The following is a 281,609-nucleotide window of genomic DNA, read 5'->3' as shown; positions in this document are numbered from 1 at the left end:
AACCTTTAGCCAAAATAACTGCGAACAACCGCTTCCGGTAACCATCCATGAGTTTCTTACAATGCTCTCCTGGAATTTTAGACCATTCTTCTTTGGTAAACTGCTCCAGGTCCCTTAGATTTGAAGGGTGCCTTCTCCAATCTGCCATTTTGAGATCTCTCCACAGGTGTTCTATGGGATTCAGGTCTGGACTCATTGCTGGCCACTTTAGTAGTCTCCAGTGCTCTCTCTCAAACCATTTTCTAGTGCTTTTTGAAGTGTGTTTTGGGTCATTGTCCTGCTGGAAGACCCATGTCCTCTGAGGGAGGCCCAGCTTTCTCACACTGGGCCCTACATTATGCTGCAAAATTTGTTGGTAGTCTTCAGACTTCATAATGCCATGCACACGGTCAAACAGTCCAGTGCCAGAGGCAGCAAAGCAACCCCAAAACATCAGGGAACCTCCGCCATGTTTGATTGTAGGGACCGTCTTCTTTTCTTTGAATGCCTCTTTTTTTTTTTTCCTGTAAACTCTGTTAATGGCTTTTCCCAAAAAGCTCTACTTTTGTCTCATCTGACCAGAGAACATTCTTCCAAAACGTTTTAGGCTTTCTCAGGTAAGTTTTGGCAAACTCCAGCCTGGCTTTTTTATGTCTCGGGGTAAGAAATGGGGTCTTCCTGGGTATCCAACAATACAGTCCCTTTTCATTCAGACGCCGACGGATAGTACGGGCTGACACTGGTGTACCCTCGGACTGCAGGGCAGCTTGAACTTGTTTGGATGTTAGTTGAGGTTCTTTATCCACCATCCGCACAATCTTGCGTTGAAATCTCTCGTCAAATTTTCTTTTCCTTCAGCATCTAGGGAGGTTAGCCACAGTGCCATGGGCTTTAAACTTCTTGATGACACTGCGCACCGTAGACACAGGAACTTTCAGGTCTTTGGAGATGGACTTGTAGCCTTGAGATTGCTCATGCTTCCTCACAATTTGGATTCTCAAGTCCTCAGACAGTTCTTTGGTCTTCTTTCTTTTCTCCATGCTCAATGTGGTACACACAAGGACAGAGGTTGAGTCAACTTTAATCCATGTCAACTGGCTGCAAGTGTGATTTAGTTATTGCACACACCAGTTAGGTGCCACAGGTATGTTACAGGTGCTGTTAATTACACAAATTAGAGAAGCATCACATGATTTTTCAAACAGTGCCAATACTTTTGTCCACCCCCTTTTTTATGTTTGGTGTGGAATTATATCCAATTTGGCTTTATGACAATTTTTTTCATTGAAGACAAATTAAATAAAGATAATAATACCAAAGAATTTGTGATTGCAATCATTTTCAGGAAGAAACTGAGTATTCTCTGACAGAGTTGCAGGAGTGCCAATACTTTTTGCCAGCACTGTATATGTATGTGTGTGTGTGTGTGTATATATATATATATATATATATATATATATATATATATATATATATATATATATATATATATATATATATATATATATATATATATACAGTATGTGTGTGTGTGTGTATATATATAACAGATTTCTTCTTTTTCTATTGTATTTTATTTTTTTGTAATAAATCAGAATAAAATGCACCCCCCTTCCACATTCACCTTTTCCCACTCCGAATAGCTGGGATAAGATTATCTATACAGAGACGTCATGTACAGATATATTAGGGCTACAGCAACAGCACATATTTTATACAGAAGAATAGCGCTGTCTCCATAGTTCTTTATACAATGACTTATAGATCAGACAAGCGCCTCATATTTAGGCAGTTTTTATTTTACTCAGACGCTTTTTCTATGAATAAAATCAGTGAGTCTCTTTATACCGAGTATAATATATCTTTGTACGTGTTAGCCAGTAGAGATAAAAAAATTTTAAAAGAACTGAGAGTCCTCAGTGGTTGATACCCTTTAATGGCTAACTGAAAACATGATAATACCAAGCTTTCGAGACTACTCAGGTCTCTTCATCAGACTCAGTATAACACAAATTCTGAAGAGTAACATATTTATACACAACAGGACATAGAATGGAGCAGTAAAAAAGACAATTTATGTGAAGCAGAATGATCAATATGGAAAGAGGACAAACTGTCGTGGCCATAAATATTGCAGCAGTTCATAGATGAGCAGTGTGAAAGTTTTATTGTCCTCTGATTGGGGTCTGGTCCAGAGCTCTGATGCCCTGATGAGATGGTAACTAAGTTTGATGTTTTTAGTGGATAGCCATACCCAATCACCCACACACAGGTCCAGACATCTGCACATGTTCACAGTCAGCCACGCATTTATATTTAGCCCCCATTTCTCCATGTAGATTGGGATTGAAAAGCATTAAAGAGATCTATAATAGCAAGGATTTTATCACATTTTTGATATAAGAATAAAGACCACTTTACACGTGGTGACATCGCTAGCGATGTCGCTGCCAATCGCACCCACCCCCGTCGTTTGTGCATCACGGGCAAAACGCTGCCCGTGGTGCACAATATCGCTAGGCCCGGTCACACATACTTACCTTCCCTGCGACGTCGCTGTGGCCAGCGAACAGCCTCTTTGCTAAGGGGGCGGATCGTGCGGCGTCACAGCGACGTCACACGGTAGGCGTCCAATAGAAGCGGAGGGGCGGAAAGCAGCCACATGAAAGACACGCCCACTTCGTTGCCGGAGGACGCAGGTACGGTGTTGTTCGTCGTTCCTGGGGTGTCACACGTAGCGATGTGTGCTGCCTGAGGAATGACAAACAATCTGCGTCGAAAAGCAGCAACGATATTTGGGATTGGGAGCGACGTGTCAAAGATCAACGATTGGGTGAGTATTTTTGATCGTTAGCGGTCGCTCGTACGTGTCATACGAATTCCGTGACCCCAATGACATCTCGTTAGCGATGTCGTTGCGTGTAAAGCGGCCTTTAGATTTGGAATCCCTGACTCAGTGTTTAACCTGGTTCTCTCACTTAGAGGGGCTCTTAAGGACTTAAGGGTGCTTTACACGCTGCGACATCGCTAGCAATTGCTAGCGATGTCGTTAGCGTTAGCACCCGCCCCCGTCGTTGGTGCGATATGTGGTGATCACTGCCATAGCGAATATTATCGCTACGGCAGCATCACACGCACATACCTGTTCTGCGACGTCGCTCTGGCCGGCAACCCGCCTCTTTTCTAAGGGGGCGATTCGTGCGACGTCACAGCGACGTCACACGCCAGCCGTCCAATAGTAGAGGAGGGGCGGAGATGAGCGGCCGGAACATGCCGCCCACCTTCTTTCTTCCTCATTGCCGGTGGACGCAGGTAAGGAGATGTTCGTCGTTCCTGCGGTGTCACACAGCGATGTGTGCTGCCGCAGGAACGACTAACAACATCGTGCCTGCTGCAGCAACGATATTAAGAAATGAACGACGTGTCAACGAGCAACGATTTTTTACGTTTTGATCGTCGCTCATTGGTGTCACACGCTGCAATGTCGCTAACGGTGCCGGATGTGCGTCACTAACGGCGTGACCCTTACGATATATCGCTAGTGATGTTGCAGCGTGTAAAGCACCCTTTAATCCATAACAGGAATTCTTTGCCAGAACGTATTAGTTTCCAGTTCTGCAACTTAGCCAGTGTAACAATTTGTAAAACAAGGAATATTTATGTTTATATTAACAATGACCACTCATTCGGTAAAAGTCCTTACGTGGTCAAATGGGAAGAAGATGTAAAAAAAAAAAAAAAAGACCTTCTCCTTAGAACAATGGCAATGCTGCCGTAAAACAACGTATAATTCTATTGCTTGAGTGACTCTGCATGAATCATACTACAAAACGATCACACGATGGTATTATACCTCGGTGGTTTTAAACAGCGCAGCTTTGATTCCATCGCCCTTTCTTGGAGAGAATGTGGAAGCGAGGGGAATCTCCTTCATACCTTCTAAAGCTGTCCGAAATTAAAAGGCTTTTGGTCAGGAATATCCGCTCTGATAAACCATATAACCCACATTTTTATTAACCTTACGCCACAAATGGCTGTTTTATCTTTGGACATGGTACACATCGACCCAATTTTTAGACCAATTATAATTCATGTATGCGTGGTAGATAAAAATCTAATTGCATCATATTGGAGACAGGTTTTGATTCACACAATCACTGAGGTGATTGACAAAATTACTCTACGTAACGATCTCGAACAAAGTTATGCAATTTATAATTCATTCACTGCATAACAAAAAATGGAGCACTTTGCTTTCTTACAAACAAAATTCTTTATAGCCTCTGGTCCATGTTCTTAACCCCTTCATGACCCATGACGGATCTATCCGTCATGGATCGTGTGAGGTTAATCCCCGCCCCCTGCCGTGGGCAGGTCGCGGCGATCCGCGCACATATCAGCTGTCTTTAACAGCTGACATGTGCGCCTGCAAGTTACAAGTGGAATCGCTTCCACCTGCAACTTTTAACCCCTTACATCTCGCTGCCAAAGTCTGGCAGCGAGATGTATATGCGCACGGCCATTACTTTCACTTACCGCCGTCCCCACCAGAAGTCACGTACATGATCACGTGACTTTCGGTAGTTACCATGGTCGCACAGGGTCATGTGATGACGCCTGTAGGTAACATGAGTCACTTTCGGTTTCACTCGGCCCGGAGCCGAGTGAAGCAGAAAGTGAGCATATCTGCTCGGATTGCTGATCCATGTAACCCCCTAGGGGGACTAGTAAAATAAAAAAAAAAGTTTTCAAAAATAAAAAAAAAACTAAAAGTTCAAATCACCCCCTTTTCACCCCATTGAAAATTAAAGACTTAAAATTAAAAACTATACACATTTGGTAACTCAAAAAAATTCAAATCTCCAAAATTACGTTTTTTTGGTCGCCGCAAGTTTTACGCAAAATGCAATAACAGGCAATCAAAACGCAGCATCTGCGCAAAAATGGTAACATTAAAAATGTCAGCTCGAGACGCAAAAAATAAGCTGTCACTGAGCCATAGATCCCAAAAAATGAGAACGCTAAGGGTTTCGGAAAATGGCGCAAAACGTACGCCACTTTTATTGGACCCGCTTGTGAATTTTTTTTAACCTATAAGTAAACCTATACATGTTTGTATACACCAAACACGCACCGACCTCAGGCATCACAACAACACATCAGTTTTACCATACAGTGAACATGGTGAATAAAATATCCCAAAAACTATTGTGCGATCACACTTTTTTTGCAGTATTTCCACGCTTGGAATTTTTTTGCTGTTTTCCAGTACACTATATGGTAAAACTTATGGTTTCATTTAAAAGTACAACTTGTCCCGCAAAAAAACAAGCCCTTATATGGCAAGAATGACAGAAAAATAAAAAAGTTACGGCTCTCGGAAGAAGGGGAGTAAAAAAAAAAAAACACCGGAAAGCGCCCGGGGGCTGAAGGGGTTAATATCTGATTTTAACTTCACAATCCTTGAAAATTGAGACTTGCTGTATGCCTGGAGTTTTACTTTTTTTTATATTCAGCATTTATCTTCTGTATGTATATATACCTGAATTAGTATAAAAGTTCTCTGTTGTTTCTTACCCTTTCCCACTCCCTACCCTCTTTTACCGCTCCTCCCCAATAAAGTGTTCTTTCCTTTATCCCATCCCTTCCTTTCCTGCCCACCCTCTCCCTTAGATAAGAAGTTTTACTCACTTGATACCTTAATGTCTACATATATTGCTATGTACTGAGTATCCTTTATAATATTACTATTTGTGTTCTTTTGATTGTATGAAAATTGTTTAATAAAAATTATTTCAACACAAAAAATATTTGAGAAATACATTATGCATTTTGTACACTGCAAGTAACACCAACCGGAAGGCCAGTGGATTGATGATGGCAGAAATCTGGAGTGGACCGATGAAATATACACTCATTTAAGAGATGGTAACTTAAACTTGATGTTTTTAGTGGATAGCCATACCCAATTACCCACTGTGAGACTGTGACCGGGCTGGTCCATGACGGCCGGTACGTCTCGCCCCGGTTGTGCTCCCTCAATGTATAGAAGGCAACTCCACTCCAGGGTTAATCCTGTTTCCCTACAGGCTGAAGTAAGGGTTAAAAGGAAACAGGAACATGGGCGTGGGTCCCTAGTGTGTGAGGGAGTGAACACAACTCCCTGAGTATCTGCCGGAGAAACAAGTGTATGCTGTATTGGACTTGTGGTTTGTGCAATAAACCGTGTGCTGTGACCCTTGGTGCCTAGATCCCGTGTCTTCTGCTGCGCAGCCGACCACGCTACCTCACATATGGTGGAGAATTGGCGGGCATGCCAGCCCGGTGAGGTGTAGCTTCCATTTCTAGTGACCCGGTAGCACATGTCCTGGATTCAAGCGGCTATACTACAGCCCAAACCCGGCGACGCCATGGAGGACATACTAAAGCAGCTGGTTCAGGCCAATGCACGTCAGCAGCAAGCCTTGCAATTGCAGGAACAAAGACACCAAGAACAGATGGTTCTCCTGGCCAAGTCGATCCGTGCCGGACCGGCAGCAACAACCCCGGGACCAGGTGACGACGGCAGCGTCCGGAAAACGGTGAGACAAGCGTTGCAAAAGATGACCCCGGGGGATGATGTGGAAGCGTTCCTGGCGGTGTTTGAGCGGGTGGCCGAGCGGGAAAAGCTGCCGACCCCCCAGTGGGCTGAGGTATTGTCGCCCTATCTGACGGGGGAGCCCCAAAAAGCGTACCTGGACCTCTGTACCGAGGACGCCATAGACTATTCGACCCTGAAAGCCGAAATACTTGCTCGGTTGGGGGTGAATACCTATGTACGGGCTCAGCGGGTAAATCAGTGGTTCTATGAGGAAGCCAAACCCGTACGCTCCCAGGCCTATGACTTGTTGCATCTGGTAAAGAAGTGGTTGCAGCCTGACACTCTGAGCCCTGTGCAAATGGTGGAAAGGGTAGTGGCGGATCGCTTTGTGCGTACCTTACCCGTCACCATTCAACGGTGGGTAGGACAGGGCGACCCAAGTACCCTGGACCAATTAGTAGGTCTGGTGGAGCGGCATGTGGCTACGCAGGACTTGATACGGGACACTGAGACTTTGCGTGCCGCCCGTCGGTCCGGCCCCTCCAAGCCTCGGGCCAAGGACCCACCGCTGACACCGGTGCGGGAGTCCGTTACCGTCCCGTCTGAGGTCGCGCCCGCCGTCCCTGCGGTCCGGAAGGCTATGTACCCTAAATGACAACTCGTCAAGGAGGTATCCTTCCCTATTAGATGTTGGCGGTGCCAGCGGGTGGGACATATGGAGGCCCAGTGTCCACTCACCACGGAGCCCATGGATTGTGGGGTTACCCGGCGGGGTTCAATGTATGCTCAGGCGGTATATACCGCGGACCTTGTCTCCCCGGAGACTGAGCCCCACTTGTGCCAAATACAGGTGAATGGACGTCCGGTTACAGGCTTGTTGGATTCCGGAAGCTTAGTGACCCTTGTGCGATCAACCCTAAGGGCTAACATAAAGGCCACAGGACGTACCGTGGGGGAGGTTTGCATACATGGGGACCGACGAGACTATCCCACGGGGGTTGTCACCATCACAGCACCCTGCGGTCAGGTGCAACATGAGGTGGGACTTATGAACTCTCTTCCCTATGACGTGATCCTAGGAAGGGATCTGCCGTATTTTTGGACTCTATGGAAGGGGCCTCCTAAGTCCCTTCAGGTATTGGACCGTCCGGGACCTGAGCCCGACAATCCCGAATCCGGGACGCCTGCCGTAGGGGTCCTTATGATAGGGACAGAGTGTGAACCCGATAGGTCGCCCCTAGAGGTATTGGCAGGAGAGGCTGAGATGGTCGAGCCCATCCCGGAGTTGGAGGCGTCCCCGGATACGTTTGGGACAGCCCAACTCCAGGACCCTACATTAATACATGCCCGGAGTCGGGTGACAGTGGTTGACGGGGTGGCACAGCTACCCGGTGCCCAGGAAAGGTACCCCCATTTCGCCCTTAAGCAGGATTTACTCTACCGGGTAGATGAAATAAGGGGCGTGGGGGTAGAGCAGTTGGTAGTGCCCCAGCCGTATCGCTGGCGGGTCCTCGACTTGGCTCATAAACACCTGATGAGTGGCCACCTAGGGGTCAAGAAAACGCAGGAGCGAATATTGCAAAGGTTCTATTGGCCCGGGGTCTTCGGGGAGGTAAAACGGTTCTGTGAAACCTGCCCGGAGTGTCAGCTTACCGCACCCCTGGCCCACTTTTGCAGTCCGTTGGTGCCCTTACCCATTATAGAAGTCCCTTTTGAACGGATAGGGATGGATCTGGTGGGGCCCCTCGTAAAGTCCGCTCGAGGGCACCAACACATCCTAGTGATCGTTGACTATGCCACCCGGTATCCCGAGGCGATACCTCTCAGACATACTGCAGCAAAGCTTATAGCTCGGGAGTTGTTTGCTGTGTTCTGCCGGGTGGGGTTGCCCAAGGAGATCCTTACGGATCAGGGGACCCCATTCATGTCTAAAGTGACCAAAGAGCTATGCCGGCTACTCCAGATCAAGCAGTTGCGTACGTCTGTGTATCATCCTCAAACGGACGGTTTAGTTGAGCGTTTCAATAAAACCCTGAAAACCATGCTCAAAAGGGTGATTTCAAAAGACGGGAAAGACTGGGATATGATGCTTCCCTATTTGATGTTTGCCATCCGAGAGGTGCCACAGGCATCCACGGGGTTTTCGCCTTTTGAGTTGTTATACGGGCGACATCCCCGGGGATTGTTGGACCTGGCAAAAGAAACCTGGGAGCAGGAGCCCACCCCCCATAAAAGTGTGATTGAACACATTTTAGGAATGCAGAACCGCATAAGCGCGGTCATGCCAATTGTGAAGGAGCATTTACAGGAGGCTCAGGCCGCGCAAAGCGGCCACTACAATGGACAAGCCACCGTGCGGACCTTTAAACTCGGGGATCGGGTGTTGGTATTAATCCCCACGGCGGAGAGTAAATTCCTGGCTCAGTGGCAAGGCCCCTACGAGATAAAGGAAAGAAGCGGGGTAGTCAACTATAAGGTATTGCAGCCTGGTAGGCGGAAACCTGAACAAATATACCATGTCAACCTGTTAAAACCTTGGCAGGAACGGGAAAGCCTGATGGTTGATTTTTCCCCATCTCCCTCCTCTTCGGGTCGTTCAACCCCGGCTCCAGCGCCCTCCGGAGAGGACGAACCGGAAGTAAGGATTGGAGAAGCCCTCACCAAGCAACAGAGGCGAGAGGCCAGACGGCTGGTTCAGCAGAACCCCGATGTCTTCTCCGAGCTGCCTGGTAGGACAAGTCTGATACGACATGACATTGTCACCGAGCCTCACCTGAAGGTACGCCTGAAGTCATACCGGGTACCGGAGGCTCGAAGACAAGCCATATCAGAGGAAGTGAAGACAATGCTACGACTAGGGGTCATCGAAAAATCCCGGAGTGAATGGGCTAGTCCTATTGTCCTAATACCAAAACCCGATGGCTCCTTAAGGTTCTGCAATGACTTTAGGAGATTGAACGAAATATCCAAGTTCGATCTCTACCCCATGCCCCGGGTGGATGAGCTGATTGATAGGCTGGGACAGGCGCGATACTTCACCACGCTCGACCTGACCAAGGGGTACTGGCAGGTGCCACTGACGGAGTCCGCAAAGGAGAAAACCGCTTTTGTTACGCCGGAGGGTCTCTTCCACTATGTTGTCTTGCCTTTTGGGTTACACGGCGCTCCGGCCACATTCCAGAGGTTGATGGACTTGGTGTTGGAACCCCACCAGGCGTATGCATCAGCGTACCTTGATGACATCATTATTTACAGCTCCGATTGGCAGACCCACTTGGAACAGGTACAAGCGGTGGTGGACGCGCTCCGAACAGCCGGATTGACAGCCAATCCCAAGAAATGTGCGTTGGGGCTCACGGAAGCCCGCTACTTGGGCTACGTAATAGGCCAAGGAGTGATTAAGCCCCAAATTAACAAAGTGGAGGCGATCCAGAAGTGGCCTAGACCCCTGACCACGAAGCAGGTTAGGGCTTTCCTGGGTATTGTGGGGTACTACAGGAGGTTTGTAAAGGATTTTGCGGGACTATCGGCCCCCTTGACCGACCTTCTCAAAGGCAAGAAGTCCGTCATGGTGCGCTGGACTCCGCAGGCCGAGGACTCCTTCCGGGCCCTGAAGGGGGTCCTGTGCGGACAGCCCGTTCTTGTCAACCCTGATTTCCGGAAGGAGTTCATAGTACCGACTGATGCCTCTGAGGTCGGCCTGGGGGCAGTGCTGTCTCAGGTGGTTCAGGGGGAGGAACACCCCGTCACCTTCTTGAGTAGGAAGCTCACCCCTCCTGAGCGGAATTATAGCGTAGTGGAGAAGGAGTGCCTCGTGATTAAGTGGGCCTTGGAGTCCCTGCGCTATTACCTGCTGGGACGGCAGTTTCGCTTGGTGACTGATCACTCTCCGCTGGTCTGGATGAGGTCCGCCAAGGAACGGAATGCCCGGGTTACCCGGTGGTTCCTTTCTCTGCAGAACTTCTGTTTTACGGTTGAACACCGGGCCGGTAGGTTGCAGGGCAACGCCGATGCCTTGTCCCGCGGCCCGTGTTTGATGGCGGGAGTTCAACCCCGCACGCTTGAACTGAGGGGGGGGGGTATGTGAGACTGTGACCGGGCTGGTCCATGACGGCCGGTACGTCTCGCCCCGGTTGTGCTCCCTCCATGTATAGAAGGCAACTCCACTCCAGGGTTAATCCTGTTTCCCTACAGGCTGAAGTAAGGGTTAAAAGGAAACAGGAACATGGGCGTGGGTCCCTAGTGTGTGAGGGAGTGAACACAACTCCCTGAGTATCTGCCGGAGAAACAAGTGTATGCTGTATTGGACTTATGGTTTGTGCAATAAACCGTGTGCTGTGACCCTTGGTGCCTAGATCCCGTGTCTTCTGCTGCGCAGCCGACCACGCTACCTCACACCACACACAGGTCCAGACCCGGCACATATTCCGTCAGCTATGCGTTTATATTTAGTCCCCATTTCTCCATTTAGATGCCAGTACAGACCTTACCTTTTCCTCTTCATGTACCCTGGAAGAGTGACCCTTACACAACGTACAAAATTAAGGATGTTGACCAAAAACAGAAAAAAGGCGATACACCTGAGGATTCATAACGGTGGTTGTTAATAGCAAACTTTGCCAGAGGAAGAAATGCCGACCACTCCTCCTGATTGTCAGACACAAAGCAACGTAAATGTTGTTCCAGGTTTTGATTCATACACTCAGTTTGACCATTAGATTGAGGGTGGAAAACAGACAAGTGAGACAATTTGATCCATAGGCGAGAGCAGAATGCTTTCCAAGAATTAGTCATGAACTGAGTACCTCTATCAGAGACAGTGTCAGATGCAACTCCATGGAGTCTGACAATCTCATGTATGAACACCTGGGCTAATGTCTTTGTATTAGGACGGTTTCAGACGTCCGCGTTTCAGGTACGTATGACATCTGTTTTTAACATGGATGCCACATGTACCCATGTTATTCTATGCTGTACTCAAACGATCGAGTTTTCACTCGGACCGTGTGACCCCTTGTGGCCCTGCACGCACTCACGTAGACATGTCTGTTTTTTCTCTGGCAGCACGGGTGTCACACGGATTGCACACTGATGTGATTCCTGTGACATCAGTGTAACACGTACCGGAGAAAACGTGTAATAAAAAGATTTTCTATATTCACCTCTATCCAGCGGTGCTGGATGTCATCAGGGTTTATTGGGAACTCTAATGACCTCCTGGATGTCACTGCACACACACTGCTTGCTTTGTGAATACTCACCTGTCTCTGTGATGCTGTCCTTGGCGGTGCTGTACCTAGTGCTGTCCCCTCAATCCTCCGGCTTCCAGCTCCTCACTGCGGTAAATATTCTATGAGTATAATGAGCGTCGGTCAGGAGCCGGAGGCAGCAGAGCTGAAGAAAACAGCAATGGATACAGGTAAATATAGAAAATATTTTATTTAAAAGACCCGTGTTTTCTCCGGTACGTGTGACACGTATGCAAACACAGATGTCACACGCGTGACACACGCGTGACACACACGTATGACCATAATCATTCGTGTGACTTGTACCTGATTAAACATGGACGTCTGAAATCGTCCTTAAGGCCGCTTTACACGCTACTACATCGCTAAAGCAATCTCGTTGGGGTCACGGATTTTGTGACGCACATCCGGCCGCGTTAGTGATGTCGTTGCGTGTGACACCTATTAGCGATTTTGAATCGTTGCAAAAATGTTCAAAATCGCTAATCGGTGACATCCCCCCCTAATCTCAATTATCGTTGCTGCTGCAGTAAGGATGTTGTTCATCATTCCTGCGGCAGCAGACATCGCTGTGTGTGACACCGCAGGAACGAGCAACCTCACCTTACCTGCATCCCGCCAGCAATGAGGAAGGAAGGAGGTGGCGGGATGTTCGTCCCGCTCATCTCCGCCCCTCCGCTTTGATTGGGCGCCCGCTTAGTGACGTCGCTGTTACGCCGAACGAACCGCCCCCTTAGAAAGGAGGCGGTTTGCCGGTCACAGCGACGTCGCTAGGCAGGTAAGTAGTGTGACGGGTCTGAGCGATGTTGTGCGCCACAGGCAGCGATTTGCCCATGTCGCACAACCGATGGGGGCGGGTACGCACGCTAGCGATATTGGTAACGATATCGCAGTGTGTAAAGCAGCCTTTAGGCAGAGACGGCAAAGCAATAAAGTGGGTCATTTTGGAGAATCTGTCAACCTCCGCTTTTAGGAGGAAAAAGGGACTCCGCTTGAATTGGGTGAGGTTGTTCCTTTTCCATTATTATGTGAATACACTAATGAGCATATTGGACGTGAGCTCTAGCGACAAGATTGCTCAATAAGATTTGGTAGTCTTGACAGGCTGTGATACCTGACATAGAGGCTGTGATACCTGATTTGATTTATGTGGTGTGTCTTGTATGTATTTTATGTTGGTGACCTAATTTTAACTAATCGATTTATTAAAACGTAAATTTTAGGCGTATTTATTTATAATTTTCACCTAGCTGTCTACCATTTTGTATATGGTGAATCTACCCTGATGCAGTAGCTGGTGTTGTTAAATCTGTCAACCACCACTAAAATCACCGCATTACCAGCAGAGGGGGGCAGATCCGTAAAGAAATCCATTGAGATATCCAATGGATATCTGGTTTGCAAGGAACACTCAATGGTAACAAACACCCAGAAGGTCGATGGCTTAGATTGCGCACAGATGGTACATGTGTACACATAGGAGACCACATTCCTATGTATCTTGGCCACCACAAATGACACAGCAGGAGGTCCAGAATGCCCTTCACCTCAGGGTGACCAGCAAGAACCGAATTGTGATGCTCCCCCAAAACCTTAAGGTAAAGGTTCAGGGGAACAAATGACTTGTTTGCTGGAACCGCCAGTGGTGCCTCATCCTGGGTCCCAGCAATCTCAGATTCTACCTCCGTACTGAGAGCAGACATTACCACATCTTTGTGCAGGATGGGCACTGATTCTTCCTGAGCTTTTCCCTCCAGAAAATTTCTAGACAATGCTTCCGCCTTGGTGCTTAGACCCAGGGCGGTAGGTGACAAAAAAGTTAAACCTGTTAAAAAAACAAAGACCACCGAGGTTGTCCCGAAGAAAGGCGCTTGGCAGACTCAAGATATAAAAGATTTTTGTGGTCAGTGATAACAGTAACTGGGTGGACGTCCCCCACCATGAAGTGTCGCCATTCTTCAAATGCCAACTTGACGGCCAGTAACTCCCTATTACCTATGTCGTAGTTATTTTCAGCTGGTGACATCGTCCTAGAAAAGAAGGCAGATGGGTGGGACTTACCAAGTGACTGACCCTGAGACAATACAGCCCTTACACCTACAGTTGAAACCTTAAGTTTACATACCCTATGTAACAAGACACATATGCATGTTTTTCTCACTAACTGATATGAAATCAGAATAAGCCTTTCCCATTTAAGGTCAATTATGATTACCAAAATTATTAATATTTGCCAAGTGCCAGAATAATGAGAGAGAATGTTTTAAGGCATTTTATTACTTTCTGCAAAGTCAAAAGTTTACATACATTTCATTAGTATTTGTGTGACTTGGGTGAAACGTTTTGGATATCCTTCCACAAGCTTCTCACAATTGCTGGTAGGAATTTATTCCCATTTCTCCTGACAGAACTGGTGTAACTGAAACATGTTTGTAGGTTTCCTTGCTTGCACCTGCCTTCTCAGCTTTGGCAATAAATTTTCAATAGGATTGAGATCTTTGTGATGGCTAGAGATGAGCGAACATGATGAATGGGGGTGCTGTATGATGAATGGGGCGGATGGGTTTAATGAGTGAAAGGGGTGTGGACTCGAAATAAGCCATATGCGCGTGGTGCCTTTTTTCTGAACTTTATTTGCGGATGTCTTCCTGCAGCCAATCACAGCACATCAAACTTCTACAAGCTTCACACACAAGGGCTTGTGTCATTGGCTGCCTAGGTCACATGTATATCTGCATATAAATTGCGGACTTGCGCTATTTTGTGAATACTAAATATTAGGGAAGGTGCTGCCATCGTTGCTGGTAGACAGTTAGCTTAGTTAGGGGTTTCATGATAGTTACTTGAGATAGATAGGAGAGCGATAGCATGGAATAGGGATATGCAGTGTAGGGAAAGCTGTGTGCCACAAATCGGCATTTAATGATAGAAATAAAGATAAGTACTTGTCAGTGCCTGGTAAAGCGTTACCAGTGAACAATCTAAATAGCTCTTGCTGCTTATTACAGCCTGCTCCTAATCAGCCAATCACATTTCTAGGTATTGTTAGTTATTAGTGCCTGCTGTAAATTTGCTGGTGAACTAGGTAAAAAGATCTCATCAGTTATCATAACCTACTCAAAATTACACGGTCAATCACATTTGTAGTTATTGTTAGTACTGCCTGAGGTCCTGTCAATTTTCTAGTGAACTAGCTAAAAAGGTCTTGGCAGTTTTCATCGCCTGCTCCAAAGTACGCAATCACATTTGTAGCTATTGTTAGTACTGACTGCTGTCAATTTACTAGTGAAGTAAGTAAAAAGGTCTTTGCAGTTTTTATCGCATGGTCAAAATTACGCAGTCAATCACATTTGTAGTTATTGTTAGTTAGTACTGGCTGCTGTAGATTTTCTAGTGAACTAACTAAAAAGGTCTTGGCAGTTTTCCTTGCCTGCTCAAAATTACGCAGTCAATCACATGTGTACTTATTCTTAGTACTGGCTGCTATCAATTTGCTAGTGAAGTAGGTAAAAAGTCTTGGTAGTTTTCCATAGCTGCTCAATATTATGCAGACAATCACATTTGTAGTTATTCTTAGTACTACCTGCTGTCAATTTCTTGGTGAAGTATGCAAAATGGTCTTGGCAGTTTTCATCACCTGGTCAAAAGTACGCAGTCAATCACATGTCTAGGTATTGTTAGTTGGTACTGCCTGCTGTAATTTTGCTAGTGAACTAGGTAAAAAAGTCTTGGCAGTTTTCAGTGTCTGCTCAAAATTATGCAGTGAACCCCATTTCAAGTTATTGGTACTTTTCAGTGCCTTCACAATATTGCCAACTTAGGCAGGAAGTAAATTATTTTTTGTGTCATATGTCTGACAGTTGTGGTGGTAGGGTTGCAAAACATTGGTTTGAAAGGGGAAGGGTACATCAAGCATGAGTGGTAAATCACAATGAGGTTGTGGTGGAAGAGTTAATAGGCGGCATGTTCAAGGTGCACATGTGGAAAGTTCTGTTAGTCAAAGCTCTAGTGAGCAAACACCGGCCCATCGTATCCAAAGAGAAATGAGAACAACTTCTGTTACTGGACAACCTACTCCACTAGATTTCTTTGGCAGCTGCACTTCGCTTCAACTTCGAAATGAGGATGATAAAAAGCATGTGCTAGAGTGAAAGATAAGCGCTGCATCAAATGGCCTCTCCTGCTCTTTTGTACCTCAACATCACACACAGTTCATTCCTCAGAGGTGCCACACCAATAACACTTGTTTCCGCCCGAGTCACAAATCTCCAACCGGCAAACTGACTGTGCTGAACCATTCATGGGTGAGTCTGCAGGGCTGTTCATACATTCTATCCCATGAGAATTAGAGGTCTGCTCCAATGCTCCAAAGATTTGCAGACTCAAGAGGAGGAAAGCATGTGCAAGAATGCCCAAAATCTTTGTCATTTGGATCCTGGCCAGGACTAAGTAGGGTCCAGCAGGATCCTGACCCTGGTCAACTGACATTAACCCCAAGGGATGTAGCTGATGATGATGAGACTCAGATACCTGAGGTGCATGTACTGTCTTGTGATGTCAAGTCAGGAAGAGGAGGAATGGAACAACATAAAGCATGACGATGAAGTTCTAGATCCCACTTGGTGTGAACCCAGGGGCACGGAGCTGAGTAGCTCAGCAGATGAGGAGGAGGAACACGAAGATGTTATTGGTGATTCCTGCACAAACTTGTGGTGTTAAAAGCATGAGAAGCACTGCTTCCAAAGCCACAACTCTGGCTGTGATCAGCAGTGGTCATGGGTCTGCAGTTTGCAGGAAGGGTTGCATAGCCTGTGCCTTTTTTGAGGCCGCAAAGGATGACCCAACTTTCGTTATCTGCCAACATTGTAAACAATGACTCGGTAGGGGAAAAATTCAACTAATTTGACTACTACATGCATGAACCAGCACATGCAAAACCAACATTCAATAGTGTGGGAAGCATAACGCCCAAAAATGCGGACTACCAGGTCTACCCAACTACCGGCGCCAAATCAATCGCACCGTCAAAACTATTCTGACACAGGCACAGGACGCAGAAACTCCACTTGCTTACTAGCTACAGTCGAGGTGAATGATAGCCCATCAGATGTTACAGAAGTGACCCATGTGAGACACCGAGCACACCTTTTATTTCTCAATACAGCATTACATCTCTGTCTATACCTCCACTGGACGGTCGTGTACACCTTATTTACCCTCTCTCAGCACAGCTGCCAGCCCTTGGTCCCACAGTATTGGTCACGGAAATGCTGCCTTTCTGCCTGGTGGATACAGACGGTTTCCGAAACCATTGCAGTAACCCAGTACTAGTTGCCCAATTGCCATTACTTCTTTAATAAAGCTGTGCCTGCACTACACCATCATGTTGCAGACATTACTTTTTTCTTGAAAACCTCAGTCTCTAAGGGTGCATTTCACCACTGACACCTGGAAGAGCAAGCATGGCCAGGGGTGTTACATCTCACTGACTGGGCACTGGGTTACTATGGTGGCTGCGGGGGCAGGTGGGGAAGGGGCAGCTTTCCATGTCTTGAAATTTCCAAGGCTTGTGGGACAAACCTCTGGATCTACCGCTTCCTCCAGTGCCTCTGCTTCTGCACCTCCTCTAGGGCCTCATCTGCTCTCTCAACCTCTCCCTTAATGTAACATGCATTCCAAGAGTACTGAGAGAATTCCCCCCACCTGTGTACAGCTCAGCCAAGGCTCAATACACTAAGGCAGTGCTTAAATTAATATGCATTAGAGAAGCAAGTCACACAGCAGAAGAGTTGTGGAGTGCTATCCGGGCTGAGTTTGATAAATAGCTGTCCGCACTGAACCTGGAGCCAGGGAAGGCCGTGTGCGATAACTGTGCAAACCTGGTGGCGGCCCTACGCCTGGGCCATATCACACATGTGCCATGTATGGCTTCCAACCTGGTACATAAATTTCTAGCCCACTATCCCGACCTGGATGTGCTGCTGAATAGGGTACAATCACTGCTCACTTCCACTATTCACACCCTGTGACTAATCGACTTGCAACGCTGCTATATATACACGTATCATGTGGATTGGCAATAGGTGCGAGTGGGGTGGGTTCACAAACAAAAAACTACTAACAACTAAAAATCCCATAGCTATATGTAAAAATGAAAATGTGAAAATGGAACCTGCATTACTACATGAACATATGAATAAAGAGAAATTTAGCTGTTCATGGCAGTAATGCAGGTTCCATTTTCACATTTTCATTTTTACATATAGCTATTGGATTTTTCATGACAGTATTCACACAGCAGTTTCTGCTATTACATGTATTCCCCTTGCATAGTCACTGGTGTGCATACCTTATCTCCATATAGTGATTTTTTTTTTTGTTTTTGCACCCAGTTTAGACTTAGAATGGAGTTCCAAACATTATTCCTTATTTGTTAGTAGTTTTTCGTTTGTGAACCCTCCCCATACACACCTATTGCCAATCCACATCGTATATATAGCCTGGGTCTCAGCCTCCCATACACGGTAAGTTTTTTAACTGCATGAGAGGACACACACAAGCTAGGGACCCCAACGTAGAGAAATACTTTGGCGTAGTGTTGGGGCTCTATTGCATTGATCAATTCAGTAGCTAAATTTCTCTTGATTCATATGTTCATGGCAGTAATGCAGATATCATTTTTCACATTTTCACTCTTACATATAGCTATTGGATTTTTCATGACCATATTCACACAGCAGTTTCTGCTATTACATGTATTCCCCTTCATAGTCACTGGTGTGCATACCTTATCTCCATATAGTGATGTTTTTTTTTGTTTTTGCACCCAGTTTAGACTTTGAATGGAGTTCCAAACGTTATTCCTTATTTGTTACGTTGGAAGTTGTGGCCTGCCCCACCGCCAGCGTTCTCTCAGAACGTGTCTTCAGCACTGGCAGTGTATTGATGGATAAGCGCATCTGGCTGTCCCCTGAAAGCATAAACTGCTTAACTTTCATAAAGAGGAACAAGTCATGAATGTCCAATGACTTTGCCACCCCAGTCCCTGACTGTGCAGACTAGGTGATGGTGTAGTGCCAGGGTTCTGAGAGCAAGAGGCCTACGTCTGTCTGTTATTTTGCTGTCTCTGGTGAAGGTAGAAATGCTGGTTCAGGCCTTCTTACAGGGCCGATCCCATACAGCCATGTTGCTTTGTTGGACTATTTGTAGTTTGTGCCAATTGTTTCCACTTTTCCTGTTGCCTGACCTTAATATTTGGAAGTGTGAAGACTCCAAGTAGGGTCTCCAAATTGTCTTTTGTCTGTAGTGCCAGGGTTTTGGGAGCAAGAGGCCTACGCCTGTCCGTTATTTTGCTGTCTCTGGTGAGGGTAGAAATGCTGGTTCAGGCCTCGTTGCAGGGCTAATCCCATGCAGCCATGTTGCTTTGTTGGATTATTTGTAGTCTGTTCCAATTATTGCCACTTTTCCTGCTACCTGACCTTAATTTTTAACCTAAATAATTAATAACCTAATAATTAATAACCTAAAATTGCCCCATCGCAGACTCCAGACAGGTCTCATATCACCAAAGCCTCCTTCACCCTCTCTGAAACGCCCTGAAAAAACTGGCTCCTGAGGGCAGGGTCGTTCCGCAGCGTGTCTCTCGACCAGCGCCGGAAATTACGCAGCTCTCAAGTGCCAGTTCCACGGAAACATCACGGATACTCTTAAAGAAGTTCTGGCTCTGCATACTCCATCTTGTTTGTTGGGAAGCCCTTGACTCAGGTTATTCTACAAAAGCATATTCAGGGGCACTCAATAATATAAGGATACATTGGCATTGCATTACTGCTATAAGAATATTGTAAAAAGAAAAAAAATACATAGCTAATGTGAAAAATGAGTAAAAAATCATAGGCTTTGTATTACTGCTTTGAAAATATTGACAAAAAGAGATTCTTAGCTTATTTATTGGCCAATCCATGTGAGCCCAATGACCTCGACAAAGTGATCTCACTATATTGAGAACCTAAGGCTATTCTTAAAGATCATGGAACTTGGCATAGACATGATGAACAACAGGGAGTCTCGATAGGCATAAATAGCACAGTTCATAAAGATACATTTTCTACAAAACTCCAAAATGTATTTGTAAAGATCTTTCATTGTTTGTACAAATGCCCTCCACCTGTTGACCCGCAAGAAAAAATGTACAAAAAGAAAAAAATATCGGTATCTGGAATAAAATCGAAAAATGTATTAAGAAAAATATGATAAAAAGCTTCACAAATAGGCATGTAGCTACATGCCTGATTGTGAGGCTAACATGTTTTTCTACCTAAATTTTGAAGATTTTATCTATTTATTTTATCTCAGTCATTCTTCCGAGATTGATAAATGTGTCTGAGGTGTGACCAATCGAGGTGGAAGCAGCCAGCTCAAGGACCATTGAGAAGAGACGATGATGCCATCTCTTACTCGGCCTGTATTATGGTCGCACTGGACATTTCCTTAAGGACTGCTCAAGCAAGCAGTCACGAAAATGCCTACATTTCAACCAGACTTCCATGAAACTTTTTACTCCTTAGATAAAGCACTGTTGAATGTGGAACTACTGTATTTTCCGGATTATAAGGCGCACTCCCCACCCCCCTTCCAAACTGGGGGTAAAATCGGGGTGCATCTTATAATCTGGATATGGCTTACCGGAGTGACGGTGGTGGAGCGGGGTCACGGGAGGCAGGGTCGATGATACCGAGTGCTCAGAGGAGGGGGTGTCGCTGCAGTGGAGAGGCTCAAGAGGGTCACAAGACGGAGAGTTGGTGATGCAGCAGGTGCCATTGATCTGACCAGCGGGCTGTAGGCTTTATGAAATCACCTGCAGTTGAGGCACTGGAGTTCAAGAAAATGGCAGCGGAGACAAGTGTGCGCAGATTGAAGCGGTGTATTTAAAGAAAATGGCCACGGAGTGCTATCTGCACTTGCGTCGCCTCCACGGCCATTTTCTTGAAGTCAATCTTGTCAACCACAGGAGATTCAAAGGAGCCCACATTCCGCCAGCAGATCAATAGCGCCTGCCGCTGTGACACCCCCTCAGTATCGCCGAACCTCCATCCACTTACCCTCCTGAGCCGGGACATTGCCAACCCTACCTCCTGTGACCCTCCTGGACCGTTCCACCACCGCCGCTCCCCCCTGGTGAGATATTATAAGACGCACTAGGATTATAAGAAGTACCCTCAATTTAAAATTATTTTGTCCTATTTTACTCCACTAAATTAGGGGTGTGTCTGATAATTCACTGCGTCTTATAAAACGAAAAATACGGTACTTTTCTAAAATCTGTCATTACCAATATTCGCTTTCATTAACTATGGATATGCAGCCAACTTCATTGATGCACGTTTTGAGACCAGGATTAGAGACAGTTAGGTAGGAAGGATCCATTAAAATTGCAGGTAACAATGGAATTCACACTCAGAGTAGGACATTTTCGATCTCCTGTTATGTACTGGATGACTTACCTGCAAAGTTGGTGTTGGGAATTCAAGGGCTGCATATTCACAATCCTGTCATTGATTGGTGTTAGTAGAATAATGTTAAGTGGAGTCCCTATTGTCATAAGAAATGTCTTAATTCTCTACAGGTTTTTTTAGTTGGTCTGGAGGGTTTGCCAGGGTACTTGAAGGACTTTGGGGATTTGTTCTTGGAAAAAGAGGCAGCGATATTAGCTCATCGTCCTTATGACAGTGCTCTCAATCTTACCTCTAATGCCAAATTACAGAAAGACCACCTGTATAATTATCGGATCCTGAATGGTCCGCCATGAAAGAATATGTAAACAAAAGTTTACAGAAGGGTCATAATTGTCCTACCTCTTACCAATAAAGATGGAAGTCTCCGTCCTTGCCTCAATTTCTGTGAATTAAACATAATTTTGGTTAAAAATAGTTACACACATCCACTTATCTCTAACCTATATAATCAGCTTATAGGGGCTAAATTGTTTTCCAAACTTGATCTTATAGGGGCTTATAATTTGATACACATTCAGGTAATGAGTGGAAGATGGTGTTTTTAAAGTCTGAGGGCCTGTTTCAAAATCATGTCAAGCCTTATAGATTAACCAATGCACCATCAGTTTTTCAAACCTTTATAAATATTTTTTCTGATTGTATTGGAAGGTTGTGCGTAGTCTATCTGAATGATATTCAGATTTTTTCGCCTGATCTGGAATCACACAATGAACATGTCCGTTTTGTATTACAAAAGCTTGGAGAAAATTCTTTGTGCGTTAATTTGAAGAAATGTATTTTTCCTGTGCAAGAAATTTTGTTCCTATAGTTAATTGTATCTGCTAAAGGGTTTAAGATGGGAATGTACAGGCCATAGTTGATTGGGTTCAACCATGGGACATTAAAGCATTGCAGTAGTTTCTAGTATTCATCAATTACTACAGGAAATTAGTGGTTTTTCCTCAGTTCATCAAACCTCTTACTGATCTCGCACGTAAGAGGGAGGATCTTAGGGTTTGGTCACCGGATGCTGTTGGGGCCATTAATAAATTGAAAAAATGTTTTATGTTCTCTCCAGTTCTTATGTAACCAGCTCTCCAGAAGCAATTCATTGTAGAGGTGGATGCTTCTGAAAATGGGGTAGGGGTTGTATTGTCTCAAGATCCCAAAATGTTATCCAACTTGCTGCCTGTGGAGACTTCAGGTTGTGGGTTTTATTAATCACCTAGGCAAGTTAATAATGCAAATATTTTTATTCTTCTGTCCACGGTCTTACAGCAACTCCAGGTAGATGGCCAAAACAACATGACCTCAGTCCAAGAGATGCCAAAGCGGGACCAGTAGTTCCACAGCCCCCATATCAGGTAATATCCAGTGTCTCCCAACTTTTAGTTGGCCCACAGCTTTTGTATCTCCTACCGGTATGATCTGTAGGCACAGCCTATGTTCTCCCAGATGAAAGATACCACGACAATGAAGCATGTATCCAGTTTCATCTGGCAACGACCTCCATCCCCTTGTCAGTGTTTTAAATACCCCAAGCCTCCCCTTGGCCCGTATGAGATTCTGGAAGTAATCAATCTGGTTGCATTTGGATTGAAACTTCGGATCCGTAACATTTTCCACACATCATTGCTAAAGGAATTTATCCTTCCAGTGTTGTCACCCTTGTTTCCGCCACCTCCTGTTTCCATTCATGAAGGTTTAGAGTACGAGGATTCAGAGGATTGTGGATTCTCGGACGGTCCGGAATTCCGTTCAATATCTGGTTCATTGGAAGGGAAACCGACCCGAGGGGAGATCCTAGGTTCTGGCTCGTTCTGTAAAGGACAATCATTTTATCAGGACCTTCCATTGGTGGTTTCCTGGAAAAACTGGGGGTCTGGTGGCCTGCTCAGAGAAGAGTGGGTACTGTCACGATTCCACTGTTCAGTGATCAGGGTGTGCTGAGCTCTCAGATGAGTGACAGCTCAGTAGTCCAAACTCAGTCATTCAATATCATACTGGAAGGTGCTGGGTGTCTCCATGTGTTCCCTGTTGACGGTAATTGCTCAACTCCTTAGCTAAATTTATCCCAGAGCACTGCCAGTCTTAGCATTCTGTGCAGTGGTGGTTTGGCCTGACTTATCTGTGCACTGTGGGTTGATATTTTGCTGCTAAGTCTATGACTTTATTTGACCGTCCTTTTGCCTTGTCACTTTGCTCTGATCTGCTACCCTCCATGTATTCTGACTCCGGACCATGACCTTACTACATCTTTGTCTATCCCTTTAATCTTGATGTGCTCTCCTGGTACCTGACCCCGGAATGTTTGACTATAGTGCCTCATGACTTATTCGTGTAGTGACTGATCAGCGCTGAACAGCTGCAAGACGCACACACGGATGTGGTGCAAAAACGGTGAAAAAAATGGGCAAGCAAAAAAAGTCCTGGCTAAAAGTGAACACAGGCGCCAAACAGTGATGTGCGTCACTGATCAGATGCTCAGCGGCTGCAGGACACACACACGTATGCGTCCTGTCAAAAATTGAGCTATAAAGTACTTATCAGAGCTCGGCGGCAGAAGGGGGAAAGGGGGTTAGAGAGATTGGGATGAACTGGAAAAAGCTAATATTTGGGCCCCTCAAATCCTCCTTAGAAAAGAATAGAAAGATTTATTTTGGAAATGTCATGCTAAATATATCAAGGTGTTTAGAAATATATATTGCCGCCATATAGTAGTTGTCCAGTAACTGGTGAAAATCATGTCATGCGTCTGGTCTATTTGGCTTTCAATCACAATCAAAAATCACATGTTACATTCCACACATAAAACTGGCTAGAAAATGCAGCGTGGGGAAATTGTGCCAGAAGTGAGGAGCAAATAATGGGGGAAACTTGACCAAGAGTTGGTGTAAGAGCAAGGTTCCACTTAAGCATAGCTTCTGACGTGAGAGCATCGAAAGTCATATGCTAATGTCCCACTGCTGCGAGCATGAGTCGAAGGTCAAGCGACTGTGATGCCATCTTGCAATCGTATCACAGGTGCAGAGAAGAGGGAAAGAACACTTTCTCCCCATCTCCTCCGCTGCCTGTTTCTGCGTACATCGCACTGCGGTTGGATTACATGCGAGTGCAGTGCGATGTTTCACACGCTCCCATAGACTTGTATGGGGGTCTGTGAGCCGAGACTCACTGCCAAACGGCGCTTGCTGCGATTTATTCCGCATGCCGTTATGGCATGAGAAATTAATAGCAGATGGACACTGCCTAATAGTTTTGCACTAGAGAGCAATCCAATGTTTTCAGATTGCACTCGTCCATGCAAAACGCAAGCAGAATCAAGGCCTTAGTAAAAGACTAGGAGACACTTCTACCAAGATGTACACAAATGTATAACACAGAGAGCGCCGGACCCCCGGACTGAGCTCAAAGGGGAGAAACCAGAGAGCGCCGGACCCCCGGGACTGAGCTCAGTGTAGAAAAACCAGAGAGCGCCGGACCCCGGGACTCAGCTCAGGGCAGAGAAACCAGAGAGCGCCGGACCCCCGGGACTGAGCTCAGTGTAGAGAAACCAGAGAGCGCCGGACCCCCGGGACTGAGCTCAGGGTAGAGAAACCAGAGAGCGCCGGACCCCCGGGACTGGACTCAGGACAGAGAAACCAGAGAGCGCCGGACCCTCGGGACTGGGCTCAGGGAAGAGAGACCAGAGAGAGACGGACCTCCAGGACCGAACTCAGGGCAGAGAAACCAGAGCGCTGGACCCACGAGACTGAGCTCAGGGCAGAGAAACCAGTGCGCGACGGACCCCCGGGACTGAGCTCAGGGCAGAGAAACCAGAGAGTGCTGGACTCCCGGGACTGAGCTCAGTGTAGAAAAACCAGAGAGGGACGGACCCCGGGACTGAGCTCAGGGCAGAGAAACCAGAAAGCACCGGACCCCGGGACTGAGCTCAGGGCAGAGAAACCAGAGAGTGCTGGACCCCCGGGACTGAGCTCAGTGTAGAAAAACCAGAGAGGGGTGGACCCCCGGGACTGAGCTCAGGGCAGAGAAACCAGAAAGCACCGGACCCAGGGACTGAAATTAGGGCAGAGAGACCAGAGAGCGCCGGACCCCCGGGACAGAGCTCAGGACAGAGAAACCAGAGAGCGCCGGACCCCCGAGACTGAGCTCAGGGCAGAGAAACAAGAGAGCGCCAGACCCCGAGACTGAGCTCAGGGCAGAGAAACTAGAGAGAGCACCGGACCCCGGGACTGAGCTCAGGGCAGAGAAACCAGAGAGCGCCGGACCCTGAGACTGAGCTCAGGGCAGAGAAACTAGAGAGAGCACCGGACCCTGGGACTGAGCTCAGTGTAGAGAAACCAGAGAGGGACGGACCCCCGGGACTGGGCTCAGGACAGAGAAACCAGAGAGCGCCGGACCCTTGGGACTGGGCTCAGGGAAGGGAGACCAGAGAGAGCCGGACCTCCAGGACCGAGCTCAGGGCAGAGAAACCAGAGAGCACCAGACCCCGGGACTGAGCTCAGGGCAGAGAAACCAGAGAGTGCTGGACCCCCGGGACTGAGCTCAGTGTAGAAAAACCAGAGAGGGAAGGACCCCCGGGACTGAGCTCAGGACAGAGAAACCAGAAAGCACCGGACCCAGGGACTGAAATTAGGGCAGAGAGACCAGAGAGCGCCGGACCCCCGGGACAGAGCTCAGGACAGAGAAACCAGAGAGTGCTGGACCCCCGGGACTGAGCTCAGTGTAGAAAAACCGGAGAGGGACGGACCCCCGGGACTAAGCTCAGGGCAGAGGAACCAGAAAGCACCGGACCCAGGGACTGAAATCAGGGCAGAGAGACCAGAGAGCGCTGGACCCTCGGGACTGAGCTCAGGACAGAGAAACCAGAGAGCGCCGGACCCCCGGGACTGAGCTCAGGGCAGAGAAACCAGAGAGCACCGGACCCAGGGACTGAGCTCAGGGCAGAGAAACCAGAGAGCGCCGGACCCCCGGAACTGATCTCAGGGCAGAGAAACCAGAGAGCGTCGGACCCTGGGACTGAGCTCAGGGCAGAGAAACCAGAGAGAGCCGGACCCTGGGACTGAGCTCAGGGCAGAGAAACCAGAGAGCACCGGACCCCGGGACGGAGCTCAGGACAGAGAAACCAGAGAGAGCCAGACCCCCGGGACTGAGCTCAGAGCAGAGAAACCAGAGAGCACCGGACCCCGGGACGGAGCTCAGGACAGAGAAACCAGAGAGTGCCGGACCCCGGGACTGAGCTCAGGGCATAGAAACCAGAGAGCACCGGACCCCGGGACTGAGCTCAGGGCAGAGAAACCAGAGAGCGCCGGACCCCGGGACTGAGCTCAGGGCAGAGAAACCAGAGAGCGCCGGACCCCCGGAACTGATCTCAGGGCAGAGAAACCAGAGAGCGTCGGACCCTGGGACTGAGCTCAGGGCAGAGAAACCAGAGAGAGCCGGACCCTGGGACTGAGCTCAGGGCAGAGAAACCAGAGAGCACCGGACCCTGGGACGGAGCTCAGGACAGAGAAACCAGAGAGAGCCGGACCCCGGGACTGAGCTCAGGGCAGAGAAACCAGAGAGAGTCAGACCTCCGGGACTGAGCTCAGGGCAGAGAAACCAGAGAGGGACGGACCCCGGGACTGAGCTCAGTGCAGGGAAATGGGGCTGTAAGGCCGAAACAAGATGTGAGAAGAGGGGAACACAATAATATGCATGTGGCTCTGCTCTGCACATGTGTCGCCCTGGGCAAGCCAGGGGACACAGATGACAACACACACGCACCCCACATTCCCTGCAGGTACACCAGCTAACCCACAAATCCTTGTTGCCTTCCTCCAGGAGTCTGATGATGCACACCAGGGGGTGGGCCAGGCGGTTGGCTCCGCCCACTGAGGAGCTCACGACTCTGGAGGCGGGAAGTAACCAGGCAGATAGCTCAGGGACGAGCTTGAGTAAACAACAGGAGTCGAGCCCAGGCAGGGCAAGAGTGAAGGAGTAGTCTAGACAAGGTTAGAGTAAACAGCTAAGTGGAAGTGAAGGAAGAAAGCAGTAAAGAGGGAAAGCCTGAAGTTAGTCTGTGGCTGTGTGCCCAGACGGAGTCAGCAAGGTCAGCAGACAGTGGTGAAGATCTGCAGTGGGACTGTCTGGAGGTTGCTGGAAGGGCCACGGAGGCTGTGTGTATCCGGGGGTCTGGAGCAGTATACAAAGGGCAGTCAGTACCAGAGCAGGGGCTTTCGGATCCCAGCAAGGCTTGGAGTCGCTGTAAATTGCTAAATCCGTTAGTGAAGGGGACGTAGATCCCCCAACAAGCAAGTCCTGATTGACGGCAAAGGTCCAACCACAACGGGGAAACACCGCCACCGCCAAGGCACCAGTTTCCCAGGGCCGGCGCCTGCGGGCAAAGTGTGGAGCTCCTCCGGCACAGATTGCAGTCGGGGAGCGGGTAACCGGTGGGAATCCACCGCTACCAAACAGACATTTCAAAGGTGCAGGGAAGAGATCGTCACCGCTAACTGCAGGGAACCGCAGCACCGTGAACCGTCCGAGGGACCCGTCCAACCAGCCGTTTGTTTACCGAGAACTGTGTCGTGTTTACTGGCTGAGTGGGTACCTCAGTGCCGCAAGGCACAGCGCTGCCCCCTGCACCCCACTGGGCCCCGGGATCACCAACCCCTACCCACGGAGGGGCAACACAACAACTGGCTGCTTCACATCACCATCCCCGGGATCCCCACATTGAGCAGCGGTGGTGACATCACCACAACTGTGGGTGGCGTCACGAACTATAACAATCCCTACACCCAACCACAAAACCCCCCCTTTCACTCACGGGCGAGGAGTGTCGCTCGAGAAACCCCGGGATCCGGCCCACCGCTCGAGCCACCACTGAGCAGCTGCCGGACCCGAGCAGAAGGGGTGAGCGCGGTGTGCTGACACCCTCCTCCCCGCCCGCGACAACTTGGCGTCACGAACAGGATCTTACCGCTCTGCCGTCAGGTAGAGGTGCGCCTTGTTACCGCCGGAGGCATCCGGCAGAAAAATTTCAGAAGCCGCCATCTTTGGCGCGAAAAGTTCCCGCTCGAGCGTCTTCTCGAGCAGTAGAGGCGCGAAGGCCAGAACCCCGCCCCGAGAGAGGAGGGGCCGGAAAGAGCTAAGGGGGACGCGATGGCGGCTGGCCGCATGTGAGCGCGGCTGTGGAAGCAGGGACGCCAGGACCCTGCGGCCATTTACTGGTTCCTGGAAGAGGCCGCTGCTAAAGATGCTGAGTCCGACCAGCAACACCGTGGTCCCCGCGCCTGGCATGGCGGCGTGGGTGGAAGTCCGGACCGTCCAACTAAGCAGCAGTCTGCAGGTCCACAGGCAGCTCCTCCTGGAGGAGCGGGAGGCCGACATGGCGGACGTGGTGGCTGCTATGCGGAGATGCGAGGTGGAGGAAGATTTGGAGGAACGGGTAAGAGACCCACGTCCCTGTATTCCCGAGGGATCGGCCGCTGCGGCTGAGGGGCCCGGCCTACACCCGTTCACCCTGCTGCCTCCCCCGCTACCCGTGTTAGCTGCTGCTGCCCCGCCACTAGGCCCGCTACCACCACCACCGGTAGCGGTACCCTGCCAATCCGCCCCGGCGGACCGATCTGCAGCAGAAGCCCGTAAACCCCCTGAATCGCTTCTATGGAAGAAGCCGAAGGCTGAGTCCGTCAGCAAAGATGCACCGGAGGCACGGCGGGGATGCAGCTGCCACGAGGCAGAGCAGGCCATGTCACAGCGGGGTCCCTCATTACTGAAGGTGCCGGTCGCAGACGACACGGAGGGACTCTGGCTGGGTCCGTCCCTCGCACACGCTGAACCGGAGCAAACAGAAAGTGCTCCCGGCTGGGAGCGGCGGCAACAGCAGCTGCGCAGGGAGATCGATGCCCGAGAGGGGTGTAGAGCGGATGTACATGCCCGCATGTATATGGAAGAAGATCGCCTGCAGCGAGCTACCATTGGGGTCCAGAGCGGTGCACCATGTGAAGGTAGCACTAGAGCCCCACGAGTGAGAATGGACTGTTGAGCCGCAAAAGGCAGCAGAGTGCCGCTGCACAGTCCCCGTTGGGACCACCTTTGTTGTGTTGTTTAAAAGTTTGAAAAAGAATGATAAGGAAAATGATTACCGAACAGTAACCAGATTTGCTTTGTGATTAGAACCGGCAGGAGCTGGCACCGTTGTCCCCGTGGGGACCGTTTAAAGTTTATTGGCATGGGAACTATCCATGGACAAGCCCGTGAACTTGCAGGGCACCACAAACGTTAAGTGGCTTGTAAATATGTTGGGTACCGTTACCGTTTCCGCTATACCATCTCCGGAGAGGCAGGTTGGAGGGAGGGCCCTGAGCAGAGCAGGCCAGGGCCCAGCCACCAAAGGAACCGGTGGCCACCCTCTGGAGGGGAAGGACAGATCCCGCTCGGGTAACTTGTGCTGGACTGTGGGTCAAGGGGTGCTGCCTGGGTTTTAGGGGCAGCATCAGGGCCAGGTTGCTTGGGTGGGAGAGAGTGGAAACCGTGACCGTATACCGTTGTAACGTTAAAAGTAAATGTGCCTCCCGTCTTGGGAAGAGTTGTTATTAAAAATGTATATAATTTACCATTTATAATGTTATACCGTTTTCATTTTCAGAAAACAAAAAGGAAAATAAAACCGGTGTTGGACGGGCAGCCCGAGGACGGTCTGTGTTTTGCTAAGGGGGAATGTGTCGCCCTGGGCAAGCCAGGGGACACAGATGACAACACACACGCACCCCACATTCCCTGCAGGTACACCAGCTAACCCACAAATCCTTGTTGCCTTCCTCCAGGAGTCTGATGATGCACACCAGGGGGTGGGCCAGGCGGTTGGCTCCGCCCACCGAGGAGCTCACGACTCTGGAGGCGGGAAGTAACCAGGCAGATAGCTCAGGGACGAGCTTGAGTAAACAACAGGAGTCGAGCCCAGGCAGGGCAAGAGTGAAGGAGTAGTCTAGACAAGGTTAGAGTAAACAGCTAAGTGGAAGTGAAGGAAGAAAGCAGTAAAGAGGGAAAGCCTGAAGTTAGTCTGTGGCTGTGTGCCCAGACGGAGTCAGCAAGGTCAGCAGACAGTGGTGAAGATCTGCAGTGGGACTGTCTGGAGGTTGCTGGAAGGGCCACGGAGGCTGTGTGTATCCGGGGGTCTGGAGCAGTATACAAAGGGCAGTCAGTACCAGAGCAGGGGCTTTCGGATCCCAGCAAGGCTTGGAGTCGCTGTAAATTGCTAAATCCGTTAGTGAAGGGGACGTAGATCCCCCAACAAGCAAGTCCTGATTGACGGCAAAGGTCCAACCACAACGGGGAAACACCGCCACCGCCAAGGCACCAGTTTCCCAGGGCCGGCGCCTGCGGGCAAAGTGTGGAGCTCCTCCGGCACAGATTGCAGTCGGGGAGCGGGTAACCGGTGGGAATCCACCGCTACCAAACAGACATTTCAAAGGTGCAGGGAAGAGATCGTCACCGCTAACTGCAGGGAACCGCAGCACCGTGAACCGTCCGAGGGACCCGTCCAACCAGCCGTTTGTTTACCGAGAACTGTGTCGTGTTTACTGGCTGAGTGAGTACCTCAGTGCCGCAAGGCACAGCGCTGCCCCTGCGCCCCACTGGGCCCCGGGATCACCAACCCCTACCCACGGAGGGGCAACACAACAACTGGCTGCTTCACATCACCATCCCCGGGATCCCCACATTGAGCAGCGGTGGTGAAATCACCACAACCGTGGGTGGCGTCACGAACTATAACAATCCCTACACCCAACCACAAACACCCCCTTTCACTCACGGGCGAGGAGTGTCGCTCGAGAAACCCCGGGATCCGGCCCACCGCTCGAGCCACCACTGAGCAGCTGCCGGACCCGAGCAGAAGGGGTGAGCGCGGTGTGCTGACACCCTCCTCCCCGCCCGCGACACACACATCATACACACGCGGCTCCGCTCCGTACACTTCGTACACACGCGGCTCCGCTCCGCACACCTCGTACACACGCGGCTCCGCTCCGCACACCTCGTACACACGCGGCTCCGCTCCGTACACCTCGTACACACGCGGCTCCGCTCCGTACACCTCGTACACACGCGGCTCCGCTCCGCACACCTCGTACACACACGACTCCGCTCCATACACCTCGTATACACACGGCTCTTCTCCGTACACCTCGTACACACACGGCTCCGCTCCGCACACCTCGTACACACGCGGCTCCGCTCTGCACACCTCGTACACACACGGCTCCGCTCCGTACACCTCGTACACACGCGGCTCCGCTCCGTACACCTCATACACACATGGCTCCGCTCCGTACACCTCGTACACACACGGCTCTGCTACATCCACTCTGTAAACCCCTCCTGAGCCCACACATAACCTTCCCCTCATCCAGCACCATGACACCCAGCACAGCAGAGCCCTGCATACACTGAGGAGCTGATCATGTGACCCCTGACTCCTCCCCTCCATGTGACATCATCACAGGTCCTGTAAGCACAGAGCAGCCAACTATAATCATGCAAGGCGGCGCTTCGCCTCCACCCATCTGGGGGTCTTACCCCAGACCCCCTCTTCTATTATAATCAACTCTATGCTTACGTGGACTTAGAAGAATAATGTATCTTCCTGGTATCAGCTATGTCGGCGGAAACCACGCCCCTTCTGGTCACATTGGCGTGACGTCACTGAGGTCCCTCAGTGGCCACTGGGATTTACCTGTTCTGCAGGAGGTATGTGGAGATTCCCCATTTCTGGGCATGGGGCATTGTTATATTCTGTGTAAGAGCTTATTGGACACCGACTCTGGCAGCGCATAATAGACTTTTGTACATTTCAGACTCAAATGTATAGATAGAGGGATGGATGGATAGAGGGCTGGATGAATGGATGAATGATAGAGGGATGAATGGATGATAGAGGGATGGATGATAGAGGGATGGATGGATGATAGAGGGACGGATGGATGGATGGATGATAGAGGGATGGATGATAGAGGGATATATAGATACATGACAGATAATAGATAGATACATACATGATAGATAGACATATAGATAGATGGATACAGTACTGGCCAAAAGTATTGGCACCCCTGCAATTCTGTCAGATGATACTCAGTTTCTTCCTGAAAATGATTGCAATCACAAATTCTTTGGTATTATTATCTTCATTTAATTTGTCTTCAATGAAAAAAAATAAAAAAAATTGTCATAAAGCCACATTGGATATAATTCCACACCAAACATAAAAAAGGGGGTGAACAAAAGTATTGACACTGTTTGAAAAATCATGTGATGCTTCTCTAATTTGTGTAATTACCAGCACCTGTAACTTACCTGTGGCACCTAACAGGTGTTGGCAATAACTAAATCACACTTGCAGCCAGTTGACATGGATTAAAGTTGACTCAACCTCTGTCCTGTGTCCTTGTGTGTACCACATTGACCATGGAGAGAAGAAAGAAGACCAAAGAACTGTCTGAGGACTTGAGAATCCAAATTGTGAGGAAGCATGAGCAATTTCAAGGCTACAAGTCCATCTCCAAAGACCTGAAAGTTCCTATGTCTACGGTGCGCAGTGTCATCAAGAGGTTTAAAGCCCATGGCACTGTGGCTAACCTCCTTAGATGTGGAAGGAAAAGAAACATTGACGAGAGATCAAATCAAATCATTTCACACAAAACTCCAAAAATGGGCCAGACAAAAGTATTGGCACCCTTAAGCGGGCTTTACACGCTACGATTTTGCTACAGCGATCTCGTTGGGGTCACAGATTTTGTGACGCACATCCGGCCGCTGTAGCGATCTCGTAGTGTGTGACTCCAAGGAGCGATTTTGGATCGTTGGAAAAACGTCCAAAATCGCTCCTCGTTGACATGGGGGTCCGCCCCCAATTATCGCTTTCCCGTTGTTGTTCCTCATTCCTGCGGCAGTGCACATCGCTGTGTGTGACCCCCGTAGGAACGAGGAACATCTCCTACCTGCCACCGGCCATAATGCGGAAGGAGGTGGGCGGGATGTTCGTCCCGCTCATCTCCGCCCCTCCGCTTTCATTGGGCAGCCACTCAGTGATGTTGCTGTGACGCCGAGCGGACCGCCCCCTTAGAAAGGAGGCGGTACGCTGGTCACAGCGACGTTGCTAAGCAGGTAAGTATGTGTGACGCGGGTGCGCGATTTTGTGCGCGACGGGCAGCGATATCCCCGTTTCGCACAAACAATGGGGGCGGGTCGCATGCTAGCGATATCGGGACAAATATCGCAGCATGTAAAGCCTTAATTTATTAACCCCTTCACGACCGGCTGATTTTTCGCTTTCCGTTTTTTTTTTTCGCCATTCTTTTTCTGAGAGACGTAACTTTTTTATTTTTCAGTCAATATGGTCATGTGAGGGCTCATTTTTTGCGGAACGAGCTGTACTTTTAAATGAAACCACCATTACCATATTGTGTACTAGAAAATGGCAAAAAAATTCCAAATGCTGAAAAATTGCAAAAAAGTGCGATAGCACTATGGTTTTTGAGATATTTTATTCACTGTGTTCACTATATGGTAAAACTGATGTGTGGGTGTGATGCCTCAGGTCAGTGCGAGTTCGTAGACACCAAACATGTATAGGTTTACTTTTATATAAGGGGTTAAAAAAAAATCGGAAGTTTGTCCGAAAAAAGTGGCGCACGTTTTACGCCATATTCCGTGACCCGTAGCGTTCTCATTTTTCGGGATCTTAGGCTCAATGACGGCTTATTTTTTGCGTCTCGAGCTGACGTTTTTAACGGTACCATTTTTGCGCAGATGCTACGTTTTGATCGCCTCTTATTGCAATTTGCGCAAAAGTTGTGGCGACAAAAAAACGTCGTTTTGGCGTTTGGAATTTTTTTGCCGCTACGCCGTTTACTGATCAGATTAATTGATTTTATATTTTGATAGATCGGGCGTTTCTGAACGCGGCGATACCAAATGTGTGTATATTTTTTATTTTTTTAACCCTTTAATTTTCAATGGGGCGAATGGGGGGGTGATTAGAACTTTTAGGTTTTTTTGTTTTTTTTTAATTTTTTAAAACTTATTTTTTAACTTTTTTTTTTTATTTTACTAGTCCCCCTAGGGGGCTATTGCGATCAGCATTCCGATCGCTCTGCAGTATCTGCTGATCACAGCTGGAAGGCTGTAAACAGCAGATACGCTGTCTTTCTCTTTTGCTGTGCCCCGGGCACAGCGAAAGTGAAACCAAGTCATGTGTAGTACAGGAGTCATCACATGACCCTGTGCTACCATGACAACTATCGGGAGTCACGTGATCGCGTCACGTGACTTCCGGTTTCGGGCGGTAAGTAAATGCTTACCGCAATCGCGCTTATAATGGCGCTGTCATGTATTGACAGCGCCATATAAGGGGTTAATCGGCACTAGCAGGCACACATCTCAGCTGTGAAAATCAGCTGAGATGTGTGCCGATCGCGGCATGCTGCCGCCGGAGGACCGCGGGCAGTAAGATTATGTCATTTAGGACGTAATTTTACGGCCTGCGGTCGTTAAGGGGTTAATTTATTTTGCTTGCAATGAAAAACACAAAAGAGAATGAAACAAAAAGCAAATCATTGATCATTTCAAATAAAACTCCAAAAATGGGCCAGACAAAAGTATTGGCACCCTTAGCCTAATACTTGGTTGCACAACCTTTAGCCAAAATAACTGCGAACAACCACTTCCGGTAACCATCAATGAGTTTCTTACAATGCTCTGCTGGAATTTTAGACCATTCTTCTTTGGCAAACTGCTCCAGGTTCCTGAGATGTGAAGGGTGCCTTCTCCAAACTGCCATTTTGAGATCTCTCCACAGGTGTTCTATGGGATTCAGGTCTGGACTCATTGCTGGCCACTTTAGTAGTCTCCAGTGCTTTTTCTCAAACCATTTTCTAGTGCTTTTTGAAGTGTGTTTTGGGTCATTGTCCTGCTGGAAGACCCATGACCTCTGAGGGAGACCCAGCTTTCTCACACTGGGCCCTACATTATGCTGCAAAATTTGTTGGTAGTCTTCAGACTTCATAATGCCATGCACACGGTCAAGCAGTCCAGTGCCAGAGGCAGCAAAGCAACCCCAAAACATCAGGGAAACTCCGCCATGTTTGACTGTAGGGACCATGTTCTTTTCTTTGAATGCCTCTTTTTTTTCCCCTGTAAACTCTATGTTGATGTATTTTCCCAAAAAGCTCTACTTTTGTCTCATCTGACCAGAGAACATTCTTCCAAAACATTTTAGGCTTTCTCAGGTAAGTTTTGGCACACTCCAGCCTGGCTTTTTTATGTCTTTGGGTAAGAAATGGGGTCTTCCTGGATATCCTACTATACAGTTCCTTTTCATTAAGATGCCGACGGATAGTATGGGTTGACACTGTTGTACCATTGGACTGCAGGGCAGCTTGAACTCGTTTGGATGTTAGTCGAGGTTCTTTATCCACCATCCGCACAATCTTGCATTGAAATCTCTTGTCAATTTTTCTTTTCCTTCCACATCTAGGGAGGTTAGCCACAGTGCCATGGGCTTTAAACTTCTTGATGACACTGCGCACCGTAGACACAGGAACTTTCAGGTCTTTGGAGATGGACTTGTAGCCTTGAGATTGCTCATGCTTCCTCGCAATTTGGATTCTCAAGTCCTCAGACAGTTCTTTGGTCTTCTTTCTTCTCTCCATGCTCAATGTGGTATACACAACACCAACACCTGTTAGGTGCCACAGGTAAGTTACAGGTGCTGTTAATTACACAAATTAGAGAAGCATTACATGATTTTTCAAACAGTGCCAATACTTTTGTCCACCCCTTTTTTATGTTTGGTGTGGAATTATATCCACTTTGACTTTATCACAATTTTTTTTATTTTTTTTCATTGAAGACAAATTAAATGAAGAAACTGAGTATTATCTGACAGAATTGCAGGGGTGCCAATACTTTTGGCCAGCACTGTAAAGGAAAAAACACCAAATCCGCACAGTTCAGCGTCTTTACACGCACCAGGGGCAGAGATTTCATGACTTGTGATGTCATCCACTTTGCTTGGACACTTAGTCCGTGTTCACATGTAGTGTAAATACTGCTTTTTTTCCTGCTGTTTTTTTTGCACATTTATTCTGCTGTGTTTAATTGTCCAAGTAAAGTGGATGTGATTCCATGAGAAGACGCCGCTGAACTCTGCAGATTCACCTTTCTTCTGCCAAACCTGCCTGAGGGGGCACTTCAAACCCCCAAGACAACACCACAGAGTCCGCAGCCACGTAGCAAAGAGAGGGCCCATAGTTCACAGGAGGCAAGCAGTTGGAGTGACCTGGTCCAGGCTACAAGCAAACAGGCCGAAACGAGGGGAGAACAGGCAGCAGCAACTTCCCTGGGTGAACCCCGTAGGGACTTCAAGTCGGGGTCACCACAAAAACACAAAGGGCTAAGGAAGGCGAGTTGGTAGTCACCCTCATCAGCCAGCCGGAAGGATACCTGGTTCCAGCCTGGTTCATCCCAGCTACGCCCGGGTTACTCACCCTGCCACCTAATGTGAGTAAAACCCCTGAAAGACATTCTGCTTGTGTTTGAGTCATTCTGCGCCTTGTGGTTCCACACACCTACACAGGGCCCTGGGGCTTGCCTCACTCTCGGGAGGCCACTACAACTGACTGCACCCACCATCAGCCCCAGGCACCCCTTAATCTGCAGTGGCGGCCCCCACTGACCGCAATACTGAGAGTGGCGTCACGAAAATCCTAAAGAGAAGGTTCCCTACCTGTGACCAGACTGTTCCATCCATGTGGAGTCCCTGAAGGTAATGTGTAGAGCGCTGCCACACCCCAGGCCCTTGGGCTACTCGGTTCTGGGTGGTGGATAATGGGGATCACCGTCACAGGTGGCCGTGCCCGGTTCTGTTACCTGGGGGCGCTCGGTAACAGGGTTATTTTGTATGTCACTTGTGACGCCACTGGCGGGTTGCGGTGATAAGATGTGCCGCCGCTGCTGTGGTTTTAGGGACAGATGGTATAGCAGCAAGTGTGTTCGCACCCTCCGCCAGTAGGGGCTTAAGTCCCATGTAGGTGTGCTGCGCCTTGTGGTGCGCCAGTAATAAACACGACACAGTTCTTGCAGATTAACTGGTAGTTACTCACTGATGTTGCAAGTGCAGTTTGGTACGGCTGGTCAACCGACTTTCCTTTGTCCCGCTGCTGATGTGAGTCCCAGTTGAGCCCTCCGTGCACATGCAGAGCTGATGGTCCCCTTGCCTGAAGCTGTCGGTGACCTGCGGCGCTCCGCTCCTTTTCTTTCCGGGCCCAGTATGACAGGCCTCGTGGTCCCTTGTGGGGTAGGCTACTTCTCTGTGCCCTCTCCCGGGTCCTATATATGAGGCTGTGTCCCTGAGCCTATGGGTGGTGTGGTACCCTGGAAGTCACCACACATGGCTGGATCAGCAGAACGCCTGCAGCTGTCGTCTACTCTGGGGTCCAGTACCCCCTCGTGCGTAGTGCCTGGGATCTGTCTACCCTCAGGCTACTACCTCCTAGTCGCCTTTTGGGGGTCTCCTCACAATACTCACACCCCTCTCACTCTCTGGCTCCTTTCAACTGTCACTCCTTCAACTGTTGTTTTTCCTCTCTGCCAACTCTGCCTAGCAACACTTGTTGCTTCCCACAAGCCACACCCCTTTCCCAGGCTAACAGCTAAGGGATTGGTTCTCACATCTGACCACTGTTAACCCTCTACATGCTGCGCCCAGGTCTCAGGGAATGTGCCCCTACCTGTGTGTGAGGTGTGGGTTGTCAGCATAGGGTGTTCCAGAAAGCCTTAGGATCCTGCAGATCACTGGGGTAGCATATCCCAGGGTGCTGCATTCCCCCTTGGTTAAGACCAGCACGTCCGTGGGCTGCAAAACAAGAAAATCTGCAAAATATATATTATTTTTAAAACAGCAATAAATAACAAATATACATTTGTAACAGGTTAGTACTCTGTACACTTTTCTTTCCACCACCCACAGTCTCTGAGGCCACTATCCGGAAAACCTCTCCGAACGTCCTGGTGACTGTTCCCTGTGGGGACTGTCCTAGGGAGCACATCACCGGATATGATGGTGATGGGGGGCTCAGCCTGCTCCGCTGCAGACCCTCCCTGCGACTTCCAGCTCTCCTTTTAGGGTGTTGGGAACAAAAGTTCAGTTCCTGGGTAATCCCAATGAAAAGCACCAAGTGTGCAACTATATACAAATGTTTTTGTGCCACGCCAGTCCTGTGGCTTAGGTCCATAAAAACAAAGGATGGGGAAAAACCTGGATTCTTCCCAAAGGGAGGCACAGTTCTTAAACAAACATTATGAACAGTTGTTAGTGACCCAAAAGTCCATACAGGTCAGTCTCTGTAGGGTCAACATGCTTAATATACATTATTTACATTTTACATACAGTTAATATGTATTTAATGACCATCTTTAGTAGTATTCCCACTCTCCTAGTCTGGATGGGGGATGACCAATGTTGCTTCTGTTTGACCTACGCAACGCTGGTGTGTCAATGTTGTCTGTGTTTTGTACTACACTTGGTATGGTAGGTTGACTTGGTAAGTATCTACGTGTTCTTACCCTTACTGTAGGATTGACAAGGTCAATGTTTGCAGAACGTTCTGGTTCAACTTCCCCTGAGATTTCTTCTGGTTCTTGTACTGGTACAAGTTCTTCTTGTCTTGGTACAGGTTCTTCTGGTACTTGTGGAAAGGTGATACAAGGTATGACTATGGCTCCATTGTATTGCGGCCAATCTTCTGGGAAATCTCCTAATACAGTATGGATCATTTTCTTCTTTGGTTCAGGTTGAGGTAGATTTACCATTCTTTCTGTACTTTCTTTTGGCACCAACTGTTCTGGGCATTTCTTTAAATGGTCTCTAGAAACAGTTGTTGATGTTTTCCCTTAATCTTTGCTAATAATACAGACTTTTTTGTTGTCAAAGTTAGATGTTTGGACAATGTAAGGTTCTTCTTCCCATTGATCATCAAGTTTATGAAGTCTTCTTTTTCTTTTTAGTACCCTTTCTCCAGGTGTCAATGGTACAGCTTTTGCATTTTTATTGTAATCTCTTTCTTGTTTTTCCCTACATTGGTCTAAATTCCTTTCAACACATTCTTGAACTTTCTTGTATTGAGCTTGACGAGCTGTATTCCAATCACTTTGTGGATGGTCTTCAGGGTTTAGGACTCCCATGTCTATGTCGACGGGTAATCTTCCTGGTCTTACTCGCATAAGATAAGCTGGGGTGAAGTTTGTAGATCCTACGGGGATGTTGTTATACATATCCACTAGGTAAGGCAATTTTTCTGGCCATTTGTTCCTATATTCCAGCGGTAGGGTCTTTAGCATATCAATGATGATCTGATTCATTTTCTCACACATTCCATTTCCTTGAGGGTGATAGGATGTTGTACGAATCTTTTTACAACCATACATATTACAGAACACTTGAAAAACTTATGCTTCAAACGCTGGTCCTTGATCTGCAATTACTTGCTCTGGATAACCATGAGGTCTACAAAAGTAGGCTTGAAACGCTTTTGCTGCTGTTTGTGCTGTTAGGTCCTTGACTGGTACTACTACAAGGAATCTTGAATAGTGGTCTACAATGGTAAGGGCATAAGTATAACCTTTGGTACTCGGTGTTAACTTCACATGGTCTAAGGCGACTAGTTCTAGAGGTTGTTTGGTAACAATAGGCTGCAGTGGTGCTCTTTGACTATCTCTGTCTTTTCTTCTTAAAGCCCATGGACCACAATTTCTACACCAGTTTTCGATAGAAGATCTCATTCCAACCCAGTAGAATCTTTCACGGAGTAATATCTCAAGTTTCTTCCAACCGAAGTGTCCGGCATCGTTGTGGTACGCTTTTAACACTATTGGGACATCTCTTTTTGGTATTATCACTTGCCACCTCATCTCATGAGTTTTTGGATTGATGAATCGTCTACAGAGTGTTCCCCGGTGGATAAACAACTTACTTCTGTTCTTCCACAGATGTTGGGCTTCTTGTGGAGCCTCTGGTGCAAGACGAGAATCTGGCTTACCAGTCTCTTGATTAAGCTGACAGCGGGATCACTGTCCTGTGTCTCTTTCCAACTAAAATGTGATAAGGGTTTCAAGGTTGCCTCTTTTGGTCTAGAACCAGTTTGTTGACATTGGCATGTTCTCTTGCGATGGAAGGCAGGTAACTCTATCTCCTCTAGCTCATCTATGTATTCTCCCTCTTCTTGCAAATGGGGCATTCTTGACAGCGCATCTGCATTTTTGTTGTTACATCCAGCTCTGTATTTGATGGTAAAGTCATAGTTGGATAACCGAGCTGCCCAGCGTTGTTCTAATGCGCCCAACTTTCCTGTGTCTAGATGGGTAAGAGGATTGTTGTCAGTGAAGACTGTGAACTTAGTGGCTGCTAGATAGTGCTTAAACCTCCCAGACCATGGCCAGCAACTCCAACTTGAAAGAGCTGTAATTTTCTGGATTTCTCTCAGTAGGCCGAAGCTTCCTGCTAGCATAGGAAATTACTCGCTCTCTCCCATTCTGGACCTGTGACAACACTGCTCCTAATCCCACGTTGCTGGAGTCTGTGTACAGCACAAAGGGTAAGTTGTAGTCTGGATAAGCAAGAATTTCTTCCCCCGTCAGAGCCCACTTCATTTGTTTGAAGGAACTTTCTTCTTTTTCGCCCCATTCGAATGGAAGATCAGACTTCTTGCCTTTCTTGGGTTGACCAACCAGGAGGTCTTGCAATGGGGCAGCCATCTTGGTGTAACCTTTGATGAATCTTCGGTAGTATCCTACCAGGCCCAGGAACTGACGTACCTCTTTGATAGTAGTTGGTCTTGGCCAGCTCTTGATGACTGTTATCTTGTCTGGATCTGGTGCGACTCCCTCAGCGCTGACTACGTGTCCCAGATACTGAACCTTGGGTTTAAGGAGATGGCACTTGGATGGTTTCAGCTTCATGCCGTACTTGGATAGTGCTTCAAACACTGCTGCCAGATGTTCCAGATGGTCTTCGTAGGACTTGGAGAACACAATGACGTCATCTAAATAGAGTAGTACAGTTTCAAAGTTCAGATGTCCCAGACAACAGTCCATCAGGCGCTGGAAGGTTCCAGGTGCGTTACAGAGTCCAAACGGCATACTGTTGAATTCGCACAGGCCCATCGGGGTGGCAAATGCAGTCTTCTCCCGGTCTTCCTCTGCTACAGAGACCTGCCAATACCCACTAGTAAGGTCTAAGGTGGAAAAGTAGTTAGCAGTCTTGAGTGCAGCTAGTGACTCTTCTATGCGGGGTAATGGGTAAGCATCCTTATGTGTAATGCGATTTATTTGCCTGTAATCTACACACATCCGCATGGTGCCATCTTTTTTTCTCACTAAGACTAGTGGAGCTGCCCAAGGGCTACAACTATCTCGGATAACCCCAGCCTCCTTCATGTCATGTAGCATTTCTTTGGCCCTCTGATAGTGTTTTGGTGGTACAGGACTGTATCGCTCTCTGATGGGAGGATGGTTCCCAGTGGGGATATGGTGTTGTACCCCTTTAATTCTCCCGAAATCCAATGGATGCTTACTGAAGACTGGTTCATATTCCTGCACAACCCGGTATACTCCTTGCTTCTGGTAAGAAGGCGTGGAGTCGGTACCAACATGGAGTTCCTGGCACCAATTTGCTAATTGCTCATCTTCCAGGTCTGTTGGGGCAAGTGGTTCTGCTGCTTGAATGGCATTTTCAGTGACGGTAAACAATTTACCAATGGTAGCGTATCTGGGCAATTTGGCTTCCTCGTCCCCACAATTTAATATACGTACAGGAACTCTCCCTTTGTGTACATTGACTACCCCCCTGGCTGTCAGGATTGTGGACCAGTCCCCTGAGTACACGGGTTCTACCACTGCCTGGTAATCTCGCCCTCTAGGACCTATGGATGCCCGACACCACACCTTCATTTCACTTCTTGGAGGTAACACAATGGGGTTACAATCCATTACCCGCAGACTACCCAGTTCTCCACCAGACTGGTTTACCTGTTGTTTTAGCAAGAGGACTTTAATCTCCTTCTGCAGGATCCTCTGCTGCCTGGCATCAGCAGTCTTGGCAATCTGTTGGAGCAAGAACAATACTTCTCCCAAACAATTTTCAATGACATTGGTACCTAGGATCACATGGGGATTTTTATCAGTTGCATCAGTTTTAACAACAATCAATCCCTGACCCCTAAGCTCCACCCTCCCCACCTTTATGGTTACTTCTTTAAATCCTATCTGCTCTACCGGTAACCCGTTTACAGCATATATGGTGAGGCTTGGATCAGGTCGGGTGAGTTCTTCATCACACCAGAATCGGCAGAACAGCTCATAGGGAATGGTGGTTACCTGAGAACCGGTGTCCAACAATGCAGAAGTGGGGATCCCGTCCAAGGTAATGGACAGAATCGGACGTCCACCCACATACCGGTCACGCCATTCCATTGGGCCTTGTCGACTTACACCTGGGGATTGGCCCTTGGCCCCAGGGGTTGCATATTTAAAGGACACCTTCTTGCAAGATGGCCTGTTTTACCGCAATGCCGGCAGATGGGTTGTCCTGAAGAACAATAGCGATCGGTGGGTCTTCCTCGCAGTGGGGGACTCCTCCGGTTTCTCATCCACGGGACGTCCTCGGTACAGTTAGCAAGCAGGATACGGTCTGATGGCTTGGGCTCTGGACCAAGCTGCATGGCTTTGAGGATCTTTGCTACGTCCTCTCTGAGTCGCTGCACTTGGTAACGCAGGTCCTCTGGTGCACTAGGGGTCGCAACCTGCCCATTGGCCTTTGCTGGAGTAGAGGAGGCAGTTTCCACTTCCAAGGAAGGGACACTGGCAGGTAGCACCGTCAGGGTAGAGTCTGAGGTTGCCGGGGGCTGCAACGCCTTGATAGCCCGATCTTTTAGAGTTGCAAAGTCCGCATCAGAATGTTCAAGGGACCACAGGCGCAGTTGCTTGCGGTCCTCTGATGACAACAGGCCCTGTATGAACTGCTCCATTAGCATCCGGTTTTCCTCTCTGGCACTGAGAGGATCGACATGTTTTAATGTCCTTATTGCTGCTTGGAGTCTCAGGGCATAGTCCCTGATGTTATCCTGCGGTTTCTGCCTGCAGTTGTAGAACTCCATCCGCAGTTCTGCCTCAGTGCGGGTCTCAAATGCAAGTTTCAATTTGTCAAAGATGGTGGTTACTGACTCGCGTTCAGCATCTGACCAAGTTTCTGCTTCTAGCTCCGCTGCCCCTTTAAGCTGACCCAGTATAATGGATGCCCTTTGCTTGCCGGTTAAGGGATACATGTCCATTGAATTAGTTATTTTCTTTTTGAACCCGGCTAAGGTATCCGATTTGTCATTGTACTGGGGCATCCAGGTTGCGCCTGGGAGGTAGGGTAGCATGAGTGGCATGATCGGTGCCACCGCCGCAGCGTCTACGCTCCAACTCGGTCTGGCAGCGTCTCCGTTCTCTTGCGCTTCCATTTTAGTCCCCCTTGGTTAATTTCAGCAACCTTCTCTATGGGGATCCCGAGCGGCTCAGGAGCTCCTGAAGTTAGACTACTGCTCGGTGTTTGGCTTCTCTGCAGATTCCCTGTGGGGGGGCAGAGCCAGGTTTTCCTGCTCACTTTTTCAAACTTTGCGCTCTTTTACAGCCAGAGTGATGGCGCAGTAGTCTTTACTGAGGCAAAATGGCGACAAAAGTCTATATACAATTTTAAACGGTTTAAGGCACACTGCACCCAGGGTTGCTGGGCCTAGTTTGTATCCTGTTCGTGACGCCAATTTGCAGAGCGCAGCCACACCCCAGGCCCTTGGGATACTCGGTTCCGGGTGGTGGATAATGGGGATCACCGTCACAGGTGGCTGTGCCCGGTTCTGTTACCTGGGGGCGCTCGGTAACAGGGTTATTTTGTATGTCACTTGTGACGCCACTGGCGGGTTGCGGTAATAAGATGTGCCGCCGCTGCTGTGGTTTAAGGGACAGATGGTATAGCAGCAAGTGTGTTCGCACCCTCCGCCAGTAGGGGCTTAAGTCCCATGTAGGTGTGCTGCGCCTTGTGGTGCGCCAGTAATAAACACGACACAGTTCTTGCAGATTAACTGGTATTTATGTACTCACTGATGTTGCAAGTGCAGTTTGGTACGGCTGGTCAACCGACTTTCCTTTGTCCCGCTGCTGACGTGAGTCCCAGTTGAGCCCTCCGTGCACATGCAGAGCTGATGGTCCACTTGCCTGAAGCTGTCGGTGACCTGCGGCGCTCCGCCCCTTTTCTTTCCTGGCCCAGTATGACAGGCCTCGCGGTCCCTTGTGGGGTAGGCTACTTCTCTGTGCCCTCTCCCGGGTCCTATATATGAGGCTGTGTCCCTGAGCCTATGGGTGGTGTGGTACCCTGGAAGTCACCACACATGGCTGGATCAGCAGACCGCCTGCAGCTGTCGTCTACTCTGGGGTCCAGTACCCCCTCGTGCGTAGTGCCTGGGATCTGTCTACCTTCAGGCTACTACCTCCTAGTCGCCTTTTGGGGGTCTCCTCACAATCCTCACACCCCTCTCACTCTCTGGCTCCTTTCAACTGTCACTCCTTCAACTGTTGTTTTTCCTCTCTGCCAACTCTGCCTAGCAACACCTGTTGCTTCCCACAAGCCACACCCCTTTCCCAGGCTAACAGCTAAGGGATTGGTTCTCACATCTGACCACTGTTAACCCTCTACATGCTGCGCCCAGGTCTCAGGGAATGTGCCCCTACCTGTGTGTGAGGTGTGGGTTGTCAGCATAGGGTGTTCCAGAAAGCCTTAGGCTATGTGCGCACTGGGAAATGGAATTTTCTTGAGAAAATTCCGCATGCTCTCAAAGATTACCGCACCCGCGGAAAAAAACGCGACAAACCGCACCCGAAAACCGCATGCGGTTTGCCGCGGTTTGCTGCGGTTTCACCGCGGTATTGTTCGCGGTATTGCCGCGGTTTTGCCGCGTGCGGGTTGGGATGTGCTTTATTGCATTCAATGCAATAAAGCACATTGAAAAAAAAAAAAAGTCATTTAATTCTGAGATAGTAGATAGACAGAAGAATAGATAGAGGGATAGATAGATAGACAGACAGACAGAGGGATAGATAGATAGATAGATAGATAGATAGATAGATAGATAGATAGATAGATAGATAGAGGACAGATCGCTGCATTTCCCACGGTCGGCAGTGAGTTCACATTACCGGCCGTGGGAAATGACCAGTAATTACCTCTGCTGTCTGCTGCATTCATTCAGCGCTGTGTCTGTGACAGTCGCGGCTGGATGTAAGCAGCACAGGACCTGTGGATTACGCCGGAGCTGTGGATTACGTCGGAGCTTTGGTGTGGGAGGGGTTAATAAAATGGTGAACGAGGCTTGTTTGTTTTATTTAAAATAAAGGATTTTTCGGTGTCTGTGTTTTTCACTTTACTTACGGGTTGATCATGTCAGCTGTCTCATAGACGCTGCCATGATCAAGCCTGGAGTTAATGGCGGTGATCCACCACCATTAACCCCTTGTATTACCTTGCTGCCACTGCTACACGGCAGCAAGAAGAGCTGAGGACACTCCGGTGCTGCCGCATAATGCATGCGACAGTCCCGGGGCAGCTGCGGCTGATATTATCGGCTGCCGGAGGTGGGAGTGAGGCGGGGGACATTAACCCTGCCCCTCTCCCTCCCCAGCCTGAGAATACCGGGCCGCCGCTGTGTGCTTACCTCGGCTGGAAGGTAAATATGCAGCGGAGCCCATGTGCTTTGTTTTCTATATTTCCGTTTTCTTTCTATGTGTGTTCTATGTGTCTATGTCTGTGATGTCTGTGTGTCTGTGATCTGTGTGTGTGTTTACTCTCTGCACGGCTTCCTCTTCCTGTAATGACATCACTTCCCTGCAAAACCGCAGACAGGCGATGTACATTACCGGAGGCAAACCGCGAAATACCGCAGGGAATAACGCAGGAAAACGCAGTGAACCGCACAGAATTTGCTGCCTGCATTATTCCCTGCGGGATTTCATGATTAACATTGGAGTCAATGGAGTGAAATCCCGCAGCGATGTGCGGAAAAGAAGTGACATGCACTTGTTTTTGCTGCGGGATTCCCGCAGCAAAACATGCAGCTGTCAAATTCCGCCCAGTGCGCACAGGATTTTTTTTCTCCATAGGATTTGCTGGTGATTCACTGCAGAGATGTTATGAACATTTTCTGCAGCGAAACATGCAGCAAATCCGCGGAAAATCCGCGGCAAAATCCGGTAAGTGCGCACATAGCCTAAGGATCCTGCAGATCACTGGGGTAGCATATCCCAGGGTGCTGCAAATGCACCGACACGACACCTGCGGGGCTTGACATGACTAATACGCTTATCTGGCTTTATGGTGTATTTTACATTTTTTTGGAGTTAAGGGAGAGTTTTTTGAGCTGATTTGCTATCTGTCACTATCAGTACGGACCTAGTCACTCTATTGCCAGGACATTGTACACATCTGTTTACCTTTGGTGTTTTGTCCCTGTGTAAAGTATACAGCAATTAAGGGCTGTGAAAATACATTATTATTTGGTCAGGTTAATAGAGGACTGGGACCTGAGCTATATCTTTCAAGGTGACAGCTTTTTACTGTTATGCATGAACATTAGCAAGTAGTCTCTGTTTAAGAGACTGAATAACCCCACTCCATAAGAATTGATATCTGTCACTATTTGTCACGCTCCCCGGCTCCTCTGCCATGCTCCCCGGCTCCCCTGCCTTGCTTACCGGCTCCCCTGCCACGCTTCCCCGCTCTCAGGTCGCGCTCCGCCGCTCCCGTGCCAGGCTTCCCGGTCCCCCGCTCCACAGCCTTCCTGCTCCATCGCCTGCGGTCCCCAGGCAGCCCGGTCCCCGCTCCCGGCGCCCGTCGGCAACTCGGCCCCAGCCTGGCTCTCCTGCCTCCTGTTCACCGCTCCCTACTCTGGCTTCTGGCACCCGGGCCTCGCGCATGCGCATTAGGGCGCGCGCGCGGTCATTGACCCTCTCTTAAAGGGCCAGTGTCCTCCAACAGGATATTGAAGAATCAGGTACAGGGTATATAGGGGGATCCTTTCCAAGTGGGCGGGGCCTGTTCTTCGTGTTTTGCTAAGCTAGGAGTCAGGTCTCCTTGTGTCTTGCGGTATACTTACCTATCTCTCTCCTAGAGCCGCTCCTGCCTCGCCATCCGGTCCTGACGATTCCCGAACCCCGAACGGTGACTGTCCGCCATCCCGTCAGTCCATACCATCTCTGATCCCTGTGGTGACCCGTCTTCTCGCTCCGTCGGTTCCGGACTCTGCCTGACAACATCTCGGCCTCTGAACCTGAGCTCCGTCACCCGGACTACCTTCGGTGACTCCGTGGTCCCAGGGACTTCTACACTCCACTCCTTTGAACGGACTGTCCTGCTACCTGTAGTGCTCCGGCTACCGGACCCCTTGCCTTCAGTGAGGTGTTCGGCCCAGTGGATCCACCTCCTGGGTCTGCCCGTCCACCTGGCCCTAACAGTATTGTATGTGGTTGTTGTTTTCTATGTTGGTAGGGTGATCCAGGGGCGCCCAGATAAGTTAGGGTGTCATACCCTCCGTTGGTAGGCAGGGGCTACAACAGGGAATCAATTGGGAAATGATGATCCAATATTAATTGGCATGTACCCTACTGCCCCAGCTTCAGAAAATTTACGGCTACCCCACATCACATTGTTTCCCAACTATTATTTTTTGGTATTTATCTGTTTACTCGGGCGATTTTAATTGAACTAATAAAGAAATGTTTTATAGGGATATGTTAGGAACTATTGTTAATTGGCTTTCAAACTATTCCAAGATTATTGGCTTTATGAACCCATGTAATATACAGAAGACTAAGTGGAAAAAATGTAAAAAAAAAAACCACATTCAAGGTTAAAAAACAAAAAAGCCAAATCTAAACCCCCATCCATGTAGAGATTTTCCTCTCTTATTTAGTGGTGGTGATGGAGTTGTGACGCCCCCATGTCAGCAGCCGGCACTGCTCGGGTCCGGGCCTTCAGGGGTGGTGGCTCGAGGATCTCCGGACCCAGGGGTCTCGCGGACACGCCGAATAATGGGGGGGACGTAGATGTACAGGGCACCCAGGGGAGATGTTGTGCAGCAAGTTGTTAACCCCTCCGTGGGTAGGGATGGTGGCCCTGGGACCCAGTGGTTCAGTGCAGGGGGATGGCGACCGCAGGGATGCTGGAGTACTCACGATTAGGAACACACACACAAGTCTCTGGTAAATCAAGATGGTGGTGGCCGGTGCCGCGGCCGATTGCGTTCGGGATCCCCCACCCGGCTGGTGGTCTATCCTGTTCCTGCACCTTTTTCTGTTCAGTGGACTTCCCCGGTATGAAACTCGGGAGTCCGCTCCCACCTGGATGTGGCCTAAGGAGCCGTGCCCGCAGACGCTGGCCCGTGGGATCTCTGGGCTTTGGCAGTGACCGCTTACCCTATTCAGTGGGCTGTTGTCTTCTATGAGGGACTTTGGGTGGGACAGGACCTCTAGTCCCGGCCTCAATCGGTTAATTAACCAGTTTCAGTAGGTTCTGGTCCTGGCTTCAGGGTCCGAGTACCCCCCTTTGTGCACGGTTTCCGGTCGGGTCCCCGGTATAGGTACCGGTGGTCTACAACCCTGTCCTGGTCCACCTCGGTTCTGCCGAGCCGTCTTCCCGTCTCCTGCTGACGGAGACCACCGTCTGCCTCATAGCCAGGGCACCAGGACTCTAACCCTGGCACCGTTCAACTTGGACTTGACTGCTGGAGCTACACTTAGCTCCAGCCCACACTCCTCTCCAAACTGAACTACAGCTTAAACTGTCTGTTTTCCCGCCCCGGGCTGTCTAGACTCCTAGGTGGACGTCTTCCAACCGCCTAGTTCCGCCCCCTGGTGTGTCTGTCTGTCCCTGAGGGGGGTGACTAGGTTTTCTGGTCGGCTGTGTGTTTCCTTGTGAGGGAAAGGTGTAGTGCAGGGACCTACCTGTGACTACCTGGCCCTGCCAGGGCATCACACTCCCCCTTGGTTAAACACAGACCGTCCGCGGGCTGTCCGACCACCACCGGTTTATTTTTGTTTAACTGGAAAAAATAAAAGAAAAAAACAGGTACAAGCATATTAACATATTTACATTTCAAGAATATTTTTGGATTTCTTCCCTTACGGGAGGCATGTTACTTAAACATTAACGTTGCCCATGTAAACACTGGGACTGGAGGGACCGGGTCCTTCTCACTTCACCCTCCCAAAACAACCTAGCCCTGATGCCACCTCTAAAACACAGGTTGGCACCCCTTGCCCAAGTCCAGGGTAGGTCCGGGTGTTGCCCAAACGGGCCGGGTAAAAAGTTCCTTACCCGGCAGTCCTTTGAAGGGCCCCACGTCCAGGGGACCCCTGACCCGGAGGTTGGTCACCGGTTTTGCTGGTGACCGGGCCTCGGCCGACTCCACCGCAGGCCCATCCTCCAATCAGCCTCTCCAGAGACTGCGGCTTGGTGAGAAGGTCGGTCAACTGTAACATTTAAACTCCGCTGCCGGAACAGCCTCCTCTTGCAGCTTTCCCACAGACCACCACCGGACAACACGAGTTCCCAATGACACCTTTACTCAGAGGCGGCACTGTCCAAAAGACTCCGTCTTCAGCTGCCGGCGGTGCGGGTACGACTGCTCCTCCGGACCAGGCTCCATCCTCCACCTAGGGCTCCGACCCCAGATGGCTTCTTCACTTGGAACTTGCAGGGGTGAAGACGTTCAACAAGAACGTGGCGCTGTATTATTTAACTTTTTAACTACCCTGCCACAATCCACCTGCCGGGCAGATGGCCTCCTCCGAAACATGAGGACGTTCAACAAGGGTGACAAGCATTTTAACAGCAATTTTAACTTTAAACTTTAAAACTTGTGGCGCGTCCCGGCCCCTTCAAGGCCGGGCATTCCCGGGGCACGCACTGGCAAAGTGCCCAGGCAGCTCAAAATGGTGGCAATTTGGTACTACCACACCCCCGACGGCAGACGGGGCCTCATCCTCGGAGGTGGACTCTGCTTCAGCCTCGTACACCTCCAATGCACGGTATGTGCGGTTCGAGAAAGCCATTCGGTATCCATTCCCGCCGCATCGCAGGTTATACGCGGCTACTGAGGCGTCAACACCGGGGCTTCTCTCATCCATCTCCTCCGATTCTGAGCTGGCGGCTAAGGGGTCTCCCAGGCCAGGCACCATTCCCGTTGCGGCTGGAGCCGACATCCTTCCTGTGGCAGGCGGGTCAGTGCCAGCTGCTACGCGGGGAGTCACTACCGGAGCCCAGGGGTCCACCACTGCAGCTTCCTCACCACCCGCTTCGTTCACAGGCGCCGCCGCTCCAGCGGTCGGCGCGGCTCCAGCATCAGGTCTTTTGCTGGCACTCTTCTTTTAGGCCAGTAAGTTTCGTTTTGCGACTTTCGGCCTCGCTTTCCGGCCGCAGTCCCAGGGGGCGGGGCTTCGGCTTTCGCGCCCTTTTCGCGAGGAAGAAGCTGGGCTGTATTTTTTCGGGCCAAAATGGCGACTTCGGAAAATTTGGCAACGGATCACCGCTGACTGTCCAATACAAGGCGCACTTCCACAAGGTAAGTGGATTGGTAAGTATCCTGTTCGTGACGCCAAGTTTCAGGGTGTGCTGCCCCCGTGCCAGCAGCTGGCGCTGCTCGGGTCCAGGCCTTCAGGGGTGGTGGCTCGAGGATCTCCGGACCCGGGGGTCTCCTGGACACGCCGAATAAATGGGGGGGACGTAGATGTACGGGCTAGGCCATAACGAGTTTGTGACGCCACCCACGGTGTGTAGTGAAGTGGGACACCACCGCTGCTGTTATGGGGCACCCGGGGGAGATGTTGTGCAGCAAGTTGTTAACCCCTCCGTGGGCAGGGATGGTGGCCCCGGGACCCAGTGGTTCAGTGAAGGGGGATGGCGACCGCAGGGGTGCTGGAGTACTCACGATTAGGAACACACACACAAGTCTCTGATAAATCAAGATGGTGGTGGCTGGTGCCGCGGCCGGTTGCGTTCGAGATCCCCCACCTGTCCCGGTCCACCTCGGTTCTGCCGAGCCGTCTTCCCGTCTCCTGCTGATGGAGACCACCGTCTGCCTCCTAGCCAGTGGAACTAGGGCTCCGACCCTGGCACCATTCAACTTGGACTTGACTGCTGGAGCTACACTTAGCTCCAGCCCACACTCCTCTCCAAACTGAACAATAGCTTAACCTGTCTGTTTTCCCTTCCCGGGCTATCTAGACTCCTAGGTGGGCGTCTTTCATCCGCCTGGTTCCGCCCCCCGGTGTGTCTGTCTGTACCTGAGGGGGGTGACTAGGTTTTCTGGTTGACTGTGTGTTTCCTTGTGAGGGAAAGGTGTAGTGCAGGGGCCTACCTGTGACTACCTGGCCCTGCCAGGGCGTTACAGAGTCAATTACGGACTCCGGACAAATCTGTTGATAGAGATGCAGTAGAGGATAAAGATGTCGTCCTCATCATGGAGCCGTTATTTCTCCTCTCACGTGTAATGAATTTGTGCTGCAGTTTGGCTGATGCCGATTCCAGTGTTGGTAAATGGGAAGAGAATTTGTGATATGGAAGATGAGTCTATGAGAAACGTATTCAGCTGCCGACTCCGAGGAGGAAACTGCTTGTTGTGTGTGTGGCCTAAATATATAGGATTTATTAGTAGATAGAAAAAGCTGTAAAATACTAATGAAACGCCCACGCCGGGGCTTGCAGGGCTCGCACGGTCACCGGGCCGGTGGTATTCGGGGTCAGGCTGTGAGTGGCCCGACCCGGCTTCCGTGACACCCGGCGGGTTTCAATAAAAGGAAAGTCCGACAGTCAATCCGGTGTTACAAGTGGGATGGAAGGAGGGTAACGGGGTTCCTGGAGAGCTTGCCATCACTCTCCCCCAGGAAATGGTACGGGACGGGGACGGGGGATGCTTGCAGCGCCACCCGTGGTTTGCGGCCAGGTGTTCAGCCGCCGCTGCACCGTCTCTCTCCGGGGCAGGTGTTACGGGCAGCCGGATGGAATCGCTCCCCACGGGTGGAGCGGGGTGGCCCCGGGAGGTTTATGAGACCCAGGCCAACAGTCCTCAGGGACACTGGGGGCACAGGGCGGCGGCATTACTCACAGCAGTCACGGAGTGCGGTTCCAGTTGTTCTTTATTTAAAGTCCATTCCACATCGCACCCGGGTGCTGGTCCTCGCCACCTGTAGCCTTTGGTCGGTCCCAGGCAGGTAGGAGGAAGGGACCGGTGGAGTGATCTGGGGGTCCCTCTCTCTTTCGGTGCGATAATGCTATCCCCGTGGCATGGAGCATCTTGGGGACCCGCCGCCATTCTGTCTGTCTCTCTTCCAGTAGCGGACACACACCAACCGCCACCGGGTACAACTTTCTCCAGGGATCCCCAGTCCTCAGCTCCATGCCCTTCCTCTAGGTCAGGGGTGGGGAACCTCTAGCCCGCGGGCCGCATGTGGCCCGCCATGACCTTTTATGCAGCCCCCGGGCAGATTCCCGGGAGAGGCAGTGCTTGTGCTATCACCGCAGATTTGCAGGCCACTGACCCTTTAAATGTGATCAGGACTTACTTTGTGGGCGGGTCCCACAGCAACCTCACAGCTTCCAGCAGTGTGTGCCCGCCCCCTGCCCTCTGCAGCTGAGTGCCCGCCCCCTGCCCTCCGGAGCTGAGTGCCCACCCCCTGCCCTCCGGAGCTGAGTGCCCGCCCCCTGCCCTCTGGAGCTGAGTGCCCGCCCCCTGCCCTCCAGAGCTGTGTGCCCGCCCCCTGCCCTCTGGAGCTGTGTGCCCGCTGTGTGCCCGCCCCCTGCCCTCCGGAGCTGTGTGCCCGCCCCCTGCCCTCCGGAGCTGAGTGCCCACCCCCTGCCCTCCGGAGCTGAGTGCCCGCCCCCTGCCCTCCGGAGCTCTGTGCCCACCTTTTCCTTCTGATGCTGTGTGTCCGGCGCCTGCACTCCGATGCTGTGAGTGTGATGCTGCTGTAAGTCCAGCGCTGGCCCTCTCCTGCTATGTGCCCTGTCCAGTGCTTTGTGGCTCCCCACCCCAGGTCTGTAAACCCTCTCCCCCAGAGTTGCATGAAACCCTCAGCGCAGTGTGCCCCCCAATGCCCTTTGTGCACCCCCCCATCCTGTTTGCAGTCCCCCAGTCCTATGTGCAGACCATCACCCAGTCCTTAGTGCACCCCCCTGTGTGCAGCCCCCCAGTCCTTTGTGCAGCCCATCCCCCAGTCCTTTGTGCAGCCCATCCCCCAGTCCTGTGTGCAGCCCATCCCCCAGTCCTGTGTGCAGCATATCCCCCAGTCCTGTGTGTAGCCTATCCCCCAGTCCTGTGTGCAGCCTATCCCCCAGTCCTGTGTGCAGCCTATCCCCCAGTCCTATGTGCAGCCGATCCCCCAGTCCTGTGTGCATCCGATCCCCCAGTCCTGTGTGAAGCCGATCCCCCAGTCCTGTGTGCAGCCCCCCCGTGATGTCTGTGCCTCCCTCTAGTGATGTCTTTGCCCCAGCCCCTCTTGTGATGTGCATGCCCCCAGCCCTTCTTATGATGTGCATGCCCCCAGCCCCTCTTATGATGTGCATGCCCCCAGCCCCTCTTGTGATGTGCATGTCCCCAGCCCCTCTTGTGATGTGCATGCCCCCAGCGTCTCCAGTGATGTGTATGCCCCATGCGTCTCATGTGACTTACACATTGGAGATGCTGGGGGCATATGCATCAGATTGGAGATGCTGTAGGCATTTTCATGTCCCCAGCCCCTTGTGTAATGTATGTGCCCCCAGTGTCACCTGTGATGTATATACAGTAGTCTCAGCGTCTCCTATGTGATGTATATACAGCAGTTCCAGCGTCTCCTCTGCGTTATATGTACCTTCAGCGTCTCCTGTGATGTATATACAGCGTCTATTATGTGATGTATATGATTTACCAATCTTATCACAAAGAGTTGACTATGCTCCAGACGGAGACAAACATGAAAAACCAGTTGCGAGAAGAAACATGATTAGTATCACCGAACATCACAGCCACACCAAAGAAAACCGCTCCGGCCAGCATAGTAGGGGTGAATTAATTAATTGTTTCACCAAATATAGCAGGGTCATTGATAATTATGTGCGGCCCCCGAAGGTTGGTAGAAATTTCCAAATGGCCCCCGGCAGTAAAAAGGTTCCCCACCCCTGCTCTAGGTGTTATCAGCCCTGGTCTCGTGGCATCTCCTCAGCAGGGAGCTGTCCTGTGTAAGTCTGCACTCTGCTACAGCCTCTGATGTTCTGACAAACGTTCTGTGTGTTCTGCACTAAACTCACTCCTATTCAGGTCCCCCTCCCCTTGGTTGTCATGGGGACCTGCCTGTGTCCAGCCACCTGCTCATTAACGAGACAGGATGAGTCATGGACTCAAAACTTCATGCTGCAAAAGCTATTAACTCCTTCCTGCCAGTGTGATGTAAGTGTGTGTTGTGGGGAAAAATGGGGTAACATTTAATACCCTGTAACGACCCGTTTACAGGGCCGTTACACTCCCCCAGACTAAAAACGCAACACTCCGGGGTTGCGACAACAAACAACACCGCAAAAAATAACAACTTTTCATAGATAAACAAATTAACACATCCCTTTTACTGGGACCCAATAAAGGATAGGAAGAGGCAGGAGGAAAAAGAAGAAGAAAGAGAAGAAAAGCATGGAAAAAGAAACATTTGCATATGTCAAAACATTTAAACTTTCGGGAACAGGCCTCCTTACGATGCTCCAGGGCCCTCCAGGTACCCAGGTTTAGGGAGTAAACTCGGTAGTCCAAATCCCGGTACGGGCTGCAGTGCCGGGCTCACCCCTCCGGCCACCACTCGCCAAAGCTCGCACCCGGGCAGTCCATATCATCTCCCCATCTTCTCCTGGGCCTGGAGAGGCAGGGTTCCTGGCTTCTAGCAAGTGTCCAACAAAGGGGCGGGCACGGATTTTCGCGCCCCGCTGCAGCCCCACCCACAAAGGGCGGGCAAGTCCAGTCCTTGTTGGTACGCATGGCGCCCATCCCATTCTCAATGGACGCCATTGTACAGTCCAAGTCCAATTGTCTCATACCCGCAGCCACGGGCACCAAAATAAATGTTAGACAATTCAATTTTGCAGATGGTAAACACAAGGCACGCGTCACCCGGCGTTACCGGGTCTTGTGCGGACCCTGCTCGCAGTGCCAAGTTGAAACGGCCACGCCGGGGCTTGCAGGGCTCGCACGGTCACTGGGCCGGTGGTATGAGTCATGGACTCAAAACTTCATGCTGCAAAAGCTATTAACTCCTTCCTGCCAGTGTGATGTAAGTGTGTGTTGTGGGGACTCTTCTTCCTCCTGCCCGGGAAAAATGGGGTAACATTTAATACCCTGTAATGACCCGTTTACAGGGGCGTTACACTAACAATAGTAGTACATAACGAACCCCCATTACTCCTGTGCCCCCGCTGCTGGGGTCCCTGCCAGTCTCTGGATTTCCTGTCAGTTTAGTCAGTGATAACAAACATGATCTCTGCAGTCAATCAGTGGCTGAAGCTTTGACCGAAATAACCAGTGATTGGTAGCGGAGGAGACATCTTAGTCAGCAATTCAGTGTATGTTCTAGTCTATAAGAGACAAGAGAATACAACTTCTATATGTTCTGTCTCCTCATATGTTTCCCCTTATTCTCTCCAGTAATTGTATTATTACAGCAGATTCTTTATGATGGTACATCGTCATCTTCTCCCCATTCAGGTCCCTACAATATCGAATCCTCTCAGTGGATATCTTCTATAGAAGAGAATTCTCCTGATTGCCCCGTGAAATATGGATATGGACAGGGACAAGATGGTGGAGAGGATATTACACCTCACCCTAGAGATCCTCTTCCAACTTACTAGAGAGGTGAGAGATTCTGATGACGTCACATTACACCATTCTTATCTATGGGAATAACAGATGGACAGAACTGAAGAGGTGAGGACTCTGGAAATGTCTGTAGTGAGATTTATTACTGTGTCTCTCTGGAAGTATGTTGCAGACATTTCAGTGCCAAATTCGCACCTACTGGTAGAAAACTGCACCAAAACAGCATCAAAACCATTTTTTTTGCCAGGAGATGCAGATTTGGTGCAGGAATATGGTGAATAATTTCAGCACCAAATCTGCCTCTCTTGGCAAAAAAACCCACGGTTTTCTGCCAGGAGATGAAGGTCTGTGAATTAAGTGAACTCACCGGAGGTGAGGTCACTCAGTTTAATGAGGTCACCTGAGGTCAATTCACTTGCAGTCACAGGTGGGGTACCGTGAGAACCTCCAGCTGTGACCGCAAATAAACTAAGTAACGTCACCACTCATCACTGCAGCTCAGTCAGTCTCTGCCTGAAGCCACAGCGTGCAGACGTGTTCTGTGCCTGTGCGTTGTGACTTCAGTATGTATGTAGCAGAGCTGGAATCGTCGTGGGATCTTGAGTGGATTATGTCGGGCCTGGGTGTGTGCAGTTAATAAAGAGGTGAAAGAGGGTGGGGTTTTTTTGTATTTTATTTTGAATAAAGGATCTTTTCAGTGTCAGTGTTTTTAATTTTGTTTTCAGTTACAGATTAGTAATGGGGGGATCTCATAGACACCTTCCGTTACTAAGGCTTGTGGCAGCTGTGAGCTGACATTAACCCCTTATTACCTTATATGGGGTACTTTTCTGGCTCATGCCTTTATAGTTGTGAAGTCTGCCTGGAGCCACGGACTCAGGATCAATGATACAGGTAAATAGAGGCAATTGTACACATAGCAGCAACTCAGACCCCGCAACCTTTTAACCCCTATACAGGGATTTGCAATTACGACAGGGCCCAGGTGATCGCTGCCCACGGAAGACTGCGGTCCTGAGAAGAGCAGTAGCCAGGCAGGGTCAAATTCAGAAGGTAGAACAGGGACAAAAATCGTAAGGCAGGAGAGTGGTCAGATATCAGGCTAAGGGTCAAAACCGGAACTAGCAGCGAAGTACAGAAAGGGCAGGCAGAAGAGTGGTCGGGCAAACAAGCTAAGGGTCAAAACCGGAGCTAGCAGCGAAGTACAGGAATGGCAGGCGGAAGAGTGGTCAGGTAGTCAAGCTAAAGTCAATACACAGGAATACAAACACATAGCAAGAAACCAGAGTCTAACAGGGAATTACAGAACTATATCTGGCACCTGCTAGCAGTAGGGAGAAAGCATAAGAGGGGTGTGGTGCCTTCCCATTGGCCCCCGCTGAAAGGTAGCTACTCCAGCCAGAAGGCACACACCACCACAGTCAATCAGTGGTACTGCAAGTCATAGTGATACCAGCCTAATAGATGAGCGGAGCCTGCGCCCAGCAAAGCCACTGACTGCTCCCCCATCTCCAGCACTGCCCACAGTGGTGACGTGGCGGTGGAGACGTGACAATAGTTATCTCTGGTGTTTCCTACTATGCTGCAATTACATTTTGCATACTTTATCTCTCTCCTTATGTCTCTCTTTGTGAAAGATCAGACTTTTTATTTATTTTTTGCTCTGTTGCAAACTTTACTGTTTTTTTCTTTTGAGACTACTGCCATCATGTGGACATTTTGAGAACACCGAGATTTCTCTTCCACTTTTGCTTGATTTTTTTTCTTTGGTGTCTTCTTGTTATTTTTGCAGTTGCCATCTCTGCATTTTGTTATTTTCCTTCTGTGGATTTTCTTTTTTATCCTCCCTTTGTCTCTCTCTGTGGATATCTTAAACACAATTGTTTCCTTTGGTTACATCCATTCAGTCTAAATTTCCTTGGCCCCACTCATTGTGTCTTGTAATTGTCTGATATTTGCTCATTATAAGTATTTTTCTAGCATATGTTCTGCAGATATAATATCAATAGATAACTTTCTATAAACAAATCACCATTCTCTGAACATTATTGTTTACCCTATCCAATTATATTTGCCTGGATATTTTTTTTCTGAACTCTATAGTTTTTTCATATCTATTTGCATGTGCCTGGATATTGTAATCATAAGATACATTGATAATTTTGGCTATATATTACTTTTTTGCTTTGACAAACTTGGATCTTCAGTTAGTGACCTCCTCTTTTAATTCATATGGTATTTTGTTTTTGTTTTTTTAAATATCTAAATAAAGATTTTCTTTTTAATTCAACACATACCGTTTTTTTTCGGACTATAAGACGCACCGGACCATAAGACGCACCCTGGTTTTAGAGGAGGAAAATAAAATTTTAAGCAAAAAATGTGGTCATGACACACTGTTATGGGGCGAGGATCTGCTGCTGACAGTATTATGGGGGTAGTGTCCCCAAATTCTCTAACTAAGATACCCCATGCTGGTAATGATCCTCCTGCCTTGTCCCTCATCCTGGTATAGCCCCCATCCTGCTATATACTGCCATCCTAATATGTGCTCCCATCCTGCTATATACCTCATCCTGGCATATGGCCCCTTCCTGCTATATACCCCATCCTGGTATATGGCCACATCCTGCTATATACCCCATTCTGGCATACGGCCGCATCCTGCTATATACTTCATCCTGGTGTATAGCCAAATCCTGTGGCACACAAAAAAATAAACGTTTATACAGCCGCTGACCTGTGTGGAGCCAGTCACCATTCCCTGCAGCATCGCAATGTCCTCTTGTCTGTGCCGGCCGCGGCTGTGTGTGTGTGCCAGCAGCCGTTGCTGCTCGGATCCGGACCCATATTGTGGCTCGAGGGATTCTACCTCACCTGGGGGTCGCGCAGACTAAAAGGGGCCGTATTTGTTCGGGGGTTGTTGAAAACTCTCTGTGACGCCACCCATGGTGTGTGGTGAGGTGTAGCACCACCGTTGCTGTTGCAGGACTCCCGGGGGCGATGGGCTGGCAGCTGGATGTTAACCCCTCCGTGGGTAGGGATAGATGCCCCTGGGCCCAATGTCTCTGTGCTGGGCATGGTAACGGCAGGGGCCGGCGCACCCGGTCAGGCCGGAGTTGTTACTCCCTGTTGAATAAATCACACAAGTCCTTTGGTAAACCAAGGTGGTGGTGGCCGGCTGCCGCGGTCGGGGGTGTATTTCTGGTCCCACACCCGGGCTGGTGGTCAATGTCCCCTTCCTCTGCACTTTGTGTTCTCTGTGATGGACTTCCCGGTGTGTAACGCAGAAGTCCACTCCCGGTCCTTTGGTTGGGAGCCGTGCCCGTCTGATGCTGACCCATGGGATCTACCAGGCCCTGGCAGATGCCCTATCCCTCTTGGTGGGTGGTTGTCTACTTTTCGGGACTTAGGTTGGGACAGGACCTAAAATCCTGCCCTCAATTGGTTAATTAGCTAGGCCGTTGGTTTCGGTCCTGGCTTCAGGGTCCAAGTACCCCCTTTGTGCACGGTTTCCGGGTCGGTTCTCCGGTGTCAGTACCAGCGGACTACAACCCTGCCCCAGTCCATCTCGAATCTCCGGCAGCCGTCTTCCCGTCTCCTCCTGACACTGACCACTGTCTGCCACCTAGCCAACACGCCGGGGCTCCAACCTCGACGCCTATCAACTTGAACTTCTCACTTCAACTGACTGAGCTTAACTGCGCTTAACTGAGCTTGTTTTCCCGCCCCGGGTTCTCCAGACCCCTAGGTGAGCGTTCTCCTTCCTCCTGGTCCCGCCCACTGGTGTGTCTGTCCTACCCTGAGGGGGGGTGACTAGGATTTTGTTGGCTGGTTTAACCCTGTATGGGAGAAGTGTTTTCCGGGGGCCTGTCTGTGTGACTACCTGGTTTTGCCAGGGCGTCACATGTGGACACGTGCGCACAGCGATGACGTCATCGCTCTGCTTACCGCTAGTCTCCACACACAGCCGCGGCCAGCAGACAGGAGGACATCGCGATGCTGCAGAGATCATGGCCACTGAGTATACTGATTCACTGCACCCCACGCTGATGATGATGATGCTCAGGGAGCAGTGAATACAGCCACAAATGATCACTCCAGGCTGTAGTTGCCAGGGGTGATCATGCGGGTCGGCTGTTTAGTATGCGCACATCCGCCCTCCATCATCCTGCCCACCTCTCAGCGCCGGCTTCAGCGCTGAGAGATGATGGGCGGGCATATGAAATGAGCGGGTACACGTGGTCACAGCAGGCGCTGCTACAGCCTGCTCATGCCTCCGATGACCCGCTCCATCGCAGCACCCTCATTCCTTGCCGCCATGTCCTACATTCAGACTATAAGAGGCACCCCCTCACTTTCCCCCAACATTTGTGGGGAAAAAAGTGCACCTAATAGGCCGAAAAATATGGTATCTCCTTGGCTCATATACTCGTGTCTACTTTAGGTTGAATTACTTGTGAGTAGACCCACTATCTATTTTGGCCTGTTATAGGATTCTCTTATTATCTCGATTGCCACTGCACCAGGGCAATCAGGAAGAGCCAGGTAAAGTTCCGAAATTGTCGCATTATTATTATTATTATTTATTTATAGAGCACTATTGATTCCATTGTGCTGTACATGAGAAGGGGTTACTTACAGAATACATATACAAATTAAAATAGACAGACTGCTATGACAATTCTGGACAGCTGCACGCTGCTATTTTTAGGCTGAAGGGAGCCCAATAACCATGGTCCTCCCCAGTCTGAGAATACCAGCTCTCCGCTGTCAGCTTTATCATAGCTGGGTATCAAAACTGAGGGGGACCGCATGTTGATTTTAAAATGTATTTATTTCGCTAAAAAAAAAAGAAAAAAGCCGCATGCGGTTTCTCTTATTTTGATACACAGCCAATATAAGCGCACGGCTGGGAGCTGCAGCCTGTAGCTGTATGCTTTGTCTTTGCTGGGTATCACAATATAGGGGAACCCTTAGTCAATTATTTTTATTAATTTATTTTTACACCAACATAGACATGCACACAGCATCTGTAATTGCAAGCAGTCAGACACTCTGTCACACAGGCTGGGGGCACGGTCAGACTGCAACCAATCACAAACACCAGGAATGCCTGTGGGCGGTTGAAGCAGTGCATATGCATGAGGTTAATGAGCAGCCCCTGAAGTAGTGTTACAGCTGCATGGAGACTGGTAAGTATAGCGCACCTGCTTTATTCTTATTTTCTTTTTTTTTTTTCAGGCCCGGGATCAGTTACTAGATAACTAGCACAGATCCGGACTTTTACAGTCCAGGTCCGCCCATCACTATTCATGAGTATTGTACTTTCTTTTATTATGTACACCCCTTTTCACATGTAAATCTCAATGGAATAAATTGAGGAAGTGTCTCTATGGATGAACTTTTCAACAGCTGACATGTGTGCCTGCATGTTACGAGTGGAATCGCATTCCACCCATAACATTAACCCCTTAGATCTCACTGCCAAAGTCTGGCAGCGAGATCTATATGCGCGCGGCCATGTTTTTTACTTACCGCCGCCCCCACCGGAAGTCACGTGAGTGATCACGTGACGTTCGGTGGTTACCATCGTAGCACAGGGTCATGTGATGACGCCTGCAGCTACGAAGTTTCACTTTCGTTTTTCCTCGGCCGGGAGCAGAGGGAAAAAGAAAGTGACTATTTCTGCTGTTTACGACTGTATAGCTGTGATCAACAGATAGCGATCAGCGATCGGATTGCTGATTGCTATAGCCCCCTAGGGGGACTAGTAAAATAAAATAAAAAAAGTAAAAAAAAGGTTTAAAAAATAAAAAAAAAAAAAAACCTAAAAGTTCAAATCCCCCCCCTTTCCCCTAAATGAAAATTAAAGGGTTAAAAAAATAAATAAATATACACATATTTGGTATCGCCGCGTTCAGAAATGCCCGATCTATCAAAATCTAAAATCAATTAATCTGATTGGTAAACGGCGTAGTGGCAAAAAATTCCAAACGCCAAAATTACGTTTTTTGGTCGCCGCAAGTTTTACGCAAAATGCAATAACAGGCGATCAAAACGTAGCATTTGCGCAAAAATTCTACCATTAGAAACACCAGCTCGAGACGCAAAAAATAAGCCGTCACTGAGCCATAGATCCCAAAAAATGAGAACTCTACGGGTTTTGGAAAATGGCGCAAAACGTACGCCACTTTTATTGGACAAGCTTGTGAATTTTCTTTAACCCCTTAGATACAAGTAAACCTATACATGTTTGGTGTCTACAAACTCGCACCGACCTCAGGCATCATACCCACACATCAGTTTTACCATATAGTGAACACCGTGAATAAAACATCCCAAAAACTATTGTGCCATCACACTACTTTTTTTCAATTTTTCCACACTTGGAATTTTTTTGCTGCTTTCCAGTACACGATATGGTAAAAATTATGGTTTCATTTAAAAGTACAACTTGTCCCACAAAAAACAAGCCCTAATATGGCAAGATTGACAGAAAAATAAAAAAGTTACGGCTCTCGGAATAAGGGGAGCAAAAAACAAAAACGGAAAGTGCTGAAGGGGTTAAGAGCTAGTCACAGGAAATGGTTTTCACTTCACAGGTGTGCCCTGTCAGGTTTAATAAGTGGGATTTATTGCCTTATAAATGGGGTTGGAACCATCAGTTGTGTTGTGCAGAAGTGTGGTGGATACACAGCTGGTAGTCCTACTGAATAGACTGTTAGAATTTGTATTATAGCAAGAAAAAAGCAGCTAAGTAAAGAAAAACGAGTGGCCATCATTGCTTTAAGAAATGAAGGTCAGTAAGTCCGAAAAATTGGGAAAACTTTGAAAGTGTCCCCAAATGCAGTGGCAAAAACCATCAAACGCTACAAAGAAACTGGCTCACACGAGGACCGCCCCAGAAAAGGAAGACCAAGAGTCACCTCTGCTGCGGCGGATAAGTTTATCTGAGTCACCAGCCTCAGAAATCGCAGGTTAACAGCAGCTCAGATTAGAGACCAGGTCAATGCCACACAGAGTTCTAGCAGCAGACACATCTCTAGAACAACTGTTAAGAGGAGACTTTGTGCAGCAGGCCTTCATGGTAAAATAGCTGCTAGGAAACCATTGCCAAGGACAGGCAACAAGCAGTAGAGACTTGTTTCGGCTAAAGAACACAAGGAATGGGCATTAGACCAATGGAAATCTGTGCTTTGGTCTGATGAGTTCAAATTTGAGATCTTTGGATCCAACCACCATGTCTTTGTGCGACGCAGAAAAGGTGAACGGATGGACTCTACATGCCTGGTTGCCACCGTGAAGCATGGGGGAGGAGGTGTGATGGTGTGGGGGTGCTTCGCTGGTGACACTGTTGGGGATTTATTCAAACTTGAAGGCATACTGAACCAGCATGGCTACCACAGCATCTTGCAGCGGCATGTTATTCCATCCGGTTTGCGTTTAATTGGACCATCATTTATTTTTCAACAGGACAATGACCCCAAACACACCTCCAGGCTGTGTAAGGGCTATTTGACTAAGAAGGAGAGTGATGAGGTGCTACGCCAGATGACTTGGCCTCCACAGTCACCAGACCTGAACCCAATCTAGATGGTTTGGGGTGAGCTGGAACACAGAGTGAAGGCAAAAGGGCCAACAAGTGCTAAGCATCTCTGGGAACTCCTTAAAGACCGTTGGAAGACCATTTCCGGTGACTACCTCTTGAAGCTCATCAAGAGAATGCCAAGAGAGTGCAAAGCAGTAATCAAAGCAAAAGATGGCTACCTTGAAGAACCTAAAATATAAGACATATTTGCAGTTGTTTCACACTTTTCTGTTAAGTATTTAATTCCACATGTGTTAATTTATAGTTTTGATGCCTTCAATGTGAATCTACAATTTTCAGAGTCATGAAAATAAAGAAAACTCTTTGAATGAGAAGGTATGTCCAAACCTTTGCTCTGTACTATACATCGCAGAAGGGGTAGGGGGCATATATACATCACAGGAGGGGCTAGGGTATATATACATCACAGGAGGGGCTGGGGGGCACATACATCACAGGAGGTGGTGGGGTATCCATACATCACTGGAGAGGCTGGGGCATATACATCACAAGAGATGCTGGGACGCATAAATAACAGACGCCGGGAGCATATACATTACAGGAGGGACTGAGGGCATATATACATCACAAGAGGGGATGGGGTATATACATTACAGAACACGCTGAGGGCATATATATATCACAGGAGAGGCTGGTGCATATACATTAGAGGAGACGTTGGGGTCACATACATCACAGGAGGGTCTGTGAGCATATACATCACTGGAGAGGCTGGGGCACATAAATTACGGGAGACGCTCGGGGCATATACATCACAGGAGGGGCTGGGGCACAGACATCACAGGGGGAAACACAGACATTTCTGCCAGGCACAGACAGCACTGGGTGGCACTGATAGCACTAAAGGGGCACGGACAGGACTGGAGGACATGGACAGGACTGAGGGAGCACAAAAATCACCAAGGGAGTACGGAGAGCACTTGGGGAGGTGGCACATAGCACTTGGGGAGGTGGCACATAGCACTTGGGGTGGTGGCACACAGCACTTGAGGGGGTGGCACACAGCACTGGGAGGGGCACAGCACTGGGTGTGACACACATCACTGGGAGCCACACAGCACTGGAAAGGGGCACACAGCACTGGGGAGGGACACACAGCACTTGGTGGAGGGCTCACAACACTACCTGGTGAGCTAACAGCCCTGAGGAGTGGCACACAGCTCTGGTGAGTGTACACAGCACTGGATTGAGGGCTCACAGCACTGGATGGAGGGCTCACAGCACTTGGTGGAAAGCTCACAGCACTGGGTGGAGGACTGACAGCACTGGATGTAAGGTTGAGTCACACAACATTGGGAGGCATGTACATCAGAGGGGCCGATAAACTTGCTGATCCTCTTCTTCTGTGGGACAGGAGTGCGCCTCACGCATACCCCACCCACAAAGTACATCCTTAGCATGCCTGTCCTAATGGAATGCACACACAGCGAGCGCTGCGTGCGCGTCTTCACATCACACATTGTGATTTAAAGGGCCAACAAGACAACGGCTGCCGACCGAGCACTGCGGTCCCCGGGAATAAAAAGTCATAAAAAAGTCATCGCAGGCTTGCAGGCCGGAGGTTCCCCACCAATATAGTTCAGTGATCTTTCCATTTTCTTTGGTGCAATGTATGGTTATAGCTACTTCTATGGACTCTTTACATTAATATATTGTACCATCCACTCTATTTCTCCTTGATACTGTATACATACTCTAATACTTAGTGGATACTTATACACATATATGTCTCCATACCTTGCATCCTATTACTGCTGTATATATTCCACTCTGCTTCTATTATGTCATTTTACCTTTCCTTCATTTATTGTGGGTGTATATATGTGCATATTATGATGAGTCTATATAGCTTTTTCCCATGGTAGACATATTTACTCTGATGTTTGCCTGTTCTCGTCTCTTCTTCATACAGACCTTGTCTTACACGCTAACATTTGTATGTTATGTTTGTATTTCATATATTTATACCTTCTGAGATATTTCTTCTGCCTCCTTTCCCTTTGGGAGACTTGAGCCTGCAACGATTGTTACAAAAGTTTAAAGAAAAAATCATTGTGATAGAAATTGTGTTTAATTGTGATCTACAATAAAACCCTTAGGAGATAAAGGCCGCACGTTTTATACATCTGTGGGGAACAATCATACCCTTCCTGAATTCCTACATCTAGATGGGTGTGAGAAATGGATTTCATCAGGTATTACGAGACTTAGCCGCCTATTGTCCAATAATGATTTCTGCTCGTTTCAGTAATTAGAAGAATTTAACCTCCTCATAGATTTCATTATCAATATATTCAGATCTGATCCAGTAAAAGCTTTTAATACACAAAAAATAATTTAAAAAAACAACTGCAGTCAGACACGATGCTGAGCACAATATCTAATTTACGGAGAACGCCTGGTAAGACTTCTGGTCTTTCTTGTTATTATGTGTAAATAGGAAAGGGACATTGGGCCGTTACTGACAATCAATGGACAAGGATCCTTGAATGGGTCAGATCTATATCCCTAGTGGACATTGTAGACGGTCAGAAATATAAATAATCCATAGGGGATATATGACCCCTCTTTCTCCACAAGGTCAGCATACGTTCAGAGGACAAAGGTGGGAAGTGCTTAGCGGAAGCTGCTGATCTTATACACAGGCTGCAGATATATATATCCGCATATATATAAATACTTTTTTGGAGTAAAGTTACTACAATTGTAAAATCATAATCAGCAGGTTTGGTCAGAGACACCAAGGTTTTATATAGAGGAACTGACACTGGACACATGTGGGAAAACTGCGGTAGGACATTTATTGTTTCTTAGACATAAATTGATTGCATTTAGATGGATTCAGACGACTCTCTGACAATACGTGATTAACAAAGTCATTTCTACAGGACGGTATGAGAAGGGGATTTATTCTAAGGAAACGCTGGAGCCATGACGCCTCTGTATAGATAATCTTACCCCAACATTCCGGATTGGAAGAAGGTGAAAATGGAAGGGGGGTGGGTGCGCATGTTCAGACATGGAGATTGTGTGCTGAAAGTAACTATATTGTTTTAAATTGTTGTTTATCATTTGCTCTTTTATATTTAACACTAGTGCTCTATACAAAAAAGCTGTTTCACTTGATTGATTTTTTTCAGGAGATATTCCACATTATATACTTAAACTTCATGGGTGCCAATCATGATGAGCAGGACTGTATATGTTTTCTCCCTATGTGAATTTTTCACCTTTGTGAGTTTTGTGATGTTTAAAAAGATGCCATTTATGTATAAAATATTTCCCTCATTCTAAACAAAAAAGGGGTTTCTCCCCTGTGTGAATTATTTGGTGTTTAGCAAGACTTGATTGATCTGCAAAACATTTCCCACATTCTGAACATGAATAGAGTTTTGCCTGTGTGTGATTTCTATGATGTTTAACAAGACTTGATTTATTTGCAAAATATTTCCCACGATCTGAACATGAAAAGGGTTTCTCCCCTTTGTGAATTCTTTCGTGTTTAGCAAGACTTGATTGATCTGCAAAACATTTCCCACATTCTGAACATGAAAAAGGCTTCTCCCCTGTGTGAGTTCTCTGATGTATAACAAGACCTGGTTTACCTACAAAACATCTCCCACATTCTGAACATGAAAAAGGCTTTTCCCCTGTGTGAGTTCTCTGGTGTCTAAAAAGATTTGATTTTTGGTTAAAACATTTCCCACATTCGGAACATGAATATGGCTTTTCCCCTGTGTGAGTTCTCTGATGTGTGACATAATGTGATTTATGTGCAAAACATATCCCACATTCTAAACATGAAAAAGGCTTCTCCCCTGTGTGAATTCTCTGATGTGTAACAAGATGTGATTTTTTGTTAAAACATTTTCCACATTCTGAACATAAATATGGCTTCTCTGCCATGTGAATTATCTGGTTTGAAACAAGATGAGATGTTTGGTCCAAACATTTCCCACATTCTGAACATGAAAATGTATTCTCCCCCGTGTGAGTTCTCTGGTACATAACAGACTCTGAAGAAAATGTTTTCTCCCCTGTGTTAATTGTTTTAGGATTTTTTTCAGATTCTGAAATTGAAAATGGCTTCTTTTCTGTAAGAGCACTTTGATTTGTAATGCATGTTTTGTGACTTTTAGTTTTCTTAATAGAATGTGATAAATCAGAAGATTGGACCTTTTTAAAAGATTCAGATGATAGAACTTTGCTGTAAAGAGATGATGGTATATTTGAAATACTGGCATGCATTTCAGTTGTATCTTGTGTGATATCAAGGTCATCTGATTTATGAATTGAAGATGTCAGTTGTGCCTCTAATCTGGTACAGTCATCTGCCAAGAAAAAAATAATTTTGAATAATATATACAAATTTAAGAATATAATTTATAAAATAGCTTGAAACATCGTTAACAGTGTCCTGGCACACTTACCCTCCCGGCCGCCCAACGGTGGCTTTTGTGTCCCCAGTCCCTGCCGCCGTCTCCTAGGACTTGCGCCTATCACGCTGGTTTCCTGAAAGTGTGCTTAGGGCACCCATGCACCTATTCTTAAAGGGTCAGTGTTCTCTAACTCAGAAGTGCCTCACAACCTATGGCTAACTGGCACTAGGTATTTAAGGCATCCTCCACTATGGGAGGTGGCTGGGGGTCATGGTCTATCCTTAGAGACGCGTTGCTTGTTGTGAGGTCCTGTTCCTTTTGCTGAGCCTTATGCTCTGTGTGCAAACATGTGTCTGTATCCTAGTATCCGCTGTGCCCGGGAAACTGGCTGCATCTATCTATACCAGCTGTGCCTACCATACCTGCTGCATCTATCTATACCAACTGAGCTGTATCTGCAGCACCTGCTTACACCACCCATCATGTTTGCACCCGACCACATCAGTGACTGTCAGTATCCAATCTCCGAATCCAGGGGTCAGCTGTTGCAGTACTGGGACTCCCTTGAGTAGCACTTGGCATCTACCTTTCAGCACAAGGCTATCCTCACCATTAAAGGCTCTAGTAAAGCCTAGGTAGTCGCTTAGTTACGCCCCTCCTGCTTGAAACGGTGCTGTGGCCCAGCGGACCCACTCTCGCGAGCACCTGCGAGAATAAGTTTGCCCAGGCCATGGATCCCGCTGGTTCAAGAACTCCTCAGCTCGCAGGTATGCAGCAAGAGATTGTCAATCAATGGGAACAACAAGACTGGATCCTGATCCACTTGTAGTCAATGGACACCCACTTGCAAGCCTCGACACCTATATCTCCACCCGATCCTGTCCAGGCTGTAGTTGCCACCCCGGCAGTATATCCAGCTCTAAGCTTTGGTCCTCATCTGTCATCTACTCCTCTGCAGTTTGACTGTGACCCCAAGCAATGAAGGAGATTCATAAATCAGTGCTCCTTAAGCCTGCTTTACACGTTGCAATTTTGCATACGATATCGTATGCGATTTGCAACGCCCCTGTGACGGGAGTGTACAACAGAGCAAAGGATGGACGAGGCCGAGGGACGATCCAACAGGTTTATTCACAAGAACACTGGAACAGCACACGATAAGTCCACGTAAAACAGATTCGGGGGCCCTTCCTGACAATCCTCGGACCGGATAACAAAGCAATCGTCCTTACAGTAGTCCAAAGAGTTCCACACAATCCCACGGGCCGCCACACAGGCCTAGCTCCGTCCGTGTCCACAGCCACCCAGGCTGGAGCTCCTTCCTCTCTTTAGTTTCAGCTCACTCTGAAGTTACAAAAAGGGAAATGCATTGTCTGGGCTGCTTGACCAGCCCACCATGTTTGTTCAGGGGGTGGGGGGTCACACATCCTATCATCAATGGTTTGGTCCATCACAGGGCTCCAATATGTCTGCCAGCCACAGTAGATGAAGGGATCCCCTGCTGTAAAGAACAATGACTATTCCTTCACTGGCCAATGCAATTACAGATTAGATACACAACTCTGGAAAGAATAGGACAGGCTATTTACATAATCACATTAGATGCCAAGATTACAATTGTATAAGAGAGACACATTGAGACCAGTAGCTCCCCCAAGAAAATACATGAATTACAACTAATACAACCAGGGAAATATACATATCATGACATAGTATCACAGCATATACAGTGAGAGGGTAAATTACATCTTCACAATCCCTCCCCCTCCCAACTTGTGTACGTACTAGGGACCTCTACAGGTCACTGGTTAAGTACACACAGGCAGAGCCTTACTTACATGTGGCTTCATGCAGCCACGAATTGGCATCGTAGCTCTCCCACATCATTGCCCAGGAGAACAGCTGCAGGCAGACCACCCATCACCCCAACCACACATCGCCTGACCCCAAAACCAAAGTTCAGATCCACAGTGGCTGTGGGAATAGTCCTCCATTGTCCACCAGCCAGTTCAATAACAATCCCAGGTCCTCTATGGATTGCCTCAGGCCGAACCACTCGGGGATCAGCCAGTGTGAGGAAAGCACCCGAGTCACAAAATCCAACAAGTCTCTGTCCATCCAGCACAACCTCCTGCAAGTGCTTACCTCGATGAGCAGAAGTCGTCATAACTGCGGGTCGCACCCCGTAAACTCCTGGTGGTGCAACATGGGGGGCTGAGTCACTAGGCCAGTCCTCACATAACGGTGCCACATCTTCCTCCATGGCACTGGGCTGTAAATAATTAACAATCCGATTGGGTGCAGGATCAGTCCTCATTTGAACAGCTGGGCAGGAGACTTGCCGATGCCCTGGCTGTCCACATTGATAGCATCTGAGCTGTTTCTCCCTCCATCCAAGGCGTCCTCTTGGGTAAGGGGTAGGGGAACTTGGAGGCCGGCTCCCACCTGAAGGTGCTGTAGGGGTTTGAGGATGATTCCTCCATGGCCTGGCTGGGCATGAGGCCTGCAAATGCCCGGGATGCCTACAAACATAACACCTGCGCTCTGCTACTTCCTCTCCCCGGCGTATTCCAGAAAGTGCAGTAGAAGCAACTGGAGGCACATTAACACGGGTATCAACATGTGGTGGCTTAGAGGAACGGGGAACAATGGGGACAGAATAACTGGGGGCATCCGGTGTTGTGGAGCTGTTAGGCGTCTCTCCATCCTCCAACAGAACCCTCCACTGAGGCTTGATGGTGAGAGCCTCATCAGCGAGAGCAGCAGCTTCCTCCACTGTCGCTGGTTTTCTCTCACGCACCCATTCCCGGATCTCAGCGGGGCACTGGGCAAAGAATTGTTCTTTTAGGATGACCTGCAGGAAGGTCTCCCAAGATAAGGCCTCCTCTGCCTCCAGCCAGCGATTACATATTTGTTTGAGTCTATGAGCATATATCTTAAAAGACACTTCCCCATCACAGGCTAAAGCACGGAACTGAGTCCTGTAAGTGTCTGGGGTCACAGCATAATGTTCTAGAATAGTCTGTTTAATATCCGCATACTCACAGTTCCACCGAGGGTCCATAGCTCTATAGGCTTCAGCAGCTCCCCCCTCTAGGAGCCCAACCAGATGCCGGACACGCTCCCTGTCCGGGACTTCCATTAATCGACACTGATGCTCAAAGTCCTGGAAGAAGCCCTCAATGTCGCCTGCAGCCTCATTAAACGGCTTAAAGTCTTTGCGGGACACCCTGGGAAGTTCCCTCATGATGGGTGCTGGGGTTACAGTCTGTCTGGAACCTCTTGCGGCTTCCACAGCGAGCTCCTTATCCAGCAGTGCCATCTCCTCCATCCTGCGCTCCTTCTCTTTAGCTCCACGCATGGCCTCCCTCTTATCTTCTATGGTGGCCTCATCTCCAAGCAGTGCCATCTCCTCCTTGTACCACACAACCCATTGACTTTTTTGGGTATTCACCTCCGGCTCCCGTCTTTCCTCCCTTTGCTGTGGAAATTGTTCCTCGGTGCCATCTTGCAGGCAAGCGTTTTCCAATGCCTCAATTAGTTGCTCCTTAGAGAGTCCTTTGTAACCGACTCCTAATTCACGGGCCATTGTTTGTAGGCTCACCACAGTCCAGTTCTTGTACTCTGAGGTTCTGATTCCAGATGTTAATGGGCCGTTGTCCTCCATTCCTTCTGCTCTGATCCCAGCGCTGCCAACCAGTTTGTGACGGGAGTGTACAACAGAGCAAAGGATGGACGAGGCCGAGGGACGATCCAACAGGTTTATTCACAAGAACACTGGAACAGCACACGATAAGTCCACGTAAAACAGATTCGGGGGCCCTTCCTGACAATCCTCGGACCGGATAACAAAGCAATCGTCCTTACAGTAGTCCAAAGAGTTCCACACAATCCCACGGGCCGCCACACAGGCCTAGCTCCGTCCGTGTCCACAGCCACCCAGGCTGGAGCTCCTTCCTCTCTTTAGTTTCAGCTCACTCTGAAGTTACAAAAAGGGAAATGCATTGTCTGGGCTGCTTGACCAGCCCACCATGTTTGTTCAGGGGGTGGGGGGTCACACATCCTATCATCAATGGTTTGGTCCATCACAGGGCTCCAATATGTCTGCCAGCCACAGTAGATGAAGGGATCCCCTGCTGTAAAGAACAATGACTATTCCTTCACTGGCCAATGCAATTACAGATTAGATACACAACTCTGGAAAGAATAGGACAGGCTATTTACATAATCACATTAGATGCCAAGACTACAATTGTATAAGAGAGACACATTGAGACCAGTAGCTCCCCCAAGAAAATACATGAATTACAACTAATACAACCAGGGAAATATACATATCATGACATAGTATCACAGCATATACAGTGAGAGGGTAAATTACATCTTCACAGCCCCCATCATATGTGTGGCATGTTCAATTTGTTGAACATGCCACACAAACGATTAAGCCCCGTCACACGTACTTACCCTTCCGTACGACCTCGATGTGGGTGTGGCGCCCCTGAGGCTTCCGTCGCCACAGGACATTGCACCCCATCCAGCGGTGTGATGCCCCATTCTGGGTGAGGAAGGGAGTGAACACCGGTCCCTTGGTAAATCTACACAACACCCATTGTTAGGTACATACTGGGACCAGGGACAGTGGCAGTAACCCTCCCATGCTGCATGCTGGGAGGGGCCGTAAGACCCATCCCTGCTCCTATAGGGTACAGCTTAGCAACTGGGGAGGTGGGAGGAGCCACCAGAGAGCAGTCAGAGAAAGGAAGGTCAAGTTTGAGCAGAAAGAGAGAGAGTGGGGAAGGAGGAGGAGGTCTGCAGGAGGCAGGCAAGGAGGAGAGAAGGAAAGAGAGCTCCAAGTCAGTCAGGAGCTGAGAAGAAGAAAGAGACGCTTCCTGGTGAAGATCCTGGGACTCAGAGGGTCCAGGTGACACCAAGCAGTGAACAGAAGGGATTCCAGGGCCACGGATAGCTGTAGAGCTGTGGTGGCCTGTTCCACAGGAACATCGGTGGAGGGATCAAGCTGCAACAGGGGACGGTCCCTAGAAACCGGAGGAGTGCAAAATCATCTCCAAACACTAAAAACCGAGGCCCAGGGAAAGTTGTAAACTCCCTGGGCCATAGCCCACAGCAGAACCTCTAGAAAAGGGGAGAATCATCCGACAGGTGACCCCCCAGCCTGGAGGCTGTAGTGGAGGCCGAGCAGGTTCATCCTAAAAGAGCTAGGCTTAGGAAGACAGCTGAAGACAGAGACACCTTAGAGAGAAGGGTACCGGTTTTTGCTCCAGGAATCACCCAGAAACGGCGGAGGTCCCTGACAGTGGGTTCCAGTCGTCTGAGGGCACCAGTGTGCGCATACCAGGACGTGTGAGTAAAGAACTTGAAACTGCACCCTTGGAGTTGCCTCTGTTATTCCGTCTGCTTAGACTTTCACTACACCATAGACTCTCACAAGCACCAACTGTGCCCCGGGGCACCGCTCCACCTGTGTGGAGCAGTACCACCATTGCTGCCACTTCATCACCCCGGAGGCCTCACACAGCAGCGGCGGCTTAATAGCCGCATACCACAGGTGGCGTCACGAACACAAACTTTATTAAACCCCAATTCATCAGCCATATTTAACTGACACCCACCAGGGTCACGGAGTCGGGCCCCGCCACCACTGACGACCCCCGGACTAGTCCCCGGACTAGTCCGGCCCGGCACCGGGTGTCCCATAGTCTTGGGGTGGGCGAGTCATGGGCGGCGAACGTCCACTTCTTGGAGTGGGAGGGACGTTCGGTGTCACATCGACGTCACGCGGCAGCCGGCCAATAGAAGCAGAGGGGCGGAGCTGAGCGGGACGTAAACATCCCGCCCACCTCCTTCCTTCCGCATTGTGGGCCGGGAGCCGCAGGACGCTGGTAAGATCTGTTCATCGTTCCCGGGGTGTCACACACTGCAATGTGTGCTACCCCTGGTATGATGAACAATCTGACGTGCAATTCTAGAGAAAGGTACGATGTGTATGCGATGAACGTTTTACAGTTCAATCGCAATTGCACGTACCTGTCACACACTGCAATGTACCTTACGATGCCGGATGTGCGTCACTTACGACGTGACCCCGCCGACACATTGTAAGATACATTGCAGCGTGTAAAGCAGGCTTTACACTTTGAACTTTTATTTGTTTCGAACTGGTGCAAAGTGGTTTTTATGATGTTACACAGGACCAGCGAGTGCCTTGCTTAGGTCAATCTATTATAGGAGAGAAGTAAGTATGTTGTCTTGAACCTGCAAACCTTCCAGGGGGCGTTCCACAAGGTATTCATAGAACTGGGTTTTCACTGCAGCATCTTTGTGCCTCAGGCTTTGCCATGGAATTCTCACCATAGGCAACTATGCCACCTGTTTCCGCACCTTGTCCTACAAACTATGCTGAAATAATGATGCGCTGGTGGCTTGATTCTGACAGGGTCTGTTTAGAGCAATCAAGTACAAACTGGCCGGCCGTAATGTGCCATCTTCCCTGGACGACTTGGTATCTTTGGCTATCCACATCGATCTCAGGTTCCAAGAACACTCCAGAGAGGCAAACCGTGATAGATCATTGCGCCTGGCTCCTACCTTCCAGAGATCCAACATGCTGTGATTTGCGGTTCCTACTATTCCCCTGAACGCACGAAGGTAGATCGTGTGAACCTGGTAAAGCCTTGTCCGGTGAACCATTGCACCACAGCTACATCCATTTCTGTCCTTTAAAGCTGGGAAACTTCCAAGCCTAGGGTCCATATTAGAGGCTACCCTAGGTGAGAACAAATCCTCTCCATCTTTAGCCTAGTTTCACACTTGCGTTGTGCGTCATCTGTCGCATTGCGTTGTGTGACGGATGTTACGGATGCGTTGCATATAGTGGCACAACTGATGCGATGGATACTGCAAAACAACGGAATCCGTTGTAGCTTTTCTTCAACAATTACTCAACTGAGCATGTGCAGTTGTGTAAAAACGGATCCGTGACAGGAATCCGCCACCATAGGCCTCCATTATAAAAATGACGGATGGTGACGGAATCCAGCACATTGCATTTTTTTGACTCTCAAGGAAGCGCAGAAAAACGGTACATGCTGCGTTCTCTCCGCCCGGCGGATGCAACGCAGGACCATCAGTCGCAATGCGTCGTCCATACAAGTCTATGGGAAGCAGCGGAATCCGTTAACGGATTCCGCTGTTTTCCAAAACGGTGGATTGCGACTGAAGGAAAAAAACGCAAGTGTGAAACTAGCCTTATCCATATCCATATCCATGTCCATATCCTGTGACAGCAACTGATTCACTGAATCAGCCTATCAGGACTCTGGTTCTGCCGGGAACTTCATACAATAGGGTATTGTGGATCAGTAACAGATTCCAGTCCAACGACTTCAAGCTCCCATAGCAGTTTCATCTAGGGATGGAAAACTCCTGTCTGAGGCTATCCTGTTTGTCACCGAGCAAGTGGAGCTCTGGATGGAAATGTTGCACTCAGAGAAGATCACCTTCTATATATTTGCAAGGCTGTCGCACCCACTGCTACTGGGTCTGCCGTGTTTTCAGATTAGCAAGCCTGTCTTGGACTGGAGATCTGGAGATGTGAGCAGATGAGGTCAGCCCTGTCACAAAAAATGTCTCATTCCAGTTTGTCATGCCCGACCACCAGTCATGCCCTCTAATCCGCCTGCTGGGCCTACACGGACATCTTCAACAAGAATGAGGCTGAAACTCTTCCTTCAAGTAGGCCATATGATTACCCTATTGACTCACTTCTTGGTTCCTCACCTCCCCGCGGCCATGTCTTCCTTTTTTCCCAGGCAGAAACCCAAGTCATGCCAGAGTAAATCAAGAAGAATCTGGCAAGGGAATTTATCCAAAAGTCCTCCTGATCGGCTGGAGCCAGGTTCTTCTTTGTAAAGAAAAAGGATGGGTCCCTGCAACCCTGTATCGATTATAGAGGGCTAAACCGAATCAAGGACAAGAATAATTATCCGCTGCTGCTTATACTGGAATTGTTCAACTGCCTGCAAAGTTCCAAAATCTTCTCCAATCTCTATCTCCGTGGTGCATACAACCTTGTCCTTATACAGTCAGGATATAAATGGAAGACTGCCTTTGATAACCATTATGAATATTGGGTATTACCATTTGGGCTCCGAATGCTTCGGTGGTTTTCCAAGAATTCGTGAAAAATCGTCTTCCAAGATCTGCTCTACTCAGGTGTAGTGGTGTACCTGGACGACATTCTTGTATTCTCTACTGATCTGCCAATGCACAAGATGAATGTTGGCCAGCTTCTACAGAGGCTGAGGGAGAATTGTTTATACACCAAATTTGAGAAGTGCCTTTTTGAATATACTTCATTTCTCTTCCTGGGCTACATACCGTATTTTTCGCTTTATAAGACGCACCTGATTATAAGACGCACCCCCAAATTTGGTGAAGGAAAAGAGAATTTTTTTTTTTTAATGTTAAATGGGGTCCATCTTATAATGCCAGTGTCCCTCTAACAAATCATATAGGGTATATGTCCCTCATAGCCCCCCATCCTAAAATTAGCCCCCTTAATCTGGATATGGCCCCCTTATATTGAATATAGCCCCCTTGTGATGGCACACGTTCCCCTGTGCTGCCTATGGTCCCCTATGGATTGCACACGTTCCCGTGTTAGATAACGCCCCCATGCTGCTGCCCATGGCCCCTATAGATCGCACAAGTCCCCCTGTGTTAGATATCGCCCCCATAGTGCTGCCCATGGCCCCTATATAGATCGCACAAGTCCCCCTGTGTCAGATATCGCCCCCATAGTGCTGCCCACGGCCCCTATATAGATCGCACAAGTCCCCCTGTGTCAGATATCGCCCCCATAGTGCTGCCCATGGCCCCTATAGATCGCACAAGTCCCCCTGTGTCAGATATCGCCCCCATAGTGCTGCCCATGGCCCCTATAGATCGCACAAGTCCCCCTGTGTCAGATATCGCCCCCATAGTGCTGCCCATGGCCCCTATAGATCACACAAGTCCCCCTGTGTCAGATATCGCCCCCATAGTGCTGCCCATGGCCCCTATAGATCGCACAAGTCCCCCTGTGTCAGATATCGCCCCCATAGTGCTGCCCATGGCCCCTATATAGATCGCACAAGTCCCCCTGTGTCAGATATCGCCCCCATAGTGCTGCCCATGGCCCCTATAGATCGCACAAGTCCCCCTGTGTCAGATATCGCCCCCATAGTGCTGCCCATGGCCCCTATATAGATCGCACAAGTCCCCCTGTGTCAGATATCGCCCCCATAGTGCTGCCCATGGCCCCTATAGATCGCACAAGTCCCCCTGTGTCAGATATCGCCCCCATAGTGCTGCCCATGGCCCCTATATAGATCGCACAAGTCCCCCTGTGTCAGATATCGCCCCCATAGTGCTGCCCATGGCCCCTATAGATCGCACAAGTCCCCCTGTGTCAGATATGGCCCCTAGGCTGCTGCCCAAAGTAAAATAAAACCCTCTTTCTTTCCTTACCTCCTCCAGCGCTGAGCTCCCTCCTGTCTCCCTCCGTGCTTCTGTTCTTCCACTTCCTGGTTCAGTGCGGTCATGTGATCGGCACAGCAGCCTGAGCTCTCTGCCTGCCTGATCAGTGGAAGCAGGGACACGGGGAGAAACGCTGCAGGGGTAAGTAAAGATTTTTTATTTTAGAATGAGCAGCAGCCTGGGGGCCAAATCTAACACAGGGGTGGGCATGTGCGATCACAGGGGGGCACAGGCTCATATAATATGCACCGCTCACCAGCCCCTCACTGCGGTGCGATTTCAGCACCATTGGAGATGGACAGCGGCTGTGCATATTATATGAGCGGGTGCAGGAGATCAAAGGCTGCGTTCCCCTGTGCTCCAGAGCTGCTGCCCCCACCTCCCCTGGACGCTGCAGTGTACATATATATATACCACCCCCCCCCCCCGTATATTCGGCTTATAAGACGCACCCCCTACTTTCCCCCAAAATTTGGGGGAACAAAAGTGCGTCTTATAAAGCGAAAAATACGGTAATATCTGTCACTGGTTTGAAGATGGATCCGAAGAAGGTGTCAGTGGTTCTGAAGTGGCCTCGTCCTGACAGAGTGAAGGTGATTCAGTGGTTCCTGGGTTTCGCCAATTATTACAGTCAATTAATTCCGCAATTTTTGTCCCAGATTCTCCCTATCACGGCCCTGACTAGCAAGGGGGCGAATCCTAAGATGTTGACTCTGAAGCAGTAAGTGCATTTATCGCTCTCAAGCAAGCCTTCTCATCAGTTCATGCGAAGCATAGGCTGGAGATTGACTGATAGTTTTTGGAAAAGGATGCTTTGTCCTCCGGGGCCAGTGTAATCCTCACGCAGAAGTCGTTAGGAGGGTAACCTGCTGATTCTTCTCCAAAGCCTTCTCTGCTCCTGAGTGCAACTGCTCAATTAGTGAAAAAGAATTGTTGGTGATCAACATGGCTCTGGAGGTGTAGCGATAGTGTCACGGGTTTGTCACGGTTGACAGAAAACCCTGTGGTGTCCAGCTGCAGAAGGTTGATGCATTTTGCTGCGCAAGTTGCTCCTTGATATTTCATTCTTTCTTCTCTCTGAATTGAGTTCCATGTATCTTCTCTGTCAGGGTTAACTCTTTCCCCTTTAGGACCCTGCGGACACCTAGGCAATTCAGCTGCTAAGCCTTATCCTCACTCCCTGTGTCTATATACAGTGCCAACAAGTAGTCTTCAACCCCCTGCAGATTTAGCAGGTTTGATAAGATGCAAATAAGTTAGAGCCTGCAAACTTCAAACAAGAGCAGGATTTATTAACAGATGCATAAATCTTACAAACCAACAAGTTATGTTGCTCAGTTAAATTTTAATAAATTTTCAACATAAAAGTGTGGGTCAATTATTATTCAACCCCTAGGTTTAATATTTTGTGGAATAACCCTTGTTTGCAATTACAGCTAATAATCGTCTTTTATAAGACCTGATCAGGACGGCACAGGTCTCTGGAGTTATCTTGGCCCACTCCTCCATGCAGATCTTCCCCAAGTTATCTAGGTTCTTTGGGTGTCTCATGTGGACTTTAATCTTGAGCTCCTTCCACAAGTTTTCAATTGGGTTAAGGTCAGGAGACTGACTAGGCCACTGCAACACCTTGATGTTTTCCCTCTTGAACCAGGCCTTGGTTTTCTTGGCTGTGTGCTTTGGGTCGTTGTCTTGTTGGAGGATGAAATGACGACCCATCTTAAGATCCTTGATGGAGGAGCGGAGGTTCTTGGCCAAAATCTCCAGGTAGGCCGTGCTATCCATCTTCCCAAGGATGCGGAGCAGATGGCCAGGCCCCTTGGCTGAGAAACAGCCCCACAGCATGATGCTGCCACCACCATGCTTGACTGTAGGGATGGTATTCTTGGGGTCGTATGCAGTGCCATCCAGTCTCCAAACGTCACGTGTGTGGTTGGCACCAAAGATCTCGATCTTGGTCTCATCAGACCAGAGAACCTTGAACCAGTCTGTCTCAGAGTCCTCCAAGTGATCATGAGCAAACTGTAGACGAGCCTTGACATGACGCTTTGAAAGTAAAGGTAACTTACGGGCTCGTCTGGAACGGAGACCATTGCGGTGGAGTACGTTACTTATGGTATTGACTGAAACCAATGTCCCCACTGCCATGAGATCTTCCCGGAGCTCCTTCCTTGTTGTCCTTGGGTTAGCCTTGACTCTTCGGACAAGCCTGGCCTCGGCACGGGTGGAAACTTTCAAAGGCTGTTCAGGCCGTGGAAGGCTAACAGTAGTTCCATAACCCTTCCACTTCCGGATGATGCTCCCAACAGTGGAGACAGATAGGCCCAACTCCTTGGAAAGGGTTTTGTACCCCTTGCCAGCCTTGTGACCCTCCACGATCTTGTCTCTGATGGCCTTGGAATGCTCCTTTGTCTTTCCCATGTTGACCAAGTATGAGTGCTGTTCACAAGTTTGGGGAGGGTCTTAATTAGTCAGAAAAGGCTGGAAAAAGAGATAATCCAAACATGTGAAGCTCATTGTTCTTTGTGCCTGAAATACTTCTTAATACTTTAGGGGAACCAAACAGAATTCTTGTGGTTTGAGGGGTTGAATAATAAATGACCCTCTGAATAAACTTTTCACAATTTAACAAAAAAATAAAAAAAGAAATAACATTCTTTTTTGCTGCAGTGCATTTTACACTTCCAGGCTGATCTACAGTCCAAATGTCACAATGCCAAGTTAATTCCGAATGTGTAAACCTGCTAAATCTGCAGGGGGTTTAATACTACTTGTAGGCACTGTATACCTGCATTTCACCTTGGTTTGTTGCCGGCGATAGAGTGGCTCCCATGCTGTCCAGATTGCAAGCAATCGGCTTGCAATCACCTGTGGAAACACATTGTATGTTGCAGTACTTGTTCCAAAGTCATCCTGGGGATAAGTTATCCGTGTGTGTTCCCTTGTTTGTTTTCCCTTTGTCTTCTTTAGCACTTGGTGGTGTTGACTAGTGCTTATCCCCTCCGGTCACTTCCCAAAGTCCTTTTTAGGGTCAGCCAGGCTCTAGTTATCCTGCTCAGTACGTAGGTGTGGAATCTATCTAGGGAGTTCAGGGGATCCAGGGGCCAATAAGAGGTTTTATCAGGGATCACCATCTTCCCTTTCCCTAGAGACGGGGTTCCCCTCTTTCCTCCGCTCCCTTTTTGTCAATTACCCAGTATTTCCCTATACCTAGTGTGACAGATACCTACTGGCAGGACCTGTGCATCCTGTTGTCATCTACTCTGACCACAAAAACTTGGTCTACTTACAGTTGGCTCAGAAGCTGAATCCGCGCCAAGCCCAATGCTCGTTGTTCTTCACCTGTTTTGGCTTTTGTTCTACATTTCCAGCTAGCCAGAAAGAATGTCAAGGTGGATGCACTCTTCAGGTCTTTCCTGTCAGCCGACCAGTAAGAAGAGCCTTAACACATTATTAAGCCCTTCAAGATGCTCACAGTACCTCCAGTAAGCGTGTCTCTGGTACCATCTGGAAAAACATTCATGATGGAGGCGGACATGAATCATGTGTTGCAGTGGGGTCCATTCTTCTAAGCTGGCCGGTCACTCCAGTCAGAAGAAGATAAGTCTGTTCATCTCACAGCACTACTTGAGCCAATACTGCATAAAGATATTGTTAATTTGTCTCAGCCTGTCCCTTGTGTGCTCACAATAAGATTCCTGAGAAGCTTCCGGCTGGGTGACTATTATAACTATCTGTGCTGATTGATCCTTGGCAACACATATCGATGGACTTCATCACCGACTTGATGAAGTCCTCGGGTTGCTCCGTCATCTGGGTAGTATTAGACAGGTTCTCTAAAATGGCCCACTTCACTCCGTTGTCCCCTCTTCCTTCTGCTTCTGTGCTCACCGAGCACTTCATCTAGCACATCTTCTGCCTGCACGGCCCTACTCTCCACATTTTGTCTGATAGAGGTGTGGCGCCCTGGGCAAGCCAGGACGTCACAACCACTACACCAACACACCCCACACTCCCGGTCAGGCACACCTAAGTCAGACAAAAACCCTTGTTGCCTCCCTCCAGGGGCTGATGTTCACACCAGGGGGTGGGCCAGGCGGTTGGTCCCGCCCACCGAGGAGTACACAGTCCTGGAGGCGGGAAGAGAGGAGAGAGGAGTTAGGGAAGTGAAAGTGAGAGGAAGGAAAGTGGCAAAGGAGCAGACAGAAAGTGGTCCGGGTGTGTGGCCCGGACGGAACAGCAAGGTTGGCAGACGGTGGTGATCGTCTGCAGGAGAGGCCTATTGGAGCTAGCCGTAAGGACCGTGGACGGGCGGTGGCCCGGCGGTACCGGACCGGTACGCAAAGAGAAGCCAGCACCATCCGGCAGGGTTTACAGACCCCGGCAAGGCTAGGAGTTGTAATGGGATCAACAATTCAGACTGCATCATTAATGTAGAAATGGATTTGAATACTGTTTCAGCAATTGCCCACAAGGGGGCAGTGTCAGACTGTGCAATCACAAACACAGAGCTGGGAAATCCCCTACTGCAGCTTGTGTGTGAAAACCAGGAAGAAAAAAAAGTGCGGGAAGGTTGTTCAGCTCCAGAGCTCAGCCAGAGGAGAGCTGCATGTGGTCTCCCTGAACAGAGGGCTCTTTTGCCACCGGAGTCTTGGAGAAATCACCCTGTGGAAGTGGTTTCTGCCATTCCCGGTCTGCAGGACTTTGTTTTCACCAAGGATCTAACCGGACTGCAGAGCATCGCAACCAGAGTGTAAGTGCAGGGGCTGTGACCTCCCTTCTTCTGCTCGGCGTGCCCAGGGACTAAAAGACTGATTAGAATCTGTTACCAGCGGGGGAAGATCAAAGGAAAAGACCGAGGAGCTGCATCCCTTCAGCGCTGCACCGGGACCCATCATCGTGAGACTCCAGGCCTGCGACGTGGGAGCGGCATCTTCTTCCGGGATAGACTTCTACGTGATTGTAGGGAAAGTTAGGGAAAGTTGCCGCCATTTCTTTGTTGTTGTTTTTCCTTTCTTCTTGCTGCGTACCCGGAAGGAGTGAAAATCCAGGGACTCCACTATACTCATGTGCGCAGATAGTTCGGTTGATTGTATTATAAATATGTTTCCTAGTAAAGAAATGTTACTACCGGTAAAATCTGAGTATGGGGATTTTGTTGGAATAGAGCATACACACACACCCGCGGCCCTACCACCGGTCGCTTCATGTGGCGTAGTCGGCAGGATGTGTGACCAACAAAATCATCCCCCGTTAGTAACTTATAACCGGACAGCTCCCCCGCCGTCTATTGTCAATCAGGTGAGGAAGTTTGACGGACGGAACTATCCTGTAACTGAATGGACTGAACAACTTAAGATAGTGGGGGAAATGTATAACACTGATCCTAAGACCTTAGCAGAAATGGCCATGCTAACATTAGAAGGGGAAGCGTGGACGACAGTCAGGCTGGAGACGGTTAGGGGCCAGCGTACGTTGGATGACTTGGTGCGGGTGCTGGAGAACACCTATGGGCCGACCACATATGCGGGAACATTGCGCTATATGTTCTTCCGGCGTACTCAACTCGAGTCGGAGGACATTCCTCAATATGCCAATGCCCTTCAAGTGCTACTAGAACAAGTCGGTAGAAACGAAGAACAGATAGCTAGTACGGGTACCCGTGACCTGGTGTTGAGAGATCAGTTCGTGACCGGATTGAGAGACCCGTACCTTAACCGCTCATTGCAAGATCTACTCCGGATAAATCCGGCCTTTACGTTCGCTGAGGCCAAACAAGAAGCTATAGAACATTCAAGGGGACCTGTCGTGGAGACACAGACATATACCGCGGCTTGCAGGTCCATATCTGGTATCGGGACTCCGAACAGCAACACGGAAGAACTGAAACAGATGGTGGCAGAGTTGCAGAAACAGGTGTTACAGCTCACCTTAGACCAACAGGCGGGCCGGCAAGCGAGACAACAACCCAGCCGGCCGATGGGAAGATGCTGGACATGCGGCGATCCCCGCCATAGAGCCAACCGTTGCCCCCAGAACTTTCAAGCTCCTCCACAGTCCGATCTACCAGAACCAGCAAGTCATGTCCCACAACAGTGGCCGCCTTTAAACTAGACGCCCCTGCCAAAGAGGCTCACTCGGCAGGGGATGCCAAAGAGAGGGGTGTAGGAAAACAGAGCCAGCCACGGAACAAACTTGCATCAAATAGCCCCACCCTGGAAGTATTACTGGAAGGGATCGCCGTACAAGGGTTAATGGATACTGGGTCTCAGGTATCCACCATCTCCGAGCAGTTCTACGAAGAATGTCTAAAGCCGCGGGTTGCCTATGACCCTGATACCGCCATCAAGATCAAAGCAGCCAATAATCTACCCATTCCGGTGACGGGAGTTGCCTGGATGAACACCGAAATCTGTGGCCAAGATCTCGGGAAGAGAGGGATAATCGTGGTCAGGGAAGGCTTTGGATCAGAAACGCCCATGATTATTGGGATGAACATCTTGAAAGACCTGAATCTGGTGTTGTTTACCAAGAAGGGGCCCAAGTACTGGCAAGAAGTGACCGCACATAGGGTCACCCGCCGTGCCTTTCAGCAAGTGGTCCGGACCTGCAACCTCCAGCGAATGACAGAAGAACAACTGCCGCTGGCCACGGTCACCGTACCCCGCCATACTAGGATCACCTTACCAGCTGGGAAAGAGACAGTTATCTCCCTACCCCTTAGCACCATGAGACAGCTTGAAGGTGTGGAGGTGCTGATTGAGCCGCGCTCCCCGAAGGAAGGGAAGCTGAATCCACTAGTCGCTCGAACTCTAGCAGTAGTGAGAAAGGGAAGAATTCCTGTCAGGCTGGGCAACACGGCTAACGTGAGCGTTGACCTAGAAGCCGGGACACAGCTCGCCCGAGTCTACGCTCTAACCGAAGAGGTGAACCCTATGAGCCCCCTCCAGTTTGTACCGTCTACAGAGGGAGATTGGACAGTGACGGTCTCTGCCATGGCCGCTGTCGCGGGTGACACCAACGCGGGGCGAGAACTACGAGAGAAGTGTCAGTTGGACGTATCCCAATACTCCAAACGGGAGGTGTCCCAGGTGGAAGAGCTACTTCAAGAGCATCAGGCATCCTTTGCCCGGCATGACACCGACTTTGGGTGCACCACCAGTATCAAGCACGAAATCCCCACCGGTGACACTGCTCCTATCCGTGAAAGGTACCGCCAAATTCCTCCCCAGCAATACCAAGAAGTGAAAAATCTCCTGAATTCCATGTTACACGCGGGAGTGGTACGAGAAAGCCAGAGCCCCTGGGCGGCACCGGTAGTGTTAGTCAAGAAGAAGGACGGATCCCTGAGATTCTGTGTGGACTACCGCCGTTTGAATGCTTGCACCATCCGGGACTCGTACCCTTTGCCAAGGATCGAAGAATCCCTGACAGCCCTGAAGAAAGCCAAATACTTCTCTTCGTTGGATCTGGCCAGCGGATATTGGCAGGTACCTATGCATGAGAAAGATAGAGAGAAGACTGCTTTCATCTTACCCATGGGCCTGTACGAGTTCGACCGGATGCCCTTTGGTCTGAACAACGCGCCGGGGACTTTCCAGCGGCTGATGGAGCGCTGCTTGGGAGACTTCAACTTTGACTTCACCCTCATCTACCTGGACGACATTGTAGTCTATTCGGCCACATTTGAAGAACACCTGCAGCAGCTGGGCCGTGTGTTCAGTAGGTTGAGAGAACATGGCCTGAAGTTGAAACCCAGCAAGTGCCGTCTTCTGCAGCCCGAGATCAATTACCTGGGCCACCGGATCTCAGCCGAAGGTGTCCAGCCATCTTCAGAGAAGATAGCCGCCGTACGGGATTGGCCGCAGCCCACAAACGTCAAGGAGGTCAGGGCTTTCCTGGGGTTGGCCGGCTACTACCGCCGGTTCGTCAAAAACTTCGCCCGACTTGCTGCACCCTTGCATGACCTGCTTCGAGGGACCACCAACAGCCCCAGAGGACGACCCATCAGCTGGGGACCCAGCCAGGAAGAGTCCTTCCAAGCCCTAAAGGGTGTCTTAACGTCTCCCCCCATCCTGGCATATGCGGACTACAACCTGCCCTTTCAACTACACACTGATGCCAGTCTACAGGGTCTAGGGGCAGTACTCTCACAGGTACAAGAAGGCAAGGAACGGGTCATAGCCTATGCCAGTCGGTCCCTACATGAGGGCGAGAAGAACCCCACCAATTATAGCTCGTTCCGGCTGGAGCTGTTGGCCCTGACGTCGGCTATGGCGGAGAAATTTGCAGGGTACCTCACGGGGACCGAAGTACTAGTCCTGACCGATAACAACCCGTTGGCCCACTTAGAAAATGCGAAGCTCGGAGTCATGGAGCAGCGTTGGATGGCTCGGCTCTCCAAGTTCAATTACAAGATCAAATATAGGGCTGGAGCTGAGAATCAAAATGCGGACAGCCTGTCTAGAGTGTCATACCCCTTACTCAACCGAGACCGGGATGAAGAATTAGAAGGGGACGAGACGCCTGACTTTGCAAAGCTCGCCCAACAGATGGTGGATTACTGCCAGTTCGTTTTGGGCGAAGCTGGAACTCCAGTGGGAGTCGCCTTGCCACCCCAGGAGTGGTGCAGGATCCAGGACCAGAACCCTGAATGGGCTCTACTCAAACAATGGGTGAAGCGGCAGCAGAAGCCTCCCGCCGATATACGGGCACGACCGTCTACCGGGACCTTGACCCTGCTCAGTCAGTGGGACCGGCTGATTCTGAGAGAAGGAGTGCTATACCGGAAGGTTCTCTTGTCGCACATGCTGGAGGAATGCACACAAGTTGTGGTGCCTGATCAATTGGCCCGTGAGATGGTGGCCCAAGCCCACAAAAGGAATGGACACTTCGGAATAGACAAGACCTTTCGGTGGATTCAACAGTCCATCTATTGTCCGGGGCTCCGCAAGCTGGTTGAAGACGTCTGCCAGACCTGTCGCACCTGCGAACTACACAAGTCCCCTGAGCAGCGTGCACCTGTTCAGACAATTAAAACATCCAGGCCCCTTGAGCTGTTGATGGTGGACTATCTGCTGATTGGGACGGCGAGCAGTGGCTATCAGTACTGTCTAGTCATGGTGGATCACTTCACAAAATTCGCTGTCGCTACCAAAGACCAGACGGCTGAATCGGCTGCTCGGGCCATCTGTCGACAGTTCATCCACGTCTACGGGTGCCCGGAGAGGTTGCACTCCGACCAGGGGGCTTGTTTCGAAGGCCGAGTCATCGAAGAGCTGCATCGGATGTATGGGATCCAGAAGTCGAGGACCACTCCTTACCACCCACAAGGGAACGGTGCATGTGAACGCTTCAACCGGACCCTACTCCAGCTGATCCGCACCTTGGCCGATGATAAGAAAGACCAATGGCACCAATTCCTTCCTGATCTAGTATGGGCCTACAACAACCAGGTCCACTCTGTGACTGGCTACACCCCACACACCCTTCTCTTTGGCCGCCCCGGAAAAGGGGTCCATGACCTGAACCTATTCCGCCCTGGAGATGATGTCTGCCATAACTCCTCCTGGCTAAATGCTCACCGACAGAAGATGGAGACTGTACACCGGCTGGTGAGCCAACAAATCCGGGGCCAGATACATGCTGACCCACTCCCCGTGCAAGAGCAGCCCTTGAAGTTGGGACAGCTAGTCCTGCTCCGTATCAAGAAGCCCCAAGGGAAACTTCGAGCCAAGTGGGAGACTGAGGTCTACCGGGTAATCGAACGCCCCTACCCCAACGGGCATGTATACCAAGTGCGGGGTGAAGACAGTCGCAGCATCCGCACTGTGCACCGAAATATGTTGCGTCCCTGCCGATCCCAGCCTGACTCCCCTACCACAGTACCCGGAGGGGGTGACGCTACTAACACGACTGACGTCACGGACGTTTCCCAGCATAGTGATCACATTGACTCTGAGATCGGTGACCCACCTACACAACCCAGTTCTTCCCCCGGAGTGCTGACTGAAGTGGGGCGTAAAGACAGTGACAGGGAGGGGAACAACCGACCCTTGAGACGCACTGACCGCACCACTGCTGGGATCCCGCCCGGGCGGTCTTACAGGGACCAGTATGTATGGCCCACTTCTCAACCAACCCCTGTGACATCTGCAGTCATCGCTGCCTGGGAACAGACGGTAGTTGACAGGGACTGCCAACCTTTAAGTGGGGGGGTATGTAATGGGATCAACAATTCAGACTGCATCATTAATGTAGAAATGGATTTGAATACTGTTTCAGCAATTGCCCACAAGGGGGCAGTGTCAGACTGTGCAATCACAAACACAGAGCTGGGAAATCCCCTACTGCAGCTTGTGTGTGAAAACCAGGAAGAAAAAAAAGTGCGGGAAGGTTGTTCAGCTCCAGAGCTCAGCCAGAGGAGAGCTGCATGTGGTCTCCCTGAACAGAGGGCTCTTTTGCCACCGGAGTCTTGGAGAAATCACCCTGTGGAAGTGGTTTCTGCCATTCCCGGTCTGCAGGACTTTGTTTTCACCAAGGATCTAACCGGACTGCAGAGCATCGCAACCAGAGTGTAAGTGCAGGGGCTGTGACCTCCCTTCTTCTGCTCGGCGTGCCCCGGGACTAAAAGACTGATTAGAATCCGTTACCAGCGGGGGAAGATCAAAGGAAAAGACCGAGGAGCTGCATCCCTTCAGCGCTGCACCGGGACCCATCATCGTGAGACTCCAGGCCTGCGACGTGGGAGCGGCATCTTCTTCCGGGATAGACTGGTACGTGATTGTAGGGAAAGTTAGGGAAAGTTGCCGCCATTTCTTTGTTGTTGTTTTTCCTTTCTTCTTGCTGCGTACCCGGAAGGAGTGAAAATCCAGGGACTCCACTATACTCATGTGCGCAGATAGTTCGGTTGATTGTATTATAAATATGTTTCCTAGTAAAGAAATGTTACTACCGGTAAAATCTGAGTATGGGGATTTTGTTGGAATAGAGCATACACACACACCCGCGGCCCTACCACCGGTCGCTTCAGAGTCGCCGTGCAATTTGCCAAATCCGTTAGCAAAGGGAACCTCCTGGGTTTCCCAGCAGCCAAGTCCTGACAGAAGGCAACAGTCCAACCGAGAGAGGGAAACACAGTCACCGCCAAGGCTAAAGTTCCCAGGGCCAGAGCCTGCGGGCAAAAGGGGCTCCTTCAGCAACCTTCAAGCTGGGGAGCGGGTTACCGGTGGGAACCCATTGGAACTGTTTACACTACAAAGGTGCAGGGAAAGGCAGTCACCATCAACCTGCCGGGAGAAACAACACCGCAGCCGTCTGTGGGACCCATCCATCCAGCCGTTTGTTTTACCGGAAACTCTGTGTACATCATTGGCTGAGTGAGTACCACCGTGCCGTGCGGCACAGCGCTGCCCCCGCGACCCTGCACCTCACCAGGCCCCGTAACCCGCCTGCCATCCATCCCTACCCCATCACCGGGCCCCGGGACAACCAACCCCCCTACCCACGGAGGGGAGAACTAACATCCAGGCTGCTCCCTGTCATCGCTCCCGGGATCCCCGTCCAGAGCAGCTGTGGTGTCACCAATCTCACCACAACCATGGGTGGCGTCACGGACAATATCAACTCCCCACAATCAATCCCCCCTTTTCACTCACGGGCGAGGAACGCCGCTCGAGTCCCCGGGATCCAGCCCACCGCTCGAGCCACCACCGAGCAGCAGCAGTAGCCGGACCCGAGCAGTGGGAGAGCGCAGCGTTCCCTCCTCCGCCCGCGACAGAGGCATCCAATTCACATCTTGGTTCTGACAAATTTCCTGTGGCACTTCATCAATGAACACTTCAACTATTGGGTCAAGCTTCTACCATGGGCGAAGTTCCCCTACAGTAATCATGTCAGTCCTCCGCTAACTCTCCATTCCTCATCGTATATGGACAGCAGCCCGAAAATGCTCTCACTGTGGTTATCACCTCTAAATTACGGTTTGCGTGTGTTATGCGTCGGAGTCAGCCTCCTTCGCGGGTCAGACTCCGGGTACTCTCGGGTGACTCTGCTTCCTCGCCCAAGATTTCTCCTGCGGCTACTGCTCCGCCTAGGCAATGTCTGGCTCAAAATCACGACGTTCTGCGGGCTGAATCTGCTCAGCCTGAGACTACGTCCTGAAAACGGGGCACTGAACATGTGCGGGCTGAATCTGCTCTGCCAGAGTCTAATGTGGGCGTCACATGGTACGATATATCGGGCGACATGTCGGCGGGGTCACGTCGTAAGTGACGCACATCCGGTATCGTAGCGTGTGACAGCTACGAGTGACGGTGAATGAGCAAAAATACTCACCTTATGGTTGTTGACAAGTCGCTCATTTTCAAAAAGTCGTTTCTTCTTCTGTGCATTGGTTGTTCATCGTTCCCGAGGCAGCACACATTGCTCCGTGTCACACCCCGGGAACGATGAACATAGCTTACCTGCGTCCCGCCGGCAATGCGGAAGGAAGGAGGTGGGCGGGATGTTTTTGTCCCGCTCATCTCCGCCCCTCTTCTGCTATTGGCCGGCGGCTGTGTGACGTGGCTGTGACGCCGAACGTCCCTCCTTCTTCAGGAAGAGGATGTTCGCCGCCCACAGCGAGGTCATCCGGGAGGTAAGTACGTGTGACAGGGGGTTAACGACTTTGTGCGCCACGGGCAACTAATTGCCCGTGACGCACAAACGACGGGGGCGGGTACGATCGCTCGTGCGATCGCACGATAGAGCGTCCTGTGTGACGCCCGCATAAGTCAAGAAAATGGGCTACTGAGCATGAGCGTGACGGGGCATCTTCTGATTGGCCGTTGTACGTCAGATGTCCTGATGGCCTCAGTTGTTCTGATGACACGGCATGGCAGGATTGGTCGGTGGACAACAGCCACGCTGACTGGGCGTGAGTTTGTTTGGGGTTATGCTTAGGTTATATATGGGCGCCGCCGACGCCGGACAGCATTCAGTTGTTAAGAAGCCTAATGGTGTGTGGGTGTCAGGCAGGTCACTTGAATTGCGTGTTAGTACTGGTGTATGCGCTGGTTAAGAATGCAGCATACCGCATATAGGCAGGTTGCTTGAATTGCGTCTTAGTACCGGTGTGTGCGCTGGTTAAGCGTGCTGCACTCTACACATAGATGCAGTTCAAGCAACCTGTCTAAGTACTGGGTGTGCGCTGGCCAGGCGTGCAGCATTCCATACATACAGTAGACCGGTCTCTTGAATTGTGTCTAAGTACTGGTGTTTGTGCTGGTCAATCGTGCTGCACTCCACACATAGGCAGGTTGCTTGAATTGCGTCTCAGTATCGGAGTGTGTGCTGGGAAAGCATGCTGTTCACCGAATACAGGCTGGTCACTCGAATAGCGACTTGGTACCGATGTGTACACAGGTTTAGCGTGCTGTACACCGCATATAAGCAGGGCACTTGAATTTGCGTTACTTTTCTTTTAATTTATTATTCTATATACGACAGTACGAGTTGCGGTCTATCGTTCTGACCCTTTTAGTGTAATAGTAGTTTCTCCAGCGCACTGTTGTATAGTCTGTGTGCATTCAACATAGACTATAGTGCGCCCATTTATCAGTTTCTTTACTACTGTTTTTGTCTGCTCCGCCCTCTGGACTCTTAGCAGCTATATTGCATCCATAGCACGGTGGACCCCGGGTTGCGCTTAGGTTTGTACTCTCCATCCTTCGTAAGCCGCCAACCCCGTACCAGCGTGTCTCCTGGAGCACAAGCTGGGCACTATGTATTGGGGACTAAACATATTTACAATTTTAAGGCTATGTGCGCACTGAGAGTTTTTCGCAGCCAAAAACGCAGCATTTTTGAGAAGTGCAAAAACGTCATAGTGCACACATAACCTAATGCGGGCGTCACACGGTACGATATATCGGGTGATATGTCGGCGGGGTCACGTCGTAAGTGATGCATATCCGGCATCGTTTGATATATCGTAGCGTGTGACAACTACGAGCGACGGTGAACGAGCAAAAATACTCACCTTATCGTTGCTCGTTGACAAGTCGCTCATTTTCAAAAAGTCGTTTCTTCTTCAGTGCTCCGGTTGTTCATCGTTCCCGTGGCAGCACACATCGCTCCGTGTGACACCCCGGGAACGATGAACACAGCTTACCTGCGTCCCACCGGCAATAAAGAAGGAAAGAGGTGGGCGGGATGTTTACGTCCCGCTCATCTCCGCCCCTCCTCTGCTATTGGTCGGCCGCTTTGTGACGCCGAACGTCCCTCCCCCTTCAGGAAGAGGATGTTCGCCGCCCACAGCGAGGTCGTCCAGGACGTAAGTGCGTGTGACAGAGGGTTAACGACTTTGTGCGCTACGGGCAACTAATTGCCGTGACGCACAAACGACGGGGGGCGGGTACGATCGCTCGTGTGTGACGCCCACAAAACTCTGCAACATCCACTCAATGCTAATTTCCAGAGAATCCCTTTAGAATCAAGTCATTTAGACTAAAGCAGAATACGGTAAATGCTATTTACTGATTACATGTTGCGATATCACTATTTGTTTTAATGCAATGTTTGATCAATGCTAATTATTTAATTTTTTTGGCGAATTTCAGTTTATTTGTTTTTTTTAAATAAAACACAAATCAACCTAAAATTTCAACAAAGATAAAGTACCTAGAATATGCTACAGAAAAAAAAAATCTCAGAAACACTGGGATCACATTAAGCATAACAAAGGTGTTATCATGTAAAGTGACAGATGTCAGATTGGAGAAATGGGGCCTGGATAGAAGCAGAAAACTGGCTGCAGTGGAAAGCCATGAAATAAGAGCGGCTTTGGTACTAACTACTATAGTGAAAAACTGTGACTATAGACAATAACACATCTACTAAAATGATCGCCCTCCACCCCGATAGCCTTCTCCATCTCTGATATTAGAGTATGGCTCGGGGGCTCTCGGCAATCCAAACAATTTTAGGGGCCAATATTTTCTGTCAGGTGAGTTTCTTGAAGAAATATTAGACATTTATTTTCTGCCTCTTGGACTCAACAATGGACGGCTCCAGTATAAGTTCTTATATAATGGACATTTGTACAATTCTAAACACAGAACATATCTTTCAGGCTCTTAAAGGTAAAAATACAGAACGTTATGTGTTAATAATTATGCTTTTTTTTCTAATTACATTGTGGAAATCCTGGGGGTGGGCTGCCCGGCCTCCATGTACCCACTGTGGGATAATTCTAACCTCCCTCATATGTTACAGTTACCCTGTGCTGAACTTTGGATAAAAACGCCAATATTCAGCAGAAGGGAGAAAAGGGAGATTCATCAATAAGATGCCAAAATTCTAGGAAGATGGATTAATTGCTCTCCGTGGGAGAAACAAAATAAGATTCTTGTAGTTATGGTTAGAAATGAGCGAACCCAAGGATCGGTTTTCGAACCAAACACATTCTTAAAAAAAACAGAGCTCGAGTCCGGAGTTCAAATTCTTTACCTGCAAACTTAACTCACACGAGCAACGCTGTGCTCAAGTACACTTGGTGCTCATCCCTGTGCGAGCCGCTTGCAGTGTTTGAAAAGCTCATCCTGGAGGTAACAACAGCGTGATCAGATGTAGTGTGCAACAAAAAAAAAAATTGAAAAACCCCGCCCTTTCCCCCAGGAGTGATTTGCTTATGGCTAGCTGTATATAAATCCCCCGTCACATTTAGCGACTTACCAGCGATCCCAAAAACGATGCGACCCGATAAGGATCGCTGGTAAGTCGCTGGGAGGTCGCTGGTGAGATGTCACACAATCAGACCTTACCAACGACTCAGTAACGATACAGGTCGCAGTAGCGACCAGTATAACGATCTCTGCTGTAATTGGGACCTTGTCACACAGTGTCAAACATAGAGATGCGTCCTGCCAAGCAGGACATCGCCTTTGAAGAAAATGGTCCAGGGCATTCAGGAACGACAGGTGACCTCACAGCAGGGGCCAGGTCGTTGCTGGATGTCACACACAGCGACATCGCTAGCAAGATCGCAGTTGCGTCACCAAAACTGTGACTCAGCAGCGATGTCGCTAGCAATGTTGCTTAGTGAGATGTGGCCTTTAGTGGAGACTTACACTGCCAATCAGTGATTCCAAACCTCCTCGGACCAAGTTCAGACCAGTGGAGGTTCGATTTGTTTGCTACTAGCGAACCGTACCTCGAAATGTTCGCTCATCTCTAGTTATGATCAGGACTGCCACTAGGAATTTCAGGGCCCCATACTGGCAAAATTTTCGGGCCCCCTTGGGACTCCGCCCAGGCTCCACCCCCAGCTCCGCCTCCACCACTCAAACTTCCTACAGTCTCACTGCCACTCTTGCAAAAACATGTATGTATGTATATACAGTAAAACATATATATATATATATATATATATATATATATATATGTATATATATATATATATATATATATATATATATAATATATAAAGCTGAATGTGTGTGTGTGTGTGTATGTTTGTGTGTACGTGTGTATGTCCGGGATTGGCATCCGCACCGTCGCAGCTACAGCCACAACATTTTGCACACTCACACTTCTGGACCCCGAGAGCGTCATAGGCTATGTTTCGAGGGGAAATTTTAACCCCGCTCTTTACAGTTATTCGCCAAAAAACCTGCCTCCATTAAAGCGAATGGAACTGGGAGCCACAGTGCAGCCAGAACTTCAGAAGAATGCGCAGCCACGCCCTTATATGGAATGTTGGCGTGTCACAATGCAGCCAGGGAAAGAGACAGACACAGACAGGGAAAGAGGCAGACACAGACAGGGAAAGAGGCAGACACAGACAGGGAATGAAACAGACATAGACAGGGTAAGAGACACACAAAGAGACAGACACAGACAAAGAAACAGACTGACAGGGAAAGAGACAGACAGGGAAAGAGAGGGAATGAGACAGACAGGGAAAGAGAGGGAAAGAGACAGACAGGGAAAGAAACAGACAGGGAAAGTGACAGAGATAGATAGACAGACAGGGAAAGAGATAGACAGACAGGGAAAGAGATTGAGACAGATGAAGAAAGAGACAGAGACAGACAGGGAAAGAGACAGACAGACAAAGAGATAGAGAGACAGAGAGATATATACAGAGGGGGAGACAGACAGAGAATGGGAAAGAAACAGAGAGACAGTTACTATCCCGGGCAGCGCTGGGTGCTATGTTGTGAGGCGAAATTTTAACCCCGTGCGTTCCAATTTACCAATCAATTTTGCCCCTATCTACATAATCGGGAAAAAGTAAAGAGTCTGGTATTATCCTTCAAAAATAAAAATCTGATTAATAAGCAGCCAAACTACAAGAACAACAAATGTACCATATAGAAAATCCGGCAGCTGTCAGTCACATGACCTGTCTATTATGTGTGAGCTAATATATACTTTCAGGGGGGAGGGCTTTCTGTTGCCTGGAGATTTATCAGTCTGCCAATAGCAACAAATCACAGCTTAGCTTCTATTTTGCTACAGTTAATTAATCTGAGCTCTGATTGGTTAATATAGGCAACAATTTAATAATTACATTTCTATCTATTTGTTTTGTGGTTTTTGTGTGCAGAATACATTTTTGTTAATACATTCTATTTTGTTAACAGCAGTTATTAACCCGGGCGAAGATATATATATGTATATATATATATATATATATACATATATATATATATATATATATACACAGTCATGGCCAAAAGTGTTAGCACCCTTGAAGTTGTTTCCCTCAGAAAATTACACAGACAGACAGACTGTATACACAGACAGACAGACTGTATACACGGATAGTATTCATAGACAGACAGTATACACAGATAGTATAGGTAGACAGACAGTATACACAGATAGTATACATAGACAGACAGTATACACAGATAGTATACATAGACAGACAGTATACACAAATAGTATACATAGACAGACAGTATACACAGATAGTATACATAGACAGACAGTATACACAGATAGTATATGTAGACAGAGTGAGTATACACAGATAGTATACATAGACAGACAGTATACACAGATAGTATATATAGACAGACAGTATACACAGATAGTATACATAGACAGACAGTATACACAGATAGTATACATAGACAGACAGCTACATATTGCACACTATACAGGACACACATATCTTATACATAACACATCAGACAGCACATAACACATACAGACAGCACATAACACATACAGACAGCACATAACACATACATGCAGCACATAACACATACATGCAGCACATAACACATACAGACAGCACATAACACATACAGACAGCACATAACACATACAGGCAGCATATACAGGCAGCACATACAGGCAGCACATACAGGCAGCACATAACACATACAGGCAGCACATAACACATGATTCACATTATACTCACCTGCCTGTGATGCAATTAAGCGCCCTCCAGCGCATCTAGCTGAGTTAAGGCAGGGGTTGGGGTCGGCAGGTCCCCCTAGTCTGAGATCAGCTGAACCTGGCTGGGATCAGCCCTCCCCCAAGATGAGATCACAGCGGGGCCCCCCCAGGCTGAGATCAACGGGCGGGCGGGCCACCTCACCACCTTAAAACCCCCCTTCCCCGGTCTGTGATGAGCGGGCGGGCAGGCAGGCGGGCCACCTCACCCTCTCCCCTCCCCCCCCCCCGGTCTGAGATAAGCGGACCCCCCGGTCTGAGATGAGCAGGCCCCCCCGGACTGAGATGAGCGGGCGGGCCACCTCACCACCTCACACCCCCTCACCTGGCTGCCACATCCTTGCCACCTCTGCCGCTGTTACTTGCAAAAGTGTAATGAGGTCGCAGAGTGATGACCTCACCACACTGCTGCAAGGCCCAGCGATGACGCGCCCTGCTCTGCTCCAATGACTCTGCCTCCAGTCCACCATATGGCTAATTTACATGCTCCGCCCCATCTCATGCAAATTAGTCATGTAAGGAGGTGAAGCGACACCGCCGGGCCCCCCTGCTGCTGCTGTGACTGGGGCCTGGTGAAGAGGAGGGGCCCGTCCTGCCGGGGGCTTAATAAAGATAAGCATTTACCCCGGGCCTGTCCAGGCCCCCTCTTTTCACCGGGCCCCTTACACCAGGCACAGTAGTAATGCCCTGATGGTGGCCCTGGTTATGATACCTTTTAATGGCGAACAAAAAATAAAATAAATGATGTTACAAAGCAAGCTTTCCAGACTTCTTAGGTCTCTTCATCAACTACAAGATTATTATTTTGTTTCTCCCACTGAGAGCAATAAATATTTTTCAACTCGTTAACACAGCACCAAACTAAGAATCTAGGACTTCACCAGCATCATTTCCCTCTTAGGGGTCTACCATACAGATTATATTTTTCTTCCAACAATTTTCTAAGTTATCTGCACATTCTACGTACACTGTCATTTGGCTTTACAAATTAGCGATCTGTACAGCTAAGGGTGTCCAATTCCCAAAATAACGGGAGCAGTTTTGGATGGAGGAACATGTGATGGTCTAGCAGCAGAATGGTGACCATTTGATGTGGCCGGACTACAACCCTGATAAAGCAGCCATAGCCGGTGACTGTGAAAAATCTGTGACTTTTCTGCATTTAGTGGTCACTACTCACCTGGGTAGTCATATGTAGGAATCTCCTCTTTACATTGCTCTTCACCCCTCACATATGTCTCTGTAGTATTAATATGGGTGGGATCTTCCAACTGAAACAAATATTGTAAACGTTACAAATAGATGAAGTCCCATCTATGATCAGCTCTAATCCTGCCATCTCCACCGCTCTCATTACACAAGTATAACACATATAATACTGGAGGATAAAACAAGACTGAGCACAAGACCTTCACAGCCGTCTACACATCATAGGGAGATTTCATGGCACCTTCTCTCCATCTACCTGATGATCCTGAGGAACATCGGGATCTTCTTGTTTACAGTCCTGTGGGAGAAGAGGACGGGGACATCTTTCTGGTGTTGTCCTCTTACTGGCTAGAACTGGAGGAGACACATACAGGGACTGAATTCATTCCTTACATACAGATAATTATAGGCCGTGTGTATTTAGTCCTGTCTATTACCTGGTGATGTGAGGGGCTGGGGAACCTCCATCATGACGTCCTTGTACAGATCTTTGTGTCCTTCTAAATACTCCCACTCCTCCATGGAGAAATAGACGGTGACGTCCTGACACCTTATAGGAACCTGACACATACAATGATACCGTCACCCCCGATCCCTTCATAGCGTTACTGTATAATGTCCCAGCATTCCCAGCAGTGTCACCTCTCCAGTCAGCAGCTCAATCATCTTTTTGGTGAGTTCTAGGATCTTCTGGTCATTGATGTCCTCATGTATCGGGGGGTGAGGTGGAGGCCCCGTGATTGGGCTCAGGGGTCTTCCCCATCCCTCAGACACAGGGGCCTGACAGCGCTCACTAGAGGTCTTCTTCACTACTGTGTAATCCTGGTTATGGAGAGACACAGTAAGAAATCTCACTCCAGACATTTCCAGAGTCCTCACCTCTCCAGTTCTGTCCATCTGTTATTCCCATAGATAAGAATGATGTAATGTGACGTCATCAGAATCTCTCACCTCTCCAGTAAGCCGGAAGAGGATCTCTAGGGTGAGGTGTAATATCCTCTCCGCCATCTTGTCCCTGTCCATATCCATCCTTCACGGGGCAATCAGGAGAATTCTCTTCTATAGAAGATCTCCACTGAGAGGATCCGATATTGTAGGGACCTGAATGGGGAGAAGGTGACGATGTAACAACATAAAGAATCCTCTGTAATAATACAATTACTGGAGATACAAGAAATCCCCTTCACTATAGGGAAAACCCTGAGAATAGAACAAGATGGAGATGACATTTTCCAGCACAAAGGTTGGAATATCAGCAGAACGTATGTGACCGAGACAGATAGAGCCGCCTCCATTATATCTGAGGAGCAGAGAGAGGAACCTCGCCCCGCCCCAAGTAGTCTCAGAGCTGAAGGGGTTAATGTGTCCTGTGCTTAGTAATGGGGAATCTCCACACACCTCCACCTGCAGAGCCGCACACTAGATGCTTTGTGCTTACAGGACCTGTGATGATGTCACATGGATGGGAGGAGTCAGGGGGTCACATGATCAGCTCCCACTTCATGCTGATTGTCAAGACGCTAGATGAGGTAAAGTTTATGTGTGGGGTGAGGAGGGATTTACGGTGTGGATGTAGTAGAGCCGCATGCATACGACATGTACGTAGTGTAGCTGTGTGTGTACATCATGTACAGACCAAAACCGTGCGTGTATGGACCAGAGCCGTCCGTATACGACAGGTACTGAGTGGAACCATGTGTGTACGGCATACTGTACGTAGCGGAGCCTCGTGAGGCATTAAGAATCAAAATCCTTTTACAGCAAAGAAGCCATTTTAACTTCAGAACATGGAAAAATCCATCAAAAAATTCATACAAGGTAGGTAAGATTTCCTTGAGAGTCTGTTAGTTACCGAAAACCTTACACAGGGGAGATGCATTTTTCATGTTCATAATGTGGGATATGTTTTGCACATAAATCACGTTATGTTACACATCAGAGAACTCGCACAGGGGAGAACCATATTCATGTTCAGAATGTGGAAAATGTTTTACTGAAAAATCAGATCTTGATACACATCAGAGATCTTACACAGGGGAGAAGCCACTATGTTTAGAATGTGGGATATATATTGCAGATAAATAAAGTTTTGCTAAAAAATTCAGGCAGGAGAGAAACCCTTTTCACGTTTAAAATGCGGAAAATATTTTGGAGATAAAATCAATTCTTGTTAAACATCAGAGATCTCACACAGGGGAGAAACCCTTTTCATGTTCAGAATGAGGGAAACATTTTGCACACTAATGGCTTGATTTTAAATATCACAAAACCTACAAGGGTAGAATCCATACCTAGAATTATCATACCTAGAAGGTGAGAACTGTTTTATTTAAAAATTATAATTTGTTGACCATTTAGAAAAATGCGCACAGGGAGAAGCCATATATTGACAAACTGAACAAGAAAACAAATAAGACACGGTCAAAGTAAAGGCAAGTAAGTAAACAAGTTTATTAGTTTTAGTTCAGATTCAGGTTTATTTCATAACATCAACAGAGATCAACAAAAACACTATACACTCATTGTTACATGGATGAAAACTTACATCAAGATACAGAGCACAGAGTCATATAGCACTTAAGTAATAGTGTAGAGGAAAAAAATCACGAGTTATAGAACTCCACCCAAAGCGACACAGAGAACTTAAGAGAGGAAAAACAAGCAGATGGGTTGTGTATAAATTTGAATTAGACTCCAGTTTGAGGCTCCCTCTTGTGGTCAATGCTGGTAATGCAGATGACTTGCTGAGTAGGAACTGGACAGCTGAGTAGAATTTGCAATCAAGCCATTTGGTTTGGGCTTTATAACTATGTAGCTTCCTTTTGTCCCTTGCCGGTGCTCAATTGTATTTCCTGTGTTCTATGGACTTCCTGAAACCAGCCCTGTTCTCTTTGTCTACCTGAACTCCTTTCAGATAAGTTGGTCTTGTACCTTTGCTTATGGTTTTTCACTTTCTTGTGATTTTGCCTGTCTGGAGTTCCTGGTGGAATTGGATTATTCCCTGCTGGGAGTATCTGTGTACCTTGCTCCATGTTCTGTTATGTATTGTGGTTTGTCATGGTACAATATTCAGTCCCCTCTCTATATCAATGTTTTTCTTGGATCCCAGTAACACCAGAGTACTGTTATAGCGGGGGAGAGCCTGTTCAGGCTCAGTATTTTTCCATGTCAGGCGTGCTGGTATTTCTTAGGGTTTTTACGGTTGCAGTCAGTGCTCTTTCCTATGTAGAAAGTTTTGGCCTCTTCTTTGCTGACTCTGTTCTCTAGCTACGTATTGTGTTTTCCTACATCACCGTAATCTTTACATGTGAGGGGCTATCTACATCTTTGGGGACTACTCCGAGGCAGATTAGCTTTTCTACATTTCTCTCTGTTAGAGTATTTAGTTCTCCGCCTGTGTCGAGATGACTAGGTCATCGTAGGCTTGTCCCATGGCTACTTCTAGTTGTGTGTTAGTATTAGGTCTGTAGTCTGTTAAGGTTCTAGCCACGCTGGTTATTTTCTGGGTTTCTGAGTTATTGCTCTTTTTCTGATCCTCCTCGGTCACTGGATCACAACACAAATGTCTGCTATGGGCAGAAGGAAACAAGAGGGCAAAAGAGAGAAAACACAAAAGGAGAACTCAGAAGAAAAACATGAAGGAAGTACATATAGGGAGAAGCATAGGGAGAAACGTAGGGAAAAACACAGTCCTACTTAAGCTACTCCCCGACCGAGCCAAAGTATATCTATCCCACGGGAGATTATCAAACCCCACCAGTCAGCCAAGAGCCTAAAGCCAGTGAATCTCTAAGCAGAATTCAAGGAGTTCACATATTGAGGACTCTAACAGAGTTATCCGTGGCGTAACCCACCAATTTTTCTATTCTAACAATATCATTCAGCTCTGTCACCAAGTCTGCACAGGAAGGAATCAGGGTCTGTTCTCAGAATCAAGGTATAAGCTGCCAGAACATGACAAAGGAGGCTCTTTTTAAATTTGGAAATTGCATAATGACAGGAGAGCAAGTTCAGGAGAGGGACTATTTTTTCGCGTCAAGACCAGATTAATAAGATCAAGCGCCGCTGACCAAAAAGCCTCTGATGGATGCACAAAATGTGTATGTATGAACCGCTGTAATGGAGACACCTTGAGCAGGTGTCCTGGGTCGAGGGGAACATTGCATGAACAGTCGAGTAGACCCTATACCATCTGGATAGTATCTTATACCCCCTTTCCTGAGTCAAAGAGCATAAGGATGATCTCTGTGTGAAGAGTAGGATCTTAGACATGTCCTTCTCATACAGGGGTCTGCCCAAATCGTCTTTCCACTTAGAAAAGAAAGCAAAAGGAATGGCCTGTACAACACGACCATCTATAAAGATTCCATACAACAGAGAAAGTGTGATCTGGAGCGTCTTTCGTTATGCATAATGAATCAAAGAGCAAAAGAGCTCTGAAGACATTGTCTTGGAGTATCAAGGACCTCATATAACGCTTTAATTGTCTATTGAAAAACTATGAATCTGGAGGAGCTGGGGAATCCGGGAATAAATCTCGAAAGGGTGTGATTATGGAAGAAGAGCAGTAGTTAATGAGTATAGGGCGATCAGCTTTACGCTTGTGTAGGAAAGTGGTTCTGTTGAGCCCTGCAGGAAAAAATGGATTATCATAAAGATGAATGAGAGGACTTGGGACTGAGGAGAAATGCTGAAACTTCGAGCCCTGTGTGACAAAAAGAGCTAGGTTTCTGACAAGAAAAGAGGGGGTCACGGAATAGGCTGTGGACGTGGGGTGGGACCAGATAAGGGCTAGAGAATTGAATTCGGAAATTGCGTGCTCTGTGTCCACCCTTCTCTTCTTAACCTTGTGATGATATAAGTCTAGAATACAAGTCCCCATTAAAGCCGAACTATAACAAATGGACATCTGGTACTACAACACCCCCAGCTTTACTAGGACTACTGAGCAACTGAATTAACTGAATTCTACTTTAACTTCATTTGAATTACACTTAGGCTATGTGCGCACGTTGCGTACTAGCCCTGCAGAAATTTCTGCAGCGATCTTAAGAGCACACGTGCGCTTCAAATCACTGCAGAAAATGTCCGTAGAGAAATAAAAAAAAAGCCGATTCCATGCGCTCTGCCTGCAGCTCCTGTCATAGACAGAGCAGGAGCTGCCGGCAAAGCGCACGGAAGAAGTGACATGTCGAAGCGCTGCGTTCTAAGACGCCACGTGCGCACGGCCCCTGCACAATCTCCATAGATTATACAGGGGACGCAGGACGCATGCAGTTACGCTGCGCTGCAAAGCGCAGCGTAACTGCATGTATTTACGCAACGTGCGCATATAGCCTTAGAGTAAATCTTGCGCTCCCCCTGCTGAAATTCTGCTGCTAGTGACTGCATTTGCACTTTATATTCTTGGTCCGTAATTGGGAAGGAATAGTCTTGTATATCTATCCAGGATATTTAATGAGCACTATGCACTTTTCTATTCATATTTTTATATACCTTTGGATATATTTATTGGTCTTTTTCTATCCCAATTGACTAACTTGTCCTCTGTCCCTCCCCGTATATCTTTTGGTACCTTGTAACTCCATGTATTTTAATGTGATATAAATTTGTTCAATAAAATTGTTATGTTTTGGCCTTATACTTTGTGTTTTTGTTGTATGAGCAACTGAATTGACAACTGTGGCCGTGTAGATGCCCAGATAAACTTATTGATCGTCTTCTTGAGACGAGAGAAAGAGGATGCCGGCAGGCAGATGATAAGAGTTTGGAAAACATACAATAGGAGTGGTAGGAGATTATTATTTTTTATTATAGCGCCATGGTGCTTTACATGTGAAAAGGGGTATACATAGTAGGGACAAGTACAATAATCATAAACAAAAGAAGGCACAGGCTTGTACAGGAGGTGAGAGGACCCTGCCCGCGAGGGCTCACAGTCTACAAGGGATGAGTGAGGATACAGTAGGTGAGATCCATTTTAATCGCACTCATTCTGACGAACCAAGACAGATGGAGTGTACTCCAGTTTTCAAAAGCTTGTTCTGCAGAATGTAGGGCAGGGGAAAACTTTAAAGAGTACAGATTAGTAATGTCCGCTGATATTTTAACCCCTAAGTAAGTGAAGTAATCTGTTTGCCACCAAAAGGGGAAAGATGTACACAGTTGAGCAACAAGGGGGGGGGGGGGGAGGCGGACAGCCTGATGTTGAGGATTTCTGATTTGTGAGTTTCTTTTGAAATTGCTGAGGTGACCAACTTTGTGAAATTCCGATATTATATTTGGGAGGCTAGTTATAGGGGATGAAATGTATAAAAGGAGGTAATCAGGGAATAGAGCAAGTTTATGCTCCATGGACCCGAGAAGTTGAGATAAGCAAACTTGTTCGTCAAATTCGGTACAAGTCTGGGTTTGTTCGTTCAGGCTCTGCAACCCCGAGACCCTCCCTCAAAAGTCGGTAATGTTCGTTTATGTTCAGTTTCCGCCCCCGAACGCTGGCCACTTTTCCAAAAGTGCTTTTTTAATAGCATTGTCTGGTTTTGGATAGGATTGCGGTGCTGTTTGATGTGGGGATGTGTAAAATCAGTGGTGGAGGAGGTGGGGACTCGGCACCAGGAGAAGGCTTTTTTTTTTTCTTAACTTTACGTGCGGATGTTCCTGCAGCAAACATTCTCAAGATGGAGACAGAAGGGCTTCTGTGATTGGCTTGCTAAGTCACATGTCAGTATGCATATAAATAGCGGCCATTTTCCGTGGGCTCCATGTTGCTCGTAAGGGAAGTTGCTGCTGCTAAACAGTGAGATTAGAGGTTTAATGCTAGGCAGTTTAGCTAAATAGACCAGCGATAGTTTAGAATAGGGACTTGCAATGTAGGGGGAGGTGTTGTTTTGACACAAATCGGCCCAATAAATCATAGAAATATAGATTTTATGTACTTGTGAAAGAAAAACAGTTGCTAGTGAGGCATCCAAATAGGTATTTTCTGCCTGCTGGAAATTACACAGGCCAACACATTTGTAGGTATTGTTAGTGCAGTATCGCCACATTGCATCTTGGCCATTTCAATTGCCTTTAGAAAACTTTAAAAACACCGCTCTGGGTATAACCACACTTATTATTGGTGGTCCTAAAAAAATTGTTAGTGCAGTATCTACACACTATATCTTGGCAATTTTAATTGCCTGTCGAAAAATTTAAAAACACCACTCTGGCCATAATCACGTATTATTGGCGGGCCTAATAAACTTTTTAGTGCAGTATCTAAAAAGTGTTTATTGCCACTTTTCTGGGTCTGCTCTAAATTATGCACTGAAATAAATTTATAGTGGTGCCTGCTGAGATATTGCTATTGAACAAGGTAAAATGGTGTTCTTCTAATTTTTAGTAACTAAATTTATCTTTTGTGTCAGATGTCTGACAGGTGTGGGTGTGGTGTTGCGAAACATGTTTCAAATCACAATGAGGTTGTCGTACAAAGAGGAATAGGTGGTGTGTTGGAGGTGTATGTGTGGGAAGCTCTGTTAGTCAAACATCTAGTGAGCAAATGTCAGCTCATCCTATCCCAAGAGAAATGAAAATAACTTCTGTTAGTGAACTACCTATTCCACTTGATTTCTTTGACAGACACACATCGCTTCAACTTTGAAAAGAGGCTGATAAACAGCAGGTGCTAGAGTGGATGGCAAGCTTTGCATCAAGTGGCCTATCCTCCTCTTCCTCCACCTCAACATCACACACACTTCATTCCCCAGAGGAGCCACCCCAATTACACTGTTTTTTGCCCGCGTCACAAATGTCAAACCAGAAAACTGACTGTGGGAAACCACACATGGGCAAATCTGCAGAGCTGTTCAGACATTCTATCCCATGGGCATCACAGGTCCACTCTAAAGATTCCCAGGCTCTTGAGGAGGAAATCATTTGCACCAATGCCCAAAATCTGTGAGTTGCATCCTGGCTCGTACGAAGTAGGGTCCCAGCAGGATCCAGACTCTCGTCAACTGACATTAAGCCCCATGGATGGAGGTGATGATGATGAGACTCAGATACCCGAGGCGCATGCGTACTATGCTGTGATGTCACGTCAGGAAGAGGAGGAGGTGGACAACATAGAGAATGCCGACGAAGTTGGAGATCCCACTTATCCTCTACCCACAGGCTCGCAGCTGAGTAGCTCAGCAGATGACGAGAAGGAGGAGAAAGCAGAGGATGTTACAGTGGTAATTCCCGCACAAACATGTAGTGGTGCAACTATGGGAAGAATTGCATCCTCAGCCACAACTGGCTGTGGCCAGCAGTGGTTGTAGGTCTGCATTTCGCAGGAAGGTTTGCCTAGCATGGGCCTTTTTTGAGGCTGCAAAAGAACAACTGAGTAGAGGCATAAATTGTATGCCTCTATGTATGTAATTGTATGCCTCAATGTAAGCATGGCCAGTGGTATTAAATCTTGCTGACTGGGCACTGGGTGACTCTGGTGGCTGCGGGGGCTGGTGGGGAAGGGGCTGTTTCCCAAGTGCTGAAATCCTTAATGCTTGTGGTCCAAAATTCTGGTTCTACCGCTTCCTCTTCAACTTCATCCACCTCCTCTAGGGCCTCCACCTGTGCCATCAACCTCTCTCTTAATGTAGCACACCTTCCAATAGTGCAGAGAGAATCCTCCCACCTCTGTACAGCTTGGCCAGGGCGCAACGCAATTAGGCAGTGCTGAAATTAATCTGCATCAGAGAACGCAGTCACACAGCTGCAGAGTTGTGGACTGCTATCCTGGCAAAGTTTGATTAATGGCTGTCTCCACTGAACCTGGAGCCAGGCAGGGCCGTGTGCAACAATGGTGCAAACCAGAGGCCCTAAGCCTGGGCAACATCACACATGTACCTTGCATGGCTCACATTCTAAACCTAGTACACAAATTTCTATAACAGTATCCTGAGCTGGATGCGCTGTTGCAGAAGATATGGTTGGTGTGTACTTTCTTCCACCGTTTGCACCCCACGGCTAATCGGCTGGCAACGATACAAAGGAGTTTCGGTTTACCGGTTGATATGCGATGTGCCGACATGGTGAAATTCCCCTCTGCACATGTTGCAGCGACTGTGCCAGCAGCAGCAAGGCCTGCTACAGTATGCCTTGAGGCATAACCTTGGACAGCGCAGTACGGATATGGGTCAAATCACGTTTGCGGAGTGGGCACAGATCAAGGCCATCTGCACCCTCCTTGACAGTTTTGAAATGGCTACAAATATGGTTAGCCATCATCAGCATCACTATTCTGCTCATATTGGAGCACACTTTGAATAGTCTGCTGGAGGAGGTTGGGGTCCCAGAGGAAAAGTAGGAAGCAGAGGAGAATGAGAAAGCGATAACATTTCCTGAAAGGTCTGGACAGTCGTCGCATTGGTGGGTGTCACAGGAGATTTTAGGCAATCGATGGAGGCGTTCTCATGGTAACAGAGAAACTGGTAGTGAAGGTTCAGGAGCTGAGCACCAAATGGAGGAATAAGTGGTGATGGTCGCAGAAAACTCCGCAGACGAAGAAGATATTGGTCCTGTCTCGTGTGTCACTGGTTGGTGGGAGGGGACGGAGGTGGCAAGCTTGAGTGTTGACCCGCCATCAACCCAACATGGACATGGACCGCATGGAAACGCACGACACATGAGCGCCTTCTTCCTGCACTATTTGCCACATGATATCTATATCGTTAATATTAGAAATAGTGCTGATTACCGGGTTGTCACTCTGTTAGATCCACTTTACAAGATGCTTCCACCTCTGGAAAGGGATGAACGGATGCTGGAGTATCGAAACAAGCTTGTAGACCATGTTAACAGTAGTTTTCCAAAAGACAGCAGAGAGGCACACAGTGTGCATGGCAGTTCTGTAATTCCAACCATTGGAACGTCGTGTCCTCAACACAGAAACATTAGCAGCAGAAGTTCAAGTGCCAGAACTAATTTATATGCTTGTTGGAACACATTTTTTTTACACCATCGCTTGCACCAGCAAAACAGGGAAGAAGTCTGACACATAGTCAGTGACTAGAGAGGATGGTGCAGGAGTATCTATAGCTCAATATCGATGTCATAAGGGAGGATTGGACTCTTTTGCATTTTGGTGTTCAAAAATGAAAGCGTGGCTTGAACTCGCCAGTCATGCCTTGGAAGTTTTGGCCTGCCTGGAATCCAGCATTTTGTCAGAACATGTCTTCAGCACTGCTGGTGGTGTATTGATGGATAAGCGCAGCCGGCTGTCCCCTAAAAGCGTAACCCACCTAACGTACATAAAGATGAACAAGTCATGGATGTCCAGTGACTGCCACCCAGGCCCAGACTGTGCAGATTAGGTGATGGTGTAGTGCCAGGTGTCTATGAGCAAGAGGCCTATGCCTGTCTGTCCGTCATTTTTGCTTGCTCTGGTGACAAAACAAATGCTGTTTCAGATCTTGTTCCAGTGCTGGTCCTACGCAGCCATGTTGCTTCGTTGGCCTATAGATATTGTGTGCCAATTGTGGCCACATTTCCTGTTGCCTCACCTTCATTTTTGGAAATGTGGAGACCACCAAGTAGGGTCTCCAAGTTTGCTTTGGTCTGTAGTGCCACTCTTCTGGGGGCAAGAGGCCTACTCCTGGCACTTGGCATGTCTTGATTTTTAAAATTGAAATGCCGGACCACAACCTGTGTGTTGCATGGACCATGACTCCCTGTTATTTCAAGGCCCTATGGGGAGAGGGCAATTGATGCTACTGTACTGCTGTTTTGGAAGGCAGAGACTATAAGATGTGTCTCCAAATGCTGTGTAGAGTTTACTGGCAGTGTTCTTGGGAAGAGAGGCCTACGCCTGCCGCTAATGCATGTCTTGATTTAAACAAATTAAAAAAATACCAGCTAGCAGCCTATGTGTTGCATGGACCATAACTCACTGGTGTTTTAAGGCCCTATGGGGAGAAGGCAATTGAGGCTACTCTACTGTCTGCCTGAAAGGTTTTTGAATGTCGAGGCTCCAACATCGTGAAAAACTACTCAATCGAGGCTAATATTAAATAAATTTGACTATTACATGCATGAACCAAAATGAATTACTGGGGTAATCTCAACCCAACCACCGGCCACCAAATCAACCACATCTGCTGCTTCCTTCTCCTATGATCAACACCTCATGAGCTTAGTAGTTGGGTGTCCCACTCAAAGTTGTCATTAATGAGCTTTTGCCAAAAATTTAGGCCTACCAAAAATCTGTGATCTTTACACAACATTCTTCATTACTGGACAATAGTGTAATGCATCATGTCTTCACTGTTCAAAAACAAAAAATGCCGGCCCACAGCCTTTCTTCCATGAACCGTAACTCCCTGGTGTTTTAAGGCCCTATGGGGAGAGGGCAATAGATGCTACTGTACTGCTATTTTGGAAGGTAAGGACTATGTGTCTCCAAATGTTGTGTAGAGGTTACTGCCACGGTTCTTGCAAAACAGGCCTGCGTCTGCCACTAATGCATGTCTTGATTAAAAAAAAAAATACTGGCCCATTGTCTCATGCTGCTGTACCGCTGTGTCCCTGGAAGAATTTTTACTGTTGAGACTACTACATAAGTCTCCAAGTTGTGTCTTGTCTGTACTGGCAGGGGTAAGGGAGCACCAGCTGTACACCTGTCTTTCATCCACCTCTATATTTCTTCTGTCAATAGATTAGGATGCTAATGGCTATGCCAAAACAATGGTACTGGACTGTAAAACATATTTTTGCTGTTTTGGAAGCTTTTCAACCCCCTAAAGATGTTTTCTGTGTCTTAAGTTTGGCCTCCCATTGAATTGAATGGGGTTCAAAAAGGTTCAAAGGTTCACGAACACGTCCCTTTTTCGATTTGCCAAACCTCTGGGGGTTCACACATCTTTACCAAGAGACTCCCCTAATAGAGGGGTTGTTCCTTTGCCTCTAATAAAAATTCCATACAGGGAACGTAGAGCAAGGGGGAACGCGGACACCCATGTCTAGTACCATTGCGAATCTGGAAGGGGAGCGACAGGGAGCGCTCACTCTCACCTGAGCCATTGGCAAAAAGTATAGTGTGGATATTCTATTTAGCATTACGTCTCAGAGACCTATATGACGGTGTAAAAACATTAAAATTAATACATCTAGTTATCAAACATTTTATAATATGACATATTATATATGTTCACAGTTCTGTCTATATTGGAAGGGCATAGCTTATTGATAACAGTACTTAAATTAAGATAAAGGTATCTGTATTGAATATCTGTATCGAATCTAGGTAAATGCTGACATGGTATGATATATATATATATATATATATATATATATATATATATATATATATATATCCCTCCATCTGGAAGCTTCTAGTGATTACATCATGTGTAACTGTGCTCAACAAAATCTCCCTATATGGTTTGGACAGTTGCTATATATATATATATATATATATATATATATATATATATATATATAACATGACATGGTGGGAGGGGGTCTCACTCCTGCACGTCGCCAACTGATCCATCCATCCAGCCTGCAAGATGAACACATGCTTTCAGGCCTACAGCATATCACCCCTGCCTTACCATTCAGTATTAAGGAAGGATGAATGAATATTTCTAATATTTCTATTGATTAGTATGGACTAATTGAACTCTTTTACGTAAGCTAATGAAGAATATTATTTTTCATTTCTGTAACTTAACTTTGGCAACCAATTTATTAGATATAAAAAGACATTTATTTTTTACACATTTTTAAGTCCATTTTTCATGCGTCTTATCACGTATTTGAAGAAAAATATATTCGTGTTTTTTTAAATTTTTTTACTTGTTCCTTTACTTTCCACAACGGGGACAGCAGTAATAAATATCTCCTGCAAAGTGTCAGGAATCGACAATTTATAAAAATCACGCAGGACCTAGGAAATACGGATAAGTCAAGTCGCATGAATGTTTTTTAAATGAACTTTAAAGAGTTTACAAAGCCACAGAAGATAATCCTTTGACGTGTCTTTGGAGGAAAAAGAATAAGTAAGTCCATAAAGTATTGGACGTGCTGAACGAGGTGAATCCAGTCTCATATTGAGTCATTCCAGGTAAGAAAACGGATTTTATCTCTTCTTATGCTAAGCAAAGTAAACTTCAGTTCACATACTCAGATATTTCTAATGTAGAAAAGCTCTTGTTAAGTCTTTATGGCAAATGTGAACTTGAGAATTCACGTGTAGAATGTGCAATGTCTTTTAACCCCTTCAGCCCCAAGCCTATTTTGACCCTAAAGACCAGGCCATTTTTTGCAATTCTGACCAGTGTCACTTTATGAGGTTATAACTCTGGAACACTTCAGCGGATCCCGGTGATTCTGAGACTGTTTTTTCATGACAGATTGGGCTTCATGTTAGTGGTAAATTTAGGCCGATATTTTTTGCGTTTCTTTGTGGAAAAAAAACGGAAATTTCGCGAAAATTTTGAAAATTTTGTAATTTTCAAACTTTGAATTTTTATGCTCTAAAACCAACGAGACATATGACACAAAATAATTAATAAATAACATTTCCCACATGTCTACTTTACATCAGAACAATTTTGGGAAAAAAAAAAAAATTTAAGGAAGTTATAGGGGTTCAAAGTTTATGAGCAATTTCTCATTTTTACAACAAAATTTACAAAGCCACTTTTTTTAGGGACCACATCACATTTGAAGCGATTTTGAAAGGTCTACATGACACAAAACACCCAAAAGTGACACCATTCCAAAAACGGCACCCCTCAGGCTACTCAAAACCACATTCAAGAAGGTTATTAACCCTTCAGGTGCTTCTCAGTAACTAAAGCAATGTGGAAGGAAAAAATTAACATTTTACTTTTTGCAACAAAAATGTTAATTTAGCCTCAAATATTGCATATTCACAAGGGTAGCAGGATTAACTGAACCCCCAAAATTTGTTGGGCAATTTCTACTGAACACGCAGATACCTCATATGTGGCGAAAAAACACTGTTTGGGCGCACGGCAGGACTCGGAAGGGAAGGAGCGCCATTTGACTTTTTTGAACAGAAAATTAGCTGGAATCGTTAGCCGCACCATGTTGCGTTTGGAGAGCCCCTGAGGTGCCGAAACAGTGGAGCTCCCCCACATGTGACCCCAGTTTGGAAACTAGACCCCTCATGGAATTTATCTAGATGTTTATTGAGCACTTTGAGCCTCTGGGGGCTTCGCAAAAGTTAATAGAGTTGAGCTGTGAAAATAAAAAAAAGTTTTTTTACCACAAAATTGTTACTTCAACCAGGTAGCTTTTTTTTTCACAAGGGTATCAGGAAAAATTGAACCATAAAATGTATTGTGCAATTTCTCCTGAGTACACAGACACCTCATATGTGGTGGAAATAAAATGTTTGGGCGCACAGCAGGGCTCGGAAGGCAAGGAGCGTCATTTGACGTTTCAAACGCAAAATTGTTTGGGATAATTAGCGTATTCCATGTTGCGTTTGGAGACCCCCTGAGGTGCCGAAACAGTGGAGCTCCCCCACATGTGACCCCATTTTGGAAACTAGACCCCCATGGCATAGAAAAAAAAACAGCGGCAGATGGGGGGGCGGCAGATGGGGCGGCAGCAGATGGGGGGCAGCGGCATATAAAGGGAGCATCTGTGATTGTGAGACGGCGGCTGGGATAGGGTGGGGGTGGATGGGAGAGGGCGCAGTGGATGCAGGAGCGGCAGAGGATGGGGGGAGGGGGGGATGGGGGAGATGGGTGGGAAGGGGAGTGGGAGGTGAGATTGGGGATAGTTACCCTACAGGATGGATCTAGGCAGCTGGATCATAGGAGATGAAGGAGGCAGCAGATCGGGGAGGGTGAGAGGTGGGGGAGGGAGCGCAGCGCAGATCACGGAGGAGACAGGTGAGGGAGCACAGATCACGGGGTGACAGGTGAGGGAGCACAGATCACGGGGTGACAGGTGAGGGAGCACAGATCACGGGGTGACAGGTGAGGGAGCACAGATCACGGGGTGACAGGTGAGGGAGCACAGATCACGGAGTGACAGGTGAGGGAGCACAGATCACGGGGTGACAGGTGAGGGAGCACAGATCACGGGGTGACAGGTGAGGGAGCACAGATCACGGGGTGACAGGGGAGGGAGCACAGATCACGGGGTGACAGGGGAGGGAGCACAGATCACGGGGTGACAGTTGAGGGAGCACAGATCACGGGGTGACAGGTGAGGGAGCACAGATCACGGGGTGACAGGGGAGGGAGCACACATCACGGGGGTGACAGGGGAGGGAGCGCACATCACGGCGGTGACAGGGGAGGGAGCGCACATCACGGTGGTGACAAGGGAGGGAGCGCACATCACGGGGGTGACAGGGGAGGGAGCGCACATCACAGCGGTGACAGGGGAGGGAGGGCACATCACGGCGGTAACAGGGGAGGGAGCGCACATCACGGCGGTGACAGGGGAGGGAGCGCACATCACGGCGGTGACAGGGGAGGGAGCGCACATCACGGCGGTGACAGGGGAGGGAGCGCACATCACGGCGGTGACAGGGGAGGGAGCGCACATCACGGCGGTGACAGGGGAGGGAGCGCACATCACGGCGGTGACGGGAGGGAGCGCACATCACGGCGGTGACAGGGAAGGGAGCGCACATCACGGCGGTGACAGGGGAGGGAGCGCACATCACGGCGGTGACAGGGGAGGGAGCGCACATCACGGCGGTGACAGGGGAGGGAGCGCGAATCACGGCGGTGACAGGGGAGGGAGCGCACATCACGGCGGTGAGGAGACGAGCAGCCGATCACGAGGGAAAGGGGCCGGGCAGCAGATCGGGGGGGACCGGTGGCACTGTGGCAGATGGAGGGCGGCGGCGGATCGGGAGGTGTGGGGGTGAGGGTGCGGGCAGCAGATACGAGGGGTGGGGGTGCGGGTGGCAGATCGCGGCGGAGGGCAGCGGCAGCGGCGGATCGGGAGGTGTGGGGGTGAGGGTGCGGGCAGCAGATACGAGGGGTGGGGGTGCGGGTGGCAGATCGCGGCGGAGGGCAGCGGCGGATCGGGAGGTGTGGGGGTGAGGGTGCGGGCAGCAGATACGAGGGGTGGGGGTGCGGGTGGCAGATCGCGGCGGAGGGCAGCGGCAGCGGCGGATCGGGAGGTCTGGGGGTGAGGGTGCGGGCATCAGATACGAGGGGTGGGGGTGCGGGTGGAAGATCGCGGCGGAGGGCAGCGGCAGCGGCGGATCGGGAGGTGTGGGGGTGAGGGTGCGGGCAGCAGATACTAGGGGTGGGGGTGCGGGTGGCAGATCGCGGCGGAGGGCAGCGGCAGCGGCGGATCGGGAGGTGTGGGGGTGAGGGTGCGGGCAGCAGATACGAGGGGTGGGGGTGCGGGTGGCAGATCGCGGCGGAGGGCAGCGGCGGATCGGGAGGTGTGGGGGTGAGGGTGCGGGCAGCAGATACGAGGGGTGGGGGTGCGGGTGGCAGATCGCGGCGGAGGGCAGCGGCGGATCGGGAGGTCTGGGGGTGAGGGTGCGGGCATCAGATACGAGGGGTGGGGGTGCGGGTGGAAGATCGCGGCGGAGGGCAGCGGCGGATCGGGAGGTGTGGGGGTGAGGGTGCGGGCAGCAGATACGAGGGGTGGGGGTGCGGGTGGCAGATCGCGGCGGAGGACAGCGGCGGATCGGGAGGTGTGGGGGTGAGGGTGCGGGCAGCAGATACGAGGGGTGGGGGTGCGGGTGGCAGATCGCGGCGGAGGGCAGCGGCGGATCGGGAGGCCGGTTTCATACAGTGCAATGGCAGCGCGGCAACTTCCGGGTCCCATGCTCCGGTCTCATAACAGCATGGGACCGGAGCTTGTCGCCCTGCCATTGCACTGTGTACACTCACTGTGCTGGCGTGCTGCAGGGACGATGACGGGGGCGGTCACCGGCAACAGGTCCACTGTGATTGGAGAAATCGGTCACAAGGCCGATCTCTCCAATCAGAGCTACTGGAGCTGGGGGAGGGTGATCCAGTGAGGTAACCCAGCTCCAGCCAATGGCCAGTGCTATAGCTGCACTGGCCAGGGCTGAATTTCAATGTTTCAGTCACTTTAAGTGGCTGGAACATTACAGTGGCTGTGATTGGTTGAGCGGCGTTCGTCAGCCAATCACAGCCTCCGTAGGTCCAGGGAGGAGGCACCACCCCTCCTGAGGTCAGGTACAGGTCCCCTCCTCCCCGAATCTGCGGTTTATCCTAACTTTTCGCAGTCACCGGAGGCTCCGGTGCCGCGATTATGCCATGACGGAAAGATCCGTCCTTGGTCGTTAAGGCCCAGGGCACCATGACGGATCTTTCCGTCCATGGTCGTGAAGGGGTTAATAGAGAGAAACATAAAATCAGGAATGTCTGTCATTTAGTCCATCAGTTTCACAAGTTAGTATTAGAGAAATTTAAGGTTTATGGAAATGGACAACCTGAAAAGTCAGATTTTGTTTGTAATAAAGATGGCTCCAGACATGTGCTGTCTATTAAAAGTGACCTTCAGGACACCGGAAAAGAAGCAGGAAATGATATAGAGAAGTCAGAAGGGGAGGAGCCAGAGTAGGAGACGTGCAAAAAGTTGTCAGAGAAGGAAATGACAAAGCGGAGCCAGAAGGGGGAGGAGTCAGAGAGCATGGCGGAGATCAGTTTCTAAAAATAGAACAGGCTAAGTTAGAACTTAAACTTAGGAAGAATCTTTTGGACTTATTATTATTATTATTATTTATTATTATAGCGCCATTTATTCCATGGCGCTTTACAAGTGAAAGGGTATACGTAAAACAATCATTAACAGTACATAACAGACTGGTACAGGAGGAGAGAGGACCCTGCCCGCGAGGGCTCACAATCTACAGGGAATGGGTGATAGTACAATAGGTGAGGACAGAGCTGGTTGCGCAGTGGTCTACTGGACTGAGGGCTATTGGAGGTTGTAGGCTTGTTGAAAGAGGTGGGTCTTGAGGTTCCTCTTGAAGCTTTCCACGGTAGGGGAGAGTCTGATGTGCTGAGGTAGAGCGTTCCAGAGTATGGGGGATGCACGGGAGAAATCTTGTACACGATTGTGGGAAGAGGAGATAAGGGAGGAGCAGAGAAGGAGATCTTGTGAGGATCTGAGGTTGCGTGCAGGTAGGTACCGGGAGACTAGGTCACAGATGTAGGGAGCAGACAGGTTGTGCATGGCTTTGTATGTGATGGTTAGTGATTTGAACTGGAGTCGTTGGGTGATGGGAAGCCAGTGAAGGGATTGGCAGAGTGGCGAGGCTGGGGAGTAGCGAGGGGAGAGGTGGATTAGGCGGGCCGCAGAGTTTAGGATAGATTGGAGGGGTGCAAGAGTGTTGGAAGGGAGGCCAGAGTGCAGGAGGTTGCAGTAGTCGAGGCGGGAGATGATGAGGGCATGCACTAATGTTTTTGCTGATTCTTGGTTAAGGAAAGCACGGATCCGGGAGATGTTTTTGAGTTGTATTCGGAACGAGGTGAAGAGGGCTTGGATGTGTGGCTTGAAGGATAGAGCAGAGTCGAGGGTCACTCCAAGGCAACGAGCTTGTGAGACTGGGGAGAGTAAGCAACCATCGAGTTTGATGGAAAGGCTTGTTGGAGGAGATGAGTGAGGAGGAGGAAAGACAATGAATTCTGTTTTGTCCATGTTAAGTTTTAGGAATCGCGCAGAGAAGAAGGATGAAATAGCAGACAGACATTGTGGGATTCTGGTTAGTAGAGAGGTAATGTCAGGTCCAGAGAGGTAGATCTGTGTGTCATCGGCATAGAGTTGATACTGGAAGCTGTAGGACTCAATGAGCTGTCCCAGGCTGAAGGTGTAGATGGAGAACAGCAGGGTCCAAGAACTGAGCCTTGGGGGACACCGACAGATAGGGGGCGAGATGAGGAAGTGGTGTGAGAATGGGAGACGCTGAAAGTTCGGTCGGTTAGGTATGAGGATACCCAAGATAGGGCCAAGTCTGTGATGCCCAGAGATGAGAGAATCTGTAGTAGGAGGGAATGGTCTACTGTGTCGAAGGCAGAGGACAGGTCCAGGAGGAGGAGGATAGAGTAGTGTCGCTTGGCTTTGGCGGTTAGTAGATCATTAGTGACTTTGGTTAGGGCAGTTTCAGTAGAGTGATGTGGTCGGAAGCCAGATTGTAGCTGGTCAAAGAGAGAGCAGGAGGAGAGGTATGAGGACAGTTCAAGATGGACATGCTGTTCTAGTAGTTTTGAGGCATAGGGGAGAAGGGATATGGGGCGATAGTTTGACACAGAGGATGGGTCAAGGGAGGGCTTTTTGAGGATGGGTGTAATAGAGGCATGTTTAAAGCATGAAGGGAATACACCAGTTGTTAGTGATAGGTTGAAGAGATGGGTTAAGGCTGGGATGAGGACTGCGGTGATATTGGGGATGAGGTGTGATGGGAGCGGGTCCAGTGCACAGGTTGTTAGATGTGATCTTGAGAGTAGAGTGGAAAGATTGTTTTCTGTCATGGTGGAGAAGCTGGATTTGGAGGAAGAAGGCTGAGTAGCTATGATGAGGCGCTGTGGTGATTGTGGGCCAAAGCTTGCTCTGATGTTGTCAACCTTCTGCTTGAAGAAAGAGGCAAAGTCTTCAGCTGAGAGGAGAGGAGAGGGAGGTGGTGCTGGAGGACGGAGGAGAGAATTAAAAGTGTTGACAAGCTGTTTAGGGTTGTGAGAGAGAGAGGATATGAGGGATGAGAAGTAGGTTTGTTTTGCAGCAGTGAGTGTGGACTTGAAAGTGGCTACTTCCAATAGGTGGCGCTGTGCTACAGAGGGGCATTGCAGCTATAAGTCCCCTTACCTGGCAGCCAGACTGGCTTGCAAAGTCTCCTTAAGGAGAATAGTGTTCCCCCGTGGTCCCCACATAGCTTTCTCATGAGCCAGATCAGACACCCCCATACTTTGCACTGACGAGGGGCAAGCACCCCGAAACACCGTGTCTGCAAATTGGGATTCTGATCTGGCTTATATATCCTGAGTCATATTGCAAAGGATTGTTGAAAATCCACTTGTGACTTTTAGGATCGCTACTTCCAATAGGTGGCGCTGTGCTAGAGTTTGTCTCCTTTACTGGAGAGACAATTTGAATGTTTCCCAGAGGGGCATTGCAGCTATAAGTCCCCTCACCTGGCAGCCAGACTGGCTTGCAAAGTCTCCTTAAGGAGAATAGTGTTCCCCCGTGGTCCCCACATAGCTTTCTCATGAGCCAGATCAGACACCCCCATACTTTGCACTGACGAGGGGCAAGCACCCCGAAACACCGTGTCTGCAAATTGGGATTCTGATCTGGCTTATATATCCTGAGTCATATTGCAAAGGATTGTTGAAAATCCACTTGTGACTTTTAGGATCGCTACTTCCAATAGGTGGCGCTGTGCTAGAGTTTGTCTCCTTTACTGGAGAGACAATTTGACTTGAAAGTGGTGAGGGACTCTTTATATGCAATGAAGTGCTCAGTGGAATGAGACCTCTTCCATCTGCTCTCAGCAATTCTGGAAGCCCGTCTCAGTTCTTTAGTCTGACTGGTGTGCCAGGGTTGCCTGTTGATTGTGCGGGTTTTGGTGTGTGTGAGGGGGGCGGCTGATTCGAGTGCTGCAGAGATTGTAGTGTTGTATAAAGTTGCAGCAGCATCGGCATCGTGTAGAAATGCAATGTCTGTGAGAGGGAGAAGGGACTGAGAAAGGGCGTGTAAATCAATGTGTTTTATATTTGTGCGAGGGTGTGAAAGTTTGTGGAGGGGGGTTGCGTAGTTGGAGAAGAGAGGGAAGAGAATGTGAGTAGGTTGTGGTCAGACAGGGGGAGAGGTGAGTTATAGAGTTTAGATAGGGAACAGAGGCGAGTGAAGATGAGGTCCAGCGTGTGGCCATTTTTGTGAGTGGCTGCAGAAGACCATTGGTTGAGGCCGAAGGAGGCAGCGAGTTTTAGAAGTTTGGAGACAGATGGGTGGGAAGTGTCAATGGGGATATTGAAATCACCCATAATGATGGTGGGGATGTCGTTGGAAAGGAAGTGTAGTAGCCAGGTGGTGAAATGATCAAAAAAGGCAGTGGCTGGCCCTGGAGGGCGGTAAATGACAGCCAGTTGAAGGTTGGAGGGGGCGTAGATGCGAACGAAGTGCACTTCAAAAGATGGGAGAGTAACCGAGGGTGGTAGTGGAATTGGTGTAAAGGAGCATTGGTCGGACAGGAGCAGACCAACTCCTCCACCATGCTTGTAACTGGGGCGGGTGGTGTGAGAGAGTTGGAGACCGCCATAAGAAAGTGCAGCAGGAGAGGCAGTGTCAGAGGGGGTGAGCCAGGTTTCAGTGATGGCGAGGAAGGAAAGTTTATTAGTGATGAAAACATCATGAATGTAGGATAGTTTGTTGCAGACAGAGCGAGCGTTCCATAGAGCTCCTTTTAGTGGGACTGGGGGAGCGGGGGTCGGGTGAATGTGTATGAGGTTTGAGAGGGTGCGGAAATTTGTGTTAGGTTGTGGATGTGGGTTTGAAGTGACAATAGGGATGTGGTGAGGAGGTCCAGGATTTGGAGAGATATCCCCAGCAGTGAGGAGAAGCAGTGAGAGTGTTAGTAGGTGAGAGCAAGAGAGGCCATGAGGTGGCCGTGAGTGTCTGGAGACACTGGGTGTAATATTGAGGAAAATGTCTGAGGGGAAGGTGAGATGGGTGGGGAGGATAGAAGGAGAGATGAAAAGTTCATTACTTGGTTTAGGGATCAGAGGGGGCAGTAGAAAGTGAAGTATTATAGAGGTGAAAGTTAATAGACACACGAACATTGTTTACATTGACTATGTGGTCAAATACCTTCCGTTCACTTCCGGCCCAATTCTGGCCTTATGCAAATTAATTCCCGCATACGATCCCAAAATACATGTGTGCAGAAATTAAGAAATATTTGAAAATTATGTTGAAAAATTAAATTTAACCGATAGTGAGAAGACTCAGGTATTCCATATGTGGATATCCCAAAAAAAATTCAGACAGCTGGTATTAAAAAATTCTTCTGACAATGAGACATTTGATTGTTCAAATGATGATGAAATCACGAGGCTGAGAAATCTTATTTTTTGTGACAGGAATGAATCTGATCCAAATTATGAGATGTTGCAGGAATTACAAATTGAACAGAATGAAAGTACGTTCTCACTTATGTCCGTGTTTGAACGTTTATAGAGGACGGTCATTCCAAATGTCAGACCGAATGAAATGATACATTTATTTGTCAAGAAATTTAATTTTCTTGATACTAAAACTTGTGCTATCGCGTTAAAGAAACAGAATCTATTCGAAAGTACCCAATTTATCGATTTTGTTAGAAATCACCAAATTCCATCAAAACAGAAATTTATTAATTCTGTGAAACCAAAAAAGGAGAGATTCTGTGAAAAATCAACAGTGTCTCCCAGATCCAAATATTCCTGTGACAAAATGTATGAAATTCGTAGGAATTGCATGTAAATTACAAATCATACACCCCCCCCTCTTTCTTTGTCACAAGATCCCATACTGATGATCTCAGACAAGTTATGTTTAAAAGCCATGAAAGACAGAAACAGGTGTCTTGTGGAAATTCTCTCCCATTCTCATGATTGAAGAAAAGGTCTTCCAGAGAATTTGACGTCCAGCGACAGCTGGGTGGTCCTTTGGAGAGAGACATTCTTTCTCATTAAGGAAAAAAATTGAGTTACAAAATAATTTTAGAGATTCCAATATTCTGAAAATGACTATAATAGATCGAATCTTGGAAAAATTGAGGTCTGGTTTTCAGCTGGATAAAGGGGATTTCTGGATAAATTAATTTTGTTATTTGATATTCATAATTATTCATATACAGTGAATCTATGCATTACGTATATGTATGTATGTATGTATGTATGTATGTATATATATATATATATATATATATATATATATATATGTTCATATAGCATATTATATATATATTTAAAAGTAGTGATAGTAAGATCAAAGTTATATCTTCATTCAGTTATATGATAGTTTAATTGTATGAAAATAATTTGATCTCTGTATATGAATAATAATAATAATATTTAAAATTTAATACGGAAAAGTATAACTTATTTTAAGTCTTTTTTTATGATAATAATTTTATTATTTTATTTCCCTCAGAATTTATCAGTAAAGCAGATTGATGAAGTATTAACTTTTTATTTATAAATTTGTTTTTATTCTCAATCAGGTAACATATATCTTATATTTGCGTAAGACTATATTTTCTCAGGTAGCAATCGTCAGGAGGAAGATCAGTTGTTTTTAACATTTTTCTTTTTATATCTTCCTTAATGTTATTTGAAATGTAATCTGAGTTTGGAGTGGAATGCTTAAACTTGCTTGCTTTGTGGGAATGTTTTTGTCTTTAGTCAAAAGCATGTGATTTTTGAATACTGAGCTAATAATAATAAATGTCTGTCTGTCCTATGGCCAAATGTACAGTATGTGACTATCAAAGGTACCTGTTATCCATGAGTATATGAGATAAATATAATATTTAATTTGTATATTTCATGAAGTACTTCAAATTAGTATCATATTTTTTGAAATGCGCATAGAAAGATTGAAAATCAAAAAGGGATATATGTCTGTCAATGTTTTCTATGTGGATGTATATGTTAAAGAACCGTGACAGTCTTGTGTACATAGATGTGTCTATGAATGATTGACTATCTGAGCAGCTGCCGACGTCAATTACTTGTCCAAAGTCTTTGAAGCTTCCAAAGAAAAAAAAGGGAAACATTTTTTTTTTTAACTTCAATGTTAGGTATATATATATATATATATATATATATAAATATATATATATATATATATATATATATATATATATATATCTATATATAGTTATATATATATATAGTTATATATATATATAGTTATATATATATAGTTATATATATAGATGTATATTATTAGAATAAATAAGTTATAGTACATAAGTATTAATAATGAAGGAATTTATACAGAGTGTATCTTATTCATAGACATATTTATTTAGCATAAATGTGTCAGGATCCTTATCAAAGGTTTACTCTGAAGAATCACATTCTAGAATAAGTATTTTTAATGTCTTGATTTTTATATAGGTTTGTGTTATTTATTTTACTGATACACAGATTGGTAATCATTTTCTTTTCATGATATTGAAAGGAAAAGGTTGGGTTTTAATTACGTATTTATATTTAATTAATATATGTGTCTACAATACTTTAATAGTCAATATTAATCAGGTACAAAGGAAAAATTGGGAATAAAAAAAAATAAATGAAGTATGGTGATCACAATGCATTTATATACTAAAGAAGAGTATTATCAGCAAGGTTACATGACTTAATTATCTTTATAGGTTAATGATATGACAGGTAGGGATATCATACAAGATATTGGTAATGTTAAGGTTATGTGTTATTAAGGACATGAGTGTCATATACATAGAAGGCCTTATTTTTATTCCAATTTTTATTTTTTATTTTTATTCCGATTTTCATTTTTCCTTTTATTCCTATTTTTTATTTTGATTATTTTTATTCAATATTCAAATTTTTAATTAAAATTTTAATTCTACAATTTTTATTTTCCTAATTTTTAATATTTCAATTGAGGAAAACACTTCAATATTTAGTTAAGTAATATCTAATATAAGAATATTACTTTATTAAATATGAACCATATTAAAAGGGAAAGTTCCAATTTTTGGAAGAAAAGAACACTTCATTTATTAATATATTTAATTATTTACTTCCTAGTAATATATTATTCTTACATTAGCATGTTAACGCAATAAGGATGAAACATTGGTTATAGTTACACATTTTCTTATATAGTAGGTTATTTAATAAATAATAGACAAATCAAATAAATTAAATTAGAGTAATAAAGATGGAAGATCGAGGTACATCTAGGTTTACCTTCATATATTTTATATATTATATTTTTTTTAATCAATAATAATCATTTATAATGAGTAATATTGTGTTTTGATGGAATCTGGAGCGATTGCTAGCGATGTCGCGGGCGATAGCACCCACCCCCGTTGTTTGTGCAACATTTGGTGATCGCTGCCGTAGCGAACAATATCGCTATGGCAGCGTCACATGCACATACTGGTTCAGCAACATCGCTATGACCGCCGAACAATCCCTCCTTCAATGGGGAGGTGCGTTCGGTGTCACAGCGGCGTCACTAAGCGACCGCCCAATAGCAGAGGAGGGGCGGAGATGAGCGGCCGGAACATGCCGCCCACCTCCTTCCTTCCTCACTGCCGGTGGACGCAGGTAAGGAGATGTTCGTCGTTCCTACAGTGTCACACACAGCGATGTGTGATGCCGCAGGAACGACGAACAACCAGCGGCATGCACCACCAACGATATTATGAAAAGGAGCGACGTGTCAACGATCAACGATTTTTGACGTTTTTGCGATCGTTGATCGTCGCTCCTAGGTTTCACACGCTAACGATGCCGGATTTGCGTCACTAACGACGTGACCCCAACGATATATCATTAGCGATGTCGCAGCGTCTAACGCCCCCTTAAGAGCCTGGGGAGGGAAGGAACCACCAGAAGATATGTATTACACAGTTAGTGAAAGGAGGGACTCAAGGAGTCTACAAAATGTTTGTAAAAAACAGCGGTGAAGCCTTCAGGTTCAGGACTTTTACCCAGTTTAGCACTTTTAATCACTGCGGATACCTCCTCCAAGGTGAACTCTTCCTCCAAATCAAGTAGGGAGTCATTTGGCAAGGAGAGAAACTTTTATGCTAATCGAGATAGCATTGAATTTTGTCTTGAAGATGAGAAGATGAAAGATCAGCAAAATGGCCCTTAAGGCCACTTTACACGCAACAACATCGCTAACGAGATGTCGTTGGGGTCACGGAATTCGTGACACACATCCAGCCTCGTTAGTGACGTCATTGCATGTGAAACGCAGGAATGACCGTTAATGATCAAAAATACTCACCATATCGTTGATCGTTGATCGTTGACACGTCGTTCTAATCGCAAATATCGTTGCGGCTGCAGGTACGATGTTGTTCGTCGTTTCTGCGGTAGCATACATCGCTATGTGTGACACCACAGGAATGAGGAACATTACCTTCCCTGCGGCCGCCGGCAATGAGGAAGGAAGGAGGTGGCGGGATGTTACGGCCCCTCATCTCCGCCCCTCCGCTTCAATTGGGCGGCCGCTTAGTGACGCCGCTGTGACGCGACACAGACCGCCCCCTTAGAAAGGAGGCGGTTCGCCGACAACAGCGAAGTCGCCAGGCAGGTAAGTTCGTGTGACGGCTGTTAGTGATGTTGTGCGCCACGGGCAGCGATTATCCCGTGACGCACAACCGACGGGGGCGGATGCTTTCACCAGCGACATCGCTAGCAATGTCGCTGTGTGTAAAGTGCCCTTAAAGGTTAGAAAGAGACTGTTAATTATCCCTAAAACTGGTAGCGATATCTTGAGTGGTATGGATTTTTGCCCCTGTGGCATTGGAAATTAAAGGGATATATGTGTTACGGTTGATGGAGTGGAGTGGCCTGGAGAGTAATTTACCACTTCAATTCCAAAACTGATAGAATTGACATCTAATTTGCTCCCGGAGACTGTGATTTTTTTCTAAAAGGGAAAGCAGTCTTTGTTGGGCTGTAGATAATTAAGCCAAAGTGATTGGCGAATAACTGTGTTTGTGTTGTGATTCAAGACATGTTATGAGTTCCAGCAGGGCTTTAACCTCCTCGGCACATTCCTTTTTATGCCATGGGAAATAAGAACTCCCCTTAAGGTGCATTTCAAGGCTTCCCATTTAATTGCGGGCAAGGAAGGGTCATAATCAGAGATAAAATCAAGCATGGTTTGCTGAATAGTGGCCACACATAGTGAGTTTTGGGAAAGGTTCTCATTTAATCGCCAGGGAAAATCCGAACCATGTCAGGGGCCCACTTGCATAGAGAGAAAAATAGGAGCATGGTCTGACCATAACATAGACCCGACCTCGGCCTCAATTGGCAAGTCCAGTATCGAGTGAAAGATAAGGAAGAAGTCTATACTGCTGTATATCGAGTGGACAGGGGAATAGAAACTGTAATCCCTAACCCCAGCATGGAGGACCCTCCAGATGTCCACCAATCTCATGCCATATGCTAATTTCTTGAGGCCTCGGATAGCGGAGAAGGGGTACGAGGTCCTACCTAAGAATACAGCCACGGAAGGATTCAATGGGAGATTAAAGTCTCCACCTAAGATCACCGAAGAGGAATCCGCAAAGTCATCAAGCAGGCCCAAGAAGTTTGTATGGAATTTCCCCTGGTCTTGGTTAGGGCTGTAGATATTGGCTATCACAAACGTCTTCTCCGACCAGGATACCTGCAGGAAAACCTAGTGACCTAAAGGATCAATGAGAGAGTTTAAGGCAACAAGCACAAAAGATTTGTGAATAGCAATAGAGATCCCTTTAGATTAGGATTCAGAATTCGTACTTTGGAACCAGGTGGGATAGTGTTTGCTCAGCATTTTGGGAACCGCATTTGTGCAAAAATGCATCTCCTGTAACAGTAAGATCGAGACACTTTGCTTATGACTCATAGGAAACCTGCTGTTTTTTTTTCTGGTATGATTAGCCACCTTACATTAAAGGAGCATAGTTTAAGTTTATACATTTGGAAAAGTGGATCGTATTACCCCGGAACATGCAGGGAGAAGCCAGCTCAGGTGGTACAGGAAAAGTGACACAGGGAATAAAGGAAGAGAAAGATAGAAAACCACAAATAAGAGAAAGAAGGAGAAAAAGAAAAATGGGATCTAAAGGACCCATCAACCATGTGTACAAGATGAGGTGGAATTAGCCACCTGGTGCACAAATGGTGGGGGAGGAGGAAACCAACGAGCAGACAGGCTACCCCCTTCCCCGGCTCGACCACCAAGAACACTTCACTATCACAGAAAAAGGCGGCCCCACTTGCCCTGGTAAACATATATATATATATATGTGGGAGACAAAAAAGAGGCGTTAAACGCACTAAACAGGAAGCATGAACACCCCAATGAAAGAAAATACAAGTTAGACAGAGACAACTTCTCATGGAATCAAATCTTGGACCCAATGAAAGATATGTTAGGTCATAGGATCTTTTAACCAATGACAATCTGTAAAATTGAGCTACAGTAAAGGAAGCAAAAACAGTCAACCTTTAACCAAGTGTGAGTTTGAGAATTTATAAACCAAGTGTTAGACATATTGTCATGCTCTCCTCTGAGTAGTGGTACTGCTGCGAGCAGAAGTTTAGCCTCTGGACAACAGGGGGACCCTGGACCTACCTTTTTCATCAGAGAGACTTGACTCAGCACCAACCACGAGGCAGACACCAGGTGCTACTCCCAGGGCAGGGACTGGGACTGTGTCAGCTGATCCCCAGGGCAAGCCCAGACACTGGAGTAGACAGGACTGAGTCTCAAGTGTAGACGGGGACCAGGAGGGTAGCAGAGGCAGATGACACAGTCAGGGCAGACAGATAAAGTCTCTAGCAAGGCTGGGACAATTGGAGTGGCAGAGGCAGAGGGCATAGCCGGGACAGACAGGCAGGTTTTTTTTGTAAACTGTTTATTTATTAAACTTTTTCATTCAAACTGTATACTGTACAGTATAATCATGGTGCTTTGACAAAGTATCAACATGACATCAGACAGGGATAAGACAGAAGGAAGATAGGGCAGGGGGAGATATGAAGGGGGGATGACAAACATTTGATGTGCTTCAAACATCCGAACAAGGCTCTAAGGCATAATCAGTTAAGGCCCCGTCACACAGAGATAAATCTTTGGCAGATCTGTGGTTGCAGTGAAATCATGGACATATTGTTCCATTTGTACACAGCCACAAACCTGACACTGATTGTCCACAATTTCACTGCAACCACAGATCTGCCGCAGATTTATCTCTGTGTGTAACAGGGCCTTTATCGTCCATCTACAAAAAGGTTCCAAGGAATCCATATACGCAAATATTTATCCAACTGATTATTAATGCAGGCTGTAAGATACTCCATCCTCCTTGTTTCCCTGATCCTCGATTCCAGGTCCTGGAGGGTCGGGGGACTAGTCTGTTTCCAGAATGAGGCTATTAAACACTTTGCCGAAGTCCATATATGAAGGAGCAACCTAGCTGAATCTTTTGCAATCCCGGGTGGAGGGATATTGAAAAGATAGTTAAATGGGTCCAATGGGATCCTATACCCCAAAACTCCATGGGTCAGCTCTCTCACCTCTTCCCAAAAGGGAGCAAGGGTCTCACAGTCCCAGAAAATATGAGTAAGAGATCCCTTATCATTTGTACACCTCCAACACCGATCTGACGTGCCGGAGAAGAACCTGCCAAGGACCTCTAGGGTATGATACCAATGCATCAAAATTTTATACTGGTTTTCTTTTTGCATAGTGCATAAAGAGGTCTTTTCTGTCCGCTCCCATATGACGCGCCACATCAGTTTCGATATTTCATAACCTAAATATGTTTCCCATTTTGTCATATATGTATGCTGTACTTCTATGTGAGAAATGAGTATGCCATATATGCATGAAATTAGTCCCTTTGTCAAAGGACTCTGCCTGCAGAGATTCTCAAATGGGGTAAGGTTGGGAAACGAAGTGGATCTGGTCACGGACACGGCCAAGTGGCGTATTCTCATATACGTGTAGAAAGCCTCCTTCGCAATGTTAAATCTTTCACATAAGGTTGGGAAAGAGAGGAGTGAGTGGTACAAGGATCGATTATGTTAATAAAACGAAAGAGGCGGGCAGCCACTCACGGGGCAGATATATGTCTAAGGGAGCTATCTTGCAGCACCGGAGTGTACAGAAATGGTATCAATGAGGATCCGGCCGAGGTTAGTGGGAAGACCTTCATGGCCACTTGCCATATCCATCTGGTGAACGCTATGGGCCTCAGGAGAGATGCATCTGGGGGGCCCAAGGCATCCATCCATAACAGAGCAGCAGGGTGAGTGGTGGCCAACCAAGTTTTCTCCACCTCCATCCACTTACTTGACGTGGCCAAGCTAGTCCATGCAGGAATACGTCTTAGATATGTGGCCAGATAATATTTCCACATATCTGAGAAAGCTAACCCACCCATCCATTTAGAGGCCAGCAACACCGACTGAGCAATTCGATGACGCTTATAGGCCCAAATAAAATTGTTCAGCCATTTCTAAAATTGCCAGATCACCAATCTATGGATCGGTATAGGGAGCGTCTCTAACAAGTACAAACATTTCGGGAGAATCGTCATCTTAATAGCAGCCATCCTCCCGAAAAAAGATAGGTGAAGCTTGTCCCATTTGGCCAACATCTTTTTTAGGTTTTCAAAGAAAGCTGGAAAATTATGCACATACAATTCTTTATAGTCACCAGTTAAATATATCCCTAAGTATTTTAAGCTGTCCTTTTTCCACGTATATGCAAATGCTGACTGTAACGAGGAGAGAACAGATGGCTTTAAATTCAGTGGAAGGGCGTCTGTTTTTGTGGCGTTAACTTTATATCCTGAAAGGTTTCCGTATTCAGTCAGGACAGCATGGAGATTGGGTAGGGATATCAAGGTATTTTGAATTGTTAAAAGGACATTATCTGCGAGACAGTTTATATTCTTGCCACTTAATCCGGAATCCTTGAACGTCTGGGCTTTCCCGAATGTGTGCTGCCAGAGGTTCCATGCATAATACTAATAATAAGGGGGAGAGGGGGCACCCCTGTCTGGAACCATTATGTATAGGGAAAGTTGATGATGCGTGAGGGAGTTTTACCAACGCCTCTGGACAGGTATATAAAGCCTTGATAGCTTGAAGAAAGGCCCCCCAATGCTAAATCGTTGAAGGGTGGCAAACAAAAAGGACCAACCTAGCCTATCAAAGGCCTTTTCCGCATCAAGGCTATGGAGCAATCCCTGCTTTTTTTGATGGTTCAGAGCGTCAACAAGACTTATTGTTCTGCTGGTGTTGTTTCCCGCTTGCCTGTCCAAATGAATCCCACCTGGTCCTCATGGATTAACTGTGGGAGAAGCATCGATAGTCTACTGGCCAATATTCTTGCAAATATTTTTAAATCTGCATTAAGCAAATATTGGCCGATAACTGGCACAGTCAGCTGGATCTTTACCTGGCTTTGGGATCACTGTTATGTGAGATCGCAATATCGAAGGGGGAATTGGGGCACCGTTCATTAACGAATTGAACATGGTTGGCATGTGTGGGACAAGTATGTTTTGATATGTTATATAGTATAAGTAAGAAAACCCATCAGGTACTGGTGCCTTTCCATGTGGGAGCTCTTTGATAGTAGAAGTTAGTTCTTCAGTAGCAATTGGGGTATTGACTGCATGTAAGGCCTCCGTTCTTAATTTTGGCAGCGATCTGGTCATGATATACTCGTTAAGCAAACGATCCCTCTCTGTTACATCCATTGGAAGAGCAGAGGGGAGTGAATATAATCTGGCATAACAGTCTCGAAAGGTATTTGCATGTTGCTGAAGATCATACATCAACTGCTCTTTTGTATCTCTAATAGCCAGAGGCGTAGACTGTGCTCTTTGTTCTCTGAGTTGTGCCACAAGTATAGAGTGGGTTTTATTGCCCCTTTCATAGTACCACTGTTTTGTATACACCAGCAATTTTTCTACCTTTTTGACAGCTAAATCTTTCAGCCTGTTCCTCATCTCCACTATGCGCCTCAGCTTAGCAGTAGAGGGGTACATGAGCATTTCTTGCTCTAATTGCACCAAATGACTGATGAGCTCTCGGCGCTGTTCATTAGCATCTCTCTTCAAGTAGGATGCCAGGGAGATACAGTTGCCCCTCTGTGATACCAATGTGATATGACTAAAAGAATGAGTGTGATTAGATAGGAATCCTAATCAAAAGATAGTGATCACAGGTATTATTTGATCCATCCAAAATTCAGTATCAGAGAGATGTCCTCTGGTTGACCCTATTTCACCATGACCAAGCGTATGTGTTAGCAGGTCTTGAAAAAAACACTATTATGAGGAAGGAACCTTACAGTTCCACATATGCAGGAAATCGTGGTTAGTTAAGAACATGTGCAGGAAACTGGCGATGTAAAATTCACGGCTCATTGCCATATATGCAGGAAATTAGTGGTCAGCCAGTGGTAACATGTGCAGGAAGCTACTTGTGCCCACAACAGCGTGTGGTCAAGTTACATGAACATGACTCAGCTGTCACATGCTGGTCACCAATTCACCACTCAGTGCACACAACGTACAAAGTTTTGGTATAAAAATACAGGACTCGCATAGGGAGATTAGGGACATTTTTCCAGGACGCTCAAAGTGGACGCACTGTTCCTGTGATGCAGAGGCCGGGTTGTTTTCCTTCTCACTAATCGAGTCCCTCCGATGAGAAAGGCGTGCTACAACATGCAGTAATGTTGATGCATCTTTCTGTTATTGTATAAGATTCTATGACTATAAATTAGTGTTAATGCCTATGTACCATGCCTATGTACCATTGATTATTCATGTGCTATTAAAATAAATAATATCTTGCTATAAAGAATCTTAGTATTTGTGTCTGATTAGGATATCAGTGAGCGCTTTGTAAGTACGGGCTTTCAGCCCCTTTTTAGGAGAATTTAGGAAGACACCCTCATAACAGATGTATGCGCTTCCCATAGGGTCACCAGTGAGGAAACAGTGCCACTGTTTAACTGGAAAAAATCTTCCAGTTGGTCCTGAAGTTTAGCTTGGTGCATGGGGACCTTTAAGAGGTGGTCATTTAATCTCCAATGACATATCCTCCTTGCTGAGGCGGATATACAAATGTCCAGCATAACCGGAGCATAATCCGTCCATGTAATATGGCCAATTTCTGAGTCTTTGGTAAGTTGCAAGGCTGGAAGATTACCCAAAAAGGTGTCAATTTGTGTAAGTGTAAAACGCGGGTGAGAGTAGAATGTATATTATCGAGAAGTAGAGTTTGTCACCCGCCATAGATCAAAGAGCTCATATTTATGGACCAGGGCCCGGAAAGCCTTTGCCTGCCTGATCAGGTTTGGTCCTGGCTGTGTATTATTCAGGGAATTTCTATCTCTTATTTCCGAAAAAGGCACATTAAAATTCCCACCTAGGAATAATGTGGAAGGGAGTTCTTTGGTTATTTTAGCAAAAACTCGCTCCAAGAAGGGGATTTGTCCGGTATTTGGTGCATATATATTACAAAGAACAACTGGAGCTCCCTTAAGTATTCCTGTCAGGATAATGTACCGACTCCCCGAATCTTTAACACATTTGTTAACTTGCAGAGGGCAATTGTTAGAAATGAGTATATCCACCCCTGCTCTCTTCTTGTCATAAGGCGCAGCATATGCCGTGGGGAACCTCCTCCTAGCAAACTGGAATAAGCCAGAAGCGTCATGGTGGGTCTCCTGTATAAAAGCTATGTCTGTATTTGAGGACCTAAGTTCCTGTAAAGCTAGTCTTCGTTTGACATTAGAGATTAAACCCTTAACATTTATAGATACTATACGGGTCATGATTGGGATCTAGAATGGGCAAAGTCAAATAAATCTTAATGATCTGGATGCTACCCCATCTCAGCTGCCAGGGCGTCTCCAGTCCTGTAAGGTGGAACTCAGCCAGGTTGCTCCATACAGCCCTAAGGAGATCAGTGCACACCATGTCAGGCCTGCGACACACATCCGTGCCCCCGGTACGTGTTTGGTACGTTTTTGCACGTACCGGCGGCACGGAGACACGTTGACAAATGTTACCCTATGGTAGAAGGCACACACATGTAAAACCACACGGAACGTGTGTCCGTGTGGTTAGTACGTGTGTGTATTTTTCCACACAGCCGACATGTCCGTTTTTAGCCGTCAGCACGCAGGCACGGACCCACTAAAGTCAATGGGTCCATGCCTGCACGGATGGCACACGTAGCATGTCCGTGTGCTACACGTACGGTCCGTGTGTGTTTTTAAACGAGCGATGTCGGGTTATTTTTTTTGTTAAATGTCAGTCTACTTACCTTTTTTTCTGCTGTTCTCAGTCATCATCCCTTTGGCGCTCGGTCTGTATCTTCCCCCGAGCATACTCACCGATCCCCGATCATCAGCGCGGCGAAGAACATCTGTGCCACAGATACGCGGCTTCAATTAATTAGAAAATGCCAGCCGCTCATTAATCAATCTATTATTCCCTGCTTCCCACGCCCACAGGTGCCTATGATTGGTTGCAGTTAAACACGCCCACACGCTGAGTGACAGCTCTCTCACTGCAACCAATCACAGCCGCCGGTGGCCGGGTATATACTGTGCAGTTAAATAAATAATTAATTAATTAAAAAAAACGACGTGCAGTCCCCCCCAATTTTGATACCAGCTAGGGTAAAGCCATACGGCTGAAGGCAGGTATTCTCAGGATGGGGAGCTCCACGTTATGGGGAGCCCCCCAGCCTAAAAATATCAGCCAGCAGCCGCCCAGAATTGCCGCATCCATTAGATGCGACAGTTCCGGAACTGTACCCGGCTCATCCCGAATTGCCCTGGTGCGTTGGCAATCGGGGTAATAAGGCATTAATGGCAGCAACCCATAGCTGCCACTAAGTCCAAGATTAATCATGGCAGGCGTCTCCCCAAGATACCGTCTATGAGTAATCTGTAAGTTAAAGTAAATAAACACATACACCTGTAAAAATCCTTTATTTGCAATAATAAACACTAACAAATACCCTCGTTCACCACTTTATTAAGCCCCAAAAACCCATCCATGTCCGTCGTAATCCACGGAGGTCCCGCGTTGCTTCCAGCTCTGCTTTATGAAGGTGACAGGAGCTGCAGAAGAACACCGCTGCTTCTGTCAGCTCCACGCAGCAACTGAGGTGAGTAGCGCGATCAGCGATGACGTCACTCAGGTAACTCGCGGCCACCGCTGGATCCTCCAACTGTGAAAGCAAGTCGCCCAAGTGACAGCGATGAAGTCACAGGTGAGTTGCGGTCTCGGGGGGGAGGACTCCAGCTGGCCGCGGGTAGCCTGAGTGACGGCAGCGCTAATCGCGCTGCTCACTTCAGTCACTCAGGGGATTAGCTGTCACCGGTGAGCCCTTCACAGGTGACCGCTAATCAGTACGCGACACCCAGACAGAGCTGCGGTATGACAATGAAGTCGGGTGAAGTTCACCAGAGTTCATTCTCATCGCATGACTCTGTCTGCTGTCAGCCGACATGTATCAACGACATTGAGCATCACACACGGATCATTTCACACGGACATTACACATACGCATACACAGCCATTCTACACGCACACACGGCAAGCATACGCCATCACATGGATGTCACACGTACTGGAGAAACGCCCATAAAAAATGGAACACGGACCCGAAAAACGGAACGTGAGACACGTACGTTTTTTATGCGGAAGTGTGTTTTAGGCCTTAGTCAGTCAGACAACTATAGTACAGGTTTGGGAAACACAAGAGGGAGAGGGAGGGACAACAAACAACAAAAAGATGGAATACATACAAATATGTCAACAATTACATCACAAAATTGGTTTTCCCAGATATCAAAAAGAGAGAAAAAAAGGAAAAACCGTGGTCGAGTATAGATATGTAATTCCAAAAATGAAAATAAAGTTATCCGCCTCAACAGCTAATCCAGCTCTAGTATTTGGGAACACTCTATGGGGGTCTGCAAACCCAGGAGTGAAACAAGGTTCCCGAATTGCAATGGAGAAAAAAAACTAAAATTGAAAAAAAAAACCAAAAACCCAAAAGAGTTGGACTTTGTGCACGACTGCTCCCCGCAGCCATTATTCACAAGCATTGTTCAATGTCGCCAAAATAAACTGCTCTCTGAGCCCAAGATGGTCAGGCGCTTCACCGTCTATCTTCTGTGGGTGGATCCGCCTTCTTCTGGCCTGATGGAATTTGGAGACAGCTGGTGGTGGAGGTTGCATAATTTCCAGTTGGGCATTTTCGGTGTAGGGATCTCTAGAATTTCACAGAAGTGGGGAAAATCTGCCGAGACCTTCATTGTAGCAGAGCGATCATCCCTTCTGGCTGTAAGGCTAAAGGGGAATCCCCATCTATAAAGGATTTGGTTTTCCCTCAAAATGTCCAAGAGGGGCATGAAGATTCTCCTTTTTTGCAGAGTGACCCAGAAGAAGTCTGATAGAAGTTGGAGAGGGTGGCCTCATGTTCTATTGCACGTAATTTTCTGGCTTGTAACATGACCTCTTCTTTGATGCGCCTTTTGGTCTGAGGGCTCTGTGTGCACTCTATCCAGGCTGATCTTGTGAGATGGCGGAACTTTCAAGATTTTATTAAATATAGTCTGTAGGACCGCAAATAGGTTTTCCTCTCCATTTTTTTCTTTTTTTTTAATCCAATTAGTTTTTATTGAAAACACGGCAGATACAAAATCATACATGGTAATTTTAAGAGAACAATTGTCAACTGCCCGCACATGAGGGCTCCATACATTAATATACTCCGAGACAATCCCGTTACAATTCCTCTGCCTTACACTTTAACCACACAACAACATGGGGAGGGAGGAGAGGGGAGGAAAGATGGGGACTTCATTCAAGTAAGGGGGACAAGAACAAAGGGGGAGGGGAAGAAGGTAGGGTTGGGGGGGAAGTGGGGGGGGTTAGTAGGGGTACAGGGTTAGATGCCTGCCTGCATTACCAACCCCAGTCCACCAGCCGGGGCCATCAACTCCTCCTAGATTTCTCTCATAAACTGCTGCCTCAGTCAGGGTCTCAATGCTTTAGCCCCCTGGCTAGCCGAGCCAGGGCTATAATTCCATCGGCTCTATCTCAACTAGGTGCTCTTTGCCCGGGGAATAGTTGTGTAATAGGTGTTGCATGGCTGGATGACAGCCAGGGTTCCCATATTGTAAGAATTCTAGTTTTTTGTTTTAGGGAGTGGGCAAGGCAGTATTCATATTGGCATTGTTGGTCGATCCTACTATATAACTCGGCTCCAGAGGGAGCTTAAGTGGCCTTCCACGAATGGCTCAGACACTGTCTGGCAGCTATTAGAATTTGCACAATCAGTCCCCTAAAATTCTGCGGGTACGAGTCTATGCCCAAATTCAGAACTGCCAGCCCTGGGTTGGGGTTGGTGTGCACACCTGTTATTTCACTAATGAGTCTGAAAACTGCTATCCAAAAAGGTTGGACCCTCGGACAGTGCCACCAACAGTGTCCCAGTGATCCCCTCTGGAGGCAGCCCTTCCAACAGAGCGGTGAGTAGTTGGGAATGTAATGCACCAATTTTGCCGGCGTATGGTACCAACGTAGATGCACCTTTTATCAGCTGTTCCAAATGGTTAATGCATTTTGAGGATCTTTGCACCCACTGCGTCGCAGTATGCCACGCCGAGGGGGAGGTGTTAATGCCTAAATCTGATTCCCATTTAGTCATGTATGGGAGCTTTTGCTCGTCAGAGGGGTTGTTCAACCATTTGTAGGTTAAAGAGATTCCCGGTTGCCTCATTAGTTTTTTAAACAATAGTGCCTTAACAGTGGGTAAGGTCGGGTTTGATCCCGGGGGGAATTTTGTGCTTAGAAAATGGCGAATCTGCAGGTGTTGATAAAAACACCCCTTTAGGGAGGGGTGCTCCCGAAGTATATCGTTGAAGGGCCTAATCTCTGCACCATCGTAAAAGTCCGCCAAAACTCCAAAACCCGCTGCTTCCCATCTACTCAAATTTGTATATGGAATGTGGGATTCTATTGCTCTGAGCGAAATTTCTGACAGCGGGACCTGGATCTTAGGGATCATCTCACTGCGCCATATGGCTATCGATGCTGTCATAGTAGGGAGACACAGGGTGGACCTAGTACGTTTTAGATATTCCACCTCCATCAGTTTCCTCGTCGAACCCTGGTCTGTCAGAGAGTTCTCAAGTTGAACCCACCTATGGGAGCTCTCCGTGTTCCACCATTCTTTGAGTGATTCTATAAGAGAAGCTTTATAATAGGCCATCACATTAGGCGTACCCAGACCTCCCATTCCATATGGCAGATGCATAATCTTACTAGCAACTCTAGCTCTTTTATTACCCCAAATAAACTTATTGGTCATCGACTGCAGTTTTATCAAATATCTATATGGAATTTTAAGAGGGAGACACCTAAACATATACAGCAGCTTAGGAAGGAACGTCATCTTAAAGGATTGAATTCTCGCCATCCAAGATAGCGACAACTTCTCATACCTGCCTAGAGCCTGACCCAAGTTTTTGAGTAGGTGATCGAGATTGGATCTGATGAGGGAATGGGTTGGTGTCAAACGGATACCTAGATAAGGGATACTGTCTTCGCACCACTGGAAAGGAAAGGCTGCCTCCAAAATCCTCCTGGACCTTGCGGGTACATTAAATGGTAGTACTAAGGACTTAGTGGTATTCAATTTGTAATAAGACACCTCAGAAAAGGTCGACAGGGTGGACATCACTGCTGGAAAGGAATATTCAAGGTTAGTACATGATATTATTACATCATCCGCATATAGACCCAATTTATGTTCATGCTCCCCTACCCTTATACCAGTTATGTTCGGGTTCACCCTAATTCCCTCCGCCAGAGGTTCCACCACCAGAGCAAAAACAATAGGGGACAGCGGGCACCCCTGGCGGGTGCCATTGGTTATAGAAAATTTTAATGAGCGAAAACCCGAGGCTAGAACTGAAGCATTTGGGTGAGAGTACAAGGCCAAAACAGATGACTTAATTCTTCCTTCAAAACCAAATTTCATAAGCACTCTTTCCAGATATCCCCAGTGCACCCTATCAAAGGCCTTTTCAGCGTCGAGTGACAAGAATACACCAGGGACACCCGACTTCTCCATCACCCCAATTAAATCCAGCATCCGCCTGGTGCCATCTTTGGATTGCCTGCCCGCCACAAAACCCACCTGATCCGGGGCTACCAAGGAGGGGATTATTTTATGGAGTATGGTGGCTACCATTTTTGAGTAAATTTTTAAATCACAGTTGAGCAATGAAATTGGTCTGAAATTCCCAGGGGTATCTGCCGTTTTCCCCGGTTTGGGTAGTGTAGTGATAACTGCTTCTAGGTTCTCTGAGGAAATAGTCCCGGCCGTTTGCCACAAATTAAAGGTCTTTAGTTAAAAAGGGGCTAGAATAGAGGCAAATTGCTGATAATATTCATAGGGAAGCCCATCCGGGCCTGGGGCTGAGTTTCGTTTAGAAGCTCTAATGGTGTCCAAAATTTCCTGTATAATAAAGGGAAGATTTAAAGATTCTAATTGCCGGTCTGAGACCCGAGGCAATTCCAGACCGTCCAAAAACTCCTGAATTTTTTCCGGTGTTGGCTGAGGGGTTTGCGGGTCATCCCTTAAATTGTACAGGGCAGCATAATACTTGGCAAAGGCGTCTGCTATCCCATTAGGGTGCCTTATAAGTGATCCGTCGGGGCCCTTCAAAAATTCAATTTTAGATTTAATTTCCCGTTTTTTTGTTCTTCTAGCTAGTAAGGTGCTGGCTCTATCCCCCATCGCATAAAAAGTTGATTTACTCTTTTTAAGATTATGTTCATATCTATACAACAGGAGGGATCGCAGTTGAAACCTGCAAGTAAGAATTTCCCTGGACAGTGTAGACGACGGGGAGGCCTTGTTAATAGTTTCTAAGTGTTGAATATGGGCTATAATTTCTTTAATTTCTGCTTCTCTTTGCTTTTTCAAGAATGATGCAGTTTTTAAAAACTGCCCTCTAATAACTGATTTGTGTGCAGCCCATAAGGTCTCGTCAGAGACCTCCTCATTGTCATTATGTCCAAAGTATTCCAACAGGCCTGCCACAACCTCCTCCTGAACGTTCTTTTGGTTCAGTAAACTAGTATTAAGTCTCCACTGAGGCACCATAAATCCACTAGTAGAGTCCTGTACAACCAAAGTTATCGGAGCATGATCCGACCATGTTATCAGACTCACTTCAGCACCCGTACACTTGTGAACAGTCTTACTATCCGTCAGGAAGAAGTCGATCCTGCTGTACGACCGATGCCTTGGGGAAAAGAAAGTATAGTCCCTTTCCGATGCATGAAGGTATCTCCATATGTCATGTAGATGAAACTCCGCGACCAACTGTTTCAGTTCCTTTCCTGACTTAGCGGACCTCACCGAGCAGTCCATAGATCGAAGAACTGGAGTGTTAAAGTCACCGCAGATTATCTCTGATCCCTGTGCGGTGCTCCTAAACATCTGGAAAAATTTCCGGGCAAATGTTAGTTGAGATGAGTTTGGAGCGTAAATCGATGCCAAGGTATACAAAAGCCCGTTCAGGAGGCACTTTAGAATAATATATCTCCCGTCTGCACCATAGGTTACATGAATCATTTTGAAAGCCACAGAGTTTTTAATCAGGATAGCCACTCCTCCTTTTTTTTTTTTTAGAGTCATTTGCAAAGAACATATGTGGAAATCTTGGATGTAGTAGCCTTTTATTGTCATCAGTAAGAAGGTGAGTTTCTTGAATACATGCTATATCACATTTGGATGCTATAACTTCTCTCCACAGCATGGATCTTTTTGCAGGAGAATTGAGACCCTTCACATTGAGAGACAGAAACTTAATACTCATGGTGGATCCCAGAAAGGACGATGTTTCCAGGCAGGCCGACTGAGAGGCATAGGGCAGGCAGAGGCAGGCAAGGAGGACCAGTTAGGGACGGTGCACGGGTGGAGGGAAAAAACAACAAAAACAAAAAAACTTGAATACTTCAGCTTCATCCTTACCGGACAGCTGGGAAGTACTTGCTCGCCATAAGCGAGAACAACAGAGGGCTTAAGTGACATCACAGGTCACATGAGAGCTACACACGCCTGCGGCTGGCGAGACTCCCTCAAGCTGGTTCCCACTCAGGATTGATCTTTTTCTTCTGAGCATCCCCCTGCTCCCGGCGTGAGTCTGATTGCATTGTAAGGGGTAATCCCCAGGACTCAAGTAGTTTGCTCAGTTGAGGAGGGGACTGGCATACATGTGTTTTAGAATCCCTGAAGATAATCAGTTTCACCGGGAATCCCCATTTATAGTGTATGTCATGCTCCCTCAGGATTCTGGAGAACTGGGAAAATTCTCTTCTTTTTGCCAGAGTTGCAGCAGACAGGTCCGGGAACACCTTTAAATCATTAAATTCATCTGGGAGGATAGGGTTATCCCTCAGTATCTGGAGCACTGCTTCCTTTGTTTTATAAAAATGCAATCGTGCCAGCGTGTCCCTGGGCAGAGTGGGGTCGATACCTTTAGGTTTAGGGATTCTATGTATTCTATCCACTATGAGATCTCTTTCTGTGTGTTCTGGGAGCAGTAGTTGGAGAAACTTGTGAAAGAAATCTGGCAGCTCTTTATCAGCTACTGACACAGGAATGCCCCTAATTTTAAGATTGTTCCTTCTGGATCTGTCTTCCAGATCCCCAAGCTTGTTTTTCAGTATTCCCATCTCCTCCTCTAGTGCTGTGTTAGCATCAATCAGATCATTGTGTGACTGAGCAAGTTCGGCCATTTTAGACTCCACATGGTCTGTACGGTCCCCCAGTGATTTGATTTCCTCCTTAACTTCTTTAATCATGTTCTTAAGATCCCTGAAATCCTCCTGCAGTGATGACTTCAGAGAACTGAGCATGGCTTGCAGCCTTTCCTCTGTGAGAGGAGTGCCTGTGACACTGCTTCCCAACCCTGTCTCTTCCTGGTGTAAGGGAGACACTGCAGCAGCAGACATCTTCTGAGGAGAGGGGGATCCCCTATCCCTGGGATAAAAGTCAGTAAGCTTGGCCGGGGGGCCAGATTTCCGGGGTCTACCCTTTGGCATACTGTGCAGGGGGGATTACTCACTGTTTCAGAGGAGAGTTCTCAGCGATTTGAAGCAGCTTTGAGCCAGTTTGTACAGCCATAGCACAGAGCTTCTCTCTTAAGCAGCCATTGCCTTCAGCATGCAGGCCACACCCCCCTCTCCATTTTTTTCTGAAAGGCCCCTGACTAGAGTTGAGCGCGGTTCGCGGTTCTCCAGTTCGCGGTTCGAGTGATTTTGGGGGCTGTTCTAGATCGAACTAGAACTCGAGCTTTTTGCTAAAGCTCGATAGTTCTAGTTACGTTCGAGAACGGTTCTAGCAGCAAAAAGCCAAGCTAATTACTAGCTGGCTTTCCGCTGTAATAGTGTAAGTCACTCTGTGACTCACACTATTATGAAATTTCAACGTATAGTGTGCGGGAACAGCGCATTCAGATCACTGTTGCTGGGATAATGGCGATCGCCATTTTTTTTTTTTTTTCTTGTCTTCCTTCCCTAAGCGCGCGCGTATAGTGGGGCGGGCCAGCATGTCAGCCAATCCCAGACACACACACAGCTAAGTGGACTTTTAGCCAGAGAAGCAACGGCATGTGTGATAGGATGTCCATGTCACATGTCCCTGCATTATAAAAACGGGTTTCTGCCCGTCCGGACGCCATTATCTCTTCTGCATCTGGGTGTCAGTCACCGCTGGCGTAGCTCCTGTCTCCGATACTGCTGTGTACGCTCTACACACAGCGCTATACAGAATAGGGATAGAAGTTTCTATTAGCCCTTGTAAGGGCTAATAACAGCAGGCTCAGAGCCATAGGTGACAGTCAGGTCCGTAGAAACAGGTTTTAACAGCTACAGAAGATAACAGCGTCTGTGTAGCTAAGCTCAGGGACTTCCTCGCTGCATTTCCCCATTAGGAGGGATAGAAAGTGAGGCTTCCTTTCCTGTACACTGACCCACAACCATGCCACTGTACCCTCGAGCCCTTTGCACACTCAAGCTCATTGTTACTAAGCCATTATACTAGCAAACACTGAGTAAACTTAGTGGCATCCTAAAAGTGGCTGTTGGACTTCCATTAGTGTCCCACTAGTGCAAATCTATTTGCAGCACCACTGCATTGCACACTCAAACTCATTGTTACTAAGCCATTATACTAGCAAACACTGAGTAAACTTAGTGGCATCCTAAAAGTGGCTGTTGGACTTCCATTATTGTCCCACTGGTGCAAAGATATTTGCAGCACCACTGCATTGCACACTCAAGCTCATTGTTACTAAGCCATTATACTAGCAAACACTGAGTAAACTTAGTGGCATCCTAAAAGTGGCTGTTGGACTTCCATTAGTGTCCCACTAGTGCAAAGCTATTTGCAGCACCATTGCATTGCACACTCAAGCTCATTGTTACTAAGCCATTATACTAGCAAACTATGCTGCCAGTTTAAGGGCCGTAGTTGCATTGTCAGGGATAGTTATTGTTGTTTATTCTGCGGTTACTAAAGATAGACCACCGCTGCAATCTACACCACCTCTCAATTTTTACTACCACATTTTAAGTGCACAATCTTGTCACAATCAAAATGAGTGGCAAAATGACAGATGCTGGTGGAAAGGGGAAGAGGCGTGTTGGAAAAGGAAATCAAGGGTTTGTCCATGGGGGAAGGTGGCAAAGCTCCATTAACATCTGCTGAAGATAGACCATCTTCCAGCAAAAGTAAGATGTCTACTACTTACCGTGGACAATCCGATGTGCTCCCTTTATTACGGACACGAACAACTGGAACAAAGGTAGATGATGGCCAAAAAAACAAAATGCTTGAATGGATCTCAAGTGGTCCAACAAGTGCCCTCTCCGCCACCTCAACTACCGCATCCAAAAAACACCAGTCCTCTGAGTTGTCATCCCAATCACACTTGCTTTCTCCCAGCTCTGAAGTCTCCATCCGCCCTGCACAGTATGGTGGAACTGAGATGGCTGAGTCTGCAGAGCTGTTCAGTCACACTATAGCCTGGGAATCAGAGGTCTGCTCCCAAGCTACAGTGAGTACAGACCAGGAAATGGTCTGCAGTGATGCCAAGAACCATTGTGACTCAGATTCAGGCCGTGATGAACAAGTTTCTGAGCATATTGTTGACCCTTATTCACAAACTGAAACACCTGTTGTAATAGACAATGAGGAACATACTGATGACGATGAGACGCAGATACCAGATTGGGATGACAACTTAAATATTCAGTCAGGGCAAGAAGAGGCTCGGTCTGAGGGTGAGGGGAGTGCAAACACAACAATTGATGAGGAAGTTCTAGATCCCACCTACTGTCAACCCACAGTCAGGCACTCGAGGAGGTCAACAGAGGCGGTGGAGGAGAATGCAACTGACGACGAAGTTACCTTGCTCCTTCCTGGACAGAGTCGGTGTACTGGTAGCACGTCTACAACTGCATCCTCAGCCACCACTGTGCCTCTGAGCACTAGTCGGAGTGGATCAGCAGGTCGCATGCCCTCTAAGCCTTGCCTAGCCTGGTCCTTTTTTGACACAGCAAAAGATTGCCCAAATTATGTGATCTGTAAAATTTGTCGTGATTTTGTTAGTAGAGGGCAAAACCTCAGCAGTTTGACAACTTCTTCCATGAATCGTCACATGAATAAATATCATATGTCCCAGTGGGAAGCTCACCGTGCTGCAATACGGCCTAGCGGAGCGAACCATCCACCGCCTGCCCCTTCCAGTGCATCCGCGCGCTCTTCATCTTCTAGGACTGTGGGGACAGCTGTCACACCTGGTTTTCCACGCACAACTTCCACCACTGTAACCGCAACAGGCAGTTTGCTTGGTAGGTCGTCAGTTGGTTTGGAAGGGGAAACAAGTACGTGTGTACAGCTCTCTCAGACATCGTTAGCACCAACGTTGGATGAAGGCAACATCATGTCTACGCCTGCACCATCCTCACAGACCTGCATTTTTCCAGGGACACCCTACTCAACACCGTCTACACACAGCAGCCAGATCTCTGTCCCTCAGATGTGGACAAATAAAAGGCCATTTCCTGCGACCCATGACAAAGCTAAGAGGTTGACTTTATCCCTCTGTAAGCTCTTGGCTACCGAAATGCTGCCTTGGTGGACACACAGGATTTTAGAGACCTTATGTCTGTCGCTGTGCCCCAGTACCAGATGCCCAGCCGCCACTACTTCTCTAAGAAAGGTGTGCCTGCGCTACACCAGCATGTCGCACACAACATCACCGCTTCCTTGAGAAATTCTGTGTGTGAACGGGTGCATTTCACCACGGATACTTGGACCAGTAAGCATGGACAGGGACGTTACATGTCGCTGACTGGGCACTGGGTAACTATGGTGATAGATGGTGAAGGGTCTGCTGCACAAGTCTTGCCGTCCCCACGACTTGTGTGTCAATCCTCTGTCTGTCCAAGTTCCGCCACTGCTTCTGCCTCCTCCACCCCGTCTGGGTCCTCCACCTCCGCCCCAAGCCTGCCTGGTCAGGCCACCAGCGTTCTAACTGCGCAGAAGGAATCACGCACCCCTCATTACTATGCTGGCAGCAGAGCGCAACGGCATCAGGCGGTCTTTAGCTTGAAATGTCTTGGAAATAAGAGTCACACAGCGGCTGAGTTGTGGACAGCTCTGGCGACTGAGTTTAATAAATGGCTGTCTCCACTCAACCTGCAGCCTGGTAAGGCCGTGTGCGACAATGCTGCAAACCTGGGTGTGGCCCTTCGCCTGGGCAAGGTGACACACGTGCCTTGTATGGCTCACGTGTTGAACCTTGTTGTCCAGCAATTTTTAACACACTATCCCGGCCTAGATGGCCTTCTGAACAGGGCACGAAAACTGTCTGCTCACTTCCGCCGTTCAACCACCGCTGCTGAGCGACTTGCATCGCTCCAGAAGTCTTTCGGCCTGCCGGTTCATCGCCTGAAATGCGATGTGCCGACACGCTGGAATTCGACTCTCCACATGTTACAGCGACTGTGGCAGCACCCTCGAGCCCTAGTGCAATACGTCATGACGTATAGCCTGGGCCAACGAGATGCAGAGGTGGGGCAGATCACCCTGATGGAGTGGTCTCAGATCAAGGACCTATGCACCTTTCTGCACCGTTTCGACATGGCAACGAATATGTTTTGCGCTGACAATGCCATTATCAGCATGACAATTCCAGTCATTTACATGCTGGAGCACACGCTAAACACTATTCGGAGTCAGGGGGTGGGACAACAGGAAAGGGAGGAACTACAGGAGGATTCATATGCGCAAGACACAACAACATCACCAAGGTCCAGACGTTCATCATCACCAACGCGGCAGGCATGGGACCATGGGGGACAGGGATCAACAAGGGCGTATAGTAGCAGGCGAAATGTTGAGGAAGGTGCAGGAGAACATGAAGAAATGGAGGACGAACTGTCCATGGACATGGAAGACTCAGCGGATGAGGGAGACCTAGGTCAAATTTCTGTTGAAAGAGGTTGGGGGGAGATGTCAGAGGAAAATAGAACAGTTAGCACCTCTATGCCACAAACACAGCATGGACTTGGTCCGCATGGCTGCGCAAGACACATGAGCGCCTTCTTGCTGCACTACCTCCAACATGACCCTCGTATTGTCAAAATTAGAAGTGATGATGACTACTGGCTTGCCACACTATTAGATCCCTGGTACAAGTCCAAATTTTGTGACATAATTCCAGCCATAGAAAGGGACGCACGTATGCAGAAGTATCAGCAGAAGCTGTTACTCGATCTTAGCTCGGCTTTTCCACCAAACAACCGTGGTGCAGGGAGTGAATCTCCCAGTTGTAACTTGACAAACATGGGACGGTCTCGTCATCTTCAACAGTCTACCCGTACCAGTAGCACCGTATCTGGGGCTGGTAACAGCAATTTTATTGAATCTTTTCATAATTTTTTAGACCATCCTTTGCAAGGCCACCTGAGACAAGTCTGACACATAGTCAATGGCTGGAGTATCTCCAAATGAACATCGATGCCATGACTTTGCAAATGGAGCCTTGCTCATTTTGGGCTTCAAATCTTGAAAAATGGCCAGAGCTCTCCACTTACGCCTTGGAGATTTTGTCGTGTCCAGCTGCCAGCGTTGTCTCTGAACGTGTCTTCAGTGCTGCTGGATGTGTGCTGACAGATAAGCGCACGCGTCTGTCCAGTGACAATGTGGACAGACTAATGTTCATCAAAATGAACAAGTCATGGATCCACAAGGAATTTACTACCCCTGTGTCATCCTGGGGAGAGTAAATGCTTGTGGATTTTGAATGTGCTTGATGCAAATCTACCTGTGAAGTGTACAACTGTGGCACAAGTGCTGCCACTGAAGAGGTGGGTGTGTGTGTGTGGCCCAATTTTTGGAAAAAAGGGAGACTTTGCTTGGAGTAACCCTTGCTTGCTGTGTTTTTTAAAAGGAGCCAAGATGAACAGAGCTGGGATCAGGAAAGACTTTACTACCTACCCGGTGTCATCCTGGGGACGGTTAAGGATGGCGTATTTTTGAATGTGCTTGATGCAAATCTAGCTGTGAAGTGTACAACTGGGGCACAAGTGCTGCCACTGAATGGGTGGGTGTCTGTGTGGGGCCCAATTTTTGGAAAAAAGGGAGACTCCGCTTGGAGTAACCCTTGCTTGCTGTGTTTTTTAAAAGGAGCCAAGATGAACAAGTCATGGTTCAGCAAAGACTTTGCTACCTACCCCGGGGTCATCCTGGGGACGGTTAAGTATGGCGTATTTTTGAATGTGCTTGATGCAAATCTAGCTGTGAAGTGTACAACTGGGGCACAAGTGCTGCCACTGAAGGGGTGGGTGTGTGTGGGGCCCAATTTTTGGAAAAAAGGGAGACTCCGCTTGGAGTCACCTTGTGGTGTTTTACATGATTTTAGAAGGGCATGCCATGCCTATATCTGTGTCTCATCCTCTTTTCCTTGTAACGCTGTTTTGTTTTCACATGAGAATTTGTTCTTGTCACTTTCCCATGTGTTTGTGTTGTGTTGTGAATTGTTTGTCACCTTTTGGACACATTTGAGGGTGTTTTCTAGGTGTTTTATGTGTTTGTGATTGCCTCCCATTGTTTCCTATGCGGTTCGCCGAACCGAACTCGAACGAGACCTCCGTTCGGCGAACCGAACTCGAGCCGAATCGCGACCGGTTCGCTCATCTTTACCCCTGACTCTAATATTATGGCGGTGCCCCCTATTGTCTAAATCCTCTAGGGGTCTTTGGTACTCACAGAGGGTATCATGCTGCGCTGCCACTGTGGATTGAAGATGGGCCACATAATTTCTTGTTTCATCATGGTCGTCTTCTAGGGTTTCAACCCTCTGGGCTATATACTGAATGTCTTGTCTGACAGCATCAATTTCTGACCTGCACACTTCTTTAATTTCTCGCACCAAGGATTGCAGGTCATTTTTTATAGTCAGCTGGGCCATATAAAGTTTCCAATCTCCCACTGATATGCCCTGGGGGTTATCTTCTGGGAGGGAGGGGGTACTTGACACAGAAGAGTATATAGTTTCTGGCTGTGCATACCTTGACATGGATGGAGTGGCAGATATGCGGAGGTCTTCTATAGGATCATGAGCCTGTAAGAGATCTTCAGACTTTTTGTTTGCTGTAGAATTTTGTGGCTGTAAATAGGACTCATTCCCCTGTGCTGCCTGCTGCACATCCTGTCTCCTTGCTGAGACTTGTAGACCTTCTTCCTCCTGAGAGCCTCCCTTTCCCCTGCTGTGCAGTGCAAGGGATTAACCTCAGCAGGGCCTCTCTCCTCATCTGGTGGCCCGGAGCTCCCTGAACAGGCGGCGGGGACCTCATATGATAAGTTTTCTCCTTGGTGTAGCGCTCCGACGTCATTTTCTTGGGCTTCCCGCCGCGCCGCCGCCATATTACCTGAGCGCGTTCTTACTGTGCTGGAGTGCAGGAATGCATCCAGAGGTCCCAGGGTTGAGGAAGGCGGCAGGGAAGACACCTTTTTGACCGGGGGCTTCTGCTATGGCTTCCCCACCATTGCTGGGGCGTCGGCGGTGAGAATAGTGGGAGCAAATATCACTTTTGTAGCTGTGGCCACTGGGAGCTCTCTGCAAGGCGTCCTACTCCATTCACTTCCGGTCCCGTCCCCCCAGACAGGCAGTTTTTGTTGTTGTATGGGCCACCAGGATAACTGAGGCCAGAGAAACAGCCGAGGTGGACAGGCACAGTCTCTGGTGTGGCAAGAGCCACTGGGAAAGCAAGGCTGGAGGCACAGCTGGGGCGCAGCACCCCCCCACCAGAGGAGCATCACCCTCTCAATCCCTATGCAAACCCTAGCATGCAACCCCACGCAAGTAACATCACCCCATTTTTCTGCACATTTTCCCAGCCCTACCCATACAAAATCACCCTTTCACCATGCAGACCCTCAGCACTCAGCTCCATGCATGTGACATGCATGGTGATAGATATGAATATGATGTGCATGGATATGATATGCATGGTGATATCATGTTGATATGCCTTCGCACACCGCTCCATGGGTAAGATAACATTCAGCATCACACCAAAATAACCACCTTTTCTATTCAGCCCTCCCCACCTCAATATTCAACCCCATAAAAGTAGCAGCCCCTCTGTAGGAACATCCACTTATCTTTGCCCCTAAAACACCACACAATGCCTCAGATCACTCACATAGTCCTATGTAAACAAAGAAAATTTGCACCATTCTGCAGCCCCTTAATCCTCTCAGTGTAATCTCCGCAGACCCTCAATCCTCTCAGTGTAATCTCCGCAGCCCCTCAGTCCTCTCAGTGTAATCTCTGCAGCCCCTCAGTGTAATCTCCGCAGCCCCTCAGTCCTCTCAGTGTAATCTCCGCAGCCCCTCAGTGTAATCTCCGCAGCCCCTCAGTCCTCTCAGTGTAATCTCCGCAGCCCCTCAGTCCTCTCAATCTAATCTCCGCAGCCCCTCAGTCCTGTTGGTGTAATCTCCGCAGCCCCTCAGTCCTCTCGGTGTAATCTCCGCAGCCCCTCAGTCCTATCGGTGTAATCTTCGCAGCCTATCAGTCTTCTCACTGTAATCCACTGTAAAGCTCCTTAATCCTCTCAGTGTAACGTCTGCAGTTCCTCAGTGTAAGGTCAGCAGCTCCTCAGTCCTCTCAGTGTAACGTCCGCAGCCCCTTAGTCCTCTCAGTGTAATGTCCGCAGCCCCTCGGTCCTCTCAGTGTAACGTGAGCAGCCCCTCAGTCCTCTCAGTGTAATCTCCACAGCCCCACAGTTCTCTCAGTGTAATGTCCGCAGCCCCTCAGTCCTCTCAGTGTAACGTCCGCAGCCCCTCAGTCCTCTCAGTGTAACATCCGCAGCCCCTCAGTCCTCTCAGTGTAAGGTCCGCAGTCCCTCAGTCCTCTCAGTGTAAGGTCCGCAGCCCCTCAGTCCGCTCAGTGTAAGGTCCGCAGCCCCTCAGTCCTCTCAGTGTAAGGTCCGCAGCCCCTCAGTCCTCTCAGTGTAACGTCCGCAGCCCCTCAGTCCTCTCAGTGTAACGTCCGCATCCCTTCAGTCCTCTCAGTGTAACGTCCGCATCCCCTCAGTCCTCTCAGTATAATCTCCGCAGCCCCTCAGTCCTCTCAGTGTAATGTCCGCAGCCCCTCAGTCCTCTCAGTGTAATGTCAGCATCCCCTCAGTCTTCTCAGTGTAATCTCCGCAGCCCCTCGGTCTTCTCAGTGTAATCTCCGCAGCCCCTCTGTCTTCTCAGTGTACTCTCCGCAGCCCCTCGGTCTTCTCAGTGTAATCTCCGCAGCCCCTAAGTCCTCTCAGTGTAACGTCCGCAGCCCCTCAGTCCTCTCAGTGTAACGTCCGCATCCCTTCAGTCCTCTCAGTGTAATCTCCGCAGCCCCTCAGTCCTCTCAGTGTAACGTTCGCAGCCCCTCGGTCTTCTCAGTGTAATCTCCGCAGCCCCTCGGTCTTCTCAGTGTAATCTCCGCAGGCCCTCGGTCTTCTCAGTGTAATCTCCGCAGCCCCTTGGTCTTCTCAGTGTAATCTCTGCAGCCCCTTGGTCTTCTCAGTGTAATCTCCGCAGCCCCTCGGTCTTCTCAGTGTAATCTCCGCAGCCCCTCGGTTTTCTCAGTATAATCTCCGCAGCCCCTCGGTTTTCTCAGTGTAATCTCCGCAGCCCCTCGGTCTTCTCAGTGTAATCTCAGCAGCCCCTCGGTCCTTCAGTGTAATCTCCACAGCCCCTCGGTCCTCTCAGTGTAATCTCCACAGCCCCTCGGTCCTTTTAGTGTAATCTCCGCAGCCCCTCGGTCCTCTCAGTGTAATCTCCGCAGCCCCTCGGTCCTTTCAGTGTAATGTCAGCAGCCCCTCGGTGTAACATCAGGAGGCAGGTCACTGCTCTCAGTGTAAAGTCTGTGGCCCCTCAGTCCTCTCAGTGTAATGTTCACTGCCTCTCAGTGTAACGTCCGCAGCCTCTTAGTCTTCGCTGTGTCGTTCGTGGACCCTCAGTGCTATCGATGTAACACCCGCAGACACAATCTTAACGGTGTAGCGCACACAGCCTTTTGGACCCCTCAAAGGTGCTGAATCCCACTTGGATTAAGCCTCAACCATACACTTAGGAGCTGATCATGTGACCCCTGACTCCTCCCCTCCATGTGACATCATCACAGGTCCTGGAAGCACAGAGCAGCCATATATCTAGTGTGCAGCTCTGAAGGTGGAGGTATGAGGAGATTCTCCATTACTGGGGCAGGGGGCATTAACCCTTTCAGCTCTGAGACTTTCTTGGTGTTTTTCTCTCTCTGATTTCTATGACTCGTGAGGTTTTTGTTCCTTTTCCTCTGATAAATACAGACGCCCCAACTATGAGAGGCAGGAAGTGAGAAAACCCACCTGCTCTGAGTCCTCGGCCCCTTTCTTGCCCTCACACTGTGTAATGTCTTCATTGTGCCCCTTATGTAGTGTGTTTGGTGCCCTTACAGCAGTGGCATAGCTAGAGGTTCAGCTCTGAGTGGCCCCTAATCAGGTAACTATGGTGGTGCTCCCTAATCATAGCTATAGGGGAACCTCAGCAGGTGACAAAGCTGTTACTGAAAATCACTATACAAAGATGAATTCCGATATTACCGTCATATAGTGGTGGATACCAGTGCTGCAGAACACATAAGAGATAGTGACTTACAGCTGAGTTCTTTCAGATGAAGTTATTCATTTTTCTCTTCTTTTCCATCTGGACCAGACCAACATAACAACTTCTCCGGCCACAACTCTTCAGCAGAGTTTACACCAAAGACACATCTAACTCCTCACATTTCCAGCACCATCCTTATCATACTGATGCCCCATAGCTGAGTCACTGTGTTTCTATTACCGCACCTGCTGTGTGGTTCAAAATCATGCCCCTATTACTGCCCCACATAATAATGCCACCACTGTGTCCCTGTGAGATTGTAATGCCTCCTTTGTGCCTTCTAGATGGTAAAACTGACACCTAGAAAATTCCCTGTGCCAGTGCCCTTGAAAACAGTACGCACCTTTTGCCCCCAGACAGAAATAATGCCCCATGTGCACTTTTGACGGTCACAATACCCTGAGTGCCACGATAACAATTTATTCTTTTTAAGTGCCCACTTAACATTTAATAATGTACCCTGAGTCACCATAATGGCCCATGAAGTTCAGCAGATTAGCTGCAGCTCAGACCGTACTCTGCACTGATGGAGACTCTGATCGGCTGTTGTTCAGTGTTAGATAGGGGACACTTCAGAGTGCTGCGCTGCATGCTGTCTAATGACCGAAGCGTCCTTCATGTGACGGGGCCCACGTGACGGCCTCCTCTGCCCCCTGTAGCTATGCTGCTGGTTTACAGACCTTTGTGGTGATGATCTGGCCTCCTTTTTCACAGAGAAAATAGAAAAAATCCGTTGTGATTCCCTTCCCATATCCCGTTTGGCTCACTTTCCGCATTTGATCCAGTCACTGAAGAAGTCTCCAGGCTCCTCTCTTCTTTTCGTGATACCACTTGCATTACTGATCCCATTTACTTACACCAACTCCAGTCCCTCTCTCACCTAACTAAAATCTTCAATCTCTCTCTCTCTCTGTTGTGGTATCTTCCCCTCCTCCTTCAAACACTCTATTTTTACTCCATTACTAAAAAAAAATCTTCTCTTGACCCATCCTGCACAAATAACTACAGACCAGTTTCCAATCTCCCCTTCATCTCTAAACCCTTGGAGCGCCTGGTCTATTCCCACCTCATCCACTATCTCTCCACTCACTCTCTTCTAGATCCCTTAAAGTCTGGCTTCTGCCCCCTACATTCTATTTAAACTGCCTTCATCAAAGTGACCAATGACCTGCTGACAGCAAAGTGTAAAAGTGAGTACTCTCTGCTTATTCTTCTTGACCTCTCTGGAGCCTTCGACACTGTTTACCACTATCTCCTTCTCGCTATGTACCATTCAAACGGCGTAAAGGACACTGTGCTTTCCTGTTTCTCTTCCTATCTTTCTAGCTGCTCATTCAGTGTATCATTTGCTGGCTCAACATCTTCTCCGCTTCCTCTCACTGTTGGGGTCCCTCAAGGTTCAGTCCTTGGCCCTCTTCTTTTCTCCCTCTACACTGCCCCAATTGGAATGACCATCTGCAAATTTGGCTTCCAGTACCATCTTTATGCTAATGACACACAATTATACACCTCATCCCCTGAGCCATAGAACAACAGTGACTGTCTGTCCGCAGTTTCCAACATCATGTCCGCTCTCTATCTGAAAATTAACCTCTTCAAAACTCAACTTCTTCAACTCCCTGCATCTACTAACCTCCACAGACCTGACATCTCCTCTGCGTGCGGCACCATGATATCGCCTAGGCTGCAGGCTCACTGTCTGGGTGTTATGCTTGATAGCGATCTTTCCTTCACCTCCTATATACAATCTCTCGCCCGCTCTTGTCGCTTATACCTGAAGAACAACTCTAGAATCTGCCCCTTTCTCACCATGAAAACAACAAAAACCGTCACTGTGGCCCTGATCCACTCCCACCTTGAATACTGTAATTCTCTCTTAATTGCTCTCCACCTAACTAGACTTTCTCCACAGCAGTCCATCCTTAATGCAGCAACCAGGGTCACCTATCTGGCTAATCATTACTTGGATGCTTCCACTCTGTGCTAGTCACTGCCTATACATCATAGGATTCAATCTAAATTGCTTATTCTCACCCACAAAGCTCTCCACAGTGCAGCACCCCCCTACATCTCCACCCTCATCACCCTACCCATTTTCTACGGTCCGCAAACGACTTTCGATTAACATCCACACTTATCCGAACCTCCCACTCCCAGCTAGAAGACTTCTCCCAAGTTGCGCCAATCCTCTGCAATGCTCTTCTCCAAGAAACTAGGACAAACCACAACTTATACAGCTTCAGGCACTCCAAAACACATCTTTTTAGGGTGGCCTATCAAATTCCCAAATCGAAGAGCTCTTCCACTACTTTTCAGAACATAACGCTCCGTCAGACTCCACCACACCCAAAAGTATCACAAAGATTTACTGGTGACTGGTTCATGCAGCCTTCATCTTTCCACCATTTCTTTGAGATGCCTGGACCGTCATTGTAAATAAACACCTGTACCTTGTGTGATACCAATGTGATATGACTGAAAGAATGAGTGTGATTAGATAGGAATCATAATCAAAAGATATAGTGATCCCAGATATTTTTTGATCCATCAATAATTCAATATCAAAGAGAGATGTCCTCTGGCTGACCCATTTTTACCATGATGAAGAATACGTGTCAGACAGATCTTGAGCAAACCACGATTATGAGGAAGTAACGGTTACAGTTCCACAGTCAGCAAACTCGTGGTTAGTTGACAACAGGTGTAAGGAAGCTGGCATGTAAAATTCACGGCTCCTTGCAATATCTCCAGGAAACTGTGGTCAACTGGCAAAATGTGCAGGAAGCTATTGGTGCCCACAGCCGCTAGTGGTCAAGTTACATAAACATGACTCAGCTGTCACATGCTGGTCACCAATTTACCACTCAGTGCACATGACGTACAAAGTTTTGCTATAAAAAGACCGGACTCGCTTAATGAGATTGGGGACATTTCCAGGACGCTCAAGTGGACGCACTGTTCCTGTGATGCAGATGTTGCTTCCTTCTCACTAATCGAGTCCCTCCGATGAGAAAGGCATGCTACAACATAACGTTAATGTTGATGCATATTTCTGTTATTGTATAAGATTCTATGACTATAAAGTAGTTCTAATGCCTATGTACCATTGATTATTCATGTGCTATTAAAATAAATAGTATCTTGCTATAAAGAATCTTAGTATTCGTGCCTGATTAGGATATCAGTCAGCGCTTCATAAGTACGGGCTTTCATCCCCTTTTTAGGAGAATTTAGCAAGACACCTTGTCACCCCCACCTCATCTCATTGTAGATTGTGATCTCTTACGAGCAGTGTTATCATGATTTTTGCTTTAATTATTGTATTTTCTATAACTGTTACATATGACTGTATATGAACCTCAGAATTGTAAAGCGCTGCGGAATATGTTGGTGCTGTAGAAATAAAGATTGTTATTATTATAAACTTCCCACAGTACTGACAGCCCCCCCCCACACACAGTATATTGTTCCCACAGCACAGCCATCCCCCCCACACACAGTATATTGTTCCTACAATGCAGCGATCCCCTACACACAGTACAATTGTACTGACATCCTCCCACACACAGTATAATGTTACCACAGTGCTGCCATACCCCACACACAGTATAATATTCCCACAGCACAGCCATTCCCTCACACACAGTACAATTGTACTGATATCCTCCCACACACAGTATAATGTTTCCACAGTGCCGCCATCCCCCAACACACAGTACAATAATACTGACATCCCCCACACACAGTATAATGTTCCCACAGTGCCGCCATTCCCCCACACAGTATAATGTTCCCACAGTACCGCCATACCCCCCACACAGTATAATGTTCCCACAGTACCGCCATACCCCCCACACAGTATAATGATCCCACAGTACCGCCATCCCCACCACACAGTACAATGTTCCCACAGTACTGCCATCCCCACATACAGTATAATGTTCCCACAGTACTGCCATCCCCACATACAGTATAATGTTCCCACAGGACCGCCATACCCCCCACACAGTATAATGTTCCCACAGTACCGCCATACCCCCCACACAGTATAATGATCCCACAGTACCGCCATCCCCACCACACAGTATAATGTTCCCACAGTACTGCCATCCCCACATACAGTATAATGTTCCCACAGTACTGCCATCCCCACATCTAGTATAATGTTCCCACAGTACCGCCATACCCCCCACACAGTATAATGTTCCCACAGTACCGCCATACCCCCCACACAGTATAATGATCCCACACTACCGCCATCCCCACCACACAGTACAATGTTCCCACAGTACTGCCATCCCCACATACAGTATAATGTTCCCACAGTACTGCCAATCCCCACACACAGTATAATGTTCCCACAGTATCGCCATACCCCCACACATAGTATAATGTTCCCACAGTACCGCCATATGCCCACACATAGTATAATGTTCCCACAGTACCGCCATACGCCCACACATTATAATGTTCCCACAGTACCGCCACCCCCCCACACATTATAATGTTCCCACAGTACCGCCATCCCCACACACAGTATAATGTTCCCACAGTGCCACCATTCCCCCACACAGTATAATGTTCCCACAGTACCGCCATACCCCCCACACAGTATAATGTTCCCACAGTACCGCCATACCCCCCACACAGTATAATGTTCCCACAGTACCGCCATCCCCACCATACAGTACAATGTTCCCACAGTACTGCCATCCCCACATACAGTATAATGTTCCCACAGTACTGCCATCCCCACATACAGTATAATGTTCCCACAGTACTGCCATCACCACACACAGTATAATGTTCCCACAGTACTGCCAATCCCCACACACAGTATAATGTTCCCACAGTATCGCCATACCCCCACACATAGTATAATGTTCCCACAGTACCGCCATATGCCCACACATAGTATAATGTTCCCACAGTACCGCCATACGCCCACACAGTATAATGTTCCCACAGTACCGCCACCCCCCCACACATTATAATGTTCCCACAGTACCGCCATCCCCACACACAGTATAATGTTCCCACAGTACCGCCATCCCCACACACAGTATAATGTTCCCACAGTACTGCCATCCCCACACACACAGTATAATGTTCTCACAGTACCGCCACCCCTCCACACATTATAATGTTCCCACAGTGCCGCCATCCCCCAACACACAGTACAATTATACTGACATCCCCCACACACAGTATAATGTTCCCACAGTGCCACCATTCCCCCACACAGTATAATGTTCCCACAGTACCGCCATACCCCCCACACAGTATAATGTTCCCACAGTACCGCAATACCCCCACACAGTATAATGTTCCCACAGTACCGCCATACCCCCCACACAGTATAATGTTCCCACAGTACCGCCATCCCCACCACACAGTACAATGTTCCCACAGTACTGCCATCCCCACATACAGTATAATGTTCCCACAGTACTGCCATCACCACACACAGTATAATGTTCCCACAGTATCGCCATACCCCCACAAATAGTATAATGTTCCCACAGTACCGCCATATGCCCACACATAGTATAATGTTCCCACAGTACCGCCATACGCCCACACAGTATAATGTTCCCACAGTACCGCCATCCCAACACACAGTATAATGTTCCCACAGTACTGCCATCCCCACACACACAGTATAACGTTCCCACAGTACTGCCATCCCCACACACACAGTATAACGTTCCCACAGTACTGCCATCCCCACACACACAGTATAATGTTCCCACAGTACTGCCATCCCCCCACACAGTATAATGTTCCCACAGTACTGCCATCCCCACACACAGAATAATGTTCCCACAGTACTGCCAATCCCCACACACAGTATAATGTTCCCACAGTACCGCCACCCTCCCCCCCACACATTATAATATTCCCACAGTACCGCCATCCCCCCACACAGTATAATGTTTCCACAGTATCACTGTCCTCCCTCACACACAGTATAATGTTCCCACAGTGTCGGCATCCCCGACACAGTATAATCCCACAGTAACACTGTCCTCCCACACACAGTATAATGTTACCACAGTACCACCGTCCTTCCACTCCTTGTTCGGATTATTTACCTGGATTATTCATCCAGATTTGGTCCAATATCTGCCTTCCAGGACATAGGACTAAAATATATTATCTACTTACTCACATTATAGTTGTTTACTGTTGTACTTTTTAAGTTTTGCCTTTTTTTTCTGTTGTGGTTAAATTTTTGAGCATGTACACCTAATTATTGTATTTGACATATATCTACATTGATATGTACAGATAAAAAATCCTTGAAAAAAGCTCGATGCGAGCCGAAACGTTAGATTCATGTAACAAATTTATGCTGATTTTTAAGTTGAACCCATCAATAAAATTGTGATATCCTCTACTTATCACCTACTTCATTTTTCTGGACTAGAGTGTGCCGAAGTTAGTTACACATACTATAATGATATTACTTCTGAGCAACTTATATAGTGGTAGAGCTGAGTATACCCTATCCTTGGAACCTTCTCTCCGACATCCTCTGCTGTGGAGAGTACACAGGGGCACAGCAGGCGGTATTAAATAAGTGCGCTTGTGTTGTTCTCGAGCTGATGCTCCTATTTCCTCTCTCTGATGACATCACTGCAGCTACGTCATTTATCGGTGATGACACATCATCGCTATGACGAGGGCTGTATTTTGCCTTCATGCTGCCCTAGGCACTTTAAGTGGTCGCGCCCCTTAGTGACAACGTAACACTATGAGTTTTCGCACACAACCTCTTTTTAAGGCCCGTTTCACACGTCAGTGAAAAACAGTGACGTTTTTCACTGGCGTGTAAAACACGCACATGTCCCTGCGTGGGCCGTGAATCTCGGCACACATGGGTTGTCTAAGTGCAATCCGGGCTCCGTTATCCGTGGCCCGTGATTGCACTTAGAGATTCACTCACCTGCGCCCGCTCCCGCTGTCCATGGTGCTGATCGCTCCCGCGACGCAGCATCCGGCCGGCGGTGACCCCTGCAGCAGCTGCTTCCGGGTCGGCTGTGTCGCGCATAATGAATATGCGCGACAGTAATCAGCCGGCTTAGAAGCAGCAGGGAGAACGGGCTGCAGAGGACATCGCTGGACGCCGGGTGAGTAAAAATGTTTATTATTTTAAATGCACGTTTTTTTCTGGCACGTGTTTCACGGACCACACCACTGCGTGGTCCGTGGGACATCAGTGATGCCAGAAAAAAATGGACATGTCTCCGTGCGACAATCACACACACGCGGGTACGCCGCACGGAGACACGTGCAGTGACAAATCACTGACGTGTGAGCAGACCCATTCATTATAATGGGTCTGCGTATGTCCGTGATTCTGGTACGTTAAAAAAAAGCACAAACGTACAAGAATCACTGACGTGTGAAAGGGGCCTTAGGCAGATCTACTCTGTAAAACACTTGAAAAAGTATCAATGAGAAACGAAGGGCACTAACCCCTCCAATGGGGATCACCACAGGCACATCAAAATATAGCATGAGTATAAAATATTCCCACCACACCGTCCCCACTTATATACTGTGACTGTCACACTGCCCCTAATAAACTACACACTGACCTCCCTTATAAATTATACCCACCACACCTTCCTCAATTATGAAATATGATCTGCACATTGACCTCACATCATGTTGCCCCCTCCTCACAATGTCCCATGCATGCTGCCCCCTCCTCACAATGTCCCATGCATGCTGCCCCCTCCTCACAATGTCCCATGCATGCTGCCCCCTCCTCACAATGTCCCATGCATGCTGCCCCCTCCTCACAGTGTCCCATGCATGCTGCTCCCTCCTCACAATGTCCTAATGCATGCTGCCCCCTCCTCACAATGTCCTAATGCATGCTGCCCCCTCCTCACAATGTCCTAATGCATGCTGCCCCCTCCTCACAATGTCCTAATGCATGCTGCCCCCTCCTCACAATGTCCCATGCATGCTGCCCCCTCCTCACAATGTCCCATGCATGCTGCCCCCTCCTCACAATGTCCCATGCATGCTGCCCCCTCCTCACAGTGTCCCATGCATACTTCCAACTCCTCACAATGTCCCATGCATGCTGCCCCTCTCCATGAGCTCCTAATGCTGCCTTCCTCTTTTCCATAATGACACCTCCATGCTGCCCCATTCATCATACTAAGACCACCACACTAACGCTTATGCTGACACCCCCCCGCACACACACACTACCCCACTCTTGATATTGACTCCCCTACATTGCTCCACTCCATACTGAGCCCACACATTCTGCCCCTTCTCCATAATGAGCTCCCAATGCTGCCCCCCTCTCATTCTGAGTCCTTACACTCCCCCCATCGATTTTGTCATTGCACTATCCCTCAACCCTTGTCCTCTGTCTCTAGCATTGGCCCCTCTCTCCCATTCCCCCAGCAGCAGCCTCTCTCCCGCGCCTTCAGCAGCAGCCTCTCCCCCAGCATCAGCCTCTCTTCCCCAGCCCCCCCAGCATCAACCTCTCTCCCCCCAGCGTCCCCCATCATCATCCTCTCTCCCCCCAGCCTCCCCCAGCATCAGCCTCTCTCCCACAGCTTCCCCCAGCATCAGCCTCTCTCCCCCAGCTTCCCCCAGCATCAGCCTCTCTCCCCCAGCTTCCCCCGGCATCAGCCTCTCTGCCCCCAGCATCAGCCTCTCTGCCCCCAGCATCAGCCTCTCTTCTCCCAGCCTCCCCCAGCATCAGCCTCTCTCCTCCCAGCCTTCCCCCTCCCAGCCTCCCCCAGCATCAGCCTCCCCTCTCCCAGCATCAGCCTCTGTCCTCCCAGCCTCCCCCAGCATCAGCCTCCCTCTTCCCAGCCTCCCCCAGCATCAACCTCCCCAGCATCAGCCTCTTTCCTCCCAGCCTCCCCCAGCATCAGCCTCCCTCAGCATCAGCCTCCCTCCTCCCAGCCTCCCCCAGCATCAGCCTCCCCCCTCCCAGCATCAGCCTCCCCCAGCATCAGCCTCCCTCCTCCCAGCCTCCCCCAGCATCAGCCTCCCTCCTCCCAGCATCAGCCTCTCTCCTCCCAGCCTCCCCCCAGCATCAGCCTCAGCCTCCCTCCTCCCAGCCTCCCCAGCATCAGCCTCCCCCCTCCTAGCCTCCCCCAGCATCAGACTCTCTCCTCCCAGCCTCCCCCAGTATCAGCTTCTCTTCCCCCAAGTCTCCCCCAATATCAGCCTCTCTCCCCCCACCACATGCGCAGATCTCCAGTCTGCATTAGAGACACCCCCACGCTCCTTATGAATCTTCAGCTCTGCGAGCACTGCTCCAGGGCCCGCTGTCATCTTCCTGGCTCACGTGAGTATCCTCTTCTGACACCGGCTTCCATCGCGGCGTCCTCTGCGGCGTCCTGCTGTGAGCTCTGCTTGTGAAATCCACACAGCATTGGACGCAGCACAGAGGAAGGAGCTGATTGGTGCGCCTGTGACCCCGGAAGTGCAGGCGCCGGCAGTTCCGGGGTCAATCAGCTCTCTGTGCCCGGCCGCGGCAGTTTGTCTGCATTCGCGTCTTAATTGATGCGGATACAAATAAATGGAGGTGCGCCTCTCACCCCTCCCCCCTCCGAAAATACAGCGGATTTAATGGATATGTAAAAAAAAACAAAACATTTTTTTTTTTTTTTTACTGCTAGAAGGTGCCGCCCCCCCCACGGGTGCCTAATGGTAAATACGGCCCTGGCTATGACTGTAATTCATGTGCCGGTGACATCACTGTGACCTCAATCACTGAGGATCCATCCTGACTGGATAGTAACCTTATTTTTCACTCCATAATCTACACGTTCTGTCTCCTCATATGTTTCCCCTTATAATCTCCAGTAATTGTATTATTACACCGGATTCTTTATGATGTTACATCATCATCTTCTCCCCATTCAGGTCCCTATAATATCGGATCCTCTCAGTGGAGATCTTCTATAGAAGAAAATTCTCCTGATTGCCCCGTGAAGGATGGATATGGACAGGGACAAGATGGCGGAGAGGATATTACACCTCACCCTAGAGATCCTCTTCCGGCTTACTGGAGAGGTGAGAGATTCTGATGACGTCACATTACACCATTCTTATCTATGGGAATAACAGATGGACAGAACTGGAGAGGTGAGGACTCTGGAAATGTCTGGAGTGAGATTTCTTACTGTGTCTCTCTATAACCAGGATTACACAGTAGTGAAGAAGACCCCTAGTGAGCGCTATCAGGCCCCTGTGTCTGAGGGATGGAGAAGACCCCTGAGCCCAATCACGGGGCCTCCACCTCACCCCCCGATACATGAGGACATCAATGACCAGAAGATCCTAGAACTCACCTACAAGATGATTGAGCTGCTGACTGGAGAGGTGACACTGCTGGGAATGCTGGGACATTATACAGTAATGCTATGGAGGGATCGGGGGTGACCATATCATTGTATGTGTCAGGTTCCTATAAGGTGTCAGGACGTCACCGTCTATTTCTCCATGGAAGAGTGGGAGTATTTAGAAGGACACAAAGATCTGTACAAGGACGCCATGATGGAGGATCCCCAGCCCCTCACATCACCAGGTAATAGACAGGACTAAATACACAGGGCCTATAATTATCTGTATGTAAGGAATGAATTCAGCCCCTGTATGTGTCTCCTCCAGGTCTATCCAGTAAGAGGACAACACCAGAGAGATGTCCCCGTCCTCTTCTCCCACAGGACTGTAAACAAGAAGATCCCGATGTTCCTCAGGATCATCAGGTAGATGGAGAGAAGGTGTCATGAAATCTCCCTATGATGTGTAGACGGCTTTGAACGTCTTGTGCTCAGTCTTGTTTTATCCACCAGTATTATATGTTTTATACTTGTGTAATGAGAGCGGTGGAGATGGCAGGATTAGAGCTGATCGTTGATGTGACTTCTCCATCTGTCTGTGACTTTTGGATCACATTTATCCTGTGCTCAACCGTGAGCATTTACATCAAGGTTTTGTCACAGGAGAGCGCTGGTTTCATTTGCTTGTCTTCCAGTTGGTTGTGCAGACTTGTGCTGGCATGCTAGGGTTAAGCAGTTCATTTTGTCTTTCTTGGCTTACCATCCTGAGTTGTCTCAGCTGTTCTGATTTATGCACTACACCCCCCCCCACCCCCCGTTTAAGTACTCACCATAGTTGCCAGTAATTTCTTCCTTTTTCATGATCCTAGTGTGGAGATCTGAGCTATGAACAAGAAATCTTTTTGGACTTGATCCTGGAGATTGCTGCTTGACAATTTATTTGGTGTCTTCCTATTCATTATCTCCCGTTTGATTTTTTTCCTTTTCTTTCCCCCCTTTTTTTTTTTATCTACCTGCTGTTTAGGATGAATGTTACGTGAATGATGTTTCATTTTGCCTGTGTGTCTTTTTCCCTTTGTGTCATTATCATTGAAAAGGACTATTGTTCCTCCTGCCCTGCTCACTAGACAGGGTTGTGATAAAGGTAAGATAGGGACCCCGAGAGCACAGGGTTGCTCAGAGTAAGTGATTAGGGTTATCCTTTCTGGTTTTTCCTAGAAGCAATGTTTCCCACCCCATCCTTCAAACTGTTGGTATAGCGCAACAACTAGGGACTGCCCTGAATTGTAACCTGGTGCCCACTGTCAACAAAGTTTAACTTCACCATCAGGGGCTCTGGTGATGACTGGGTAGGCAATTAGTGAAGCCCCTCCCCGTATGCCTGGTTCACAGATACCCCTTCTGCCCAAACCTATTAGCATGACAGGTTCACTTGTACTCTTAATCCTCGAATGGTGTGATTCAGTTGAAATCCCTAAGGGATCCATTCACTATAATGAGGTAGCAGAGCTGCTTTGGACTCCGTCTTGCCCCCTGTTCAGCGTTGTCTGTCTTTTCAGAAGTGAACAAAATGACCGAATGCTCTTTTATTAAAGATGGACACTACCGGATCATAGGTTAGAGACAGTCCATAGAGCTATAGTTGTTTGATTTTTCGGCCTACAGAGTCATATGAGGGCTTGATTTTTACGGGACTTTTATTAGTACCATTTTCGGGCACACACTCCTTTATTTTGATTTTTGGGAGGCAAAATTAACAAAAAAACAACAATTCAGAATTATTTTAATGTATTTCACTGTTTGGTAAAAGTGATGATACGGCTTTATTCCTCGGGTCAGTACGATTACTGCAATACCACATTTATATGGTTTTTATGTTTTGTTTCCTTCACACAATAAAAACAATTGTATAGAAAAATAATAGATTTTGCATCACTATTCTGATAGCTACAGCTTTTTATTTTTACACTGATGGAGTTGTATGGTGGCTTGTTTATTGCGAGACGAGAAGACCTTTTCAGGGATATCATATTTAATTACAGTGCTGACAAAGTATTGGCACCCCTGCAATTCTGTCAGATAATACTCCGTTTCTTCTTGAAAATGATTGCAATCACAAATTCTTTGGTATTATTAACTTAATTTATTTTGCTTGCAATGAATATCACAAAAGAGAATGAAACAAAAAGCAAATCATTGATCATTTCAAATAAAACTCCAAAAATGGGCCAGACAAAAGTATTGGCACCCTTAGCCTAATACTTGGTTGCACAACCTTTAGCCAAAATAACTGCAAACAACCGCTTTCCGTAACCATCAATGAGTTTCTTACAATGCTCTCCTGGAATTTTAGACCATTCTTCTTTGGCTAACTGCTCCAGGTCCCTGAGATTTGAAGGGTGCCTTCTCCAAACTGCCATTTTGAGATCTCTCCATAGGTGTTCTATGGGATTCAGGTCTGGACTCATTGCTGACCACTTTAGTAGTCTCCAGTTCTTTCTCTCAAACCATTTTCTAGTGATTTTTGAAGTGTGTTTTGGGTCATTGTCCTGCTGCAAGACCGATGACCTCTGAGGGAGACCCAGCTTTCTCACACTGGGCCCTACATTATGCTGCAAAATTTGTTGGTAGTCTTCAGACTTCATAATGCCATGCACACGGTCAAGCAGTCCAGTGCCAGAGGCAGCAAAGCAACCCCAAAACATCAAGGAACCTCTGCCATGTTTGACTGTAGGGACCGTGTTCTTTTCATTGAATAACTTTTTTTTTTCCTGTAAACTCTATGTTGATGCTTTTCCCAAAAAGCTCTACTTTTGTCTCATCTGACCAGAGAACATTCTTCCAAAACGTTTTAGGCTTTCTCAGGGAAGTTTTGGCAAACTGCAGCCTGGCTTTTTTTATGTCTCAGGGTAAGAAGTGGGGTCTTCCTGGGTATCCTACCATACAGTCCCTTTTCATTCAGACGCCGACGGATAGTACGGGCTGACACTGTTGTACCCTCGGACTGCAGGGCAGCTTGAACTTGTTTCGATATTAGTCGAGGTTCTTTATCCACCATCCGCACAATCTTGCGTTGAAATCTCTCGTCAATTTTTCTTTTCCTTCCACATCTAGGGAGGTTAGCCACAGTGCCATGGGCTTTAAACCTCTTGATGACACTGCGCACCGCAGACACAGGAACTTTCAGGTCTTTGGAGATGGACTTGTAGCCTTGAGATTGCTCATGCTCTCTCACAATTTGGATTCTCAAGTCCTCAGACAGTTGTTTGGTTTTCTTTCTTTTCTCCATGCTCAATGTGGTATACACAAGGACACAGGACAGAGGTCGAGTCAACTTTAATCCATGTCAACTGGCTGCAAGTGTGATTTCGTTATTGCCAACACCTGTTAGGTGCCACAGGTAAGATACAGGTGCTGTTAATTACACAAATTAGAGAAGCATCACATGATTTTTCAAACAGTGCCAATACTTTTGTCCATCCCCTTTTTTATGTTTGGTGTGGAATTATATCCAAGTTGGCTTTATGACAATTTTTTCTATTTTTTTTCATTGAAGACAAATTAAATGAAATTAATAATACCAAAGAATTTGTGATTGCAATCATTTTCAAGAATAAACTGAGTATTATCTGACAGAATTGCAGGGGTGCCAATACTTTTAGCCAGCACTGTACATTAGACTTCTTCATCGTGCTTTACTCCTCTTTTTTTTGTGGTGCTTTGCTGAAAAAGCCTAATTTTTTTCACTTTTCTTTTTTTACAGTGTTTACTGAAGGGTTAATTAGTATGACAGATGTTTAGATCTGGTTGTTCTGGATGCAATAATACCAAATACGTGTAATATTTTTGTTTATTTTGTTTTTACATAAATACAGTATACGTGTTTATTGGTATAATATTGTTTTAATTTTTTGTTCTTTCTCTTCTGATTTTTTTATTTATATTTTTACAATTTTTATTTAAATATTCCACCACTTTTTTACTAAGTCCCTATATGGGACATCAACTTTTATTATCCTTTTACACTTGTTAGACTATGCAGAGCTCCTGTGCCCGTACGATCCTTAAAATGTATCAGTATGTCCATTTGTGAAAATGCACTTCAAAATAGGACGAACCGGTACGTCAAATGTCAGGCAGGAGTTAAACCATAAAGAATCACAGCCTGATATTTATATAGTATGGATAATGGTGCTTTATTAGTGGAGGGACATGTTTGATGAGGTGAGGGGGTCAGAGGAATGGTGGACCTTTTTTTTGTTTTGTTTTTGTTTTTCTTAACTATTTGTGTGTATGTTTTGGCAGCCAATCAGGGCGCAGAAAACATCCACAACATCAGACACAAGGGCTTCTGTGATTAGCTGCCTAAGTCACGTCCCTCAGCATATAAAAAGCGGATATGCGCCATTTTGTGATTGCTATAGCTTAGAGACGCTGCTGCTGCTGCTTAGCAAATAGCTTAGTTAAGGGTTTAATTTTAGCTAGTTTAGATTGATACAAGGGTGACAGTGTACAATAGGGAAGTGGAGGGGCATGCAGTGTAGGGAAAGTTGTGTGCCACAAATCGGCATTTCATCAGTGATTGCAAAATCTGTGGGCCAGCCACAAATTGCCATTTCATCATTTAAATAAAGATTGCAATATGCGTGGTCCAGCCAAAAATTGCCATTTCATCATCTAAATAGAGATTTCAAAATCTGTGGTCCAGCCAAAAATTGCAATTTCAGCATCTAAACAGAGATTGCAAAATCCATTTCCATTTCATTATCTAAATAGAGATTGCTACTTTGTGGTACAGCCAAAAATTGCCATTTGATCATCTAAATGGTCATTGCTTATTTAGTAAAAATCAAATGGAAGGAATCGGGTTTATGCTGCGCTATCACCAGAGGAATCGATTTTGATAGATTATTTCATCTCTTTATTCTTTGTACAGCTCAAATGAGTTTCAGAGATCGCAGTTTCCATCATTGATGTTCCGACAAAGGAGACTGCAATCTCTGAAATGCGTTGACCTGTACAAAGAATAAAGGGATGAAATAATCTATCAACATCGATTAATTTAGTGATAGCGCAGCATAAACCCGATTCCTTCCATTTGATTTTTATCGATTCTCTCCGGGGCTGCAACTGTTTCACCTATCCTACAACATGATTATAAGAGTTGTGATTTTCATAAAACGCACTAGGTCAGTATGTCCACCTACATTTGCCTTTTTTCTTGCCTGGTAAGACCCTATAATGCTTTCTTCCACACCCTATCCTTTGTATTGCTTATTTAGTGACAGGTGACTGACAGGTGTTTGACTAGGGTTGTGAAACAGCTTGTTAAAAGAGGGGAAGGGTGTATCAAACGTGAATGGGAAATTCCAAGGTCGTGGTGGGCGGGGGAATAAGCGTGGTGTTAGAGGTGTACGTGGGCTAGGTGCTAAGGTTCCTGAAATCTCTACTGAACAAATACCGGTTCGTCCTAGCCAAAGACAACTGCTCCACATTTATGGAAATGTGGAGACTCCAAGTTGGGTCTTCAAGTTGTGTGTTGTCTGTAGTGGCAGGGGTCTCAGTGCATCACGCCAACACCTGTCACTCATTCACCTCAATATTTCTAATGTTAAAAGCATAGGAAGCTGTTAGGGTGAACTCTTAACCAGAGATCACTAGTTGCCTACTGCCTGGCCGAATTGGTATATACCAAGTCCATGCGTAAAATAATTCACACCAGACACAGTCGGATATGAAATCTCTTCTTGGTCACAGTAAAGATGGCACCGAACAGACCGAGAAGAAGCATGCATCCTCTTGATATAGGCTAGGGGCGTACACAAGTTCAGATATGCCCATTTAGTGGGACAGTTCATGGGCTAGCCAATGGGGATATCCTTGTTGCTGTTGATGGGCGGGTCTGACTTCAGTGGATGATACCATGATGATGGGAGGGACGTCATCTGGTGGATCCATGCTGATGGTTTGGTCGGTAATGTCATCGGGGGCCATCTTGGCTTCCTCTTAAGAGTGACTGGCTGATGTATAGAGAATTGATTTAAGTGAATACACTTCTCAGTGCTCTATGTCAGAGGTTAAGTATTTCACCTTATGGCTCTCCTCAACAGTCCCCCCCTAAATACTTTATTAACCTTCTGACCCTACCGTGGTCCTCTAACACATCAGCTCTAATGCTTTAACTGCAACTTTGTTTTTCGTTTTGCTATCCGCTATACAAGCAATACTAAGCCTTTGCCCCCACTGGTGCAGACTGTTGATCAGAGAGTTGATCACATCCTACACACACAGTTCACAGAGGCATAGGTAACGAACCAGTCCTTAAAACAGACTATTTAATGCTGAAGAGCTCACTCAGATTTTGAGATTAATCGATAAGAAAGAGTAAGGCAATTGTAAGAATAAGCTTCTTACCGTTATGCTGCAGCTTTTAGCATTACTGTTTCTGAAAGACTGATTCTCAGTCAACATCCGAGTGCGGTCCGCGTCTTCCGAGACTTTTCTACCTGAATACACCTGATTGTATCTCAACTCTAATGGATCTCTTTTTGTCTAGAGTCCATAATCTACCACCTGGAGGCCTTCAACAAGATTTACCTTACGCATGGATCCGATTACCTTCAGTAACACAGAGTAGCACTTTTTGGCTTCAAATACCAACAAATAAGACAATGCCAGTTACCTACAAGTGTATGTTATCCTTAAAAAGTCACTTAAACCCTTAAAATAATTGGTTGGTTCAGGTCAGATAATATTTTTCCCACCATGAGCCCTTTTTTGTGTAATGTTCCTGTACCCATTGTTCCCTTATCATGGTTATTTCCCATGTTTCATCCCCCATCTAGAAATTCTCCATAAGGGTCTATGTGAGATAAGCCAGCACTATGTGTATTGTGATCCTCATTCTGCTGGTACGATGGACTCTTTACAGCGGCTGTTGTTTCCAGATGGGTTTTTCCCTCAAGCTTCATGGAAGTTGCTGTGATTGGGGAAAAGCTGGATCGGTCCATCCGATTCTGACTCAGGGTTCATTCTGACTTGTCTTTTTTAGTCTCACCCAGTCTCTTGGCTTGAGACCACGTGCTCCTGACACTGATTTAGGATCTGGAATTGGAGGATACACATGTTTAACATACTATATAGGCAGTTGTATAAGGCTCGTACATCACTGGTCAGGATATCACATTGTATCTGAAGTATCTGTGAGAAATATAATCACATTCCAGGTGCTAAACCAAAAAATATCTTATTTAAAGATCTAATTATTAAGAAAAAGGAACATTTGTTACATGATTTGCCAGCGTCCACCCTTATCTTGGGGATCGTTACATTTTTATGTTATAATCATTAAAATTCCACTTCCGGCTCCTGCGCTGATCATGTAGGACACAGGACGCCTGAGCTCTGTCATTCCCTGCAGCTCTGACATATATACCGGACAACCCACCAGCCTCCCCCGCTCCATTCCACCGGTGAGTGAAGTTGCTACATGCAGGGAAGTTCATGGGGAGCCGTGGAGATAATCACTTGAAACAGCGCGGTGAACTTCGCTCTCCCCCTCCCTCTCAAGATCTGGCAGCGTGATAAAGATGGCGCCGGAGCCTTCCCTGCACTAAAATCAGATCTGTACACAGAGAGCAGGACGCAGCTGACGGCTTACCTTGCACTCACTCCCCCAGCACTAAACAGTTAACCGGCAGCAGAATAATAAATCTCCTGGAGTCCTGATAAGATATCAGCAGCAAACAACGCTACTGACAAGTTCTGCAAAGAGCAGAGTTAAAAAGCAGGGAATCCCTGGGCCCTTCCCCCATCCTGTCCAGACCTGTGCATAAGCAGGTGCTGAATCTCTAGGCATACAGAATCAATGCAAAGCTCTGGAGAAAGTGAAAGAAGCTGAAGGAGGGAAGTTTAAACATACATCCCTGCAAAGTTACAGGACAGTGAGAATTCATATAACTCTGGCAGGGGGGAGAAAGGGGTGAAAGTGAGAATAAACAAAAGGGGGAGCAGAATCAAGATTTGTCTGACAACCCACACTAAATCAGTGTCAAAACTTACGTCCCTTCACTCACTATTTGATGGAAAGATACCTGCTGCGCAGCAGCTCCAAAACACAAAATCCTCATACATCCAGCGTACAGTGTGAAAAAAAGATTGTGACTGCCCATACAGAATTAAGTGTCCCTCGGTCACCTGAAAATACTCATCAGATGGAGATGGAGGATTCCCAGGGGACCCGGATGTATTCAAAACAATGGAGGGTATGGATTATAAGTGCCTGGCTGATGAAGTCGCCAATCGTTTGCTACCTGACATCTCCGCTACAATTAAAGCATCAATAGCAACAGCTCTCAGTGCCATACAGAACCAACTTGATGAGACGGTGGAACAGGTTGCGGCTATGCAAACCAGAATGTCGACGCTAGAGGAGGACTTCGGCTCTGACCACACTACAGTCATGTGTCTGGCCAAGGAGAATCTGACCCTGAGGGACCGTGTGGACGATCTGGAGAACCGCTCCAGAAGAAGCAATTTGCGCATTGTCGGCCTGCCTGAAACATACCCAGTTGGTGAGCTACGTACATTGTGTGAATCCACTATTCCTACAACCCTGGGAGTAGCAGGAAGGAGAAAAGTGGAAAGGGTGCACCGCATTGGTCCGCCAAGGAGAGGTGATGAGAGTGAAAATAACAGACGCCCAAGACAAGTCATAATGAAATACTTGGACTTCTCCGATAAACAGGAAATATTACAGGCATACAGGAAATTGAAACATCCCTTGGAGGTGAAAGGCTCGCGCATCTTACTCTTCGAGGATTTTTCTGCAGAGGTCGCACGGCAGCGGAGGGCATTCTCATACATATGCTCTGCCTTATTTAAGAGAAATATACGCTTCCAGTTAAAGTACCCGGCAACGTTGATTATCAGACATCAGGATGGATCCTACAATTCTTTCTCAAGTCCAAAGGAGGCAGAGGCCTTTATTGAGCGGATCAGCAGTCCTCGTGACCTCAGGAAGTCTCCAGTACAAGGGCGCAACGACTCACCGAACCAGAGAGTGACCAAAGGGAGCTCTGTGAAGCTCGCTACAGCTTCCCCGAAGGACCGGAGACAGCAAAACAAGGAACTTAAGGGAACCTAAGACAAATAGACAAATGTCGGATGTGTAAAGTTCAAGGTGGGACACCTGTTTTTGATTTAGGTTGGAGAAGCCGCAGTGGAAAAAGTTTAAGAAATCTGAGGCGGAGGAAAGGAAAGAGAACTTTTTTTTTTTTTTTTTTTTTTTCCTTCTCTCTTTCTTTGTAGGTGGGACAGTCCTTTATATTGGTTAAATGCTATACAAGTATAAGGTTGACTGAGCTTGGAAAGTGATCAGAAAAAAGTGAAGTCTGAGTATTTTGGTATAGTTGGGGGGGGGAGGGGAGGGAGATGTTTGAAATGTTTGGGGATTTTGGATTCAAGTGAAGTAGCAAAGATTTTACACAGAGTTATTATTATTACTACTACTCTCATTATTGCAAGTGAGCACTATGTTCAATTGTCTAATTGGTTGAATTTTTTTTTGGCAAGGGAGGGCAGCAAAAACATGGTAAACGAAAGTCAGGATTTCCATTTATTACATGTGCTTTATGAGAATAGTCACCTGGAATGTTAAGGGGTTACGTTCCCCCCAAAAAAGAATTAAGATATTACGCCACCTTAATCGCCTCAAACCGGACATTGCACTCCTTCAGGAAACTCATCTGGAAGGTTCAGACATGCAGAGGATGGGGAAATTGTGGGTTGGAGGAGTCTATGGGTCATCTTCAGTTAAAAGGAAAGCAGGTGTTATTACATTAGTCAGTAGGAGATTACAACATCAAGTCCTGGAAACATATGCGGACACGGAAGGTAGGGTTCAGATGGTCTCAGTGGAGATACCTGGAGGAATTTATAAAATCTTTAATATTTATGCCCCGAACGAAAACAACAAATCATTCTTTCAACGACTTGAGGCCAAAATTTTAGAACATGCCCATTTTAATCTAATAATTGGGGGGGATTTCAACTCGGTGGTATCTGTGCTAGAGGACAGGAAAAATGCTAAAGGCCCCCCAAATGTACCGCGTGGCCATGATAAAGTTATGCGTCCTCTGTTAAATGCCACGGCCTTATGGGATGCGTGGAGACTATTGCACCCTCAGGATAGGGAATTTACGCACTATTCACATGCTAATAGCTCCTGGTCTCGCATTGACTACTTCCTTATTTCAGGGAACCTGGTACGTGCGCTCCACTCAGCTACTATCCAGGATTTGGTGATTTCTGACCATGCCCCGGTGGTGCTAGACCTAGCAAACATTTATCCCAGAGGAACGGACTATCTGTGGAGATATCCTTCCTTCCTTAAAGATAACGAAGATTTTTCCTTGAAATTAAAGGAATGGTGGACGGAATTTATGGTACATAATGATCAACATAAAGAAACACCTATGTTATTATGGGACACGGCGAAGGCAGTATTACGGGGCAGAACGATAGCACATGTTTCCTATTTGAAGAAAAAGGCTCATCTTAAATTTACTGAAACCTCCCATAAATTGAGGGAAGCATATACTTCTTTTCAAAAGCATCCTGATAGGGACCATAGAGATAGATGGGTAATAGCCCAAAGAGCTTTTAATGAGTGGGCGGAAAAACGGGAACAAATGGCTAGGTCAATGCAAGAAGCTACATTACATCGCTTTGGAAATAAAGCAGGGAAAATACTGGCCAACTTAGCGAAAAATAGGATTATAACTCAGGGACCCATGCAAATAAAAAATCAAAAGGGGGAGATACACAAAAACCCTAAGACAATAATTGAGACTTTAGGCACGTATTATAGAAACCTTTATTCGTCGGAAAAGCGAGACAAATTTCCCGATAATAATCTTTTATCTAAAGTGACACTACCTCGACTCACAGAAGAGCATCGCACTTTTCTGAATGCCAAAATTACGGGGGAAGAAGTATTGGGGACAATCAACTCCATGCATAATTATAAAGCCCCTGGCCCTGACGGATTTACGGGAGAATTCTATAAAACAGTAAAGGAAGAGATCTTACCTACATTACTAGAGCTGTATAATAGCATACTAGACGGTAATGCGTCTTTCCAAAATAATAACCGGGCATATATAAAATTGATCCCTAAACAGGGGAAGGACCCGAAGGATCCGGGTTCGTATAGGCCCATATCACTTATCAACCTAGATATGAAGATAATGTCAAAGATTATGGCAAATCGTCTAGCTATAATTCTTCCCCAACTGATTTCCCCAGCACAGGCCGGTTTCATTCAGAAAAGATCAGGGACACTAAATATTAGAAAAGTTCTTCTTGTCCTGGATAGGGTTAACCTTCAGCCTCTGAAAGGAGAATCTCCCGCTTTGCTTACAATAGATGCCGAGAAAGCCTTTGACAATATTGAGTGGTCATGGCTTTATGGAGTTCTAGATGAAATGCGTTTTTCGGGGTCATTTTATACCTACATTAGAGAAATTTACACAAATCCGAAGGCTCAAGTTTACATTCCAGGATATCTGTCAGCCCCTTTTCCGTTACTGAAAGGAACCAGACAGGGTTGCCCCCTTTCCCCATTACTTTTTAATCTGGCTCTGGAACCATTGGTACGATTGTTATCTACACATAGCACCTTCCAGGGTATTTCTGTAAATAATAGACAAATTCAGTCAGCTTTTTTTGCGGATGACATTTTGCTTTTCCTTTCGAATCCAGCTCAGCAGGTCCCCGAGATTTTACAAATTTTGCGAGAGTTTGGAGCGTACTCAGGCTTCAAGATTAATGCGTCAAAATGCGAGCTCCTATACCTGGGAGGGACAAATGTTCAAACACGGGAGCAGAACCCTTTTGAAGGAATTACAGTGGCTAAGTCATATATCACATACTTGGGAGTTAAAATAGGTAAGGTTCCGGCAACCCTTTATAGTCTAAACTATCCACCCCTTCTGAGCCAAATAGAGCAAGATCTTAAAAGATGGCACGACCTTCCATTGAACCTAATCGGTAGAGTCCACCTAATTAAGATGATGTCGATATCAAAATTAATGTATCATCTTCAAACACTTCCCCTGCTTCTCAAGCATAAAGATATTGTCCAGCTAAATAGAGCTTTTTCACACTTCATTTGGAGGGGGAAACGCCCTCGTATAGGGCTTAAGAAGTTGATGGCATCTAAGGTTCATGGAGGTCTGAGTTTGCCGAACATTCGGGGTTACAATATAGCCTGTTTGACTAGATATATATTGGATTGGATTAAAGGCTCTAGGCATTATTCAGCGTTAGAGCTTGAGAGAGACTATGCACAGCCTTGGGATCTGGTGGCATTGCTTCATACTAGGCAGGCTAATCTCCCAGTGAAAGTCAAGCACTCTTCCTTATTTAAAGACACGATTGCAGCGTGGAAGGCGTTGAGGAAAAATTACAAACTTCCCCATAAAATATCCAAATACTTGCCTATATGGGGGAATCCAGAGTTTGTGCAGGGGACAAGCAATAAGCTGTTTGAAGAGTGGAAGGTGAGGGGTATAAGGACTGTTGCTCATCTCCTGCACACCTCAGAGCCTAGATGGTTGAGTAGAGACGAAATTATAGCGCAGTATGGCCTGCGGCCTAACCAAGTAATCCAATATGACCAAGTGAGATATAGTATTATGACTCAGTTGCATGATGTGACCCAGGAGGTAGTATTTAACTCTTTTGATTGTCTGGTAAAGAACTCAATAACTTCATCATCTATCTCTTTTCTTTATGGAGCCGTACGTGATCTACTAATAGGACAGCACCCGGAAGGTTTATTTAAATCTTGGGAAAAACAATTTGAGGACCCGTCTATGGGGGTAAAAATTAGGGGAGGGTGGAATGCTCTTCGTAAATCAATTTTAAATGAGAATTGGCGAGAAACCCAATTTAGAATTATGCACAAGGCAATTTATGGTTTTAATCTCCCTCCATCAGCAACAAAGCCAGACAGGCTTACGTATTGCCCTAAGTGTAAGAGTAGTGGAACTGATCTCCTTCACGGGTTGTGGTCCTGCCCCCATTTGAGTCCATTATGGTCACAGATCACAAGTTGTATACAGAAGGTGTGGGGTCTTGAAGTTCGGCTCTCACCTGGGTTCGCTATTTTTCACCATTGGGAGGAGGGGAACGATACCAAAGGGAAGATGACTAACCCACCCAGACTTATACATGTGATACTTCTGGCAGCCAAGAGAGCGATACTAAAAAATTGGTTGGAGTCTAGGGTCCCCGCGATTGAAGAGATCTTGGGTCAGCTCATGCATCTTCTTGAAATAGAAGGATTGGATGCAGAAAGGAGGGCGGATAGAATACGACAGCACTTTACCAAATGGAAGAAATTCATACTGGCCTATTGTACTCGGGAGGAGATAGTCAGGATTATGTCACCTTTCAAAGACACAGTCTGGTATCATACTGAAAAATTGAAGGGTACATTGGATGGCTTGGAGGTGGGGGAGGAAAGGCTGAAAGCTGACTAAAAGGAGAGGGGGAAATAACCGATTTGAGTGGGACTTCTTTATTGTATGTCATTACCATGTTCACAAGGGTTCAATGGGGGGAATGATAAGAATGATGGGTTAAGGGGTCGCTGCTTTCCTTTGCTTTATCTTGCCATGTTACGGTTATTGATTTTAAAAATTGGTATGGAATTTGGGATGATCAAACATGACAATGTAATGTTGAATTTGCAATGCTGAATTCGCTTATGCCAGTGTTATGTTATTGAAAAATTTGAATAAAAATATAGTTAAAAAAAAAATAAAATTCCAAACAACATACACCCATGTAACTATAGACACAATTAAATATTCCAATAAAGGAGGGGGCAGGGATTGGGGCAATAGCCCTAAACTCTCCCTACCTCGTAGCGGAGGTCGGCACCCTATAAGGCGAATTGGCGCCCCCGCTCACCGACGGCTCACCCTCCCTATCCCTACACTGCTAAGCTAATACGTGCTGCTAATGTCAGTGAGGGAATATAGAAACCGTGAAATACAGGGGATAAAGAGGCGTCAATATGCAATTATATATATCTAATTCATTCCCAAAGATTAAATATTCAAACTCTGTATTTTACATAGCTGTTTGGTAGCTTAAATCAATATGATATAGCAAATTCAAGGACCAAACCCTAAAATAAATTGAATATCTCACATGTATAACATGTACCCACTGTATAAATATAATAATAATAAGGCCAGGTAAAGTCATGAGGAGATCCTGTCCAATCACAGACTCTCCACTGTCCAATTCACACTCAGGCTAATAAAATAAACGCATATTTGTCAGACACTTAGCATGAAAGAAGCCCGACGCGTTTCTCCCCTCTTCACAGTGGCAGACGGGGGTTCATCAGGGGCATCCCCAGGTACTGTAAGATCTCTTTAATCACCTCTGCTATAGAATATGTACTTTTACCACTTTTTAGGAACTCCATCTTTACATAGCACCAGCATCATGAGTTTTTCAGCAGTAACGTTTTCCACACTGGATATGTTTCACAGCAGGCCTGAAAAGAAATTCACACAACACGCACAAAACTCATATAAACCTACTCATGGTAGATGTATATGACTAATCTGCAATCACCGGAGCAGTAGAGCAGATGAGGGGGGTGTTGCTACGAGGTCTTTACAGTTTTTCTATCTTAAAAAGCACACATCTTACAAGACTGGACGTGTCTGGCCACCTGGGTATTGACGCAGTGGTGCCGCCCATATCTTGTCCATCCCAACACCTTTGTCACATGTGTTACCTGAGCCATTATTGAGTAGAGCGCTCATGGCAGAGAAAGCTTACCGCCCTTTATCCACAGACCTTGCTCAGTCACTGGCTCCCTGCGTCTCACACTCCATCCCTTGCTGAATCACTTGTTTCTGTAGGGATTTAAAAACACAAGTAGTGACCAATGTCACGGACGTGACAGGAGCCACCGAGGTGTGCTACTGGTCTGCATTGGTAAAGGACGCTCAACTCTAGGCCCGTCCACTGCTTCTTTGTTGTCTGCACCTGTGCGAGCTGCTCCATCAGTCACCGGGCTCCTTTGATAACAGGAGAGCCTCCACCTGGGCTCACACCCACTCTACGGTCTTTATAGGTTTATCTCGTCACAATCCACATTTGACTATCTTACCCCCCTCCGCTCTAAGAACCACAGTGATCCCAAATCTTCATCTCATTCTCCTATTCCGATGGGAAAGGAGCGAGTGGTTCGATTTTTATTACCTCATGTTGCGTAACCTCAGCATATCCAGTGTAGAATCAACCAGCATCTTGGTATCTGGATCCATCTACGGAAAGCCTCAAAATCTGCATTAGCAATGGGCTCATCTGAGACATGTTCAAAACCTAACAATTCTTGTTACATCAGAGCAATCATGAGATATATGTATGTCTGCTGTATCCTCCTTACAGATAAAAATATAAAGAAAACTTAATAGAAAAACTCAATTGATGAACAAATTAAAACCTTAAATAATATGTGTGATTTTCCACATCATCTTCCCCCCCCCTCTTTAATTATGTTTTGGATAATAGATTCAGATTCAAAAAGTGTGTGGCCCCGGAGCTCTACACTTAGGCATGAAAGTCACATTGTGTAGATTGTACTTAACCGGGAACACCATAAATATTATGTTATGTGTAGCCGTATAATGGAAAACTATTTCAATGGCTTTTTTAACCTTCGCTTGAACCACAGAAATCTGCATTACAATCTTTCATTCTATAAAAAGAAAACAGATTATTCAATACATTATATATCAAACACCGAATGCCATAAATCATCCACATTCCTTAAACCAAATTATTGTAATTATTAATAATTAGATTATTAATAAAGATTATTATTATCATTAACAACAATAATAATAATAATGATAACACAACCTCTGGATATAGAGGCGTTCGTATTTGCAAAATTGGGGACATTATCAGGAAATGTTCAGCATCTCTTTGATAATTCTGTCCATAAATACTATTACTTTTTATAAAATGCTGATTTACCATAGGAATCCATCTGATTAAACAGCTTCCTATGCTCTTGTATCTACCAATAAATCTAAACATTTCCACAAATAAGTTTTATTCCTTTGGGATTAAATTAGTAAAATAAAAAACTATTGTCAATGACCTTTTTCCAATATAATTTGCAATGAATTAAATGCAGAAAACCTTTTTTTTTAATTTTTTTTTTAAAAGAAACATGCTTGGGCTGCGCTTTTAACAAGAAACCCCCTTTGTAACTTGAAACTAGTGGAAAAACCTGTATTTTCCTCCTCCCACTAAGGCAAACAGGCTCCTTCTGTTGGACACACCAAGAAGCCAAATCTCTCCTCTCTCCTGGATATATATATATATATATATATATATATATATATATATATATATGAGACTCATGTGGGATTAGTGGATGAGGGCAGGTATATCTCACCCGGGTATCGGTCCTATGTGACTTAGCCTGGTCAGGATCACCTGGCTGCTAATGGATTAATGGGAGGTGAAGGACTGATGTAAAAGGAGTCTGAGAAGTTGGGGGAGGGTCTCCATCTGGGCAACACAGTAAGCCTGTCTGTGTAGGAGACACTTGTGAGTTGGAGCAGTGCTTGATGTCTGTATGGTTTAGCTGGAAGGGAGAAGCCCTCCAATTTGTAGTTAGGATATCACCGTGTATAGTTAGCGCCGGACAGGCAAGGATTTATTTTGTTGGTGTTTTTCTTTTGTTTATGCTTCACTGCAATAAACCTGACCAAGCGTCACTTACACCTTGAATTCGGCTGTCTGCCTGAGGTGAATACGTGCCCTTTGAACCCAGCAAAGGCGATCCCCGAGCGTGTTATCACAAATATATATATATATATATATATATATATATATATATATATATATATATATATATCTCTTCCATTGATTCATTCATTCATTCATTCATTTCCTTTATTATTCATTTATTCCTTTAAACATACAACTCTCAGGAACAATCTATCAGATTCCTAACTGGAATATTTATCACTTATTTATCATGACCTCTACTGCAAAGGTACGTTATTTATGAATTGTTATCTTAAATGCTTTCTTAATCTATCATTTTCAATATTGTAACGAACTTTAACATTCATCCCTAAGTCTCGCACAGCAAATATTAATTTAATCCAATTGCCTTCTTCACCTCAATCCAACCTGCACACTGGACCCATCTTCCACAGCCACCTCCAACACAACTACCCAATCAATCAATATTGAATATTTTAGTATTTTAGACTTTTACTAATACTTCACGTGTTATTCAGTGGGTGCAGTTTTGTCAGTTTCACTGAGGCCTCATAGAAAATGGCCCCCACAGCACGTGATTTCCTTCTCTTTGTTGGGATTGTAGCAGCATGTGGGGGGAGGGGAAACTCTGCCTTTGTCTCAACCATGCCTCGCCACAATGTTTTCCATCCACCATATTGGCATGTGGCAGGGAAAAGGACCTCACATCTGCTCCAACTCTCTCTCTCCTATTTTCTGTAGTCTGTGTGTGTGTATATATATACAGTTAGGTCCAGAAATATTTGGACAGTGACACAATTTTAGCGAGTTGGGCTCTGCATGCCGCCACATTGGATTTGAAATGAAACCTCTACAACAGAATTCAAGTGCAGATTGTAACGTTTAATTTGAAGGTTTCAACAAAAATATCTGATAGAAATTGTAGGAATTGTACACATTTCTTTACAAACACTCCACATTTTAGGAGGTCAAAAGTAATTGGACAAATAAACCAAACCCAAACAAAATATTTTTATTTTCAACATTTTGTTGCGAATCCTTTGGATTCAATCACTGCCTTAAGTCTGGAAAGTCTGGAACCCATGGACATCACCAAACGCTGGGTTTCCTCCTTCTTAATGCTTTGCCAGGCCTTTACAGCCGCAGCCTTCAGGTCTTGCTTGTTTGTGGGTCTTTCCGTCTTAAGTCTTGATTTGAGCAAGTGAAATGCATGCTCAATTGGGTTAAGATCTAGTGATTGACTTGGCCATTGCAGAATGTTCCACTTTTTTGCACTCATGAACTACTGGGTAGCTTTGGCTGTATGCTTGGGGTCATTGCCCATCTGTACTATGAAGCGCCGTCCGATCAACTTTGCGCATTTGGCTGAATCTGGGCTTAAAGTATATCCTGGTACACTTCAGAATTCATCCGGCTACTCTTGTCTGCTGTTATGTCATCAATAAACACAAGTGACCCAGTGCCATTGAAAGCCATGCATGCCCATGCCATCACGTTGCCTCCACCATGTTTTACAGAGGATGTGGTGTGCCTTGGATCATGTGCCATTCCCTTTCTTCTCCAAACTTTTTTCTTCCCATCATTCTGGTACAGGTTGATCTTTGTCTCATCTGTCCATAGAATACTTTTCCAGAACTGAGCTGGCTTCATGAGGTGTTTTTCAGCAAATTTAACTCTGGCTTGTCTATTTTTGGAATTGATGAATGGTTTGCATCTAGATGTGAACCCTTTGTATTTACTTTCATGGAGTCTTCTCTTTACTGTTGACTTAGAGACAGATACACCTGCTTCACTGAGAGTGTTCTGGACTTCAGTTGATGTTGTGAACGGGTTCTTCTTCACCAAAGAAAGTATGCGGTGATCATCCACCACTGTTGTCATCCGTGGACGCCCAGGCCTTTTTGAGTTCCCAAGCTCACCAGTCAATTCCTTTTTTCTCAGAATGTACCCGACTGTTGATTTTGCTACTCCAAGCATGTCTGCTATCTCTCTGATGGATTTTTTCTTTTTTTTCAGCCTCAGGATGTTCTGCTTCGCCTCAATTGAGAGTTCCTTAGACCGCATGTTGTCTGGTCACAGCAACAGCTTCCAAATTCAAAACCACACACCTGTAATCAACCCCAGACCTTTTAACTACTTCATTGATTGATTACAGGCTAACGAGGGAGACGCCTTCAGAGTTAATTGCAGCCCTTAGACTCCCTTGTCCAATTACTTTTGGTCCCTTTAAAAAGAGGAGGCTATGCATTACAGAGCTATGATTCCTAAACCCTTTCTCCGATTTGGATGTGAAAACTCTCATATTGCAGCTGGGAGTGTGCACTTTCAGCCCATATTATATATATAATTGTATTTATGAACATGTTTTTGTAAACAGCTAAAATAACAAAACTTGTGTCACTGTCCAAATATTTCTGGACCTAACTGTATATATATATATATATATATATATATATATATATATATATACACATATACACAATTTATATTTATACACACACACACACACACACACATGTGTCCACGATCTAAGTCTAATTTTAGATAAAAACACTTATTTTTCTGGCTAAGTATATAGTGGTCCATCCAATCCATTGTTCAAACATTTACAGAGCACATGGTCTTCTTCACACATCCCCCGACTCACTTCCTTTTGTTTGTTGAAAACATGCTTGCCTCAGCTATGTGCTTCATCCACCATTTTAAAATCTGACCTAAAATGGCTGCCACCAACACTAGCACATGGTTTATCACATGATTGCGGCCTAGAGTCCCCACATCCCAACAAAGTCCACTCTCATCCGGATTTTTCTGACCACAACTAGACGCAACTTCACCAATTTCTCCATCTTTCTCTCAAGATAAACAACACCAAACAATCTTTCTCTATGCAGGCCAAGATAAGACCAACAGACAAACAAAGATGGGGGGATGACTCACAACTGAAACACTAAAGAAAACCTAGGGTTTGCAGCATACACTTCCAAATCATTCCTTACTCTGTCATGTGGTCCCTGTCTGATTTCTGCGTTCTGTAATTCACAAAGACACCAATGGTGTCACCCTTGGCTACAAGGTGTGTATACCAGCCGATTCACTCCAGGCAAACACTTTAAAAAGGTTAGATTTATGTATAAAGCAAGGCTCTGCACTTAGTCTATCTAAGCTGGGCACTTACATATGGCTCTGCACTTAGTATATCTAAGCTGGGCACTTACATATGGCTCTGCACTTAGACTATCTAAGCTGGGCACTTACATATGGCTCTGCACTTAGTATAGCTAAGCTTGGGACTACAAAAAGCTCCGCACTTAGTCTGAGCTTGGCATTACAAACCATATACTTTACACGTTTTCCAGACACCACTCACAAACCCACATACTCTCTTGACTACCAGTCAATCTCCCCTCAAGACAAATACACACAACAGGCAGCAAGCAACTGAATATGTGACGGTTCTTCCGAGATTAATAATGCCAATAGCCGTGAGACCCGTCTGCCCGTTAACAGATACCCCAACAAACCGGACACAGTCAGGCAATCAGTGCCACACACCCCACCGAGACCACAGGAAGACTACAGATTATGAAAAATCAGCAGACCTACCGTACTCTCGTCAGGAGGTGATCAAATTCCTGGGGTGTCCAGCACGTTATGCCATTCCAGTTGCCGGTTCATCAGGATTTTAGGTGTCTCCGTCTATTGGCTCCACGTTGGGCACCAATAATGTTAGGGTGAACTCTTAACCAGAGATCACTAGTTGCCTACTGCCTGGCCGAATTGGTATATACCAAGTGCATGCATAAAAGAATTCACACCAGACACAGTCGGATATGAAATCTCTTCTTGGTCACAGTAAAGATGGCACCGAACAGACCGAGAAGAAGCATGCGTCCTCTTGATATAGGCTAGGGGCGTACACAAGTTCAGATATGCCCATTTAGTGGGACAGTTCATGGGCTAGCCAATGGGGATATCCGTGTTGCTGTTGATGGGCGGGTCTGACTTCAGTGGATGATACTATGGTGATGGGAGGGACGTCATCTGGTGGATCCATGCTGATGGTTTGGTTTGTGATGTCATCGGGGGCCATCTTGGCTTCCTCTTAAGAGTGACTGGCTTATGTATAGAGAATTGATTTAATTGAACACACTTCTCAGTGCTCTATGTCAGAGGTTAATTAAGTATTTCACCTTATGGCTCTCCTCAACAAAGCGAATGGCTGTTCCACAACAGTGTGGCTCCACTGTAAAACAGTTTGAGCTGTTTTGGCAGCTTTTTGATGAACATGGGTGAATTTGGCGATCACAAACAGAATCAAACCTCTTGAGGTTCACTTATCTCTAATAATGAGCTCATTTTTTTTTATGTCTAACAGGGTATTAGTTACTTTTCACTAGGAGCTTGTATTATTCTCCCTGTATGAGCTGCCCAATCATAAGCAGGCAGCAACATCCTATAGACCGAACATGACCCACCCTAGCTTAAGGTTTCTTAGTGTGTGAAATGTAAGGGTACAGCACTGATCTTCTGGTCTAACCTCCTGCATGATTAGACAACATTGGATATAGAGCAGAGATGACTCCCACCTTTCAGAGAAGAACAATGTGTGGCTGTGTTGCCTTGCAAACCCCTCTATCAGCTCTGCTACAATTTACTTTCCTCTTTCATTGCCTGTCCAACTTGTAAGGTTAGGATGAACAATACCATACATTTGGTGTCCTTATAGAATGCACTTATATACTGCTAGTCAACCCGCCTGAACTAATAGTATGATCATCACTCAAATGCTGTAACCAGTTACTGTGCAATGCACTAATTTGTGTGAATGGCTACCTATACAGTTCTTATCTGTGTGCATTTATAATACTGGGCAACCAGTCCCTCCATGAATGTAAGCTTGTGAGTAGTTGTTCCATCAGTATTTTGTACCTGTGCTGTCTCCCCCTATATCATAGGGATGTTGCATCCTGCAATGTATGTAATATTTTGAGCTATTGGTAAATACGGCTGCCTTTTTTCAGTGCTCTGAAAACTCTGCTGTGCTATGTTAGTGTAAAGTCTCATTCAGACACTCATGCATCACCAACATCTGAATGAGGCTTTACACTGACCTAGAAGAGCTCAGTTTGCAAAGCACGGTTAAAAGAAAGTTAAAAAAAATCACATCTAATTGCAATCCTTGTATCTAATCTAATCATGTGTGATACATTCCGCTGAGAAATGTATGTAATTCTATATTGTGAAATAGTCGTCAGAACCATTTGTCTAATCCTATCACGTGTGATGGCTGTGCTGTGTATTTACTGCTATCATCTAAGATACAGTCCTTGTATCTAAGGCGGGCTTTACACGTTGCGACATCGCTAGCATCGGCTAGCGATGCCGAGCGCGATAGTACCCGCCACGTCGCACATGGGAAATGTGGTGATTGGTGCCGTAGCGAACATTATCGCTATGGCAGCTTCACACGCACATACCTGCTCGGCGACGTCGCTGTGACTGCCGAACTATCCCTCCTTCAAGGGGGAGGTGCATTCGGCGTCACAGCGACTAATCGGCCGGCCAATAGAAGCGGAGGGACGGAGATGAGCGGGACATAACATCCCGCCCACCTTCTCCCTTTCGCATTGCCGTCGGGACGCAGGTAAGGAGATGTTTGTCGCTCATCGGGTTTACACACAGCGATGTGTGGAGCTGCAGGAACGACAAACAATATCGTACCTGCGGTCGACCCGACATTATGGAAATGAACGACGCTACAAAAATCACCGATTTTCGACGCTTTTGCGATCGTTTATCGTCGCACCTAGGATTTACACATTGCGATGTCGCTACCGGCGCCGGATGTGCGTCACTAACAACGTGACCCCGACGATATTTGGGAAGCGATGTCGCAACGTGTAAAGCCCCCCTAATTCTATAATGTGAGATTCAGTCTGTATATCTTATCCTATCATATGAGATGCAGTCTGCTGATCTGTACATCCTATCATGTACAAAACTGACTGCTGAGCTGTGTATTTACTGTGACTTGAGCGATGCATCCACAATGATATGACAGCTCTGCTCAGATCTCTGTAAAGACCAGTGAGCAGCTCAGCAACAACTAACAGAATCAACACTGCCAGTCGTCCTTGATGATCCTGTCCACATCTCAATATCACATTGCACTCACCAACAAAAAGTCTCTGCACTGTGATCCTAGACTTCATTCTCCTTTTATCCCTTATCCCTTTTCAAACGACCAAAAGGGGATGTCAGGCATGAGCTTAGACACATGCGAGCAGATCCTGTTCACGTTTACTGCAGTCATAATTTCAGCAGCTGCTTCCCCTTGTGTTTAAAAGATGAAAATATAAAAACTTGCTTATTTTTCATATGCTACACCATTAAAGCAAATTTTATATATATATATATATATATATATATATATATATATATATATATATATATAATAAATATATATATATATATATATATATATATATATATATATATATATATATATAACTGGGCAACAATTTTCAATTTTTTTTTTTTTTTCTGGTGCATGAGGTTTTAGAACTTTTTTTTCTATATATTTCTGCATCGCTGATTCCAAATCTGAAATCCGTTTTTTGGTGCATGTTCTAGTTTGTTGGCAATTTTAAATTTCTTTTGTTACAGTTTATGGCATGCATTGGTTTTTAAGTTGGAATTAAAGAGCAACGACTCTTGGATTGAACATAACCACAAGGCAATTAAAGAGACCCTGTTGTCTTGTTTTGGTGTGTAACCTGTACATAGGATCACGTAGAGTAGCATTAGGAGCATTATTTATTAGTAGCATTACTTTGACATAATTGTAGTTTTTTTAAAATGTAAAAAATTATATTATCTGATAAAAAACACCCTCTTATTATTTTTAGATTGAATCGTGGCTTCCTCGAGTAGGCGTAAATGTAAGAATAGTCCTGACACCTTCTGTTACATAGGTGGCTGTTATACACTTCAATGTCAAAGGCGCAATATTTCATCATTTGTCACACGTGCATATATTGACTACTTTCAAGTTCCTCTTCGTGATCAAGACAAGAATTGGGCTCTTCATATTGTGTGTCATAATTGTGAGAAAATGCTTTGTGAAAGATCAAAAGGAAAACGCAAAGGAATGCTCTTGGTATTCCCATGGTATGGCGTGAACCTAAGGACCACAGCAGTGATAGTTATTTCTGTCTGATCTATATAAAGGGCATCAGCAAGAAAAAAATGGCATATGATCGCATATCCTAATATTCCTTCAGCAATACGACCTATCCCACACTCTGAGATATTCCCAGTTCCAGTTTTCAATGGTTTTATTTCTTGTAAGGACAAAGAAAGTTAACATGGTGATCAAATGTATTTTGATAAGAAGCATGAGGAAATGAATGTAGAATCTGAAGGGTCTTCTCCTGATGCCAAGCAGTCATTAACCCCTCAGCAGTTTACCCAACCTGAATTGAATGATTTAGTAAAAGATTTGAGTCTATCAAAGACAGCAGCTGAGTTATTAACCTCCAGGCTTCAAGAAAAGAATGTACTTCACCGGTCAGCTAAAGTATCCCATTTCAGGAAGCGTGAACAAATTTTGGTAGACTTTTTTTTTTCCGAAGACAAACACTTTGTTTTCTGTCATAATATCAGTAGTCCTCTCAGCTAGCTAGGTGTTACCACTTACAGTTCAACAGAATGGTGGCTAATTCTTGACAGCACTAAATGGTGTCTGAAATGTGTTCTCCTACATAATGGTAATGTTTATGCAGCAGTTCAAATTGGTCATTCAACTCATCTGCGAGAAGATTATAATGACAGAAAAATTGTCCTCGACTTACTAAAATATGAGGAGCATAATTGGATTATTTGTGTAGATCTTAAAATGGTAAGGACAACAGAGAGGTTTCACAAAGTATCCTTGTTTTTTGTGTTTGTGGGATAGCCGAGCTCGGGAGAAACAGTAGACACAGAAGGAGTGGCCGAAACGTGAAGCTCTGAAAGTAGGGATGCAAAATATTGTGACTGGACCTGTAGTTGATCGAGACAGGATCATTTTCCCCCCATTTTACATCAAACTTGGTTTAATGAAGCAGTTTGTTCGGGCTTTGAATAGAGAAAGAGCATGCTTTCAACATGTTATTTCTGCTTTTCCTGCCTTTTCTTTCGACAAGGACCACAAATTTGAACCCTCATATGTGACGAAGAATTTGCCAAGAAGGAGGAGAAAGCAGCATGGCAGTTTTTTTTGTGGAGTTACAAAGAACTTCCTTGGCAACAAAAAAGCAGAAAACTATGAACTTCTAATTCAAAGGATGCTGTTGGCTTTCCTCGACATTGGATGTAACATGAGCGTTAAGATTAACTTCCTGAGCAGTCACCTTGATAAGTTTCCCGAAAATCTTGGAGCTGTTAGTGATTAGCAGGGAAAACTCTTTCATCAAGATCTGAAGATGGTGGAAGACCGTTATCAGGGTGATGTGACAAAAATATGATGGCAGACTACTGCTGGAGCATCAACCGAGATTGTCCTCAACAAGTACACAAACACAAGAGCTACAAACGCAAATTTATGCCTGAATAGAATTTTTAAATACGTTTTTCGCAAATTTTATCATTAAAATAAGTGTTTTAATATGTTCTATTTTGAATTTCTAGACAAATTCTGATGCAATCATATATTTTAGTGTATTAGTGTATTTACTGCATTACATTATTAAATTTTCATAAGGATGATGTCCAAGAAGACATTCTACTTCATTATGTTAAACTAAATGTTGAAATTTGTACAATAAGATGAAAACCTAAAATCTTGAATTGAAAAAAAAACTATAGCTTACAGAGAATAACTAATCTCAAATTTGAGATCAGGACAGTTGAATTAAGTAAGAACAAGTGTTTTTGTGGATGCAACAAAAATTGTATTCCTCAGTATTGACACAAGGTCCTCACTTTCAGATTTCAAACACATGTTCTCCTTACTGTGGTTATTAAATCTTTCTAACCAAATCTTCAAGACTCAACAACCAACTATTAAAGATAGGATTTTGTTTTGAAAAAAAAATAGTTTCCCTTCCTAGTAGTTCTGAATCATTTAAAAACTTTTTCTTCTTTTAACGTCTCCCTCAATCTATACAAATCCATTGAGAAACAAACAAATCATTTTGAGGGGGAAAATAAAAATAACCAAACAAAAGTAATGTTGTTGCAGAAGTGTCATCTTCTCCCCATTCAGGTCCCTACAATATCGGATCCTCTCAGTGGAGATCTTCCATATAAGGAAATTCTGCTGATTGACCCATCAAGGATGGATATGGACAGGGACAAGATGGCGGAGAGGATATTACACCTCACCCTAGAGATCCTCTTCCGGCTTACTGGAGAGGTGAGAGATTCTGATGACGTCACATTACATCATTCTTATCTATGGGAATAACAGATGGACAGAACTGGAGAGGTGAGGACTCTGGAAATGTCTGTAGTGAGATTTATTACTGTGTCTCTCCATGACCAGGATTACACAGTAGTGAAGAAGACCTCTAGTGAGCGCTGTCAGGCCCCTGTGTCTGAGGGATGGGGAAGACCCCTGAGCCCAATCACGGGGCCTCCACCTCACCCCCCGATACATGAGGAAATCAATGACCAGAAGATCCTAGAACTCACCTACAAGATGATTGAGCTACTGACTGGAGAGGTGACACTGCTGGAACATTATACAGTAACGCTATGAAGGGATCGGGGGATGACGGTATCATTGTATGTGTCAGGTTCCTATAAGGTGTGAGGACGTCACCGTCTATTTCTCCATGGAGGAATGGGAGTATTTAGAAGGACACAAAGATCTGTACAAGGACGTCATGATGGAGACTTCCCAGCCACTCACATCACCAGGTAATAGACAGGACTAAATACACACTGCCTATAATTATCTGTATGTAAGGAATGAATTCAGTCCCTGTATGTGTCTCCTCCAGTTCTATCCAGTAAGAGGACAACACCAGAGAGATGTCCCCGTCCTCTTCTCCCACAGGACTGTAAACAAGAAGATCTTGATGTTCCTCAGGATCATCAGGTAGATGGAGAGAAGGTGCCATGAAATCTCCCTATGATGTGTAGATGGCTGTGAAGGTCTTGTGCTCAGTCTTGTTTTATCCACCAGTATTATATGATTTATACTTGTGTAATGAGAGTGGTAGAGATGGCAGGATTAGAGCTGATCATAGGTGTGACTTTTACAATATTTGTTTCAGGGTGAAGTTCTGACGCATATTATTACTACAGAGACATATGTGAGGGGTGATGAGCGGAGTAAAGAGGAGATTCCTACAGATAACCGCCCAGGTGAGTAGTGACCACTAAATGCAGAGAAGTCACAGATTCTTCTCATTCAGCAGCTGCCACAATGTGGGACTAAAAAAATGAACAAAACGTATCCTAACAATAAGGTGTAAGGCTTTGTGCGCACTAGAAATGTGAAGTTTCTCAAGAAAATTTCTGGAGAAACTTCTGGGAGTGGAAGATTTCCGGACCGCCGGAAAAAATCTGCGGTAAATCCGCATGCGGATTTGCCACGGATTAGCCGCGAATTTGACGCGATTTTCCCGCAGGTTAATCCCTGCGTATTTTGCAGGCTGTACTGCAGAAATCCGCAGGTACCTAAAGAAAAGAATTGACATGCTCATTTTCTCAAGAAATTTTCTCAAGAAAATCTTCTCAAGGAAATTTCTTGAGAAAAATCCGCAGCGTGCGCACAGCTATTTTTTTTCTCATAGGATTTGCTGGGAAATGTCTGCACAAAGATTGCAGACATTTCTCAAGAAATTTCCGCAGCAAATCCGCGGGTAAATCCGCGGGTAAAACGGCCTAGTGCGCACATAGCCTAAGAGGTTTCCCGTACATCCTAGAAGCGGAGAATGTGCAGTTTATAGTAGAATGAATATCCTTTCGTCTTTAGATATGGAATAAACATGGAAATAGTACAACTTATTGCAAAATTAACACATAAATAGATGTATATACAGTGGATCTAAAATGTCTACATAAAATACCAGGTTTTTGTCTTGTAACAGAAATCCTACCAAGAAAAATAATTTCAGAACTTTTTCCACGTTTAATGTCGCCCATAATCTTTACAATTCAACTGAGAACCCATATGAAATCTTTTTGAGTGGAAAAATAACTAAAATAATCTGGTTGCATAAATATTTACTCTGTTTCTTTTTGAAAACGCTTTGCGTCATTTTACTCAGCATCCTCAGCTTTATAATATGGTGTTTGCAGATTGGACTGTATTTTCCTGGTGATGGGATCCCTTTAACTCCATTCCAACACAGTACGTCTTATTTTACAATGCGTTTTCGCAAATGAAGATATCAGCACATCCTGCAGCTTAAGCATGCACAGGAGCTGTGCCAGCCAGCATGATCACCACTGGGAGCTCAGCTTTACAGATAGCTGAGCTCCTGCTGTTACAGCCAGATCTGGTGCCCACACCGCGTCCGGCTGTTTATCCCTCTAAATACAGTGATAAATAGCGATCGCAGCAGTTAGAAGCTTAGGAGAGAGCGGGCTCCTTCTATCTGATCGCATTCTCGTGACGGCCGATGATCGCCATGACAGCAGGAGATCAAATAATAATCTTCTAATCTGTCAGTTACGGTGTCATGTTAGACCATGCCAGGAGCATGATCTAACAGGCGTTCTGCATTGCAATTTATGTGCATTGTAGTATATTATACCAGCGATCAGACTATTCAAAAGTTAAAGTCCCATAGAGGAACACAATGTGATAAAAAAGTCAAATATATATATATATATATATATATATATATATATATATATATATATATGTATATGTGTGTGTGAGTATTACAGTACAGACCAAAAGTTTGGACACACCTTCTCATCTCTAGAACAACTATTAAGAGGAGACTTTGTGCAGCAGGCCTTCATGGTAAAATAGCTGCTAGGAAACCACTGCTAAGGACTAGAGATGAGTGAACCGGTCGTGGTTCGGCTCGAGTTCGGTTCGTCGAACGGAGGTCTCGTTCGAGTTCAGTTCGTCGAACGTTCGACGAACCGAACTCGAACCGCATAGGAAACAATGGCAGGCAATCACAAACACATAAAAACACCTAGAAAACACCCTCAAAGGTGTCCAAAAGGTGACAAACAACTCACAACACAACACAAACACATGGGAAAGTGACAAGGACATATACTCATGCGAAAACAAAAGAGCAGGACAAGGAAAAAGAGGAGGAGACACAGATATGAGTATATGCAAGGGAACGTCGATGCCATTACTGTGCAACTTGAGCCCTGCTCATTTTAAGCTTCCAATCTGGATAAATTGCCTGAGCTCACCACGTACGCCTTGGGGATCTTGTTGTGTCCCGCAGCCAGCGTTTTCTCGGAACGTGTCCTCAGTGCTGCTAAGGGTGTGCTGACAGCTAAGCACACGCATCTGTCCACTGACAATGTGGACAGACTAACGCTCACCAAGATGAACAAGTCATGGCTCTCAGAGGACTTTTCTTCCCCTGGCTCAGCCAGGGGAGGTGAAAGGCACGCGTATTTTTGAGCGTGCTTCATGCAAAGCATCTTTTTCATCTTGAAAATGGGGGTCAACTGATGCCAGTCAAGTGGGGTGTGTGTGGCCCAATTAGTGGAAACGAGGGAGACTGTGGTTGGAGTCCCCTCGCTGTGTTTTACATGCTTTTCGAAGGGCATGACATGCCTAAGAGGTTGAGTTTCAGCATCTGCAACTTGTTGGCTACAGAAAGGCTGCCTTTACACCCTTTTGAGACCGAGGATTTTCGAGACCTTATGCCCATTGCAGTGCCCCAAGAGCCGATGGCTTTTCGCCACTCCTTCTCCAAGAAAGGCGTGCCCACACTACCACAGCAGGTCGCACACAACATCACCGATTCCTCGAGAAACTCTGTGTGTGACAGGGTGCATTTCACCACAGATACTTGGACCAGTAAGCATGGACAGGGGAGTTACATGTTGCTGACTGGGCACTGGGTAACTATGGTGAGAGATAGAGAAGGGTCTGCTGTACAAGTCTTTCCGTCCCCACGAGTTGTGTGCTTTAATCCTTCCTCTGTATGTACAAGTTCCTCCACTGCTTCTGCCTCATCAACCTCGTGTTGTTCCTGCACCTCAGCCCAAACCCTTTGTGGTTAGGCCACCCTTCCTTGTAACTGCGCCCAAGGAATCCCACACACCTCCTTACTATGCTGGCAGCAGAGCTCAAGGCCATCAGGCGGTCAAATGTTTACTTTGAAATGTAGGGGAAATGTGAGTCACACCGCTGAGAAGTTGTGGACGGTTAGCTCTGGAGACCAAGTTTCATCAATGGTTGTCTCCACTCAACCAGCAGACAGGGAAGGCCGGGTGTGACAATGATGCAAACATGGGTGCGGCCCTTCGCCGTGACAATGTGACACACGTGCCTTCTGTGGCTCACGTGTTGAATCTAATTCTCCAGCAATTTTTAAAACACCATCCCGGCCTACATGGCCTTGTGCAGCGGGCACGCTCGCTATGTGCTCACTTCCATCGTTCGCACACAGCAGCTCAACAACTTTCGTCGCTCCAGAAGTCTTTAGGTGTGGTGGTTAAACGCCTGAAATGCGATGTGCCGACACGCAGGAATTTGAATCTGCACATGTTGAAGCGTTTGTGGCAGCACCGCCGAACCCTGCTGCAATACGTTATGACATATAGCCTGGCCTAACTTGATCCAGAGGTGGTGCAGATCACGCTGCTGGAGTGGTGTCAGATCAAGGACCTATGCACCCTTCTACACAGTTTACAAATGTCGACGAAGATGTTTAGCACTGGCAATGCCATTCTCAGCGTGACAATTCTGGTCGTCTACATGATGTTGCACACTGTAAGCATTATTCGGAGTCAGGTGTTGGGACAAGAGGAAGGGGAGGAAGTACAGGAGGAGTCATATGCGGAAGGGATAACAAGATCTACGAGGACCAGATGGTCAGCGGCACCTAGGCGGCAGTCATGGTGGGGGAGAGGGATTAACAAGGGCGCATAGTATCAGCAAAAAGTGTTGAGGAAGGTACAGGAGCCCATGAAGAAATGGAGGACGAACTGGCGATGGGCATGGAAGACTCAGCAGATGAGTGAGAGCTTGCTCACATTTCGGTTGTGCGAGGTTGGGGGGAGAGGGCAGAGGAAGGAGGCACGATTCTCACCTCTCTGACACCAACACACCAAGGACTTGGTCCTCCTGGATGCACAAGACACATGAGCGCCTTCTTGCTGCACTACCTACAACATGACCCTCGGATTGTACGAATTCGAAGTAATGCTAACTACTGGGTTGCCACACTGTTAGATCCCCGGTACAAGACAAAATTTGGCGAAATAATTCCTGCGATAGAAAGGGACGCACGTATACAGGAGTATCTGCAGAAGGTGGTACGCAATCTTAGATCTGCTTTTCCACTAAACACCAGTGCTGCACAGAGTGAATCTCAACGCTTTGTCATGGATAGGAGGAAATGGTCTTTTACTTGTCCACATCTGAGGGACCGAGGGCTGGCTGCTGTGCTGAGATGGCATTGAGTACGGTGTCCCTGCAGAGTTGCACTTTTGGTCATATACAAAATGAGTTGAAAAAGGACACATGCTGGTGGAAAGGGGAACAGGTGTGTTGGAAAGGGGAAAAAAGTTTTTGTCCGTGGGTTTGGTGGTTAAGCAAAAGTAACATTTGCTGAAGAAACACCATCTGTTACGGTGGGACTGGCAGATTTGGATAAGGTGGTATATACTATGTTACCGCTATATAACGAAAATTAATAAGAAAAGAAAGAGAAAGGTATATATCCCCATCAGCAGTCAGTGTCCACCGTGCTCCCAGATGGAAAAGGAGAGGTTGGCAACTGGACATCACAGTACCCGGGTACGGTAGGCTGTGCCCAGACAATAATGCGGGCACGCAACACTTTGTTTTATTAGCAAAACACATATCTGTTCTGGGTAGGCCGACTATTTATAGACAATAAGACTTGCTGCCTCTAAACTGTCAAATTGTCACGTACAGTTTAAATCATAGAGGGTCAGCGACACATGTCTGCATTGACTGTTGATTTTCAAGATTTCCATGACTGTGTTGCAGAGCTGTGTGGTTTGCATTCACACTGTTATCATCTGCCTTATCTGTGAGGCTTCAGTTAACAAGGGTATTCAGGGGGGGTAATGTGTTTTGTCTATGTTTACGTAGATAACTGGGAAGCTCTTGTGATGCGCCACTGGTAAGTCGTGTTCGCACACACACACACACACACGCACAAACAAACACACAATTACTGCTACGAAGAGGAATTAGCAGGTAGTAGGCAACAGAATAGATTGTTCAATTATTTAAATTGTATGCATGGTTCTTATTGTTTGTTTAACTTTAGCAAAACAATCATTTATCAACCCAACGGACTAGAGTCCTTTTCCTGTTGCCTGGTTTTGCTGCATACTGGGGAGCCCACCATGTACACGACTTAAAATGAAGCATAATTCGCAATGTGAATTTCACTGTGCTACAATGCGGCCTAGCGTGCCTGTGCAACCACCGCCTGCCCCATCAAGTGCATCTGCGTGCTCTTCATCCTCTGTGACTGTGGGGACAGCAGTCTCACATGGTTTTTCACACTGAACTTCCACCCCTTTACACCCAACAGGAAGTGTGATTGGCAGGTCATCACTTGTTTTGGAAGTGGAAACAGATGGTATTGTTGAGCTGTCACACATCGAGAAAACCAACATTGGATGCAGGCTACATTATATCCACACCTGCACCTTCGTCACAGATTGGCTGGACTACCTGCAGTTAATAATTGCATTCCAGAAATGGAAAGGAGTGTAGAATGCACATGTGTTGTACCTTGCTTGGCAGCAAAGGAACACTAACTTAGTATTACAGACAATTTTAGGAAGGCAGAAAAAGAGTCAGCTCTTTGGGCAAATTAAATAGCGTGGCAAAAGTGGACAGGTGGGTACAGTGGCCGTGTTCTGTGGGTACCAGGACAGTAAAGGAAGCCTCCCTTTCTATCCCTCCGAATGATCAAATGCAGCAAGGAATTCCCTGAGTTTGCTATAAAATTAGCGTAGCAAAATGTGCATGAGGGTGTCATGCAGAGGTGCTGCACATAGATTTGCACCAGTGGGGCACTAATGGAGTACAACAGCCAGTTCTTGTATACCACTAAATGGCAGCATTTTTTGCTATCATTATAGCTTATTAAAAACAGAGCAGGAGGGTGTCATGCAGAGGTGCTGCACATAGATTTGCACCAGTGGGGCACTAATGGAGTACAACAGCCAGTTCTTGTATGCCACTAAATGGCAGCATTTTTTGCTATCATTATAGCTTATTAAAAACAGAGCAGGAGGGTGTCATGCAGAGGTGCTGCACATAGATTTGCACCAGTGGGGCACTAATGGAGTACAACAGCCAGTTCTTGTATGCCACTAAATGGCAGCATTTTTTGCTATCATTTTACCTTATTAAAAACAGAGCAGGAGGGTGTCATGCAGAGGTGCTGCACATAGATTTGCACCAGTGGGGCACTAATGGAGAACAACAGCCAGTTCTTGTATGCCACTAAATGGCAGCATTTTTTGCTATCATTATAGCTTATTAAAAACAGAGCAGGAGGGTGTCATGCAAAGGTGCTGCACATAGATTTGCACCAGTGGGGCACTAATGGGAGTACAACAGCCAGTTCTTGTATGCCACTAAATGGCAGCATTTTTTGCTATCATTATAGCTTATTAAAAACAGAGCAGGAGAGCAGGAGGGTGTCATGCAGAGGTGCTGCACATAGATTTGCACCAGTGGGGCACTAATGGAGTACAACAGCCAGTTCTTGTATGCCACTAAATGGCAGCATTTTTTGCTATCATTATAGCTTATTAAAAACAGAGCAGGAGGGTGTCATGCAGAGGTGCTGCACATAGATTTGCACCAGTGGGGCACTAATGGAGTACAACAGCCAGTTCTTGTATGCCACTAAATGGCAGCATTTTTTGCTATCATTTTACCTTATTAAAAACAGAGCAGGAGGGTGTCATGCAGAGGTGCTGCACATAGATTTGCACCAGTGGGGCACTAATGGAGAACAACAGCCAGTTCTTGTATGCCACTAAATGGCAGCATTTTTTGCTATCATTATAGCTTATTAAAAACAGAGCAGGAGGGTGTCATGCAAAGGTGCTGCACATAGATTTGCACCAGTGGGGCACTAATGGAGTACAACAGCCAGTTCTTGTATGCCACTAAATGGCAGCATTTTTTGCTATCATTATAGCTTATTAAAAACAGAGCAGGAGAGCAGGAGGGTGTCATGCAGAGGTGCTGCACATAGATTTGCACCAGTGGGGCACTAATGGAGTACAACAGCCAGTTCTTGTATGCCACTAAATGGCAGCATTTTTTGCTATCATTATAGCTTATTAAAAACAGAGCAGGAGGGTGTCATGCAGAGGTGCTGCACATAGATTTGCACCAGTGGGGCACTAATGGAGTACAACAGCCACTTTTAGGATGCCACTAAGTTTACTCAGTGTTTGCTAGTATAATGGCTTAGTAACAATGAGTTTGAGTGTGCAATGCAGGCAGACGTGCTACAAATATCTTTGCACTAGTGGGACAATACAGAAGTCCAACAGCCACGTTTAGGATGCCACTAAGTTTACTCAGTGTTTGCTAGTAAAATGGCTTAGTAACAATGAGTTTGAGTGTGCAAAGGGCAGGAGGGTACAGTGCCAGGGTGGTGGGTCTGGGTAGAGGAAAGGAAGCCTCCCTTTCTATCCCTCTTAATGGGGAAATGCAGCGAGGAAATCCCTGACCTTAGCTACACAGACGCTGTCATCTTGTGTAGCTGTTAAAATCTGTTTTCACTGCCCTGACTGTCACCTATGGCTCTGACCATGCCGGTATTAGCCCTTAGAAGGGCTGAAAGAAACTTCTATCCCTATTCTGTATAGCGCTGTGTATAGAGCGTACACAGCAGTATCGGAGACAGGAGGTACGCCGGCGGTGACTGACACCCAGACGCAGAAGAGATAATGGCGTCCGGACGGGCAGATACTCGTTTTTATAATGCAGGCACATGTGACATGGACATCCTATCACACATGCCGTTGCTTCTCTGGCTAAAAGTCCACTTAGCTGTGTGTGTGTCTGGGATTGGCTGACATGCTGGCCCGCCCCACTACACGTGTGCGCTTAGGGAAGGAAGACAAGGAAAAAAAAAAAAAATGGCGTTATACAAACAGCAGTGATCTGAATGCGCTGTTCCCGCACACTATACACTGAAATTTCATAATAGTGTGAGTCACAGAGTGACTTACACTATTACAGCGGAAAGCCAGCTAGTAATTAGCTTGTCTTTTTGCTACTAGAACCGTTCTCGAATGGGCTTTTTCGGGCTTATTAAAGTGGTGAACCAGGGAATATGTTTGTGTTTTTTATTTCCAATAAAGGATTTTTTCGGGTGTGTGTGTTTATTTACTGTCACTTACAGATTAATCATGGAAGGTATCTCGGGGAGACGCCTGACATGATTAATCTAGGATTTAGTGGCAGCTATGGGCTGCCATTAACTCCTTAATACCCCGATTTGCCAACGCACCAGGGCAAATCGGGAAGAGCCGGGTACAGTCCCAGAACTGTCGCATCTAATGTATGCGGCAATTCTGGGCGGCTGCTGGCTGATATTGTTAGGCTGGGGGGCTCTCCATGACGTGGAGCTCCTCATCCTGAGAATACCAGCCTTCAGCTGTATGGCTTTATCTGGCTGGTTTTAAAATTGGGGGGGACCGCACGCGTTTTTTTTTAATTATTTATGTCACTGCACAGTATAGACACGCCCACCGGCTGCTGTGATTGGGTGCAGTGAGACACCTGTCACTCAGCGTGGGGGCGTGTCTCACTGCAACCAATCATAGGCGCCGGTGGGCGGGGAAAGCAGGGAATACGAGATTGTTTAATGAGCGGCCGGCTTTTTCAAAATAGTAAAAGCCGCCGGAGCAGTGTGAATGCCGTGCAGCATCGGGGATCAGTAAGCATATGAGAGGGTTGCTCAATTCAGTTACTCAGGAGTTTAGCGGTCACCGGTGAGTCCTTCACTGGTGACCGCTAATCAGGACGCGACACAGACGGAGCCGCAGCATGACAATGAAGTCGGGTGAAGTTAACCCGAGTTCATTCTGATCGTGCGGCTCTTTCTGTGTCTGCTGTCATCGGCCATTCAGCTCTGCTACATGGCTGTCTGTGTCTGCTGTCAGCGGCCATTCAGCTCTGCTACATGGCTGTCTGTGTCTGCTGTTAGCGGCCATGTAGCAGAGCTGAATGGCAGATGACTTAGTAAAAGCGCATCCCTACACATTACACACGCTTGGCAAGTCAATAAATAAAAAAAAAAAAAAGGATCGCACACAAAATTGATCAATTTAACATAGACTACTAACGCATGTGAGACAGCAAATGAACGACCTACATGCGATCTCATTAAATCACATATGCAACCTGGGCGTGTCACATCGCATACGAGATCGCACACCTAATTGTAAGGTGTAAAGCTGGCTTTAGATGGAAACCCCAAAGTAAGTGCTTAATATAGAACACAGGATAAATGTGATCCAAAATTTTATATAAAATGTTCAAAATAAAACCTTCAACTCATCCTTATCCGCAACAAAACATTTTGTCAGTCATTTATTAATGGAAATATAGGGGTTCCCATGTTAATGCAAAGACTGAGGAAAAATGAGAAGTCTCCATGCACTTCAAAGGATATCCAGGGAATTCTGCATTTCCAAATCCAAGTGCCTCACTCCCTTTTGAGCCTAAAGACTGCTTTACACGGTACGACCGTGTGCAATTTCACAATCGATCATACCCGCCCCCGTCGTTTGTGCGTCACGGGCAAATCGCTGCCCGTGGCGCACAAAGTCGGTAACCCCCGTCACACGTACTTACCTCTCGTGCTACCTCGCTGTGGGCGGCGAACGTCCACTTCATGGAGTGGGATTGACGTTCGGCGTCACAGCGACGTCACACGGCCGCCGGCCAATGGAAGCGGAGGGGCGGAGATGAGCAGGACGTAAACATCCCGCCCACCTCCTTCCTTCACATAGCCGGCGGCGGCCGCGTGACGCAGGTGAGCTGCTGTTCATCGTTCCCGGGGTGTCACACGGAGCGGCGTGTGCTACCCCGGAAACGATGAACAACTAAATTAAACGATATTGTGGAACCTAGCGAGCAGTACACGACTCACGATTTGTGAGCGATACTGCGTCACTAGGATGTGTCACACAGGCCGGCATCGCCAGCGATGCCGGATGTGCGTCACAAAAAACGTGACAACGACGATCTATCGCACGATAGATCTTCTGGTGTAAAGCAGCCTTTACAGTGTGCCTAAATCACATTTTGCATCCACATGTCTTTCAGTATTGTAGTGATGAGAGCCCACTTAATTCATAAGATGCATATCTCCAGAAGCACAAGCTTGGCACAATGTACAGACACTATAATGTATTAAGCATAACAATGTACAGGCACTATAATAGCAGATTTGGAATTTTCATTCAACAACATCCCTTACTGTTGTTTCTCGAAAACACTCATGCTGTAGATAAATTCCCAAAGGGGTGTAATTTCCAAAATGGGGTCACTTGAGGGGGTATTCTGCTCTTCCGGGACTTACGAGCTCTGCATATGGGGTCTGCAAACTCTTCTAGGAAAATTTGTGCTCTAATAGTCAGCAGTTCAGTTCTCCCAAGCCCACATACAAATTTTGGGGCCATTTTTACCCATTTTTTTTGTGTGAAAATGTAAGTCTAGGCCTAAAATTACATTGTTATGGTAAAAATGTAGTTATTTTTTCTTCACCGCTCAATAGCATAAAATTCTGTGACACATCTAGCTGTCAATATGATCACTGCACCCTTAGATGAACTCATTGAAGGGTATAGTTTGTAAATTGTGATCCCTTATGGGAGGGTTCTGCTGTTCTGCCACCTTAGGGAATCTGACAAATGGAGGTTTACTGCTGTTTTGGCATGTTTGAAGCTTTTAAAATGCAGCATATCATCCGCTATGTATTTCAGAATTAAAATTCCATTCCTTCCTTTTTGAGCCTTACCATGTGTCCAAACCGTAGTTTCTGAACACATTTAACATGTCGTCATACGTGGAAGAAATTGCATAACAAATTGTGCAGTCCAAGAAAATTTTTCATTATCACTTCCCTATGTTATAAAATTTTGTGCACCACCTGTTTGTTCACAATGCTCACCACACCCCTTGTTAACCTTGTCTGGCTATCAAAAATAAAGGGACCCCACTTAGGTTTTTTTATTTATTACTTATTCAGGTGACACAGTGGCTCAGTGGTTAGCACTGCAATCTTGCAGCGCTGGGGACCTTGGTTCAAATCCCACCAAGGACAACATCTGCAAGGAGTGTGTATGTTCTCCCTGTGTTTGTGGAGGTTTCCTCCTGGGGCTCTGGTTTCCTCCCACACTCCAAAGACCTACAGTTAGGGACTTTACATTGTGAACCCCAATAGGAATAATTTTGCAAATGTATATAAAGCGTTGTGGAATTAATAGCGCTATATAATTTTTTTTATTATTATTAATAATAATAATAAATACTTTTTTTTAAAAAAAACGGCGTGGAGTACCTTCTATTTTTGATAACCAGCCAAGGTAAAGCAGATAGCTGAGACTGGTATTATCAGGCTAGGATGGCCCATGGTTCTTTGGTCCTTCCCAGCCTAAAAATGGCAGTCCACAGCCGCCCCAGAACAGTTACATCCATTAAATGCACCAATTCTGATGCTTTGCCTTGATCTTCCCGATTGCCCTGCAATCTGGGTAATACTTTTAGGGTTGCTGTCAACTGTGAATTTATGGCTAGCGTCAAGCCCAGGGGGTTAGTAATGGAGCATCTTTCAGACACCCCTATTACTAACTCTGTAAGCGTACAGTTAAAAAACACACACACAGTAAAAAAAAATACTTTATCTGAATAAGACTCCCCCACACACCCTCATTTACCAATTTATTATTTAAAAAGAAATCCTTGAAGTTGTGACATAATTAAATGGTGTAATGTCCCATGGCGCCCATCGATTCCTGTGGAGCCTTGTTCTCAGAACAAGGCTTCATAGGCCCCTCCCAGTTAGCGGAAGGTATGGAATTTCTCATGAGCATGACAAATTCCAGGTCTGCAGCTGATAGCGAGTGACCTATGGAGCTTTGTTCTATCACTACTGCCTGACAGGCTCATTTATGATTCTCCGCTGAGAGTCTTGCTACAAAATAGTGGTGACCGACACTCTGAAACATGAACCTAGGAAGAAGCTGAATTCAACACTGAATTGGAAAACTGCTACAGCTTATCCTGGTGGCCTGATATAATTTTCTAGTGGTCCTGGTTCTTGTGTCTTCGATTTTATAATGTGATCTGTTTTGTCACAAATAATTTAATCATATTTTGCAACATGACTTCCAATTTTAATGGACATGTCATATAGTTAATATAAACTTGGAAAAAGTGTTTTGGTTTTTTTTTATTGAAAAAGTAATAACATGTTATTCTTGACAGGTGACTGTGTTAGGAGATCGGAGGGACTTCTGACGCCTTCATACTTTCAATCATATAATCTTGGTGTGCCACAAGACATATATGAAGAACATTGCGTTATCCCAGCTGTATCCTCTGTGCTTCACAGCAAACATCTACCATTTGGTCCTTTTAAACACTACCTATCTTCAAATTCATCACAGACTATTGAGGACATTAAAAGTCATGGAAGTGATGTTAGAAATTCCAAAGGAAAGAAGACCTTTTCATGTTCAGAGTGTGGGAAATTTTTTAATGCTCAATCAAGCCTTATTGTACATAAGAGAACTCACACAGGGGAAAAGCCATATCCATGTCCAGAATGTGGGAAATGTTTTGCACAAAAATCAAAACTTGTTACCCATCTAAGAATTCACACAGGCGACAAGCCATTTTCATGTTTAGATTGTGGAAAGTGTTTTAACCAGAAATATGGTCTTATTACACATCAGAGAACTCACACAGGGGAGAAGCCATTTTCATGTTCAGATTGTGGGAAATGTTTTAGAAAGAAAGCATCTTTTGTTATACATCAGAGAACTCACTCTGGGGAGAAACCATATCCATGTCCAGAATGTGGGAAATGTTTTGCAGAAAAATCAAGACTTGTTATCCATCTGAGAACTCACACAGGGGAGAAGCCATTTGCATGTTTAGATTGTGGAAAGTATTTTAGCCAGAAAAAAGATCTTATTATACATCAGAGAAGTCACACAGGGGAGAAGCCATTTTCATGTTCAGAATGTGGGAAATGTTTTACAAATAAATCATCTCTTGTTAAACATCACAGAACTCACACAGAGGAAAAGCCATTTTTATGTTCAGAGTGTGGGAAATGTTTTAGAAAGAAATCATTTTTTGTCATACATCAGAGAACTCACACAGGGGTGAAGCCATATCCATGTTCAGAATGTGGGAAATGTTTTGCAGAAAAATCAAAACTTGTTATCCATCTGAAAACTCACACAGGCGAGAAGACATTTGCATGTTTAGATTGTGGGAAATGTTTTGCAGAAAAATCAACTCTTGTTACACATCAGAGAATTCATACAGGGGAGAAGCCATTTTCATGTTCAGAGTGTGGAAAAGATTTTAATAACAAATCAAATTTTTATAGACATCTGAGAATTCACACAGGAGAGAAGTCATTTTCATGTTAAGACTGTGGTAAAACTTTTGTGTATAAATCACATTAGGTTAAACATCAAAAAACTCACAGAGAAAAAGCCATATCTATGTTGAGATTGTGGGAAATGCTTTTCTTTCAAAACAACTCTTGGTAAATATTAAAGAGCTCACATAAGTGAGAAACCATTTTCATACCGAGAATGAAGAAAATGTTTTATTTGAAAATTATATTGTGTTTACTATACCTTAAGATTTGTCACACATAAAGGGATGTGTGAAAAAAAAATCATAGCTATCGGGGGCGTGGCCTAGCAATGGCTCAGGAAGGACATATGTGCTGAGAGCTCCAGTCACCTACATGAAGAAACAGCCTGACCAATGTGTTTACGTAGGTGAAAGTAGGCCTAACCTTGCTGGAGGCATCGGGGAAGAAGGGATGTGCGCACTGTCTCAGAAACCGGGCCTCCCCAAAATGCTGCATCATGCCGCATCGGTGCTCCGTTGCGGCCTCGGTACAGGCTCTGTATAGCTACGTGTTCCTCCAGGAAAGATGGAGGGGCTGGAATTTCCCCACCTGCTCTGGGACTGGGAGTGCTTGTCGGCTTGAGCCCTCCAGGAGCCCCCAATGTCCTGCAGAGGGGCCTGCTCATGACACTGTGCTACGCCAGGCTGTGGATATGGTGGGGCCTAGGCAGCGGCTCTGAGGACTCACTACTTCCACACAGCCGATTAGAGGGAATGAGTGATCTACCTGCAGACTCCGGTGTTGGTAGTCGAGGCCTGACCAGAGGAGCTCCCCTGTAACATACAGCACTCGGACACTGGGCATACCTGAGAAGCTGCGCCTCGCTGCACTGTGGCACTCACAGGTTCTGAGCAGCGGTTGCAGGTAGTGGTGCGCCTTCCTGGAGCTGAGAGGAAGGAGCTGACAGCAACATACAGAGATGAGGATCCCCCTGTCGGTGTCAGGAAAACAGATCTGAGGCTGAGAGCTCCCTTAGGCCTCTGTTCAAGGTGCATCAGAACCCCGATAATCCATTTACTAACCGGGAGAATAATAATTATCAGAGCCTACACGGAAGACTGCAGAAACAGAGAGCCCCCCGCTGCATCACCAGATTGCCAGCGCTCTGTGAGGTGCTGACACATCTTCCAACGCGGTGTAATAGCCCTTGGGGAACCTGAGCCTCCCTGTCATGGGAAGAAAAATCAAAGACCCTCACTCTCGCCATTCCCTTCTTCAGTGGAGCCCCCAGGCACCTCTACGTAGGGCAATATTCAAAATTTCTTTGCTGAAAGTGGAGGCTTCATGAAAAATAAAGAACAAAACATGGCTGCCCCTGCCCCTTCCAATACACAGTCGCCCCATCTGGGGGGCCGGGAGAGAGACATGCATGTATCTAATATTGTAGGACATACCCATCTAGCTCATGTGTTGCTCTCAACAACTCACACTGAAACTGAAACATCCAGGGCACCTTCTCCTATACAAACGACACTTATGATAGGCAATATTAAGGACTTGAGAGCTCAAATGATGGAATTCCCAACTAAAGCTAACATGGAGGGGTAAATCACTCACCTGGAGAACCTTTCATAAATCCGAAATACAAAGCTTAAACGCCACAGTTACACAAGTCTCTGAAAAGTGACTGAGCTTGAATTTTCATCAGTCACGCTGATGACCGAGCAGTCAGCTTAGTGGGACGTTCTGGATTTGCATACTAGGCAGTTGTACTCTCTTTGTGGCGCAGTTGAAGATCTAGAGAACTGTAACTGCTGCAATAATATCAGGATACGGGGTCTCCGAGAGGCTACCATAGCAACAGATCTAGTAAATACCCTTAGAGGAATATTCAATTCACTACTCAACAGATCGCCTGCAAATGAGTTATTAATCGACACAGCGCCCTGCGGCCATGGGTTCATGATACTGATAACCCCAGAGATATCATATGTTGGGTCCACTACTTCACCGTTAAGGAGAAATAATGAAGCAAGCAAGGATCAAAATCCCGTTTGAATTTGACGGCGCCTGTCTTCAGTTCCTGGCCGACCTGTCCAGAACCACACTGGCCAAGCGCAGAGCATTACGTCCGCTGCTGGAGATCTTGAGGGATAGAGGTGTTCCCTACACATGGGGATTCCCTTTTCAGCTCTGAGTTCCTGAGGAGATTGGACCTTCCACCGCTTTCAATCAGAGACTGGCCAATGTACCCGGTGGCACCAACAGACTGCATCAACACCCGTCGATGTCTCTCCCAGCAACAACCAAGACAAGAGGGCTGTGGTCTTCCGATCCGCCGTCCAATGTTACAGCTGAACCATGATATGTATTGGCTTTCAGCTAGGTTTAGTGGTTCTTGTTGCCTATTGCCATATGTTTACTTGACGTAGTGGAAAGCTGCAGAAGAACCGGGCGGCCCGGTGTCCTCTTCTGCACCTGATCGCTACGATCAGCTGGTCTCCACTCCTGTTGTGACCTCGCGCGCTCCCGCGGTCACAAAATCAGCTGAATAAGCGAGGGCGCATGCGCCGTCCTCTCAGCTGTAAGACTAGAATAACAGGATCTTCACAAAGATGGCGCCGGAGATAAGCGATATGCGCAGGCGCCAACTCCGATTCCATCTTAGTGGCGAATAAGATGAATAGTAACATTAGCATAGAGAACAGAGAGGGAGGAACAACAGGCGGGGGAGGGGGGGGGAAATCCGTATAAATACCCAACCAGAGATTATCTGCTCTGTTGCAATTGTCACTCAAGAAGCTGACAATTTTTTACACTTCACTCACTTTGATGTGAAAGCCTAAACATCCGAATTGACCGCTAATGGTATGTAGATAATCAGCCTGATAGTGCCAGTACAGCACTGGCTTTGGCTTATATACGAAAATCCTGATGATTGGTTCCCTTTAATGTTAAGGGCTTTAATACCCTGCAGAAACGTGTGGAGATCCTCTTTGGTATGCAAAAAATGGGGTTGCTGTTTCGCCAAGAGAAACATTTTAAGAGTAATTACTTTCTAGAGGTCAAGAACAAATATTCTACGCACTGGTACTACAGCTTCAACCCAAAGTCTAGGTCCAGGAGGGTCAGTGTGGCTACCCACAAGAGCCTGCAGCATAATGTATTGGGAACTGATCTAGATGAGCAGGGTCGCTTTGTGCTTTTGAAGATCTCAATAGAGAACCAGGTCTACATTTTCGCTAATCTGTATCTCTCCAATAAAGAACAGGTGAAGTCATTTCGAAGGTACCTGAGGCAGTTGGAGGGCTTCATGGAGGGACTATTGATCTTGGGAGGAGGCCTGAATATGACAATGAATAAGACCTTAAATTCTTCATCTAGTAAGTCCTCAATCCTTCGCTCTCAATTATTCATGTTGAAAGATAACCTGACCAGATTACAAATCGTAGATGTATCTCCACCCGAGATATAAAAAGACTCCAGCTTTTACTCATCCCTCCATAAGACATATAGCATAATTGACAATTTTTTAATTTATCATCACTGTCTGGGATGAGGCACTACGGCTTCCATCAGCACCATGACCTGGTCTGACCATGCACCGATTTTGTTTTTCTTTCCATCCTCCCAGGGCCGGCCCCAAGCCGTTGCATTGGCCCTTAATCCAAACCTCCTACAAGATCCTACAACAATCAGCGCAACTGACCATATGATTGAGGAATTTCTCTTCATTCATAAAAAATGATGAAACTCTTCTCCCTATGCAATGGGAAGCCATGCAGTGTGTTACGGGGGGCTGTCTGATAACCTAAAGGAGTATCAGACAGTCAGGGTCCACCGTGCAAAGACTCTGCTGCAGACTATGGCAGAGTGCAATACCTCTGTTAACTCACAGAAGGATATAATAAGTAAGTAAAGCAATTCCTCCCTTACTTGGAGGGTGTGTGGAATGATCTCTGTTAATAATCACAGAGACAAAGGCAATGTGTGCGAAATGGCACCTACCTAGGTCCGCTCTTCTAGTGGTGCAAAAGAGACGAACAGCAGCGTAAGCCGCACAAAGCTCCTACCTGCGTTCGCTCCACTAGTGTGCGAGGACACGAACCACTAGATATGGCACCTGCCTAGGTCCGCTCTTCTAGTGGTGCAAAAGAGACGAACAGCAGCGTAAGCCGCACAAAGCTCCTACCTCTGTTCGCTCCCCTAGTGTGCGAGGATACGAACAACTGCCAGACGCAGTATAAGGAACGTTACCCTAGCGGCAACGTCCACCTACGAGTCGAACCACAAGGCCCAGCCAGACCATGTGCCTCAGGCACCTGCCTATGTCCGCTCCCCTAAGAGGTAAGGATACGGACAGCAGCCGAAGCTGTAAGGTATAAGAACGCTACCCTGCCGGTAGCGCTCACCTAGCATAGACAGAGGAATGCCTAGAGGAACGCGCACAGAGCGTCTACTCTTATGCATGAACCAAGAGGACTGAGCGCCATGCGGCGTGTGTCAGGGTCTTATATAGACTCTGTGCCTCATCCAAGATGGAGGACACCGGAGCCAATCCGCTGCCAGAACGACAGGAGTGACGTCATGCTGGCCTATCACCGAGCAAGGCATCACAAGCACATGACCAGCGACCAATCGGCATAGAAGGTGTCAGAGACATGTGCCCTCGTGTCAGCGATGATGTCACCCGCACATGTGCAATGGCTCCAAGATAGGACTTAGTCTCCAGCGCTCGCACATGTGCAGTAGCAAGAAATCTGGACTTAGTCTCCAGTGCTCACAGCAACCGTAACACAGTGCGTGATTAGGGGTGTTCAAATTAGGTAAGGGTCGAGACTGAAAAAATTAAAAATCAGCTGAAATTGCTGAACTGTTAGAGCAAATACGCACCCTGAAGAAGGCCCACAAACAAGACCCAACAGATCCGGTCCTTAGCTAGCTAAATAAAATTCGGGAGGATTTGAAAAAACTCAGACCAGAGTTTCCTTTCTTATAGGGAAAAAATGCAGAACTTTTTCTATGATTTCGCTGACAAATATGGGGGCCCTTTAGCAAAGCACATTCAACTGAGAGACCCTAATACTTATATCCCGATGTTTCTAACCACAAAAGGAGAGGATGTCCATGAATCTAGCCAGATTGCTCAAACATTCAAAGATTACTATGAATCCATATATAATATTAAAGGCCAATATGCGATATGCCCCGGCATGTACACAGGCAAAAATTGACCACTATATTAGTAAAACAGCCCTTCCCCTTTTGTTTGACAATAATAGGGAGACTATGGAACAGCCGATCATGGAAGAGAAGGTAGCTCAAGCGATTAAAGCTTCTTTGAGCAACAAATGCCCAGGCCCGGATGGCTTCATGACCAAATTCTATAAGCTCCCCAACTGTCGCCCTTTCTGGTTTAGGTGTTTAATCATGTGTCGCCATCACAACCATTTCCCGATCAGACATTGGAAGCACATATTTCTCTTATCCTGGAACCTGGAAAGGACTTGAATCTCTGCCCAAATTACAGACCAGTATCCTTAGTTAATTTGGATGTGAAATTGTTCTCTAAAATTATCGCTACAATGTTAGCCTCTCACCTGCCATATCTGATCCATACTGACCAGGTGGGCTTTGTCCCACAGAGAGAAGCAAGAAACAGTACACCAAAAACATGCTACTTATGTCCCATGTAAAGTCTAGCCCAAATTCCTTCCTGCATTTTATCAGTCGACAGGGTTAAGGGTACTTTACACGCTGCGATCTCGCTAGCGAGATCGCTAGCGAGTGTACCCGCCCCCGTCGGGGGAGGTTTGTTCGGCATCATAGCGACGTCACTAAGTGGCCGCCCAATAGAAGGGGAGGGGCGGAGATGAGCGGGATGTAACATCCCGCCCACCTCCTTCCTTCCTCATTGCCGGCGGGCGCAGGTAAGGAGATATTCCTCGTTCCTGCGGTGTCACACATAGCGATGTGTGCTGCCGCAGGAACGAAGAACAACCTCGTTACTGCACATACAACGATATTTGGTGTTTGAACGACCTCTCCAAAACCAACGATTTTTACCACTTTTGCGATTGTTGAAGGTCGCTCGTACGTGTCACACGCTGCGATGTCGCTAACGACGCCGGATGTGCGTCACAAACACCGTGACCCCGACGATAAATCGTTAGCGATGTTGCAGCGTGTAAAGTACCCTTTAGTTGGTCATTCTTACAGAGCGCACTTAAACAAATCAATATTAGTCCTAACCTGCTCAGCAAAATAATGGCCCTGTACCATAAGCCGTCAGCCAAGGTCAGATGTAATGGGGTGCACCCGAACTCTTTCAGGATCGCAAACGGGACAAGAAAGGACTGCCTGCTATCTCCTTTACTGTATGTTATTGTGAAGGAGCACCTAGCTGTGGCTCTTAGAATCAACCCAAATATCAAGGGCATCTCTGTAGGCTAAAACATCCGTAAGCTGTCTCTGTATGCGGATGATCTCTTACTGTACATGACAAATGTGAGAATATCCTTGCAGGTGATCCTGAGAAAGTTCTATGAGTACAGCTTCATGAGTAATTTCAAGATAATATTAACATCCTGCCAACCAGTAAAAAAAGCAATGCAGGAGTTATTTACATGGTGGCCTTAAGTGGTGCCCTTCCTCTATGCAATATCTAGGAGTACAACTGATGCCGGATGCATCCCAGCTCTTTTAACTTAATTATAGGCCCTTACGCATATCACGACTGACCTTTGCAAGTATAGTGAGGCAAGATTGTCTTGGGTTGGCAAAATCAATGTTATAAAGATGGACATCCTCCACAAATTGCTCTATCTATTTCAAGCTGTACCGATAACCATCCTGAATAGTTTTTTTCAAACAACTTGACTCGGCCTGTTCTGACCTAGTATGGGGTCATAAAAGACCAAGCTTAGCACACAGACTCCTATGTAGGTCTAAAAAAGAAGAGGGCACAGGTCTTCTGGATTTTAGAAACTATTATTGGGCTGCTGTTCTCATTCTGGTTTCATGGTGCCGGTGGAAAGCAATGGGTCCCTCTTGAGGGGTGTCTCTCCTCAACATCCCTGACCTTGTTGCCTTGAATTTCTAAAAAGTCCAGCCAACAGATTAAATCAATGGCTTTTCTAACCCATGACTTACTACGGACCTGGGATACTCTTAGTTCGAAAGATGCACTTTCAACTATCCGTGGCCCAATTACAGCAATATTTAAAAATCCTGACTTCCCGCCAGGTGTGAGAGTGGACGGATTCTTGGTGTGGACTGCAAGTCAAAAACTTAGACTTACCCATGTCTTATTTGCCTCACAGACCTTTCCAACATTTTTTGACTTGAGGACCTGTTTCCTGGATCAATCAATTTCCTGGTTTGGTTTGCTTATTTACAGCTTCAGTCCTTTGTGGTAGCCCTCCAACCAGCCCAGGTGCCTAGCTCTACACTGACCTCCTTCGAGTCACTACTGCTGCAGGACGGGCCGCTGCTGCACTCCATCTCTTAGGTGTATTCGATCCTTGCCCAGTGTCCTGGAGAGACTAAGCCCTGGTTCGAGGGGGAATGGAAAAGGGAGATGGGAACGGTATTTACAGAGGACCAGTGGGATAGGGCCTGTGTGTGCATAGACTTCCCTTGACATGTAAAGCTCAAGAACAAAATTATAAGCTTATTACCAGGTGGTACAGATGTCCGACAGAGTTACATCAAATGTATTCATCGGTCCCTGATTCTTGTTGGAGGTGTGGATCTGTCACTGGAAACATGCTTCATATCTGGTGGGATTGCCCTTTGATTCAACAGCTTTGGAACAAACTTTTTGACGTCTACATACATGTCTCTGGAGTGACGGTCCCTAGAACCCCCCATCTTGGCTTACTCTCCATCATTCCAGGCTCTTTCAAATCAATCAAATAAGATCTTTTAAGACATTGTCTGACAGCTAACTCTGTTGTTTTCCACCAGGTGGCGCTATAGGTGGTTTCATTGTGTAGCACATGGCTACTTTACTAGACCTAGACACCACTTCTAGGCCTATAGCTGCAGCCGTTCTCAAGTTAATGGCAGTGGACAGGATATGGGTGGAAACACTGTAGACATAAAAAACCACATATATCACAATAATCAATTACTGTGCAATAAAATAATTGTGAACCTATACACAATTAATTTCAAAAAGTGCGTAGTGCATAGTGCTAAAATAAGTCCAAAGATGTAGATAATGTTGTGAATCATGATGAAAAAACAAAAATGGAAAATTACTATCCCGTAAAGTCTATTGGAAGTAGCAATCCTAAAAGTCAAAAGTGACCGAGCCTTGTCATTTGACTTAGGATTTATGCAAGATCAGAACCTCAATTTGCAGACACAGTGTTTCAGGTTTATTGCCCCTCATCAATGCAAAGTATGAGATCTGATCTGGCTGTATGAGAAGCTATAATGGGGTATAAGGATAAAACTTTTCTCCTTGTGGAGACTGACAGATCAGATCTCATACTTTGCACTGACAAGGGACAATTACCCCGAAACACAGTGTCTGCAAATTGAGGTTCTGATCTGGCAAAATCCTAGGTCATATGAAAAGGCTCGTTGGAGTGTCACTTTTAACTTATAGGATAGCTAATTCCAATAGGTGGCACTAGAGTTAGCCTTCTTCCTCCCTGAAGAGATAATTTGCATATTTCCCAGAGGAGCATTGTAGCTATACGACTCTTCACTGGCAGTCAGATTGGTTTGTCAGTCTCCACAAGGAGAAAAGTTTTCCCCTTAGACCCCTTTATAGCTTCTCATAAGCTAGATCAGATCTCATACTTTGCATTGACGAGGGGCAATCACCTCGAAACACAGCGTCTGCAAAATGAGGTTCTAATCTGGCATAAATCCTAAGTTATATGATAAGGCTCATTGGAGAGTCACTTTTGACTTTTAGGATTGCTACTTTCAATAGGTGGCACTAGAGTTCGTCCCCTTCCTCTCTGAAGAGACAGTTTGCATATCCCATTAAGTGCAATATGACAACAAATATAACTACAATTGTAAATGGAAACCTATATAAAATGTGTGTAAATTGCACACAAATCAGCTAAAAGGAGTATTAAAAACACTTAAAAGCAATGATAAAACAAGCACAGAGAGAGTAAAATAATATAATCTAAACTACAAGAACAATATAAAAAGCTACAAGAAAGGCGCAAAGCTGAGGTTTTGATTCAAACCTTTTGAATGGACTGTGTCAAGTGTCCAGATACATTTGATATCACGTTGTATTCATGTTCATGCTATATTACCACCCCGGGCATCTGAAAGGATTCTATCAATACCCCGTACCCCTAAATAGGTTGAGACACATTGATGGTATTTCTTAAAATTTCTAGTGATGGTCTTCAATAATTCCAAATCCTTCTCTTCTATGGTAGCTAGGACATCACACATATATTCTCTTATTCTAACTTTCAGAGCTCTCGTGGTAAGGCCTACATAAAGTTTGCCCCACGGGCAAGTTACATAGTACACCACAGCTGTAGTGGTACAGACAACATTGTGTGTAACAGTAAACGTGACAGGTCCACTAGAGTTGGTAAAGCTTATTGCGTGTTCAATATTTGAGCATGTAATGTAGTTACCGCAGGGAGCACATCCCCATCAGGGTCAAGAGACAAGCAGAAATGACATTTTGTTCAGTGGTTAGTAGTGGCCTGTTACCAATATATCCTTGAAGTTACGTCCTTGTCTCGCAGTAACACTTCTGCGTGGAAGGAGACATTGTTTCAGAGTAGAGTTGGAGAGTAAAATAGGCCAGTATTTGTCCAGACTTTGTCTCATTTTACTCCATTGACCGTGAAAACCAGTTAAAAACATTATCGGGTTATTAGAGGGAATACGTCTGGATTTGTATAGCAATAATTGCCAGTTAGTCTGGCACGACCTCACATATACCTGGTTTATATTTCTTCTACTAGAACCATGGTCCAAAAAAATAAACATTTTTTCATTAGGTCAGCTTGAATCTCAAAGTCCTCTTTGATAGAACAAACTAATTTCAGTCTTAAAAACTACGCTGTGGGAATACCCCTAAACATTTGAGAGGATGAGACGATGTTGCATGGAAGAGTGAATTAATCGCCGTCCTCTTCCTAAAAATATCCATTTGTAGTTGTTTGGATTGGTCTCATTTCATCACTACATCCAGGAATTCAATTCCTGGATGTAGAAAACTATGAAAACTATACGTTAGATGGAGATTGTAGTTTTTATTATTGAGTGATTCAAAAACATTTTTCAAAATTGCAGGGTTCCCTTTCCAAATGATGAAAATATCATCAATGAACCGAGTTCACAATATGACATGGTCAATTTCAAGTTCATTTTCAATAAATCCCTTAACTACAGCCCCAGGAACAGGTTGGTGTACAATGGGGCGCAAGAAGCCCCCCTTGCTGTTACCTGGAGCTGTAGATAAACTGAACCATTAAAAGTGAAAATATTGTGGGTACAGGTAAAATCCAGTAAGATGTTAACAAATTCTCTAAGATCTGGTTCCATATTACTCATACCTAGGAAGAAAGAAGCAGACCTCAGCCTATCCTTAATGTCTGATACTAGTGTAGTGGGCCTCCACATCACATGTAACCAATAAGATGTCATCAGCGATATAAATGCCATCCAGTTTATGGAGTAAATCCGAAGTATCTTGGAGAAACAATGGTAAATGCTCCACAAGTTGTTTCAGGTGAAAATTTATGTACCTACAAGCATTTTCCAATACTGACCTCAGATACAATGGGCCTACCTGGAAGGGGGGTCCCTTGACTTTTGCGTTCCTTTGGGAGAAAGTATATTGTTGTAATGCCTGGATCTGACACTTGTAGGGCCTGTGCAAGTTCCTTAGGAATTTGTCTGGATGATCAAGCTTTCTCGATGATTCTAGTAAAAGCAGTTCTATTGGAGAGTAAAGGGTTAAAGATCAAATTTTAATAGCAGTTAGGAATTCTTAATTGCCGATAAGCCTCTGCTTCATACATTTTATGTGGCCAAATGACAATATTTTCCAGTTTGATTGTTGGTTTAAAAAGGACATCTGGTATTATTTTGAGGTTAACGGGAACCTGTCAGGTGCAATATGCACCCAGAAAACGAGCAGTTCTGGGTGCATATTTATAATCCCTGCCTAACTGTCCTGGTATACACTAGTACAGATAAAGAGATCTTTAGAAAATGTATTTCTAAAGATCCCTTATGATATGCTAATGAGTGCAGGGACTAGTCGCAAGGGCATTACTTCTCTTGGCTAGTCGGCCCCCATAGCATGTAAGCACGCCCCTGTGGGCGTACTAACATGCTAATGAATGCGCAGCATCAGAGGCATGGTTGCTCTCACTTCCCTGCTGTCAATGCGGCCAAAGCTGTTTTTTGTCTCAGTGCGCATGATCAGAAGTCACCGCACGTTCGGTCATGCGCACTAGACTTCTCTGAACCCGGGACGCGTACACCCAGATTTATAATGCGCATGGACTTCTGATTATGCACAATGCCCGTCATCTGATGTGGTGACAATGGACCCAGGTACGCGCGTCACTACAGATAACGCTAGGCAATGGGCACTGAATAGCATGTTAGCACACCCCTGTTAATATAGTGCGAATTAGTCACAGGGATATAACACCCTTGCGATTAGTCCTTGCACTCATTAGCATATCATAAAGGAGCTTTGGAAATATTTTTTCTAAACATCTCTTTATGTTATGCTACTAGATACAGGGACAGATTTTAAACAAAAAAAGCTGAAGTCTTTTTCGCACAAAGTAAAAAAGCAACATTATTGAAAAAACATTAAAATCACAATATATTATAACAGTAGATGACCTCAGTTAGGCTACTTTCACACATCAGTTTTTTGCCATCAGGTTCAATCCGGAAAAAAACGGGTAAAACGGATCCGGTACCGCATCCGGTTTTCCCCCATAGACTTGCATTGTTACCGGATTGTACCGGATGGCTTTGCGTTGCATCCGTTTTTTTCCGGATGCGGCAAAATAATTGAATGCGGCGGCCGGATAGAACGTATCATGTAACGTTTTTTTCCCCCTTAAAAAAAACGCATGCTGCCGGATCCGGCGCAATGCGGCATTGTATACAATGGGTGTCTATGCATGCCGGATCCGGCGCAATGCGGTTTAAACCGGATGCGGTGACCGCATCCGGTTTGGTAAACAGAGCATGCGCAAATTTTTTTTTCCCATCATCACAAAACTTATAAAAGGATCCAGCACATTCTACACACCTCCTGCCGGTTCCTGACTTCAACTTCTGCTGTCCTCCAGTCCAGTGCTCCAGGGAAGAGGTATGTCCACAGTACTGTCCACAGATCACCGCTGTGAGCTGCGTACATGTACTTAGACATTTTTTTTTCTTTTTTTGCAGGTGCAGTGTTGACGTTAAAATTTGTGGACAGCCACTTGCTGGGTCTTTGTAAATTCGGTGCCATTGCGAATTTGGAGGAGAGTGTTCTTGAGGTAATGTCCACAGTACTGTCCACAGATCACCGCAGTGAGCTGCGTACATGTACTTAGACATTTTTTTTTCTTTTTTTGCAGGTGCAGTGTTGACGTTACAATTTGTGCACAGCCAGTTGCTGGGTCTTTGTAAATTCGGTGCCATTGCGAATTTGGAGGAGAGTGTTCCTGAGGTAATGTCCACAGTACTGTCCACAGATCACCGCTGTGAGCTGCGTACATGTACTTAGACATTTTTTTTTCTTTTTTTGCAGGTGCAGTGTTGACGTTACAATTTGTGGACAGCCAGTTGCTGGGTCTTTGTAAATTCGGTGCCATTGCGAATTTGGAGGAGAGTGTTCCTGAGGTAATGTCCACAGTACTGTCCACAGATCACCGCAGTGAGCTGCGTACATGTACTTAGACATTTTTTTTTCTTTTTTTGCAGGTGCAGTGTTGACGTTACAATTTGTGCACAGCCAGTTGCTGGGTCTTTGTAAATTCGGTGCCATTGCGAATTTGGAGGAGAGTGTTCCTGAGGTAATGTCCACAGTACTGTCCACAGATCACCGCTGTGAGCTGCGTACATGTACTTAGACATTTTTTTTTCTTTTTTTGCAGGTGCAGTGTTGACGTTACAATTTGTGGACAGCCAGTTGCTGGGTCTTTGTAAATTCGGTGCCATTGCGAATTTGGAGGAGAGTGTTCCTGAGGTAATGTCCACAGTACTGTCCACAGATCACCGCTGTGAGCTGCGTACATGTACTTAGACATTTTTTTTTCTTTTTTTGCAGGTGCAGTGTTGACGTTAAAATTTGTGGACAGCCACTTGCTGGGTCTTTGTAAATTCGGTGCCAGTGCGAATTTGGAGGAGAGTGTTCCTGAGGTAATGTCCACAGTACTGTCCACAGATCACCGCAGTGAGCTGCGTACATGTACTTAGACATTTTTTTTTCTTTTTTTGCAGGTGCAGTGTTGACGTTAAAGTTTGGCCCATCAAGTTGGTGTGCGTGAAATATGTCGTCTTCTGGTAGCCCGCCCTTCGGCTCAGAAACTGAGGTATTATTTTTTTTGGGTGGTTTTTTTTTTAAAAAAAAAAATAAATTTATTAAATAAACCACATTTACACAGGTGGCCGAAACATCACAGGAGATGCTGCCAGAAGAGGACGGAAGGGGTGGAGAAATACACGGAGCGGGCGGTCAGAGTGTAAGTTTCATACAGGAATTGTTTACCACAGCACACCAAACACATAAGTAAATAATGTTTTTTTTTTTTTCTTCACTAAAGGCTTCAACTTCTAGGGCTCACGATAGAGCTCCCCCAAGACCGTCCCAGGGTCGTCGTCGAGGTGGCGGTGGTCATAGTGTAAGTTATTTTTTTTTTTTTTTTGTCATGTCAGTGTGATTTTTTTGTCTATTTTTTTTTTTAATTTCTTTTTTCTTTCTTTGAACAGGCATCACAGCGTGCTCCCGATTCTGACGGTGAGGAGGCCGGATTTATCAACATCGACCTCCTCATCGATGAAGTTAGAGAAAGGGAGCCGCTGTGGAACATGGCTGACCGCCGCCACGCTGATTCGATCGTAACCCGTCGACTCTGGGACGAGGTATGCCACGCAGCGGTAGAAGGTTGGGGGGAGCTCAATTCTCGTGGCCAGAAGAAACAGCGTAAGTATTCACAGTTCAGTAGGTTATGCTGCATGATGTAATGTGTTGTATACTAACCACTTTCTGCTTTCCACTTTCAGGTGACAAACTTCAGAAGCGGTGGCGGTCTATCAGGGATCGCTTCAAAAAGGAGTTGAATCAAGAGATGCAGGCCCCGAGTGGATCCGGAGGACGCAGATCGAAGTACCGTTACTTTAGAGCGTTGTCGTTCCTCCGGACAACTATGGTGTGCAGAAGGTAAATATTCCCCACAATATGTACAAAGTATAATATTTTATGTCTGATTTTTTTTGCCTTTTTTTTTTTAGTCAGTGCCAATGTATAGCAATTAAATTAATTATTGTTTTGTTTTTCCTCTTTTTAACAGCACCGTCTGCAGCACTCAGGAGCCTGCATCGAACCCGACAGGAGCGATCCCTGAACAGTCCGCCACTGGGGAACACAGGCACAGACCCCACCCATCTGAACCTTCCCTTCCATCGACATCTGTCCCATCCACCTGCGCTGGAGCTTCCCGTGAGACTTCATTACCTGAAGCTGCTGGTGATGAGATAGCTTTTCCCCTACCCCACCCCTCTGACACTGCTGCCCTCAGTAGAACACCTTTGGGTTCTGGGCGTCAGCGTCATAGGGGTCAGGAAAAGAGCTATGCGCCCGAGTTCTTGCATCTAAATGCAGCCTTCCAGAACGCCATTCAATTATTAGCCGAACAAAATCGTTCATCTTTTAGCTTAATAAATGCCAATATGGAAAAAAATACGCACGAATTGTGCACGCGTCTGGACAGGCTGCATTTAGATGCAAGTAAATCACCCAATCATTGTTTTTTTCAAGCCGTACTAGAGCGCATGGAAAAGCTATCTCTTGACCATCAGATGCATGTAATGCAAGCCACACGGCAGGCTCTGGCGCAGGTTGACTCCCAACCACCTCCACCCACCCCTCCAAGACCACCTGCCCCCCCTCCAGCCATTGTCCCTACTCCCCCTACTGCCCAGTACCAGCCTGCTGCCCAGTACCAGCCTGCTGCCCAGTACCAGCCTGCTGCCCAGTACCAGCCTGCGGCCCAGTACCAGCTCCCAACCACATCTGCCCCTACACTTCCTACCCACTACCACATCTCGCCTTCCACACCCATCATGACCACAACTCAAGCCACTAATTCACCAGCCACCTCTTCTGTCTCCCAATCCCTCCACTCCACCCCTCAATCCTTACCAAATCCCATCCCATCTCCTGGTTTCCCTCTTGGTTTCTCAAGCACACCTTCACCTTCTGTTACTTCCCCACCACCACCACCAACACCACTTTCCACCCTCAATACTCCAACTGTGCGTGTGTTCCCACCTGTCAGCCCCTCCAGTACTATCTCCACCCCAAGCCCAAGATATACCAATTTATAATTTATGTTTGTAATAAAAATAAAAGTTTTTTGTTGAAAAGTATTTATTTGTTCTTGTTTTTTTTGGGTGGAATATTATTTTGCAAGTTAAGTAAATAAAAAGGTAATACAAAAACATAACATGTTGTAATTTGACGGTGTAAAAATTACAAATTTTTAAAGCGAGTGAAAGCTTAAAATTAACAAGGTTAACAAGATATTTTTTAATTTATTTTTAACTATTTTTATTTGTTATAAAACTAAACAAAAATCTTACACCATTTGATCTTGCCAATCTACTCTACCTTCTGGGGACACAAAATAGTCAGCATATTTGTCACGGATTGTTGAACAGGCAACACTACTCCTAAATCCAGGACTGGTGTAGTCAGTCAAAGAGGTGGATTCCAAACTCTGGTCATCCAAGGACAAAGGTTCCTTTGTTAAAACAAAATTGTGCAGTACCACACATGCTTTCACAATTTCATCCACAGTTTCAATGTTTAAATTAATGGCTGTTAACAACACTCGCCATTTGCTGGTTAGTATCCCAAAGGAGCATTCCACCATTCTTCTGGCTCTGGATAATCTGTAATTATATATTTTTTGTGTTTGCGTCAATCCACGGCTTGCATATGGCTTCAATAGATGTTGGGAGAGTTGAAAGGCTTCGTCGGCCACAAAAACAAAGGGCATTGGGGGCTCACATGTGCCAGGAAGAGGTCTTGCAGGAGGGAAATCAAAAGTATTCCCATAGATTCGCCGCCCCATTGGGGACATTTTAAAGACCTGAGAGTCATTGGATCTCCCATATGCGCCAATGTCCACTGAGATGAATTTGTAGTCCGCATCCGTTATTGCCATTAGGACAATTGAGAAATATTTTTTATAATTGTAGTATTCTGACCCCGAAGCAGCAGGTTTCACAATTCTTATATGTTTGCCGTCCACTGAGCCAAGGCAATTTGGAAACTGACAAATGTTATAGTATTGTTCAGCAATTGCAAGCCATCTGTCCCTGTTGGGCTGGGGGATGAAATCATCATGGAGGCAATCCCACAAGGCTTGGCAAGTGTCTCTAATGATTCCCGAGATGGTGGAAATTCCTAGTCGAAACTGGTAGTGGAGGGATGAAAGCGACTCTCCAGTTGCAAGGAATCTGTAAAGGAAAGACAATAATTATAAAAAAATAATAGCAAACACATTACAGTTAAAAGTCAATTTACAGGAGGATACAATTTAAAAAAAAAAAAACTTACCTAAGCGTAACCAGCAAACGCTCCTCGGGTGTTATAGAGAACCGGCTGTAGGTGTCCGTTTTACGGATGTTGTCCGCAACAAGGCCAAGGAGGACGTCAAAATTAATCACTGACATCCGGACATAGCTTGTGAATTTTTCATGGTTTCCACGGAGCTCCAGGTATAGGGTTGAAAACACCCCACGTGTCAGTCTCTGTGCAGTCAGGGGATGGATCCAAAAGCGTCGATGTCGCTGACGCCTCAGTCGCTGTCGCTCCTTTTCTCTGACGATGATAGCCAAGCGATTTGCCTCAAATATAAAATCTGCAGCGATCTTTGTGTAATTTGCAAGAATAGCATCCATGGTTTCTGCTTGCCTCTGTCTTCATTCTGTCATATATGCTTCAAAATACTGTATATATACTATATGTTCCCAATAGCCAATCAGAATACGGAACTCGTTAATTGTTTGTTTAGTGTTTAAAAAACGGATCCGTAAAAAAACGGACATAACGGATGCAAAACGGATGCAAACCGGACCTACCGGATCCGTTTTTTAACGGATCCGTCATAAACGGATCCGCTTAAAAACGGATCCGGTAGGTCCGGTTTGCTCCGGTTTGCACAACCAAACCGGAAACGTTGGATACGGCAAAAAAAAGGACTGTGCCTGAATACAGAAAACTGATGTGTGAAAGTAGCCTTAGAGAGCATAAGGGCCCTTTCATTGTATCAGTTTGCACAATACATCACAAGTCACAAAGTTTATCATACACAGTTAGTACAATTTAGTAAATCAAAATAGAGAGATACTGCCATCTAGTGGCTGTATAAAAAGTTGTTCAAATACAAACAGACATAAACTAAATTATTATTATTATTATTATTTATTATTATAGCGCCAATTATTCCATAGCGCTTTACATGTGAAAGGGGTATACACAATAATCATAAACAATACAAGGCACAGCCAGGTACAGGAGGATAGAGGACCCTGCCCGTTAGGGCTCACAGTCTACAAATGGTTTCTTTTACTATGTACACTTGTTTTTTATAAACTGTTTATTTATTAACAAGATTTTCAAGTAAGTATCAAAATCAATTGCATAGACAGATATTGTTTTCGAATCTGAGGGTGACACAAGGAAAGGAGGGAACAGGGAAGGCGGGAAGGAACATTTAAAGAGGTGGTTCACCCATATTTTTTATTGTCTAGATCGATATTATATTGAGAAACAATGTTTCTCTCAAATACCTTGTGTTGTCAATAGTGCCTGTGAGAGGCGCTATTGCAGACTGCTGCTCCCCGTCTAGTGACGTACCCGTCCAATGCTGCCTCGTCACATCCGTGCAGTCGGCTACATTCTGAGCCCATCTGCTCCCTGCTCCTCCTCCCTCCTCCCTCACAGCACGTCTCTTGCTTGCAGCGTTCTGGGAGGAGGGAGGAGGGGCTGTGACAGCAGTGAAACACCGCTCACAGCTCAGAGTCTGGAAGACTGTAGCCGGCTGCACGGATGTGACGTGGCAGCATTGGACGGGTACGTCACTGGACGGGGAACAGCGGTCTGCAATAGCGCCTCTCACAGGCACTATTGACAACACTAGGTATTTGAGAGAAACATTGTTTCTCAATATAATATCGATCTAGACAATAAAAAATATGGGTGAACCACCCCTTTAACATACGAGCCACATAAGGCATCTACAGTATTTCTGAAATATGCTCATCCTTTAATCTAACTAGTTGTGACCGTCCATAAAAAGATCCCATGGTGTCCATATTTGTTAAAACTTTTCCAGCTGATTGTTTAGACAAGCAGTAAGGTACTCCATCCGCTTTGTCTCTCGTATCCGTAGTTCCAGATCTTGGAGGGAAAACGTTTTTCCAGAAAGAGGCTATCAAGCACTTAGCCGAGTTCCATATGTGGAGAGCAACCTGGCCGAGTTTTTTGAGGCCCCTAAAGGAGGGACATTAAGAAAGTAGCTGAATGGGTCCAGAGCAACCTCAAACCCCAAATACTTTATGAACCAATTTCTCCACCCCTTTACAAAAAGGAGCGAGAACCTCACACTCCCAAAAGATATGAGATATAAGAGTGAGAGATCCCCTATCCAGGGCCGCCACTAGGAATTTCAGGGCCCCATACTGGCAAAATTATGGGGCCCCCTTGAGACTCCGCCCAGGCTCCACCCCCGCTCCGCCTCCACCCCGCAAACATTCCACAGTTCGCCACCACTCTTGGAAAAACAGTATTATATATATCATATATACACACATACAGTCATGGCCAAAAGTGTTAGCACCCTTGAAGTTGTTCCAGAAAATGAAGTATTTCCCTCAGAAAATTAATAATACACCCAATGCACTGCCTGCCCTTCTTCATAATGCACCTTCTACACCGCCCCTCTCCATAACACACATTCTACACTGTCCCTCTCCATAATACACCCTCTACACCGCCCCTTTCCATAACACTCTCTACACTGCCCCTCTCCATAATACACCTTCTATACCACCCCGCTCTATAATACACTCCCTACACCACCTCTTTCCATAATACACCCTCTACACTGCCCCTCTCCATAACACACCTTCTACACTGCCCCTCTCCATAATACACCCTCTACACCGCCCCTTTCCATAATACACCCTCTCTCCATAATACACGCTCTACACCGCCCCTTTCCATAATACACCTTATATTCACCACCCCTTTACACAATACACTCTACACCGCCTCTCTCCATTATATCTCTCCCACACTGGTCCTATGTATAATATCCCCACACATACTCTACCCATGTAGAATATCTCTCCCACACACACTGCCTCTATATAATATCACCCACATACTGCCCCTCGAAATAATATCCCTCACATATGCTGGCCCTCTGTATACTATCCCCCCACACAAGCTGCCCCTCTTTATAATATCCTCACACACACACACTGCCCCTCTGTATATTGCCCCCACACACCACCTCTCTGTATACACACACACTGCCCATCCTGGCATATACAGGTTCATCTCATTAAACTAGAATATCATCAAAAAGTTTAATTTAGTTCAGTAATTTAATACAAAGTGAAACGCATATATTATATAGAGTCATTACACACAATGATCTATTTCACGTGTTTATTTCTGTTAATGATTATGGCTTACAGATGATTTTTAATTTACTGAGATGCACCTGTATGTCCCCATTCTGGGCCCTTCCTTTTATGTATGCACCCCTTCTGGTATATATGTCCGCCTCCTGCGTCTATTCTGGTTTATTTGTCCCCTACCTAGTACATATGTATTCCTCCTGGTATATATGTCCCCTTCCTGGAATGCTTCTGTTATATATGTCCCCATCCTGGTTTATTAGTCCCCATCCTGGAATATATGGCCCATCCTGGGGGCCTCCAGGTATATATATCCCCCTCCTGGGCGCCCACGTCGTGCGGCGTCATCTCTGAGCCATGATGCAATTCAGCTGGATATGCGCCCTCCAACGCATATCCAGCTAAAGCAAGGCGGGGACCGGGGTCAGCAGGCCCCTTCTCCACCCCGGCGATCATCATGCTCCTGTCTTCGGCAACACAGAGCAATTACCTGTCCCCACCGGCTGCCGACTCCTCGCCACCTCCACGGCTCTGATTTCCTGCAGCAGTGTGATGACCTCATCACACTGCTGCACGCTAAGCCCTGCTCTGCCACTGCCTCCAGCACAGGAGCGGACACTAACAGCTTGGGGCCCCTGTGCAAGAAATTGTGCCTGGGCCTCCCTTTTTTATGGTGACAAAGCTGAAGAATTATATATATATGCATAATATATTAAGTATTGCCCTCTTTTGTTATGTACAGCACCATCCCATACATATTGGATTCTCTTGTCATTTTTGTTAATTATAGAGCTTTGTCTTTATTTCATAGCGTCCTCTCGTTAGATATAAAATGACATGACTGTTGATTAAACATGGTAAAGCTTCTTTTCTGATGGACTGGTCTTCTGGTCAGATGCTGCTCCATCAGCAGTCATTTTATATCTAACAAGAGAGGATTATATAATAAAGAGAGGGAGCTGTGAATAACAAAAATAACGAGAATATGCTATATAGGAGACGGTGCTATACAGAAAAAGAGAGGACACTATATAATAAAGGACAGCACCATACATAAATAGCGAGGATGCTAATAAGGGACAGTGTTATACATAATAAAAGGAGAAACGATGTACTTAAGGACGGCGCTTTACATAGTGAGTACACTAAATAATGAGGTTGCATCCTGCATTCGTGTGCAGTGTCAGTTTGCTGCCTGACTTTTTTTTCCTCGGACAGCGCACAGACCCATAGAGTATGTACTATTCCTCATAATCAGATCAGAAAAGCACATGCTCTGAGTCTCGCAGATCTCATTCTCAGAGCTGTGATTTTCACAGATATGTGAATGGATCTATGAAACTCTAGGGGTCCGTGTGCAGTTTGATAAAAAAAAAGGCTGGCAACATACGGTAATGTCACACAAATGTGATAATGTGGTCTAACGGATTTAACAAATAACAGCAATAATCCAAGTCATACAGTACAGAATAAATGTTTTCAGAAAGTTACTTACCACTGACGTTTCATCTGCTAAGTTATTTTCTGTTGTCTCTTCTCCATCTGGTCAGACCTTCATGTTGCCATCTTACAGTCACTACTCTTCTTGTCACATTGATCACTGCAGCCGTAAAAATAATAAGGCCACATATATTGTATACATACATTTACCTCCTGAATAAAAAATCCCCCACACTGTGCCCCTGAATATAAATATCTACCAGACTATACAGTGTGTCCACCCATATCCTGTCCACCGCCATTAACTTGAGAACGACGGCAGCTAAAGGCATAGAAGTGGTGTCTAGGTATAGTAAAGTAGCCATGCGCTATGTAATGAAACCAACCATAGCGCCACCTGGTGGAAAACAACGGAGTTAGCATTTTTATGTCAAAAATGGAACGAGATAGAGAAAAAAAGTGAATTACAAAGTTGCAGGGCATTATCAATTCAATACGAATCAACACCTTGCATACAGAAATGCTATGATATGAAACCCATGAGGTATTTAGAACACTGACGAGGGGATAGGGGTTGTTGCTGGCTGGAGCTGGATACACGTGCTACGGACATGGTCATCTGGAGACGTATAAGCTGTGACTGCAGATACAAAAGCTATGGGCCAACCAAAAGTTGGGAGACAGAGGGTGTCATCTGGTACAGGGGCAGTGGAACCACCAGCCCCAGTTTGGGATCTTGTGGACTGGAGGCATCTTATTGCTGTAAGATCGTTGACAGAATATTACAAATAATTGCATGGTTAACCTGTCAAGGTGATTAATACAACTTAAAACCTCAGATTTTTACAATGTAGGTTTGAAATTCGAGGTTAGAAGATTGTGGATTGTCGGAAAGTCTGGTATTCATTTAAAAAACTGGTTCACTAGAAGGATAACTGACCAGAGGAGAGATCCTGTGTTCTGGCTCATTCTGTAAAGGTCGATCATTTGATAATGGTTTTCCATTGGAGGTTTCCTGCAAAACCTTTGGATCTAGTGGCTCCATGTAGAAGAGGGGGTGCTGTCATCATTCCTCCACTCAATGATCAGGGTGTGCTAAGCTGTCAGTTGGGTGAGTGACAGCTCAGTCATCTGTCGCGGGCGGGGAGGACGCCGCTGCGCTCGCTAACGCTCGGGTCCGGCGCTGCTGCGATGGCTGCTCGGTGGCTCGAGCGGTGGGCCAGATCCGGGGACTCGAGCGGCGCTCCTCGCCCGTGAGTGAAAGGGGTAGTTTGGTTTGGGGATTTGGTCCGTGACGCCACCCACGGGTTGTGGTGAAGTTGGGCACCACCGCTGCTGGTGACGGGGATTCCGGGAGCGATGGCAGGGACCAGCTGGGACGTTGTTTCCCCCTCCGTGGGTAGGGGTTGGTGGTCCCGGGGCCCGGTGAGGTGACGGGGAGGCAGGGTTGGTAAGGTGCAGGGTTGCCTGGACTGCGCAGCGCGGTGCCGGATGGCATGGTTGTACTCACTCAGCCACAAAGATACGCAAAGTCTCTGGTAAACCAAACGGCTGGATGAACGGGTCCCGCATCCGGCTACTGTAGTCTCTCCCGGACGGTTAGTGGTGGCTGCCTTTCCCTGCACCTTTGTGTATGTTCGGTCCCGATGGATTCCCACCGGTAACCCGCTCCCCAGCGTATATATGTGCCGGAGGAGCCCTTTTGCCCGCAGGCTCTGGCCCTTGGAACTCTAGCTGTGGCGGTAGCTGTATTTCCTTTTGCTGGTCGGACGGTTGCCTTCAATCGGGTCTGGGCTGTTAGGAAACCCCTGGGGTTCCAGTCACTGATGGATTTGACCTCTAATGGAAACTCCAAGCCTGGTCGGGGTCCGTAGGCCCTGTCTGAGTGTGCTGGCTTCACTTCGCTCCCCGGTTCGGTACCGGCGGGCCACCGCCCGTCCCCGGTCCTACGGTTCCTCGTTGATCTGCCTCTCCTGCAGACGGCCACCACCGTCTGCCAACCTTGCTCTAAGTGCCCGGGCCACACACCCGGACACGGTCAGTTCGCTCCTCCACTTCCACTTCACTGCTCTCACTTTCCTAACTGTTCTCTACTCCTCACTCACTGATCTGAACTGACTTCCTTCTCCCGCCTCCAGGACTGTGAACTCCTCGGTGGGTGGGGCCAACCGCCTGGCTCCACCCCACCTGGTCTGGACATCAGCCCCTGGAAGGAGGCAACAAGGATTTTGTGTCTGGCTGATGTGCCTGTCTCAGGGTGGGGGTGTATGTTGTAGTACCTGTGATGACCTGGCTAGTCCAGGGCGCCACATTCCCCCTTGGTTAAATGCAGACTGTCCGCGGGCTGCCAGTCCATCACCGGTTTTATTTTTCTTTTCAACTGTAAAAATAATAAATAACATGTAACGGTAAACATTAAGCATACTTCAGGTCATCTTGAACGTTGCAAAAACACATATATTTACATTTTTAATAACAACGGACGGCTTCCGCTCTCCCACCCAAGCACCCTAGCCCTGATGCTGCCCCTAAGAAGTGGGCAGCACCCCTTGACCCCAGTCCAGATCCAGGCTGCCCGAGCGGGAACGGGTACGGTGCCTCGCACCCGGCTATCACTTCAGGGGACCCCACGTCCATGGGGGACCCCTGACCCCTGGAGGATCGCCGCCGGTTGCGGTAGTGGCGGGCCTGGGCCATCTCTTTCCTCCAGGCCCATCCTCCAAATCAGCCTCTCCGGAGGCGGCAACGGAAACATACCCCAACATATTTACAATCACACTAGTTCGTGGGTGCCCTGCAAGTTCTCAGGCATGTCCATAAAGAGTTCCTCATGCCAACGGTACAAAGGGTCCCTACGGGGACAACTTGCCGGCAACGGCCGGGTCAATCATGGTGCCAATCAGGTTACTTTCTCGTTTGATTCATTCATTTACTCATTTACTTAACAGGGTACGGTACTGGTGGTCCCAACGGGGACAACGGTGCAACGGAGGACCTGCTGCCTTATTTCAAGTCCACACCGCAGGCCGGAGGAGGGGACTGGGACGGTTCTTGGGCCTCCTGGCCTCCTCTCAGCTTGGCATCAAGGGAAAACCAGCCCCTCTCTCCACAGTGCCACGTGTATGTCACTAGATCGCCTGGGAGCAAGTTACGGCCCGGGTGGCCCTCTGGCAGGTGGGCATTAACATCCCGACGGGCCACAAACACCTCGGCTTCCAGGCCCGGCTCGAAAAAAAATCCATACCCCCGGCGGGGGGTCGAATCTTTGTACCTGGCCTTCGTATCTCGGGCCTCGTACCCAGAAGGTGGCTCTGCGGAGGTTCTCCTTTTCTTGGATCGTGCGGGCTATCAACTCAGCCTTCCGCTTCTCCCTCTCTGCGATTTCCCGGCCTAGCTGGCTCGGTTCCCTGTCCCAATAAGGGGCGTTTCGCTGCCCCTGCACGCGGGTCGGGCCCCGCAGGACTTCCGCCACACTGCCCACTACTGGTGTTCGCTGTGGAAGGTCCCGCGGTGTCATGGCCTTGGGTGCTGCCTCGCAGCGGCGACCCGGCGCAGCCTCAGCCGAGGCATGGGATATGGGTACAGGGGTCCTCACCTGCTGAGCCTCCGCCTCCTCCTGGACAGCACGGATCACCGGAGCCGGAACGGTGCGGGGTGCGGTCACTTTCGATGCCGCCGGTGCATCTTCGCAGACTGACGCTGCCCTCGGGAGCTTCCACGGAAGCGGTGCGGGTCGTCTGCGGACTTCTACAGGCTGGTCCGCTCGGGCGGACAGGCAGGGTTCCGCTACCGGTTGTGGGGGTAGCGGGCCTAGTGGTGGGGCGGCAGCAGCCAACACGGGTAGCGGGGGAGGCAGCAGGGGGAGCGGACACAGACCGGGCCCCTCAGCTGCGACGACCGATCCTGTAGGAACACAGGGGCGTGGGTCGCTTACCCGCTCCTCCAAGACTTCCTCCACCTCGCGTCTCCGTATGGCCGCCATGTCTGCCTCCCACTCCTCCAGGAGGAGCTGCACTTTCACCTGCTGACGGCTGCTCAGTTGAACGGTCCGGACCTCCACCCACGCTGCGGTGCCGGGCGCGGGCTCGGGGACTGCGGGACTACCGGACGGTACATGCTGGCAATAGTATCTTCCAGGAACCAAATGGCGGCAGAGTCCTGGCGTCCCTGCTTTTATGGCCTCGGTTTACATGCGGCCGGACGCCATCCGTCCCCCCTTGGTCTTTTCTCGGCACCTCCTCTTCAGGGGCGGGGCTTCGGCTTTCGCGCCTCCACTGCTCGAGAAGACGCTCGAGCGGGAAAATCTTCGCGCCCAAGATGGCGGATTCTGAAATTTTTCGGCCAGACACCGCCGGCGGGGCACAAGGCGCACTTCTACCAGCAGGCAGAACGGTAAGATCCTACGGTTCCGCGTTGATCTGCCTCTCCTGCAGACGGCCACCACCGTCTGCCAACCTTGCTCTAAGTGTCCGGGCCACACACCCGGACATGGTCAGTTCGCTCCTCCACTTCCAGTTCACTGCTCTCACTTTCTTAACTGTTCTCTACTCCTCACTCACTGATCTGAACTGACTTCCTTCTCCCGCCTCCAGGACTGTGAACTCCTCGGTGGGTGGGGCCAACCGCCTGGCTCCACCCCACCTGGTGTGGACATCAGCCCCTGGAGGGAGGCAACAAGGATTTTGTGTCTGGCTGATGTGCCTGTCTCAGGGTGGGGGTGTATGTTGTAGTACCTGTGACGACCTGGCTAGTCCAGGGCGCCACACATGCAATCGCATACTGGGAGATGCTAGGATTCTGCAAGTGTTCCCTGCTCCAAGTAATTGCAAAGGTATTTAGCTGAGAAGTTTATCCCGGAGCTGTTATGGTCAGGAGACTGCTGATATTCCCATAAATATCCCATTCAAGGGTAAACTCCTTTCCAATCCAGGGATAGGGGCAACTCAAGAACTATGAACTACTACCCCAATAGTCCGGAAGGAAAAAAAACAGGTAAACCCCCAAAATAGAGCACCAGAGTGGTTGGTAACTAACAGGCAGCAACCCCCTGACTGTATACACATATAGAAATAGCAGTGGAGCGTGCCTACTCTACCTAGTCGAGTCGTCACCGCCTAAGAAACTAGCTAGCCTCAAAGAAGAAGAAAGGAATAACTTGCCTCAGAGCAGCCCCAAAGGGATAGTTAAAGCCCCCAACATATACTGACGATGATATAAGAAGCAAACAATTGGTTAAGAATAGAGTTGAGCAAAGAGAGGTCCTGCTAACTAAGACACAAAAGGTTAGGATAGATCACTGGGTGCTGCCAGCAAAAACCCTAATGTATGCCAACTCCTAATGATCAAAATTCCCTTAGGACCACACGATCCTCCACCCACTACATCAGGGAACTCATGTGCAGGACACCAGGCAGGATTAGCATGCAAAAGAAGTTGTCACAAAAATGGCTTAGTAGCATTTGCCATAGGCAGAAAAATGTTCAATGTCCAAAATGACTAATAATGAGCAGTACATTCAAGTGGAATACTAAATACAAAAAGTGAATATGGAAAAAATGGTGGAAAAAAGCCTTCACTGGATTCTCAGCAATGTCCTTTTGATAAAGATCATCAGTGGGAACACAATGGAACATAAAGGCATATTTGAGCGAAAATAAATTCAGAACAATGTTGAGACAGAGAGAAAAAACTCCACTATGCGTTTTTTCACTGAGAATAAACAGTTTCCATAACATTTCAAAACTAATTGAAATTGAATCAAGTAAATACAAGAGAAAAATGCATGAAATGAAAACCAATCAGGAAAGAAGACAAAGTACTCATCCCAGGCTCCAAAAAGCGAGTTCAAGATGACTAGGAAAAAAGCAAAAATTGCATTGCAAAAAGCAGACACACTGCAGCAGACAACACTGGAGATCTCCAAGGAAAAAAAAACAAGCTGGAGCACTCTTGAGAAGTGTCTAGTGGGTCACAGGCACACGGCCAACATAATAGAAAGACCTGGTGTTCAAGATATGCTCACTGGAGCACAGGAAATCATGTCACCGGCACTAGTCTGAGACAGAATCCATTCCTTTATACAAAAGTGCTGGACATGATTGGCCCACGGGGATTAGAGCCAGGCCCTGCATCTGTTTTAGTGACAAGCAAAGAACCTGACACACTTCCAGCACTGGCCACTAGAGGGAGCCCAGAAGCATTCTCAGGAAGAATCTTAACCTCTTCACAACCAGCAACAGCCAAGCCAACAAAAACACCATCCATAGCACAAGAGGTACTGTGACGCCCCCGTGTCAGCAGCCGAGCTGCTCGGCTCCAGATCCGAGGTGGCTCGAGGGGCGTCCGGACCCGGGGGGGTTCTCGCAGCCACTCAAATGAAGGGGGATATTTACAGGGGATTATATTTAGAGTCTGTGACGCCATCCGTGGTGTGTGGTAAGGTGGAGTACCACCGCTGCAGCTGGGAGTACCTGGTGGCGATGGAGTGGGCAGCTAGGTGTTTAACCCCTCTATGGGTAGGGGGGACGCCTCGGGACTCGGTGATAGTGACAGGGAGGTAAGGGTCACTTGCATACTCACTCAGTCCAATAACGCTTACACTGACAACTTTAGTAAACCAAAGTTCTGAACACCGCTGCCGCTGAGGGGAAGCACGTTTGGGTCCCATTTATGCTGGTGTTGCCTGCTGATCTGTGACCTTTCCCTTGGCACCTTGTTTCCTTCTAGTTGGTCCCTGTAGCTTGAAACTAGTTGGGTCCCGCTAGCCAGTGTGGCTAACTAAGGGAACTTGCTCTCAGGGTTCACGCTTGGGATTTCTTGGACCGTATTAGTGGAAAGTCCTAAATCTCTCGTTGCACTAGCACCCCGATTTTGGAGTGGGTGGAGAGCGGATCTTGAAGGCTCCGTTCTCATCGGGCGAATTGTCATGTTGCCTGAAGCTACTCCCTGACCTACGGTCCACGTACCCAGTCGTGCCCTGGTCCCAGCCCGGTGATGGTACAAGGCCGCCGGCTGTCCTCCACGACAATGCCGTGCCCCTTGTCACGATCCCCTGCGACCGGGGTCCAGCTCCTACCAGGCCCAGACCAACGTTTGCTACCTAGTAGTTCCAAGGAGCCCAGCTCCTGACCTCCTTTCACTTTCACCTGCAACACTACACTCTCCCTTTCTCTGACTGACTCCTGACACTCCTGACCTCCCCTTAACCAACCCCCCAAGTGGTCGACCCTATTCCACTCAGGCCGTCCACTGGTGTGTCTGGTGGGTGTGGTGCAGAGTGTTCCTAGGATTTTGATTAGCTGGTTTTGGCAGATTGCACAATACTCTGTGACGACCTGATAGGCAAGGGCGCCACATTCCCCCTTGGTTAAACGTAGCTCGTCCCCGAGCTACAGGACATCAGAGGTTTATTTTTTTTTTTTTTCAAACTGTGAAAAAATAGAAAAAGGAACATTTTATTTACACAGGTTCATCCCACAATAAGGAGGCTTGCCACTTAAATGTTACTTAACACTTTATGAGTTCATCTTTCTAACAGTGGAACGCTACCCTTTTCAGTAATAGCGGAGGCTCAACCTACTCCGTTGCAGCCTCTTCCTGGTACAGTCTAGTCCCAATGTCCCGGATCCCATTAACCCGCCACCAAAAAACCTGACGCCCTGCAAACCTATTGTGGGTCCGTGACCAGGTTAAGGTCCCGGGTGTTGTAGTAGATGACTCTGGTGGGCACAGGAGGTGCAACTATTTACAAAACCACAAGTCCTGTGACCGTGGTCCATTTTTACTATATATAACTAACACAGTCCATGTACCGGGGTAGGTACATGGACATTATAACAAATCTTCTCGCAAATCTGGTAATTTTCACTCTTTCATTCAGACCCGGTTGATTAGGTGCTTATCTTCTAACATTTTCTATATAGAAAATAACAAACTTAGAAAAACAATAAACTTAGGCACAGATAAATGACACTTTCTATTTAAAACATTAAACTTCTGGTTCCCGTAGCCATGCTTCCTTGCGGCTACGTATTATCAATGCCGGCACAGGCTCTTCTTCCGGCATCACATGCTTGAACACTTGTAGGGCATACCAGCCCCGCTCTTCACAATGCCGGGTGTAGGTGACCATATGTTTTGGTTGCATATTTCGCTCGGGGTGTCCCTCGGGGAGGTGCTGCGCCACATCCCGTTGTGACACGAATACCCCAGCTGTGAGGCCCGCCTCCCGAATGAACCCCCATCCCTCTACGGGGTCAAAACGGTCCACCAGATCACGACACCATGGCCCTCGGACTCGTGAAGCAGCGCTCCTCACCTGCTTCTTCTCCTCACGGTTGCGGGCGGCAAACTCCCGTCATCGCCGGTTTCGTATTGTGATCTCCACTTTTAATTGCTGATGATGTCGTTCCCAGTAGGGGGCGTTGGCCTCAGATCCCTAGTTGGCTCTGGCTTCAGGTGCACTCTTGCGGCCCCAACAGCCGTTGGGATGCCGTGCAGTGGTGGAACCGACAGCCCTCCAAGCTACACTTCCGCCTTGGGTAACAAAAGGACCGACTGCTCCGCAGCCGGGGTTGCAGAGTCCGGGTGCTCCACCTCTGAGGACGGGCCTGGTGATGCGGCCGGGTGTGATCTGGCCGGTGTCGGGGTGACGGCTGACGTGACCGGGTCGAGGGTTAGAGCAGGGGTTTCCGCAGCTGGGGTTTCACTCAAAGGCACAGAAGGTTCCGCTGCCGGGGTAGAAGTGGGCAGTTCGGCGTCTGCCGACGACGGGGTTGGTGGCAGTGGTGTGCTCGCCGGGAGCGAGGGCGGTCCGGATCCCACAGCCGCATTGGCCGTATTGGGGTAATCAATAGGGACTGGGTAACCGCTTACCCTCTCTTCACGTGGGATCTCTATCTCATGGGTTCGCACCGCCATCGCCAGGCTCCTCATCTCTTCCCTCCAGTGATCCAAGATGAACAGGAACTGCGTCTGCATTCTCCTGCACAGCTGCTCTGTCTCCTCCTCGATCCAGGTCACGGTTCCGGAACAGCAGATTCCGGTGACCAGTTCCGCTCTGCCATCTTGCCTCTGCGCTGTCCAGGAATATTATGGCAGAGTCCTGGAGTCCCTGCTTCTCTTCCGCTGTAGTTACATTCCAGCACGCCCCTCGGTTTTCACTCAGCACTCCTGTCGATACTGTGGCCCTCTGGGAACTTCCGGTTTCAGCCTCACACGCAGGACGAAGGGCGGGGCTTCTGCTTCGCGCGCTTTCGCGGGGAAGATGGTGTTTTTGGCGCGAAAAGATGGCGGAAGATGGCGAAATTGATGGGAACAGGATTTTGACTCGCGGATTTCGGTCTTCAAGGTGCACGTCACACAGGTAAGTGGGTCCTACTCGTATCCTGTTCGTGACGCCAGGTTTTTTTCGAGGTGTGCCGCCCCCGTCTCAGCAGCTGAGCTGCTTGGATCCGATTCTGTGGTGGCTCGAGGGGCGTCCGGACCTGGGGGGGGGATATCGCGGCCACTCGAATGAAGGGGAGTATTTACAGGGGATTATATTTAGAGTTCGTGACGCCACACGTGGTGTGTGGTAAGGTAGAGTACCACCGCTGCAGCTGGGAGTACCCGGTGGCGATGGAGTGGGCAGCTAGGTGTTTTACCCCTCCATGGGTAGGGGGATGCCCCGGTGATGGTGACAGGGATGTGCCGTTGGGGAGGTAAGGGTTACTTGCGTACTCACTCAGTCCAATAACGCTGACACTGACAACTTTAGTAAACCAAAGTGCTAGACACCGCTGCCGCTGAGGGGAAGCACGTTTAGGTCCCGTTTCTGCTGGTGTTGCCTCTTGATCTGTGACCTTTCCCTTGGAACCTTGTTTCCTTCTAGTTGGTCCCTGTAGCTTGAAACTAGTTGGGTCCTGCTCCCCAGTGTGGCTAAGTGAGGGAGATTACTCTCAGGGTTCACGCTTCGGATTTCTTGGCCCGTATTTGTGGAAAGTCCTATCCCTCTCGTTGCGCTAGTACCCCGATTTTGGAGGGATGGACAGCGGATCTTGAAGGCTCCGTTCTCGTCGGGCGAATTGTCAGGTTGCCTGAAGCTACTCCCTGACCTAGGGTCCACGTACCCCGTCGTGCCCTGGTCCCAGCCCAGTGATGGTACAAGGCCGCCGGCTGTCCTCCACGACAATGCCGTGCCCCTTGTCACGATCCTCTGCGACTGGGGGTCCAGCTCATACCAGGCCCAGACCAACGTCTGCTACCTAGTAGTTCCAAGGAGCCCAGTTCCTGACCTCCCCTCACTTTCACCTCCAATACTACACTCTCCATTTCTCTGACTGACTCCTGACACTCCTGACTTCCCTTAACCAACCCCCCAAGTGGGCGACAATATTCCACTCAGGCCGTCCACTGGTGTGTCTGGTGGGTGTGGTGCAGAGTGTTCCTAGGATTTTGATTAGCTGGTTTTGGCAACACCATTGGTTAGGGACTCGTAACCAAGGAGGCGGTGGATATTGCACAGAAGGGCAGATTGCACAATACCCTGTGACGACCTGATAGGCCAGGGCGTCACAGTAGTAATGGCAGACACTAGAACAGCTTTTAAAAATGGGCTGGATGATTTCCTCAGTACACAACATTGTTGGTTATAAGTGACTTAGGGACAAAATGTAGAATTGGTGGAGGAAGGTTGAACTAGATGGTAGGTCTTTTTTCAACCTAAGTAACTATATAACTATTGCCGGTCTTAGCATTCTGTGTGTGCCGCCCCCGTGCCAGCAGACGGGCTGCTTGGATCCGGATCTGCAGTGTGACTCGAGGGATTCTACCGGACCCGGGGGTCGCGCGGACACTTAAAAAAAGGGGACGTATTTGTACGGGATTTGCCTTAAACTGTATGTGACGCCACCCACGGTGTGTGGTGAAATGTGGCACCACCGCTGCTGTTGTGGGGCACCCAGGGGATAATGGGATGGCAGTTGGATGTTAACCCCTCCGTGGGTAGGGATGGATGCCCCGGGGCCCAGTGTCTCTTATGCTGAGGATGGTGACTGCAGGGGCCGGCGCACCCGGTCAGACCGGGGGATGTTAGTTTACTCACGATTAAATGAATCACAAAAGTCCAATGGTAAACCAAGGTGCTGGTGGCCGGCCGCCGCCGTCGGGTATATCTGGTCCCACACCCGGGCTGGTGGTCTGTGTCACTTTCCTCTGCAATCTGTGTTTGGTGTGGTGGACTTCCCGGTGTGAAACACGGGAGTCCGCTCCCGGTCCTTTTGTTGGGAGCGGATGCCCTATCCCCAGTGGTGGGCTGTTGTCTGCTTTTGGGACTTTGGTTGGCACAGGACCTATAATCCTGCCCTCAATTGGTTAATTAGCTAGGCCGTTGGTTCCGGTCCTGGCTTCAGGGTCCAAGTACCCCCTCTGTGCACGGTTTCCGGGTCGGCTCTCCGGTGTCGGTACCGGCGGGCTCCAACCCTGCCCCGGTCCACTTCGGATCTCCGGCAGCCGTCTTCCTGTCTCTTGACAGACACGGACCACTGTCTGCCACCTAGCCAGTACGCCGGGGCTCCAACCCCGACGCCTTTCCTTTCTGTCTCAGCCTTCGCTTTCACCTCCTCAACTACTCCACTCATCTCCACTTCCTAACTGAACTGACTCTTTTACCGCCCCGGGTTCTCCAGACCCCTAGGTGGGCGTTCTCCATCCACCTGGTCCCGCCCACTGGTGTGCCTTTCCTACCCTGGGGGGGTGACTAGGGTTTCAGGTCGGCTGTGTGTAACCCAGTGTGGGATGGTGTTATGCGGGGGCCTACACTGTGTGACTACCTGGCTTTGCCAGGGCGTCACATTCCCCCTTAATTAAATACAGACCGTCAACGGGCTGTCCGACCACCAACGTTTATTAAAAGCGGAACTGTGAAAATAGAAAAAGGGGAAACAAGAATAATAACATTTGAACAGATAAAAGCATTTCTTCCCTTTACGGGAGGCACAATTCTTAAAAGTTACAAACGGAACGGGACGGAACGGACCACTTTCTCATCGCCCCCACCCAAAACAACCTGTTCCCTGGTGCCACCGCTAACACTGGTGCACACCCCTTTTCCCAAGTCCAGGAACGGGTCCGGGTGACGACCACACGGGCCGGGTAAAAAGTTCCTTACCCGGCAGTCCTTGTCACGGGCCCCAAGTCCGGGGTCAACTGGCCTGGAGATTAGTCACCGATTGCAATGGTGACTGGGCCTCGGCTTAATCTACCGCAGGCCCTTCCTCCAATCAGCCTCTCCAGAGACTGCGGCGAGCAACAAGAAGGTAGGTTGGGGTATTTACAAAGCCCAAAAGTGTTTGGGTTGGCTTTTCCAGTCCAAAAACCATGGTCCATTTAAACTGAAGAACTGTCAATGGGATAAACTGGGGTAGCCGGGAACCGCTACCTTACTCATCATCTGTGCTTTGAAATAGCGGAGGGGGGTGGAGGTACAGCTGGTCACCAACTTCCTCACGTCTAGGGTGAACCACCCCCTCTCTCCGCAGTGCCGGGTGTAAGAGACCAACTCTCTGGGCTCCAGGTCTCGATCCAGGTGGCCCGTGGGCAGGTGTGGGGCTACATCCCTCCGGGAAACAAATATTTTGGCATCCATGCCCGGCTCGTAGATGAAGCCCCATGCTTTTTGGGCACTGAAATGCCGGACCTGTCCTTGGTAGGTCGGGCCCCACATCCGGAAGGTTGATTGCCGGAGATTGTCCTTTTCTTGGTAGGTACGGGTTAACACCTCTGCCTTCCGCTTTTCCCGGGCGGTGATCTCGGTCTTCAGCTGCTGCCATTGCCACTCCCAGTACAGGGCACTGATTTCGAGCTTCGCTTCCTCCTGTTCAGGGGCCTGGCCCATCCAGATACCCTTGCTGCCGGCTACAACCGGCCTCCTTTGAAGTGGAGGGCTCCGTTGATTCGCGGCCTGCTCTGCCGCCCTACGTGTACATCCCAGCTGCGCCTCAGCCGGAATAGGGTACTGGGGAGCGGTCGGTGTCTTTGCTGGGTCTGACTTCCGGTCGGGTGTCGCCTCTCTTGTGGCCGGGCAGACTGCCGGGGCCGACGTCATCAAGTGCACAGCCATCTTCGGGACAAGGGGTGATGTCATCTTTGGTGCGGCCGTGCTCGGGGCTGGAGGGGACGTCTTCAGGGCTTTGGCCTTGCGCGGGGCTGGTATGGGTGCCGGAGCGGTGGCATGCTCGTGGCCCGAGGACCCAGTTGCCGGGTCCTCGCAGGCAGATGTAACGGGTACCGCTGCCGTGGTTTGGGGCAGCAGACCGATAGGGTCACTAACTACAGGTGCGGGTGGTGAGGGAGGCGACGTGGCGGACGGGGGCAGACCGAGCTCCTCAGCCGGTTGGGCCGGTTCCGGTGGAACATAGGGGCGTGGGTCGCTTACCCGCTCCTCCGAGGCCATCTCCTTTTTGTGTGCCCTGATGGCTGCAGCCAGATCCCTCATCTCGGCCGTCCATCTTGCCAGCATATGGTTGGCCTGAGTCTGGATCCTGCGGCACATCCTCGCGGTCTGGGCTTCCACCCATTCAGCAGTCCTGGGAGCAGGTTCCTCCATGATCGGGTTGCCAGACCGGGCAGACATCCTCTTGAGATGGTGTCCAGGAACAAAAGATGGCAGAGTCCTGGTGTCCCTGCCTCTTATCTCCTTGGGTCACATGCCACAGTTCTCGCCCGCCCCCCTGGTTTTCCGAGAGCAGTCTCTTCGCGCGGCTCTCTAGTTTTGTTTTCGGCCTCAGGGTATTACTTCCTTCTGGCCGTGTTCCCAGAGGGCAGGGCTTCAACTTCACGCACTTTATCGGGGAAGAAGACACTGGGTAGTCGTTTTTCGCGCCCAAAAATGGCGGCTTTTCAAAATTTTGCAGCGGAGCACCGCTGACAGTCCAGAACAAGGCGCACTTCCACCAGGTAGGTGGATGGGTTACAATCCTGTTTGTGATGCCAGGTTTTGAGGTGTGCCACCCCCGTGCCAGCAGCCAGACTGCTCGGATCCGCAGTGTGGCTCGAGGGATTCTACCTGACCCGGTGGTCGCGCAGACACTTCAAATAAAAGGGTACGTATTTGTGCGGGATTGGCTGTAAACTGTCTGTGACGCCACCCACGGTGTGTGGTGAAATGTGGCACCACCACTGCTGTTGTGGGGCACTCGGGAAACGATAGGATGGCAGCTGGATGGGTAGGGATGGATGCCCCAGTGTCTCTTATGCTGAAGATGGTGACTGCAGGGGCCGGCGCGCCCGGTCAGACCGGGGTATGTTAGTTTACTCACGATTAAATGAATCACACAAGTCCAATGGTAAACAAAGGTGCTGATGGCCGGCCGCCGCGGTCGGGTGTATCTGGTCCCACACCCGGACTGGTGGTCTGTGTCACTTTCCTCTGCACTCTGTGTTTGGTGTGGTGGACTTGCGTTGTGGCTGACTTCGCTCCCGGTCCTTTTGTTGGGAGCCTTGCCCGCTGACACTGGCCCTTGGGATCTACCGGGCCCTGACGGATGCCCTATTCCCCGCTGTGGGCTGTTGTCTGCTTTTGGGACTTTGGTTGGGACAGGTCCTATAATCCTGCCCTCAATTGGTTAATTAGCTAGGCCGTTGGTTCCGGTCCTGGCTTCAGGGTCCAAGTACCCCCTCTGTGCACGGTTTCCGGGTCGGTTCTCCAGTGTCAATACCGGCGGGCTCCAACCCTGCCCCAGTCCACCTCGGATCTCCGGGTAGTCGTCTTCCCGTCTCCTGACAGACACGGACCACTGTCTGCCATCTAGCCAATGCACCAGGGCTCCAACCCCAACGCCTTTCCTTTCTGTCTCAGCCTTCACTTTCTCCTCCTCAACTACTCCACTCCTCTACACTTCCTAACTGAACTGACTCTTTTCCCGCCCCGGGTTCTCCAGACCCCTAGGTGGGCGTTCTCCATCTGCCTGGTCCCGCCCACTGGTGTGCCTTTCCTACCCTGGGGGGGTGACTAGGGTTTCAGGTCGGCTGTGTGTAACCCAGTGTGGGATGGTGTTATGCAGAGCCCTACACTGTGTGACTACCTGGTTTTGCCAGGGCGTCACATGTGCAGTGGTGCTTTAGCTATCTGTACTTTGTGGGTTGATCACACATGAACAGGTCTGCTCCGTACACACACAGCTCTGCTCCACACATGCTGCTATGCTCCATACACTACGTCGTACATACGGATCCACTTCGCACACTTCATAGACACACAACTCTCCTTATAAGTCGTACACACACGGCTCTGCTCCATCCACACTGTAAACCCCCCCTGACCCCACACATAATCTTCCCCTCATCCAGCACCAATCAGCACAGCAGAGCCCTGCATACACTGAGGAGCTGATCATGTGACCCCTGACTCCTCCCCTCCATGTGACATCATCACAGGTCCTGGAAGCACAGAGCAGCCATATATCTAGTGTGCGGCTCTGCAGGAGGAGGTGTGTGGAGATTCCCCATTACTGGGGCAGGGGGAATTAATTAACCCCTTCAGCTCTGAGACTTTCTTGGTGTTTTTCTCTCGCTGATTTCTATGAATCGTGAGGTTTTTGTTCCTTTTCCTCTGATAGATACAGACGCCCCAACTATGAGAGGCCGGAAGTGAGGAAACCCGTCTGCCCTCAGTCCTCAGCCCCTTTCTGCCCTCAGTCCTCGGCCCCTTTCTGCCCTCAGTCCTCAGCCCCTTTCTGCCCTCAGTCCTTGGCCCCTTTCTGCCCTCAGTCCTCGGCCCCTTTCTGCCCTCGGTCCTCGGCCCCTTTCTGCCCTCAGTCCTCGGCCCTTTTCTGCCCTCGGCCCCTTTCTGCCCTCAGTCCTCGGCCCCTTTCTGCCCTCAGTCCCTTTCTGCCCTCTGTCCTCGGCCCCTTTCTGCCCTCGGTCCTCGGCCCCTTTCTGCCCTCGGTCCTCGGCCCCTTTCTGCCCTCTGTCCTCGGCCCCTTTCTGCCCTCGGTCCTCGGCCCCTTTCTGCCCTCGGTCCTCGGCCCCTTTCTGCCCTCGGTCCTCGGCCCCTTTCTGCCCTCGGTCCTTGGCCCCTTTCTGCCCTTGGTGCTCGGCCCCTTTCTGCCCTCAGTCCTCGGCCCCTTTCTGCCCCCACACAGCATAATGTCCCCCAGAATGTTCTCATTATCTGTTTCCCCTTATTATCTCCAGTAATTGTATTATTACAGTGGATTCTTTATGATGTTACATCGTCATCTTCTCCCCATTCAGGTCCCTACAATATCGGATCCTCTCAGTGGAGATCTTCTATAGAAGAGAATTCTCCTGATTGCCCGTGAAGGATGGATATGGACAGGGACAAGATGGCGGAGAGGATATTACACCTCACCCTAGAGATCCTCTTCCGGCTTACTGGAGAGGTGAGAGATTCTGATGACGTCACATTACATCATTCTTATCTATGGGAATAACAGATGGACAGAACTGGAGAGGTGAGGACTCTGGAAATGTCTGGAGTGAGATTTCTTACTGTGTCTCTCCATAACCAGGATTACACAGTAGTGAAGAAGACCTCTAGTGAGCGCTGTCAGGCCCCTGTGTCTGAGGGATGGGGAAGACCCCTGAGCCCAATCACGGGGCCTCCACCTCACCCCCCGATACATGAGGACATCAATGACCAGAAGATCCTAGAACTCACCTACAAGATGATTGAGCTGCTGACTGGAGAGGTGACACTGCTGGGAATGCTGGGACATTATACAGTAACGCTATGAAGGGATCGGGGGGTGACGGTATCATTGTATGTGTCAGGTTCCTATAAGGTGTCAGGACGTCACCGTCTATTTCTCCGTGGAGGAGTGGGAGTATTTAGAAGGACACAAAGATCTGTACAAGGACGTCATGATGGAGGGTCCCCGGCCCCTCACATCACCAGGTAATAGACAGGACTAAATACACACGGCCTATAATTATCTGTATGTAAGGAATGAATTCAGTCCCTGTATGTGTCTCATCCAGGTCTATCCAGTAAGAGGACAACACCAGAGAGATGTCCCCGTCCTCTTCTCCCACAGGACTGTAAACAAGAAGATCCCGATGTTCCTCAGGATCATCAGGTAGATGGAGAGAAGGTGCCATGAAATCTCCCTATGATGTGTAGACGGCTGTGAAGGTCTTGTGCTCAGTCTTGTTTTATCCACCAGTATTATATGTGTTATACTTGTGTAATGAGAGCGGTGGAGATGTCAGGATTAGAGCTGATCATAGATTGGACTTCTCCATCTGTCTGTGACTTTTACAATATTTGTTTCAGGGGGAAGATCTGACCCATATTAATACTACAGAGACATATGTGAGGGGTGATGAGTGGTGTAAAGAGGAGATTCCTACAGATAACCGCCCAGGTGAGTAGTGACCACAAATGCAGAGAAGTCACAGATTCTTCTCAGTCACCGGCTGTGGCTGCTTTATCAGGGTTGTAGTCCCAACCATAGAAAATTGTTACCAATCTGCTGCTAGACCACCACATTCTCCTCTACCCAAAACTGTCTCCATTATTTTGGGCATTGAATGCCCTTTTGTTGGAGTGAGATCTATATCAGCCAGATCTTACAGGTAGGATCCACCCTATCCCCTCAATTTAGAAGATGTTTACCTCAAGCTGCACAGATCTGTAATCTGCAAAGCCAAATGACAGCGTCCGTAGAATGTGCAGACAACTTAGAAAATCATGGGAAGAAAAATATAATTTTAATGGACACAATGTGGAAAGTAAGATTATGCAGGTGGAAGATGTGCTGGATGAAGTGCTCGGCAATCACAGGAGCAGAAGGAAGACCACACAACGGATGGAAGTGGGCCATTATAGAGAATCTGTGTACTACTACCCAGATGGCGGACTAACTAGAGGACAAGATAGGTCGATAATGAAGTCAATATATATGTGTTGCCAAGGAGTGGATGGCACAGGTAGAGGTACTAGTCGCCCAACCAGACACTTCTTAAGGGTTTTATAGGGCACACGAGGGACAGGCTGAGGCAAATTTACAATGTCGATACAAACCAGGACCACATACAGATCGCATGTCGGTTATAGCAACAACTCAATAAGGATATAACAAAAAAGAAAGAAACAGTCTTTAAATTTGCTAAAAAGCAAAGAAAAATACCCAAACAAGCAAATATTTTTAAATATTTATTGAGGTAATGCGCTTAGGGTATAACATAGTTCAGAAAAATAATGAGGATGAGGGAGGAGAAGGCATGAAGGGGAAAGAACTTCACATGTCCCGAAAAAATGGAGAAAAAAGAAGTTTTTAACTCCAAGACAGGGTGATCACACTAAAGTATAGGCATAATGCCCAGGGCAAAGGTATAACTGCATCAGTAGTGATCATAGACTCATCCAGAGTCATGATGTACTTCCATGTACATTCACAAAAGTAAAAGGCAGTGCTACTTACCAGTGTTAGGTCACCAAAAAAGTACCGGGTTAACACGTGGGGACCTCCCTCATCCTCATTATTTTTCTGCACTATGTTATACCCTAAGCGCATTACCTCAATAAATATTGAAAAATATTTGCTTGTTTGGGTATTTTTCTTGCTTTTTAGCAAATTTAAAGACTCTTCCTTTCTGTTTTGTTATAAATTTACAATGTCGTTGCTTAACGTTGACTACCAGTAGTGCCGTGAGATGAGCAGAGTTTTCTTCTGACTGGGCAGCTTAGACAAGTGACCCCACTGCAACACATGCTTACTTTACGCCTCTGTCACAAATGTATTTTCGGATGGTACCTGAGGCATGTTTACTGGAGCTACTGTGAGCATCTTGAATCGCTCAGTAATGTGTTAAGGTTCTTCTTCCTGGCTGACCAACAGAAGGGGCCTGGAGAGTGACGTTCTTTTTGGATGGCTGGAAATATAGAAAACAGTCAAAGAGGGCAAAGAACAGCGAGCATGTGTCTTTGTGCAGATTCAGCTTCTGAGCCAACTGTAGGTAGGTCAAGTTGTTGTGGTCATTGTAGATGACAACGGTCATGCCAATAGGTTATGCCACACCACCACAGCCATCTTGATTACCAACAATTCTCACTCGTCAATCGAGTAGGAGTAGAGAAGGAGAAGAAGCAGCAGCTTACCCTCTTAACTTAAGTTGACTTCTGTATGAGAATCGCACCAGCCCAGGAAGATGATGAGAAGGCCAGCTTGAGGGCAATAAATGCACTCTCTGCTTCAGAAGACCACATGTTGAGATTCACCCCTTTGTGGGTCAGGGCCGGGACAAGAATTATGGAATTATTTGGCGGTAATAATTGTCGAGCCCAGAAATTGCTGAATTGCCTTCGCTTCGTCAGGACAAGGTCACTTCAGAACCGCTGACATCTTATCTGCATCCATCTTCTAACCGGTGTCAGAGATTATGTAGCCCAGGAAGGGAAAGGAAGTCTGTACAAAAAAGGTACTTCTCAGCTTTGGTGTATAAATGATTCTCCTTCAGCCTCTATAGAGCCTGGCAAATATTCCTCCTGTGCGCTGGCAGATCGGGAGAGAATATAAGAATGTCATCCAGGTACACCCCTATGCATGAGTAGAGCAGATCTCGGAAGATATTGTTCATGAATTTTTGAAAAACCACCAGAGAATTGCTGAGCCGGAATGGTTACCCAATACTCATAGTGGCCGTCACGGGTATTAAAAGCAGTCTTCCATTTGTCACCTGACCGCATACGGACAAGGTTTTATCCACCACAGAGGTCAAGCTTGGAGAAGAGCCTTGAACCTTGCAGACGGTTGAACAATTCCAGTATAAGTGTCAGCGAATACTTATTCTTGACCATGATTTGGTTGAGACCTCTATAATCTATTCAGGGGCACAGGGAACTATCCTTTTTCAATACAAGGATAAACGGGGCTACGGCCAGTGAGGAGGACTTCTGGATAAATCCCCTTGCCAAGGTCTCCTTGATTTACTTGGACACAGCTTGGGTCTCCACCTTGGACAGAGCGTAGATAGGGCCAGGGGGAGGTGAGGAACCATAAAGTAGGTCGATAGGGCAATCGTATGGCCTATGTGGAGGTAAAGTCTCAGCCTCATTCTTATTCTTCTTACTATTATTGTAATTATTATTGTCGAAGACATCCACATAGGCCCAGTAAGAGGATGGCAGATTCGGAAAGTTTTGAAGGCATCACTGGTGGTCGAGCAGAATGCAGAATGGACGGGAGTGAGATTTTTTGTGACAGGGCGGACCCTGTATGATCATATCTCCTGGATTTCCAGTCCAAGACAGGCTTGTTAATCTGAATCTTTGGCAGACCCAGTAGCAATGGGTGTGACAGCCCTGCAAGCACGTAGAAGGTGATCTTCTCTGAGTGCAGCATTGCCACTCAGAGCTTAGCTTGCTTGGTGACAAACAGGATAGCCTTGGACAGAGGTTTTCCATCCACGGACAACACTGTTGGATGGAAATTTGCAACTAATCCACAATGGCCTGTTGTATGAAGTTCCCCACGGAACCAGTGTCCAGATAGGCTGACTTAGTGAATCTGGTGCTGTCACAAGATATGGACACTAATGTGGATAAGGATGGAGAGGATTTGCTCTCACCTAGGGTAGCCTCTCCTATGGACAATAGGTTTGGAATTTTTTGGCTTCAAAGGGCAGAAACAGATCAGGTCAGTAGGATCTCCACAGTTTAAGCATCCCTCTGTAATGATCCACCAGACAAGGCTTTGCCAAGTTCCCATGATCTACCTTCATGTGCTCAGGGGAAGCAGCAGGAGAGCACGAGACACCTTATTATTTCCGCTGGATTTTTGCTCTGCTGGTGTCTTAATTGTTGATGATGAGATTCTCTACCTCTCCATGCGGTACAAAGGACTTACCATTCCTCTGCTTTACTTGGACCAAAAAGACACTTTAATCAGTAAGCTGACAAGAACCCTTTTTTGTTTTTGAATTTTTGTATTTTGAGTACGTTTGTCAGGCTTACCGTTGTGTCATAAGCATTTATTGATAGCAAGAGCAATATATACAAATAATTTTTTTTTTTTAAAATGGATAAACAAGAAAGAGGCTTCTACAACCCCTGGCAAAAAATATGGACTCACCTGGCTCTGAGGATGTTCATTCAGTTGTTTACTGTTGTTTAAAAAAAGCAGATCACAGACATGGCACAAAACTAACGTTATTTCAAATGTCAATTTTCTGGCTTTGAGAAACACTAAAAAAAAATCATGAAAACATAATGTGCTAGGCAGTAACGGTTACATTTCTAAACCAAACAGGGGGAAAAATATGGAATCACTCAATTCCTAGGTAAAAATTATGGAATCAAGAAAAACAAACAAAAAAACACTCCAATACATCACTAGTATTTTGTTGCAACACATCTGGCTTTTATAACAGCTTGCAGTCTCTGAGGCATGGACTTAATGAGTGACAAATAGTACTCTTCATCAATCTGCCTCCAACTTTCTCTGATTACTGTTGCCAGATCAGCTTTGCAGGTTGGAGCCTTGTCATGGACTATTGAACATGGAACAGCATACTTACGGAATGCGACCTAAAAACCTAATTATTAACCCCTTCAACCCCGGCTGACCCTTCGTTTGCTTTTTTTTTGTTTTTTCTGCTCCCTTTCTTCTGAAAGCTGTAACTTTTTTATTTTTCTATCAATCTTGCCATATAAGGGCTTGTTTTTTTGCAGGACAAGTTGTACTTTTAAATGAAACCATGAGTTTTACCATATAGTGTAATGGAAAACTGCTAAAAAATTCCAAGTGCAGAAAAATTGCAAAAAAAAAGTGTGATTGCATGATTGTTTTTGGGATATTTTATTCACTGTGTTCACTATATGGTAAAACCGATGTGTTGATGTGATGCCTCAGGTCGGTATGAGTTATTAGATACCAAACAGTATAGGGTTACTTTTATCTAAGGGTTAAAAAATTTTTCAGAAGTTTGTCCAAAAAAGTGGCGCGCCTTTTAGCGCCATTTTCCGCGAACCACAGCGTTCCCTTTTTTGAGGGATATATGGCTCAGTGATGGTTTATTTTTTAATGGTTTTAATGGTACTATTTTTTTTGCGCAGATGCTACGTTTTGATCACCTGTTATTGCATTTTGTGCAAAATTTGTGGCGACCATAAAAACGTAATTTTGGCGCTTGCAATTTTTTGACACCATGCCATTTACTGATCATTTACTGATCATAATAATTGACTTTATATTTTTATAGATCGGGCATTTCTGAAACCAAATGTGTCTATTTTTTATTTTTTTTACCCTTTGATTTTCAATGGGGCAAATAGGTGTGATTTGAACTTAGTTTTTTTTCAATTTTTTTAAAACGTTTTTCACTTTATTTTTTTTTTTAATTTTGCTAGTCCCTCTAGGGGACTATAGGGATCAGCAGTCTGGTCGCTTGTGGATTTCTATTGATCACAGCTACACAGCTCAAATCAGCTGAAATACTCACCTCTTGTCACTGGCAGCACTCGGCAGGGTGAAACAGGAAGTGTGTCATGATAGATAGAGGAGTCATCACATGACCCTGTGCTACCATGAGAACCACCGGTTCACAGTTACCATGTCACAGCGCATCCGATGGAGCTGGGTAAATGAAGATTTACTGCGGCGGGGATTTAAATTGTGATGTCACATTATGACATCGCCGTTTAAGGACTTAGGCGCGACTGGATCGCGGATTTACCCGTGCCTCTGAGGCACACATGTCAGCTGTTCAAATCAGCTGACATATGCGTGGATCGCTGCTGGCTGCCTACAGCAGCCGGTGGGGATTATACTATAGTGCCTAAGGACGTAAAGTTACGGCCCACAGTCGTTCAGGGGTTAAGGAACTACAAAATACTGCCAACAAATTTATAGATACGGAAGATTATAAAAGACCCCAAAATAGAACTAATAATAATCTGAAAAAATTAGAAACCATGATAATTGATAATAAAAAAAACTAAATTTCAATGTGATCCGTATGATTATGTTAAATATCAAGTTTATAACTGGACATCACGATCTTGCTGAGAATAAAGTATCTTATAGGAATTTAGACACTACAGTGAAGATGACTTCCCCATATAATTCAGATGATTCTTTAGATACCTCATTTGCCTCAACCTCAACTATGGCTTCTAGTATAATAAGTGAATCTAATTTGTCAAAAACGGTGGAAGCGAGGTGGGAGAAAACAAAGGAACCGTAAAGCAACTATTCCTGAACAAGAATCGGAGATTCTAAATATTCCCATCTGGAACCTTTCTAGCTACATTACTTCAGAAACACAAATTAAACTACTATCCAAAGGTTTAGGATTCTCTCCTAGTTATAATTTTGATGTTTTTAAAACCATATTAGACGTCAATAAATTTGCTCGGAATATAACAATCAAATGCCACTTCGCAAATAATGATACACAAGAAACAGGAGAATTAATTCCTAACTATGATGTACATTCTCTCATCACCTTTTGAAGAGTAAAAAAAACCTTGCTATTATTGAGAGAAATTGAAAGCAAGCACAAACTGATGATGTGAATCTGAACAGTAGCTTTAAAACTCCTAACCCTCTCTATTATCCTATTCAGTCTTGGCCTTTGATTCTAGATACCTTCCAGGAAATGGTGGAGCTACAACTGGTAGAACTTAAGAAATATCTACCAGATGACAATTTAACAAAAGGAAAACGATTGGCACTAAAGGAATTAAAAACAAATGAAGACCTTCTAGTAAGAAAACCAGACAAGGCAGGAGCACTAGTTCTGATCAATGCAGCATTATACAAAAATATTTAACTTGTTGGACTTAGAAAACGTGGATCTTTATACTGAACTTCATTCAGACCCTACAACTACTGTACATTCAATCAGGAATTATTAAAACTCTTGGAAGAAGGATTGGAAATGGGAGCGATCGATAAAAAATTGACTGAATATCTAAATGTAAAATTCCCCATCACCCCAATATACCATTCATTTTCAAAAACCCATAAATGTGTTTCCCCCTCCACTAAGACCTATAGAGGTGGGGTTAGGAGCTCTAGCGAAAAAACTTGGAGAATGGATTTAATTTATTTTCTTTAGAGTCTTAGCATTAAAGGGAAACTGTCACCAGATTTGACGACTATAAGCTGCAGCCACCACCAGTGGACTCTGATATACAGCATTCTAACATGCTGTATATAAGAGCCCAGGCCGCTGTGTAGAACATAAAAAAACACTTTATAATACTCACCTGAGGGGTGTTGCGGTACAGACTGGTCGGATGGGTGTCACCGTTCTCCGGTACCGGCGCCTCCTCTTTCGGCCATCTTTGTCCTTCTTCTTCTGAAGCTTGGATGCATCCTATATCATGCACATGAGCCGGCATTGAGGTCCCACCCAGGCGCACTACAATACTTTGATCTGCTCTGAGCAAGGCGGATCAAAGTGTGCCTGCGCAGGACCCGTGTCGGCTTGTGTGGATGACGTGGGAAGCTTCATGCAGCCAGGCTTCAGAAGAAAGAGGATAAGGATGGCCGAAAGAGGAAGTGCCGGAGAACGGAGACACCCATCCGACCAGTCTGTACCGCAATGCCCCTCAGGTGAGTATTATAAAGTGATTTTTACGTTTTAAACAGCGGCCTGGGCTCTTATACACCGCATTCTAACATGCTGTATATAAGAGCCCACTGGTGGTGGCCACAGCTTATAGTTGCCAAATCTGGTGACAGGTTCCCTTTAATTAAATCTCTATTTATTAGCCTCTATAAGACATTTGTACATATTAGGAACTCTTTTTGTGTGCATTTTAAATGGGTAGGATACACCCTTTTTTCTTTTAATTAAACAAGTACCTGTTTAGAGCAGCTTTAGTAGTATTTAGTGGAACTAGTAGGAAGTACACCGTAGACCATGAGGAAGGTGCACAGATAGCACTGAAACACATTGACGCTTCTAGATTGCACAGATCTTCCTGTTTGCTCTGCCTAAAAAAGTACAATGGCATTTTAAAGCTATTTTTTTTAAATATTTTTGAGCACGAGACACCTTACTAATTCCACTGGATTTTTCCTCTGCTGGTTTTTTAATCATTCAAGACTGGATACTCTACCCCTCTCCATGCGGTACAAAAGAATCACCATTCCTATGCTTCACTCAGACTAAAAAGACACATTGATCGATAAGCTGACAAAAGCCTTTTTTTGTTTTTTGTATTCATTTTCTCTCATGGTTCACCTTTTGTGAAGCGTTCTTGAAACCTGAGATGAATGCGGATAGCCAAAGATACCAGGTCGCCCAGGGAAGATGGCACATCACGGCTAGCCAGTTCATCTTTGATTCCTCCAGTGACTCTCACAGAATGCAGGCACCAGTGCCTCATTATTCCAGCTTAGTTTGGAAGACAAGTTACGGACATGGATGGCATAGTGGACTATGTTGGGAATTTCCTGCCAAAGTCTAAGGAGCGAAGATGCTGCAGAGAAAACTCACACCGGTTCATCGAATACCTTGCGGAACGCCCCCCAAAACGCTTGCAGGTCCAAGACGACAATATCGCTTCTCTCCTATAATGAATTAATCTAAGCAAGGCACTATCCGGTCATGTGTGACATCATAAAGGCCACTTTGGCCCAGTCCAAAATTAATTGATGGGACAAAAGTTCAAAGTGCAAGGAGCACTAATTTATGAATCCCCTGCATTGCTTGAGGTCGCCGTCAAACTGCAGAGAAGCAGACAGATGAGAACCCAACCTTGGAACTGGATGTGCTGCCTGGGTGGAGACTGCTAGGACAGGATCATGGAGAGACATTAGTGTCAAGGCTTCCAAGCGGGTGTCCATTTACTGCAAATCGGTCAGGCTCCAGGTCTTGTTGTTCCCATTGACGGACCATCTCTTGCTGCATAACTCCGAGCTGAAGAGTTCAGGAGCCAGCGAGATCCGTGGCCTGGGAAACTGTTATGCTCGCGGGTGCGAGCAAGAGTAGGCCCACTGGGCTGAAGCACCAGCTCAACCAGGAAGGGCGTAACTAAGAGACTACCTCGGCTTCACTAGAGTCTTTGATTGTGAGAATAATCTTGTGCCAGAAGATAGCAACACTTGCTACTCCAGAGAGTCCAGGTACTGCGATAGCTGATCCAAGTGGTCAGGGATTGAATACTGACAGTGACTGATGTGATCAGGTGCAGACCTGATGTATGGTGTAAGCAGGTGCAGCGGATGCAGTAGGTACAGCTGTTATAGATACAAGCAACAGCTATGGTATGCACAGCTGGTATAGATAGATGCAGCAGGTACAGTGGGCACAGCGGATACTAGGATACAGACACGTTAACACACACACAGCATAAGACTCAGCAAATGGAATGGGACTCGACAACTAGCAATGCATTTCTAAGGATAGACTAAGTTGCTCAGGCACCTCCTATAGGGGAGAATGCATTAAATACCTAGTGTCTCTCAGCCTTAGGTTGAGAGGCATTTACTTGTTCGGGTACACTGGCCCTTTAACAATAGTTGCATTCACACTCCCTAAGCGCACTCCAAGGAGACCTGCGTGGAGACAGTGGCAGAAATTGGGGACACGAAAGCCATCGTTGGGCGGCTGGGAGGGCAAGTTGACAGCATCCTCCACCCCAGGGGTAAAGGTGCAGGACATTTCAGGGACGCCAGTAACAGTGTTACAAGTTATTTGATAAATAATATCCTTAAATTTGTATTTCTTGTTAAAAATATTTTTTATTTTTGGCAGATGACTGTACCAGGACATTAGAGGGACAACTGACATCTTTAATTTTTAAATCAGAAGACCTTGATATCACACAAGATATAAGTGAAGTGAATGCTACTATTCCAGATGTACAATCATCTCTTCACAGCAAAGATCTATCATCTGATTCAGGGGAGAATAGATTTTTTTCAGAGTCTGTTAGTTACCAGATACTACAAAAAGATGAAAAACCATTTTCATGTTTAGAATGTGGGAAACATTTTTACTGGAAATCAAGTTTTGTAGCTCATCAGAAAACTCACTCAGGGGAGAAGCCTTTTTCATGTGCAGAATGTGGGAGATGTTTTGCACGGAAATCCTATTTTGTTACACATCAGAGAACTCACACGGGGGAGAAGCCATATTCATGTTTAGAATGTGGGAAATGCTTTAACCAAAAATCACAGCTTGGTACACATCAGAGAACTCACACGGGGGAGAAGCCATATTCATGTTCAGAATGTGGGAAATGTTTTAACAAAAGATCACATCTTGTTACACATCAAAGAACTCACACTGGGGAGAAGCCTTTTTTATGTTCAGAATGTGGGATATCTTTTGCACATAAATCACATTTTGTTACACATCAGAGAACTCACACGGGAGAGAAGCCATATTCATGTTCAGAATGTGGGAAATGTTTTAACAACAGATCATATCTTGTTATTCACCAGAGAACTCACACAGGAGAGAAGCCTTTTTCATGTACAGAATGTGGGAGATCTTTTGTAGATAAATCAAGTCTTGTTACACATCAGAGAACTCACACAGGGGAGAAGCCTCTATCATGTTCAGAATGTGGGAAATGTTTTGCAGATCATTCAAGTCTTGTTGTACATCAGAGAACTCACACAGGGGAGAAACCCTTTTTATGTTCAGAATGCGGGAAATATTTTGCAGATAAATCAAGTCTTGTTACACATAAGAGAACTCACACAGGGGAAAAGCCTTTTTCATGTTCAGAATGTGGGCTATGTTTTGCACATAAATCACATTTTATTAAACATCAGAGAACTCACACAGGGGAGAAGCCTTTTTCATGTTTAGAATGTGGGAGATGCTTTGTAGATAAATCATATCTTGTTACACATCAGAGAACTCACACAGGAGAGAAGCCTTTTTCATGTTCAGAATGTGGGAAATGTTTTGCAGATCATTCATGTCTTGCTAAACACAAAAGAATTCACACAGGGGAGAATGCATTTTCATGTGCAGTGTGCGGGAAATTTTTTGCTGATAAATCAAGTCTTGTTATACATCACAGAACTCATACAGGGGAGAAGCCATATTCATGCTCAGAATGTGGAATATGTTATAGCCAAAAATCAAATCTTGTTATACATCAGAGAACTCACACAGGGGAGAAGCGGTTTTCATGTTCAGAATGTGGGAAGTGTTTTTTATATAAATCAAGTCTGGTTATACATCAGAGAACTCACACAGGGGAGAAGCCTTTTTCATGTTCAGAATGTGTCAAATGTTTTGCAGATCAATCAAGTTTAGCTAAACACCAAAGGATTCACATGGGGAAGAAACCCTTGTAATGTTTAGTATGAGGTAAATATTTTACACACAAAAGTCATCTTTTTAATCATCACAAAACTCACAAGGGCAGAAGCCATTATCATACCTAGAAGGTGAGAAATGTTTTACATGAAAATAATCATTTGTTTACCACTATGAAAAATTCACATAGGAAAAAAACATATATTTGACAAACAACTAGAAAACACAAACGAGACGGTTAAATTAAAGGCAAGTAAGTAAACAAGAAAGGAAAGCACGTTAGAAGTTACATTAGAAGTATAATATATACAGTTACTAATAGACGTCTGTTTTCTAAAAATCAAATCAAAAGAAATATTGCATGTGCATTGAACATTTCACATTGTTATATATTTATATATTCACTAGATGAACAAAAGTATTGCACCCCTTCCCCCAAAAATACCCAACATTCCTCCTCCCTCTTCTTCCTAACTCCCAATCTCAGCGATCTGCCATTCATTAGTTACTTTCAGCGCACAATCTCCATGTCTGAACAATGTCTGTAACTTCTCTATACTACAATAAACATGTTAATATTACAAATTACTGTCTACATTTATGATCTATTCCTTCTGTGTGGGAAAATTGTTTTTTTTTCCAATTAGATACAGTAATTTAATTTATTTTAAGAGAAATGACAATAAAATGCATCCCCCGACCCTTCCACCTTTTCCAAATCCAGAATGCTGTGGTAAGATTATATATAGAGAGACGTCATGAACAGAAATATTAGGGCAACATCACGTGTTTTATACAGACTAGTGCTATCTCTATATAAAATGAAATAACGTTATGCTTATTATAGTACATGGAAAATAAAGTAAACTAAGGTCTAACTCAGAATTTCTGCACCTGACCAGCCCAGTTATTGTACAGACAAAAGGTCCCAGCTGCTTAGTCCCTTAAGTACCCTATGCAGACTGAAACAACCATAACTGGATGTCCAAGATGACCACTTGGATCTTTGCTTCCTAAGCGGCCATTGAGGGTATCACCTCCTTTAATATCTGGGGGAAGCAGCAGAGTAAAAAATAACGTAAACCAAAAGGAACAGTCTGCCAGGAAAGCACTTCACATACAGGTTGTAATTCCAGGCAGGTTCAACTTCAGAAATATAACGAGCGAGAAATGCAAACCCAGGAATGCTTTAAATAGATACTCCTGCCAGGTGATAGGTCAGACTGAATAACAACATTGTAAACACTTGTTACCAGAAAAGCAATGAACATGAACAAAGTGTTCAGAACTAGGACAGTGACTAAACCTGACTGTGGCTCAGTGGAAAGGGAAACTGACCACAGCACAGAAGACTGCCAAACCAGATCTGAGAAATGATAGTACCCCCCTTTCCATGAGAAGTCACTGGACCCTCAGAAATATTCATCCACTGACATCACTGAGAAAACGCTTTTACCAGATGATCAGAATCCTGGAGTAGGCCTGAGCGGATCCGGATTGTAAAACTCTGGATTCACGCGGTTTCAAAGATTTCCAGGTGCCGGATCCGGAATTCCAGGTCCAAGATCTGGATCCAACACTGGCAAAAATAATTGAAAAATAAAGGAAAAACAGAAAAAGCAGCATTTCATACTTACCGAGACTCTGTGTCATGGCGGCAAACTGCTTGTGGGTCGCAGATTCACTTCCTGTACTGTGCATCTATACACACAGTTTTCCGTGTTTTCCCCGCCCACTGGCCGTCCTCTCGTCTGTGATTGGTTGTAGGCAGACGTGCCCCCAGCCTATGATAGTATCTGCTTGCCGTGCAGTCATCGCGGCTGTCATTGTCTGCACAGCTCGTGGTCGTGTTCTATGGCCGCTGGCTATGTAGCAGAGCTGAAACAGCGCGAGACCTCTTGTGGATTACGCCGAAAGTGCAGGGTGTTGGGGGCTAATAAAGAGGTGAAGGAGGGTGTGTGTTTTGTATTTTATTCCAAATAAAGAATTTTTCTCTGTGTCTATGTTTATTTAATGTCATTCAAAATGGAGTCGAGAAGGGGTTAAAGCCGCGCATCAGCCGGAATGAAGATGTAACGTGTTGATGAAGATAAACTTTCTTTTATTCCATAGGTCTACGCGTTTCGAGGTAAAACCTCTTCTTCAGGACCAGTACATCAACATAAAAGCCTTTTTTTTATCTTCAGCCACGTCTTGCAACAAAGTGATAATAACATATCAACCTACCCCAAAGTCTATAAAAAGAAAAAGTGTACAAGAGGAAATAGGGCAGGAATCAAACATAACCATAAAAGGCAAAAAAATAATATAAAAAATACGGGTAATATTTTTAACCTATCTGATTATAGTCTCACTAAAGATGAAATTTCAGTTTTAAACAGAGGCCTTTCTTTTTGTCCCTCTTCACGTTCTAAAGATTTTGAGCTTTATCTTGATTTTCAAGCCTTCATTAGGAAACTGACCTTGAAAAGGCATTTCTTAATAAAAAAGACATTGTCGGTAATGATGATAGGAGACAGACTCACACCCGTATTTTTACTAATGATATGCATATTCTCGATGATGGTTATGTTCATACTAGTGTGAAAGCGAAATCTTCTTTCTATCCCGTTACCAGTAAAGGTCATCATATTAAGACTTTTTGCGATTTGGTTCTTAATGATTTTAAGGATCTGGATTCGGATAATAGCAGAAATCACAGAAAGATGAATTTGAGTAAGGCTGAGAAAGCCGCCCTTATTAAACTAAAGAATAATAGTGAGATTGTTATACGCTCGGCTGACAAAGGAGGAGGTGTTGTAATTCAGAATAGGATAGATTATATTGCTGAAGCAACTAATATTTTATCAAATCCCCTACAATATTGCAGGAGTAATATGATACAATATGAGAAAGCATGTTTGGAGTATAATGACCTTATCCTGGAAGAGATCAATAATAATATTATTAATGACAAAGAAAATAAATTTTTGCTGATAAAGAAACCTAAAATGGCATTTATGTATCATCTCCCCAAAATTCATAAAGATCTGGTTAACCCTCCAGGAAGACCAATTATCTCTGGTATTGATTCACTTACTTCGAATTTGGCAGCGTATCTCGATGTTCATGTATTAACGCTGACCAGTTACTTGAGAGATTCGGCGCAATTGATTTCTCTAATCAAAGATATTGAATGGAGGGACTCTTATTGTTTTCTGACTATGGATATTTCTGCACTTTATTCAAATATTAATCACGATATTGGTCTGGAATGTTTTTCCTTTTTTATTGATAATGACCCAAGACTCCCGAGCCTACAAAAATTTTTTATCCGGCAGGGCATGAGCTTCATTTTAAAGAACAATTTTTTTACCTTTTTAGATATTTTATACCAGCAGACCCTTGGTACTGCGATGGGTAGTAAAATAGCACCTACGTATGCAAATTTATTTATGGGTATTTTTTATTCTATTTTCATCTAGAATTCTATTTTTAAGGACTGCATTGTAATTTATAAGAGGTATATAGACGACCTGTTCTTTATCTGGGATAATAAGGATAATAATATAGCAGATTTTATCACACATGTGAATAATAATAATTGGGGTTTAACTTTTTCACCATGCATGGATAATCTAACTATTGATTTCCTGGATCTCACTATCTACCAGAAAGATAACCATATAGTTACAAAAACTTTCTTTAAAAAGGTCGATACAAATGGATATATACACTACAATAGCGGCCACTATAACAAATGGCTTCTGAATATACCCAGAAATCAATATAGAAGAATAAGGAAAAATTGTACCCTGGATGGGGATTTTGAAACACAAGCCAAAATTTTATTAGATCGCTTTATTGAAAAAGATTACCCCAAAAAACTTTTAAAAAATGCTTTTAAAGAGACTCGCTTTTTAAAACAGGAATCCCTTATTTTACCTGATACAAATAAACCCACATCTGAAACAGCTAATGACTTTACATCAAATTTTATCTCCACTTTTAATCAGGACAATTTGTCCATTAAAAGAATATTAACCAAACCTATAGGTGCTTTTAAATGTTTTTCTAATAAATGTGTATGTTGTGGTATTATTTGTCATAGGAGAAAGAAGTTTGGCCCTATTGGGGAACCTGACTCTTTTCCATTAAGGGACATATGACCTGCCAGTCAGAGTTTGTGATATATTTGATAGATTGTACATGTGGGAAACAATATATAGGGAGGACGACACAGGCACTACACAACCGTTTAAATTCGCACAGACATAATATCAAAAAGGGTTTTCTTCTCCATGGTCTTTCCCGTCACTGTACGGTTGTACATGGGAGAAAGGTCAGTTTCACCATCACTCCCATTGAGCAGATCCCTATGAATATTCCTAATAGATTTGATATGTTGAGTAAGAAGGAAACATTCTGGATTTATAAGCTGAACACTTTGAAACCTGTGGGTCTGAATGAGGTGACTGATCTATTTTATTAAACATTTTTTTATATATTCTTAATAATTTAATATTTTATACGTGTGTTTTTAATCTGAATTTTATTTATTTTTCTATATATTTTTTTATAGATTTAATATATTATTAGCGATCTCCCAATTTATGAATATGTATTTTGGACGTTTTTTCCCTTGCCTGTGTCTGCTATTGTTGTATTGTTCTTCCATATGCATCTTTAATTAGTGTTTTTCAATATTGACGTTCCTGTTGTAAAATTCATTGGGTAAATTACTATATTGCGATCACTGCTTATCTTTGCGTTGTGTGCGGGTCTGTGGCCCTGCGGGGACTGCAGATGGTTGCTTGCACTCTTTCTTCTTAAGAATTGCCTTGCCGCTCAATGCTTTCTCCCACGATGAATAGCTGCACTTTAGTTACCTTGCAGAGCATGCGCAGGAACTTTTTTTCCCACGGTCTGAACTTAATTGACCTATACTGAACAGCGCTATGTTAGTCTCCCGCTCCGGAGCCTCGAGTATAACATTGATACAACAGCACATAGTCTGTCTCCTCCTTTATAAATCCAACACATAGGTCGAGCTCTCTATGTACCCACGTTTTTAATGAATACCGTATATATTTTTAATGAATATACAGTCAGGGCCAGAAATATTTGGACAGTAACACAAGTTTTGTTATTTTAGCTGTTTACAAAAACATGTTCGGAAATACAATTATATATATAATATGGGCTGAAAGTGCACACTCCCAGCTGCAATATGAGAGTTTTCACATCCAAATCGGAGAAAGGGTTTAGGAATCATAGCTCTGTAATGCATAGCCTCCTCTTTTTCAAGGGACCAAAAGTAATTGGATAAGGGACTCTAAGGGCTGCAATTAACTCTGAAGGCGTCTTCCTCGTTAACCTGTAATCAATGAAGTAGTTAAAAGGTCTGGGGTTGATTACAGGTGTGTGGTTTTGCATTTGGAAGCTGTTGCTGTGACCAGACAACATGCGGTCTAAGGAACTCTCAATTGAGGTGAAGCAGAACATCCTGAGGCTGAAAAAAAAGAAAAAATCCATCAGAGAGATAGCAGACATGCTTGGAGTAGCAAAATCAACAGTCGGGTACATTCTGAGAAAAAAGGAATTGACTGGTGAGCTTGGGAACTCAAAAAGGCCTGGGCGTCCACGGATGACAACAGTGGTGGATGATCGCCGCATACTTTCTTTGGTGAAGAAGAACCCGTTCACAACATCGACTGAAGTCCAGAACACTCTCAGTGAAGTAGGTGTATCTGTCTCTAAGTCAACAGTAAAGAGAAGACTCCATGAAAGTAAATACAAAGGGTTCACATCTAGATGCAAACCATTCATCAATTCCAAAAATAGACAGTCCAGAGTTAAATTTGCTGAAAAACACCTCATGAAGCCAGCTAAGTTCTGGAAAAGTATTCTATGGACAGATGAGACAAAGATCAACCGTACCAGAATGATGGGAAGAAAAAAGTTTGGAGAAGAAAGGGAACGGCACATGATCCAAGGCACACCACATCCTCTGTAAAACATGGTGGAGGCAACGTGATGGCATGGACATGCATGGCTTTCAATGGCACTGGGTCACTTGTGTTTATTGATGACATAACAGCAGACAAGAGTAGCCGGATGAATTCTGAAGTGTACCGGGATATACTTTCAGCCCAGATTCAGCCAAATGCCGCAAAGTTGATCGGACGGCGCTTCATAGTACAGATGGACAATGACCCCAAGCATACAGCCAAAGCTACCCAGGAGTTCATGAGTGCAAAAAAGTGGAACATTCTGCAATGGCCAAGTCAATCACCAGATCTTAACCCAATTGAGCATGCATTTCACTTGCTCAAATCCAGTCTTAAGACGGAAAGACCCACAAACAAGCAAGACCTGAAGGCTGCGGCTGTAAAGGCCTGGCAAAGCATTAAGAAGGAGGAAACCCAGCGTTTGGTGATGTCCATGGGTTCCAGACTTAAGGCAGTGATTGCCTCCAAAGGATTTGCAACAAAATATTGAAAATAAAAATATTTTGTTTGGGTTTGGTTTATTTATCCAATTACTTTTGACCTCCTAAAATGTGGAGTGTTTGTAAAGAAATGTGTACAATTCCTACAATTTCTATCAGATATTTTTGTTCAAACCTTCAAATTAAACGTTACAATCTGCACTTGAATTCTGTTGTAGAGGTTTCATTTCAAATCCAATGTGGTGGCATGCAGAGCCCAACTCGCGAAAATTGTGTCACTGTCCAAATATTTCTGGACCTAACTGTATTTTTATTAATGAAGATTTTTATTGTTTTTTTCTTTTTTTCTGGTCTATGACATGTTCTTGACAGTTTTACCAGGATCCTCCAAGAACAGATAATGTATATATTTTGTTAGATACATTTAACTGTTTGCGATACTTTTATACCTGTGAGCATATGGATTTTTCCCTTTCATTCCCTTTTTCAGGGAATATTTTTTGATCTTCATACATATAATATACGCATTTTTCTAGCACAATTTTTTTTGTGTAGCTAACAACCCGAAGTTTCATATGTTCATACACATTCACTTTCTCTTATGTTTGATTTACTATTCACTATTTTTGGATCCACTATTTTCTATTATATATATATATATATATATATATATATATATATATATATATATATACACATTTATATTTATAAATCTGTTCTTTGATTCTTTTCTATACTTTCTCTTTGGCTTTCCTTCATGAGAACACTGGTGGTCACAATCACTAAAACGAAGTCTTGCTTTAAAGAATACCCATGACCAACATAATGGGTTCTAGTCATCTCATATACACACATATATACACGTTTTTTTGCTTTTTTATTTCTCTCTTTATTACTTTCACACACCAAAAATTTTTTTTTGGGACTTTTCTTACATGAAAAATGTTTGCTGTTTCACAATGATATGTTTAATTATCAAGTATATGAGGATTTGAAAAAAAGAAAAAAAAAAAAAAAGACTTTTATGTTGATGTACTGGTCCTGAAGAAGAGGTTTTACCTTGAAACGCGTAGACCTATGGACTAAAAGAAAGTTTATTTTCATCAACACGTTACATCTTCATTTCGGCTGATGCGCGGCTTTAACCCCTTCTCGACTCCATTTTGTATGCCCATCCACGTGGGGCTGCAGCAGACGCCATTATCTTATGTGCATTAGTGGTTGTGACTATCACAACCCGTTCAGGTGAGTGTATACTTATAGTTTAACCTCACCGATCTCTCTGGTATTACTATCAGCGCTTCTTATTTTCAGATTTATATATTTAATGTCATTTACAGGTTAGTGTGATGCAGGTATCTCATAGACGCCTGTGCCATTACTAACCTAGGGTTTAGTAGCAGCTGTGCGCTGCTATTAACTCCTTATTACCCCGATTGCCACCGCACCAGGGCAATCGAAAAGAGCTGGTATTGCACCGGGATTGTCACATCTAATAGATGCGGCAATACTGGGCAGCTGTGGGCTGGAATACCAGCCCCCAGCCGGCATTATCATGGCTGGGTATAAAAATTAGGGGGGACCGCACGTCGTTTTTTTTTTTTTAATTATTTAACAAAAGAAAAACCGCATGCGGTTCCTCTTTTGCTACCTAGCCAAGATAAGCACAGGGGTTTTTTTTTATTTTTGGGCCAAGGGATGTAAATTTGGTGATTATTACATTTTTACACCAGATTCTGGCACCCAATCTACACCTCCTGGTAAAAAAAATAATGCAAATTTGGTGATGAAATCTGGTGCAGACAATTTCAGCATGAAATGTGCACCTCCTGGAAACAAAATGGGACAAAATTCGCAAAAAACAGCGGCAAAAGAAGCGTAAAAAAAACCAAACTTTTTTGCCAGGAGGTGTAGATTGAATGCAGGAATATGATGTAAAAAATTTCAGCATAAAATTTGCAACCCTTGGCCCAAAAATGGAAAAAAATATTTTTTTTTGTCAGGGGGTGGAAATTTGGTGCTGAAATCTGGTGCAGACAATTTCAGCACCAAATGTGCACCTCCTGGCAAAAAATCGTGGCAAAAAACGCGGAATTTTGCCAGGAGGTGTAGATTGGATGCAGGAATAAGGTGTAAAAATTTCAGCAGCAAATTCGCATCCCTTGGCCCAAAAATGAAAAAAGTTATTTTTTTTTTGCCAGGAGGTAGAAATTTTGTGCTGAAATCTCGTGGCAAAAAAACGCAGCAAATAGTATGGCAAAAACCTCGGGAAAAAAAATGCGTTAAAAAATGCTTTTTTTTGCCAGGAGGTGTAGATGAGATACAGGAATAAGGTGTAAAAAAATTCCGCATCAAATTTGCATCCCTTGGCCCAAAAATGAAATATTTTTTTATTGCCAGGAGTCGGAAATTTGGTGCTGAAATCTAGTACAGACGATTTCAGCACCAAATATGCACCTCCTGGGGAAAAAATTACGGCAAAAACTGCAACAAAAAAATGCGTAAAAAAAATGCGTTTTTTTGCCAGGAGGTGTAGGTTGAGTGAAGAAATATGGTGTAAAAATTTCAGCACCAAATCTGCATCTCTTGGTCAAAAAAACCGATTTTCTGCTAGGAAATGCAGGTCTGTGAACTCCGTGACCTCCACCTGAGGTCAGGTTACCTGTGATCAGTGACCTGTGACAGTTGAAGGACCGTGGAAACCTCCAGCTGTGACTTCAAATGACCTAAGTGACGTCACCGCTCATTGCGCAGCTCACTCATTCTCTGGAGCTCACAGTGAGTGGTCGTTCTCTATGGCCTCTCTCTGTGATGTAGCAGAGCTGAAGCGGTGCAGGGTGTTGGGGGTTAATAAAGTGATGAAGGAGGTTGTGCTTTGTACTATATTCCAAATATGGGCTTTTTCTCTGTCTATTTATTTACATTCACTTACAGGTTAATAATGGGAGTGTCTCATAGACGCCTGTGCAATTACTAACCTAGGGTCTAGTAGCAGCTGTGTGCTGCTATTAGCCCCTTATTACCCCGATTGCCACCGCACCAGGGCAATCGAGAAGAGCCAGTATTGTATCGGGATTGTCACATCTAATCATCTAATAGATGCGTCAATACCGGGCAGCTGCGGGCTGGAATACCAGCCCCCAGTTGGCATTCTCATGGCTGGGTATCAAAATTAGGGGGGACCGCACGTCGGATTTTTTTTAATTATTTATTTAAATAATAATAATTATAATAATACAAAAAAGCCGCATTACCAGCACAGCCGCACACGTCTAACAGGAGCATGCATGTGTTTCTGTGTACATGCACGCTCATGCTCAAAGAACGTAGGCTGTGCCGGCTGATGTCATGTCAGACTTGTACGAGGCTGACAGCTCATCACAGGCACAGATTCACACTTCTGACAGGAACAAAGGAACAAGCATATGTTTGTGTTTCACATGCACGTTCACCATACTGACCCGCAGACACTTGCACTCCTTTCCCCGCACACCGGCCTTTCTGCCGCCTGTGATTGGTTGCAGTCAGCTGACACGCAGACACTCAGGGTGGGGGCGCATCTAGCTGCAACCTATTACACGCGCCGGTGGGCGGGTAAAACAATGAATATTGAATCGTCGGCTCTGGAAGGCAAAAGCATAACCCAGAAGGAGTGTGCTGCCATGACACAGCCTCTGGTGAGTATACCGCGCACGCTCCTGCACCACTATCCCTTCCACCACCATTTTTAATCTCCGGATTCTAGTCCCCATAGACTTATATGGGAACTGGAATCCGGAGTGGATCCGGATTTTTTTGTTGGATCCGCCGGTCTGGATTTTGGCAGATTCGATCAGCCCTACCCAGGAGTTATCATCTGGACTGTAACCCTTCCATTTAGCAAGATACTGCAGTTGGTGCCTGATGCCTTTAGCACCCAGTACTCACTCCACCTCATACTCCAGATTCTACTCCAGATCCACCTCAATTATGTCCCAAGCAGTAGTCAATTTTAAAACTTTTCACTATTATGCCCTTAAACCAATGTTATGTCACACAAAATAGTTAAAGGGAACCAACCACCAGGATTTTGCTATATAAAGTAGAGGGAGTGTCATACTGGTACTAGGATGCTGAATCCAAGCATACCTTTTGTTGATAGATCGGATGCTTGATTGCTGAAATATGTTTAAATACCTTCAATCCTGGCGGTTACGCTCATCACTAATTGTCAGTTACGGCCCAAGGTCCCTATCCCATTTACTGTGCTTAAAATCATGTCTGACCGCAGTCCAAGTTCTTTATTTCTATTTTGTGTATTAAAAGCTTTTGACTGGATCATACCTGAATATATTGATAACAAAATCTATGAGAAGGATAAATTCTTCTAATTGCTCGAACGAGCAGAAATCATTATTGGACAATAGGCGGCTAAGTCTCGTAATATCTGATGAAATCCATTTCTCACACCCATCTAGATGTAGAGATTCAGGATGGGTCTGATTGTTCCCCACAGATGGATAAAAAGTGCGGCCTTTATCTCCTCAGGGATTTATTTTAGACCACAATTAAACACCATTAAACAAAGGTAAAATGACATAATAGAAGCATCTTGGAAAATATATAGAAGTAATAGGATGACATTTATACAACCATATACAGTTGTAACCAGAAGTTTCCCTCCACTCTCTATAAAGACAACTCTACATGTTTTTTCTCACTATCTGATATGAAATCAAAATAATACCCATGGTGCTTTTTTTTCCAGCATGTGTTGGCAGGAAAAAAGCTGCTTTTTTCATACAATTTTGCATTTTCCAATGCTTTTTCACATGCTATATTTCATGCTTTTTTGTGTGTTTTTTTGTCACGGTGACCACGGGGGTTCAGGCGCTGTACCCCCGCACTTGCCGCCGGGTCTCCAGCTGATGTTGTTACAACCGATTCCCGGTTCTCTCTGCAGCTGCAGGTTGCTATTCTTAGCCTGGGGAGTTGCCTAATAACCATAAGAGTCTCCAGGCTGTGACTACCAGCCCCCAGCTGTCGGGCTATAGCATGGCTGGGTATCAAAATTAAGGGGGGACTGCACAGTTTGTTTTTTTTTAAATTATTTATTTAAATAATTTTGAAAAAAAAGCCACATGTGGTTCCTCTTAGTTTGATACACAGCCAAGATAAGCGCACGGCTGGGGGATCCAGCCTGTAGCCAGCTTTATCTGTGCTAGTATCAATACAGTGGGGGACACTACGCCAATTGTTTTTGTTACATACAGAAATGCTATGATTAGAACGTGTAAAACTCACAAGGCTGCGGACGTGAAGCAATACCTCATGGAGACCTTCTTACAAGTCATTGGGTATGGTGGCTGCCTGGAGTGGCCTCCACACTCACCTGACCTGACCCCATTGGACTTCTTTCTGTGAGGTCACATCAAACAGCAGGTGTATGTGACCCCTCCACAAACATTGCAGCATCTATGATGACGTATCACAGATGCTTGTGGAAACGTGTCACCTACCATATTGCACAACGTGCAGCAAGATGCAGTATGCTGTCCAGATTCCAGATGTGCATTGCAGCTAACGGTGGCCACTTTGAGCATCAAAGTTAAATGAGCGCCATATGCGTGACCAGCATTCAAAGTTTTGGGGGGTCATGGGTTTCATATCATAGCATTTCTGTGTGTGGTGCGAATGGAGAGGAGTATGGATTGTAAGCGATTGGCCATAATTTTGGTGAGTATTTTAAAATCTACATTTAATAGGAAGATGGGACAATAGGAGGCAGGGAGTAATGGGTCTTTTCCTGGTTTGAGAAGTAACGAAAGGCACGCCTCATTAAAGCGGTCTGGCATAGAGCTGAATTCGATGATATGGTTAAAGAGAGGAGTGAGGTGTGGTAAAAGGAGTGGTTTCAGTAGTTTGTAGAATTCTGCCAAATATCCATCCGGACCTGGTGCTTTGAATAGTTTAAAAGATTGAATAACAGAGCTCACTTCCTCCGTTGAGATTGGTTTGTTTAAAACATCTCTCTTTGTAGAGGAAATTTAGGTGGATCAATTTTCCTAATAAAGTTATAGCCATCAGTTTCGGAATCAGTAGAGGGGCAATAGAGATCAGCATAAAAATCTTTGAAAACTATCTGAGCTGGGTGTCTGAGATTGGAGCCGTCAGGATCTTTAATGTTAGGGATTTTTGTAGCGGTTCGAAATTGTTTCGTCAAGGATGCCAACAGACGTCACGGTTTGTTACCCCATCTAAAAAAAATGGTTTTGTTGATATACTAATTGGTTATGAGCTTGCTCATGTAATAAGGTATCTAGAGTTCGTTTTGCAGTGAGATAAGCCTCCCTTGCAGAAGGAGTACTGTTGAGTTGAAGATTTCTGTAAGTTTGAGTTAGCTGATCTAGAAGAGGTTTCAAGGAAAGTGCCAATTTCTTTTTTTTGTAAGAGACATGAAATGATATGTCCTCTGAACACAGTTTTAGCTGTTGCCCAAAATAGGTTAGGATTGTCAAGGTGCTCTAAATTGTCTTCCATGTATGTCTCCCACCAGCCTGTCAGACTTCTCTTAAAATCATCTGATGTGTATAAGTAAGAAGGGAACCGCCAATGAATTGAGACGTTCCTATTCATAGGTAAATCTATGGTGAGTAATAGAGGAGAATGGTCTGAAATAGCCCTAGGAAGAATTTCCGTTGTTTTTAATACAGGTGGTAAGGAGGAGGAAGAGAGCCAGTAGTCGATGCGTGAATGGGTGTCATGAACTCTAGAGTAAAAAGTGTATTCCCTATCCGTGTCAACATCTCCAGGAGTCTATCAAATCTAATTTATCCAGCATGATTGGGACTAAACCTGTAGCCGAGTGAGAGGTGGGTGACGGAGTAGATCTATCTAATACTACATCGTGTACAGTATTAAAGACTCCTTCCATTAAAATATTTGTGGGATGCCAACCATGTATGAGTTCTACCAATTTGGAAAAGAAAGAAGGACTGAGCGAATTGGGTGCATAAAAATTAATAAGACAGTATTCTTTCTGCTCGACAAGGACCCTAAGTAACAAGTAGCGACCATCAGCATCTCTTACCATGTCTTGAATGGAATAGTTGTGATCTTTGTGAAATAAGACAGCCACCCCCCCGTTTCTTCTCCGAGAAAGATGCTTCAATGCATTCCGGATAATATTTGTTACGAAGTGTGGGATGTTTTCCACGAAGCCAGTGCGTTTCCTGTAAAAATATAATATGTGGACGAATACAGGTAATATGATCTATTACTTTTCTGAGCTTTACTGGAGTGTTGAGACCTGCTACATTCCAGGAAAGCAAGTTAAGAGAATCAATATTAAAATGGGACACTGTAGTAGTAGAAGTAGCCACGTTATCCCACACCACATCTAGGCCATCCAAAAAATTTTATGAGTAAAAAATTATTGGGTCTGGATCTGTCCCAGCGAGCAAACCCAGAACTCCAAGGGTACGAGGAATTATTTGTGCCTGGGGAAGGTGCAGCCACCATGGAGGAGAAATCTTGAAAGATAAGGAGGGAATGTCCTTCAAATTTCACCTCTTGTTGAGCTCGGAACTTGCAGAAGAGTGTCATTTTGTCTTGGTAGTTTAGCATTTTGAAGATTACTGGGCGCGGGCCCGAGGTAGACTCCGAGGATGGGGGTCCAAGTCTGTGGTCTCTCTCCACTACCATCATGTCTGGTAGGTGAATTGCTTTTGGGAGCCAAGTTGAGATGAACTGGAGTAAGTCTTTTACTGACTCAGGGACTCCAATGAGGCGCAAATTATTGCGGCGGCTTCGATTTTCAAGATCTTCACGTTTGTCTTGGCATTGTTCTAGCATCCGATCTTTGTCTTTAGCCTGAGCAATGTAGGTTTGGACTGAATCTTCCAGATCTGAGATTCGTTTTTCAGCCGCTGATATTTTATTAGAGTGATCCAACATTTGGGTAGTAATGGACTCCAGAGAAGATTGGAAAGATAACAGTCTAGCATCAATTTTAGCAAAAAGGAGAAGAAAGCACACATATATGAAGGCGCACATCAGAATCGTCCAATCTTAAATGTAATAAATTTTATTGGGTCAAAGAAAGGGGACGGACAAGGACATCATAAAAACCTTTAAAATACACATATAACATATGACCTCACTGATGCTCCAATAGAGATAAATAACATTCCATATAATAATTCAATCAGCAATGTATAACATGCAAAACACCCTCTTAGTCAAAAATGAGGACAAATATCCAGTATAACACTTAATACCTGAGTGGTATATATCATAAATGGAGCCCTCAAGTTGGTAGTCACACAGTTATATCATGACTAAAGACTGCGCCCATGTCAATAATATGCAGACCCGGCCCCTCCAATGCTACCCTAGCAACGTATTCAAAGCAATGTGGATTAAATATAGCAGAATATAGTTGCATGAAAAGAAGAGTACATGGCTTAGAATGAGATATGTGGAACAACAAGTCCCAGCCAGGACGTGCCACTGTAGTCATGCAAACAGAGGTCGCCAGTCACACTAGTTGTTTTAGTGATCTATAGCCAGGGTGCCAGGGATGCCTGGGCAGGCAGGATTATAAGTACAAGCAAGGTACAAAGGCACTCCGCCCATACAAAGTGCATATGAGTCAAATGTAAAGGGAGAATCACCTGGACATGTAAATTAATCATGCAAGCAGTATGGGCGCAGATAAGCGCGATTACTAGCAGCTTCGTCAGGGGAGGTATATGACATACCTCCCCTGACGAAGCTGCTAGTCAGCGCAACGCGTTGGGCCATTTCCTTGACCCCACTCCTGCTCCTTGCATGATCCATGCATAACCTCTTTAACTGCGCCGGGCCCGGCTGGTAATCGCGCTTATCTGCGCCCATACTGCTTGCATGATTAATTTACATGTCCAGGTGATTCTCCCTTTACATTTGACTCATATGCACTTTGTATGGGCGGAGTGCCTTTGTACCTTGCTTGTACTTATAATCCTGCCTGCCCAGGCATCCCTGGCACCCTGGCTATAGATCACTAAAACAACTAGTGTGACTGGCGATCTCTGTTTGCATGACTACAGTGGCACGTCCTGGCTGGGACTTCTTGTTCCACATATTTAATTCTAAGCCATGTACTCTTCTTTTCATGCAACTATATTCTGCTATATTTAATCCACATTGCTTTGAATACGTTGCTAGGGTAGCATTGGAGGAGCCGGGTCTGCATATTATTGACATGGGCGCAGTCTTTAGTCATGATATAACTGTGTGACTACCAACTTGAGGGCTCCATTTATGATATATACCACTCAGGTATTAAGTGTTATACTGGATATTTGTCCTCATTTTTGACTAAGAGGGTGTTTTGCATGTTATACATTGCTGATTGAATTATTATATGGAATGTTATTTATCTCTATTGGAGCATCAGTGAGGTCATATGTTATATGTGTATTTTAAAGGTTTTTATGATGTCCTTGTCCGTCCCCTTTCTTTGACCCAATAAAATTTATTACATTTAAGATTGGACGATTCTGATGTGCACCTTCATATATGTGTGCTTTCTTCTCCTTTTTGCTTGCATTATTAGTTTACACATAGGCTGCACTCAAATGTGTTGATTTTGGGCTGTGCATCCCTACTTTTCCTATTCACTAGCATCAATTTTAGGCATAAGTTGGTTGGTGATGGTATCTACAATTTTTTGTAGTGATTCCTTGGAGAGTGTGACCGTTGAGTCTGATGTGTCAGCAGTAGATTTCACATTCTGGGATCTTGTTTTGGCAGCTTTGGCACTATCTGAGTTGACAAATTTCTCCATTTTTATAAAAAGGGTGGATAAGATGTGAGATACGATCTTCAAGGGGTTAAAGGGAACCTGTCATCAGAAATTTAGCTATCCACCTAAACGTTTCCCCCTCTGCAGCTCCTGGGCTGCATTCTAGCAAGGTTCCTGTAGTTTTTCTTGCCCCTTTTAGCCCAAAATAAACACTTTATAAAGTAGTACCTGCTCGTATGTAAATTTTCTCATTTTTCCATGTGGGCGGTCTGTCTGGTGTCTGTGCCTGTCCTCCTACCGATTTACGCCCCCCCCAGAACGCAGAATTTCAAACCTCAAGACGCCGCCCCTGGGCGCCTGAGGTCCTGCGCATGCGCTCTGCTACCGTAGCGGGACAGTGCACAGCGTGCACGTGTGACCGCTGGTGACGGTATGCGCAGGCACGATGTTATGGGCGGCGCTGTGAGTGTCCTCAGCAAGTGCCGCCCATAACCTCGTGCGCGCACTTTCCTCTCTTCCTCCATCGTTCTGCGCCAGCGCTCGCTGGCGCGGTGACCCGACGTCACCTCCTCCCATCTTGCCCTGCAGCAGGAAATAGATGGGAGGAGGTGACGTCGGGTCACCGCGCCAGCGAGCGCTGGCGCAGAACGATGGAGGAAGAGAGGAAAGTGCGGTCACGAGGTTATGGGCGGCACTTGCTGAGGACACTCACAGCGCCGCCCATAACATCGTGCCTGCGCATACCGTCACCAGCGGTCACACGTGCACGCTGTGCACTGTCCCGCTACGGTAGCAGAGCGCATGCGCAGGACCTCAGGCGCCCAGGGGCGGCGTCTTGAGGTTTGAAATTCTGCGTTCTGGGGGGGGCATAAATCGGTAGGAGGACAGGCACAGACACCAGACAGACCGCCCACATGGAAAAATGAGAAAATTTACATACGAGCAGGTACTACTTTATAAAGTGTTTATTTTGGGCTAAAAGGGGCAAGAAAAACTACAGGAACCTTGCTAGAATGCAGCCCAGGGGCTGCAGAGGGGGAAACGTTTAGGTGGATAGCTAAATTTCTGATGACAGGTTCCCTTTAAGGAGGGGGTCCGGTCAAGAAGGACAGTATATTTTACATAGTTAAGTGAGTAAGGAAAGCAGTTTGGGAGATAATTCTCCAGGTGTATTCATCGAGGACAGATTGAGGTTCAATCGTGGTTAGAAAAAAATACCTATATCACCTAGTCCCAGTACGTGTCGAAGCCAGCCACCTCCGAAAACTATATAGATAAAATCGGGTACTCAGTACCAGCCAATGGCAGCTATCAAAAGGTGGCCAACAAAAAAGATACATCAATATATTTTGGTGTGTGTGAAATAGCCTTGCCGGAGACAGTTCAGCTCTGATCAGAAAATGCCAAAAAGGTTCACTAGGTGGCAGGCTTGTATTAGTGTAGAAGTGCTTGTGCTCGTTACAGGCTATGCAAACTCTGTGCAGCTAATATTGTAGATTTTGTCTTCCCAGGGATAGTTGGGAAAAAAAGATATAATTAGCCTTATATACCAAGGTTAAGTGTGGCCTTTTTGGTCTGACCCTGCTCAGGTGATGCCAAGTTTCAGCCGTGTATATCCCCAAGGGTAGGGGCCTCCCAGACCAGATCTAAAGCCTCAGTTATGTCAATCACGAAAAAATCAAAATCATACCTCCCAACCGTCCCGGATACAGCGGGACTGTACCGGATTTCAGCGGGGGTCCCGGTGTCACGATCGGGAGGCTTTTATCCCGTGGCTCCGCCCACCCGCTCTCTCCCCGTCTGACTTTGGCTCTGTGTGCTGCCGCTGATATGGGTGGGCGGCAGCAGCACTATCCTGGATGCTGGCCCTTTAAATCGGCACCTGCAGCTCAGCCCAGTGCACTCACTGCTCACTGTGGACTGCTTGTGTACGGAAGTAAATCTGTGGGCGGAGCTACCGAGCAACATGCTGAGCTCTGTCCACAGATGCAGAGACTGGAGGAAGAGGAGCTGCAGCACCAAGGAACGCTGTATGTGACCCCCCCACCTACCCAACCCTCTCCTCACCAGAGCTATATGCCTCCAGTCACCCCCTCACCACATCTGTATGCCCCCCTCACCAAATTTGTATAACCCCCAGCTCCCCCACCAGATCTATATGCCCCCCAGCACCCCCCAGATCTGTATGCCCCCCAGCTCCCCCACGAGATCTATATGCCCCCCAGATCTGTATGCCCCCAGCCCCCTCCCACCAGATATGTATCCCCCAGCCCCCCCTCACCAGATATGTATGCCCCAGCAGCCCTCTCCTCACCAGAGCTATATGCCTCCAGCCACCCCCCTTCACCAGATCTGTATACTCCCCAGCCCCCACACCAGATTTGTATGCCCCTTAGCCCCCATACCAGATTTGTTTGCCCCCCACCAGATCTATATGCCCCCCCAGCACCCCCCAGCTCTGTATGCCTCCAGCCCACTCCCACCAGATCTGTATCCCAGCCCCCCTCACCAGATCTGTATGCCCCAGCAGCCCTCTCCTCACCAGAGCTATATGCCGCTAGCCACCACCCCCCTCACCAGATCTGTATGCCCCCAGCCCCCACACCAGATTTGTATGCCCCCATCCCCCCATCGGAGCTGTATGTGGCCCCCAGAGCTGTATAAGCCCCAACACCAGAGCTATATGCCCCTTAGTAATATCTATGCTACCAGTAATTTGTATGCCCCATAGTAAAGTGTATTTCCCCCAGTAATGTGTATACCCCTTAGTAACGTGTATGCCCCTCAGTGAAAAACACAGACGTTCATCACTGATGTGTCAAACACACATATGTCCCTTCATACTCCGTGATTCACGGCACACAGTGGTTGTCCATGTGCAATACATGATACGTGATCCGTACTCCGTGATTGCACATGGACATATACTCACCTGCTCCTGCTCCCGTTCTCCGTGGTGCTGAAGAGTCCCGCGATTCAGCATCCAGCCACCGCTCTGTCACCTCTGCAGCTACTTCCGGGTCGGCTCTGGCTGCATAAATGAATATGCATGCCATAATGAGCCGGCCAGGAAGAAGCAGAGAGCAGCTGCCGAACTCAGCATCGCTGGAGAAGGTGAGTTGAAAAAGCTTTTTATTTTAAATGTCCGTGTTTTTCTGGTACGTGTTTCACGGATCACACCATAGTGTGGTTTGTGGGACATCAGTGGTGCCAGAAAAAAACCAGACATGTTTCTGTGCAGCAATCACGGATACGCATGTACGCTGCACGGAGACACGGTCAGGGAAAAATCACTGATGTGTGTGCAGATCCATTGATTATAATGGGTCTGCATAGGTCAGTGATTCTGGTACGTATAAAAACTAGCACATACGTACCAGAATCACTGACATCTGAAACAGGCCTAATATGTATGCCCCTCAAGTACTGTCTATTCCCCAAGACCCTCCAGTGCTGTATATACTATAACCCCAGCCCCTCCTGTGCTGTATATACTGTAGCCCCAGCCCCTCCTGTGCTGTATATACTGTAGCCCCCAGCCCCTCCTGTGATGTATATACTGTAGCCCCCAGCCCCTCCTGTGCTGTATATACTGTAGCCCCCTATACTGTAGCCCCCAGCCCCTCCTGTGCTGTATATACTGTAGCCCCCAGCCCCTCCTGTGCTGTATATACTGTAGCCCCCAGCCCCTCCTGTGCTGTATATACTGTAGCCCCCAGCCCCTCCTGTGCTGTATATACTGTAGCCCCCAGCCCCTCCTGTGCTGTATATACTGTATATATACAGTGTGTGTATATACACAGTGTGTATATATATATATATCTAAAACCCCCATCCTCCCTTGTGATACATACACAGCGGTGTCAGTGTGCACTGTGCGTGGCTAGGTCTGTTAAAGTGTTGCCAAGTGATCACATGCCGAGGAGGAGCTGGATAGAGACAAGCGGGGTAGGTGAGTGCGGCTGCTGACGGCTTCCCCATGTTATTACCTCCAATGTGTGTATATGTATGATGTATATATCTATGTATGTCAGTGCAGATGACTGTGTATAGATTTGTCTGTTTATATGTATTTTAGGGAATTTGTGTTCAAATATGTACTGTATATGTGCGTATGCCTGTGCCCACGAGGCATCGGGTCCTGACCTGCGGGGCTGCACGTCTTCTCCGCAGGAGACCACAGCTGCCTGTGCCCACGATCAGGACTCGCTGTGTCCTGGAGGCATCGGGTCCTGACCTGCGGGGCTGCACGTCTCCTCCGCAGGAGACCGCAGCTGCCTGTGCCCACGATCAGGACTCGCTGTGTCCTGGAAGCAGCGGGTCCTGACCTGCGGCGCTGCACGTCTCCTCCACAGGAGACCGCAGATGCCTGTGCCCATGATCAGGGCTCGCTGTGTCCTGGAGGCAGCGGGTCCTGACCTGCGGGGCTGCACGTCTCCTCCGCAGGAGACCGCAGCTGCCTGTGCCCATGATCAGGGCTCGCTGTATCCTGGAGGCAGCGGGTCCTGACCTGCGGGGCTGCACGTCTCCTCCACAGGAGACTGCAGCTTCCTGTGCCCATGATCAGGACTCGCTGTGTCCTGGAGGCAGCGGGTCCTGACCTGCGGGGCTGCACGTCTCCTCCGCAGGAGACTGCAGCTGCCTGTGCCCACGATCAGGACTCGCTGTGTCCTGGAGGCAGCGGGTCCTGACCTGCGGGGCTGCACGTCTCCTCCGCAGGAGACCGCAGCTGCCTGTGCCCATGATCAGGGCTCGCTGTATCCTGGAGGCAGCGGGTCCTGACCTGCGGGGCTGCACGTCTCCTCCGCAGGAGACTGCAGCTGCCTGTGCCCATGATCAGGACTCGCTGTGTCCTGGAGGCAGCGGGTCCTGACCTGCGGGGCTGCACGTCTTCTCCGCAGGAGACTGCAGCTGCCTGTGCCCACGATCAGGACTTGCTGTGTCCTGGAGGCAGCGGGTCCTGACCTGCGGCGCTGCACGTCTCCTCCACAGGAGACCGCAGCTGCCTGTGCCCATGATCAGGACTCGCTGTGTCTTGGAGGCATCGGGTCCTGACCCGCGGGGCTGCTTGTGTCCTCTACAGGAGAACGCAGCTGCCTGTGCCCACGATCAGGGTTCAGTGCGCTGCGGTCTCCTACGGAGGACGCATGCAACTGCAGCAAACAATTGATATGCTGCGGTCTGGAAAGACGCTCCGCAGGTCAGTGTTTGCTGCAGAAAAAACAAGCACAATGGGTAGGAGATTTCTAGAAATCCCTCCACTGTGCTTGTACTGTACAATGCAGTGTTTTGGACACAGCAAAAACACGCTACATCCAAAATGCTGCAAATACTGATCGTGGGCACGCAGCCTTAAATAATGTGATCAGCAGTGCTGAAAAGGATTGGATGTGGGCGTGACAGATTGAAAAATGGGTGTGGTTAGTGGGTGTGGCTTAAAATTACATGTGCCGCAAGGTAATAATCATTTCAAGGGTTTCTTGGAGTGATGTACTCCCTTTTTCTTCATTCCCAGGTGTTCAATCGTCGGCAGTTTTTTTGACAAAATTTTTGAAAAATTTTTGTAACAAAAAAGAAGCAGCATGTTCCTTCTTGTGTTTTTGTCAATGTTTGTCACCCATTGAAATCAATGAGAGGATGAAAAACGGATGGCAAAACGCATAGATACAAATTGTTTGTGTTTTGCATACCTTTTACCCGCGGTTTTGTCAACAAAAACGCAGTTCACCAACTTAGATACAGAATGACAAAATCAATGCTGGAGTGATTTTGGAGTGTCGGTCGGTCTCTCTCTCTTTCTCTTTTTTTTTTCTCTCTCTCTCTCTCTTTTTCTCTCTCTCTTTTTTTCTCTCTCTCTCTTTTTTTCTCTCTCTCTCTTTTTCTCTCTCTCTCTTTTTCTATCTCTCTCTTTTTCTCTCTTTCTCTCTCTTTCTCTCTTTCTCTCTCTTCTTTTTCTCTCTTTCTCTCTCTTCTTTTTCTCTCTCTCTTTTTCTCTCTTTTTCTCTCTCTCTTTTTTTTCTCTCTCTCTCTTTTTCTCTCTCTCTCTCTCTCTCTTTTTCTCTCGCTCTCTCTCTTTCATTCTCATTGATTACCAGCGTGCACAACTGTCACACTGCTCCCGCGGCCTCTCATTCGTCTTCCCAACCCGCTCATTAGCCTCATTACATATTTACTGCACCGCTCATTAGGCTCATACATATTCACTGCTTCCCCGCCTGTGATTGGTTGCAGTCAGACATGCCCCCATGCTGAGTGACAGCTGTCTGACTGCAACCAATCACAGCCGTCGGTGGGCGGGTCTACATCGAACAATACAATAAATTATTTTAAAAAATCAGCGTGCGATCCCCCCAATTTTAATACCCAGCCAAGATAAAGCCTCACAGCTGAGGTCTGGTATTCTCAGGCTGGGAAGACCCACGTTATTGGGCACCCCAAGCCTAAAAAATACCAGCCAGCAGCTGCCCGGAATTGCCGCATCCATTAGATATGACAGTCCCGGGACTTTACACGGCTCTTCCGATTACCCTGGTGCGGTGGCAATTGGGGTAATAAGAAGTTAATGGCAACCCATAGCTGCCACTAAGCCCTAGATTAGTCATGGCAGGCATCTATGAGACACTCCCATTACCAATCTGTAAGTAAAGTAAATAAACACAAACACCCAAAAAATCCATTATTTGAAAAAAAAAAAAAATACAAAAAGCACCCTCTTTCATCACTTTATTAACACCCCAAACACCCCTTCAGGTCCAACATAAAACACACGAGCTCCCATGATGCTTCCAGTTCTGCTACATCTGAAGCTCACAGCGAGCGCTATAGAACAAGACTGCCCGGTGTGAGCTCCATGCAGCAACTTAAGTGAGTTATAGCAGTGACGTCACGGGTTCACCGCTGTGAGGTTCAGGCCGTGACTGAAGTGAGTCACGCGGTCAGCGATCATGTCACTCAGGTTAGCCGCAGCTACAGCTGGAGTCCTCCACCTGTGACAGCAAATCACGTAAGTGACTGAATTGAGCTGCACAATCAGCGGTGCCATCACGCAGGTGATTTCAGGTCACCGCTGGAGTCCTCCACCTGTGACCAAAAATCAGGCTGCGGCTGGAGTGAGCTGTAGGTGGAGGACTCACCTGAGTGATGTCACCGCTGATCACGTGGCTCACTTCATAGTATCATAGTATCATAGTTTTTAAGGTTGAAGGGAGACTCTAAGTCCATCTAGTTCAACCTGTAGCCTAACATGTTGATCCAGAGGAAGGCAAAAAAACCCCCAATGTGGCAAACAAGTTCCAATGGGGAAAAAATTTCCTTCCTGACTCCACATCCGGCAATCAGACTAGTTCCCTGGATCAATACCCTGTCATAAAATCTAATATACATAACTGGTAATATTACATTTTTCAAGAAAGGCGTCCAGGCTCTGCTTAAATGTTAGTAGTGAATCACTCATTACAACATCATGCGGCAGAGAGTTCCATAGTCTCACTGCTCGTACAGTAAAGAATCCTCGTCTGTGATTATGATTAAACCTTCTTTCCTCAAGACGTAGTGGATGCCCCCGTGTTCCAGTCGCAGGCCTTGGTGTAAAAAGATCTTTGGAAAGGTCTCTGTACTGTCCCCTCATATATTTATACATTGTGATTAGATCCCCCCTAAGCCTTCGTTTTTCCAAACTAAATAACCCCAAGTTTAATAACCTGTCTTGTTATTGCAGCCCACCCATTCCTCTAATAATCTTGGTGGCTCTTCTCTGCACCCTCTCCAGTTCAGCTATGTCCTTCTTATATATCGGTGACCAGAATTGTACACAGTATTCTAAGTGTGGTCGCACTAGTGACTTGTACAGAGGTAGAACTATATTTTTTTCATGAACACTTATACCTCTTTTAATACATCCTATTATTTTATTAGCCCTGGCAGCAGCTGCCTGACACTGGCCACTAAAGTAAACTTCAGTCACGGCCTGAACCTCACAGCGGTGAACCCGTCACGTCACTGCCGCGACACACTCGGTATTGCGAGTCCCGCAACTGTGACGTCAGTGGTTCACCTGAGTTCATTCTGATCGCGTGACTCAGTCTGCATTCACAGCTGGCAGTCATGTTCTATGGCGCATGCTGTGATAGGACAGGGATGTAGCAGAGCTGAATCACCGTGGGACCTCATGTGGATTACGTCAGACCTGGAGAAGTGTGTTTGGGGGTTAATAAAGTGGTGAAAGGTTTTTTTTTGTATTTTATTCTAAATAAAGGATTTTTAGGGTGTTTGTGTTTATTTACTTTCACTTACAGATTAGTGATGGGGCAGGGTATCATAGATGACTGCCATCACTAATCTAGGACTTAGTGGCAGCTGTGGGCTGTTATTAACTCCTTATTACACCAATTGCCACCACACCAGGGCAATCGGGAAGAGCTGGTTCCAGAGCCAGAATTGGCGCATCTTATGGATGCCCCACTTCTGGTGCGGCTTTGGGTTGCTATTGTTACGCTGTAAAGGGCCACATAACGATGGCCCTTCCCACCCTAATAATATCAGCCCCCAGCTGTCCGTGCTACCTTGGCTGGCTTTAGAAAAATTGGGGGATCTCAAGTCATTAAAAAAAAAAAAAAGAATCAAATATTTAAAGCGTGGGATCCCATCTATTTTTCATAATCAGCCAAGGTACAGCAGAGAGAAGGGTTGCAGCCTACAGCTGCTGCTGTTCCTGTGCTGGATATGAAAAATGGGGGGGACCCCACATCATGTTTTTACCAAAAAAAAACAGCTGGCCAAGCTAGCTATCCCTCTATCGAGCTATTCTGTTATTTCTTTCTATTTCTTTTTTATCTATTCTATCTATCTATTCTACATGTTTTTTCTATCTATGCCAGCTATCTATCAATTATCCTATCCTGTCATATTTTGTTTCTCCTTTTAAAAAACGCATTAACAAAAACGCACCTACAGTACAAGCATTTTTTGACATTTCCAGGCTCTCTGTGACAAGGTGCAGTTTTGGTTGCAGTTTGTGTACAGAAAAAACTGCAGCGTGCACATGTAACCTTACAATAATCATACAGCTGGAATCACTGCGCAAATGACACAGAGCTTAAATGCACATTTGCAGCCAAGTTGGTTTTCTTCTGGAACACGACAACATTTAATAGTAACCACAGTTGAAATACAAGGAGAGAAATCATAGGGAGTAAAGAGATTAGTCTGGTGTAGTCCCCATACATCTTACCGCCTTGCTCCAGATGATTGTCAAGTCTCCCACTTTGGGATCCATCAGCCAACATGAGAGGCATGTAGAAACCGGCCGGTAAAAGAAATAACTATCAGCAATTGTGCTGCAAGACTGTGATTCACATTTCCCCAGGTTTGGGTAACATGAATGTCGGGACAGGTTATGTTTGACTTGTTCCGTGAAAAAAAAAAAAACGCTTTAAAAAAAATGTATACCCTGAATTAATAAGTCAGTGTTTTGATATAAATTGGTTGATGCTTTGGTGATATTTATTCTGCCCACTATGATCCAGTTTACTCACAGTAGGATTGATGGCATCTCGCAGGGATGTTGCCAGCACTTTGTCTACTATTCAGACAACTACATTGAGTGTTTCCTCTCTTTTGCAAAAAAAATTAAAAGAAATCATGCTCTGTCAAAAAGTATAAATTCTCTAAGCATGAGTCTGCATTATCCAATTCACAGCAACGTACACTTTCTATATTGTTTGGCACTTCAACACATTTATGGCACTTACACCAATCTATCCTTCCAATTCCAGACTCTGCACCTTCAGGTGGAAACACCACAAAACTCAGATATTCTCTCCATAGAGGGTTCACTGGAAAGCAAGGTTGACTAACAAATTTGGGTTGAATTTTAAAACGTAACTGTGCTAAGTAGGTGTCAGAACACTACCAGCCTTACCACCACCAGCATGCTTAGGCAAAAATCATCCAAGCACCCAACTAGGTGGGTCGAACGCCTGGATCAACAATCAGTGTCTGCGGGAGACCCAACTGCCTCTTCCCCTGTACTACGTGCAGAGCAATCCCCTGTCCAGGATACAAGCGTGGATGCCTCCCACCCTACACCTATTGTCGCACATTTGCAGTCACCATCAGCAACCCCATCCACTTCCTTGTCCCAGCACAGTGTTCAGCTGTCTCTACTCCAGGTCTTGAAACAAAAGCGGAAATAGATAGCCACCCACCAAAGGCCGAAACACTAAACTGCCACATTTCCAGTCTGATTGCTCTGGAAATGCTGCCGTTTAGGCTTGTGAACACTGAGGCTTTTCGTAACCTAATAGCAGTGGCCATCCCTCGGTCTCCAGCCTCCACTATTTCTCCCGATGTGCCATCCCCATCTTACACAAGCATGTGTCCCATAACATCAACCGTGCCCTGAAAATTGCACACCATCCTCCTCCATCTCTATAATAATAATCTCTGAATTGTTGTCCCTATCAGTCGCAATCAGAAAGCACTTCAGCACTACGTTGGTGAAGTTGCAACAGCATCTGCCGAATCTGTTCTCTTTAGGTGACATCAGCACACCACTACAGCTTTGCTGTAAGGTCTAACAGACCAGACATATCTCTGGCTCTCTCAACTGAACTTACAACCAGCAATGGTCATGTGTTATAATGGCCATAACCTGGTAGCGGCTCTGAAGCTTAGGAAGCTGACACACGTTACATGTCTTGCCCACATGCTCAACTTACTGGTTCAGTGCTTTCTGAAAACCTACCCAGAAATCCTTGTTACAGGTCAAGATATGACACGTGGTTGCTCAATTCCAGAAGTCAGCTGCAGCTGCTGCCAGTCTGGTTTGCTGCAGTAGCACTTGCAAGTGCCAGCTCACCAACTGGTTTGTGACCTGCCCACGGGCTGGACCTCAACATTACATATTTGGTAAGGCTTTGTCAGCAGCAGAAGAAAGTTGTTGAATACCAGTTACAACATGCCCATTGTTATTTCAGTCAGTTTTCGCACATAAGAACCAATGAGTGGCCATGGATATCTGACATCTGTGCTGTTCTCCAAAACTTTGAGGAATCAACCAAGATGGTGAGCCGCAATGACATCATAATCAGGGTTGCCATTCTGCTTCTGTGTCTACTCAAACGCTCACTACTGACAATTAAAGAGGAAGCTTTGCATGTGGACCATGTGTAGATAAAGTAAAAAAGTACACAGAGTGATACTACCCAGCCCAACCTCATCTTATCTTCTCAGGATTGGGAGATAATAAGGAGGAGGCTGAGGCAAAGGAGGAACAGGACATTATTGTCTGTGCTACAGAGGGCATTACCAACATCAGCTGCTCTTCTGTTCAGCGTAAATAGGCACTTGGTTGAGGCTCTCTTGGACTCAGGAAGCCCAGTAACCCTCGTCCATGCGTCCTTGATATCAGGTCTGAACCCCAGAAGTACGAAAAGTAGGGGTCCTCTGTAATAATTTTAATGGGTAACTCAGGAATCTTTTTGTCTGGAGCAAAGACACAACTGAACCTAGTTTATGGGTGATAAAGTTTGTATTGAAACACACGGTGATAAACAACAAGTGCAGAAGAAAACAATCAAGTTCATAAACACAAAGTGAAAATATCTATGAAGCCTTAAAGAAAAGTCTCTAGAAAACTTCACAGGATTATGTTATTTAGCAGTGCAGTCTTTAACGCTCCATTAACACTTGGAGATGCTTTAGACAAGTCTCTGAAAGTCTTTACTCTGAAAGGTTTACTAGAGTACAGAACAGATGCAGAGCAGTTCACTAAGTCTAGAACAGTCCCGAGCTCTGCTGCTGCACCTATACAAACGTGGAAGTGGCAGAGCACTGGTTTTTTTTTTAGCAAACCAGCTTATGTGTAAACATAGGCAGATCAGCAAAGGGGCAAGGCAACAGCAGCTGGAAGTAGCAGGCAAGCTGGCAACAGATGAAGAAGGCAGAACCTCTGATGAGCAGGAACAGGAGAGTCACACAGGAATTGCAGGAGTAGGTGGAGGAACTTGAGACACCACTAGAAGCAGAAAACCAGGCAGAATACTCAAGTAGACGACTGGAGGCTGGACTGAGGTTTATAAAGGCAGGAGGACAAAACAGATAGATAGTAATGAAACAGGGGATGCCATCTTGGAAGAGGAATTCCCTACAGAAATGTTACCCTTACTGTACGGAGAAGTGCACCATGAGGTGGGAGTGATAAAAAAAAAACTACCTTATGCGGCTACATTAGGGAGAGACTTGCCCCTATTCTGAATTCTATGGGAAAAGTGGAATAGTCCTCTCAAGGTAATGGATTGTCCGAGGCCTGAACCCGAAGATCCCGAGTCAGCGATACCTGCCGTAGGGTTGCCAATATAGGGACAAAGTGTAATCCCGACAGCTCTCCCCTAGAGGTAATGGAAGGAGCTGTTGAAGTGCTGTTGAAGTGCCCGAGCTAATCCTGGAGCTGAAGGTGTATTCTGATAAGTTTGGGTCAGCCCAGCTCCAGGATACCACTCTGGTCTCGGCACGGAAAAGAGTAGTAGTAATTAACGGCATGGCTCAGCAACCCAGCGCAGATGCGAGTTTTCCCCAAATTGCGCTCAGGCAGGATTTGCTCTACTGATTTGATAAGATCCAGGATGAAGTAGTGGAGCAGTTGATAGTACCACATCCTTAGCGCCAAGAGGCGCTTGAATTAGTTCATAAACTTTAATGAGTGGTCACTAAGGGAAAAAAAGACGATAGAGCGTATTATGCAGCGTATTTATATACCCGGGGTTATTGTCGCAGTTAAGAGGTTTTGTGAGTCTTGCCCAGAGTGTCAGCTGACCGCAGTCCTTTGGTATCCTTGCCTATTATAGAGGTACCTTTTGAGAGGATTGCCATGGATCTGGTAGGACGAATTATGAAATCAGCCCGGGGCCACCAGCATATATTGGTAGTAATGGATTATGATACTCGGTAACTGAAGGCGATACTGCTTGGTGAAGTTTTTTACTTGGGAGTTGTTTGCCATGTTCTGTCGTGTTGGGTTGCCCAAGGAGCTGCTCATGGACCAAGAAACCCTGTTTATGTCTAAGGTCACCAAGGAATTGTAAAAATTTCTCCAGATTAAGCAGCTACGCACTTCGGTGTACCATCCGCAGACTGATGGACTAGTAGAGCGGTTCAATAGAACGCTGAAAACTATGTTAAAAGGGCTGTTCTCAAGGACGGAAAGGATTGGGACGTTATTACCGTATTTAATGTTCACCACCTGAGAAGTACCATCTTCCACAGGATTTGCACCATTTGAATTATTATATGGCAGGCATCCCCAGGGTCTGTTGGACAAGTGTGTTGTTAAAGAAGCACAGGAGCAAGAATCTACCCCTCATAAAAGTGTAGTTGAACACATCATGGGTATACAGGATCGGATTATTGTTAAGGAACATTTGATAGATGCTCAGGCGACTCAAAGCTCTAGGTATAATAGAAAGGCTACCATCAGGTCCTTTAAAAAAAGGGCATTGTGTGTTGGTACCCACTGCTGAAAGTAAATTCTTAGCCAAATGGAAATGGCCCTATGAGATCTGTGAGAAAATTGGCAAAATAAATTACAAAGCGTATCAACCTGGTTGGAGAAAACCAAAACAAATATACTATGTAAACCTCCTGAAGGCCTGAAAGAATAGAGAATGTACTGTATGTTGACTGATGTAACCCTCGTTGTATCTCCTTCAAATCCTCTGACACCGGCCAAGGTAGAAACCAGTGATGAGGAGTCCGGAGTGAAGATAGGGGATGCTCTCACAAAACAGCAGAGATGGGAGTCTCGGAAATTAGTACAGTGGAATGTGGACGTATTCTCAGACCTGCCTGGCTGAACATATGTAATAAGTCATGACATTGTCACCGAGCCTCACGTAAAGCTAGGAATGAAGCCATATCACGTGGCGGAGGTTTGTAGACAAGCTATTGCGGAGGTTAAATAAATGCTACAATTGGGCATTATTGAAAAAGTCCAGTAGTGAATGGGCAAGCCCTATTGTGTTGATCCCAAAGCCAGATGGTTCGTTACAATTTTGTAACGATTTCCGTAAGTTGAATGAAGTGTCAAAATTTGACTTTTACCCAATGCCCAGGGTGGATGAGCTAATTGAGAGACTGGGATGAGCACAGTATTTCACAATGCTAAATCTGACCAAGGGTTACTGGCAAGTACAACTGACAGCAAAAGAATAGACCGCTTTTGTCACGACGTAGGGTCTCTATCACTATGTCGTCTTGCCTTTGGCTTACATAGGGCTCCAGCCACATTTTAGAGGCTGATGGACATAATGTTAGAACTCCATCAGAAGTATGTATCCGCATATCTGGATATTATCATCTATACAACTGACTGGCATTCTCACTTGTCTCAGGTGCAAGCGGTAGTAGACTGACTCAGAGCCGCAGGTTTAACTACAAACCCCCAAAAATGTGCAATAGGTCTAAAAAAAGCTCACTACTTGGGTTATGTGATAGGCGGAGGGATTATCCAACCACAAATGAATAAAGTCGAAGCCATACAAAATTGGCCCCGGGCCCTTACCATGAAGCAGGTAAGAGCTTTCCTTGGTATCATGGGGTATTACAGGCATTTTATACCCAATTTTACTGGGAGATCAGCACCTTTGACTGATCTCTTAAAAGAGAAGTCAATTATGGTGCACTGGAACCCTTAGGCGGAGGAACAGTTCCAGTCACTAAAGTTAGCCCTGAGCAAATGGCCCATCCTCATCAATCCTAATTTTAATAAGAGGTTTGTAGTGCAGACAGATGCCTTGGCGGTGGTTCTGGGAGCGGTCCTGTCACAATGCGATAAATGGAGAGGAAAACCCGGTCACCTACTTGAGTAGGAAGCTCACCCCAGCAAAGAAAAATTATAGTGTGGTAAAAAGAGGGTGCCTTGCTATAAAATGGGCCTTGGATTCTCTGCATTATTACCTGCTGGGACGACAGTTTTGTCTGGTGATAGACCATTCACCACTGATCTTGATGAGAAATGCCAAGGAGATGAACTCCAGAGTCACCAGGTGGTTTCGCTCTTTACAAATCTTTAATTTTACTGTGGGGCATTGTGTGGAAAGGTTGCAGGGAAATACGGATGCATTATCTAGGGGTCACTGTATGATGGCAAGTGTTCAACCCCACAAGTTTAAACAAAGGGATGGTGTTGTGAATACATTTTCCAGTTTGGTGCTCCCTCTCGTGGTCAGTGCTGGCTGTGCAGTTGACTTGTTGAATGGGAGCCAGACACCTGTGAAGGATTGGCAATCAGGTCATTCAGATTGGGCCTATATAGCTGAGTAGTTTCTCCTGTTCCTTGCCGGTGCTCAATGTATCTCCTGTGTGCTAAGGACATTCTGAAACCAGCCCTTCTCTCTACCAGAACT

At 46.5% G+C, this 281,609-nt stretch overlaps 3 protein-coding genes and 1 long non-coding RNA gene across 4 annotated transcripts; 3 read left to right on the top strand and 1 right to left on the bottom strand.

Moving 5' to 3' along the window:
• Nucleotides 1-31,825: 31,825 nt before the first annotated feature.
• Nucleotides 31,826-64,264, top strand: LOC142312313 (uncharacterized). The gene is made up of 3 exons (XR_012754356.1): nt 31,826-32,042; nt 56,159-56,308; nt 63,749-64,264. It is a non-coding gene; the product is annotated as an uncharacterized LOC142312313 (long non-coding RNA).
• Nucleotides 64,265-66,632: 2,368 nt separating this feature from the next.
• Nucleotides 66,633-98,561, bottom strand: LOC142312300 (uncharacterized). The gene is made up of 4 exons (XM_075351232.1): nt 97,900-98,561; nt 97,719-97,816; nt 97,434-97,524; nt 66,633-68,215 (listed from the first exon to the last, which is right to left on the bottom strand). The coding sequence occupies exons 1-4, from the start codon at nt 98,030-98,032 to the stop codon at nt 67,170-67,172; spliced, it is 1,368 nt and encodes a 455-aa protein (XP_075207347.1). The 5' UTR covers nt 98,033-98,561; the 3' UTR covers nt 66,633-67,169.
• A 6,829-nt stretch (nt 98,562-105,390) lies between these two features.
• Nucleotides 105,391-250,568, top strand: LOC142313000 (uncharacterized). Its single transcript, XM_075351987.1, has 8 exons — nt 105,391-105,681; nt 186,196-186,375; nt 186,449-186,572; nt 186,656-186,753; nt 186,932-187,022; nt 199,327-200,415; nt 230,790-230,795; nt 248,795-250,568. The coding sequence occupies exons 1-8, from the start codon at nt 105,391-105,393 to the stop codon at nt 250,045-250,047; spliced, it is 3,132 nt and encodes a 1,043-aa protein (XP_075208102.1). The 3' UTR covers nt 250,048-250,568.
• On the top strand, nt 213,949-216,004 carry LOC142310570 (uncharacterized). Its single transcript, XM_075348089.1, has 6 exons — nt 213,949-213,990; nt 214,063-214,140; nt 214,222-214,299; nt 214,388-214,601; nt 214,682-214,838; nt 214,969-216,004. Exons 1-6 carry the CDS (start codon nt 213,949-213,951, stop codon nt 216,002-216,004), a joined length of 1,605 nt encoding a protein of 534 aa, XP_075204204.1.
• Nucleotides 250,569-281,609: the final 31,041 nt, after the last annotated feature.

Source organism: Anomaloglossus baeobatrachus, chromosome 5, assembly GCF_048569485.1.
Source record: "Anomaloglossus baeobatrachus isolate aAnoBae1 chromosome 5, aAnoBae1.hap1, whole genome shotgun sequence".
Classification (NCBI taxonomy): domain Eukaryota; kingdom Metazoa; phylum Chordata; class Amphibia; order Anura; family Aromobatidae; genus Anomaloglossus; species Anomaloglossus baeobatrachus.
Note: the sequence above shows the minus strand (reverse complement) of the source record. Positions and strands in the feature narration are given on the sequence as shown.

What these genes read in the sequence shown, in the direction of transcription:
- LOC142312300 (XM_075351232.1), bottom strand. Translation starts at nt 98,032, where the DNA reads ATGTGTCAGGTTCCTATAAGGTGTCAGGACGTCACCGTCTATTTCTCC. An exon ending in ATGTTCCTCAGGATCATCAG is followed by an intron (nt 97,525 to 97,718) that starts GTAGATGGAGAG and finishes TATTTGTTTCAG; the next exon opens with TTGGAAGATCCCACCCATAT. An exon ending in TCCTACATATGACTACCCAG is followed by an intron (nt 68,216 to 97,433) that starts GTGAGTAGTGAC and finishes TTTTCTTGGCAG; the next exon opens with ATGACTGTACCAGATTAGAG.
- LOC142313000 (XM_075351987.1), top strand. Translation starts at nt 105,391, where the DNA reads ATGCCCAAAATCTGTGAGTTGCATCCTGGCTCGTACGAAGTAGGGTCC. An exon ending in AAGCAGAGGATGTTACAGTG is followed by an intron (nt 105,682 to 186,195) that starts GTAATTCCCGCA and finishes CTCCATGACCAG; the next exon opens with GATTACACAGTAGTGAAGAA. An exon ending in TCCTACAGATAACCGCCCAG is followed by an intron (nt 187,023 to 199,326) that starts GTGAGTAGTGAC and finishes TATTCTTGACAG; the next exon opens with GTGACTGTGTTAGGAGATCG.
- LOC142310570 (XM_075348089.1), top strand. Translation starts at nt 213,949, where the DNA reads ATGTCGTCTTCTGGTAGCCCGCCCTTCGGCTCAGAAACTGAG. An exon ending in ACGGAGCGGGCGGTCAGAGT is followed by an intron (nt 214,141 to 214,221) that starts GTAAGTTTCATA and finishes TCTTCACTAAAG; the next exon opens with GCTTCAACTTCTAGGGCTCA. An exon ending in ACAACTATGGTGTGCAGAAG is followed by an intron (nt 214,839 to 214,968) that starts GTAAATATTCCC and finishes TCTTTTTAACAG; the next exon opens with CACCGTCTGCAGCACTCAGG.